Source organism: Argentina anserina, chromosome 5 (assembly GCF_933775445.1).
Source record: "Argentina anserina chromosome 5, drPotAnse1.1, whole genome shotgun sequence".
Taxonomy (NCBI): Eukaryota; Viridiplantae; Streptophyta; class Magnoliopsida; order Rosales; family Rosaceae; genus Argentina; species Argentina anserina.
The window spans coordinates 2435956-2701961 of NC_065876.1; the positions used below are offsets into that span (position 1 = coordinate 2435956).

Sequence of the window (266006 nt, forward strand, 5' to 3'; positions counted from 1 at the left end):
GGTTAAGTATGCATAAATACAACTTTGTTATCTTTGAATATGAGTTTATTGTGTATTTACCAACATACTATCGAACATATAAGAATCACACAAAACTCAGCAACATTCATCATACTCACACAGCTAGTTCGTCAGAAATGTAAAACAGTTGTGGGAATCATTTTCAAAAGGGAGTGATCGAGTGAAAATCTAAAAGAAAATTGAAAAAACTATGCTAGTTAAAGAAAGAAATTCATTAGGAAATTGAAGGGAGTAAAATTGCTAGGGAACGGTGCACGGATAAAAAAAAGGTCCCGTGTGACCCGGCAAATGAACGCAAATGACCCCTAAAGGACAGTCACGTCATATTTCTTCCCTTAACACCAACATCCTCCCTTCTCTCTCTCTCTCTCCACCATAAAAACTAGACCAGGGAGTAGTAATATTTAATTTAAAACCAGTTAATTGGGATCTGTGCTCTAATCATAAGCTGCAGGACATCTAATTCCAATTAATTAACTAAAATCCCTCTCTGGATCAGATGATTCAGATCAGCTCCCATAATTAACCTAGTCAACGTACTACTGTTCGGGAGTCAACAATTTTCTTACCCTCCCCCTGTCACGTGATTCTATGGATCTCTTTCACCGCGGGATGGTACCGCGAACTGTACCCAATGGTCTAAATATCGTTTTCGGCATCGTATCGGTCGAGAGGTAAAACGATATATCGGGGGATATATCGGTTTTATCGGGGATATATCGGTTTTAACGGATTTGCTTATTTTCAATAAAATTTATAAAATTATACTTCAATATGTACCAAATAAACTAAAAAAATGGTACTAAGTAAACTAAAGAAAATAAATACTTGATTTAATGACAATTAAAGTACACTAACGACATCTAATAATAAAAATAGGTATTTAAGAATGATTATTTAGACTTGAAATTCATCATATATATTTAAAATTTATATAAATTAAAAATATATATGAAAAAATAAAAAAAATATAAGTTTTTTTTAAAAGAGGAAATAAATATTAAAAATTAAACAAAAATTGAAAAAAATAATTAAAAAATCAAAGTTTGACCGATATTTGACCGTTGATCATTATTTTTGCGTTGACCGATAAATTTTGACTGATATGCTCTTATCGTATCGGATTCGAAATATCGCCGATATTTCGAACAGAGACTGTACCCATTCACCTATTTAACATTGCCTTTTTACTTTTCTACTCGTTTAATTTGGCTCAAACTGTAACAGCTAGAGACTGCTCTGGTCTGCTCTGGGTTTGCCCACAGTGCACGTGCATGGAGCATGTCAATACTAGAGTGTAGTCAGTTCACTTATAGGATTGCCGAGTTGGTCTAGAGAACGATGCCGAGCGTGTGTGGACGCCGCAGGGATTCTCCTAGTAATAAGAGATTCATGGTTTGAAACTTTGAAGCTCAGGTTTTAATCGAAAGAACATCACTAAAGAATGGGACATACTCTAATTACTCTTGACTCCGAAGTAATAACTTAGTCACCAACTTTTTTCACCAAAAATATTGATATAGTTCTTATAAATGAATTTTTTTTTCTTTGATAAAAAAGTTAGTGTTCACTGCTAAATATGTGATCGCACTCGCAATCCAAGCCGGTGTAGCTAATTTTACAGAAATTAAGTATTGTTGAACCTTAAGCGATGAGTTTTGACATCTCCTTTGATTGCAAGTACAAATTAGGTTTGTGCGTGATTGCTGGCTAGGGTTATTAAACTAAGTATTCTACGCTTGTCATGGATTATTGCTCGTCCATCCTAATTGTTTAGAGGCAGTCCTATGGGAGTTTGGGGTGTCTTTAATCTCCGACAATCATGGCAAGCACATTCACATCGGGATCCATAAACAAATACAATACAGCTTGGAGTGACAATGTACTACTTTGATCTATTTCTCTTTCTTATAAATTAACCCCATTGAATTGGCAGAACATGGCTTATCGCCTCTCAATTTCACAAGTCGTACTCGTACTAATATGTCTTATTCTACTTCCAAGTCTCTCACCCACTTTATATCTAAACATATGACGCCGATACTAATCCTTATTTTTAAGTATATTATGTGTTTCTTTTTCCAATGTATATTGAGCTTGCTAAAATTTAGATTACTAGTATTGTCATGTGACTCCCACCCAATTAAGAATATGCTTATTGGTTGTTAAAGCTAGTCACATGTAAGATACATAATTAAGAACACAATGAAATACGCCTGTTTTCTTAGAAGCTCACACCATGTCGTTATGCCCTAATTATTGTTAGGAGTATCTAATCCCGTTTATACGAAATAATCATGCATGGCCGGATCTCAACAAAAGGTTTATATGCTACGTTTATGAGATCATGTTATAACTAAACTTTCCACTCACTTGGTCCAAAAAATTATTAAAACCACAAGCTAATTCTACGTTTCTTTGGTAAAACAACAATGATATACTAACCGTTTCATAAAACACTTCACACTAATACAATAGTATGGTCGGATTAATCAAGTAAATGTTTAGGGGGGGAACTATATTTCAAAGGGTCCAAGAAAGAAGTTGCACACACGTGAACCCCCCTCTTATGACTAGAAGTAGGATTGGACAACAAACGAACCCCACATGCATTGCATCTCCTCCAAATTCCGTAGAGTCGTTAATGCGTCTAATATGCTGTCTTGTCTTTCACATATGTTATCTTTGTTTTCTTAATTATATATGTTTCATTACCATTTTTCTTTAAGAACCAAGTGGGAAAATTGACCGAAAGAACCATGTGGGAAAGTGAAAGTTCTGGCAGTGATTGATTAGCCAGTCAAACATTGACACGTAATAAACCAGAGGAGGCGCTTGAGGAGCTGGGCGCTTTCCAGCATAGTCCATTGTTCTTATTACAAGTCCGTGAAAAGTTATCGCAATATCGAATAGTGAATCATTGTGTCTATATATATATGGAACTTTGTATTTGACACCACAAATCTCGTTCTAACTCAAGGTTTTTAGCTTTCCATTCGATATCGTCTTCTAAATCTGGTACTAGAACTCAATGAACAAAAAACTTTTCTTGTGCCTGAAAGTTTTAAATTTCTAAATTCAGATAACTTTATTTGATGCCGGCAAAGTGGCTCTAATTGCCACACAAACATTCTTATTTCGTTCTACCTTCATACCCCACAAGGTTTAGAGAAAACAATGATCGTTGTATGGAGATTTTATGTATTTTGTATTCAAGCTTAAACCGAAGTTGTTCGAGTCGGATAAGATAAATATCTAGATTTATCCATAGTCAGAATCAACCCTTAATTTATTACTTCGGAAAGATAAGAGGACAGTGGGATGTAATCACCAATAGTCGATTAGTGTAGAGATCAACAAGAATAATTAGGGGTTAAGAATCATGGTTGGTAGTGGTTCAAGTCTCAACCAACCGCTCAAATAAGAAGATCTAATCGGTCGAAGATGTGACCTGAAAAAGTGATGTGCCGTCACTTTCATGCTCATCGTCACTCACCGGAAACACTGGGTCCAACCCTCCATGACTTCCTACCACACGTGCATTTTCAACCATCAAATCCCATCTATAGTTTTCCGATCATCGTCTTAATTCCACCCGACTCGGCCATATCAAAACCTATGATTTAGTTCCGACGCCGGCACCTTTCCCCACCGCCCTCGCTTTTCAGAAACTATCCGTTTAAACTATACACCGGTTATCTTCTGTTTGTATATACGCTTATTCGATATTTAGCACTTAATATATTCAATATATGTTAATCATCGGGCAATTTTGCTCTCAAATGAAGCGATAAAACATCAGTGTTAACTGTGTTAATGCTTTTTATATGTTCACCTAAGCGTAAGCAATGAACAAGAGGGGGCAACATAATTAATTAGTTAGGTTATCCAAAGAACCACTTCCTTCCATTGAACGTTCAAAACAATTAACAGTTTAATATCCAGCATATTTGAAAGGCGCCAAGTAGCTAGCTTGAAAGAATATGAATACCTTATGCCTTATGGTGACCACTTCTTTATTGCCCTACCTACAGGCTACATATAGTAAACAGCTTATACTAAAGTGTGAATGAAAATTAAATAACATACAATAAAGTGATCAAGATTCCAATACTTATGTATAATGAAAAATACCAGCGCACTCGGTTCATGCACCTTGTAACATCAGCATAATAAATTTTTTATAACAATAATTTTCATTTTCATGCAATTTACAAAACACTGGGGTCAAAGAAATAGTTCATCCATGCATTCTTCGATATGGATCTCACCAAAAACATACTTTAACCGTACATCACCCACCATAAACAATATATATATATATATATATATATATATTGTTATTACTTGAGTCATAATCTATTACTACTTGCAAGTCTAGATAATAAATCCCAAAATGCATATAATTTTGCATATGTTTATACCGAAACATAAAGAAAAAGTGCTTGAAGCCTTTTGTTAATATCAAATGTATGTGACAACATGAACATAAAACACTCACTGGAGACTGCCGAACTATGCAAGAATTGAACCATGCAAAATGTATATAGATATATTAAGTAGTCATTTATGAAATTTAAGGGGAGGTGTAATACAAAAATGATGGAACCTTGTTGTTTAGTAACACTGTAACAGGGTGTTTCGGCGTAACATGGACATTCCCTTCTTAAGGAATCCGTTTAGGGATTAGTTAACAAATCGTTTATGCGTGTCAGTATGATAGATTCAATTAATTATAAATTATAAGCTAATCTTAAGAGGGCACCCTAATTATTTTACCTCACACCATTCTCCAAGCGGATGCGTGTCGTTTTCACCGGGGAATCCGCAGCCCCATCACGTGATAGAAATGTCTGCCTACCACATCGTCAGCCTCCCAAATCACGTGGCCAACTCACCGTGCGATGTGGCGAGCCCCACACCGTCCCCACTATTTTACGCGATCCCGTTCTCCCCTCTCTCCTCTTTCCTCTCTGTCTTCTCCTTCATAAGTAATTCACAAAGTCCCTGGTTTTGGGATCGTCAAAATCGGGGTTGCCATCTCTGACGCCGTCATTGTGCTCCGTTAAATCAAGCACCTCGATAAATCGTTTTGAAATACACGACGGTGTCGTTTAGTCACAGAACCACAGGCAGTAGTAGGGTTGCGGGATTTGGTCACCTTCAAAAGTGGTTTTTGGTGAGTGGTGTCATTCTACTGTACTTAGGCTTTGAGAGCCATGTGATATTGCATACGTTTGTTTGTAAAATGACGTGACGGGTCCCTTCTCCTCCCCCACCGCGACGAGAATTACACACCACACGTGAGCACACAATCTCTCACGTGCGCCCCCATCGCCCCATCTCTGCCGTCTCGCGTGCGGTGGGTACCTTCCCCCGCATCACCATGGCATCACGCCGATGAGGTGGTGGATTGTCTAAAATGTCCCTCGGCGGGTATGTACAAGAAGAAAGGGAGCATGGGCGGGGCAATTGGGCATATATAGGGTCGTGTAGGGCGGGAGGACTGGGGAGTAGTGGTTCATGAGAGCACGTGGTGAGAGGTTGGTTTAGGCGGTGCTCGGGGGGTCTCTCTCTTTCTCGTGACGGGGTCACGTGGTAGTGGAGGTGGGACCCGGCGGCGAGAGATGGGGGGAGGTGGAAAAAAATATATAAATAAGTGACAAGGGAATGAGTGGGGGCATGTGCTAGCCTTTGCCAAGTGACCTGTTGTTTATGGGTCATTGAGATGGTGAAAGTGAGAGGTGGGGCTGGGGGGTGATGTGGCGCACTCACGTTCGTGGCGTGCGCTTTTGCCTGGTTCTCTTCTTATTGAGGGAGACGTGGCCGGGATGAGGTGGGACAATTGTCTATGTCAGACGTGGCAGTCCCAGATTGTATGTGAGTGGGCGAGTTCTACATATTCCCATTTGGTGATTAGATTAGCAGCTTATCAAGGGCCTTTTGCTGTCATTTGTTTCAATTTTGGGGCACTGTTTTAGCACTTTATTGTTAGGGGCATAGGACCACCACTTTCTCACTTCATGTCACACCACTCACACGTGCTTTAAAAAGAAGAAAAAAAAATGCTGCCTGAGGTGGTTTTTAGAGGCAACAATTTCAGAGCATGGAGGATGGATTAGAGCTCAAATGTTTTTACGAGGCATATATGGGTTGCACAAACAAATCTATTTGATCTGGGCTTGAGATTGCTAGATGTAGTAATCTGAAAATAGGTTTTGGGTAGTTACTAGTTAGTTTTTGGAGATAATTCTTTTCTCAAAGCCCATATCTTTTTGTACAAAAAGCTATTTTTTTCCTCAAAGTCCAAGATCTTTTCTAATTATTAGACAAAAGTAGTCGCTATCATGGTAGTTTTCTAAACCAGAAAGTTTTTAGTGCACAACCCAAATATATGATTAAAAATTGATGACTTTAAATATAAATACATTGTGGTCAAAACATACATATTACTAAGATTGCATCGTATAGTTCTCTACATACAAGTATTTATGTTTCTAAACATTAAACTAGCAATTACAAACATTATAGTTGCATCTAATATGTCATTAGATATAAATAGATAGCTTATCATGTCATAATACAACCTCATAGCTAACATAAAGACAAAATTCTACCAAATCATGCGCGATACTTGGGAAATTGGAAGAACGACTAAACCCTAATCAATTTTGTTGTTAGACTAAATTACGAGGTTTGTTTTGAGCGATTACAATTTACAAAGTACGAACCTAACAGCTAGTCCTCTGAGAGGAACATTTTTAACAATTGTCCCCACTAGATATTTTAATATTTTGATGAAGTTGGGCTCAGCCCAGGCCCAAGGAAGTTGAACGAAGTAGCTCGGCCAATACTGTAATTACATGCAGTCCTGTCTCCTGCTTCAAATGCTGATAATGACACTGTCCCCCACCGCGCCATTCTCCGTACCATTTCGCTGCATCCTCTAATTTCAACGATCCCGATCACGTCTTTGTTTCCATCAGACGGCCCTCCTTCGTCATCTTACGCAATTTGAAAAACGGAGCGCAGGAAAAGGGGTCTCGAATTTTGATCATTTTCAAAGGGCGGTCCAGCCCCCAGGTGCGTCTCGTAAATTCACAAATATAAAGGAAAGCACCGACTAACCATGGTTGGTTTCTACTAGTCGAGTCATCTACTTCTCTCTCTCAAGAGCTATGAAGCACGGACACGCGGCCAAGGGTCCGTATTGCGTGTCCGACACGGACACGGACACGGACACGCTCGGACACGCTTGGACACGCTCGGACACGCGAACTCAATTTGGACACGCGGACACGCACCAATTCATAATAAAATTGAAAGTGCTTATGGTGAGAATCGAACCTTGGTCATCCAAGGCACCCAACAACTCCTCAACCATTCCAACAGATTCAGTTTTTGTTATATTTATGCACACTTTAATATATATAAGGAGATAAACTCATGATAAAAATAAAAATGCTTGTGGTGGGATTCGAACCTTGGTCATCCAAATGATCCAACAAATCCTCAACCATTCCAACAGATTCAGTTTTTGTTATATTTATGCACACTTTAATATATATACACATCTAAATACTTTCAAATTTTTAAATTATTTTTTTAATAAATATATATATATTAAAATAATTTTAATTGACGTGTCCACCACGTGTCCGTGTCCAAAAAAAATTTTATATGCCGTGTCTACGTATCGAATCGTGTCCAATACGGACACTCGTGTCCGTGTCCGTGCTACATAGCTCAAGAGTAACACAAATTCCAGAAGAGAGAGAGAGAGAGAGAGAGAGAGAGAGAGAAGAAAGAAGAAGATTTTACGAGGTCCCGCCGGAAACCGGAAGAGCCTGATCGGCGGCTAGCCGCTGATTCTTCTCCGTCGACGCCTCCGAGCCTACTGTTTCCTCGATTACTCTACCGCTCGCGATGATCTTGGCCTCCAAGATTTGACGATCGGTAAGTTTTTGAATCTTGAAACCTTCACTTTACTGCTATACTGATAGAATTAGAGTTACACGTTTGCTTCTCTTCGATCCTTGAACGATTTCAGTTTTTGGATGTATCTGCGTTCGTCTTTTAGCATATAGACGAGTACTATATGAATAATCAATATGCCTATTTCTGTGTATTAATTTGATTTCAGAAATTTTTACTTGTTAATTATCAAGAACAACCTTACATTATTGATTCATTTGTCCTTTTTTTTTTGTGTGTGTGATTATTTCTGGTCTTTATCAATGGAACATATAGAGAATTGACATATAAGTTGAACCTAGCTCCGAGAAGTAGATATAATTCAAGCTTGTGCATAGGTGAAATACTGTGACTGTAAAACTAGTACTGTGATGTCATTTCAGAGAACGTAAAAAGCATGTGATTACAGTAATTCTGTGATTTTGTGGTTGTTGTCCAAGGAATCAGAAGTAGTTTTATCTTCTTTGTAATGACAAATCCTTGATATGCAGCATTTCCTGTTTCATCTTCTTTTCAGAAGTAGCTTATAGACTCGGTGACAGATTCACCCTATTCTTGGCAGGGTTTGATCTAGTGTCGTCAATCTGAAGGTTTTGTGATGTAGTGACGTGACTACTGCCTGTATTTACGTTAGGAATGGTTTGTGAGAAACTAGAGTAGTGTTGGCTTAGTTTATGGTTGATCGACTGGGCAGCCTTTTGTCTCTCTCATTCAATTGGTGCCTGCCGTTGGCACCTGCTGAGAGAGCGGAAGGAATTTCACGATTTTGTCACCCTGATTCCTTGATTGAAAGTAATAGCCTCATAACTTAGTCATGCCTACTAAGTTGGAGAGTCCTATTAAGACGCAGATGGCTGTGGGACTGGTTAGTGGTCTGCTCAATGGTGAGTCTTGTGAGAGAACAAGAACAATTCTTGCTCGGAGGAGGCGTGTATTTGTTCAGACTGAGACTGGATGCGTTTTGGGAATGGAGTTGGAAAGGGGTGACAATGCCAACACAGTTAGAAGGAGGTTACAGCTTGCCCTCAATGTCCCAACTGACCACAGCTCTCTGACATTTGGGGATCGAATATTAAATAATGATCTAAGTGCCATCCGCAGTCATTCCCCGCTACTACTGGCAAGGAATGTCATGCAAAGAAGCTGCTCAACTCCTTGTCTCTCACCTACGGGGAAAAATCTTCAACTGTGGGATGGGAGTGCTCCTATTGAGATTCTAGGGTGTTCGAAATACTCTGCTAGTATTGGGAAACTGATTAAGGACATAGTGATGGCTATTCAGAAGGGCATTGAGCCAATACCTGTTCATAGTGGGCTCGGTGGTGCTTACTATTTCAGGAACGTCAGGGGTGAGAGTCTTGCCATTGTGAAACCAACAGATGAGGAGCCTTATGCACCCAACAACCCTAAAGGCTTTGTAGGTGTATCTCTTGGGCAGCCAGGCCTGAAGCATTCAGTGAGAGTTGGGGAAACAGGGTTTCGAGAAGTTGCTGCCTACCTTCTAGATGCCAATCATTATGCTAACGTGCCTCCAACTGTTCTTGTTAAGGTCACAAATTCAATCTTTAATGTTAATTATGGTGTCAATGGTGACAAGATTCAGGAGAAGAAGAAGGTTAGCAAAATTGCGTCTCTGCAGCAGTTCGTCCCTCATGACTTTGATGCTGGTGACTATGGAACCTCAAGATTTCCTGTAGCTGGTGTTCACAGAATAGGCATTTTAGATATTAGGATCTATAACACTGACAGGCATGCTGGGAATATTCTGGTTAAAATGCCTGATGGGGAGTTTGGTCAGGTGGAGCTCATTCCCATTGATCATGGCCTTTGCTTGCCTGAGCACTTGGAAGATCCTTACTTCGAATGGATACATTGGCCTCAAGCCTCAATTCCTTTCTCAGAGGATGAGCTTGTGTATATAAAGAATCTTGATCCAATTAGTGACTCTGAGATGCTTAAGATAGAACTTCCCATGATTCGTGAGGCATGTCTTCGAGTTCTGGTCCTCTCCACAATATTCCTTCAGGAAGCAGCCGCCTATGGACTTTGCCTTGCTGAGATTGGTGAAATGATGAGCAGGGAGTTTGGAAGCAAAGAAGAGAAGCCAAGTGAACTTGAGGCTGCATGCCTTGAGACCAGGAGGATAATAGCAGATATGTACATGTCAAACTTTGTGGTTGAAGAAGACAACAATGACTCTCTGTCTGATAGAGAGTGTGATAAAGCCATGCTTGATCCTCTTCCTCAGATCCCGTGTTTACTCTTCAAGCAGTTTTCATATCCCTTTGGAACTGAAGGTACTAATGGTCACTACTTACTACCTAAGCTAGATGAGAGTATGGAAGACAACAATGCTGACTCTAATACAAGGGTAGTCACAGATGACAATATCATTACCCAGCCAAATAGTTATAAACCTGTTACCAAGTTGTTCATGTCTCTGAAGAGTTCAGATGTGGACGAGACAGGCCTGCTGCAGCGGATGGTTACCCCAACTGGAATTAGAAGCAAATGACCAGTCATCCACCTCAACAAGCTTTGTGAAACTTGCTGATATGCGTGAGGAAGAGTGGGTTCTGTTCCTTACAAAGTTTAGGGAAGTTCTTTACCCTGCCTTTAGAAAACGAAGGTCTACAACCATCAGGCAGAAAAGGAGGATTGGAACATCATGCTCATTCAGACTAAAGGTATGAGATACAGTCTAAGTTCTGCAGCATTGGACCTCATTGTCATGCCTTACAATATCATGCCGGGAATAAGCATTTTATGATGTTGAGCATTAATAGGTCAATCCTATAGCTGCCCTGTGTTTAGTTACCCTCTCATCTTCACCTTTTGATTTTCTCTAATTGTTTTAATATCGGCCAGACTCGTAGAAATTCAGAAAAGAAAGAAAACAGAAACATAGAAATATATGACCAGTTTCTAGTATCAATTGTTTATGGCTATTTCTTTGAATTGAATGCCAGTAGTGAAACCAGTCACACCATGCTGCCCATTCTTACCATGCAAACTTGGGAGGTTCATTAAACGGTGTTTAAGTACATACATATTTGCTAGATTTAACAGTACGGGATCTAGAGCCCTTTGAAAAAACATGTATTGATCGTACCGAATTACAACGGAGCTATACTTGGCATGTGAACAGTCCAATTTTGTGCATTTAGAACACTGAAGCTAAGCCCTGCATGTGATCTATGACCTGATCGCATGGGATCCCTGTAGTAAGTTTAAAAGCCTTCATCGCTTTGGTTGTAGCTCCATCGTGCGTAGCCAGATCTTGCCCAGCTTTGATGTGCCTTTTGACAAACAGATATAAATCAACCCAAAATACAAAGATTGCTTCATAAAAATGTGGTAGACTTTTGATTGTAAATTGTGCAGTCCAGTTCCAATTAGGCATGTGTACCGGCTTTCTTCTTCATCACCCAAAGATCATACTTACCTTCATCATAGGTTAAAAATGCAGCCGAATTCTCCCATGTAAAGAGCTGTTCGCCATAATAGACTTTGTAACGAGGCGGCATTGGCATGTACTGGACTGCCTCATCATGCAGATTGAACGAGAAAACACGCCGAACAGATTTAGTCCATGCCAAGCAATACAATACTCCATTCGAAGAAATCGACTCTTCTGGTCTAATCTGATAATTCCCTGATGGTATACAGTTTTTAACTTCTCTGAGTTCTCTCCATGAATTTTCACTTCGGGTGAAGACTTGGGTTTGGTATGTAAACTTGTCATCAGCATCACGATCAATCCTTACTACTTTGTACTCTGCAGCATTGTTCATGCCGTTGTAGTTTGTGCATCCGAAATCCAACAGTGGTGGATCGAAAGTCTCCTTCTGACCCTTATAAGACAAGGGTCGTGGAAGATACCTATGCTTTCTTGTTGCTGGGTTCCACATGACGATTATTTCCTTCAGAGTTCTAAGCGGATGAAGGCAGACTAGACCATTGATGGATACGTTCAGGCAGATCTAAGTGCAACAATTGTGTGTCTTCTTTACCAAGCAATGATATCCCATGGTGTTTAGGATATTTAGTAAATCTGCTTTTGGAATTGTGACCAAAGAGTACAGCGCTTGAAGGTATTTTTGATGAATTGCAATGAAGCGAGAGCTTTTTATGAGAGCAGACCACTTTTGCGACACACTCATAAACCGAACTAGAGACTTGGTAGGTAATTGTGATTACTAGGTCTTCATTGTAGGCCAAGGAAGAGGATGCGCTTACGACTCCTTTTGCATTCATTCCCTTTGAAACTAAAAGTGTATGGGAGTTATACAAATTATACAAGCACGTCCTTTATATATGATTCAATCCCTATTCCTACTAGCAGCACAAGTATAGCATTTCCTTATGTAATAAGTAAATCCCAATTCTGATGGAAATAAAATCATCAATTACTCAATAAGCTCCTTGGTCAATTCAGTAAAATTCCTGGCATGCAGTCATAAAGTTTTGGACCAAATCTTGATGGTTCCAATAAGGTTCTCAGTGCATGTTAAAGGAGTACTAATAATCGCGCATAAGTCAGCAAATTTCAAGCGATATTCAAAATAACAAATAACCATAAGAGCAATTCCACATTGGAGAATCAGTAGAAATCTTAGAAACTTAATTCTAAAGACTTTTTTTATAGAACCATTTTACTCCCGGGTAGTTCACCTTATACACCTTAATGTTAGTCCTTACATAACTATGTCAAGCTACAAGAGTACTTAATTGATGACTAATCCAAGAGTACTACAGTGTAGAATAGTCGGTTAAAGATGCCTGCTGAACCATCGTTGCTGGTTATACCCTTCACTTGTTCGGTTCTACATCTATCTTCATGTTTCAAGCCATGTCAAGGTTCTTACTATCAAAAAATTTCTGGGAAGTTCACCAGCAGCTGGTGCAAGATACGTAATTGTCTTCCTTTCGAGGTTGATATCTGTGACATAGACAAACCCAGCAACATTACTCGAGATAATTTCATCTGGCTCCTTGGCGCATGAGATAGCTAGAAGTCCTAGAACCATATGGAGCAAATCACCGTTGATATTTACCAGAACTACTCTTGTAGGGTTAGCAGCAGGCTCGACACCAATTGGCAAAGCTGAACGAGGGGCCTTCTGGCTCCCTTATTCTGTGACTCATGGATTTTTGACGGAAATTTACATTCCTGGATACAACTCCCCCTGATTTTTGAAGTTTAACAACTTCCACGTTGGGCTTGTTCTTTAGCAAATCTCTGAGCATGCTACAAAGCTTTTCCTGACCCAAAACCAAGACAACATTGGCATTGAACGTGTCGATTGCATGAAGAAGCGACTCACAGCCGGCACCTTCAATCCATCCCATAGTGTTGATTACCAGGCCAGAAGCTTGAGATTCAGCACTACCAGTAAATTGTCTCTCTACCATTTGCGAAAGCTTCTTCACGAGCACTCTGTACAAATCCTCATTGCTCATCGGAGCAGTGTGCCCGTGGAAATAAACGAGGGGCATATAAAGAGGAACCCCTTCACCGGATCAATAGGCATTTCAATCAGAGTAGCCGCAATGCATCCTGGAATTGCTATAGCTCCTTGTCCAATATCCAAGTCGACAAAAGTAGGGTTCCATCCTTGTTTAGCTGCCCAACTAAGCAGCATTTTCTACAATGTACTTTTACCAGAATCCGGAGGTCCCACAACGATCACCCTCGGTCCCGGAAATAGGTAACCAAATCCTATCTTATTCATGCTTCTGATTTCTGAATTTATGGTATGGTCTACAACTCTACATGGTGCTCCTAAGAAATAAACGAAGTAAACCTTGGCTACAAGTTCTGTTTGTGACTGGAACACCGTAGTCGGAAACCATCATGATTTTGCAGAATCGAATCAACAACATCTTTCACAAACCCATAAAAGCAATCTCGGCAGGCCTTACGCATCAGATTGGATTTATGTGGCAGCTGAAGCTGCTCGGAGTGGTGGCATACTAAGCTTGGGAAGGAGTGGACGGCAGACTTGTGATGATGTTCTAAACCACATGCAGCCAAGACGGTATGTGTGGCAGCCCTCGCAATCTGTTTGAATGCGTCAACGCCTAAGCGTTGGTCTTTGCTTAGAAGCTTCAAGTTCATCTTGACAAGAGACTGGATCTCACTTTTGGCTTCATCATCAACTTTTCTTGCTCTGCTTTCCGCAGAGACCTCTTCTAAGTTTCCAGGAGAAGATGTACTGAGCTCTGATTTGCCACAAAATGAATTTGAAGTTCCTTCCATAATTGAAGAAGCGGAACCGTTTTGCTCATTAACCATACTCAGTGCACCTTGATTTTTCCGTAATGAAGCAGGCTTATATATGTTCCTACGATGTGGAGGCATAAATAATCCTGGTGAAGAATTACTACATGAAATGCCTAGGATCGACTCTACTGCCTCCTGAGTTGTGACTGTAGATTGCCTTTCCTTACTTTTGTAGACCTTCTCCATTCCATGTCTTCCCTGATTCGAATCTCCACGTTGTTGGCTTTTCAATGTACTCAGACTTGAATTCACATCGCTTGCTTCTTCTGAAGCATATGCTTTCCAAGAAGAAAGCTTCAAGGCACTGCTGGTGTTTTCATGAACTTGTCGTTTCGACTTTGCCCTATCCATCATTTTCCATGCCTTGTCAATTGCACGCGAGCCACAACCAACTTGATTTTGCTGCTGCTGACAACCTGTGAAATATGAGTATTGTGGCTGACCTGATCTATCAGGATATGAATCTGCATTGGTTGGTTCCTTTGAAGAACTAGTTCTGCTTAAAGGAAGTTTTGAGAAATGCAACAACTGAGCCCCACTGCTATTCTTTTTATGTACACACTGTTTTGACTTTGCCTTTTCGAGCATTTTCCATGCCTTGTCAATATCATAGGGGTCACAAACACCTTGATTTTCCAGTTGCTGAAGACTTGGAGAAGATGAAGATTCTATTTGGCCTGATCTTTCATGAGACATCACACCATCACCTTGACTACTGCTGCACCCAGCTTTCGCTGATGAACTGGCAGGGAAGCTCAAGGCACCACTGCGGAAGCCACTCCAATTCTCACGAAGTGTGTGTATGCGAGTCTGCACATTTCGACACCTATCCAATGTTCTTGCCGCCGTTTCAGCTGATATGCCAACAACCCTTGGTGGGGCTTTTGCAGGCCTAGCAACTTCAGGGACAGCTGAAGTCTGATCTGGATTTGGACTAATTCTTCTAGGTCTTCCGACCGTTGAGCTATCCAAATCCCTCACAATATCGCGGGCCGACACAAAAGGCACAGGCACAGCTTCAGTTGGGATCACACCACATTCATCATCGGTACCATTGGCATTAGCAAGCTCAGGCCTAGAGACAATGCAGTCATTGCAAAACCAGTCACCTTCAGGCACAGTATAACCAAGCCCAACACAGTAAGTGTGCGCCGCTCCGTCGCATAGATCACATAGCAACATAAAATGATCATCTGCCATAGAACTACATACATTACACGCTACTTCTTCATAAGCATCAACATGCCCAGTTTTATCCCCCTGCAAATTAAAATTCAACACTCTAAGCCAACCAAATTAACATTAAAAAAAAAGTAAACATAACATAAAAAAAAAATCACAAATCCAATTTAGCAATTAAAAAACCCAAATCAGAAAACACAAATTTGATACTGATAAAAATTGATGTTGAATTACTGACCTGATCTCGAACCGGGACCTTAACGAGGCGCTCTCGGATAAAGACGCCGACTTTTGGCGGCCGACGGATGGAATCGAACCGACGGCGGCACATTGGGCACCGCGACTCGGTTTTGGCCCATTCTTTGATGCACAAGAAGCAGAAGTAGTGGTCGCAGCAATCGATTTTGCCTCGGGCGGCTTTGCCGTCGTCCAAGAAGCAAATAGCGCAGCGCTCGGGTAGTGAATCATCGGATTCCGGTGGGCTTTGGGGCTGATTTGGATCCGGTAGGGATTCAATTTGGGGATTTAGGGTTTTCAGGCGTTTGTTTGGGGAAGAGGACGAGTCGTCTGTTTCACGCGCCATCGGGAGCTCAGTCATTCTCTCAATCTGCGCCAAAATCCAAATTGAGTTAGAGATATATAAGCAATGGGCTGGGCCTAGAATTTAACGCCCAATGAATGGGCAGAATACATGTCGCAATTCCTAAGTCAAACGAGAGAACAGAAAACAAATTTGTCGACTACCTCTATTTGCTTATTTTGTGTCTATATTTTTAAATTCATTATATTTTTTTTAACTCATATTTAGATAATAATTGAAAATTAGACACATGTCATGAATTTAAAAATATATACAAATGAATTATAATCGGCAAATTTATTTCCGAATAAAACGAATAACCAAACCATGCACAAAAGGAATCCCAAACTCAAACTTACATTTCAATTATACTGAAGCATTACTTCGAACATCTAGCATACAATTCTATGCTGTTTATCCTCAAGTATGGTGAATCAAACGTATGTTCTAATTTGTAGAAAGAAAAAGGTTCCATGAAAACGAGTTTCTCCTAGTTGGTGCTATCTCTGAAGATTTTTCAATACGCTAGGCATACCTTCATCGAGCACGTTTCCACTCACCTCTTTATTTTTATTTTTAGAGAACAACCCACTCATCTTCGGAGGATCGATGCAATGATGAAAATGTCTTCAAATTTGAATACACTGTTGAGTAGAGCCGCCACAAATAAATGGCCGACCATACTCATAGTCGTCATAGATCATAGTCTTGCATTAGTACATCATGTAGAATTTTATTCTATTTTCTCACAATGGGAGATCGAGGAGATGATAAAAATGAAATTCCGATAGATTTCAACGGCGAATGATCGATCTGTCATCATCTACTACTATTGAATCAATAGATGATCGCAGAGGACTGATTAATCATTAAACTGGTAAATCTCACTATGACATTGTTCCTGATCAATATATGTTACATTCTAGAATAAAAATTTCCAGATATGTTGGAACTGTTGTGATCTATATACCAAATCCGATTCAGGATATATTCGACCCTTAAAACATATATAATTCATCAATATATTTCGTAATAATTGCCCGTTAATCCTTAGTTATGAACTTATGATCATTTGCAGATTCTTTAGCTAATACACCTATAACAGATTGGTCAAAAATTAATTTCCCAGAATTTTCCTTTCCTGTGGCAAGTCACTCGATAACACAAAATCTACATCAGATATTTATATTTCCTTGACCAAAATAGAGAGTGATCGACAACGACACCCACCGAACATATAGGCCGATTGCTACTCGTCCACCATTAACGTGTATACACAAAGGGGTAACAACGAGAAACCATTTCACCAAATTCCGAACCTCGATCTTCCCGACTTCCCCAGCCTCTCTCTCAAATCCATTACATTATTTCACCAACCAGAAAAAAAAAATACAGTAAATCCGATCGTCACCAATCATGGCCCTCACCGCCAAAATCCACGTCCTGATCTTCCCCTACCCAGCACAAGGGCACATGCTCCCTCTCCTCGACCTAACCCACCAGCTCGCCACCCGCGGCGTCTCCATCACCATCCTCGTCACCCCCAAAAACCTCCCCATCCTAGACCCCATTCTCTCCGAGCACCCCTCTATCAAAACCCTGGTTCTTCCTTTCCCTCCTCACCCCTCCATCCCTCCGGGCCTCGAGAACGTTAAAGACCTTCCCATCCAAGCCTTCGTCTCCATGATGTGCGCCTTGCGTGAACTCCACCGCCCCATCGTTGACTGGTTCGGGTCCCACCCCGATCCTCCCGCTGCAATCATCTCCGACATGTTCCTCGGCTGGACACATCACCTCGCTGTCGAACTCGGGATTAAGAGGTTCGAGTTCTCGCCGTCCGGGGCTTTAGCGCTCTCCGTTATATACGGGTTGTGGTGGAGCATGCCTAAAAAAGATGACCCTAGTGATGAGAGTCAGGTAGTCTCGTTCCCGGAGATTCCGAACTGTCCGAAGTACCCCTGGTGGCAGCTCTCCACCGTGTACAGGTCGTACGTGGCGGGAGACCCTGTTTCGGAATTTATTAAAGAAGGGTTTTGGGGGAATATGAAGAGCTGGGGACTGGTTATAAACTCGTTCTCCGAGTTGGAGCGAGTTTATATCGAGCATTTGAGGAAGGTCTTGGGACACGACGACAGGGTTTGGGCCGTCGGGCCGTTGCTCCCTCCGGACAATGATCACCCCTCTGGGCCCGTACAGAGGGGCGGCTCCAGTACGGTTTCGGTGGAGGAGATTAAGTCGTGGCTGGACGAGCGGGAGGATCAAACGGTTGTTTACGTTTGCTTTGGGAGTCAGGCGGTGTTGACGAATGATCAGGTGAGAGAGTTGGCGTTAGGGCTGGAGAAGAGTGGGGTCAGTTTCATCTTGTGTGTGAAGGAGCCCACCAAGGGAGGACACGTGTGCGCTGGCAGTTGCGCCACGCCGCGAGGGTTCGAAGATCGAGTGGCAGGAAGGGGGCTTGTGATCCGAGGGTGGGTCCCACAAGTGGCGATTTTGAGGCACCGGGCTGTCGGCGCGTTCTTGACACATTGCGGGTGGAACTCGGTGCTCGAAGGGGTTGTGGCGGGTGTGGCGTTGCTGTGTTGGCCGATGGGGGCCGACCAATTTAGCAACGCTACATTGTTGGTGGAACAATTGAAAGTAGGAATTAGGGTGTGTGAGGGTGGACAGACCGCACCCGATTCAAATGTGTTGTCACGAGCGGTGGCAGATTTGGTGAGTGAGCAGCATGCCGAGATCAGAAAACGGGTGAAGGCGCTGCGAGAAACGGCATTAGCCGCCGTGAAAGAAGGTGGAACTTCAGTAAAGGTACTGGACGAGTTGGTGGAACATTTAGCTACACTGTAACCATCTTAAAGTAATAATGTGCTATCCAAGCAAAATGGAATTTATTTTGAAGCAAAACTTCATTGTTATTTATGGAAGCAAAATGGAAATTGAAGGAAAACTTCATTCTCGTAACGGTATTATAGTTTTCGTTGATTTCCTTTTTTGTGATTATGCTCATCAATATTCGAAACTCGAAAGCACTCGACAAGGGACTGTACAACGTACGTACTACTGTTTCAGAGAATGTCATTCTAGCTACTTGTTCGTGAGAAAGAAAGGCAGTGAATGAATTAAGGGTCACAATCATTTTCACATCCAATGTGCATATTTTACATGCAAAATAAATCCTACCTTTAAAATCTTCACTCGCATATTCAGTACAGTGAAAATGAGAAACCTGTACCGTGTGTGTCTCTCATTAATTTGTACATGTAATTTGTGGGTCTAGCAAATAATAGAGGGAGAAGTACTCGTATATGAAGACCAACAAGAACTATATATATGTCCCTTAATTACGTACTGTAGATTGACTGATATGACTAAACACTCGGTTACCAACATTCGCACTAATTACTGTATGGATTAGTTTTGATTGATTAAAGTAGTACATAACCATCGAAGTTTTACAAAAATAATACAAAAAACTTAAAAGATATAAGATCAGTATATATATGAAATCGCTAACTACTCCGTACATACAACTAAGTATGATAGCGAGACCTACTTAAGTACGCACGTATGTCAAAATTCTTGATAATCATACGTAGCAAAACATTGAAGAACACGAGAGTCCAGTGTGAGACAAAAATTTCTGTAGTTTTCAACCAACTAGCTAATTGCTGCTTGCTGAGGACTACAGTGGCTAGCTGCTGACTGAGTTAATATTTAGTTATTCTTGGGCGGGTGAGGTCTTGGAACATGATAGTCGGCATTCAAAGGTATAAAATTACCGTCTATTTTCTCCTTCATACGACGATGAGTTTGAGGACGTCTTCTACGAGTGTTTCTTAATCTCTGTGTTTCTACATTGGTATCGATACTGTGTCTAACAGTAAGCGCAGAACCTGATGGAGTAGTAGTACTCGTGAATGATTGTCGTCCATTCAAGTATGCTACTTCTGGTTTTTCCATTCCCAAAAGCCTTTTAAACACCATCTTCCTCCCAAGTAATCTCCTGACTGAAACTAAATAAGTTTCCTGCAAATGAATCTATCACCATTAAATATCAACTCGTCGATGGATCGATTAGCTAATTAATAAGTATATATAGAAGTACTTGCAGATAGCTATCATATTTGAAATCAGCAACCTAGGAATGTTAATATAATCTACCTGTTGATTCAGATTCAGGGTGCCGACTCTCGGCACAGCTGCTAGTTTACTACTTCCATGACCGTCGGAAGCTAGTACTTCACTCGCATCTACAAATTAGAAGAAGTAATTTCAGATTGATATACAAATAACTAAGTACACCGGACAATGCATTAGTAGAAATTAGTATGTGCATTATGTGGATATAAACTCTTTGTGTGAAATATATAACACAACAATACAACGTACATGAAAGTACTAAAATCACACAGTAGTAATAAATCACTAACCACCACTACAACATGAAGTTACGCTACCAATAATTGGATCCGAGATTAACTGTCCACAAATACTTACAACAAACAATGACATGCAACTGATAATGCATGAATATGTATGTTGTTATGTAAAGTACCTTTACTGCTAGCTGAATGAGTTACACTCAGCAGGGGGAGCATCATTAGTACTAAGAAGGTGAGGATGATATTGAAGCTTGAGGACACCATCTTTGTGTTGATATATATATATATGCTCTTCCTATATATATGAGCTCAAGCTATATATACCTATAGCTAGCAAGTTTAGCTTGAAATAGGGTAGAGGAATCAATACGTAAGGACACCCTCCCCCTCTGTTTATATATTTATAGAGTCGATTGTCGATCCAAAAACCCAGGTCAAAGTTGCAGTTATCAACATCCCGTCCTTTTTATCCGTGTCTAGTTATAATACGTATGTTACGGCAGGCCAGTGTGATTACCTGGGGACAAGGGTCAAACACACAAACCCGAAACTCCAGCAAGTTCAAGAACCCAAGAACATTCAAATTGACGAGTTGAAAATGCGTGTTGTTAATCGTTGACTGGCCTCTCCGAATTTATAACAATTTGTCGAGCAAAAAGGGTTGTGTTCGCGTGGAATATGGAAGATATGCGCGGTGTTCAGCGCCTGTCGATCTGCCGCCATGCATGCAATCGCCAATGTCTACTTTTCTCTTGCATGGTTGCCGCATTTAGAAACCCTAGTTAATGTTTGATTCTGTCGTTCTGTTCTGAGTGAATATATAATAATAACTATGAAAAGATGAAGAAGCTTAGCTACAAGAAAAATTCCTGCTGCTACCACATACACACACACTGGCGGATCTTGGATCGCTAGATGGTTATTCAAGGGATACTTAAAGTTTTAAATGGAAGAAGAATAAAAAAATAGTGAGAATCTAATTTTTATTAATTATAACTAAAATAGGTACACCTAGTTAGTATAGAACGCAATGAGTCTAACTCCTCAAATGCATACAATATAAAATGTTAAATTAACAAAATTTAACTCTACAAATCGATAGTTTTTAAAAAACATGTGTATTTTCAGTTGATAGTTTAAATTTAACCAAATTAACTGAAATTTTGCTTATTCTTTGTTCATCCCCATAAACTCTTCTAGTTCCCCCCCCCCCATTAAAAGTCAATAGAAGTACATAACTCTAAAGGATTAAAATCCCCCAAAAAAGAAAGAAAGTAGCAAACAAAAATCAAGTATCAACTTAACCCAAACTCATAATCAGAAGAACCAAGACAATTAAGCGAAGTAAAACTAAATTCAAAACTCAATTCATCACCTCATTCTCCTGAGATTGCTGAATAAAAACAAATTCCCCAAATTCCTAATTCGATCTAGGGAGTAATGTGCTCATATTATCCTATATTTCTATGTATCATATCCTTGGATTACATGTTTAGTTCTCTAATTTATTTTTGATTTATGTTGTTTTAATGTATTTATATGTTTGTGTTAAGGAGAGAAGAAAATAAGCTAAAATGAGCTGACAAATATTAAATGACGATTATAAACTTCATCGTCAGAATATGCATATGCACAACATCAAACTTTGTCGATGTCTTGAGAGAGTTACAGGTCGAATCAGACCACAAGGCTTATATCATTGGAAATATGTATAAGTCTATTTTCTATAAGATTTTACGGATCTTTATTTCGATACTCTGAGAGTAAGTTATGATTGTTTGAGTGACGAGAGGTCAAAATTGAAATCTGTTCGGGTTCATTAGCATTCATGGATAGCTCAAGTTTCATGGTACAAGTTCATCCAATTTCAATACATCAAGATTAGTGATTTAGGTAAAGATGAAAAGTCTACATAGAATCTTACTTTTACATAAGATATTTCAAAGTTTTCCCTTTTCATATTAAAATAGGAGTTTGAAACCAAGTCTTACAAGAAACTGAATTCAAATATGACCAATAATCTTCCCTATATAAGGAAGCACAAATTTCATATAAAGAGAGGTCTCCGGAGCACAATGTAGATGTCAAAGGAGCAGCGATCTTCTATCCATCTTTACCATTTAATTTTTTTTTGTTATGTTTTTCTTAGTTATAGTTTGTGAAACCCTTTTTTTGTGGTAAGATGATGTCCTATCATGATTGTTTGTGTAGTTTGATGTTTTATTTATAGATTTATAATTTCTTTATGATTAATTCCTAGTTACTGTTTGAATTGATGCTTTATGTTTAAGTTCTCTGATTGATCATCTTAAAAATTTGCATATAGTAATTCGAAGATAAATTTGAAGTAGAGATGCAATATAATTTATGTAGCTTCTTGTGATTAATTGTGGTGAATTGCATTATTACTCGAGAAAGAATGATGATTTGTTTGATTTTCTTGTTTTTTAGAACGTAATATGTCTTGCATGTTAAATTTATACTTAAAAGGATAAACTGCATAACTAGGATATACAACATTTACCCGAAAGGAAGAGCATCATGCATTTAAGGAAAACGGTGGTCTAGAGCACCTGAGAATGAAATAGATACGGAAATTGTCATTTAGAGAGACAAATGAATTAATTAGTTGCATCGATACATAAATATGATTGTTAGGTGGTTGATTTTGATACCCTGGGTTCTATTTTGTCTCTTTCTTTCTTTAATTCTCATATAATTTGTTATTTGAAACCCAAAATATGTGTTTTTAGTTTAGATTAATGAAGTTAAATTTTAGACTGATTCTCTATCCCTAGTTGGAATGACCTCGTATTTGCTCAATATACCAACGACGATTCGTGCGCTTACGAGTTTTAATTAAAATTTCACAACATGGAGCTGGCCGAGACAGACGACGAAGGTGTTGCGGCAGAGCATGGAGTTTATTCCCAAGGCCCCAAGTGGAATCAATCAATCAATCTAATTTATGGATTTAGTTTAAGAATTAAGACTTTAATATTTAGAGTTGGGCAGTTGGGAAGATGAAGAGAGAGAATAGAAATTAGTTAGTTGTTATTATATGTTAAAAAAATTGGGTGTAGGTAAATGTATGAGATCCTTTAACTTTTAAAAAATATACACACACAAATAGTATTTTTTTTGTTTGATTGGTTAAACATCCCCTTGTTATATAAAGGATCCGCCAGTGCACACACAAGGTGCGAAGGTGGGTGTAAAATGAACAAGTAAAAGCGAGTGTAACGCTTTAACTAGATATTGAAAATCACATGCACCACACTCTTGCACAGTAGTCTTCAATATGGGGCTTGATGCAATGTTGATTATTAAGGGTTTGATTGTTAACTTTTATACAAGGCTGCATCAGCTGGCTCTCATATTCTACATTTGACCGAACTGCCTCGTGCGAGCTGCGAATTTTCATGTGTTTTCATTTGTAATTTTACCACTTGGGGTTTGTTTAACTAATTAATCAAGCTTCACAATGCTAGCCCTAATTATGCATAGCAAACTGCAACGGTATTGACCAAGAATCTGTAAACGGAATCTGCACAGTAATATTGGTTTAGGTACGTAGGGATTCTGAATGTTATGTGGATATGTAAACATTTCGATGGCAGATAGTTATTTTGACTCGGTTTGCGAGTATATATGGCGTTCAAACATAGGGATTCAAATAATACGAAGCTAATTTGCCTTTATATATGACATGCAACACTGTCACATGGAACCGATTAATTTTAAAATATGGACTATAATGTTTTGAAATTTCACGTGTGTACACCAATGATTTGACATGAGAACGTAGGCATATGACTTGAAAAATGAAGAAAAGAAAACGTAGGGGATAATAGTAAACTGAGAAAGAAAGTCACCTTACCGGTCTGATGCAACCTTTCACAACACTATTGAAAAATCACAACATCACACTCAAATGGTTATTACCGTTATTTTTTTGACTCAATTGACTCAAACAAGAAGCAAAAAAAAAAAAGTACTCGGGCCGTAGTTGTAGTTACAAAAGCCCAACAGAGCCCAAAAAAAAAGAAGCAATAGGGTTGTTGAAGAAAAAACCCGCGCCATCCACCCCATTTTCCCGCCAAAACTCACACTAATTAGCTCCTGAAAGCCAAAAATCGACTCACAAACCAAAACAAAACGCATCTTGAATCGCAGAAACCCCAAATTTCCGAGATCCCTATAAGCCCCAATCATGAAGGTCCGGCAAGTCAAGCTCCGCGAGATCCACAAATCTGCGAGCAGCGCCGGTAAGCCGTCGTTCTGCTCCGTCGTGTGGGACCAGCGAGGCTTCCACTCCGTGACGGCTTCCTCTTCCGACGCCTCAATCGCCGTCCACAACGCTCTTCTCTCCGCGTGTCCGCCGAAGCTCCTCCGCAACCACCGCGACGGCGTCACCGCCCTCGCTATGAGCCCCAACGCCACCTGCCTCGCCTCCGGCTCCGTCGACCACTCCGTCAAGCTCTACAAGTTTCCCAGTCAGTAATTTCAACTTTTTTCTTTCATTTCTGGCCGAATTTGAGAAATTGGGGCTCTTTTAGGGGTTAGGGTTTGTATTGTCAAATTAGATTTGGTAGATTTAATTCTGGAATTTCATGGGGTGACTTTAGTAATTGCAAGTATGAATCTTTGTAAAACAAAAATTAAGCTGATTGCTAACATTTCACTGTTAAAAATATCTCTATGTCATTCTTAGATATGAATGTTATAATGGCAATGGGATGAATTTACAAAGTTATAGAAAATGTGGGTTTATTTGTTTGGTTGAATGAGGTTTTTACTTGCTATTGCAATGTCTAATCAGCTATTGATGTCTTGGTTATGATTGTTTGAAGTTATGGTTGGATTGTTTTTTAATTGTTAGGTGGAGACTTTGAGACTAATATCACCAGATTCACACTGCCAATACGTGCTCTTGCGTTTAATAAGTCAGGGACACTCTTGGCGGCTGCTGGTGATGATGATGGCATTAAACTTATCAACACAGTAGATGGAACTATTGCGAAGGTTCTAAAAGCACACAAAGGGCCTGTAACCGGCTTAGGTTTTGATCCCCAAAGTGAATACATGGCATCCATTGATTCAACTGGGACTGTGATATACTGGGAGCTTCAATCTGGAAGCACATTGCACACCCTTAAAGCCGTAGCTCCCAACTCTGGTTTAGACCTTACTGTAATTAATGTACTGAGCTGGAGTCCTGATGGACGGCTGTTAGCTGTCCCAGGAGTGCGAAATGATGTTGTGTTCTATGATAAAGATACTGCTGAGAAGCTCTTTACGTTGAAAGGCGAACATACACAGCCAATTTGTGCCTTGGCTTGGTCACCTAACGGGAAATACTTGGCTACTTCTGGCTTGGATAAGCAGGTTCTCGTCTGGGATGTTGATCGGAAGCAGGATATTGGTAGGCAGAAGTTTGATGAGAGGATAACTTGCTTGGCGTGGAAGCCAATTGATAATGCCTTAGCTGTAATTGATTGTATGGGCAGGTATGGTGTGTGGGAAGCAGTGATTCCTTCATCAATGAAATCTCCAACTGAAGATGTCCCGAATCAATCTACTAATGGTCTTCTCTTGTTTGATAAAGACGAAGACGAAGATGAGGGTCAGGAGATTAGTGAATCTGGTAGTTTAAGTGATCTCGGTGAAGATACTTATGAGGAGTCTAAGCCACCTAGCAGGAAAAGACTAAGCAAGCAGTCCGACACTCTGAAAGAGTTAGATGAGGATGATGATGACTATAGTTTGTCACCTAAAGTCGAATCCCATAAAAAAGCACGTCGACATCACAGTGAAAACACTGATAATGGGAATGAGGGATCAAGAAGCAGACTGTCATGTGCTAGGCCAAAAATGCAGGGCGTATTTCAGCCAGGGGCTACTCCTGTGCAGGCTGGAAAAAGGCGCTTTTTGTGCTACAATATGCTTGGTGCTATAACTACGATTGAATACGATGGGTACTCCCATATTGAGGTAATCCATTCATTAAGTTTGCTTGTCTCTTTCCCCCTCTGCTCTCCCTCCGTTTCACCCTCCCAAAACAGCCACTTCCAGTGATAATTGGTTTTGTTAGCCAAGACTCCAGCATAAGAAGTGCCTGAGTGCCTTTATCTCATACTGATGTTTTATTATGTGGTTACAGATAGATTTTCATGATACAAGCCGAGGTCCACGCGTTCCATCAATGACCGACCATTTTGGTTTTACAATGGCTTCACTGAATGAGAATGGGAGTGTTTTTGCAAATCCCTCCAAGGGTGAAAAAAATATGAGCACTCTCATGTATCGCCCATTCAGTAGCTGGGCAAACAATAGTGAGGTTAGTTACAATCTTCTGGTAGTTCGATCATGCAGATGGAAAAATGACGAAAATTAGAGTTTTTGTGTATCCTGACCTTTGATATGTGATGTGAAATTAGTGGTCGATGAGATTGGAAGGGGAAGAAGTGAAGGTTGTGGCACTTGGTACAACTTGGGTGGCAGCAATTACTAGTCTTAACTTAATCCGCATCTTCACAATTGGTGGTCTGCAGGTTTGCCAACAAACTTATACTCATATTTCAATCCACAGTATTAAGCTGGGAAGAAATTATAAAGGATTATATGTATTTAGATTTTAACATATCTATTCTACTGAGTGCAATTCATTGCAGAGACATGTTCTATCCCTTGATGGACCTGTGGTAACTGCATCAGGCTTCAAGGATGAGCTTGCCATTGTCACTCATGCTTCAGACTCTCTCCCCTCAAATGAGCAGGTTTGATATTGAAGTCATACTACATTAGATTCTCTTGGATTGCTGACTCAGTTCCCCATTTATTAACAAGAACTGAAGTGAAATTGCAACATTATATGATCTTGAATATTGATGCCTGTTCCATAAGTAGAACTTATCAACTATCCTCTTGTAAAAGAGCTGTCAGCAGTTAGGATTCTGAAAAATACCTTTTTGATGATTTATGGTTGCTTCTTATTTTCTCGTTGTATTTTTGTTTGTGATATACGATTGCTATATTCTGAAACATGCAGGTGCTTGAATTTAGGGTTCTTAACATTCGTAATAGTAGCCAGCCTCTTAGAGGACGTCTGCCTCTGACTCCTGGTTCAAGTTTAACCTGGTTTGGCTTTAGTGAAGAAGGGAAATTAAGCTCCTATGACTCCGAGGTATTTTCTCTACTTCTAAGTTGTGCATGTGACATTTATCTGAAACTTGAATATTAATTTTTTTCCCTTTCGTTCATAGGGCGTGCTGAGAGTTTTTATAAGTGAATTTGGTGGCAGTTGGATCCCGCTCTTCAGGTTTATAATTTTTTCAGCTAAAGAACTTATATGGAATGATTTTTGTGTATGAAGATCTCCCAAGACAGTATTTTTATAATGGTACTTGATCTTACAATAAATATCTGATTACAGTGCAACTAAAGACAAGAAGTCGGATGAAAACTATTGGGCAGTCGGTTTAAATGCAAGACAACTGTTTTGTATAGTTTGCAAAAGCCCCGACTTATATCCACAGGTAGAAATTGCTCACCATGTTAAGCGTCCCAAAATTTGTACTTATGCTGTTAGCATATTATATCTTAACTCTTCTACGTTTTCAGGTGTTGCCCAAACCAGTGCTCACTCTACTAAATTTTTCAATTCCTCTCGCATCCTCTGATCTAGGAGCTGAAGCCCTTGAAAATGCGTTTATACTAAATGGCATGCATCTCGTACAGGTTTGTCCTTATCTCCCTCCAGACCTCTCGGGCTGGCATGTCTTTTTGTCAAACTCATTAGCCTGGTAATGCATATATAACCTACTGTATTTACTGTCAAAAATGAATGCATTTGTTTAAAATACAGATCCAAAAGCAAATAGAAGAAGTGGATGCTGCTGGTTTAGACACTAGTTCACTTGATGATGAAGCTTTCAAATTGGAAATAGCTCAAGATCAATGTATATTGAGGCTTATTGGATCCTGCTGCCATGGTGAGTATTTGCATGTTTTACAATTTAACCTCTTGCCGTAATCTCGATTCCAACAAAGTGGAAATAAAAGTTCTTGTTTTCCTAATGGTGGCTATTGTTTTTAGGAGATAAACTGGAGAGGGCTACTGAACTTGTGAAGCATTTATCCCTGGAAAAGTCGGTCAGGGGTGCAATAAAAATCGTTACTTCCCTGAAGCTACCTAATTTGGCCGAAAGGTTCAATAGCATATTGGAGGTACGCTTTCAATCCCCAACTACGAATTTACCTCAGATTTCCACGAGAGTTTGCCAAACTGGCAACTCTATGTTTAGTTGTTTACAATTTCGTTCTTCGGTTTCTTATGCTCTTGTACCTTTGAACAGGAAAGGTTGCTCAACGATAGTAAAGAAACATTACAAACTGTCCCCAACCCTAAGTACAACACATCATCATCTACCGAGAAAAGTAATTTATCAGGGAATGATATTCCATTACCAGCACCAAAATTGTCGGCTCCCTTGTTTATAAAGAAAGCCAAAACACAAGAAGCTATTGTTGGAACAGAGAAAACCCAAGAAAAGCAAACTGCCACAGTGGATGATCTTGATAAATCGACGACGACTGAGAGGGAAACTGCAGGTGCAGGGGTGAATAATGCAGCAGGTGACATGAGCAAGGTTGGGGATATGGCCAAGGCACAACAGTCACATCGCCCATCTAAGCCATTTCTAAAGCGAGCAAACAGTCAAGACATGGAGAAGAAGGATGAAGTAGATCAGGTGAAAGCTCACCGCCCGCCCAATCCCTTCTTCAAGAAATCAGTTAAGTGAGCAGATTTTGATCACAGGGCTCCACAGTTTAAGTAGGAGAGGGGATTAGCATTCAAGGTAACCCCTCCCAGACGAAAAATTGTATCAATTCTTTTCTTTATGAAAGTTACATGTATGCACAGGAAGGTGAGAATTGAACTGAGCATTGAAGCTGACGTTGTATTATTGTAATCGTGTAATCGTCAAGGTTGTTAATAAGATTGTGATACACGTTTTTTTTTTCTAAGCTTATTAAAAAGTAAATAATTAGTCACTGTTGTCAAGTTTAGGGTCTAAGCAAAAATTACTCACGAGATACATATGCAACTCAAAAGCCCTTCTAGAAAGAAAAAAAACGATTTCGCTTTTCGGACGTCTAATTTTGCTAGGAAGATAAATGCGAACATTGCTTGCATGAGGTCTAATTCAGCAAACTAAAACATCATATACACTAGTTCAATTCTAATCAGTTCAATAACATTAATCTCGACTATCACTCAGAAATATCGCCAAAAAACACTTTCATCATAACCATTAACCAATCCAATAAATTTTGTTGCAACAACGGTTTCTATATAATAGGGGGAGTTTCCGATGAGGACCTTTAAAATCGTGAGAAAATAAAATGTTACGAGCAAATTCTCCCGCCGGCTAATCGTCCGGCAAAAGTAGCGTCAAACATCGTCCCCCGGTTCCCGGAAACCCGATAAACGTGAAAAGGACCGCGCACTCAAATCCACCAACCAAACCCACACAAAGCCTCATCACCACACACTAAACCACAAGGACATTTCCGTCATTTTCCACCCCTCCCTTAAAATTGAATTTTCCTCCCTTCATTCACAAGTCTCTCTCTATTTCTCTCTGAAAATCCCAATTCCCAAAAAAGCTCGAAACTTATCAATGGCGGGGGTCACCTACCTTCAAATCCACGACCTTGAAGACAGCCCGTCTTTCGAAACCCTCCCCTTCTGGTCCAACAGCGACTTCGACCTCTACCTTTCCTCCGATCCCGATTTCCCGCCGCCCCACTTCGTCGCCGTCCACCAAGGCGAGCGCTTTGACCCCGCGGACGACGAAGACGACGACGCCATCTTCTCCCAGTGCCACCACGCCGAGCAGCACCTCGACGACGACGTCGTCTCCGAGCTCAACTCCATTTCCAACCGCACCGAGTTCTCCTCCGACCGCGAGAACCAGGTCAACTTCGTCATGGATCTGTTCCACCAGCGCGTCGAGCAGTCTCAAGTGACCCCCCGCTCCGTTTTTGTCTCCGGCGAGGGCTCCGATTTCGGGGTCGTGGAGGGGAATTGCGACATGGATGATGGGCTTGATCTTGATCTTGATCTTGATTTGAGCTTAGGGTTAGATTTTAGGAACTGTTTTGATGGGGATGGGGTTGTGTATCCTGATGAAGATGACTTCTTTGTGGGGAGGAGAAGGGTTTCGGAGTCGGAGTCCGGTGAGGCCACGTCATCTGTAGGGAGGGTGGAGGCGTTTGAGAATTGCGTGACGGTCGTTGGAATTGGATCAGAGAGTGATGAGGATGAGAACGGTGTGATTGGGCTTGATTTGCATTCGGAGGGCGAGTATGGTGTGGAGGAGGAGGAGGAGGATCATGTTGGTGGCGATTACGACGACGAAACTGGAGTTCCTCTGTGCTGGGATTCGCTGCGATTGGAGGAGAATAGGGAGAGTAATGAGGACTTTGAGTGGGAGGAAGTTGATGGTAGGGCGGATGAGGTTTTCGGAATGTTTGTTGATCCTGAAAATGAGGAGGAGGAGGAGGAGGAGGAGGAGCCGGCGCTTGCGATTTCGGCTGTTGCTCTTCCTGAGGAGGAATTGAGTGTGGAGAGGGTGGAAGGTTTGGGGAATGTGGAGTGGGAGGTTTTGTTGAACTCGAGCAATTGGGAGCCGAATGCAGAGCTGGATCATGATGCTGAGTCTTTCCCTGGTGATCATGATGACTACATTTACACTCCGGAGTATGATATGTTGTTTGGGCAGTTTTCCGAGAATGAGAGCGCGGTGATGGGCAGGCCTCCGGCTGCTAAGTCTGTTGTCGAGACTCTTCCCTCGGTGGTCATGAGTCAGGAGGATGTGGACAAGGGCAATGCGCTCTGTGCTGTTTGCAAGGATGATATTACTCTCGGGGAACCGGGAAAGAAGTTACCTTGTGCACATAGGTATCATGGTGACTGCATTGTGCCGTGGCTGCGCATTAGGAATACATGTCCTGTTTGTCGACATGAGCTGCCTACCGATGATGCTGCTTATGAGCGCAGGAGGAGCCAGAGGACTGCTAGTGGACTCAACTTTCCTCAGATATGATTTTGGAATCTTTCTTGAAGGATTAGGTTTTTGAAAATGTAGATACTGATGTGGTGAGGAGTGTACCTCTCTTCTCTTCGGGTTAAGAGAGGAAGAGTTTACCTTTCTTTGCGAGGATTATATGATTCGTATGCTTTGTTTGTTTTCATGGTAGCATAAGATTGTTCAATGACTGCAGATTTTTTTTCATGGTTATCATGTTAACTACTTTTGAAGTTTTGAACATCCCATGTAGACATTTGTTATGCTCGTTTTTGCTGGAAGATGATTCCGTATAATATTCAAGCATGTAATGTAATAATATTGGCCGGGTACTCAAATTGTTGTCTTTATTTTTTGTTTTTCTTTGAGAGTTGATTTTCTTTATATTAATGACAAGTAGCTTGTACTAGATGTTTATCACACAGAATATGCTGCTACCTGGAATCATAGGTTTGATCATGGTTTGTCAGAACCGGACAAGCATTTCCAAGCATATAAAACATATCGATTATAAAAATTTGGTACAGGTTGTATGCCATTAGAAATCAAAGTCCCAGTGAAACCTGGAATCTGAAATCGAATCATTTCCCTTTAGAAAGATGCGTCCCACATTTCCCTGAAGTTGAAAGTTGGGAGACGATGATGAACATCACTTGGTGCTAGCTGCTTAATGATGGTCTACTTAACAATTCTATTAATATGGGGCACATGATTTCTGCATAATATCTTCATATTTTTTTTGTTTGCTTGTAACCTATTAGTGACATCATGCAATCTTGTACAGTTGATCATTAGGACCTAGTTTTCTAATTTTATGAGTCTTTAAACTCTGAAGTACTAGACTAAAACCGATCAGACTTCTTGAACTAGAAATAAGCTTTTATAATCCATTAATCCCAAGTTCCCAACATTTATAGCAGTTCCTAATCATTCAAACTCGTTTTATATCTGACGCATATCATCAAATAGGCATGATTTTCATGTAACGACAGAACTCTTGGTATGATTGCATCCTTGTAGTCGCTAGAATCTCACTATAAGAATCACTTTGGTTCTGCGACTTCTGCCTCTGAACCCATTCTGAAACTTCTCTTTTTCTCGCTTTCCCTCGTAGCTAGTCACCTAAAAGTTGTTCATGGATCCAAATGAATCAAAGCCACACCAGTACCTAGCTAATCAAATAATCAAACTATTCCACCTCTACTCCTCCCCACAATTCCGTATACTACCCGCGTCTCATTTCAATGACTTATCACTGTACACCTACAATGCTAGCACTCGCACTGTCTTTGATGAATCTGCTGCAGCAGAGTAAAGCCTTAACCATGAGAGAAGGCTGAAGAAGCTGACTTCCAACAGGAATACGCACGAAGGTTGCGAATGCGTACGCATAAGCATATTCAAGAGCTCCGGCATGAAGTGGAGCAGCTCTACATTGCAATAACCAGCTATATGAGAAGCTTATCCAACTGTTAGAGGTTAACCAGCAGATTCTTCAGGAAACTGTTCAGCTAAAAGACAGTTTCTTCCGTTCAAGTCACCTTTGCAGATTTTTGATAAATGTAACCTGTTAAGTGTCTGACTGCGCTATATATATAGTCTAGTTAGGGTTTAAAAGGTTCTAATATCATTCTGCTAATTTCAACAGTTTGTATCAGCAACTTTTTTTTGGGGTCAAAATTAGCAACTTTCTATATTGCTTAATATAATGAAAATCATAGATATTCGTGGAATATTTATGCATATTAACAATAATACATATAAGAAATTTCTGAAAACTGGATTAGAGATAATTTTGGGTCCATGTCCTTCAGTGATTTGTTAGTATGCAAAGCATATTTGTCCATGTACAAAATCCTATTAATATAGATCCTCAGAAATATAAGAACACAATAATGCATGAAACAAACTTCTCTAATTTACCGGATGCTTCCCATTTGATAAGTTTGGCGAGGTCACAGCTGTAGTTGTAGAAGTTGAGAAGCTGCTGGTCTGGTCTTCAAAGCCCTGCACTGGGTCTGCATATGATCTGGTACAACGCCACCTGTACATGAACTAAAACCATTAGGTCCTACAAGAGCAAGAGTACTGAGAATTCCAGTTGAAAATTGCATGCTTTTAAAACTATACCTGCTTGACTTTATAACCTCATCCTGTATTGTCATATTTTCATCAAATATGTTGCCTGCAAGAACAAAGTAGATCAAATTTTCAAGAGTGATTTATATTCATTGTAAACTACATTTACTTATAACAAGCTTAGATCTATCACTATTGTTGCACACCTCCATAAAGAGTTTTCTTGGAGAAGTATTTTGCAGTCAACCAACGGGTGTAGTCAGCTTCATACTTCTTAAACTTCTTGATGTGGTCTGCGGTATGAAACTCACTAGCATAAAAATAGATCATATGATTATGGTCAATCTAGTTTAAAGAGTTATAATATTAAAAGATAGATTTCATTATAGAAAACACTAGTGCAGCAGAAAACCTTTCTGCTAATTTCACACAAAGAACACCTAATACAGAAAATGGCATCAAATGAACCACGGTAGTAACAGTGATACTCGCAAATCTAAGCCATGGGTGGTCTTTAAACAAGTAGTGCTCTGATGACAACCAACTGTGTAAAATTCTAATTATAGATTGATCGTAAATCCATATTTACTAGGTGGTAAGCTAAAGTTTCTGACCTCCAGATTGCAGCAAAACAAGAATAAATTTAACTGATAGTTCAAGCCTACTGACAAGTTCTGTCAGTCTGCATATCTATAAAATGGAGATCTTCTGAGGATTTGGGTAAGTGTAATGATGTAATTCATCAGAATAAACTCCTCAGTCAACTCAAGATGAGTATTCTGAGCACCTTATTTCAATCAAGTGGTTAATTATGCTAACTGAGACTTAAAACGCCAAGTGGCTACGCCTATTTAAGATGTAATTTGGGAAACTTCCCTGGTCTCTAGTCCAAACTAGAAAACTTTGTTCTGGCATAGAACAATACAGTGCCATTTCTGGCTGTGTACATGCATATACAACGGAGAGAAGAAGGCATAAAAGCCTAAATTAGTACAGGGCCTCAAAATTCAAATGCTGGAACTGGGAGCGATAACTTATGAAAAGCAGAAAAAGGCATTTGAAATACACTTTTCAAACAGATAATCCAATGGAGGGCAGAAGAGGAGAGATGACCAGAGTTTCGCAGCTAAATTTTGAAATGAAACAGCTTGCATCACCATGCTTAACCACTTCATAAAATAAAATAAAAAACCTATTCTCTGATGAATCTTCAAAATCATCATATCTTACTCAACATGGTGTATATGCTTTTTCTACAAAACTTAAATTGCTGTTCTAATACAATCCAACAATTTCATGTTTTTCAAATGATAGGCCAGTTTTCAAAGTACTATGCCAAAATGGGAAAGGGTACAAACTTTAATGGACCCAACTGCTTTGATCTTGTTCTTCCTCACTATTTCTACTTTTTTTTTTTCTATCTGAAACCCAAATTATACGCGCTTGACCAAAAATATAACAAACACATATACAAGCATATGTCCAACCGTTGATTTCTTCTCAAAGTTTTCATCTTGCTCACTATAGTTTCATCTAAAGAGAAATAAAACTACCTAAAAGAATCTCATAATTATCATCAACAATAACCAATGGTATTTTATTTGATCTCTCTGATTTCATCGACAGTGAGCTTCAACATGGAAGTGACGTGTCCACATATAATAGAAAGAAGAACTCACTCAAAAGACGCAGGCTTTTTCTCGTCGACATTGAGAACCCCATTGTTGATTACAGCCTCGACCTTTCACATATTAAGAAGATGAAATGAAAACGTAATCCATGAACAAATCATGACACAGATACCACCATATATATGTAAGTACAGTGAGAGAGGGAGAGAGAGAACCTGTGGGTGTGGATTTGTGAGAGTGAGAGAGGTGGGTTGGGTGGCGGAGTGGTCGGAGTTGGAAGCAGAGGATGGCGGAGACGACGGAGACGGCCGACTCGCCATTTGCAGAACCTGAGCTGCTAACAAAGACTACAGCTCTGAACACAAATGAAGAAGAAGAACAATCGAGGCTTTGGAGTATATAGACAACTAAAGTTAGCTGCTGTTCAATATATGCGACTACAAAGAAATTAGAATTTATTTATTTTTATTATTATTTCTTCTTATTTTGAAGAAGATTTTATTTACATCATATGTAAATTTATTTATTTGAAATCTACTTATTTTGATTGAATCGTTCAGCCAATTTGTAAACGGTCAAGATACTGGTGAGTCTCTACTGAAGTAATTTACCTCTTGTAGAATTTACATATGATGTACAGTAATGTGTTTTCTGACAAGAAATAATAATATATAATTATTTGTTGATTAAAAACGTAAATTGCCATAAAACTTAAAATAAAAAAGATTTAGGATGTGTCTCAAAATTGTTCTATTCTAGGTTTCTAGCGTTCTGTTAGTTGCTTCACTTGTTTGTTTCTTCAACTTTCTTGGCATGTTGCCTTTATTTTGAAGCATTAAAGATTACAGCTCAGACTGCTGCTTTGAAGAAAAATAGTTATTATCTAATCTGAACATCTTATGGGATAACATTTGTTTTGAAGAAGAATAGTTATTATCTAACCTGAACATCTCCTGGGATAGTCTCATGTTGTTTTGTATAGCGCCATATAGGGATGCTACAACAAGATGAAAATTTTCTACAACTTCACTACATAACTCCTCCCCTAAGTCCTTGTATATAAGAGCGTCCCTTATTCTCACATAAGGAAATATGTCTGGCATATAATAAGCACAATGAACTCTACCAAGACAGTTTTCACAAAATTGATTCAACTTCTCCAAAAGAATGATTTGGATGGTCCTGACCAAGAAACAGCAGCTGAACCAGCTCGGCAAGTTGAAGTGATGGAAATAGCCAGGCACCATAAGCTGGATTGGGCAAAAATAATTGTGGTATTTTGCTTTGCATCAGCTATTGAAATAGCCCTTGTATCTGCCCAACTTCAACACTCACAGCTCCCAGAAATCTTTTACTTTCTGGCACTTGCAATACTATTTTCATTTACTTCAATTTTCGTGAGCACATTTATTCCTTCGAACCGTCCAGATATAGCAATGATGATCCAACAAACAGGCGTCTTCTTTGGAGTGACTGCCTTCTTTATATCTATTTCGATCCCATTCCCTTGCTGGTTCAAATGGACTACATGCTTCATCTACTGTCCTGCCTTGTAGTTATATTCTGCAACTACTTGAACAACAGAGATGTTTAATACTGTGCAGTAACAAACATTTCTAAGTAGTATACCTCAAATTTCAAATCAGAAGTGAATAAGTTCTGGACTGTTTGTTATCAGTTATCACAAGCATGATGTACAATTATGTGTGAATATGTTATAATTAGAAGAGCTACAGAAATCATTTCTCTGGCTATGAAATGATTTAACAAATAAAAGAACACCATCGGATATCGCTAGTTCTTTACAGCTATATGCAACAATTAACAACGCATGGGATGAATTTACTTCCCATTTTCCCAACAGAAAACGGCCAAGTTGGATTTGATCCTTTTTTTTTTTGAAGGGGTTCAAGTTGAATTTTATATACCTGCTGCATTGTACTTTCCGTCCATGTTGTTTGTCCGGCCTGCTGCGTTGTAATTGTCTCCAAGCGAGCTTCAATTTCTATAATTTTGGTTAAAATAGGCACAATGAGCTCTGCAAGTCATTCCTTACATAAGTGATTCTACTACTCCATAAGATCAGGCACATTGATGGTCCTGATCAAGAAGCAATTGTTGAGGTAGCTAAGCACCAAAACTTGGATTCAGTAAAGATAACTGTGGTCTTTTGGCTCAGCATCAGCCATTGATATGGCTCTCCTATCCACCCAGCTGCACCATCCGCTCCCCATGATCTTTTACTTTCTCGCGTTTGCAATCTAATTTGCATTTACTTCTGTTTTTATGAGCACTTTTGTTCATTCCAGATGTCAAGAACTAGCTCAGGTGATCCAGCACTGTGGTGTCTTCTTTAAAGTGACTACTGTCTTCTTATCTGTTGCAGGTCTGTGGATTCTCCTCAGAAGCTCATGTCCTTTGTTAGAGTCCCTTTTATTGTTTACTATTTCTACTGATGTGGAATTTTCGACTTAATCTTGTCAGACAAAGACCAGTTTTCCTATGTGATCAGAAATAAGCAGTAACAAAAAGTTCTATTTCAAATCACAAGGACATGATTGATAGATATATTACAACTTACAAAGCTGTGGGCTGCAGCCTTCAGTTCTAGTGCTCTAGTACCTTTGATATGAGATGCCCTAACAACTTCTGAACTCCTCATTCGTTACCAATAATCTCCACACGAACAGAGGCCATCTTTGAAATGATGGAATCGCTTGTTGTCTCTCACAATTATCTCTGTTTCAACAGCTTTTGATATCAACTTAGCCGCATTGTGACAATCGACGCAGATGCGCAGATTCTTACAGACTCTCAGTGTAGCACCTTTATTCATCTTTAACAATCCAAATGAAATTGCAAGCTTTTCACTATGCCCCCTCAATATTTCAATCTTCTCCACATCATCCAGTTCATGAAGCACAGAATCTGTGTTAGGTGTATATCCAAGTTTACTTATTCTAGCCTCTAATCTTGACCACATCTTCCTAATCTCGCCTGACTCTGGCAGGGAATTGTCACCAGCAATAAAGCTGTACACTTGTCCTCCAAGTTCAATCCAACTGCCGCCAGCTTCTTTCTGAAGGCCAATCTCTTTCATCCTTTGCCGCACCCATCTCACATCATCCCAACTCCCTGATGCAGCATATAAGTTTGACAGTAGGACATAATTCTCTGCCTTTTCGGGCTCCAATGCCAGTAGCTTTTCAGCAGTTTTCTTCCCCATTTCCAAATCATTATATTTTCTACAGGAACTCAGCAATGAGCTCCAAATTCTAGTATCTGGGTTTTCAGGCATGTCATCTATGAGGTTTAAAGCTTCCTGCAAGTGACCAGCTCTACCCAGCATGTCAACCACACATGCATAATGCTCTAACCTTGGCTCTATACCATACAACCTTTGCATCTGTTTGAAATGATTTAGCCCCTCTTTAACCTGACCGCCATGGCTACATGCAGTCAGAATTCCAAGAAAAGTAAAGCCATCAGGTTTATGCCCCAAACTCACCATTTCTCCAAATAGCTCTAAGGCTTTGTTTCCTTGTCCGTGAATTCCATATCCTGCAATTATGACATTCCATGATGCAACATCTTTCTTGGTTAAACTGTCAAAAGCCTTATGAGATTGTTCTATGCAGCCACATTTTGCATACATATCTATGAGAGAACAACCAACAAACATGTCTTCTGTGAGGCATGCTTTCAGAGCAAAACAATGCAATTCTTTCCCTAGACGTAGGGCTGATAGTTGTGAACAAGCCCCCAGCACACTCATTGTGGCTATTTGACTAGGTAGGATTCTATTACACAGCATTTTTCGAAAGAGATCAAGGGATTCATCAGGAAGTCCCATCTGAGAGTAACCAGAGATCATTGCGTTCCACGCCACTGCATTTTGATGTTCCATCTTATCAAATAATGCTCTTGCAGTTGACAGTCTACCACATTGGATGTAGAAAGATAGTAATGATATACCAATAAATGAATCCAACTCTAACCCATTACGCAGTACAAACCCATGAATCTCTTTACCATATTGAAGATGTTTCAGGCGAGCACAAGCCAAAAGGAGGCTACCAATGCTAAAACTATCAGGATCCAAACCTGATTGTTTCATTTGAAGGTACAAATCCAAAGCCTTTTCTGGATCTCCATTCTGAGCATGGCCACCAATAACTGCATTCCAGGAGCTCACTGTCTTCGTCTCAATACCACAAAACACCTGCTCAGCAGAACTCAGTGAACCGCATTTCGCATAGGCTGCAACAAAAGCATTGGCCACCAGTTCATCATCTTGAAACCCATGTCTGAATGAGTAACCATGAAGCTCCTTCAACCTCAAAAGCTCCGACTCCTTCAAACAAGCCGGTAACACATTCAAGACGGTGATCTCATCCACCTTCTCCTCCACCTGCATTTTCCGCAAAAGATCAAAAACTCCACTAACATCCCCTTGTCTAGAATAACCACCTATAAAAGCATTCCAAGAAACCACATTCTTCCTCTCATTCCTCTCAAACAAAACCCGAGCTTCCTTCAAGCACCCACATTTCAAATACATATCCATCAACGCATTACTCAACATCATCTCCTTATCCAGCCCCAACTTCACCGCCAAACCATGAATCTCCATCCCCATTCTAACCTCCCCTCTCCCACCACAAACCGGCAATACAGTCACCACCGTCGCCTCATCCGGCACAAACCCTTCCTCACCCTCCATAAACCTCACCAACAACCCAAAACTCTCTTCACACATCCCATTCTCCGAAAACCCCCCAATCATCGAGTTCCAAGACACCAGATTCCTCTCAGGCATTTTATCAAACACCTTAACTGCATCCCCTACAATCCCTAATTTCGCATTGACAGAAATCAATGCATTCCCAATAAACACATCAGAAGCCAAACCCATCTTCACCACCATCCCATGAACCCCCTGCAGCAAACCCACGTCCGAAACTCCTCCACAGGCCTTGATCACACACGGCATCGTGAAATTATCAGGCCGAAACTCCGCGGCGGAGATCAATTTGATGAATGTGGCGATTGCTTCGGCGTAAAGCTCGTTTCTTGAGTAGCCACTGAGCAGAGCGTTCCACTGGAAGAGGTTGTTGGTGGGTAAGTTGTCGAAGACGAGGCGGGAGTCGGAGGGAGAGCTGCAGAGGGAGTACATGGTGATGATGCGGGTGTTGAGGACGGTGTCGTGTTTGAATTGGGTGGACTGGGAGACGAGGCGGTGGAGCTTGCGGCCGGTTTGGATGTCGTTGTGGCGGCCGCATGCCTGGAGGAGGGCGCCGATGGCGTCTTTGAGGTGTTGGGAGGTGGGGAAGGGGGTGGTTTGGAGGAGAGCGAGGGCGGCGGGGAGGTTGCCGGAGTTGCAGAGGCGGTTGAGGTCATGGAGTGGGGGGTTGGTTTTGGTGGGTTGTGTGGGAGAGAAAGAGAGGGAAGCTTTTGGAGTGAGAAGGGAGTGTTTCGGAAGAAGAGGATGACGATGACGATGATATGATGAGAATGGGAGTGGTGGTGGTGCCACTGAGACCATGGTTCGATAGTTTTGAGAAGGGGTGCTGCTAAACGTACCCATTAAATTTCGAAGTATACCCGGCATAAATTTTTGTAACCCTTCATTTCCTGTTTTACCCCTATTTTTATTATCCAAAAACTGTCAAACTCCTAAGTCCTACCTCATCTCCAATTCTCCCGTCTTCAACTCTGCATCGAACCTATGCTCTGATCATTATCAGTACGACGCCAAACTCTGTTTGACGTAATCCTCAGTTGGGGTTTTCTTTGCCTTCCAATTAAAAACACCCATATCCGGAATGGTTTCAAACAATTTATCGAATTCGATTACTTTGTTGAGAATTTTTGTGTTGATACATGATGAAATAACTGTGTCTATATATAAGCATTACAAAACCACAATTCAGATGCTAGTCTATCTCTTAACATGAAACATATTAAGACTAAGACACACATAATGGTATAATAGTAATTCTCCCTGAACACTCTCCCTTGTGTCGCATGCCTAGGTTGCATGACGCACAATGTTGTCTCGGTAAAAACCTTGTCAAGCAAAACAAAAATATCTTGGGTAAAACAAAAGCTTGATTGAAGGGAAAAATAGCACAACACACCAACTATTTAAAGATCTTCTTAACATGTGATGTAGACTCCCCCTAAAGTATACTAAACTCTAAAGTTCTGATAAACGCCGCATGTCAATGCTCTTCACATGTTTCACAAAAGTAGATTTAAGTAAAAATGTGAACAAATCCGAAACATTGGATTATGAATTCACTTGATTGATCTGAACATTCGAGAACTATTATTGAACATTGTAGAAGAACTTGGGCGAAATATACTTGGTGTTGTCTCCCTTGATGAAACCTAACTTTGTCTGCTCTATGCAAGCAACATTATCTTCATAAATGCACGTAGGTTAATCAGTTGTAGAGACTAATCCACAAGAATCACGAATATGACGAACGAGTGATCGTAACCAAGCACATTCTTTAACAGCTTCATGGAGAGCAATGATCTATGCGTGGTTCGAAGAAGTAGCAACAAGAGTTTGCTTCATGGATCTCCAAGATATTGTTGTATTCTCAATGGTAAACACATAACCGGTTTGAGAACGAGCCTTGTGAGGGTCAGAGAGGTACCATGCATCGACATAACCAACTAACAAGTTGTTTGGAGTCTTTGCATCGGGGGAAGGAGCTGCACATGACCGGTTGCTGCTCTTTGCACTGTGCACGGTCTCCATGGCGACCGGCGGCGTCGCTGCGGCGTACGACGACAAGGCCGGGGTCGACGACCGCGGTGGTGTGGGGAGATAACGTGGCAGTGTTCTCTCTGCAATAGGGGTAAAACAATCATATGTCAAGGGAATCTTTCAAATACCGAAACAAATACTTGATTCCATTCCAATGACGTAGCGTAGGCGCAGAGCTAAATCTAGCTAATAAGTTCACTATGAAATATATGTCTGGTATAGTGCATTGAGCAAGATACAATAGTACCCCAATTGCACTAAGGTATGGAACTTCAGGACCAATAACTTCTTCATCATCCTCTTTAGGACGGAATGGATCCTTCTTGATATCTAGACTTCGAACGACCATGGGAGTAGACAATGGACTGCATAGATTCATATTGAAACATCGAAGCATCTTCTGCGTGTAATTTGACTGGTGGACTAAGATACCGTCGACCCTATGCACAAACTCAAGGCCGAGACGTTTCGTCCTCCCTAGGTCCTTCATCTAAAATTCTGACTTTAAATAAGACACGGTCTCTTCAATCTCATCAAGAGTACCAATTATATTCATGTCATCAACGTAAACCGCAACGATGATGAATCCATAATTTGTCTTTCGTATGAACACGCATGGACATAGTTCATCATTCTTATATCCCCTTTTCACCAAGTATCGATGCAACCGATTATACCACATTCTTCCGGATTGCTATAACTAGTACAATGAACGACGTAATCTGACTACATGAGCACTCTGTGGTCTGGAGCCACTTGATGGATGTAAATGTAGTCCTTCAGGAGCTTTCATGTATATATCTGCATCAAGATCCCCATAGAGATAAGCTGTGACCATATCCATAAGCTGCATGTTTAGTCTTTCGGACACTACCAGACTAATGAGGTAGCGGAAAGTAATGATGTCTATAACAAGAGAATAAGTCTTTTCATAGTCAATGTCACGTCGTTGTGAGAATTCTTGCGCCGCGAGTCTTGATTTATAACACATGATCTCGTTCATCTCATTACGATCACGACAAAGACCCATTTATGTCCAACTGGTTTGACATCTCTTGGAGTCAATTCAACATTTCTGAAAACTTCTCTCTTCGCTAATGAGTCAAGTTATGCCTAGATAGCTTCCTTCCACTTCGGCCAATCTGCTATGTGTTCGCATTCAACTACAAATCGAGGTTCAACGTCGTCTTCAGATACGATCTCATGTGTGACGGAATAAGCGAAAACGTCATCAATGCATGTAGTGGCTCGGTTTCGGACCGATTGCTCACTTGTGTAGTTCACTGAGAACTCGATGTTCTCTGGCATCAAACAAGGTTCCATAGCGTCCCACGGTAACACTTGAGTTGATTCATGGACATAGCTGTAATCAGAGACAACTTCATACGATGGTGATTCATCGTTGATGACGCGTTGTGCCTTGGTCATTTGCTTATTTCTAGGATTTGAATCCTTAGAGTTTATTGGTCTCCCTTTTTTCCTTTGAGGAGCCGAGGCTGAAGTTGTTCCATGTAGGTCCATCTCGGCAACGCCATCCATAGGGACGCCAGCAACACCACAGCATACGGTGGTGCCACCGCCGGCATCTGTCCCACTGTCAGGGGCAATGCCAACGTTGCTAGGTCCAGGAGCTTATCTTCCACGGCCATATTTCAGGACATCCAACCGTGCTGGTACATTTACAGCGGGTATGTTTGATCTCGTCACTTTAACAATATCTACAAAGCCGTCGGACATCGAATCAGTGATTCTCTGAAGGTCGATAATGCATTGCACTTCTAACTCACTTTGAGCAGTGCAGGGATCATAATGAGACATAGTGGGGACACACCACGTCAATTCATGATGTTTATTTGGAATGATAACATTCACATCTCCTCCTAACGACGAGAAACATGTCTCATCAAAGTGACAATCTGCAAATCTTGCAGTAAAGAGATTTTAGGTGGTTGGTTATAAATAGTGGAAAATCGTTGGGGAATTATAGCCAACATAAATACCTAATCGTCTATGAGGACCCATCTTAGTATGCAGTGGAGGCGTAATAGGCACATAGACGGCATAACCAAAAATGCGTAAGTGTGAAATATTGGGTTCGTAACCAGTTACCATATGGTACGCACTAAACGCTTGGTTAACCGCGGGTCAAAAAACGAATAAGCGTCGCTGCATGCAACACTGCATATCCCCACACAGAGACCGGCAAGTTAGTACCCAGAACCTTGCCGGAGCAACAAGCTGAATACGCTTGATGGTAGCCTCTGCTAGCACGTTCTGTGAATGAACATGAGGAACGTGATGTTCAACTTCGGTCCCAATAGACATGCAATAATCATCAAAAGTTTTGGATGTGAATTCTCCAACATTATCCAAACGAGTGAATTTAATAGGATAGTCAGGGTGGTAAGCGCTAAGTTTGATGATCTCAACTAATAGCTTTGCAAAATGAGTAATGAACATCAGAAATTGCCATGGAGGCATTAGAAATCACGGGAGACATCACAATCTCCTATGAGGGAAGGGATGCCGCCATCGACGGCATGAATGCCGTGGAGTTACCGAGAGGGGCATGCTCGGCCACGCCGTGCAGTGCACGGGTAGGCACGGCCTCACCGTGTGGAACACGGGTGAGGTGATACTTCAATTGCTTCCGAGACTTGAAAAATGGATGACCATGTGAATTCTTAACAATTATAATCATCATATCACGTCTAGGGTGCCCTAAACGGGCAAGCCAAAGCATATCAGAGTCTGAATCACAAAAGTTGCGTTTAATTGCATATGATTCAAAGATTCGAATGGAAGTAAGATACAAACAATTCTAGAGACTTTTCATCTTCTCTAAGATGTGGCACTGGCCTGCTTTCTCAGAAGTAATACAAAGATATTCCTCTCCATTCTCAACATAAGTATCGAGGTGAAAACCATTGACACGTATATCCTTAAAACTTAGCGAGGTACGGGAAGACTTCGGCGCATAAAGAGCGTCAAAGACGTTGAGAGTCGTACCATTAGGCAACATAAAAGAAGTGGTGCCTCTTCCTTGAATGATGGTTTTGAGACAATCATTGTAGTAATCGAAGAAGTCGAAAATACTAGATCCGTGAACAACTGCATGTGTCTTAGGACAATGTGGGTGGTTCTGCAATCAGTTAGACATTCGATTTTGTCGCATGACATCTACAAAATGAAAAATTAAGAGACTCAGTGACACAAGGTCAATTCTATACAATACGCTGTAGGATATTGTAAGAAAAGGAATCAGAACAAAGTGCGATCCCATCGAATGTATCACATGGAAATAGTACTACATTCTTCAACTAAAGAATTGGAAAAACATGATATCAAAGTAGTGGAATACCAAACAGTAAACTAGGGTGGTAGAAATCATCCAAAATGGTGTAAAACACACACACAAAGAGTGTCGGTGAGTGCATATAACAGACTTGGAGAAAACCAGAAAATTAATCGGAAAACCATGTCAAAAGGACTCAAAACTGGGTGAAATTTGGACTGGGAAAACGTGGCAGCAAGAACCACTGAAAATATGCCAGAAAAATGACGAGAAACAACGAAAAATCATCGGCAAACTAGCTGGAAACCGGTAGCGCCAATCGCCGGAAAACAGGGTGGCGGCGGCTGGAGCTGGCCGGTAAGGAGGCCGGAACTGCAAGTCCGACAGGGGACGCCAGCAAGAACCGGATGGTGGCACCAGAAACGCCGGCAAGTGGCCGGAAGACGGCCAAAACGCCGGAAAACGTTTAGGAAATGGCGGAACAGTAACCGGGTACGTCCAAAGGCCAAACGATGTCAATTTTGACGTTCTGAGGTCCGTTTTTCAAATTTTAAGTTCCAAATTCACAATATAGTGCTATTGGGGTCGCATGTAACCCAAAAACGTCTAATTTAAAAACCACGTGAGTTGCACATGTTGATCATCATGCTAAGTGTAAGGTAAATAAAATTCTCAAAGAGATCGTCTTGTAAACAAGAAATTGACAAATTTTATTGAATGCCAATCTTTAATACATCACATATGAACTTCTAATTCCAAAATCAAAACACTATTACAAAGTCAATGAAAATAACAATGGCGGTTGATGTTTGTGCTACGTTCTTAATATGCTTTTACCTCCATTTGTACTTTGCTTAGCCCTTATTGTTGTAATATCGAGTGATTGAGTCACAATAGGAGTCTTGGACGGTATTAGATGTGTTTTTGTGCTTAAACGAGTTAAAAACGAAGAATTGGTCTAGAGTCCAGTTTGAGTAGGAATCCTAGTTGAATGAGGAGTCTTCACCTTTCTACGTTTTAGTCGCATTGGCGATATCTTGTGAGTCATGTTTGCATTAGGAATCCTTGTTAGACTAGGAAACGTACCATTTTGGAAAGTCCTACTTGAACTCAAACTCTTATTACGAAACTTTCCTAAATGAACTTCCTTGTTCTAGTAACTTACTTATTCTAGTAAGTTTCCTTTTTGCAAATTAGAAACTTTCCTAATCTAGTTGAGCTCATCTATTACATGTGTCTTTTTAAGAAAACTAATATCTAGATTAGGACATGAGTTTCGAAATAGATTATCTCTTCTTATTAATTTCGGTTTTTATTTTCAGATTTGAAGAGATAATTCAAGGAAGAAAAGAGGAGAAGCCGTGCATGATCTTTGATGAAATTAAGGAGTCTTGACATGCTATCCAATTCAGCTTGTGAAAGAAGTCTTGCCGTGCTATCCAAATCAGCCCATGAGAAGGAGAGTCCAGCCCATGTCGTGTAACCCTAGAAGAAATAGGAGATAAGAGCTTCTTCTACAAGGAAAGCAAGGGCAGCCATTCGATCCCATTAAAAAGAAGAAATCTCAGCCGTGCATACATGGATCAGCCCATCCTAAACCCTAGCAGCCTCCTCCCTTGGTTCTTCTATATATAGCTCGGCCTCCCTTCATAAAATGCATCTCCATTCTCTCACAAATCCAGCCGAATTGCTGCCCAAATACATCCAGAAAATTCAAGCCAAAAACCTTCATCCATCACTACAAAACCGTGCTCATCTTCCTCCTCTTCCAATTCGAATTCATCCTTGCTTCATCCTAGAAGGTTTCTAATGTGTGATTCATCCATGGCTTGTAATTTTTATTTATGTTTTCTGCCATTTTCGATTTTATTGTATGAATTCTTGGATGAACTTTTTGGTTTCATATATGAAGAATATGAATTCAGACTTCTTTGGTTTTATGTTTTGATTTTATGAACTCTTGAATATGTGTTTGGGCCATGTATAATAGCTATGGACAGTAGGATTTCGAAATTAATTTAGGTTTTATTTCAATTAATTCCTTGAATTTGTACATCTAAATCAATGCTTGAGGAAGACAAGGCCATGGTTCTCCTAAGGTTGCGATTTCATTCACCAAAGTATTCTTTGATTGAGTATGCGCTTCGTGTTTCAATTATTGATACTTGTTTAGGGTTGTGATAGTTCTAGGAATTTTCATGTTTAATCAAGATGAGTGATGTCATGCTTGCTTACATGTTTCCAATTCGACTTATTGTGCTTATGTGCTACTTTGTTGTTTAACTAGTACGCTTCGTTATGTTGAACTCTTTTAGCATATGTTTAGGATTGAACGCTTCGTTGATTCTAAATAAATAAGAAGTCTTAACGATTAGATGAACAGCTTTGGACTCTAATTAGAATTGGAATTGAAATGAACTTAGAAATAACCGAAATAATTCGCTGCCTATATATTGTTCTATACGTGTCATACATGTTTCTTGAGTAGAATTCGTGTTTTGGCTATGTGATGAGTGGTTGATCAATTGTATATAAGTAATTTAGGATTTATTTTAAGTTGTAGTTTTAGAATCCAAATCAAATCCCCCATTAACATGATAAGTTTTGAGGCCATTTTGATTCCCCAGACTGAACGATCCCTGCTTATTCTATACTAACGATGATGTTTTTCAGGGTATTTTATAGACGTTCTAACAAAACGCTCTATCAGCGGTCGGCCATAACAATACTTGAAATCATAACACTAGAAGAAACTAAACACGACTAATCAAAGTCGGGAGTATCCATGGTAGTGGCCGGAGGCTTAGACTTGGAAGCAAGGGGATCGAGCTTTATGGAGATGTGGTGAGTCTCGATCTCAGGGTCCTCATCCACATTATTCGATTCGGGTTGTAAAACTTCTTGTAGGCAGAGTATGCCTTGATCATCTCTTTGCTAGCGCGGCAATCGCGATTAAAGTACTTGAAGGAGCCACATTTGAAGCATGGAGACTTGCCATTACCGGAAGTGGAAGCATGAGGAGGAACACGGACTCCTTGAGGTTTAGGATGGGTACGACCTCCCCCAGAGGGTGAGGCGCTGCCACCATCTCGAGTCCAGATATTGGACTTAGGCCAAGAACGGCCTTGTTGCCTCCCACCACGAGAGTTGTTGTTTTGGTGCTGGTATATAGCGTTCCTTGATTGATTCTTTTTGTTAGGAGTTTTCCCATAGTTAGACTGTGGCGTAGAAATCTTTTTAGTTTCAACATGTCTATTGTTATTGTTGAGGAGGATCTCAAAATGCATATCATTCTTTACCAAGAGCGCCATTAAGTCGGCGAAAGACCAGATCTTCCCTTCCTCTACATGAGGGTGGTATGTATGAGATTGAACCTCGTAGTTTATTGGAAACATGTCCAATGTCTTATTGAGAAGATTTAGGTCGGTCTTGATGACACCAACGGTGCCAAGATAGGATTGCAGGCATACCATATCCTGATTGAAGTCATCCACTCTCTTATAGTCCAATAAACGGATGTTATCCCATCTAACGATCAATTCAAAGAGAACTTATCATGAACGTTGTTGTACCGCAAGCGTAGTTTGTCCCATAATTCTTTAGGATCTTTTACGTTCAACTATTGGCTCTTAAGAGTGACATGGATGTGACGTCTCATGAAGATGAGAGCTTGAGTCTTGGCCATAAGTGGGAAACTAGCAGGAGGGTCGGCAAACATGTCTTCGATCCTTCTGCTCTCGAAAGCGAGCTCCATGTCGGAAACCCAACGGTGGTATTCCTTGCCTTCTAGATCAAGAAGGCCAAATTCTGGTCGAGATGGCGATGAAATCTACAAAAACGAATACATAATCGATTAGATTCAAGTATATTAGGAATTAGAAGGGTGACGTATATGGTCAAAAGAAAAATATATGCAAACGACGATACTCACGATCGCACCTAAAACAGCGGTGCACTCAGGCGACCACACGAAAATCGATTAACTTCCCTTTCAAAACAATCATGACTTACCCTGGACCATCACACAAAAAATATCAACCAAGAGGGGAAACTCATCCCTCTTTAGTCTCATCGGCGTTATAAGAAAGGCCGGAATGAAGACAAAAAGTAGGCTAATAACGCCTGATATAATATATCTATACGTTTAAAAGCAGGAACATTAATGAAAAATTACCTTTGAAGGTGTGGAGAAGACGAGAGTAGCTTCTCTTGAGTGAAGACTTTGCTTGTTAAGTTCGCGTCACTTGCGTGAATATGCGAGGGGAGCAATCTTGAATGCTTTGATGGGGGGTCTTGCAGGGCAAAAAAATGATTTTGCGAGACGAATGTGGAGGAGATCCTACGGGGTTGTGGGGGCAGCATGGGTGCGAGGAGGGGCTGCAGGGGTCGGCAAGAGCTGTCGTCGACGGGAAGGTTGCCGGAGGCTGGAGACAAGGGCAACCAGCGGGAGAAAAAAAGTTTATAGGGCTCCAAAAGTTCAGGGTTTTAGGGCAAAGTGCGTGATAACGTGATATATGATGAAATACCTGTGTTTTTATTTAATGATATGAGAGCCTATATATAAGGATTACAAAACCACAATCTCGTAGAATTCAGAGTCTTAATCTATTACAGAGATGCTAGTATATCTTTAACATGAAACCTATTAAGACTAAAACACACACAAGAATATAATAGTAATTCTCCCGGAACATGTGTTTGGTTTTTGTATGTCTCCGGATGAAAGAATGTCATGTCAATATGAAAATACTACTCCATACATTTTTTAATATAAGTCGTTTTAGGTTTTGATTTTTAATTCAATATATAAGTCTTTTTAGTTTTTACTCCATAATATTTCCTAATTTATCTTTGAACCACAATAATAACATGGATAAAATAATTTTATTGTGGGAATTTGTATCAATTCTCATTAATTACTACTAATTATGTGCTCTATTATCAACAATTTGTCTTTCCAACTACTTATAATTAGTACTCATTTTTTTAAAGATATTTTACTACCACTGTCTTTTTTTTTAAATTAGTATTTGAGAGTATTCTACTCTTTGATTTGTCTTCTTATATAGACAAATGAAGTTATGTAATTTTAGTTTTGGCTCAATTTTCAAACTTGAAAGTTTTGATACATAAAAAATGTTGAGCTGAAATTTTTCTATTGGTAATTTTCATTAGATTTGAAGTAAGTTTTTGAATTTCAAGTTGGATTGCTGCAATAATTATAAAGAATGTGAAAGAGTTTGGTGAAGTAAATAGTAGTAATAAGGCATATGGAAAATAGAAAAGTGATGAGTAGTAATTAAGAGCAATAAAGTATTAAATAAGAGTTACATTCTCATTAAAATTGTTTGTTAATACGTGTGAAAATTCTTAAAATGATTTATATTAAAAATACGGAAGGAATATAAAAATTTAATTGATATTGACAGAAGGAATATTAAAATACTATGAAGCAAGAGAGTAGTAGCAAATACGGAAGGAGTATTAAATTTTAATTGATATTGACATAAGAAATATTAAAATACTATGAAGCAAGAGACAGTAGCAGCAGAGTGATTGAAGTTATTAAAGAAGGAATCCAGAAAAAGGATCCCGAGCTAGGTTGCATGGAATCGGGTGCGGGTACGTGGAAGCGAAGCGTTTGGAAAAGCGGAAGCGTTTTTTTTTTCAAAAATTAAGGAAGCGGTTGCGTTTTGGAAGCGTTGGAATATATATATATTATTATTTTTATATTTTATTTTTTTAATTATTTTATCTAGGATTAAAATAACTGTATAACTATTAATAACTTATTTTCTAAACCATGATTATCTTTGATTATAGCAATATTAAAGCTTCATTTCAAAATTCAAACAAAAAAATGTCCAGCATAATGTGAAAGTGTTGGGCACGTACAAGTTAAAGACACATTACTAGATGAAATTGATAAAAAAAAATTCGTCTTCTCTCTATCTCTCTCTTTCATCTGGATTTTTTTTCATATCTCTCTCCAACTCTCCGTCTTTTCTCTCATCTAGATTTTCTTGATATCTCTCCCGCTTCTTTCTGACACATATTAGATCGATTGATGTTATTCATCTTTAACCGCTTAAAAAAATTGAAGGAAAAGGAGAGACGACAAGAAGAGACTCAAGATATTAATTGATGAAATAGAGGTAGGGAAGGATGACGCTTCCAATTTAGAAGTCAACGCTTCCGCCGCGCTTCCAATTCGGAAGTCAACGTTTCCGCCGCGCTTCCAATTCGGAAGCCAACGCTTCTGCCGCGCTCCTAAACCCACATTTTCCGGAATCGCGCTTTCATCGCGCTTCCCCGCGCTTCCGAGCGCTTCCACTTCTAAAGTGAGAATCGGTCGTCCAACCAAGCTTCCGTGCTATGTAGATCCCGAGGCAATGGAAAAAGGGTACATTTCGTAATACTCTTTCAGAAGTTGCAGAAAAAGGGTACATTTAGTTATTAAAGAAGGAATCCAGAAAAAAGGGTACATTTAGTAATACATTTTGAGAAGTAAGGGTACATTTAGACAAATATCAGACAAATGTAAAGGGTATATTTAGTAATACTTTTTGAGAAGTAAGGGAATTTTTGAGAAGTAACTGGTGGGACCCACAAATATGAAAAAAGGAGACTTTTGCTGTTCAATGCAGAAAAAGGGTACATTTAGTTATTAAAGAAGGAATCCAGAAAAAAGAAAAAAGGGTACATTTAGTAAGACATTCGGGAACTTTTGCTTTTTTCATATAGGATTATAGGCCCGTAAAACACAGTTTTTCCAACACACCTCAAAGGCTCAAACCCTTTCGAAATTTCACCTCCCGTTCCCCTTATAAAAGCAATGTCAGCATTAGCTCGTTCCTTCATATTCACTTGCTCCTTCCCTTTCTATTTATTCCCTCCCCAGCCACGAAACAGCTAGGCAGCAAAATGATGTTCACTGCAGGTATCAGAAAAATTATTCAGAAAATTGGTATCATTACTCCCTCCGAGGATCCTGGTCTTGACACAGAAGCAGCGCCTGAGCAAGCACCACCACAGTACCGCAACCTTGATTGGGCGACCAAGATCATTTGTGACTTTGCCTCTGCAGCAGCAATTGGCATAGCTCTCGTTTCCGTGCAACTCGACTCTCAGCTCCCTGTGGTTTTCTACTTTCTTGAGCTTGCTATCTTGCTTTCCCTCACTTGTTTCTTTACCAGCAACGCAGTTCATACCAACTGTCCACTAGTTGCTCAGGTGCTCGAGCGACTCGGCATCTTTTTTGGAGTCACTGCATTCTTCATATGCATATCAGTATCGTTTCCAGCGGTGTGGTTCAAATGCATTACATTTTTCATCTACACCATCTCTTGGGTTGCGATCTTCTTTTGTAACTCATATGCTTAGAAGGAACATGACCAAGTGTGTATAATTATGGTTAATTAGTCGTTAATTTCGTTTTTTCCCCTAAATAAAGTTAGCATTAATGCTGTTTAGTAAGTTAGTATCATGTATCCTACAGTTGTCACCTGTCTGTGTTACAGTAGCTGTTTCTTGCTATAAACCGACAGACCATTTTTATTTTGATACAAATAGAAATTAATATTCATATATGGCTGTACAACAATTGAGAGGGGAATGAAAGCCCCTGTCCAATGGCCGAGTCCGGGACGGGCTCAATTCCCACATTATCAGGAGACACATTCTCTATCAGTTTAAGTGTTTAATTATCTGTATAGACTAAAGAAGAAAGAAACCCCATTACAGGGAACCAAGGTAATCCCTGATCAAATTGAAGATGGGGTTAGCATTTGAAGCTCCCTCTAGTCTCTGAAACATGATTCCGTCCATCCGAGCTTGAACTCCATCAGAAAATGTCAAGTTTTGCAGCAGAGTCCTCAGTGTCTGATCAACCCCAACCAGAGTACTCCCTACGCCACTTAAAAGTTCTGGCAGTGAAGGGGAGGGTCTTGCAAGCTCCACTAGTGTAACCTGGAATAAACCAATCAAACAACGTTTTACAGAAGATACTGATGAGCATATGTGAAAAACACATGAAGATCATGATACAAGAAATAATGTTACAACTTGGTGCTTTAGCTTATTATTATCTCTAGTAGACGCCTAGTCATTGAATTAAGATTTTGGTCACCAACCTCTGTGTCTTGTGGTATATTTGCTTTGAGCTTTGCTATTGCAACAGCCCGTGAAAGTCCACCAATAGCATCAACTAAACCCCTGGAAGCTGCATCTTTACCAGCCCAAACTCTCCCTTGTGCAACTTCTTCCATTTTATCTACCTGGCAACGAAATAAAAAAGGCACTTAAGTTCCAGGTAAACCAGAGTGAAAAACAAGAAACTAAAACTGAAATGAAAATTCAATCGGAAACATACAGTCATCGATCTGGAAGAAGCTGCCTTGTCCCGAAATTGCTTATACGAATTCCGTGCAGACTTGGCAAAGAGTTCAGCTTCCTCTGGTCTGAATAAAGAAGAGAAAAAAAATCAATAAATTAATAATTTGTCTCCTTCCAGATTATGAAAGAGTATGCGACGAGAAAGTGAACCTGAAGGGTCGTTGTTCAGCTGCAAGAACCTCTGCAAATTTTCCCCTTGAAATGATTTCTTTGTTGAAGCCAATCTTCTCATACAGTTTTCCCAGGTTAAACTTCCCTAAACACGGAAAACTATATGACTACTACCACTTATAAAATTTAAAGGTCACATCTGAATACTAATGGAAGGGAATGAAGGCTTTCAAGGGCAAACAGATAAAAAATCACGAGGATTACAAATAAGTGAAATAACTATTTAGCATTTAGGTACTATCCAAATAACTTCCTCTTCAGTATCCTACTCGAACTTCGTTTTTCCCCCAAGCCAATTTTATAAAATATTTTCATGTTACCTGTGACAACTCCAATAGAACCAGTTAGAGTTAGATTTTCTGCAACAATGGCATCTGCTGCCATTGCCATATAGTATCCTCCACTTGCTGCCACATCAGACATTGATGCAACGACTGGTTTTGATGCAGCCAAAAGTTTTATTTCCCTCCACATCCTGCAGATGATCAAATTATTTACACATCAAGGTAACAGGTCATGCAGACACAGTCAAATGGACAATTCTTATGACAAACAGTATTTGATAACATAATCAGAGAGTTATATAGTGTAGGATCACATGTGTTGTGCTAATATATACTAGCACTTACAAATCAGAAGCAAGGGCATCACCTCCAGGGCTGTCAATTCGGATAATAGCAGCCTTGTATCTTTTTGATTCTGGAGATGGACAGAAGAATATCATTAGACGAAAGCTTACTGGCACAGAACATGATGCAAAGTTGTTGATTTTAAACAAGAGATATTACATGATTCCTTGTGTAAGTGAAAAGAGGTACCAGATTAACCTATGAACATAAATTAGAAAGACCTACCTCTTATAGTACGGATCTTCTCAATAAACTGTTCTCCAACAATGGATGATCCAGGTAGACTGAAAGAACCTCGTACACGACTAATACTGCCTGAGGCTCTTATTATGGCTATTTTGTCTTTACCGCCTGATAATCCAAGAGTCCATTTCCGAACTTTAGAATATTTCCTGTTGCAATCAAGAAGAAGGAATTTTGGATATGTAATGAATGGTGTTATTTATCAAACAGACTACAATATTTCATTATTCTGGAAAAAACGACATTTGTCATATGCATCACCAAAAACCAGAAGTAACATACTGATGACTACCTGTAATCAACCATAGGAAGCTTTTTCTCTTTTTCTACTCCGAGTCTTTCCTTCAACATTGAAGTAACCTGAAAGGAATGCATATTACTTGATGCTTCCTGACTATTAAAGAAACAAGCTTTCAAGAACAACCAATCCCCAGATGATTTTTATATCAAAGTTAAACTGCTAAACAATCTTAACAGATCCAAAATTGAAAAATCCATAAGAACCGTAGCATTTTTTTTTTGCGTACCATAAAAAAATGTCAGACAGGTAATTACTCTGTCATTGAAGTACAACATACTCTGACAAACTTGAGGAGGATGGAGGGAAACTGTACTTTAGACACTCTCTCAACTCTCTGTAATTAATACTTTCTACAATATCTGGATATCAAACACATAAAGATAGCCTTCCAACTCCACTTCTCTAGAATGTTTGATCTACAGATTAGAGATCGATTCTTTCACAACATGCATTAAAACAACACCTTACCTCATCATCATACTGTATGTTTGTGATCCAGCCCTCTTCTTTCAACTTATCCACTTGATACACCCCTTCATTAATAAACTTCTCAATGTCTTCTCTCCCTTTTCCTGCAGAAAAATGTAGCAAGTCAAGAGGCTATCTAAAGATCACAACTTTAGCCAAATACCAAATCTCAAAAGCACCTCTTGTAGAAGAAATGATGTCCAGCCAGTTCCCATATATGTTATCGAGCAATGCTGTCAGCATCTCACAGTTTTCTTCAGACATTGACGTGCGTGCAAGCTGGTCACCAGCACTTTTGTATTTTCCAATCCTCTCCACTTGCGGCTCAACTCCAATTTTCTCCAGAACACCTGAAATACAGAATTTCACGCAAACGCCTCTCAGTAAATTATAACAGCCATAAGTATCCCAAAAAGAAGAAGAACTGTAACATACATATTTCGAAGTCAATACATAAAGGGTGAGAAGAATACCAGAGAAACTGACCTTTTACGAATGAGGCCTGAACACTGAGACCAAACAAAGAAAAATAAGCACTGGGAGGGGCATAAATCTCTTGACAAGCAGACGCAAGGTAATATTCTTTTTCGCTACAAGCAGGTGCATATGCCACTACAAACTTACCTGTAAACAATCCACATAAGCTCAAGTGCACATTGAAATATAGAGCACATAATTTGCAATTCAAAAACAAATTACTCAGTACCTGATTTCCGGAAGTCCAAAATATGCCTCCGAATTTCTTCGACTTTACCCCAACCACAGTTCAAGCTCTCAATTTGGAGATACACACCAGCAATTCTCGGATCATGCGCAGCTTTCACAAAGTTCTCACAGATTTGAGGCAGTGATAATCCACTAGAGAATCGACTCTTTAACTGATCAGTTATCTGAAAACTCCAAAAAACACCACAGCTATTTCAAATTCAATACCAAACAATGCAGAAATGTACATATACAAAATGAAAAATCAGAATCAGAAACGAAACCTGGCCGCGCAATTTCATGGTCAAGACGCTTCCTTTCTTGACCCGCTCCCATGGATAAGCGAAGAGCATCCGGAGCTTGACGACGAAGCTCTTCCAGGCGCCGGCCTCCTGAAACTGAAACTCGCCGCTCGGATAGTCCTTGTCCGTCGAAATAGCTTTGGCATTCTCGGCCTCTATTGTAGCCTCGGGAGCTGAAACGGCGCCGTTTTCGTTTGATTCATCCGGCTTTGTGGCGGAGGAGGACGACGAGTCGTCGAAGGCGCGGAGGGAGAGGCGGCGGCGGAGGGAGAGAGGAGGAGGAGAGTGAGAGAAGAGATGGGGGCTGCGAGAGTGTAGAGGCTTGGAGAGAGAAGCTCCGACGACGGCGGTGAAGACTCGGGTGTGGATTGGGGTGAGCGCGTGGAAGAGAATCAGCTTCGACATTTTCTCAGATTCTCAGTTCACCGAGAAAATGGAAGTCAAGAATTTGCAGAGCGAAAGATTAATGAAGCAGATGGACAGGGTTTACTTTTATCCACGTCACCGTTTTAGACGCGTCCACGTGTCATATCCTCGCGCGCTTCTTTTACGAAATTGGAAATTTCATTAATTTATAGTATTTTCCGGATTTCGAGGATATTATTGGTCAACCGGCTATAAAATCACAGCCCGTAACTCGGTAAATTTATAGAGTGAACTCATTCATCTGAGTTTTTATTATGATTTACAGGAATAGAGATAAAGGAAGAAAGAAAGAAATGGGAGCTCTCTCAATTCTCTAAAAATGAATATCGTCCATCCGGGCTTGAACTCGGCCAGAAGATCTCAGGTCTTGCATTACTGTGTTCATCGTGTTATGGACTCCAAACAGAGCACTCTGTATGGCACCAAAACGTTCTACCAGTGATTTAAGTAATGGTGGTTTGATCTCCACAAGTGTAACCTGGAATAATTCCAATCCAAGGAAATCAACACATGAAATTATGAACTTGTGAAACTTATTATGCTTGGTATATGCCTAGGCCTAGCCAGTGACACTAAAACAAACCTCTGTGTCTTATGGTATATTTGCTTTGAGCTTGGCTATTGCAACAGCCCGAGAAAGTCCACCAATAGCAGCAACTAAACCCCTAGAAGCTGCATCTTTTTACCAGTCCAAACTCTTCCTTGTGCAACTTCCTCCATTTTCATCAACCTGGACACGTACATATATAGTTGCAGAATGGCAAAGAACGTGACTAAAACCCGATTGACGCTATATCAAATATCAATCGACTAACATACTGTCATTGATCTGGACGAAGCTGCCTTGTGCCGAAATCGCTTATGCACATCCTGTACAATCTTAGTAAAGAGTTCATCTTCATGTGGCCTGGGTTAGGGGGAAGAAGAAGAGATTGATAATTTTGGATATTCCCAGGAATAGTATGAACTAGAAGAGAAAACAAACACGGGTATCAATTGCAGGCAGAATAAGCATGCAGTGTACCTGAAGGGCCTATGTGAAGCTCTTAAAATCTCTGCGAATTTTCCCCTTGATATGATTTCCTTGTTAAGACCAATTTTCTCATACAGTTTTCACAGGTTATGCTTCGCTACAAACAGAAAATTATATGACAAGTTGATCATTACATTTTACTGAATAGAATGGTCTAATCTGAATACCAACGAAGCTAATGATCAGAAGACTTCCAATGTATTACAAATTAACTACAAAGATCAGACGAGTATTAAAAATAGTACATTTAAAGGTTTTAATGTAATGTGCCTTTACCCAGGTGGATATAGAATCATAGATCACTCTGATATCCCCCTTCTTTTTTTCTAATTCTTTTATCAGGTTTTAACTCAAATACTTCAACGAATTTCGTGAGTCGAACTCACAAGTCACAACAATCCGCTAACTCTATGGAACTAGATCAAATGGTAATGAGCCTAATATCCCTATTTTAATACACCTTACTCCTACAGTCCTACCAAGTACATTATTACACTATACATATGAATTCAAATTCACCTGCAACAACTCCAATGGAATCTGTTAAGGTTAGATTTTCTGCAACAATGGCATGTGCTGCCATTGCCATATAATATCCTCCGCTGCTGCCACATCAGACATCGATGCAATGACTGGTTTAAGTGCAGCCAAAAGTTTGATTTCCATCAATATTCTACAAGCCATTCATGTCGTTAACAGATCAGGGTAATCAGTTAAATGGATGCATACATAGAGAAAGCAATACAATATTTTCTTACGTGCAACAATGTTTGACATCGAGTAAGGCGCTACGTATCCTAATATTTCTCATATATGGATTATTTTTACCACTCTGAGGACTCATTCTATCACTTTCCGTTATACTCCTTTAGCTTCAGTTCATCTTTAGAGTTTTCCAGTACCAGTTTCTCTGTGTAAGCAGCTTTCTTTGCATTACCAAGTTCTTCTTTCTCCTTAAGAGCAAGCAAAACAAACAATCCCATTATTACAACACCAAGATGAACAACTGCACTCCTCAGCTTCTCAAACCACAACTTCAAAATATGAACATGTAGATAATCCCTTGTTATCCTTCCGACAACATCACTATCATGGCCAGTCACCTTGAGTTGAGCACAAATAGCATGCAAAACAACTTCCATCATAGCACTGGCATCATCTCTCTTTTCCTTCACTTGTATGAAATCAGAACTTTCTCTGGCAACCTCTGTACCTTGAATACCCGAAGCAATACCAATGTTGACTTGTCAGTGCCCCATCATCAGAGAGAACGTACTTTGTAGGACAAAGAGTATTGCCATCGATATAACTGAAGAGATCTTGTCCCTCTTAACAGAGTCTGAAATCGGTATCTCCAAGGAATGAAATTATTATCATCCAATCTGCTCGTCATCATACTGAGCAACATATAAATTTGATATGAAGTTTGACTAGTCGCCATATATGTCTTTCCAAAAATATGCAACCAACAAAGCATGTCCAATATTCTAACGCCAAAAAGATCCACTGGAACTCCAAGTTCACTAATCACCAACCAACTTTTAGATTAATCTAAGAAACCATTCAACTATTGCAAAATGACATGGCACTGAATTTGTCACTTGTACATCAACGTTTCAAATGAAACTTCCAAATGCAGAATCACCTCTTGAACACCAAAACTAATAAGAACCAATACTTCACTCCACAACCAATGCAAATGAGTTTTCTCTGCAGTTAGGTTAGGGTTCCAGCTACAAAAGAAGCTTCGATGATGAAGAAAGCAATAGTGGAAGCATACAAACACTTAATCGAGTACATAAATGCCTCAGAATCAAGAGAACCATGATAACACGGCTGCCATGATCTCTGCAACTAAACAAGCTTGGAGAAGAAGACAATTCTAGACAGAATTGTGAAGAAAATAGATGTAGTTTTATTTGAGTTGATGAGTGTTAAAACCAAATATTACAGCATAAACCCTTATTTATACAGAGTAACAAAGGTCACTGGAATAAACTCGTATCATTTTTCAATATGTACTTGGCCAAGAAACGTTGTGTGAATATGAATGTGCGGAGGGGTTCCAATGTAAATTGAAGAGCCCCTGTCGTTGAGTTTCCTAACGAGCTTATACCCACACGCAGAATCACATGTATATTATTGCAAAAGAAGCAGAATGAAAAGCCAAAGTCCAATAGCTGATTGAATGTAGCAAGCAGTACAAGCTACACCCACAAAATAAAATTGGAAAGCTGAATTAATTATTCGGCAGGAAGAAACTAGCTAGCAGACTAAAACAACAACAGCAGCAGCAGCAGCAGCGAGGGTTCATACTTCTAGCTAGGTTGGCATTGCGAGGCGGCACAAGGGACAGTTGTGATGGGTGTGCAGCCAGAGCACAATACAATCAGCATGAAAATAGTGGGAGCAGGGCAACCTAGTAACAAGAGCCGCCGGCTGATCATACTCCTCCAAACAGATTGCACATGTTTCGTCTCCCACGACTTGAAGCATCAATCTTTCCAAGTCTTCAATTGAATCACTGGTAGCAGGAACAAAATTGATACTAGAGGGAGGGGGAGAGGGAGGAGGTGCCTCCCAAGTACGCACAGTGATCTCCCAAATCTGCCAATAAATCGGCAGATCGGGATTGACAGCCTTGTCAATAACCCGGAACAATCTCCGCATTGCCTTGCGGTGTACTTTTTCCGGGATGTCAATCCATTTCTCTCCCTCGGCAATAAGGTATGCGAAAAACCTTTTACATTTTAAGCGGTAGGGGGATCCCTTCTCCTTGATAGCTTCCAATTTAAAGAAAATCCTATTAAATTTATATCCCTGGATTGAATCCCGTCGAGATGGGCCGTCAGGGCCACGGCGATCGTAGCTTGCACTTTGATATCCCATTTTGACTACCATACGATCAGGCCTTTTATCCACTCCAAATGCTGGTACGCTTTCTTGCTCTACGTGCACATCTGTAAATCTGTGGATATGAATGGGTACTGTCTCCATGAACGAACGACCGATCGAGTTCCAGATCTGGAGCTTTTTCCCCTTCTTCTTCTTTGACAGGACAAGAACAAAACAAGCGGGCGGAACACCCACTGGTTTTATATATGCATACGGAACCATAAAAGGCAAACAATTGTTTTGGAAGTAGGAAGCAATATCCTAATACAACACGGATTTAGTTAATGGAAAGGAAACGGAAATTTTCATTTCAGGAAAGACCAAATCTTTCATGGAAAGCAATGTCCTACTAATGACAAAAGGGAAAATTTTAGAAACATGTTAATGGTGAAATTATTCTAGGCTACGCCACCCAGCTCCGTTTTGACTCACTCACTCACAGCTATGGTGGCTGCCGCCGATCTTTCCAGTTAGGGTTTTTCTACGTTCTCTCTTCTCTCACAGAACCATAGCCTCTCTCTCCGTCGCTGCCTCCAATTTCACCACCTCCTTCATCGGCAAGAAACTGTGAGCCTCTCTCTCTCTCTCTCTCTCTCTCTGTGATTCAGTAAATTGATATCCATTCTGTATGTTTGTTCTTGTAGTAATTTTCGTGAAATTTCGAAGCTGCAAAACTTTAGCTCCTTCCGGCCAATCCCTAGATGTGCAGCTACATCATATGGAGGTACTCTTTTAATTTTGCATTGCTTTGATTATATAATTAGGTGTGTTGAGTAATCAACAACGGGTTGAGTTTTATTCTCCAAATGAATATTAGTTCGTTAGGTATTCAGAGAGTGAAGAATTGTGAGGGTAATTGGAGGCCTCAGTTTGTATTGATAATATCTGAACCAACTTCAAATTGAGGGTAATTTAGGGTAATTTGATATATGTTCAAACTTCAAATTCTGACCTTGGAGGTCTCATGAGTCATGACCTTATTTCTCGCTGCTTATTTTTTTTAGTGGTTGAGTATACGTTTTGATATTTTTATAGAATTGGATAGGTGGTTTCGGTAATTTATATGTCGAGCTTTCAAGCCCCTTGTGAGGAGTGTTGATGCCGTGATATGGTTTTGGTGGTTACTGGCTGTTGTTCATTCCCTGTGCATATTATGTAGGTAATACTCCAAAGTTCCCTCGGGTCAGTGTTTGGGATCCCTATAAGCGTCTTTGGTGTTACTCAAGATGCTTCTGAGGAGGAGATTTGGGGATCGCGCAACTTTCTATTGCAACAGTATGCTGGACATGAGAGAAGTGAAGAGTCGATTGAAGCTGCCTTTGAGAAAATATTGATGACAAGCTTTCAGCAGAGGAAGAAAACTATAATTAACTTCTAGAGCAGGTTAAAGAAGAAAGTAGAAGAGTCTCCTCCTTGGGTTAAGAATTTGCTCAAATTCGATACAAAAATGAGAATTACAATTAATGTGATGGATCGAAATTGATTTAAAAAAAACGTGGCCGTGAAATTTCATAGTCAAGACGCTTCCCTCCTCGACTCGCGGCCTTGCAAAGAGCATTCGGAGATTGGCGTCGAGGCTCTTCCGGTGTTCCTTAAACTGAAACTCGCCGCTCGGATACTCCTCCTTGTCATTCGACGTCTTAGCTGTGACAATATCCTCAGTGTTGATTTTAGCCTCATCAGGCGCCGAAGCGTTGCGGTTTTCATTTGACTCCTCTGGTTTGGTCGAGAGGTGGCACAGGGAGTTGAAGATAGGACGGCGGTACAGGGAATGGAGGAGAGGAGAGTGAAGCATTAACGACGGTGGTGAAGACTCGGCTGTGCGAAGCGTAGAGAGGAATCAGCTTCAACATTTTCACAGTCCGCTTAAGGGTTCAGGGTTTAAGAAACGAAACTTCAAGTTTTTTTTTTGGTCGGCTGAAGTGGTATATATACAGAATACATGAGTGGAGAACAAGCAAGAAGCTCATTTCGTCTCATATACAAAAATACATGAGACGAAATGGATCCAACTCTGCACCAAACATGCTCATTTTCCAATTTGGGCACAATTTTAAATAGGAGAAAAAAAATGAGCGTTACGTTAACATGTGGTATGTAGATATCCTAATAAAATTTATTAGAAAATCTCGGTTGGAGGACAACAAGTAGAATTATAGAAGACTAGAAGGTGATCGACATGCAGAGAAATGGTGAAGCCCTGAAGTGATCAAGAGCACAGTGGGTGCAACTTTGCAAGTGTAAGCTTAAGTGTGTTTGGGAACAAGTCATCTTACACCTGAATGATTATACGTGGCACTTGACCAAACTGAAGAAACTGAACTGTCACTCTTGGTTGTCTCACTTTCATTAGTGGACTTGGTCAGTTCCTGGGCCTTGTGAGAAATAGGTTTTGGAACTCTTGATGCATATGAAATGAGGCCCAAGCTTTGAAGAGGAACATTTTTTTATTAAACTGGAAGAAATTGTCTTCTTTCTGTATGCACTTGCATGAAGAAAACATTGTATCTACTACTACTGCATGGACTCTCTCTTTTCTGCAGATAGGTCTGTAAGTTCCCAAGAAATTACTGATTACTAAATGGATGAACTTCTATGATCTACCGAATGATCGATATTCATCACTGATGTCCTCTTATTTGTTTTGGGTAGCATTTTCTGAATGATGCTCGATCAATCGTTCATCCGATCCAGAGAATCAATTTACTAGTCTAAACTGTAAAGGGAGAAACATACTTGGCTTTTCTATTGTAGGAAGCATAAACATACCATATTCTATTTTTCGGTCAAATAAGATTGTGCTATAATAAGTGAATAACTTGTAGTAGATTGTGTGGATGGCCTGGACATTATTAAATACAAACCTGGGATATTTTTCACAAACCCACCACTGTGTCTTTATGTTAGATATCATCAATTTCAAACACTGGTTCATTTTTAAGGTGCTATTTGCTACACAGACAAAACAGTGTTATCCTTATCGAAACAAAACAGTGTTATTTGACCATACATATTATGCAGCAGCAGAAGCACTACTCATTTTTATTAGTGACAAACATTTAGCACAACCAGAAGCATATACTATTAAGCATTATATTTTAGCTAATGGACAATCTTTTCAAGAAATATATTTATATATATTGTTCTCACAACAAGGACCTTGACAACTAAACCATACCAGTCAAAATAAACTGTACTCCAAAGCATTAAGTGATCATGTCTGTGCCCACCTTGCCACAAACGAAAATAACTATGAACCGGATAGATGAAGAACTTGGAGAATATTTAATTAGTTGCCTAATTTTTCCAAACCGTATCTCCATAGTTTCTGAAGTGCTAGTACTGGAGTGATCTAGCTACTTGGCTTTTGAGTTTATGATCTTCGCCTTCTTCTCGGCTGCTTTACTGTATTCCCGACTCATCCTTGCAGCTCCTGATGTACTTTTTTTCTTGGTCTTGGCCTTCTCTTCTTGCTTGCCAACATAAACTGACCTGGACCTCTGATGGGTACTTGGACCAGAAGAAGCATCAGAAACCATGGAATCATCACTGTCATCCTTGTGATCATATCCATGTTTTCTTCCATCCTGGTAATCATCATCACTGTGATCTTGATGATGTTGGTGATGATCGTTTTCGCCATCTAAGCGAGAGCCAAGGTACATTGTCCACCCTGACTCACTGCTTTGGCATTCTTCCTCTGCATGATGGCTTTCATAGCTTTTGGAAGGGTCCATAACTATAACCAAATACAAGAACAAACATCAGAAAGTAGCAGCAGATATCTAACATAATCAAAGATGTAGTAATAGTTACTAAACCACAGAAAAAAAAAACACTAACAAAAAAAAAATACCTATCTCAATTCTGAAAGCTACACAAACAAAGCTTAACCCAGAGTCTCTTAAATAGTTTGTAATTAGCTACAAGCTAGAATACATGTATATATAAAATATTTTCTCACTCATCACACCACTGACCAGTGACCACATGTACAGTTGTACACTGCCTGCAAATCTAAATACCAATCAATTCTCTGACTTAATTTACTGGGATGAAGAAGACAGGTAGAAGAAGATGTCAATGAAAGTGAAATTTATACATGTTGTTGCAGATTATTGCAGAGAGAAGGAGATATTGAAGGAAGGCATATATATCAAACAGTTAAGAGCCGCTTGCTTTCTTAAATTTGAAAGGACATGAGGTGGTTCAGGTCATCAGTCATTGGGTCTCATAGGAGAAGAAGATAGATACACATCTTTATTAACTTCTCTTCTGCATATCTCATTATAACAGAGAGAGAGAGAGAGAGAGAGAGAGAGAGAGAGAGAGAGAGAGAGAGAGAGAGAGAGCCTCAACTACATGAACATAATAGGTGACTAGGCTATGATTATCTCAGCTAGGTAGGTAGGTAGAGACTAGAGAGTAAGCAGATCAAGTATATATGCTATATTATACCTATCATATATATAGGATATTATTACTAACACACCATTTTTTACTATTAAGTATTAACACACCCAATTTAAAACACGAAACTTTTGAAAAGGTGTGTAGATAGAGATTATAGGTGTGTTAATAACAATTCCCTATATATATATATTTCTTCAAATTGATACAATAGGACCTTTTTCTCTTCTACCTCAGTTAGCTTCCATCACACCCTTAAATACTTATCTGTTTTTCATTTAAAGATGAACAGGCTTTTTACCTGTGAAGCAATGAAGCACCCACACCCCAACTGGACTACTTGAGTTTAGCTAGGGTTTAGAGAGATTAAGCTAGTTCTATCTCTATATAAGAAGAATTGAATGTGAGGAACTCATCAAATCAAATGTCTCTATCTCCACCAATTAGATGATGCATGTGTGTCTCCTGACTCTCCTCAAAGCAAGATGATGTCTTTTCTGTTATTGGGGGAAAGACAACAAGAACAAAACAACTCGATCAATTATTTTCTTCACCTTCATTGCTTATATGCAATCCAGCTTGCTAATTCCTCATATAATATATAGAACTTCTTGCTAATTGCGTGATATATGCATGTGAATGTTGTCGTAAATATTGAATTTTGTATCAGCAGGATCAGAAAAGCGAGGTTAAAGTATTCAGAGAAAGAAAAAAAGACCAGGGTTAAATCTTTAGGCAACATGCCTTATTTATTGTCCCTGCATGATGAATCCTACTTGCAGATTTGGATATACGGGTGAGTTTACTTCTCTAGGCAACTGTAATAAGTTCTGAAAGGACATGTTTTCACCTTCACTACTTCTGCTGATGCATGCCTGGATGCAACTATATATGCATTTATGTTCCCAGACATATCCTCTATGATCAGTATTCCAATGCACATATGAGGGCATGAGCTGGCTGCTGGTCTCATTATGAACTCGCAAATCCTTCCCAGTGTTCTGGTAAGCCGAGGTATAAATGCCCTTCCTTAATATCAAGTGTTCAAAAGATGAAGATAAGAAGATCATGAATATGTGTCGTTATCGTTAAGCGAAAGTTCTACATGCTCCGGAGCATTTTACACAGCTTTGGAATGGAAAAAAATGGAAGAGTCATTAACATGGGGCCTTGATTGAATGGTGAGGGCGAGAACACAACGAAGATCAGAGTTCGAACACAGGTGGTTTGGGGCACACATTGCTCCCCGTAATACCTTTTGAACACTAACTTTGGTTGTTTCCCACCATCATTTTTCTATTCTCTATTGTATATTAGTAGAATTAGGAGACAAGATTAAGGTGGAGGACCCTCTATTATTCTCGTTGCTTGTCCTTCTGAGGTGATCACATCCTGATTTGCTTTCCTCTTGTTTTGCCTTCCCACGTGAGACGTAAATTGAAGAAGACAATTCAATATTGTCAAAGCTGGAGGTTGGAGCCTTGGAGGAGATAGGGCTAGATAGCATATCAAATTTACTATTCTCTTTAATTTGATTATATACCTTTTTGTATATATACTGTAGTTCATAATGACATTAAGATTTGTGTTTGCAATTCACGTGGACACGATCCGGGGATTGAGGTTGGTCGATGTATTGATTATTCTCAGAAGTCCTATATATATATAATGCAATTCAGTCAATTACTATTTCCGAATAGTTATGCTGATGGCAATTCAGAAAATTAAACTTTTATATCCAAAACACTTGTAATAGTTCAGTTTCTCACCCGACGTTATAAAACACAACACCATTTATCAGCATGTGATTTTCATGTCTATCCACAATGAGGCTCAAAAATGATCAATCTGTTTCACTAAATCGAATTTAGTTGGTAGCATATTGTACTATTAGTATATGTCTTTTGATTGCAGCATGCAAACAACAGATCGCCATGGGAGAAAGTTACAATCTGAATTGGGTCTACATGACTACAGCAATTTGATGTAAACCCTAACGAATGCAAAACATGCCAGCTATTCAGCTATAGCTAAGAGCATACCAGCTGTGACTCCAACAAAATGTTCATATTGTTTATTTTTATTTTTTATGTATAGTACGTGTACAGTGTCTGCGTGATACTACTCCTGCCCTGGGTTTTATTTAAACAAGAACCATCCAACTGCAATCATAAGTTCGTGACATATGTAGCTGATTGCGTTATCCAGATGGTCAGTAGGTACGTAAGTGAGTATTTGTACATGCGTGATACGTACCAAGCAAGAATATGTGGTTTGGTTTCAAATTCATGCAAGTGATCGATGTACGTATTTGATCATTGTTGCAGAATCGTCTTGCTCGATATTGTGTTGACATGGTATGGCAATATATATCATCTGGAATTCAAAGTGTGACACACTGACACGGTGAATCGTTAAGCCATATATATGTATGTTTAGCTCACCATTACTAGCTAGCTCGTAGATCATTATCCTTACCTTATCACATCAGACCTTGCCATCTTCTATGGATTATCGTCCCCAAAATCCATTAGTAAATGCATTTGCACATGCATACACTACTAGCAAAAAGAGTCCTGACACTGATTTTAATCAGTGAGAATTAAAGGTATTTCACACGGATATCAGTGTCGGAAAGCTATTAGATACGGTGCGCATACGGAATGTCTATCGGTGTACTTTGGAGGGGGGGCTAATAGCTATTAGGCACGGATTTTAAAGTCTGTGTGAGTTGTTGACGTGGACCCTATGAATATCCACGACCATACTCAATTTGTCCAACATGTTTTCAGTGTCAATAAATTTATTTATTCACACTGATATCTGTGTCATACTACAATACACACTGATATCAGTGTGATGTCATGAGGCTTATATCCACACTATTTTGTGTGAGTAGTTATAATACATTTAAAAAAAAATTATAACGATCTTTTACGACACGCTTTACACGCCATATACGATCTTTTACGACATACTTACCATTTTATAACGCACTATGCACGCCGTAAATGTCCTTCTAATTTAAAAAAAATCTAAATAATACCAATTAAATAGCCTGAAAACATAATAAAGGAATCTTTATTGAAAGTTAATATTCAACTCCAAAGTAATAATGATCTCAAATGTAAGAATTCTATAAACAAAAAATGGTCCTAATCGATCTACAGAGAACTACATTTGAAGTAATGAACCTAAAATATAAGCAATGACCAAAATATTATGGCTTCCTGATTTAATTCCAAAGCTGAATTGGAATCCTCTGCCTTCTGGAATACCCAGGTAGTGTGACAAGAAAGCTTTAAACCTTGATAAATGTTGTATAGGCTACAACATCAGGTTGGATGCCAGCTACACACATATTTTTCAAGAATCTGCACTGAAATAAATTGTTATGAGTGTGAAACTATGAAACCTTATATTCCCTTAAGAAGACATCAAATGAGAATGAGAAAAAAAACATTGAGCAAAAAAAAAAAAAAAAATTCCTTAACCATTACTGTGCTACCTGCAAGGCACCCTGAACAGTCCTCTTATTCAACTCCAGGATTCAACGAGCTATAAATAATCTTTGTTTCTGAGGCTTGGAAGTTTGGTTTAGCAGTTGCATCAGCAAGGTTCTCTATCAAATGTTGGAAACCCTGCGTTAGCAAGAAACAATTCAGTGAAGGTAAAATTGGCAAAACGTAAGCTATCAGAATCACTTTCAAGATCAGAGCTCCCAATGAAAATAGATATAGCAAAACAAATATAAGCAAATTTTTTACGTTGATACCAAACCACTCACTAATGCAAACACCTTGTGTACATTCTAATGCAACATGGTATGAATTCAAGAACATATGGACATGGACCAAACCATAACTTAATATGAATGATTCCTTACACAGAAAGGTTTTTGGAAAAGAAAAAGAACCACTACTTGACAAAGTACAGACAGAAGAGCTGTCACCAATGTCAACAAGTCAAGCAATGTATGTGCATAGATATGAATACCTGCGGTAACAATTTAAGATAAACTACAGGTTCACATCAAATCGAACTTACAAAGGAGTCAACGTATCCCCCAGGATTATTAGCAGCCACCCTCTCGATACTAGTGCTATCCAAGCTGAAAGCAAATGGTGACCAACCTTAAAAACAACAAAGATTGGAACAAATTAGGATAGCACATGAATCAGTTAAACATACATGGCAGAAACAAACCACACCTCATTCTCCACTATTAATGAAAGTTCACTGGACGACTTCATTTCATCAGCAGCAGCAGACAAATGCACCCAAGGAAAACACTAAAAAAGAAAGTCAAAATAATTTGTCAAAAAACTTTCACACAATCGATTCATACGAATCAAAAATCAACGTATCAGTGGGAGAGCAACTCATTACCTTATCCAACTCATTCAACAGCTTAAAACTTGCCATAGTCAGCTCCAGAGATTTCCCAATCCTCAAGATAGCAAATATCGACTCAAACCATTTACTGTACCAACAATTCAACACCAAACACAAAACCATCAGAGTCATCCTTCTCGGCCGGAGCCTACAAATATAGGGATGAATTGTGTACATGATGAGAATGAACTGTGTACAAATTTAAATCCAATCAGGAAGAGAATGAACTGTGTACATGATTGGTCAACTGTGTAGAGAATGAACTGGAAGCTAACACCTCCTAATAGCTTATACTCAATCAACAAATCCATCAAAAACAGAACAACAAATGAACAGTCCTCTTATTCAACTCCAGGATTCAACAAGCTATAAATAATCGAGCAATTTCTAAACTAATAAGGTCTTCAACTCTGAAACAGCAAATTACCTCCTATTTCGCAGCGGCATCGAAATCCGAGACGTCGACGGCGAGGTGCTGAGGGAGAACGATGGTGAAGAATTTGGAGAGTGCGGCGGAAATCGAGCACTGTTCGATCTAGAGCGAGAGCTGGAGGAGGGGATCGAAGCATACGGCGGCTCGGAGGACACCAAAGGTAGAGAGGTTGGAGTGAGGGAGGTTGGGGAAGTGGAGGAGGGTTAGGGTTTCTAGAGTTTGTATTGGAATGGGAGTGAAGTAGTCGAGGTTGAGGTAGCCGAGAGAGAGGGAGAGAGAGATTTCAGTGAGGCGGAGGTTATGGGGGAGGATGAGATTTCGTTGGATAAATGGGATTGGTGTGACACTCATTTTTTTTTATTTTTATCACAACACACACTGATTTTTGTATGTATTTTTATCACAACACACTGATTTATATTTTTATTACACACTGATTTTTGTGTGTATTTTTATTACACACTGATTTTTGTGTATATTCTTATAACACATTGATTTTTGTGTGTATTCTTATCACAACACACACTGATTTTTGTGTGTATTTTTATCACACACTGATTTTTGTGTGTATTCTTATCACACACTGATTTTTGTGTGTATTGTTAGTCTAGATATTATGCGTGGGCTATGTATACTCATTGCATACGGTTAGTTGTGTGAGTTGGTATCTCACACAGATTTATGATAATCAGTGTGAGTAAAATCAGTGTGAGAGTTCTTTTTGCTAGTAGTGATATTCTCGCTGGTTTCTCCCACCATCTCTTAACGTGTTAAGATTCAAGTAAATTACCTCTAACCTCTGAGAGTGGTAAACTATAGCAGGTGCCTTCAAAACAACGAGTGATGCACTGTAGTTCAGAGATGCACACTGGCTCACCACTATTGGACCCAAAGGAGCCCAAAACCGCGCACACGAAACTAAGCTCTTTAGAAAACCGTCAAAAGTCTTTTCCATCACAAACACATTTCGGCCTTTCCGGAAGTCAAACACAAACAAAAGCCTCTTACTTTTTCGCCGTCTTCCCAGACACAAACTCTGCTGATCGTCCTCGCTTCTCCTCCAACTTCCGGGTTCGGTTCTTTCATCCAGATGGATTCGGGTCTCACTGATTGGTTCAAGTACTTGGAGGAGGAGTCGTACCCAGTTGCCAGAGACTTCTTGGTTCTTCCTTTGTTTGTTCTCCTCTTCCCTTCTCTTAGGCTCTTCCTTGACGCTTTCGTCTTCGAGGTACCTCCTACTCTTTCAGCTCTTGCTCTGTTGGGTTTCTGGTTATCATTGGATTCATTTTAGCATTGAACGAGCTCTTGTTTTGACTATAATTATACATGTGGTCAAACCCGTATTGGATCGCATTACATGAACACCTTATGTATGGAGTTCATAAAGTTTCAAGCTTTATGTTTGATTCGGTGTGGTGTTGGCTGTTTTTGGTAGAAAGTGGTTAGATCAGAATTGGGTTTAATATGAAATCTGTGGAAAACTCTGTGTTGCTAAGAACTAGGTTTACTGTTAACTCTGTCTTAGCTTGGTGAGTAAATTTTCTTATTCGTTCATGAAAGAATACACGCTTTCTGATTGACTATGACCCTAAATGCACATCAAAGAAGAACTTCAAAATGTTATAATTTGCATTCTGAGTCTGTGTGAGCAGTAGTTAGTCTTGATAGCTAATTACTTCCAAATGACAACTAACTTAGGGATGAATTTTTTGCACCACATTCAAATGTGTTCATGTGAATGTTTAAATTATGAATCAGATGTCAAAGTAAGTACTTCTTCTAGTGAGTAAAGCGGCGAACTTGGTTATCATATTTACAAAGCTCTTCATATGTTCTGTTCACCCTTCTATTATGTGACACCCGCAGAAATAGGAAGGAGGTGGTTTTAATAAATTTCAGTGGATTCTGGGTTTTGCAGAGATTAGCAAGATGGCTAATTATTGGAAAGGAACAGAAGAAAGTTGAGACACATGAAGAGCGGAAAAAAGTTAATAAATTTAAAGAGTCAGCTTGGAAATGCGTTTACTTTTTTTCTGCAGAGGCTTTGGCCCTTTCCGTAACATACAATGAGCCTTGGTTCTCAAGTACAAAACACTTTTGGGTAGGGCCTGGCGATCAGGTCTGGCCTGAGCAAAAGACTAAGTTCGTCCCTTTACTCAGTAGAAGAGCTATTTACTTTGATATCTGATTCATAATTTTTTTTTGGTACAGATTCTTAATTTATTCATTCGAAAACAATTGCGTTTTGTATATCATATGGCCACACATAATTTGACATTTATTTCTTGATTCTCAGATTAAAATTGAAGGCACTCTACATGTATTCAGCTGGATTTTACTTGTACTCCAGCTTTGCTTTGGTGTTCTGGGAAACAAGGCGTTCTGACTTTTGGGCATCAATGGGTCATCATATAGCAACAACAATATTGATTGTGTTTTCTTATGTAGCAAGGCAAGTGTCTAAGGTTTTCTGCTTTTCTCCTGGTGTTCAGACTGCTCTAGGAAGTATAGTATGAAGTTCTCACTTTCTTTCATGGTGCATATCATAATTCTCAAACAAAGGTTTCTACAATCTTGTGTTAAAGTACTATGAAACCCTTTTTACTCATCTTTTCATTTCTGTTTCATCCCTGCAGGTTTTCCCGAGTTGGTTCAATCATTTTAGCCCTCCATGAAGGATGTGATGTGTTTTTGGAGATTGCGAAAATGTCAAAATATTGTGGCTTAGAACTTATTGCCAGTGTTTCTTTTGTTATGTTTGCTCTTTCTTGGACAATTCTACGTCTTATCTACTTTCCCTTCTGGATAATTTGGAGTACTTGGTGAGTTTAATTTCTGCAGATCCTTTGTCTTTATTTTACTTTTTGAAATTTTCTCAGAGAATGTAAACGATATAGTAGATGGATACCTCTTCAAACAAATTCGTAATCAACCCTGAATATGCACGTCCAAAACTTCAAGAACGAACTTACAAACATTAGCATCTGAATTAATAACAGATTCCTCTTTATTGTCCTTATTTTCTGGTATATGATTAACTTAGCCCATCTCTTATCTTATGCCTTTTCCTTTCAAGCTCTACTTTTTTTAACTTATTAACATATACTACAATAAGATTTATTTTTTCCTTTTGGCAGCTATGAATCTCTTTTGAACTTGGACAAGGAAAAGCACATGGTGGAAGGATCCATGTACTATTACTTGTTTAATACGCTTCTAATTTGCTTGCTCATTCTTCATATATATTGGTGGAAGTTGATGGTTTGGATGCTCGTAAAGCAAATTCGCTCATGGGGGAAACTTGATGATGACGTTCGATCTGGTAACTAAATTTCTGTTGTTTTTCTTTTTATATTTTATATGTTAAAGTATCAGTACAAAAATGTATACAGATCCTCACTTGTATATATGAAGAGAAAGTTAAAACATGAATCTTTCCTTCTTACATGGTATTTTCTGTGGACTGTAGATTCTGAGGGTGAAGACGATGAACATGATGATTGACAATATGAAGATACATATAACTGAGGCACCTTTGTATCTCAAGGTTATACTGAAACAGTAACACCACGCTTTCTAGCCTTTTGACTGATTTTTATATAGTGTTTAATTCCTTTCTTCATGCAGATTGAATATTTATATAGGCAAGTGAATCTGTATATCCAGATTTCATACATGCAGGTAAGATTTGTTCAAAGACTTGTCCTGATAAAATGCCAGTGAATTTTTTGAAATTGGATTGTATTACTAATAACCATGAGACAGTTGCTTGAACAGGTAGGATGACGCTGAGAAACTAGATTCATTATTCATGGTCCAAGCCTTGGGAAGCATAATAAACGACCACCACAGATTTCTTTCTCCCTATGGCAAAATTATTGATTAAAGACCATTACTGTTGGTTGAGGTGTCACTGAGCCTGTACTGCTTTGTCATTTTTGGAAGTGTAAAATTACGGTATATAAGTTCATACTATTTGAGAAAGTTGAATCAATTGTTTCATTATATAGTCACTGATTAAATGAACATACACAGTAGACGGCTTTGACCTGATTAATATCTCAATCAGTCGCTCATTTCTTGCCTCCTTCAGCTTCAGCCTTCAGGCAACACTTTCTTTCAGTCATATATTGTACTGCTATAACGTTTAGTTCAAGAAAAACTCGAGGGCATTAAAACAATCAGTTGCATTAAGTGGATCTGAAGCCGGGTGTGGTGGTCCTGGTCACTTTACCACGGTGGCGAAGTTAAGGATTCTGTTAAGCACACCTGCTGCTGGGTTAGTAGGGCTCACCTTCCAGAGTAAGGGAGTTTCAGCGAATCACACCGAGTTGTAGACTACTATTGGTTTGTGTCCTCTTGAACAACTCTGGTCTTTTTTGTTCTCTTCACAAACGTCGCAGAGTTATGCTTAGATGGATTTTAGGCCAAAAGGAAAGAAATAAAACCAACTCAGGTGTTTTTCTTCTGAACTAAAAGATGTACGCAACACAATGAACTAGCTCGTTTATGGAAGGAAGGAAATGATAACTTTACAAACTCTTGGAGTGAAAGACATGATTTCGTATCATGATTATTGTATTTTGACTATTAATAGAATCCAAGACAAAGGAAACTAGGAGTTCTGTATATTACAAATACAAAATCAAATTGTCGAGACACAAGAACGCATTAACAATAAACCAAATGCACATACTGTCAAACCTAACCCAAATAGTACCTGTGAATGATGGAGGAGCTGCTATAAATTCAATTGCCCTATTGAGTCTGAAGTACAAAAGAAGGCTGCATGATAACTGACTTTAAAGAGCTTTGCTGAATTGTGCAAAGTCAGCACATGCAAAGAAAGTTCGTTTCATTCTATTTAATCTCATTGAGAGAACTTTGAAATCAACTTGTCCACATGTATTATGATATCATCAATTCGCGGACGGACTGCAGCTTGTGGCTGAAGCATCCATGTAATAAACTGGTGAAGAGCATCTGGATACGGAGGCTTAGGTCCAGCCGGCCACTTGATCTGCACATTGACTATTGCCAATTGTAGGCTTCCTCCAGATTCACCAAGTGCATATTCGAAAGGAGATACTCCATACCTATATGTCAAGCATTAGGTGGGTAAAATAGTTAGATTGATGATGATGAATTAAGGATAATGATGCTCATAACAATGCAAATTAAGTATATCTGGCAGCAAAACATTAAGATATGAGGCAACACAGATTTTTTTACATTGTCTTCATCATGTGTAGTGTCAGGTTATGCAAACATAGACCTTTGGTGTCACTTCCGAAGTTCCAAGGACACAACAAAGAACCCACATGCATGCCAGATGCAGACATGCATACATGTGTAAAACACAGTTTCTTAAACAAAGCAACAAACACATTCACTAACGAAACAGAAAACAGATCCCATAACGCTCAAATGTACGTAGTCAGGATTAGTACTCACAGTATGGCATATAAAGTGCATCCCAACGACCATATATCTGTTCTCTCATCAATATCTGCCTGGCTTGGGCAGTCCCACAACTCTGGAGCTCGAAATGGTGCAGAACAATGCTCAGATGCCCATTCCTGCATAACAATCAAGAAAAGCAACACTTAGCTGAATGATAGAAGGATTGGATTAATTTCAGTTTATTCCTGAAATTGCAGTTAGCAATTTGCAGTTATTGCAAAGGAACAAAAAATACACACACACATGTACTCATGTAGATAACAGAGTTGATAGAAAAGATATACCTGCAACTGAAGTGCCTCTGAACGAGTGCGAATTTGTTTCCTTGCAGGTCGAGCGCTGCCAAAATCCATCAATATGGCTAGAGGTGGTTGCCCTTTCCGATGAGTAATCAGGACGTTACCAGGTTTGATATCATTATGTGCATATGGTGGTTCAAAATTGTGCATGTGCTTGAGTCCTGCACAAAGCTGTGGAATTGATTTTTCTAAGTTAAAAAGTGTTTGATGCTTCTAACCCTGTTGTAATTACAAAGTAATTCTTGCATGACATAGAAGAACAGCTGGGGCATAAAACATCAAGTCCGAGAAGGGGAAGAACTCAAAGCTACCCTTGTTTTAGACATGCATGTTGTGCATTCCAATTTATTTGCCTTGAGCAGATAACAGCAAAGTGTATAACCCTTCCTTAAAAAGAGATATTGCATCAAACTAAAAGGGGGATAAATAAGATGAAATATTCATTCACCTGCCGGAATATTTGAAGAACATCTGAGGTTGAAAAGAACTCCTTCTTAGTTTTCATAACCTTTGCATTATCCAGTAAAGTTCCATCCAGATGAACAGGAAATAACAAATATGCTTCATGGTTCCAAGATTGGTCTTGTGTAGGCTGACAAAGTAAAATGAATTAATGGGATCCAGGATAAAGCAAAAACGTAGAATATACGCAAAAGAAAAAGAATTCTGACCTACAGAAACCACCCTATTACATAAGTTGATGGGCAAAACATGCTATGTAAGCAAAAGAAATGGTTGGCACTACTTGTATAATGGAAGCTAGATACTGATGTTTTTTTTTTAATTCAAAAAGCTATTTGACATAATAATGAATTCAAAAACCAAGTTAAGGATATAACTTAAAACTAATCCCACTGAATATTTTCAAATTCTATGGCGAGGACATATATGGAGCTGAGTACTAATAATAATAAGAAGCATCTCAACTCAAAGCAGAAAAACACTGTGTTCCAAGCAAGTATAGAATTTCAGGAAGTCACACCTTAACGGAAATAATGGCATGATCAAGAAGTGGAAGAAGATTAGGATGAGTGAAAAGCGATGAAACTCGGATCTCCTCCTTGACCAGCGCCAACTGTTCGCTATTCTGAATAAGAACTTTCTTCATGGCATAAGTTCCATCATCTGCAACAGAATAGTAAAAAAAAAAAAACAAGCTGAAAAACTCACACCCATAAACTTAACTGCAACCACGTCATGAACCAACAATCACTACAAATTTCAAAAATGCAACACCATATCCCAATCGAACAATCCAATACCACACAAGAAACAACACAGTCAAGCTCGACAAATCACACAGCCCAACCATAAATCTATATACAAAAACCATAAATCAACATAAACATGGGTCCCTGTAGCCACATTTTAAGCTAAGTCAAGCAATTTCGATGAAAAATTCGAGTAATACATGACCTAATTCTCCGACAGTACCTCAGATCACAAAACCATTCGGCACTATAACACCAACACTCCAACAAATTCTAATAAATTCAGATTAGTACCAATAACAAATGATTAAATCGTGTCAAATTCACATGTAATTGAAACCAGATCAGAGAAATAGAAATCAGACCAGAAAGGTGGGAGGAGTCCTTGATTTTTTTGGCGAGGGAGGTGGAGGAGGAGGAGGAGGAGTCGGAGACGACCTCCTTGACCAGAAAGACAAAGGCGAAGCCACCTTCGCCGAGCTGCCTGACGATCTTGAAGCGGTTCTCGTTGATCCAGACGTCGCCTCCGCCGTTAACGGCGTCGTAAAGAGCGTTCAGACCAGAGAATGAACACCCCATCGTCGGTCGGTCTTCTCTTTTATCTCAATTACAAATAAAGATTGATAACGAAGAATCAGAGGTTCGGAGCTGAGCTCATGTCAATGGATCGGCGAATTGAATCGGAAACCGAGAGAGAGAGAGAGAGAGATTGAGTGTGACTAGAGTTTATATTAACAATATAAACAGAAAGGCGAGTCACACTCACTTCTTTTCCCCTCCAAATTTTCAGTAACGCTTCAAGTTCTTGCCTTTTATTATCACATTCAATTGATATCATTTTTTATTATTATTATTAATTTTAAGAAATTTAGTTTTCTATAAAAGGACATTGTATCATTTTGTACATGGTATGATGCAGATAACGATTTTAGAAATGAGATTATTTGATTATATAACATCACACCAAGCTGATTATAGAAATAAGATTATCTGATTACAAAACATATGCTTAGAATTAACATGTGATTGACTCCACACTCTAGTTTTTAGTGTAATACACAGTATGAAGATCAGAAGTAAATTTGTCGACCACTATTCTTGTGCCCACCCTTTTAAACTTATGGCATGTGTCTTTTCCCAACTCATATTTAGATAATAATTAAACAATTAGACACATGTCATGAATTTAAAAGGGTGGACACAACAACGATTGTCGGCAAATTTGTTCCATAAAGATCTCTCTTAATGGACCATTCATTTTCATTGGTCAAACCATGTCTAGGGTAGGTATCAAAGCAATTAATTCTGTTTTGGGGATCTGGGTTCTCCTTTGGGTTATGGTCTCCCTTAAACTTTAGAGACGGGTGAGCTGTCCCTATGATCAGTCAACTCCAACATTTCAGGTAAACTCTGCAAGCCAAATAGTATTTCTACCAGTGGTAAATCCAGTAAGCAAAGACTGAAGTTTGCTTAGATTGACTCGCCGGTAACTAAACCAGTCCGGTATGTGAAGAAGATGCATACTGCTAACTATGCCTGATATGATGAATTAGCTCTGCAGGTATCAATGAAGAAAAAGAGAAGGAATATGACTTGCAGTTACAGGATAACGTGCTCATGTCAACCTAAAATGCAAGTGTATCAAAGGAAAGATATTAAGATACAATCAGCTGTTTTTGCATAAAACTATGCAACTGATAACCCAAGATGAATCTTCGTTTAACAATCAACAAACTGAAACTCAGTCAACTAACTCTACGGCGGTGTCTCTGGTTGCAACAATGCCTGCATAGATTGGAGACTTTCCACCTCTGCTTCAGAGTTCAGAGTGCCCTTGGATACGAAACAATTGGAACTGATGAACTGAGCAATGTAATTATGTCCTTGCTATGCTGCCTGCACCACTGTCATCATGGTTGGACATGACCTTGGGGAATATGCGGCTGTTGCTGAGTGATGCAATGTATGTTTCCACCCGCTAGAACAATCTCCCTAGCACCTTCAATTTTCACCACCTGAGCCAACAATACATCAACGTGGGGATTGTTCATGAATAGAGAAGAAACGCTATAATTGAACAATCAACGAGATAGAACATGTATTAATCGTTTTTATGCCAATCCCCTCGTTTGTTGACAATAGCATTGAAAAGATCAAGACCATTTTGTTTCCTATTCTGTATTGAGCCTCGCACGGAACATACTAGTAATAGTTTGTAGTTTGTACAGCAAAAGTAGCTCATAAGAATCACCCATATCGCCAAGTTCAAACTTGAAAACCGTAGAACCTGATATCAATTACAAAGATAAAACTCACCTTACTTCATAGTTTGGAAAGGCTTTAGATAGGACATGAACAGCCTCATCGTCCCATTTCTGGTCCCCAAATTGTGGTGCAATGATTGCTCCATTGGCAATGTAAAAATTCACGTAAGAAGCTGCAAGTCTTGTGCCTGCAAGTCTCGGTTTAGCATCATCCGGTAAAAACAACAAACACCAGACGCATTCTGAAACTTAATATTTCTCCAATCTAACAATGACATGGTAACTAGTTCATGTACAGAAGAGTTAGCTTGAGTAGTCGTGAAAGTTGAATCCAGGTCTTCAATGATTACCTGGGTAATTCCAGCAGCCTCTTCCTCTGTCATGTATAGTGGACCTGGTACATGAAGCTTAATCACTTCCAACTTCCTACCCTTGGCATCAGTAGTATTGCAGAGGACGGTAAGGGCTTCTACAGCTCGTTCATACTGAGGATCCGTTTCATCATCAGTCCAGGACAACAAAACCACACCAGGCTTCACAAAACAGCACATATTGTCGATGTGACCATTGGTATCATCATCCCCTGCCAGCATTTTGATAGACAGTTCAGGTTCAAGTAAGATGACTAACCTGATTCCCTAAATGAAAGACAGTACCAATCATTAGAAAGTAACCACATAGAGTTCTTACCATATAATCCACGAGGCAACCAAATAATCTTTGTCACTCCAAGATATGCCTTCAGCTGATCTTCTATTTCCTCCTTCGTCATATTAGGGTTCCGGTTTTTATTTAGGAGGCACTCTGCTGTAGTGAGGCAAGTCCCTGAAGGAAGAAAGAAGGTTAAGATATCACAGAGGACAACTATACTTGCAGACAGAATGAGCTTTCATATTGTCCTGACTGTTACCTTCTCCATCTACATGGATGCTTCCACCTTCAAGAATCATGGAATGTGGAAACCTTGGAACCTTCTCAGTTGCCAGGATCTGCAGATTATAAGTGTTAGGAAAACATTAGTGTCTCAGAAACACAAATAAAGCAAATATCCTATAAATCAAAATAAGATCTGTTTAGCTCTTCTTACCTTCTGTGCCACAAGGAGGTCAAGACTCCAGTCAGGATAACAACCATCATCAATTCCTACAAATACCATGAAATAAGAAAAAACATTTTATGGAATTATGCAATCCTTGAAGCACCCAAAGTTCTAACACTATGATGCACTAACCACGGAAATACTTTACTATTCTCTTGATTAGAAGATTGAGCATAAAATGGGATTAATGATCAGACAAAGGCTTAGCAACCTACCTCCCCAACTGTTAAATTTCCAATCAATCCCAGCAACCTTTGGCTCTGGGCTATTTCCAATGACAAACTGAAAAAAGAGAATAATAATCAAAAAGAGGTTTCAAAGATCAACACTAGAATCATAGTATCCTGCTATTGAATCAGAATTTCCAGAAATGACTCCAAGAGGAAGCTCACCGTTGGGCCTGTGTTGCGGAACCAAGAATCATTCAAACTCATCTCAATAACCCTGACATGGTCTGGTAGCTGACTTCGTGCGTTTTCCCACTGAGTATTTATGAATTCAAAATTATATCCCTTCCAACACTGATAAAGACCAGTAGATACTAAAGACTCCTAGAGCCTCAACTCTTACATTTACAACTAACCTGAGCAGCACTGGCACACACAGTGACAGGTTCGAACTTTGAGATTGCAGATGCCACCCTAGTGAACGCAGACTGACCAGGCACTGCATTGTTTCTCCAGTTATCTGGACGCTCCTATAACCCATAATGAAGATAAGATTGTAATCAGAGACTGAAGTAAGTATATCAAACTTCTAGTTCTAGATAACAAAACGTTGCTCATTAATTAAGAACTCACTGATCTGATTATCACACACAAAGTACATATACATATCTCACTATTCTCTAACAGCTCAAATTATTCAGATAAAAGCTAATCAGTTTGCACTTTGCAGTGTTAGTATTACTTGGCAATAGCAGAAAGCACAGATTCAAGAGACCCATCAACCTAAAGATGCAAATTTGATATTAATGAATGAGAGAAAGCGACTTACAGGCCATCCAATCCAGCACTGTGAATGGGGTTCCCACTCTGCAGGCATGTAGTATCCATGGAGACTAGGGGTGCCTCCCATATCCATAGCTCTCTTTCTCATTCAATTCAGCCTCAGACCCTCTGAACTGAGAAAGAAGAGGAGAGATGCTCAATGTCTCGAATCCCGCTGAACTGGGTCACTTTTATTTTGGCTCACACTGCTGACTGGATCCAAATTGGGTTACAGACTACTACAACAGAGTTTCATCCAAAACTCAATCTTTCATAAAATAGACCCCACCAGGATTTAGGTTACCAACACTTGAAAGATCGTATCTTTCATCAAGTTCTGTACTTTTTACAATGACTGCGTAGTAAAATTTGGTTGCCGCTGATCTTTTCTCGCCCGTACGTCTCGAACTTGACCAACCAGGCCCCACCATGCGACATGTGTCAATCGGCTAAATCAGTTGTTCGTCCAGAAAATACATAAGGTTAAAATTGTCTTTTTCTAATGTATCTTATTTTCTCCGGCTCATATCCGGGAACTTTCGGATCTTTCCGACGATTATTCCAGTGAGTGATATGTCTAGATCTAACGAAACACTCGGAAACGCGCCGTAAATAGCTGAATACGGACTGAAAACGAAGGAAATCGTTCAAAAGCGTAATAGAAAAAGACAGTTATACCCCCAAGTAAATCTCCAAACCAAAAACCATTCACAACATGACAAGATGCAAGAATCATAGCAGGAACCCTATTAAAAGTCTCCCAGAGTCTACTATCAAAGTAGCAAATACGTCTTCCAGAAATTCAGAGATAAAATTGCGACTGTGACTCAGTTTCTGTATTGGGAAAGGTTCGTTCTTTGTGCCTCAATCACTATTTCTTTGTATTAGATCACCTTTTTCCAGGTGTTTTGATCACCAAGCAAGGACTTCCTTATATCTCTTGGTCATGTAAACAATCTCAAAGCTTAAAGTTCCGAGATTTCATTGAAGTTTGATCCTTCTCTGCATTCAGTTTGTTGCTTTTGCTGATTGTCTTTATAAAATCCGCAAGTAAATAGGCTCTTGTTAGCTAAGTTATAGACTGGCGTTTCTTGATGACTTGTTGTTCTGCGTAACTCTGTTCCACTTATTATACTGTGAATGGAAAATAGTTGCCAATGAAAGTTTCATTCTTTGTTCGTTTGATTACTTTAACAAGGTGAATAGAAGTTTATGAATGCTAGTTAGTTGATATATTGATCTTAGTTCTGACTTTTGAGTATGTCATGTACTCATGTGTCAATTGAGAAGATAAGTTCACTGTCTAAAACTTTAAAGTTCTACAAATTCTGTTGCTTTTTTATTCTTCTCTATGTAATGTTGCCTTTACTGTGTTTGTATAGTGTACCGAGAATGATATAGATTCTTAGCTCTAAATGGGTCAAGATACAAATGCTGGTGCTGAGTCGCCTAGGCCACGTTTTGGTCTGTTGCGAGATCAGGTCCAACTTGTTAAGAGGAAGGACTGTGACCGATATGAAATTGCCCCCATTCCGGATATACTTTCGCTTGAGAAAGGTTTCTTTATAGTAATCCGGGCATGCCAGTTGTTGGCTCAAAAGAATAATGGGTTAGTGCTTGTTGGAGTAGCAGGCCCCTCCGGAGCAGGGAAGACTGTTTTCACGGAAAAGGTGCTGAACTTTATGCCCAGCATTGCTGTCATTACAATGGATAACTATAATGATGCTAGTCGTATCATTGATGGCAACTTCGATGGTAAACACTCTTGCTTGGATCAAGTATTAATTTCTTCAGTTTTCAGTTACTTACTTTTCCTTTAATTGAAGTTTTCTCCCTATGTTCTGCATCAATTTTCAATACCATTGACTGTTTATATTTCTTGAATCTGGAAGTGTAATTGCATTGTTTTCCTCCATCATATGTTTTCCTTTTATCTCGTGCATTGAACATGTGTAGCCTAGAGCACTCACTGCAATGTTTGTAATGCTTTGAAACAGATCCACGCCTGACAGATTATGACACATTGCTTGATAACATACATGGCTTAAAAGCAGGGAAGGCTGTTCAGGTTCCAATATATGATTTCAAGTCTAGCTCTCGCATAGGCTACAGGTAGTGCATTTGCATGATTTAAAGAATCCTTTGTCATGTTAACTTCCGGGCCTCCTTATGTTCCATCAATATGATTGAAAGCCTGAACTTCTGCTGCTGAGTTGTTGATGTTAGATACAAATTTAACTGAATCCTAGATGAGGCTTATCATCTTTAGCCTTCTTCTTTTGTGATTTGCGCCTATTAATAGCTTGTGTGTCATCTAATGTCGCTGTATATTCTTGATCATTCAAATGCTTCTAACAGGGAAGTGGAGGTCCCCAGCTCTCGTATTGTAATAATTGAGGGCATATATGCCTTAAGTGAGAAGCTTCGGCCTTTGCTAGATCTTCGAGTATCTATAACTGGTGGAGTGCACTTTGATCTTGTCAAACGGGTTTTACGAGACATCCAACGTGCCGGCCAAGAGCCTGAAGAAATCATTCATCAGATCTCTGAAACGGTTAACCCTCTATCCTGTGTTAGAATTCTATTTGTTCCTCTTCTGTAACATGCAATGATCCTCATGCAAAGGATTTCTGATGCTTCATATCTATAATTTTGATACAGGTGTACCCTATGTACAAAGCATTTATTGAGCCAGATCTCCAGACAGCACATATTAAAATCACCAATAAATTTAATCCCTTCACTGGTTTTCAGAATCCGACTTATATTTTAAAGGTTGGACATAAATATTTTTGATGTTCAGGTCTTCCTTTTGTATGTGTCAGGTTACACATTTTTATTGCAGCTATTTCACTGGTCAATTTTTCTTATTGCAGTCAAATAGGACAGTGACAGTGGATCAAATTAAAGCTGTTGTTTCTGAAGAGCACAAAGAAACCACAGAAGAAACTTATGACATATATCTTTTACCACCAGGTGAAGATCCTGAAGCATGTCAATCGTATCTAAGGATGAGGAACAGGGATGGCAAATACAATCTCATGTTTGAGGTTAGACATGTTTTAAACTAAATTTCCGTAAGTGAATGTGTGTGTGATTTAATTCTACCAGTGTCAGTGCGTATTTTTAATAATTGATTAATGCCAAAAAAATCAGCTAAAGATTTGTTCCATATTTGATAGGAGAGACTTCTCACACCTCATATGAATGTGCTCCTTTTCTCCTGACATAGTAGTAATTATCATCATTATCTTACTTGCTGCCCTTAGTGTTTGACTCTTCTTCTTTGTCAGCCACCACCACCACTATGCATTACTTCTGTAAATCCAAAAGAGAGCTGCAGCTCATGAGTGTCTTTTTCTTGAGCATAGCCTTTGAAGCATCTGATATTCCTAAAGTGTAACTGGTTTAGTTCTACTCAATAGAAGTTTTGTATACTCATGGAATTGAAAATTTGTGGTAGTGAGGCTTAACCTTGATGCCCTGATGTTTTGTCAGTCCGTAGTCAATTGAAGTAACAATTTGAATATGCCTTTTCATTTCACGTGGAACCTTGGTATTTTATTGAATGAAAGGAATCCAAAGTTCATGTGGAACTATGCTTTGCTCTGCCATTGGATAATCAACCTTTCTTTAAGGCAAAGATTTGAAGATTGCTTCTTGTTGATGGAGGCATGTACTTGCATCCAGTTGCATGTCTGGAAAGTCATTAACTGCTTACATGGTTTTTTTTTATACATGTTTCTGGTGAATATTTCCATAATCCAGTGTTTAAGATTCTGCTGATATGTGCTTGTTCCAGACTTCGAGATTAGACTATCCTTGACAGCACCCGGTAAAACATTTCTGACTAGTTATACCTCTCTTTTCAGGAGTGGGTTTCAGATAGTCCATTCATAATATCACCAAGAATAACTTTTGAAGTTAGTGTGCGCCTTCTTGGAGGTCTCATGGCTCTGGGATATACAATTGCAGCCATCCTGAAAAGAAGTAGTCATGTTTTTTGTGATGATAGGGTCTGCGTGAAAACAGATTGGCTGGAGCAGCTTAATCGGCAATATGTTCAGGTATTGTGACTTTGTGCATTCAGTTATTGAGATTGTTTGGAATTAGTTGGATCTTTATGTATTTTATAATATGTCGTTTTGAAGTAGTCTGACATAATTAGATGGACTGGTTTTTGGGTTTTTGGTATGCAAGCATATGTAATTGCTTATTCAAGTTGGAAACACCAGTTCTGAGATTGACTGATTTCTATTATTCCATCATCTCCTGAACTTTTATGCTCAAAATACGTATATTGCGATCTACTAAAATTATGTACATGTCAGACAACAGAAAATTGTAAACATTTGAGTTTAGTGTAGTTATTACATTTGAGTTTTACCCTAGTTTATGGTCGGCTGTAATTTACATCATCAAGAAAAAGAAAACGAAAGACTACATATGTTGATTTTCTGGGAGAATTTTGCAATGCTTAGCACTAATTCATTGATCTGTGTATGAAGGTGCAAGGAAAGGATCGTCTATATGTTAAAAGTATCGCAGAGCAGCTGGGCCTGGAAGGTTCATTTGTTCCCCGGACTTACATTGAACAAATTCAGCTGGAGAAACTTGTAAATGATGTTATGGTATGACTCTTTCAACTGATCATGCATTCTCCTACTGGTTGATGGTCCTAATGTTATCATTATCATTATTCAGGCCTTGCCAGACGATCTGAAGACAAAACTAAGCATAGATGATGATTTTGTTTCAAGCCCTAAGGAAGCCCTTTCCCGAGCATCTGCAGATAGGAGAAGCAAGCATCTCAGCCGGTACTTTTCATTATCAGTTGTTTGTTCAGAATAGAATGAAAATTTAAAGGAAGGGAAATGGGGTAAAAAGAATAGCCAAACGTATATAGTGAAAATGAAGGCCACACTGAACTAAATGGGGATTCTTAGGTTGTCCTAAGCATTAAACTGATGATGGTTTTTTTATTGTACCGATTAGTTCATGTAACTTACCATTCTCTGCGTGTGGCAGGAGTGTATCACACTCTTACTCAAATCACAGAGACAAGTTAACAAGGCTTGCTGTTAACAATAGAACGTTTGATGGGAGATCCCTGGAATCACCTGCCACACTTTCAAACCAGGTGTGAATGGCTGTATAGTGTTCTTAGTGTGTAGAAATTCTATAATAATATGGATTGTTTGTCACCATAAACTCCTGTCCTGCATCATTTCAGGGAGTTATCACTCAACTTTCAGAACAGATATCTACGCTGAATGAGAGGATGGATGAGTTTACTTCTCGTGTTGAAGAGCTAAACTCCAAGGTCTCGATCAGAAAAACTTCAGCTAGCCAGCAAAATCTGGCTTTGCAGGCTGAAGCATGTAATGGAACCATACCTACGTCTCTTTTTGTTACTGGATTAAGTAATGGTGCGTTGACAGGATCCTTACTGCCAAGTTCTGCGTCTTCTTCACAATTGGCCAAGGAGTCCCCACTGATAGAAGAGGTATTTTCCAATTGTTGGTACTTATAAAGGTGGAGTAACTTTCACAAACCACCTTTGAATTTGATATGTTCTTCTCCAAAATTCTGACAGATACAAGCAATCACACGAAGCCAACGCCAGATCATGCACCAAATAGATAACTTAAGCAACCTTCTTCGAGAGTACACAGCCGAGAGACTTCGCCTAGGAAGAGCAGATAGTACTGCCAGAGTGAATGATATCGACTCCATTGGCATTCCAGTTATACTTGCTTTGGCAATCGGTGGTTTAGGTGTCTTGTTCTTCAAGAGTTTAACTTCCCAAAAGTAATGTATTGCTACGCAGCTAACTTGCAACATACAATCTGACATCATAAAGTACATATAAAACTCACCTTAGAGTTCTGCGTTTCAAATAAGGTTGCAGCCTGCTCATATGACAAAAGGAGGCAGATATAGATTTATCTTTCTGTTTGGCCATTTTGTAAAATGTAAATAGTGTAACTTGAATAGCAGGTTCAGTTATTACTTGAGTACTCAAACTGTTGAATGCAAGTAAGATACGAGTCCAATAGTTGGTTTAGCCGGTCGATCAAATCCATCTGCTCATTCTGCTGTCATTTGAAAGATTCTTACACAGCAATTCTTGGTTTCAATTGGCAATCAAGAGGACACATTATGCTCAAAACCATGTCACTGATGAAGCATTACCAACAGAAAAAGGCTTTCACAAAGAACATCTAGTAAAACAAAGATTTCCCTCAAGAAAATCAAATCTGCTGATGTTCTGCTGCTCAATAGGTACACAAACAAATGCATCACTAAAAAAGGAACAACCTCATACAAGATAGACAGTAGGACACGGGCAAGTAAATCTTTCCAGCCTTCAGAAAAGTGTGGAGGAATAAAGTTCAGAAACTTCTCCCGCAACCTGATCATAGTCCGCCTTTAGCTTCTCTTGTTCTTCTTGTGCCAACTCACCCTTGGTCGGCTTGGTTATCACCAGAACACAGCATGTCGGCCTCTTTGTCGCCCCCGCATTTGCAAGATCCTGAATTATACATTTAGCCTTTATAAGATACTGCTTCTCTAATACCGACTGACAAAAACTACAAAAATTTTGATGAATAAAACACAGCATTATGTCTTGTTATGTTGATTTCTGTTTATAACATGAAAAGATATCCATACAAATATATGTCATCAAACTTCTTGGTTAAACCGAAAACTCACTTCTTTAGAGGACACATAAACATATGGAATCTCAGCTTCTTCACATAAGACTGGAACATGAGTGATCACATCTATAGGAGAAATGTTCCCAGCTATAACACATATTCTGCACACACCATAAAAGGAACGCACGATCATTAAAAGTTTACCAACAAGCCACAAGAGTACCTCAAACAGAACAATCACTAGATTGGTGCCCTTGAAAATTCAGATTAAAAGTAAATAGTTGTATATATGAATAAAATAAGAGAGTACCAATTTCACAATAAAATCTGAGCTCTTTCATTTCTATTCAATCTTTCTAAACTTTGAAAACAAACACAGCAAGAAAACTGACCCCTTTTGACCACGCCTTATGCTTTTAACCACCTCCTTCACTCCTCTCTTCAAGCATTTGTGCTCAGCAGCTACAACACCCAGCAAAAACAAACTCAAATTTATTCACAAAACCAATCACAGAGTAATCTATACGTATCTATACGGCGTACATACCTTTCCGGACAAGCTTGAGAGTCCGCTTCCCGAGCTTCTTCCCGGCGAGCGGCTTCGCTATCGGAGCCAGAGCCTGCGTCTTCTTCTTCTCCTTCGCTTCAGTATCGCTGCCCATCTCTGTAGCTCTCTCTTCTTTTCCTCTCTCTGGAGACTAGGGTTTTTCTGGCACTACAATCTTACGGTGATTTAGGTCATTTATTGTGAGGGGTTTAAGACCTTTGGGCCTGCAACGGGCTCATAAAATGGGCCACTTTCTAAACATCGGCCCATTTTAAAAACCCAAATAAGAGCACTATAAAAAATGAAAACCCTACTTTCTTATAATTCTTCTATTTTAACCTCTCTGCGTCACCGGAGAAGAACGAAGCAGAGTCCACCATGCCGATGGTGAGCGTAGGACGGGATCGTCTATTCGCCGCCTTAGGCAAACCTTACAGTGAGTTTTCGATTCTCTTGCTCTCTGATTTTGACTATTGACGGTGAAAAAAGTTTTACTGATGCTTAATTTTTTTTTCTACTGAATCTGGCAGCTAAAGAAGAGCTAAAGGATGAGGAAGTGAGCGAGAGAGCTAAGAGAGAGTTCGATGATGACTGCTTCCGCTTCGGAATTGAGCTCGACGACGTCGTAAGCGCTTTGATTTTGATTGTCGTCTAGTTTTTGCTGTAATTTTGGTTCTGGATTTTGAATGTGTGTGATTTAGACGACTGAGAAAGCGATTGTGAGGAAAGAGAAGCATCTGGATGAAGCAGAAGCCGACGAAGATGAGGAAGTTATTTACAAAATCGACATTCCTGCTAATAGGTACGGAGAATCTTGTGTTCTTCGTGTAATGTATCGATTAGGTGTTGCTTTTGATGTGTTCAGTTTGGATTTTGATATGAATGTGAGCTGTGGAGCACTTGTGGTTTGATGTATCGGTTGAGAGTTACTTTGGATGAGTTGAATTGTTGATTTTGATATCAATCTGAGCTGAAAATACAGAGTAGGAATGAAAGCATTGTTTATTTACGTGGTGCAGATATGATTTGCTTTGCCTCGAAGGGCTGTCACAGGCTCTCCGTATCTTCGAGAAGAAACAGGAGGTTCCTCAGTACAAGTTGGCGAATATTAGCAAGGAGTCGATGATGAAAATGCATGTCACACCAGAGGTAGCTATATTTGAGAACTCTCTGAGGGGCTTTTTATGTTTAGTACTGTAGTTTATTTCACAAATAAATGTGTTCCCACTTGCAGACATCTTTGATTCGACCTCATGTTGTTTGCGCTGTTTTGAGAGGAGTGACTTTCACTGAAGCAAGCTATAACAGCTTTATTGACCTCCAAGATAAGCTGCATCAGAATATCTGCAGGTATTGTTTTCCGACAAAAAAATTCTTGTTTATGCACATGTTGCAACTGTTTAATCCTTCCATCCTGATCTTCTGACCCTGTTTTTCTTTCCTGTGTCTTACGTATAAAAATACTTAAATATTGTTTTATCTTGCAGGCGGCGAACCCTTGTTGCCATTGGGACTCATGACTTGGACACAGTACAAACTCCTTTCTCATATGAGGTGTACTTTTGTAATATTTGTTCCTGTATTTTTTTTATAGTATCTTGGATCATGTGGTATATTTATTTGAGTTGATGAGACCCTCTGCTAAATTATACATTTATTCAGGTCTCACATTGAAACTCTCATATAATTATAATTTTCTCCTTAGTATTTGCTTCTTAAGAATTCTAAACACATTTTATTGTGCAGAAATAGCTCTTGTGTGCTTAGTTCCAAAGAAGTATTAATACTACTGTTACTTATTCATCTATTGATTTGCAGGCTTTGCCACCTTCAAGCATAAGTTTTGTGCCACTGAAGCAGGTAATCCAAATTTGACTCTGGTTATATGGTGTTTGATTGTACGGTTTCACTTGGATGAGTTCTTTAACAAGGACTCTGAGGTGTATTGGAATTTATTTCTACGTTTGGTTGCTTTCACAATATGGTTCATACTGTAATTGATTGAAGCACTGGTGAAGCATCTGCTATTTTACAAGAGCATCTTGCCTTATAGTGAAATTACTAGTTTATGTGCAATACATTTTTGCAATATCTTTCAATTTATAGATGTCATTGGTTTTGATGTTATGTTCTTATCTTTATTAGGTGAAGAAATTTAGAGCTGATGAGCTCATGGAATTTTACAAGGTGAGTTCATTATAGATTTTCTTTTTTCCTTTTCCCATTCTGAGGAAGGAAATTTTAATCCCTTTTCCTCTTTTGCATCTTGTAGTCAGATTTAAAGCTGAAGAAGTTCCTCCACATAATAGAGAACTCCAAGGTTTATCCTGTTATATATGATAAAAACAGGTACGATAGTTTTCCTGAAGATTGATCATGTTACTACTGATGTATTTTATCTTTTAGAAAGAGGAGTGCATGTATAATTGTCTGTCTGTGTACAATGTACAGCACTAAAAATGTTGATATGTATTTTTTTTCATCTTGGTAGAACTGTTTTGTCGTTACCTCCAATTATAAATGGTGCTCATTCAGCAATCACTTTAAAGACGAAGAATGTTTTTATAGAATGTACAGCTACTGATTTGACAAAGGCCAAGATTGTTCTGAACACAATAGTAAGAAACTGAAACAAAATTCCAGGGTGCATTATTTGCTAGTTATAATTTTTTACTTATTGATCATGACATAATCTTCAACTGCTCTTAGGTGACAGCATTTTCATCATATTGTGAAAGAAAGTTTGAGATTGAACCTGTTGAAGTGATATATCCTGATGGAAAATCATACGTGTATCCTGATTTATCAGTCTACACCATGGATGTTTCTCTGTCATACATTAATAGCCGCATTGGACCATCTTTGGGGGCTGATGAGGTATGCCGGTGTACAAGTTGGTCTAAACTGCTCTTAAATATGTAGCAAATTTAGTATAAAATGTTATGTATAGGTATATTAGTTATATTCTCTTTTGTTCATTGTCAATTCTTACTTTGTAGGTCATTGATCTGTTGAAGAAAATGCAATTGGGGGCTCAGCAGTCTGTATCAGGGAATAAGTCGGACACTATCACAGTACTTGTACCACCAACAAGAAGTGACATCCTTCACCCTTGTGATGTCATGGAGGTAGAACTTGTTTGATGTTTTTGGCATATTACACCAGATCCTTGTGTTTCGTTGACATGGCATGTTCTTTCTGTTTAGGATGTTGCAATTGCATATGGTTATAACAATATACCACCGACAATGCCTGCTTCTTCATCTGGATCTTTGAAACCACTTGTCTTGAATGAGTTTAGTGATATGCTCAGATCCGAGGTACGGAACACAAAATTGTCATTTAGTATGTACTATCATGTCCTTCCCATTTTGGGTGATAAGATGCATGGTTATAGATTTCTTCTTCTTTTTTTAAATTTTGCCGCCTCAAACTTGTAGATTGCAATGAATGGGTATACAGAGGTTTTGAATTTCACACTGTGCTCTTGGAAAGAGAACTTTGACCTGTTGCGTCGTAAAGATGACAAATCAAAGGCTGTTGTTGTTGGAAATCCTCGCTCTTCTGATTTTGAGCTTGTACGGACCACTTTGATGCCTGGCATATTGAAATCCGTGGGTCACAACAAAGATCACCCAAAGCCCATAAAGGTATATACAGATTGTCATTTTGGTTTGAGCTGCCTTTCCTCATTTTTTTTCTTGTTAAATCAGTTCAGAATTAATACCTTTTTTCACTTTACTGTATAGGTTTTTGAAGTGGGTGATGTTGCTATATTGGATGAGACAAAAGATGTTGGTGCAACAAACCGGCGCCAGTTAGCAGCGTTGTACTGTGGTGCTAGCTCTGGATTTGAGGTACAAGTACAAAAATGTTGTATATGAAAAGTTTCTGCTCAAGTAGTAATTTGTATTTTATTTGCCGATCTACTGTTACATATGGAGGCCTCTTACTGAAATAGTCGGCTCAATATTTTCACTATCTAAGCTCTTGAATGCTGAATTTGGCAAGATCTATGTGATGTATCAATGTATCATAAATATCATTGTCCACTTAGCAAAATATTTGTTGAGGTGGGTGTTGATGAGATTGTCGGTTATATGTTGGTTTCTGATTGCAGTTAATTCATGGGTTAGTAGATAGAATCATGGAAGTACTTGGGGCTGTCTTTGTTCCTAAGGGAGACGCTGTTAGTGGCGACACTGCAAGCTATTACTTACAGCGTGCAGAGGTGAGTACATTGTCTTTGTAACTGTTCCATGCTTTTTCATTAGCTTTTGTGGTTAGTATGAATGATTCACTCGCCCTTTTGTTATCCTACTGAAGGAGCCTGAGTTTCTGCCCGGTGTACAAGCAAGCATCTATTACAAAGGGAAGCAAATTGGAACTTTTGGTGTTGTGCACCCTGAGGTATATATCATAACGATTATCGTGTGCTAAGATTATGGATAGGGTCGTATAGTTGCATCTGTAGCTTTTCTTCATGCTACTCTCATAGTCTCATCTACACATTTAGTTTATCTAATTGTAATTTCATGTCTTTACCAGGTCTTAAGGAACTTTGATATTCCTGATCCATGCTCATATGTGGAAATGAACATGGAGAGTTTCTTGTAGTTATAATGTAAGATTCTTTTCTACTCGTGTTGCTACCCTTTGTGTTGAGGCCTTTTCGGACTTGGCTGTAAAACTTTTCACATGTGAGAAGAATATAATGTGCGTTGCTGATGCTTCTTTGTTGATGATCTTAAATACTAGGTACGCTTCTGAAGGCTGATTTTGGCTTACAGGCACCAAAAGGAAATTATGGAGACAACATGCATAGCATTTCTCTGGAGTGTTGTCAATTATTGTTCAATTGATGGGATTGGAATTGCCTTTTCCAACGGTAAAAACTCAATAGTTTCTCGCCAATCTTCTTGTCAGTTACACGAGTTTTTCTTTGTCTTAACCTCTTCTTGAAGGGATTTCGCATGGTTTGACATCTAGTTAGAGGTGCCATGTCTAGACTAACCGTATGGCATTTGATTACAACGACAGTGGTATTTATAAGCGATCAATTATACATGTTTTTAAATAACAAGCTCAAATACAATTGTATGTTGCGAGTCGAACTTACAAGTTACAACTACAATTACATGTCTACTACAGTATTGAATAACTTCGTATATTTCACCATAGAAGCAGACTTTGGTTGGAGTACTCGCGTCCACGTTGTATGCACCATGGTGTACATGAACAAGTCCACAGAAAAGCATCACAGAAGCATAAGATTTAATTGATCATAACTCAGCAGATCAACCTAAAATCCATGTTCGTGCTATACACACTACATAAGAACATTGCGAATTTGCCAAACTGGATTGACACGCTTACAACTACTGGAATGGTGCGAATTGAGTGTTGGAAATGTTAATAAATGATACAGAACTACGCATAGTTCTCACTTTGTATTCATGTTGTCTAAAAATTCTTGTAGGTCTTCCAGCTTTGTACCAGAGAAGCCTGCAAAAAGAGAGTACATTAACACAAACATGGAGATGCATTGTAATAGAATTTCGCTGTTTCCCACTAATAGATTCCACTTGCAAGAGCAAGGACTCTCATGAACATTTTATAGCTGTTACCATTGCTAACATGCATCCGAGATGGATCTTTGTATTGATTGTAGACTCTGTCTGTCTTATTCTGTTTTGATTTTTCCGCCTTTCTGGTCATCAGTTTTGCTGTTTTCATCTGAAGTTCTGATGATGTTTTAACCATCTCTGCACAACACAATATTTTATGATGAGTTCTGAAGGAATACTGCCACCCAAGTGACCAACAACAAAAAATGGATAAAACAGGATTCAGAGTCACAATCTATAAACTAGTCGGTTAAAGATGTAAAATCATAGAAGCGCAAAAACCCAAAAGAAAGGAGAAGTACCACTTCTGGCAATTTCGGGACTAGCAGCAAGAAAATTCTCCAAGTTAGTTCAATACATAGTATTTCAGACAATCTATAATAGAGGATAAGAAGTCCCCAACCAAGCCTAAGAACACTCAACAAGAACAAGATTTGGATGACAACACTAGTCAGATCACAGCAGTTTTCCAACCTGATGATATGGCTGATATACAGTAAGGTCTAAACTCTAGACAGACTGATCACAAACCATACCAGTCAACGATTTAACCCAATACATAGCTTAGAAAAGGAATACTAATAAGAACTGATATAAAGTAAGTTCCAAAATGCAAATTGTTTCTGGCTCACTAGTATATATCACACACCAAAAAAAAAAACCTTCAAACATCCAAACTCGAATTGAAGCAGAGATACCAATTGAAGCTATAGCACTCTAAAATTGAACATAAATCGAAAAGTGTGTTCTAGTTAATTACCCTGGAACAACTCATGAAAAGAGTTCTGGTCATATAACTGCAATGTCTCATTAACAAGCGAAGATAAACGGTCACTAGAAGCAGACTGTTGTTCCAATAATTGGAGCTCTCTGTTCAGTGCAGCAGACTCCTCGCCAACCTGTGACCATACATCATTGAGAAGAAAAAAACTGCAAATTCACAAACAAGAGACCCTTGCATCTTATAAAATTGTAATTACCTTGGCCAATTTGTTCCTCAACGAATCCAACTGAACATCCACTTCTGGATCACAGATAACATTTTGATGTACTGTACCATCCACAGGTGCTTCATCCTATAAAACCAGTTGCTTTGATTATGTCCCAAAATAAGTTCCTTCATACTTTACTACTTGTAATCTGCACTACCCTGTAGACATCGGTTAACTAAAGAGAACGTACAGTTTTGGGCAGCACAAAACCCTCAGGAACTTCAAAGCAGTGGTCAAGACAGTACTGCTCCCACATAAGCAGCCGCTTATCGACATTTGATTGAACCCTTTTGCGAATCAGATCAACACCCTTGAAAATAAGTGGACATAAACACTAAATAAGCAAACATTGCATCTTCTTAGTTTTTGAAGCCAATCATCCACAAGAATCAAAACCTAAGAAAGCTACCTCTTCATTCACTGAAACAAAGAAAATTGGGGGAAAAAGAACAAGAAAATTAAGTAAAGATTGTACCTTGGATAGATCTTGAGCTCTCTCGGTGCCCTGGACTTTCAAAACCGTCGATGCTTCCCTGAAAATAAGATCGTCGCAGAAATTAAACAATTTTGTGGTTTTGAAAATTACAAAATCCCAAATCTCACCCATGGAAAAATCAAGTCTTTCATACAAATACAGATTCGGGAGAGAGAGAGAGAGAGAGAGAGAGAAACACTCACTCATGGAAGTAATTGAAGGCGTCGTCGACCAAATCGTCGACGGTGTTGATGACCTCGTTGATGAACAGCTGCGGATTCAGGTTCACCGAATCAAACACCGCCTCGCTTTCACTCCCTTCCATTCGGACCCTCTCGAATTTCAGATTTAGGGTTTAGGGGTTTTCCCGCCCAAAAACGGAGACTGGGAAAGTGGAGGTCTTTGAATTTTGAGTCTGCAAAAATGACAACTTAAAGTCGAAAGAAAATATACATCCCAACTGGGGCACGTGGGATTACTCCTGCATGCCACGTGTGAATGGATCAGACGGCAACCAGGTTTGTGAATAGTGAGAGAGAAAACAGTGGGTGTGTTTTTTTTGAGCGGCCAAGGATGTTAGAAAAGGGTTGAGATAAGTTTCGGAGATTTATAGAGAAGAGAGTGAGGTTTGGTTCAGTTCGGAGCCACACAAGCATGTCGAGGCAGAGCTCCAAAGTGGAAGCTATCTATGAACTGTGTAAAAAGACGTTCAGGCCCTCGGGGATTCCTCCCCCTTCAGCTGAAGCTGTCAGCAAGCTCTCTGCTCTTTTGGGTATTTCTCTGTTTGTGTAAGTTGGTTTTGTGATGGAGTGTTGTTTGTTTAAGTATGTGAAACTTGAGATGGGTTTTGGTTGTTTGGTGGTGTGTTATTGAAGAATTGGAGGCTGTAGTTTTTTGTAGCTAGTAGCAATGTGGTTTTGGGTTCAGGAATGTGAGTTCTTAAGTCTTAATGGGATATCCTACACTGACACTTGAGTTTTAATAGTGTAGTGGTATAGTCTAAAGTATGTGCTAAGTGTAAAATGATGCTATTGATTTTGTGTGATTGTATTTGTTTTCACTTAACTTATAGAAGTTCAACATATTTTCAAAAAAAAAAAAAATCATTTCTTAATGATATTTTCTGTTTCTAGCTCACTGAATCTAAAAGTTACGATCTTAAAGTCAGAACGCTATTTGTTTCTACTCTTATGATGACAATAGTATGCCTCTCTGAGCTTGGTTGGAATTTACAGACACAGTTGTTCCTGCCGATGTTGGACTTCAAGAGGAAAATCCAGATGATGATCGAGGGCTCGGTTCTTTCAGACTTGACAACCTAAATAGAGTTACTCGATGGACTCAACCAATAACATACTTGAATGTGTATGAAGGTGATACTTTTACGGTAAGTATATAACATAGAAGACATATTCTTGCTTCACAACGATTACTTCTGCTCCCAAATAGATATGCAAAGTTTTCTTTTTCTTCTTCCAACCTGTTATGGATTTTTTGTTGTGAAACTTTCAAAGCGTTGTTGTAACAGTGTTCTTTGCGTTCACCACTCATAGTCTCATACATTCACATGTATAATATGTTTTGAGGTTCTTTTAATGAAGTTATAATATCTTGTAGATTATATTGTGTGTAACTGTGTCTCCTTCATGATATCATTGTCAAAATCACCCTCCATTTGAGTAGCCACTTCAAAATTGGTTAAGATTCTTGCTTTGGTTTAAGCTCTGTTATTAATACTGAATGATTAGCTAAATGGTTTTATGCAGATGTGTATATTTTGTTTCCCGACGTCCTCGGTCATTCCACTTCACGATCACCCGGGCATGACTGTTTTTAGCAAAGTTCTTTATGGCTCTTTGCATGTGAGAGCTTACGATTGGGTGGAGCCTTCCCAGGAAAGCAGGGGATCAAATTATTTTCCAGGTCTGCTTTGTCAGTAAATTTCAGCTTTGCATGGTTTCTGCTTCTTAACAAAAATTTATATTGATCCTTGTGTAGTTCCTAGACACGATGTTCTCTAAAGATTTTCCTTTGTAATATGTACTTTAAGATCTGAGGTCAATGTGCTAATTGAGTTTGTGCTCTCCAATGCAGTAAGATTGGTAAAGCTGGCAGTTGACAAAGTTGTAACGGCACCATGTGGAACATCAGTTTTGTACCCAAAGAGTGGGGGGAATCTGCATTCTTTCACTGCAGTCACACCGTGTGCCGTTCTTGACATCCTTGCTCCTCCTTATGATGAAAATTTGGGCAGAAAATGCACCTACTACCGTGACTACCCATATACTGCCTTCTGTAAGGAACTTTCATTTCTTGTTGTCGTTTCCATTTGCTTCATGAATTATTTGGATGAAAATAAAATGAAATAATAATAGGAGTATTTTTACATAACCCGTAAACTGCAGCTACAGAGGTTAAGGTAGATGAGGAAAAAGAAGAGGACTATGCATGGCTTGCTGAGACAGAACCTACTATCTATATGCGAGGGGGAAACTACACTGGACCAACTATTCAGGTTTAATCTTCATCAATAACCAGTGATGATCATTCAGTGAGCCCATTCTTGTTATGGTATGTGGTTAAGCTTTGGAAACCCCACGAAGCATATTGTTTTGGTCGACTGCACAAGCCTAGACAGAGGTAACTGAGGTGATTCAGGTCATTCCGCTCTGCATAAAAAGCTCTTTGATGAAGGATTTTGTGAATTGTGATAAACTTTTGCATAGCCGGATAGATAGTTCAGTAGTAGCTACAACTTATTTGAATAGTACCCTGCTATTTTGCTTTGCCATTTTTTGCCATCTTATTTTGCTTTTCTAGAATTGCTTATGTACATTGTACAGTAATTGCAAGCAGTCGCAATTGTATATCATTTTGATCTTCTATATAGCTAGCAAGATGAAAATTACCAGAGAAACGCAGACTAATTGATGAACATTTGATTATGTGTTGTTCCATGATATCCGGCAGAGCAGAATGATACATTATGAAAAGTAGCGTAGGTGTGAAATATATGGTACATGATACACATTCCAGTACAGCATAACAACAAAGTTGGAACCGATGAGAAGGTCAGCAGGTACCATACACCAGAACATGCATGATAGAAAGCACAACTTCCTTATTGACCTACAAATATTTCCAACGAAGTTGAATACTTGTGGTGTCTTATTCCGGGTATTTCGGCAAATGGAACGTTCCAAAAACATCTCACCTCATTAAGCTCTATCAAAAATTTCTGTAAATGTTCCCAGAATCCCAAGTTTGACTTGAAACTCAGAAAACGTGAATCCCTGAAACATGTATAAGTTCTCCCCTTAAGGAGCTCTGAAAGCTTCACCAGCATAACGGACATTACCAAGTTCCTCCTCAATGCGCAGAAGCTGGAATCAAATGGGAACAGGAGGGTATTAATTGCCGGCCAAATATACTATTTCAGCCTCTTTACATTTATAATTACAAGTTTTAATTCGTTATCAGCAATTTGGAAAAGCAAAGTCATAAGTGCACAGTAAGGAACAACGTTTCGGTGCTTTTACTTACCTGATTATACTTGGCCAAACGTTCGCTTCGGCAGGGAGCTCCTGTCTTAATCTACACAAACAAAATGCTAGGATAAACTTCATGGTTCCAAAACAATTAAAAGATAGAAAACAGATATGTCGAAATCAGCTTATAAACCTGTCCACTAGCCAAGCCTACAGAAAGATCAGCAATGAAGTTATCCTCAGTTTCCCCACTCCGGTGACTAACCATGACACCCCAGCCTGCAGCTTTTGAGTCAAGTGCTGCCTGAATAGATTCAGTGATGGTCCCAATCTGGTTAACCTGCATTTCAAAGAAAATGAGCTCAATCAATACTCATAATTGTATCTTCACTATTTTTTCCCACCACATGTCACTTTTAGCTATAAGCCCATAATATGCATAATACAAGCATGCATAATCTTAAGGCTACAGAAATTTTAGATATACCCGAGTGTAAGAAAGGATAAGTTTAGCAATTTAGCATCTAAGTATCAATCATGCTAGTCAAATCAAGATTGTAGGAAATGAAATGTAAATTTCAATTCCTTTATACAAGATAAAATGAATTAAAAGAAAATTGCGAGAAAAAAGAAGAAGAAGAGATGCATGCAATGAAGAATGCTTACCTTTAAAAGTAAGGCATTGCATGCTTTCTTCCCAATGGCTTCAGAAATTTTCTTTGGATTTGTGACCAATAAGTCATCCCCCACAATTTGGATGTCAACTGAAGATTGAAGTGAAGACCACGAGCTCCAATCATCTTGGTCAAATGGATCTTCAATTGACACAATAGGGAAATCTCTGATAAACTCCTTGTACAGATCACCAAGGCTCTGAGGTGAGCGCACATGTGCCCCGTCATTTGGTTGTTTCTTAAAGTTAAGATCATAGTTCCCTTCCTTAGTGAGAAACTCCGAAGCAGCAACATCCATTCCAATTTTAATCTGCATCATTGTTTTAATTCAACATCACACATTAGACCACATGAATTTGCAAGAGAACAGTAATGCCAGGGGCTCCTGTGGTCCTACCTTGCCTGTGTAACCAGCCTTTTCAATAGCATCAATGAGCAAAACCAAGCCTTCCCTGTTGTCCTGTACATTGGGAGCAAATCCCCCTTCATCCCCAACATTGCAAGCATCTTGTCCATACTTTTTCTTGATAATTCCCTTTAGTATGTGATAAACTGTTTCAAGCAATGCAGAATAGTTATGGACTATGAACGATCCAACACTTGGGAAAATATACTGAATTATGACTATTGTTGTATCAAATTCAAGTCTTTTCTGAACTATGTGATCCTAGATGCTCAGGTATACATATTGGAAAATAAAAAATATCAAATTCAACCAAATGCAGTGTTTTCTGAAAATGATTAGCAATCTCAACCATTTTTGGACCAAAAATAAAAGACCCTCACTTTTCAGTAAAAGTAACGAATTCAAGATAAATGTACCGCATGAAATTTACTTTACATCACTAACCTTCACTACCCATACGAAGTGCCTCAGCAAATGAGGAGGCACCTACAGGCAATATCATAAATTCTTGCATGGCGAGATTATTTCCAGCATGGCTTCCTCCATTTATGACATTAAAAGCGGGAACGGGCATAACAAGCTCTTTTGTTCCAGACACTTCCTGGATGTGCTTGTATAGGGGAATTCCCTTTGCACCTGCACCTGCTCTGCACACACTAAGAGACACTCCCAATATGGCATTGGCCCCCAACTTCGATTTGTTTGGTGTCCCATCAATTTCCAACATAACTGCATCTACATCATTTTGATTTCTACAAAATAACAACAGCTCAATGTCAGAACTTACTTCATAATCAGCATACAAACAATTTACAATTCAGATAAGAGAAAACTGCAATTGAAGTTTAAAAAAAGAAGCAAAAAAAAAACGTGCCATGAGGTAAACAGTATAAGTAGCCAAAGTGTTAAGTAACCACTAAAATCAGTTAAATTCTTACAAGAATATCACTCAATGCTATCGGATCGTAGAAATCACACCTAGAATCTTATACTAATTATCAACTAGTAAACAATTATGATACACATTTCGTCGACTTCTGCTATAACAATCACAATTCCTTGTTTCAATTACAATACACACATTTTGTGGACTTGATACTGATCAAGGCAAGAGCAATTACCAAGGTTACAGTAGTAACAGTAAAACAGTAGAAAAAAATTAACCTGACATCGATGCCAATAAGCTTAGGACCCAAAATGTCATTGATATTCTTCACAGCTTTAAGCACACCTTTGCCTCCATAAACAGCCTCATCACCGTCCCTAAGCTCCAACGCCTCGTAGATTCCGGTAGAAGCTCCACTGGGAACCGCCGATCGGTAGAGATCATCAGTCACCAGATCAACCTCGACCGTCGGATTCCCTCTGCTGTCAATGATCTGCCGCGCCTTGACCGACTTGACCTTGTACTCCTTGGCCGCCTTAGCAGCGGCGGAGGGGGCGACGGCGACGGCGACGGAGCATCGAGCGGAGAGGGAGCGGCGGCGTGGAGGGAGCGGGATCGAGGCGGCGGAGAGGTTGGTGTGGGGTTCGGGGGAGGAAATGAAGGGATTCTGGAGGAGGGTGATGGAGGACTGTGTGGCCAGAGCCATTGTTTTTTTTTTTTTTTTTTGAGGTTTGAAAAGGGTAGAGGAGTGTTTGGAGGGAGAGGGAAGTTAGGTGGGGGATATAGAAAGGAGGGGAGGCGTGGAGAAGTCCGCCGAGGAGCGATGAAAATAAAGAGGGGGACTCTTCAGAGAGTCGATAGGCAGTTGAGCTGAGCCAAACCGATGTAGCTGGGGGTTGCTGCTTATTGTGTGTGCTCTTCTTTTGTGGGGTCCTTTTTAACTGCTGCTCCTTCAGACATGGACTCCCTTTGTAGTGAGATTTAGATGGGTCTACTGGGCTGCCTTTTGGATTGGACTGGGACGGCCCTGGTTTGGAAATACCCTGTGAATGGTTCGAGTCAATCTAACACCGCCTTGTCACTTCTAATCTGTAATCACTTCTTCAATGACAACCCCCAATACATTCTCACACCATTCGGTTCCCTCTACACATGTTAGATGCCTAGCTCGCTCTCTACTTCCAAATGCCCAACTCATAGTCATATAGTTAGTATAGACTGAAGATCGAACACCCTCCAACTTATTGTAACACTTCCGATCCCGGCCAGCTAAAGCCAAACAGGAGACACGAATGAAAATCCACAAACAAGTAAACAAATATATTCAAAAGAAAAAAATTCATCATGACAAGAACAATGTGGTATCCAGACTTATAAAACTACCATTGTGGTACCCGAACTCATTATTTGCTATCAACGAGGAGCCGTAGGTCATTTCCGGCACGAAGCCGATAGTTTGCTCACATGTGCATTTAAAAACAGACAAAAACGAATTTTCTCTCCTTCTTTCTTCTTCTTCGCAATACTCATGGCTGAGGCTACAACAAAAAGTAACTACACAACACAAATCACGAAAAGCAAAAACCAACAAGACAATCGCACTTTGAAAATTGATACTCTAATTCAAAACTTCTTATACCACCAGACTCCAAACTCCCATATATAACCACGCCATTAATCTCAAAACATTGAGAAATACAATCCACTCTGCACTTTATATGCCAAGCACACAAAACCAACGCCCAATTTCTTTCCGCTCAAATCTTCAAACCAAGTTAACCAAAAACAAAAACTAAACCCCAATTACCATTAACCCAATTCAATACCAATCAAAAACAACAAACTTGATCATTTTGAAAACACCATCAAAACACTGATTCCACCACACCCACATGATCGAGGCCGAATCAAGATTTCAAATTCAACCAAAAAGATTGAAACTATGATCCCACAATATTCAAACAAAAACAAGAAAAAAAGACAAGACAAAAGAGAAACAACATCGTACGACTGAACCACCTCTTTGTTCTTTCGCAATTCCCGAGAGCACATGACCGGAGCAGTAACCTCGACAACATCGTTGGTATCCATGTCGGAATGAGCTCGCTTGTTACTGTTTCGAAAGTGAGAGAGAGAGAAAAGAAAAAAGAAAAGTTAGGCAAAACAACACGAAGAGGAAAATAGAGTCTTACTAGCTTTCGAAACCACTATTTAAATAGCCCAAAAATCAGAGAGATAGAGAGAGAAAGAGAGGCATAGAGACTTATTGGATTTCTCGGGTTCGTTTAGCCGCAGCTCCATTACTGAACCGGCTCCGACCGCTTCTTCTCCTTCTGTAGTTTCACACACACACACACACACACACACACATATATATATATATATATAGAGAGAGAGAGATGAGATAACCGGGTTTGTTTTGTTTTTGGGTTGGTGGGGGAATTGGAAATGTGGTGGATTTTCGACAAAGATTTGGGATGAGGATCTGGGATCTAAATTGAAGGTGGATCTCTTCTTGGGTGTTTGGAGATCACCTTTTGCTGCAGCCTCCATCATGAGTATTGCGAAGAAGAAAGAAGAAAGAAGGAGAAGAAGAGAAAAGTCGTTTGTGTCATTTTTTAAATTGGCACGTGCGTGAGCAAACTGACGGGTTTTTACTGGAAAATACCATCCGGCCCCTCATTGATAGGAAATAATGAGTTTGAGTACCACAATGATGATTTTATAAGTCTAAGTACCTCGTTAACCTTGTTACCAAAATTAATTACCGATCGTGAATTTTTTTATATTCAAAATGAGGATGGGTTCCCGACTTCCCGTCAACCAAATCCAACGGTCGTCTCTAAACAAAAGGCGTCCGTCCACTACGTGCATGAGCGACTCGATCAGTTTATCCCACGTCCCCATTTCAAATCACCACTGAAGGCCATTTCAGTGAATTTACCCCTCTCACACAACGGGCAATGATGACATGTCAACTCTCTGCCCGCCACGTATTGTCCAAATCCCAATCTCCGTAAATAAATCGCAAGTCAGGTCCCGTGTTGTAAAAATTTCAGAAACCCAATGCAACCGTTTTACGTAGGTGTTCAACTCCTTCTATATAACAGTTTCTCAGTCCAGGAATCCAGATAAGAGAACACAACTGTCTCCTCTTTCTCTTCACCCTTTCATCTCGTCACTGACAAGATTACAACCTTAGGGTTTTAATTCCCAAATCCTTTATACCAGGGGATACAAACAGTGAAACAGAGACGTACAACGTTCATCATAGTAGTACGTACGTGGTGGATTTTTACAATGTTACGCATTAGCAACACCGTGATCGGGATCCTCAACGCGATGTTCCTCCTCCTGGGACTCGCCTCCATCGGAGCATCGATCTACTTCCACCTCCACGGCGGCACCATGTGCCAGAAGGTCCTCCAGAACCCTCTCCTCTTCGCCGGACTCTTCTTCGTCGTCGTGTCCCTCCTCGGCCTCGCTGGCTCGTGCTGCCGAATCAACTCTCTCCTCTACACCTACCTAGTCTTGATATTTCTCCTCATCATCGGACTCATCGGGTTCACCGTGTTCGCGCTATTCGTGACGAACAAGGGGATCGGACAGGTCGTGTCGGGACGAGTGTACAAGGAGTACAACTGTACAAGGTCGGAGACTTCTCGCATTGGCTCCAGCACTACGTTGTCAAGAGTAAGAACTGGGAGCCCATCAAGAGTTGTCTCATTGATGCTCAGGTTTGTAAGAGTCTCGGCGGCGATGTTCATCAGTCCCAGTTCGATTTCTACAAAAAGAACTTGTCTCCGATCCAGGTATTTAGATCATTTCACTTTTCTCTTTATTTAGTTCTTGGCTGGTATTCTTATTAGTTGGTATCTAAGTTGTGTGTGTAAATGTAATTAATGGTAGTATGACATATCTGTGTGTCTGATCTTAGTTACAGTAGTTTATTTCATATAAAAAAAATTGGATCGTTCAGTATTCTATATTGTTATGTTACCTTGAAGAATCAATTACTGATCATTCAGTTTCTGGGTTTCTACTTGTTTTAGTACGTGCTACTGTATCTTTTATGTGCAACGTTCATACGCACTAAACTAAATGTTCGATGCGAACACCCTCTTCATTTACAGAAATCAGAATGTTTTGGACCATTCAGTCAAGTGTTTTAATCATAGTAGTAATTCATTCGACATTGTGTTCAGCAATCTACGCTGTTGGATATTGATTGCATTTCATATGTAGTTAAAAACCAATATTTGTTGCATCACTTGCATGAGAAAGTTCATCATGAACATCTTTCAGTATTGCCTTCTATATCCTTAATATGTACCATGCCTATTGGACTGTGTACTAGTATTAATCTGTTATCTGTGTGCGCATGTTTGATTTTTATAGTCTGGTTGCTGCAAGCCTCCATCTTACTGCGGATATCAATTCGAGAATGCAACATATTGGGTGATTCCAAAGTCTGGACCTAAACAGCCGGACACTGATTGCCTAACTTGGAGTAACAAACAGAGCAGGTTGTGCTATGACTGTAAATCATGCAAAGGAGGAATTCTGGCCAACATTCGCAAAGAGTGGAGGTCTCTGGCCATTCTCAACTGCTGCGTTCTTGTTCTCCTTACCCTTGTCTACTGCGTTGGCTGCTGTGCTACCAAGAACAATCGCTTCAGTACTTACAACTACAAGTAATACATGGCGGCTCTTGAATATTGCTAGCTAGTGTTGATCTTAGCTATAGTTTTTTTTTTTCAATTAATTGTTTTAAGTTAGTTATTAAGCCAATGTAATTGAGATTTGCTCTTCATAGCCAGACCTTGTTAGTAACCTTGTTGTTTTTAGTATTGAAATACTTGGAAAGTTTTATCGTTTCAGTATATTGTTTAGTAGTCTGAAAATTGTGGGATGCAAACAGAAGTTCGATCTGGATGAAGCTAAAAGGGCCCAATTGTGAGCGTATAGTCACAAATTTTTTCCGCCAATATGATTGAACCAGTCCAAAATATCGTACACCCATATTCTGTATGTATAACCATTTAAAACAACCAACCAAAAATAATGACTCTAACGTGAACCGTTTAATGAGGATAATTTTTGCAGAGATACACAATGGAATGTCTAATTCTAACTCCCAACTTTTTCAGGACCCGAAATATAAATCTCAATGTAAATGGGCATTGGGCAATAAGGGAGCTTAGCTCAGTGCAACCTTCCGAATGAAAATTCTAACAATTGTCCTGACGAATGAGTTCTACTTGAGAAAAGTGCAAGCAAGGAAGAGGAACACATAAACTACTAGTGATGTTAGAAGTTCAAGAGTCCAACTCGGGTTTAATAGCACTGACGGAATAATTGGGACCAAAATGGAACCGCACACCCATCCTGTTACAAGTGCTCCAAGTCTGCAATTGAACCAATGTGTAAATAAGAGAAGATAGGGGGAAAAGCATGGAACTATAGCCACGGTTACTATTCACAGATGTCTTACCCATAGATGGAAGCTCTAGCCAAGCTCTTCGTCTTCTCATTAAGGAAATATATGCAAGCTGCCAAGGACACTGCTACCTGTGGCAACAGAATTGTCATTTAGTACACCAGAACTAAGTAACTGATTGGAGAACTTTGAAGCTGTATGTATCAGGACTATCAGCAATGAGGGAAGTACAAGTATCTAGTATGGCGGAGAGCACTTGAAGTATGAAACTGATCTAGAATTCATTATCATTCCAATTAAGCTAAGTGCATATCTAGAGGTAATTTCGAGGGGATTCAATCTGTCGCTATAGGATTTCAATTCAAAATCACTGCAGTTTCCTTTTCAAGGTCTAGGTCTATCTCAAATTCCCAATCTTACCTATCTCACAAAAAAATTATCCTACATTACATTAGTATGACTGATGACTCACATTGATAACAGAACTGACAAGATACATGATGGTAAAACAAAAAAAGCATTAATTATATTTATCTGTGTAAAAACTGGAACAAACCTGAAAAGCCGGTCCACCTTCACCTGAGTTCATAATACTCCAGCCAGACATGAATGCAAAGAGGGACAATCGTCTGAATATAACTTCAGTCGCCGGAAGTTCCACAAAGTTGAGCAAATTCTTAACCCAAGGAGGAGACTCTTCTACTTTCTTCTTTAACCTGCTCTTCAAGTTAATTTTAGTTTTCTTCCTCTGCTGGAAGCTTGTCATCAATATTTTCTCAAAAGCAGCTTCAATCGACTCTTCACTTCTCTCATGTCCAGCATACTGTTGCAATAGAAAGTTGCGCGATCCCCAAATCTCCTCCTCAGAAGCATCTTGAGTCACACCAAGACGCTTATAGGGATCCCAAACACTGACCCGAGGGAACTTTGGAGTATTACCTACATAATATGCACAAGAAATGAACAACAGCCAATAACCACCAAAACCATATCACGGCATCAACACTCCTCACAAGGGGCTTGAAAGCTCGACATATAAATTACCAAAACCACCTATCCAATTCTATCAAAATATCAAAATTTATACTCAACCACTAAAAAAAATCACAACAATCATAAGGAACCAAGGTTCTAAAAAACGCTAGGCGCTAGTCAGGCGGATTGCCGGGGACTAGCGCCTAGGGGACTAGTCGGGGGCCTAGGCGGGGATTAGGCGGTTTGTATTTTTTAATTATTTTTAATTTTTATATAGCACAAAAAAATTAAAATAACATTATAAAAAGTATTTCAATGGTTCTAAATAAGAAAAATACTCAAAATTTATATGAAATCAAATGTTTAACACTTCAACAACAATGAGTTTTTTTTTAGAAAATATAAAAAGCAAAGGCAATTAAGCAAATAAAATTCTTCTAAAGTCTATAGCTTGCACTCTTCTTCTCCAACTCCCTCCATCACTCCCTCCATATCGGATTCAAACTCAAAATTCAAATCATCTTCCTCCTCTTCATTCTTCATCATGTGTGTTCTTTTGTTTCTTCTTCTCTTTGGCATCATCAATAGCTTTCTTGCATTTGGCTTTGTCCTCATTCGAAGACTTCTTACAAGCGGCCACATTCCCCCTAATGCCGGCAATATGTCGCTTGATTCGATATATTCCACCACTCACTACTTTTCAACACAACTTGCACTTAATTCGATCCAAGTTTGTAGCTTCCACCAACTCTCCATAATCCCACCCAACATCTCTCGAACCACGTTTCAATGCTTTCTCAATCGCCGACATAGTGGTAGATGCCGACGAAGAATTAGTGTCGGTTGCCATTACCTTGCCAATTCTATGGAAGTCCCGAACTTCAAATACAATTCAACCAAAACTCTATCATCTACACTAACAGAGTAATAGTCTAATACACAGAGTCACGGACAACACCACGTCACCAACACAGTCACTAACACAAGAAAAAGGCCACAGGAAGATGATGATACTAAACCAAAACTCTATCATCTACACTTAAACAACAAAACCAAATGAAATATACACAAACACAATACACTAACAGAGTAATAGTCTAATACACACAGTCACAGACAACACCAACAGTCACTAACATAAGAAAAATGCCACGGGAAGATGATGATACAAAGTCAATAACACAATAAGTCATGCATCTCAGTCAATCACATTCACATATACCCAATAATGCCAATATCACTCATTATTTGAACATGAACAGAGGCAGAGACTCAGAGAGTCAAAAATTAAAGTCCAAAATTGGCAACAAACGGGCTAAAGGAGAAGAGTGTGCGACCTGAAATTGAAAGCTAACGCTTTAAGAGAGTCTCAGAGAGAGAGAGAGAGAGAGAGAGAGAGAGCGACGCCGGACGGCCGAAGTGAGAGGGCGCGACTGAGGGAGGCAGAGGACTGAGGTGCGACTGCGACTGCACGACTGGGACCACTGGGTGCTAGCCGCAATTGGGTTTCTGTCTTTATGGGTTGTGCTAGGCGCGACTGGCTTTTCCGATCAGATTAAGGGAGGATGAGGCTTTTAGCGACTGAGGCAGTGAGGGTCTAAGGGCTGTGAGGCTTAGAGAGTTTTAGGTTTAATTGAGTTTGAGAGATGAATCAGAGAACAAAAGCCAAGAACGCAAGGGCAAAAATTAATTTTCCGCCTAGGCGCCATTCCGCCCAGAACCCGCCTAGGCGGCCTTTTTTTACCAAACGCCCAGATAAGCCGACTTTGGGAAAATCGGAACGGAAGGCTGGCGCCCAGCGCCTAGGTGGCCGCCCAGCGCGTTTTTTAGAAGCTTGTAAGGAACAGACTCGGCAGATTAACATTACTACAGCACAACTTCATTGTCAGTGCACAGCGAGAAATTTTGATCAATGAATTAAAAATTAGTAGCGAAAAACAAGGTCATGAGACCTCCAAGGTCAGAATTAGCAGTGAACATATATCAATACAAACTGAGGCCTCCAATTTCCCTCACAATTCTTCACTCTCTGAACCTAACGAACTAATATTCATTTGGAGAATAAAACTCAATCCATTGTTGATTACTCAACATACCTAATTATATAATCAAAGCAATGAAAAATTAAAAGAGTACCTCCATATGATGTAGCTGCACATCTAGGGATTGGCCGGAAGGAGCTAAAGTTTTGCAGCTTCGAATTTCCACGAAAATTACTACAAGAACAAACATAGATAATCGATATCAATTTACTGAATCAGAGAGAGAGAGAGAGAGAGAGAGAGAGAGAGAGGCTCACAGTTTTTTGCCGATGAAGGAGGTGGTGAAATTGGAGGCAGCGACGGAGAGAGAGGCCATGGTTCAGTGAGAGAAGAGAGAACGCAGCAAAACCCTAACTGGAAAGACCGGCGGCAGCCACCATAGCTGTGAGTCAAAAGGGAGCCAACAATATCCGATGCCTTGTGTTTATTCAACAACGAACCGACCTATGCTATCTTATGCTAGGAACGCGTGCATTGTATCACTGCTTTTTTAATGGGCTTGTTATGTTGGGTGTTATTGGCCTAAAGGCCCATCACCTTGTATTCCTAACTAAGCTGCACGGAATTAGGTACGTGAAAGCGAAACGTTTTGAAATACGAAAGCGTTTTTTAAAATTTTTTAGGAAGCGGATACGTTTTGAAAACGTCGAAATAAAAATTATATATATATAAATTATAAAAAACATAATAACAAATTTAATTAAATTCCATGATCTTTTTTTGTAGAATTTTCACTTTTCTAGGAATTTCATCCCAAAAAGAATACTTTGAGATAAGGAATATTAGATTACTGGAATTTAATTAAATTCCACATTCTTTTCCTCTATCCAAACGTAGCATAAGATTACATCCACCCGTCCCATTTGTCATACCAAGGAAAGCTGTACAAGACACCAAATTCATGGGGTACTTCTTACCCAAAGATACACAGGTATTTGTTAATGCGTAATTGCGTATGCAATTGGAAGAGACCCATATGTTTGGATGATGAGCCTAATTCCTTTAAGCCTGAGAGATTCATGGGCTCAAAAGTGGACTATAAGGAACATCATTATGAGTTGATTCCATTTGGAGCTGGGAGAAGAATATGTACGGGTGTGCCTTTGGGTCGTAGGATGCTGCACCTTACTTTGGGGTCATTGCTTCACCAATTTGTTTGGGACTTTGGGTACTTGATGGAAATGTTACCAAAGAAACTATGGATTGGAATGACAAGTTAGGCATAACAATGAAAAAGTATTAGCCATTACTAGCCCGTATCAAAACTATGGAATCCCTTATTTTTTGGGACATTTTAGGGTTTACAAAATTCCATACACTCGAACTCATTTCATCAAAAATCATCGCCTCCATTCACTTCATGTCTTCAGCTTTCACTCTCAATTACTGATTTCGCTCTTCACTCTCAATCGCAACCTCTCAGAATCTTAATGGGAAACTGAAAATAAGCCTTAACTCAATCTCAAATTCTCAATTGAAATTATGAAAGTATGAATTATATATGCAGCTCGGGTTTTGGGTTTTACTTTATTTGGGTTATGGTTTGACTTCGTGTTCGTTTCAAATCGAAAGATCTTGAGTTTTGTGTTTACTTTCTTTGTACATAAGTATGAATTTGTGTAGTGTAAAGTTCTCAATTTGTGCAAAAGAAACTAATCTTAGTTTGTATCTTTCGGTTTTGTGAAAATATGAAGTATGTCAATTGTATTTTTATGTGAATTTTGTTCATGATTGATCATAATTAGTATAATAAATGATGCATATGTATATCTTGTGAAAATTTGCCAATTTAGTACTGAAAAAATACAGAATGATACTGAAACCGAACAATATCGGTTTAATTTCGGTATTGAAATCGAAAATAACAGTATTGAAATATAAAATCAGTGTAGTATCAATATGAATATAATCTCCGACCGTCTCGCCCTAACTAAATCCGTGTTGTATCAGGATATTGCTTCCTACTTCCAAAACAATTGTTTGCCTTTTATGGTTCCGTATGCATATATAAAACCAGTGGGTGTTCCGCCCGCTTGTTTTGTTCTTGTCCTGTCAAAGAAGAAGAAGAAGGGGAAAAAGCTCCAGATCTGGAAGCTCGATCGGTCGTTCGTTCATGGAGACAGTACCAATTCATATCCACAGATTTACAGATGTGCACGTAGAGCAAGACAGCGTACCAGCATTTGGAGTGGATAAAAGGCCTGATCGTATGGTAGTCAAAATGGGATATCAAAGTGCAAGCTACGGCCGCCGTGGCCCTGACGGCCCATCTCGACGGGATTCAATCCAGGGACATAAAATGGATAGGTTTTTCTTTAAATTGGAAGATATCAAGGAGAAGGGATCCCCCTACCGCTTAAAATGTAAAAGGTTTTTGGCAGACCTTATTGCCGAGGGAGAGAAATGGATTGACATCCCGGAAAAAGTACACCGCAAGGCAATGCGGAGGTTGTTCCGGGTTATTGACAAGGCTGTCAATCCCGATCTGCCGATTTATTGGCAGATTTGGGAGATCACTGTGCGTACTTGGGAGGCACCTCCTCCCTCTAGTATCAATTTTGTTCCTGCTACCAGTGATTCAATTGAAGACTTGGAAAGATTGATGCTTCAAGTCGTGGGAGACGAAACATGTGCAATCTGTTTGGAGCAGTATGATCAGCCGGCGGCTCTTGTTACTAAGTTGCCCTGCTCCCACTATTTTCATGCTGATTGTATTGTCCTCTGGCTGCACACCCATCACAACTGTCCCTTGTGCCGCCTCGCGATGCCAACCTAGCTAGTAGTATGAACCCTCGCTGCTGCTGCTGTTGTTGTTTTAGTCTGCTAGCTAGTTTCTTCCTGCCGAATAATTAATTCAGCTTTCCAATTTTATTTTGTGGCTGTAGCTTGTACTGCTTGCTACATTCAATCAGCTATTGGACTTTGGCTGAATTATGATACTTCAGCCATATTTTGTGAGTCCAATTTTATTTTATTTCGTACAGTATCCGATTTTCAATTTTCCTGAATTATGATACTTCACCCATATTTTCTCAGACCTATTCTGTAAGTGTAGGTGAAAACACCAGTTTCATTAAGCAAATAGTGTATCCAAGTTGAAACATATAACTACTAGAGATTTCCAACCACAGTCTCAATAGTAAAATATATTTTGGTATAGTGAAAGGAAGAATAGATGGAAAAATTGTTCAATAGTAAGATATAAGAGCAATAATTCAAGATCAAAGCAAACCTGCAGCACCAGAGAAGAAAGCTTCCTGATAAACCGTTCAATTTGCACAGGTATCATTCCAGTCTTTTCTGTTGCATCATTGATAAGTGTCTCATTCACACCGATACCCTCATGGCGTGCCCTCCATCGTGAAAGGCCTCTAAGTTCTCCCATCCTGAATGCAATAATTTCTGCAGCAGGCTGGAAAGAGTGGGTAACTAGCTTTAGTTTCAACTCAAGCCCTCTAATATGGTAGAGTATTGAGTAGTAAGATCACTTATATGTAACACTAAACACAGTTCAAGGTATATGACTTTAAGGACTCATTAAGTTTACGGTGAGTATATGAAAAACTTCAATCGGTAATCTATGTTTCATCTGCCAATTCCACATCAAAATATGAGATCATTTTGCTTAGATATAGATCGTGAAGATGGCACTATTTTATCCTCTAGTAAATTATAGCAAAGCTCTGCACATACTTTTATAATAAAATATGCATCTACAGCAAGAACTAATAATAAAGCACCTGGAGATGATTAAGGATTATGAGTTGCAGTTCTTTCCTAGCACCACAAACAGCCTTTGACACGTTTCACACCCTAAAAAGAAATACACAATTGAAATCAATTGTATGCTCCCATACACATTCTTAAGAGGAAAGCATAATTAAAATCTTAAAAAGAGGGTGTTACATGGGACTAAGCATACCACTTCACAGAGAGAGTTAACAAGAAACTGATGAAGTGGTGGACTAGTCCTTGCACTGTCTAACTGACTCAAAAACTCATCTTCAGGAGAAGATACAAGTCCTATAAAGAAATGGTAGGGACTATGAAATGTACAAACCAAATCACCAAGAACCATGTCAAGTGGGGAGTAGGTGACAAGTAGAAGTTACCATGGTCTACGATTAGACAGAGAATCAAAATTGTCATGAAAAGTACGCATAGCATCAGACCACTCCTTGTGCATAACTGAAATTGATTGTCGAATAACCTCTGTCAATTCCTCAATGTTAGAAGTTTGTTGCGCCACTTGATGAAGCTCACTTTTTCTACAACGATAAATTAAATGGTAAGCCAGACATTGATCCAAATCAATAGGTAATTGCAGGACAACTTCATACAGTCTCTACAATAAGGGTCAGCATTATGAGTTGATTCCATTTGTAGCTGGGAGAAGAATATGTGTTGGTGTGCCTTTGGGTCGTATGATGCTGCACCTTACTTTGGGGTCATTGCTTCACCAATTTGATTGGGTACTTGATGGAAATGTTACTAAAGAAACTATGGATTGGAGGTTAGGCATAACAATGAGAAAGTATCCCCATTACTAGCTGTGCCGATACCGAATATACCAGCCCGTACTAAAATTATAAAACTCTTATTTTTGGGGCGTTTTTGGGTTTACAAAATCTCATACACCCGAACTCAATCCATCAAAAACTCATCATCTCCATTCACTTCGCGACTTCATTCTTTCACTTCGCGTTTTCGTCTTTCACTCTCAATCACTGACTTCGCCCTTCACTCTCAATCTCAAGTCTCAATCGCAGTCTCTCGAAATCTTAATGGGAAAACTGAAAATAAGCCTTAACTCCATCTCAAATTCTCAATTGAAACTCTGAAATTATAAATTATATATGCAGCTCAGGTTTTGGGTTTTACTTTCTTTGGGCTATGGTTTGACTTCATGTTCGTTTCAAATCGAAGGAGCTTGAGTTTTGTGTTTACTTTATTTGTGTAGAAGTATAAATTTATATAGCGTAAAGCTCTCAATTTGTGTAGAAGGAACTGCTCTCAGTTTGTATTTTTCAGCTTTGTGAAAATGTGAAGTGTGTCAATTGTATATTTTATGTGAATTTTATTCACGATTGATTATAAATTAGTATATTAAATGATGCATATGTAGGTATTGTGAAATTTGCTAGTTTCGTACTGAAAAAATACATAATGGTACTGAAACCAAACAATATCGGTTTAATTTCGGTATTGAAATTAAAAATAACAGTAACGAATCCAATATTGAAATATAAAATCAGTGTAGTATCAATATGAATATAATCTCCGACCGTCTCGCCCTAACTAAATCCGTGTTGTATTAGGATATTGCTTCCTACTTCCAAAACAATTGTTTGCCTTTTATGGTTCCGTATGCATATATAAAACCAGTGGGTGTTCCGCCCGCTTGTTTTGTTCTTGTCCTGTCAAAGAAGAAGAAGAAGGGGAAAAAGCTCCAGAACTGGAAGCTCGATCGGTCGTTCGTTCATGGAGACAGTACCCATTCATATCCACAGATTTACAGATGTGCACGTAGAGCAAGAAAGCGTACCAGCATTTGGAGTGGATAAAAGGCCTGATCGTATGGTAGTCAAAATGGGATATCAAAGTGCAAGCTACGACCGCCGTGGCCCTGACGGCCCATCTCGACGGGATTCAATCCAGGGACATAAATTTGTTAGGTTTTTCTTTAAATTGGAAGCTATCAAGGAGAAGGGATCCCCCTACCGCTTAAAATGTAAAAGGTTTTTCGCATACCTTATTGCCGAGGGAGAGAAATGTATTGACATCCCGGAAAAAGTACACCGCAAGGCAATGCGGAGGTTGTTCCGGGTTATTGACAAGGCTGTCAATCCCGATCTGCCGATTTATTGGCAGATTTGGGAGATCACTGTGCGTACTTGGGAGGCACCTCCTCCCTCTAGTATCAATTTTGTTCCTGCTACCAGTGATTCAATTGAAGACTTGGAAAGATTGATGCTTCAAGTCGTGGGAGACGAAACATGTGCAATCTGTTTGGAGCAGTATGATCAGCCGGCGGCTCTTGTTACTAGGTTGCCCTGCTCCCACTATTTTCATGCTGATTGTATTGTGCTCTGGCTGCACACCCATCACAACTGTCCCTTGTGCCGCCTCGCAATGCCAACCTAGCTAGTAGTATGAACCCTCGCTGCTGCTGCTGTTGTTGTTTTAGTCTGCTAGCTAGTTTCTTCCTGCCGAATAATTAATTCAGCTTTCCAATTTTATTTTGTGGCTGTAGCTTGTACTGCTTGCTACATTCAATCAGCTATTGGACTTTGGCTGAATTATGATACTTCAGCCATATTTTGTGAGTCCAATTTTATTTTATTTCGTACAGTATCCGATTTTTAATTTTCCTGAATTATGATACTTCACCCATATTTTCTCAGACCTATTCTGTAAGTGTAGGTGAGAACACCAGTTTCATTAAGCAAATAGTGTATCCAAGTTGAAACATATAACTACTAGAGATTTCCAACCACAGTCTCAATAGTAAAATATAGTTTGGTGAAGTGAAAGGAAGAATAGATGGGAAAATTGTTCAATAGTAAGATATAAGAGCAATAATTCAAGATCAAAGCAAACCTGCAGCACCAGAGAAGAAAGCTTCCTGATAAACCGTTCAATTTGCACAAGTATCATTCCAGCCTTTTCTGTTGCATGATTGATAAGTGTCTCATTCACACCGATACCCTCATAGCGTGCCCTCCATCGTGAAAGGCCTCCAAGTTCTCCCATCCTGAATGCAATAATTTCTGCAGCAGGCGGGAAAGGGTGGGTGAATAGCTTTAGTTTCAACTCAAACCCTCTAATATGGTAGAGTATTGAGTAGTAAGATCACTTATATGTAACACTAAACACAGTTCAAGGTATATGACTTTAAGGACTCATTAAATTTACGGTGAGTATATGAAAACTTCAATCGGTAATCTATGTTTCATCTGCCAATTCCACATCGATATATGAGATCATTTTGCTTAGATATAGATCGTGAAGATGACACTATTTTATCCTCTAGTAAATTATATTGGCTGGCCCCAACAGAGAGTATAGCAAAGATCAAATACGTTTATAATACAATATGCATCATTTAAGCCCTTATGGTAAACATTGGGTATATATATGTTAGGGCGAAGTTATAATTCATGCAAGTAGGAGATTCTGAAATAGCAGATAGGAAAATTGCTTGAACATAATTATATACAATCATGCACAGAAGGACATGTACTTCAGTAGGATCACCTGAACAAACTTGGGAAAGCCAGGTCCAAGTGGAGATCCGTTGTACAGGGCAATGGAAGCACCATTTAACAAAGAAGCATATACCAACCAAGGGCCCATCATCCACCCAAGATTTGTGGGCCAAGCAATAACATCACCTTTACGAATGTCCATATGACACCAGGCATCTGCAGCAGCTTTGAAAGGAGTTGCGTTGGTCCATGGAATTGCCTTTGGGTCTCCTACAGCAAAGATCACGGCCAGAGTTGGTCAAGCTTCATTGTATAATTTACCAGTAGTTCCAGATGAGAAGAGGATATTTGTAATTGCTTCTATAGGTTGTTCCACAGCAGTGAATTCAGCTCTGCGGGATCACGAGAAATCAAAACAGATGCTACATCAAAACTAGAGCCTCACTGAGTAATAGATTCTTTCAATATAAGATCAACGAAATCTACATACAGGCTTAGCATCTAAAAAGTTTAAGAGGATCTGATCTGATATGACGAAGTCAAAGAAGAAACTAGTCCAAACTCCTTGAAAGAAAGGGGGACACATTTCAGCTTGTAAGCCAAGAACTTCCAAATGATTCTAAATATAGCTCCATCTATATGAATGATCAATCATATCTCACTGTAAAGTTACACGAGTTTATCCTAAAGGAACATAAAATGTGTTTAATAACCTTATTAATTTACATTGTGATACAAAGTAAACTTGAAAAGTACACTATAAGAAACAAGAAGAGTACATACTTGAGATCTTTTACTATTTCTAGAAAATCATGCCAAGAAAGGTCACCATTACGCAGTTTCATGCTGGAATTGGAGCCCTTTGTAAGGAGAACAATTGCCATAGGAGATTGAGCATCTATGATTTTACTGCAGAATAACACTGAAATGAGACTTACAAGAGAACAAAAGCAGAAATAGGCCAAGTCACATCATGGCTAGAGTACTTCACCTATAAAAGGGTAGACTTTTCTCACCACGAACTATTGCATCCTACCATCATAAACCAAAAGAAAAGGAAACTGAGATAACACAGTAGAATATATAAAGCCACAATATACTTATTAAGAAGAGAAAATTTCAGCTTTTTCAACAAAAAGGTAAAAACCTGAGTAAATATGGCTTTTGCCTCCGAAATTTTCAGTCTGGTTGCTATTTCAGGAGGAGCAAAACTATCAGCAATTGATACAACTATGTAACCCGCCAGAACAATGGCCAGGTAGATAACTATGGAAATGACATTCATTGGCATATCAATTGCGATTGCAGATCCTTTCTCCAGACCTAGTGCCTGTAGAGAATGTGCAACTAACCTACAGATTATATCATCAAAAGAATCTCTAATTAGAACCACATAAAGTCACTTAAGTCTATCATAAATGTTCGAAATGACCTCAATAGGATAAAGCTTAGAGGACCATGAAAGCGTACCAAACCTCTGCACGCAGTTCTTCAAGTGTCATCTTATTCAAAGCAAGATCACCCTTCCCTTCATCACGCCATGTTATCATTGTATCATCCAAGCTCCTCTTGCAATTTATACTCAAGCAATTCTTTGAATTCTGTGAAGTGTGAACTCGAGGATTCTTCTTAAGCAAGGAATTTTCCAAATCACAAACAGCAAAAAAAAATAAAAAACTAACTTTAATCTGAAAGTAAACAGATTGACAAAAACTTAAGCTAATTATTAACATTAAGCTATCAGTTTCATTTCGCGGTCTAATTATATATTTCAAAAGAGCGAGAGAGCTTACGGGTCGGGCAGCCAGGCGGGCGGGTCGGGTCCGAAGTCCTTATAGCAACCGTAGTACATCATCTGGTGGAAGGAGAACGGAAGCTCCGGGCTGAGCACTTTCCCAGTGATGTTGCGCCACGTGTCCGGAGAGGCAGCGCCGTGATCGGCGATGATCTTAGCGAGACTTCCATGGAGTCTGTTGGCGAGCTCCGGCTCAATCCCGAGAGCTTCGATGTCGGCGACCGTAACGGTGCCGAGGCTCTTGAACGACATCGCCGTCCGTTCAACGCCGGCGAGAGAGAGAGTGACCGTGTTGGATTAGGAAGACTATTGTGAGTTGGAAGATAACGGCTTTAAATTAGGTGAACCGCCATTTCTCGTGCGTCGTTTTGTGTATGAAATTTCTGCGTTTTATGAATTGTGATCATCATTAGAAGTTAGGCTGTGACACGTGTTATGCTCCGGTGCTACCAGTCGTACTATGAAGTGGATAGCTCACTATATGAAAGCTTTTTTTTTTTCTTTTCCACTTTACATTGTAAATAAGTTATATGATATTTTAGATGAAAATTAATAGATTCATAGTTTTAAGTAACTTACAACTAGTGAATTCATGTGTTGATCCATGCAATGGTCTGTTTATAGACAATGGTACAAGAAATGAATTACAGAATATACAAACAGATAGACCAAGAACAATACCAAACCACTAGATACAAGTTTGAAAGAAAGGTTGAAAAAAAAAAATAGAGACAAGCTTGTGAATTAAGTTAATCTGATAGCAGCTTTCGACCCGACTGAAGTGTAGTACCAAAACTTCTGGTGGCTGCTGGGATGATTCTTGATGGTGAAATCACCTCAGCAAAGGAGAAATTGTATGAATCTGTCCCTAAACGACTTTGTAGCCACCCCTTGCCTCCGGAGAACCCATCTGCCACGATCCAGGTGTTCTTAAAGCCTAGATTGGTAAGTGTTCTTGCAACTATTTTACCTGAATCAGAGTACCTATACATGTACACCAGAAAAAAACAAGGGCATAGTAAGAAAGAGGGTAATGATCCAAAGTCATTATGAAGAATGATGAATGAGATTAAACAAAGAACTCACGAGTCCAAGATGACGATGTTGGTGCCTTTGTTGATTCTCTTGAGGTAAGCTATCTTTAGAGCTGTTATCTCAGCCTCGACTTTCTTCACATTTCTGACTAGACCTTTCAGTTTGCTTGGTAGTTCTTCCAAGCTGAAAAAAAAAATAGGGGAGGCAACATAATTCACTGTGATCATGCAGACAAAGCCATAAGAGGTATAAAAGGGGTTGAGGCAAATGCAACTCACGGAATACCAATCAATCTGCTTTTGGAACTGGATGGAAGGCGAGGAATGCCGGCCTTGTCCTTCTCCTTCTCTGATCGAATATCTATCAGAAGATAATTCTTTGTAGAAATGAGATCAAGCGTTTGAGCAGGAGTGAGGGCACCTGATTAGTACAAGCATAGCACATTAGCTATTAGTACCTGTTCACAGACAGCTTCAGAACAAATATGTAGCCTCATTTGATGATAGCATTATAAATCCCATGTCAAAAACAAATACTTGTAATCCTTATACTGATTTTTAACCAAGTAAATGAATGATAGAACTGCAATACAAGCAGAAAAAAAAAATTCATTGTTTATTTATAAATACCGTGAAGCAACATTGTATTACAATGAAGTTGTACTTACCTTTGTATCCTCTGAGGTTAAAAGAGATAGCAGACCAAATTGGAGGAAGAAGGAAGTATGTGAGGACTACTACCCCAGCAGTTCCAGCAATCACAACCGGATCTGCTGACGAAATGGTCTCGACAGTTGATGAAGCAATGGGCTTGGCATCTTGAATTACTTTGCTGGTCTGTCCTGCTGCATCACCTATCGTCTGGGACCAAAATATATCCTTTAATAAACATACTGAAAATTTGAAGAAAAGGGTGAATAGTAAACAAAATCCCCCTTATTGTTGTCATTTTGTCATTCTATTTACAATCTCAAATTCCATACTTGTAGAAAAATGAGTGAATGGGTCCATACTATAAACAAGTCCATTGCATAGTGAACACAAACTGCTATATTTAGTTATTTACAAACTGTTATACAATTTAAGATTTCTAGATTGCAACCCTATGTCAGGCAAATGTACACTGAACCCCGATTTAAAGTTTCAAGTTTCAACCACTCTAGTCACTTACCAAGTTCCACTAAATGAATTATGCAACTGAAATCAACAACTAGACTAAAGCTTTGTTTCACTTTGAAACAGCACAGGTTAATGCAGCCATGGATGGAGCAAAGTACAAACCTTTGCAGCACTGTAAACAGGCGCAGTGTCAATCCCGGAACTTTGAATTGCTTCTTGAGCTTTCTTTGAAACCTCAGAAATTGCAGGAGAAGCTATCTTCAAGGCTTCTTCTCCAGCCTGCTTAGCAATCGGCATTGCTACATCGACTCCAGGCTTCACTGCATTTATGAAAGCTTCAAGAAAACGCGCTGTGTTATCGAGAACACTAGAACCCACTTGCTGAACTTGATCAATTGTCTGCTCCACCTATCAATCCAAGAAATGAAGAAAGAAATATCAACCAAAGGATTCCAAACACCTCTAAATAACAATCTTTTCCTGCATTGAAAAAGAAATGCGCTTACTTCATTGAGGGAGGAGACTATTTGATCCTTGGAGAGGCTAAAGGCCCTGGCTTCAGAGGGAGAGGTGAAGAGGGCCAACAGAGATAGGGTAGTTGATGTTGGGAGTGACAGAGAGATGGGTCTGAATTGGGGTTTGAAACATAATTTAGGTGTGGATGATGCAGGTGATGATGATGAAGAAGATGATGATGAAGATGGTAGAGGAGAAGAATGAGAGGGAGAAAGCTGAGGTCTTGGGGTGACTGAAGCTCTGATGGCCATCTCCACTGCCATCTTTGCCACCTGAGCCTCTCAACAAGTGGAACACACAAAGTGAAGACTTGGAAAGTTCAGTGTGTTTCACTGTTTCTTTGGTTGATGTATTTTGTGATGAGAATTTAAGTGGCCAAGATAAGGCACTTTTGTCCAATGATAAAAGGGGATTTCTATCCTAGCCTCTAAAGCATCATATGTCATGTGGCATTTTCATTAATATTTATTACAACTCATACATCAAGCAATCTAGGTGGGCTTTCCTGCTTGTGGTAGTAGAAGTTTTGTGACTTCTCCTCAACTTTCATCTAACCAGAGCTGTCATATTTCACTAATCACATTTTTATGTTAGAACCAAAAGGATCCATTAGGCTTTAACCTTGAAACCTATGTATTTATATATATATATATATATATATATTTATAAAAAAAAAAGAAATAGAAAAGGAATCAAACTAGCCCTTCAAATGACTAGGGAGGCATATCATTTGGGCTTAATGACAATTTTGATGAGTGTATTCATACCGGTTTGCTGCTGCATCAGCATCCAGAAATAATACAAAACATAAGACTGCTCCAGAAATTGCTCTAGACCAAAATAATACTACAATCTGTCACATAGATAATTAATCGATCTATGCTACGATGGTAATACTAAGTCTGTCTGCAGTCTGCATATATAAGTTTGAGGATTGGAATTGCATATGAACTAACTCCAGTTTTGATTGGAAACTCTAACTTCTTCCTCTTGCATACTTGTTTGCCGTATCAGTGTATCAGACATTGTAACAGTATTGGAATGGAATCAACATCACATCTGGGACTAAAGTACAAATATTGTTTGTAAAATGATGTGACAAATGAATGTTTGTAATGTTCCTATATATAATTTGGTGCAGAACAGATTCACAGAAGAAGACTGCCTTGCTATATGAGAAGTGGTAAAGATGAATTGTAATTATAAATGACTACAAATTAGATAGATATACAGGTAAAGAATCAGAGAGACACAGAGGGTTTATCTGATATGTAAATGAAATATGAGAACTGGAACAGTCTGATTTATCTGTATCACATGAAGACTCAACCTTCAATTTTTTACTCTTGTGTAAAGTATCATTTTGTAAAATCTGATGTTGCAAGTCTCATCACAACCATAAAGCAAGAAAACATATCTATTTAGCCTTAGCTATAACTCCTATAAGTGAAGCACCAGGAAAATCAAATAAGCTAGTTAATAGTTATTATGGACTCAGATAGTAGATTATGATGATTAACCATCTCCAGAAAGCAAGAATCTGAAGCCAAAACTATGAGAGTCAAAGGCTCAAAGCAAGGATATAGTAAAAGGGCCTATCGATCAGAAAGTACATAAGGAATCCAACAAAAAAGGCTAAAAATTTCTGAATAATTTTCAAGGACAAGAATTCCGTAGGTACACTTGTTCAAATTTGAACAGCAAGTAAACCAAAGAAATCAGAACATGCATGCTCTGAATGAAGGGACTTAAAAAATATAAACCAGTACGTGTCAAGTGCCAAACTTCTAGTGTTTTATAATTTGAAGCAAGTGAGGATGAATGAAAGTTGGAATGAAACACTGTAGCTTATGTTTGGTTTTAGGCTTTTGAGGTGTGAGTTTTGTTTCCAAGCAATTGGAGTTATATAAGTAGGAGAATTACTTGGGGTGAACAGTGAGTTTAATACTTATATTATTCACAATAATCCTCGCTTCTGTCGACACCTCCCAGTTTGATTTGTACACTTCTGCAACTATACTTCTGCTAATATTCCATCACAGATCATCAACCTGGCAGACTCTTACTGTGAAAGTACTAAACCAACCCTAATTTGCAGGGTGTAATTTGGAGCCACATCAATTATTGAGGGGATCTAGCGCCATTCATGAGGGTGAATTCCAAGCAAACGATCTCTCTCAACCTTTTCTGCTGTGCCAAAACCCTTGGAACTATACAGTAAACATCCTAATACAACTATGCATCCTGCACTTTAATTTGGCCCTATATAAACTGACAACCCAACTTTAGTACTAATTAATAATATTGTTCTCTTTTCTACCCCCCAACTTCTCCATAATGGAAAATATATGTAATCAGGGTAATAGTTCGATTATTGTAAGACTTCGAGTTTATTAACTTGGGATGATCAAGATGAGAAGTGAAAGCAGATATAAACTTACATTTATATGACTCAGAACTACATATCTCATAACAAATTGAACAGATTCTAAAGAGTAGTACAGGATTATAGAGCAAACTTGAACTGAAGTAGAATTAGGAGGATCCTTATATCAGGTACACATTAGGATGCTTTGATTTCCAAACTTAGCTGTAGCACATGTATGTAGCGCTCAGCCAGTCGATGGATCTCTTTCTAATAAGTAATTAAATTGTTAACAAAACATTAATGCTTATCATCACCTCTATTGACGTTATGTACACCAACTCGAGATTAGTTTAATAAATCTAATTACAATAATGTTATTACTTGGGATACAAACAAATCCCTAGTGAGACAACCAACATGCCATTATCCCTGTCATCATTCTTATAGTACTCACTAAAATCTATAATAATGGTGCAGATGCCTTCCGTTCCCTTTCATCTATAGCAAGGCTAAACGAAACCCTTCTCTCCTACTCTCATGGACTGCCTAGAGAGCTCAATACCAAACCAAAAAGAAACTTTCCATGAAAACAAAGAGAGTGTTTGTCTTAGTACTAGCGCAATCAAGGTTCCGAAAAAGGCAAAGATCAAGGGAAGGAGATTCCTAGGCGTGAGACAACGACCATCAGGAAGATGGGTGGCTGAGATCAAGGACTCATCACAGAATCTGAGACTATGGCTAGGAACTTTTGATAGAGCAGAAGAAGCTGCATTGGCATATGATAAGGCTGCAAGGGTTTTAAGAGGAAGGAATGCAAAGACCAACTTCCCATCATCTCATCAGCAGCATGGAACGAACTTCATGAATGTACATGAAGAAAGTGATAACATATTGAAGAAGAATCCACGGCTTTATCAGCTGCTTCAGCACGCGATCATGAAGAACCATGCATCAATTTCAACTTCATCAGCCTCCATGATCAGAGGATCAAAAGGGGGTCAATCGGATTCAAACAATAACTTTGATACGCTTGTTGAAGAAACTATTGTGTGCTCTTCATCAACTAGTGCTGCTTCTTATATAAGAGATAAAGATTACCATTGCACCCTTTCATTTGGGACTACTTCTAAGGTTTATTCTTCTGTTATTGTTGCTCCTTCTTTTAGTGCTACTTCATAGTGATCAATGTGAAGGGTTATCAAGAGGCTCCCGTAGTCACTTCATTAAGTTGCTTTCTGGTGGATCCTAGCATGTCTTGAGATAAATATGATTATCAAAGAAGAGAATAATAGTTTGTGTAAATCTTGTGATTAATTGTGTTTCTTATTCTGCTTTTGAATATAATTACCAAATTATTATGTATTCAAATTTTGCTGCCACTAATTAATTATTATGAAATTTGATGATGATGGTGGCTGAAACTAATATGGCTCCAATATCAGTGAGATATATTAGCAAAAATTCCATGAGAATATTGATATAGTTCTTTTCAAATTACCATACGCAGAAAATTCTCCCTATTAGTGTGTGAAATCTAAGGAAATAAAACCAATCATATATGGATTCATTACCAATTAGCAGAAAAGAAGAAAATGGTTTAGCTCCGAGTTAGATCGATAAGGATAACTGGATAAGTAATATCATAGAAATGATAAAATAGCTGCTGGTGTAAGAATTGAATTGGATATATTTTCAAATAAAGTATATTCGGTATATAATGTAATCTGGGTTGTATCATATACAGTGCCGTCTCATTACTATATGCGAGAAAGAATCATGCACCTTTTTATGCAGATTTGCAGAGTGAGGGATGATGCAATCTTAATCCTGTACTTGCATGTTTGTCTTCTTAAATCTCACTCAGCAGACATGAGTCGAATCATTAAAGAGAAAGAAAGGGCAACAATATATAGCCTATATTGCTGATATCAGCCTCGATCAAAATGAATAAGTCTTGTAGGCATATGCAGTTCATAACCTGATTCAAATAGGGCTAGGGCATGCAATCCACTTCGCGCGCACTTGAATAAAGTATAAGATAGAATTTAAGAGAGACAAAGTAGAATGGTACACTAACAATAACACCAAAATAAATAAACGTGAAGTTAAAAACAAGTACACAAATCTGAAAACAACTTGAAACATTTTCCTTGTTAAAGAGGGCAAATGAGCCCCGATATCATACTTGAAGCACATAGATTACAGTCATTATTACACTAGTACTAAACTACTAATATTCTGTTTCTGGGATAATATGGCCAAAGATAAGATTAAAACTAGTTACTTGAGATACAATTGACAAACAATACCAAATACCAATTTTAGTACCACTTAATACATGACAAACTGGCCTTCAAAATAATAAGAATCATCATGTAATGCCATGGTGGTCATTTTCGGTGGTACACAATAACTTGATTGTCAACTTTCCCACCATGACTTACCATGCATCGTCAATTCGTCATATAGCTAGTTTAAAGACTAATAGCCATCGTGAATGTTGTTTACATTATCAGCGGATTCAGCGCCAAACAAAGTACTTGTCAAAAAGAAAATGTTTTAGCGCCATAATATAACGTCGCAATCTCACGTGGTATATCACATCACTATGTCATTTTTGAATGAAAATACAATCTTATAATTGTTAATCCAACGGCTCTAGATTATTATAAAAAAATTATAGTTCTTTTTTTATATCATTTATTTCTTCAAATATATATATATATATATATATGTGTGTGTGTGTGTGTGTGTGTGTGTGGAGTGACTATATGGTAATTGTATTAATTCATTATAGTCATTAATTAATCGTAAATGTAAATTAATTAAATAAAAAAGTCATGATCTTGACATATTTGTCACTAGAAATATTACCATGGACATAATTGTATTAAATATGGTATTAATTAAGATATGTATACTCTAGGAAAATTAACATTTGTTACCTTACATATCTTCTTAAATCGATTATACCCTAACAAAAGAATATTTCCTTTCAGAAAAAAAAACCTAAAGAATCTTACCAAAAGTTTTATCTAAATATAAATGTTGTGAATACCTTACATCGTCTGAAATTTAAAAATAAATATATTTTATCTATATATATATATATATATTTCGCGCGTGTACATACATATTTCAAACATATTTTTGTAAATTTCTATTTTTTAAATTGTATTTTAGAAATATTATTGTGATGAAAAAGAAGAAATGATAAAAAGAAAAAAATTATAATAATTTAGAATCGTTGGATTAATAAGGATATGATTGTCTTTTTATTTAAAATGATAGTTTTATATAATTTTAATTGTTGATGTGGCATACCACGTAGGATTGCGGCGCCGAATTTGGCGTCATATTATGGCGCCCTAGCACTCTTCTTGTCAAAATTAGGGAGCATCCTTCTAGGTAAGGGTTATCATTTGGCCCGTGGGTAGCCCGGCCCGGTCAAAACCCAGTCTTATGGGTATAATGCCGGGTAGAGGCCGAAGGTTCAAAGCCTCGGCCCGGCCCTAGGCCCAGTCCGGCCCTAAAATGTCCGATCAAAAGTCCATTTATTTTTAAAATTAATAAAATTTTATATGTATTTATTTGTTGTATATGTTAATTAGTTAAATTATTTTGTTATATTTCTTATCTTTTGTACTATATTTAGTTAAATAATTATCATATCCTATTTTTTTTCTTGAATTTTTAATAAAAAATATACATTACACATAAAAAAAATGAGTTCGGACCCTTGAGTAGCCCGTGAGTCTCGATTTTATTAATAAGTCCGACCCGACCCGAAAAATTGAAAATAAAAATAGTTAAAATCCGATCGGGTCTGAGCCAGTTGGTAGTGGGCCCGATCCGGCCCATTGCCGACCCTTACTTCTAGGGGGGACATGTATATAAGATTGATCAAACAATAGATCCTGTACTGGATAATATTTCAGTAAAAAATCACTGAAGTGGCCAAGTGGGTTAGCAATTATTGGGTGATTTAGAAGTTAGAACTATGATGCATGACTATTATACACACACAAAAAAAAGTATATATTGATATTACCTTCAACCTGGAAAATCTGAGAGATGTACTGATTCAATTCCCCCCGTCTTGGGGCAAATAATTTTCAAGACTTTAACTCCCTCCTCATTCGGGTGTAATTTTCTTTAAAAGGAAGTGCATTTTTCATGAGTTTGCAATTATTGAATATGGAAAGGGAAGCAGTAAAAGAAGAACGCAGTCTGTTTGTTTCAAAAACCAAACACAGAAATGTTCTCAAGGAACAGGGTGTTTCTTGCATCGAATCAAGTCGTACTCCTCAGTTGGAGAACTACATATCCCAGTACAAACATAAAGGTACATTTCACTCACAGATGACCAAAATCAGCACAATTTTTCCCGCGAATCACAAGCTAGTACAGTCTGTAAGATTACACCAATTGGACCAGAATATGCATAGCATACTAACAGTCATGCTTTACTTTCCACTATATGATTGAATCTCATGATAGGCTACAATCCTCTTTCTGCTTTAATGGACTAACTATATAATTTGGTTGTAAGGATATTGATGCCAGATTCTGCAAATATAGAAGATTCTCAGGCAACTTGGCTTACTCCATAAGACCATAACTCTAAACTTCCTTCCTCTCTTCATGCAATAATGACACTGTCACCCAAGGTCCCAATTGAAGCCTTCTTTTGAAAGACACCTTTTTCTTATAAGAAAGAAACAAGTTGAAACTTTTAGACCAACAGCTCAAGAAAATAACAAATTATTGGCAGCCAAATTACCAAGACTCCCGAGTCCAATTTCCAAAATCATACAACACCTTTTCCTCATAAGAAAGAAACAAATTGAAACTTTTAGACCAACAGCTCAAGAAAATAACAAATTATTGGCAGCCAAATTACCAAGACTCCCGAGTCCAATTTCCAAAATCATACGAGAGAAAAATGGAGTATAAGAAGAAGAAGAACAATGAGCCTAGGCAACTAAGACATACCTCATAAATTCATCCCAGGACTACTAAAGTGAACTGTAGCAACCATTACAGCCTCACAGTTTTTTTTGTTTTTTATATCAGTTTATGCATAAACATTTAGTAGAAAAAGAATTGAACTTGGAGATAAGAAAATTGATCAAAGAACGTTATACTAATGATCAGGTCTTTTGCAGGGATATACAGCTTGAGCGAAAGGGAGAGAACAAGACCTAGCTCTAGTTTTCCAACACATAGACCACAACTACATATCATATGAACATAAAATTCTACAGCATTTAAAGCAATCGAAGGATACCAAAGCTTGTATTTGGTTATCTGGATCAATAGATACAGAAATTGAAATCCCAGAATTCTACTGTCAACTACAAGATCATCATCATGAACACAATGAACGAAATGAATATGATACATTGATTATATTCCCAAAATACTCCCACCCCAAATGGCAAATACAGCCTCCAAATTAGTACAGACTCAATCTCTGACTGCACCACAAAACTAGTAATCAACAAAGAGACAATATACAACTATCTACTACCATTCTTTAATTGCTTGTAATGGGTAACATGTCAAAGATACAACCTTTACGGTCAGAGGCTGCGTAAACACACAGAAACAAAAGCTACATTAAGATATATTTCAGCTTATTTACCTGGTAGAATTAAAGATAGAGACTTTTTGGCTTCTGGGTCCCGATCAGAACCCCAAACAAACACGGACAGGGGAGAAGTTTAGATAGCAATAAATAACAAATTTAGAAACATAGAAAATACGAGAGTGAGTGAGCACTGGATGCAGAGGTTTATCGACCTATTCATGTTTCTGTGTTTTTCCAAAGACAAAATCTCAGGAAGAGATCGATGAACCGCTGCCTCCAGTGACTCCATCCCCACAACCAAAAGATTCAAAATAAAAATAAAAAACAAACAAAGAGGATATCAAGAACAAAAATTCCGAAGTGGCAAGTAGCATAGATCTAAAGAGCAATAATATATGACTGCAACTATGTTATGAGATTCTTAGATCCGGGTTGTTGAACATAAGTGAGTTATTGATGCATGCATTGGTAGAGTGAGTGAGAGAAGAGAGAGATCTTAAAACCAGGAATCTGAAGAATCAACGATGTTTTGCTCCACTCATCACTCTCTGACTTGCTGCTTTCTTCGTTTGCTCACAAATTGAAACGACAATTAATCGTAGTCACTCTCCCTTGAAGGGGTGCTTTGGGATTTTCCTACTGCGGGTTCTATGTGTAGTTTACCTTCTTAACCCTGTTTGGAGTTACGGGATACAAACACGACGTGTCATTTCAAGACTAGCTCAGTAACGCGTAGCGCTCTGTGAAATTGTAATTTTTATTTTAGCCACAAGCGTTTAACGCGTAACTTCTAGCCAAATTGAATATTTCATTTTGTACACGTACTAATGCGTAACTTTATGGTCAAATTGAACATTTCATTTTGGATATAAGTATTGCGTAACTTTTCTGGCCAAATTGAGCTTTTTCATTTTAGACATATACTAACGTGTAACTTTTTAGCCAAATTGAGTTTTTCATTTTAGACATATATTAACACGTAACTTTTTTACTGTAACGGCCCCAAAATTTCGAGCCTAAAAACTCAAAATTATAAAGTCGTTAAACACAAAATAATCTCAAATAAATTGAAATCATTAAAGTGTAACAGCGGATCAATTCTGAGTTCTCAATACAACTCAGACAACCAATTATTACAACCCAAATTTATAATCCATACATAAAATGGAAATGTAATAATCCTCACAAATAAATTCACTCAAATTCTCACACAAATCCACGCCATAAATCTCACCACAACAGGGTACGAACGACTTCGAATCTCCGGAGTCGTCACTCAATCTCCGCTAATCAGTACCTGCGGAATTATCCCCTACACCATTGAATTGGTGCACCGGGATTGTAAACAAAAACCCAGTAAGCTTATAGCTCGTATGAGTAAAATCACAATACAGTTCGCATATCAATATATACGAAAGATCACAAAACAACAAATATAAATGCCCTCATGAGTCAATAGTCAGCCCATCTGGTTGACCCAAAGAAATATGAAATAAAACGCTCATGAGGAAATTAAGTAACCCTTCTGGTTACCCAATGCATTTATAATACGGGTACCAAGAACGCTGGTACACATCTGTTACCCCTCTCGTAATACACCGTTGATATTGGATAGCCACCCGCTACCCAACATCCAAAATAAACTGAGTACCCATGAGCAGATAACCACCTGTTACCTCACATGCAGTACTAAGGCAGACAGACTAGAGCTCTAACTGTATCGTAACTTTCGCCCGGCCAAAGGCTAGGTTCCGACTTGCCAAACACGTACAATAATCTCACATCATATTGTACCAAAATCAGGTCCGAAGACAATTCACATTTTAACAATCTCAATGTTAAAAATCACGTACAATAATCTCACATCATATTGTACAATTCAAATCACATGCTCAATATAATCACAATAAAATCATAACAGTATATTATATAGCAAACTATATATATTCGTACTTATTTACCATTTATATAATATATATATAGTCCACTATATTTTATACATGTCATATTTCACCACACATGCTCAATTCACAAATTTCCGTCATCGAAATGACTATTTTTAATGAATTAATAACAGTACGTAATTTAATGAACTATATATATATATGTACTTATTACCATTATACTGTATATATGTAGTCCACTAACTTATATACATGTTGTAATTCATTTGATAAACACACTTGCAAAAATGTTGAATCACCACGAGGGTAGATTCGTAATTCAGCGAGATTTTACTCACCTTATCGACTCGAGCGTAATTCCACAATTTCCGAAGATAATTCTTTTCCTTGATTTATCGATCACCTTGAACAGATAAGAAAAGAATTTAGAATCGTTTCGTAAACCTTTAAATGCCGAAACAGTAATAATCGGTTACTGTTCAGCAATTTTCGGTTTTACGAAATTACTGTTCGGTGTTACTGTTCACTATTACTATTCACGGTCACTGTACAAATATACGATTAATACGTATTTCTGTACGTATAAATATTAATACGTATTTCTGTACGTATAATTATTAATACGTATTTATGTACGTATAAATGTTAATACGTATTTCTGTACGTATAAATGTTAATACGTATTTCTGTACGTATAATTATTAATACGTATTTCTGTACGTATAAATATTAATACGTATTTCTGTAAGTATACGTACGATTTAAATGTAAATACAATCTCAGTAAATAAAATTTACTAAATTACCCTTTTTACAAATTACTTTTTACATTTACTGAAAGTAATTTATAGTTACATTTACCGAAGGTAAAAATTAATTACATTTACTGTAGTAAATAAAATTTACATTTACATTTACCGTTACACAGTAAATTACCAGAATACCCTTTCAGTCAAAACTAATTACACCGCCTCACACGGCGACGCGTGTGGCACACGCGCCACCTCCGGCCGGGCGCGCGTGGGGCCCACGCGCCTACTCCGACGCCGGCGCGTATCACGCCACCTCCGGCCCAAAAACCATCCTCTCCTCCTTCTCCACCCTCCTACGATCTCCGACCACCCATAGGCCGCTCCATGCTCCCACACGCGCCGCCTTAAGGCGGCGGTGTTCATCAATCTCCCCTCCTCTCCGATCTCCTCCACAAATCATCCACAACATCCACAATACACATAACAACATTACAACATCCATATTCAATCAATCCATACCTTGTTTGAACCGTGGGGAGCATCGGGGAGGATAGGCGGCGGCGGGGAAAAATTGCAGAATCTTGACGACGTCCGAGCGGCTTGGCGACGGCGGGGCACGGGCTGGCGAGCTGGAGGGTGGCTGAGGGAGTCCTTGCGGCGACGCTGGGCTGGGCGGTGTACGTCACGGTGGCTCGGAAGGAGGCAGATCAGTGAGAGGGTTTTCGGAGAGAGGGAGGGCTCGGGAAGAGAGAGAGAGAGAGAGAGAGAGAGAGAGGAGGCGGCCGAATGAGGGGTTTCCAATTATGGAAACCCTAATCTCATAAATGTTCTATTTATACTAGTTTCCAAATCGGAAACTATCTTCCGACGTTAATAACTTTTACGTACGATGTCCGTTTCGAACGCGTCACGTATCCACGAACTCGTATCGACGAGCTCTACAACTTTCGTGAAGGAAGTTTTTGAAACCGAGCGACGGAATAAAAGTCGATAAATTCGTTCGGAAACGTAACGTTTTCTTATTAAACGTTCTCGGAACGCTTCTGTTTCCGTTTCGTAACGTTTGCAAACAAATCAAATTCAATTTAAATGAATTTCAAAACTTATAGAATTTACTTCAAATCAAATATCGTTTTGAAAAATTGAGGTTATTACATTGACTAAATTGAATTTTTATTTTGGACATATACTAACGCGTAACTTTTTGACTAAATTGAATGTGTTAGAATTAGGGGTGGGCATAAAAAACGGAAATCTCGATCCCGTCCCGAAATTCATAGGGACGGGATAGGACGGGACGGAGGTCTAAAAACGTTCGTCCCGTCCCGATCCCGTCCCGCTTCATAATAGTGGGATGGGACGTGAGACGAATAATTTATATCCCGCTTCGTCCCGTCCCGTCCCACCTTTAATGAAAACTTAAAAATTCTTATATATTTGTATCAAAATAAACTAATTTATGTTCTTAATAATTCTAAAATTATATTAACTCAAATAATAATGGTAAATTATAATATTTTGAACATAATATGCATTTTTTTTGTTAAAATTTCATTATTAAATATTACTTTGTTATGAAAAAAAATAAAAATATAGGTTTTTATTTAACTTCATAAGAATGTGAGATTTGCCCCGTCCCGTCCCGATCCCGATCCCGTCCCGTCCCAACCGGGATTAATCTCGAGTGGGATGCATTCTTAAAAACCCTCGTCCCGTCCCGATCCCGTACCGATTCAAAAGAGTGGGACGAAACGTGGGATGACCCCCGTCCCGTCACATCCCGTCCTGTGCCCACCCCTAGTTAGCATTATGTTCAATGTGTTACCATTTTGTAATATGATGATGAGCTCGAGCCCAAAATCACTCCATGTTTGGTGAGAAGGATCAGGCCTAGAACATTGAGGCCCAATCAACTTTTTCGATGGACGAATTGGAGCGACAATGGTAGAATCTCAATAGTGATAATAAGATCACTATGCGTTTATACTTTATAATATCTCATCGCTTATTTATGTCATCTACAAAGGATTTCACCATTGGATCAGTAAAAAATGTAATTCAAGGCAACCCTCACAAAAGTCTATGTAGTTGTCTAATTGTCATTGAAGGTACTCTTTTTTTTTTATGATAAACAAGTTTAGAGAATGGATTTCGATTGGATTAGTATTCTGGTTAAGTCCACTTTGGTGGTCAGGAGTTGAAGGTTTGTGAAGAATGAAGAGTAAGAACATATGCAAGAGGAGTAAGGAAAGTCTGCTTTCTTGATGAGGAGGGTATGTATTAAGCAAACTAGACATATCATACCTCGAAGCATAATAGAGTAAAAAGAAGAGAGAAAAGAGAAGGAAAAAAGTCACCACTTTGGCTCCTTTCCTTGTTGTCTTCCACTCATTCCTGCACTTGAGGCTAGAAAACGCAGTGGATCAACACTTTTATCACCACTACAAAATGCTTATTTGTACCTTTTGATGCTTCTCTCCTTTTATATAGCTCCATAATTCAATCTATATGGACTTGTTCTTACTTCTAACACATAGAACATATATAGCTAGAAATGACAACAACATCTCAAACACTGCCTAATTATCAGCCAGCAGGAGAGAGCTTGAGTACTAATCCGATTCCTGAAGCAGTTCCGATCAATTCTTCTGGATCAATAGGCCCTTTCTTCGCAGTGATCTCCGTCCTAACGGTCCTTGCATTTCTTTCATGCGTGTTGGGTAGAATCTTGACCCGTAATAAGGTGGTGCTGACACCATTGGAGGGCATTAGAGATCAAAGAAGCTGTTTCGCATGGCTGAAGCGCAACTGCAGGTTTCAGTGTCTGTCTGGTGATCATTGTCATCATCCTGATGTGGAAGTTGGATCAGCAAAGGTCAAGAGTTTTGGCCAACGAGGAAATGATATTGCCAAGGTTAAAGAAGGTGATAAGCCTTCTTCGGAAGACGGCTAAGTTACATTTTCAAAGCTGTAATGGTGACATAGTTTGAGTTTTTCTGAATGCATGGTACCATTGCCTTGGAGCAGATATGTACTTGAAACTTCAAATACGCAAGGCAAATTTTCGGTGAGGGAATCATCAAACACTAGAACAGATAGTTATGCAGTTATGCTACATGGATTGTTCATTTTCTTAGACTACTTCATATGCGTAGAAATATTTATCCAGTATAGATGATGGAATGTTGACCTCAAATGAGCTGTAGACAGAGCAAGTATGCTTTAGTCACAAGAAGAAATTAAACTATTCAACGGTGATTGATAATCTCATGAAAACTCGGAATATCCAATATCCAAAAACTTGAAGCATCTCATTTTTCGGAATATGAGGAACATTTTTTTTTAGAATAGCTCTTGTAGTACGAAATTATCTATTATCAATCATAAGCTATGCAAGTCAAATTGACTAAATTTATCACCAAAAGATATGCCAATATTCTTCCTTCCTTTCTAGAAAGTAGAAAGCACACATGAAAGAGAACCTTCCAAGTGTGTAACAAAATAAGAGAAAGAAAACCACCGACTTGCTTTCCTGTTCTTAGCCTCTTAGTTGTCTCCACAAGGCGCAAACCAAATATAGCCTTCAGATCTTGCAATCATTCACCACCAAAACACCAACCATCATTTCTCCATAGCAAATTAACCAAACCACAACAACCCTTCTCCTTCTCCTCCTCGCTCCTCCGCTACCACCTCCGCAATCAGCATAGTCATTGTGATAATCACAATCTGCATTTCTCATATTGTGCACTTTCATTGTTTGTGTGATTGTTGTTCATAGTTCTAGTACTAATGCCTGCATTACAAGTTGAGCAACTCAACCAGCTAAGGGCCATCTTTGCGAGATTCGACATGGACTCAGATGGCAGCCTCACCATTCTAGAGCTCGGCGCTCTCCTCCGGTCCCTAGGACTCAGGCCCTCAGGTGACCAAATGCATGTTCTGCTATCCAACATTGACGCTAACGGCAATGGCTCTGTTGAATTTGATGAGTTGGTCAAGGCCATTTTGCCTGACATGAATGAGGAAATCTTTATAAACCAACAGCAACTCATGGAGGTTTTTCAGTCCTTTGATCGCGACGGCAACGGGTACATTACTGCAGCAGAGCTGGCAAAATCCATGGCCAAAATGGGCCAGCCCTTGACATATAAGGAACTCACAGAGATGATGAAAGAGGCCGATTCAGATGGAGATGGTGTGATCAGCTTTAATGAATTTGCTACCATAATGGCAAAGTCTGCCTCGGGTTATCTAGGTCTTGGTCTCTCATGACCAAAACGTTATGATGATTAAGCTAACATGTTTATACCTTCATCCATGCATCACCTGGACAAATTCTTATCTGCTTCCACTCATTTTTAGGTCATAGACAAAGTTTACCTTTGTTTTTTTTGTTCTTTCTTTCATTTGGTGGTTCTGTAGATTGTAATATGTTTTTTTTTTATTCTGACCAGCAAATGAAATATGTCAACTACTTTTTACTTCAAGAATTATGTTAGTTTTGTATATGCCAATTATTGAAGAAGAATCTCTTCTCATGCTACATAATTAATCTACACAAGTAACCCCAATTGCAGACAGCTTTTTGTAGCTGTTCTAAGTTTCTGATAATTCATTTTCAGACATCTTCGTAATAGCCCATGTTGGCATATTGTTTTTCAGTAGCAAAGAAAGGAAAACCAACAACAATAATCGTTATGTTTTCATAAAAAACAAAGAATCTTTACTGAATCACTGAATAGAATAATAATGTTGATATTGTACATCTGATGCATCATTATCATACATGATACAATTGCTTGACCATATAACTATATTTCCTAAGCAAAATGTTGGAAGGACATGAGCTTATCAGTTATACTTCAGCTAGCCTTTCTCTAATAATGGAGAACTAATTACATATAATACAGGGAAAGATACTTCTCTTACATTCAAATAATGTACACTAAGGCTATGACAAGAATGTGGAAAACTGGAAATTAACTGGTGCATTCATCAATGTTGGAAGGACGTGAGCTTATCAGTTATACTTCAGCTAGCCTTTCTCTAATAATGGAGAACTAATTACATATAATACAGGGAAAGATACTTCTCTTACATTCAAATAATGTACACTAAGGCTATGACAAGAATGTGGAAAACTGGAAATTAACTGGTGCATTCATCAATGACCCTGGGGCTTCTCTTCAAAGCGTCTAGATGTTGCAATGCGAGCTGTATATCCTACTGTTGTGGGTCGTATCGATCTCTGCCTCACCATTTGACAGAACTCAGGGTCATCTGATTGCCCGTCTGTTCTCATCCACTGTATCATTTGATGATACATGGGAAAGAATCGCATTTGGAAGGCGGCGTATGTGAAATAAGGTAGGAGAGAAGTGACTACTACCAAGAGTGTAAGAAGCCAATAAAATGGAGCTGGTGCACAGGCTTCAATGAAAACTTTATATGCAGTGGTTGATATTGAAGGGTCCAACGCTCCATATGCGAGCTGGAATATGTACCAAAACACTATGCCACCCCAGATGAAGAGATGTTGTATGTAAGTGAAGTAATTGATGGATAGTGCCATCTGACAGTTGACAACCCATACCACAATTGAGTACATGGTGGCACCAAAGATTTCGAAGCCAACAACTTCCCCTCCTTTGCGAAAGGCTTGACTACCTATTGCCAGGATGCAGGCGAAGAAGATTATCATAGCAGAGACTATGCCATTCAGTGACCATCCAAGTATCCGTACCCAGCTGAATAAGACATTTTGTGCACCTTCTTGGTACAGGAGAGGGAACTGTTACATCGAAACAAAATGGTAATTGGATCATATGCTGTGAAGTTTTGATTATCTAAGAAACCAATATTACTATGTAGAAGTATGTACTAAAAGACGTACCTTGAGGCAGAATCTGGCCGAGACATCTTGGTCAAATACTCCCAATGCAATTACAGGAAGTGATGTGAAGAAGACATTATAGAGTGATAGATACCAATCATTATATGCAGATTGACCCGAGAATGAAGCATACATCTCATAGAAAAAGATGGTGAATCCAAAAGTAATGTTCTTGTAGAAGAAATAGCATATCTGTCAAACAAGAAAGGATTGTGTCAAATCTTTGTGGTGCATTGGGCCTACAGTTAATTAGTAGTCCAAGGTATGGTCATCACACAGCTATATATAAGTTGAACTCTCTTAAGAACAGATCTTACCATTGACGAGATTCTTCTGTAACACCAATGTCCATGTACGAGTAGCAGGCGCTCCAAAAACCGGAACTGTGCAATTGCAATGTCACTTGACATGACTGCCTGAAATTTGGATAGGCAGAAAGGATATGTGAGAATTCACTTGGCAAAACATTTTTCCCAATCGAGTAACTCATGATGCATTTGGAATTTGTGAAGTCTTTACCTGCATTCCTTCAACACCGCTGATACCAATACCAATATCTGCTTCTTGAAGCATTCCTACATCATTTGCCCCATCACCAATTGCCAGAGTTGTTTTACCAGTTTTAACTTTTACCAGTCTTGTAACCTGCATTTATTGTAAATAAGAACTCCTTGTATTTATTGGAAAGAAGATTATAAATAAATAATAAAAAATGAAAATGAAAATTAAAAAAATTAAAAAAAACAAGATTGGTGGAATACTTACAAGTGCTTTCTGTTTGGGAGAAGAACGACAGCATATAACTGATGCACAGCCAATGGCAAGCTCTAGAAAGAGGTCCTGGACATCTGCCTCTAAGGCATAAGTGAGTGAATTCCCATCAATGATCAACGCCAATGCTTCGGAATTCTCTTCTGGTGAAGCAAGCAATGCCTTCGCCTCACTTATTTGATGGATAACACTTTCCTTCAATGCCTAAATAATAATCAAAGAACCATTATAAGCACTAGATCATGATATACGTACTCTTTAAATTAACCACTGAAAAATTAATCTTGCATTGGAAATTTAGTATACCCTGGCAACTTTGGACTTGTCCTCCACCTTCTCTAATGCTTTAGCCTCCGGAGTTTCTGAGCTGATTATTATTTGCTTCATTCCTTGTCGAAGCAAACTGCAGGCATATCTGGAACCAAAAATATATTAGGACTTAACAATCTTTATACGGTAAAATACGTATGCTGATACAGAGTCCAAATAGCAATCATACCCAATATTAATTGCTGTCTCCATTTTATCTCCAGTCAAAACCCATAGTTTAATTCCAGCCTGAGCAAGCTTGTCAATGCAGTCAGGAACCTATTCCGCACAAAGAAAATGATGTTTAGTCTTAATACAAATACCATACCAAATTTCTTTCACTAGGCAACAAATGCACATTAGAATATAACATGTACAGTAACACATGCAATTGTAATGATTAGTAATAGATTTGCCGGTTGTCTGAAAATATACCCCATTTTGAAGTTTGTCTTCAACTGCAGTAGCACCAAGAAGAATCAAGTTCCTCTCAATCTTCTCTGCCACTCCCTCCACAGTTTCCTCTCGATCTGCACTAACTAAGTTCTTGGCCTCCGTATACTCTTTGTTAAATTCAGAATACTCTCCTTCATCAACTTCCCGATATGCAAGTAGTAAAGTCCTCAAACCAGCATCAGCATACTCGTTAATGTGTTCTCGGGTTTTCTCTTCAAACTCCCTTCCATCCTTTGCAAGTCTTTGGAACATAACACTGCTTGTTGAATAAAAAAAGTATTTAATATGATTTCTCATCTGTTAGAATGAGGAGCATAGTGCTAAATTATTTTTGTATCACAGAGAAAAGGGAAGGAGTTTACAAACCTGTCAGCACCTTTACTGAGTAATATTATCTTTCCCTCCTCATCTCTTACAATTACAGACATTCTCTTCCTTGAGCTACTAAACTCCAACACATTCAAAATTTTATAAGATCTGTAGACAAAAAACAAACACAGCTCCAGATCAGCATGAACCAAGAATTTAACATGTCATATATAGTTAATTAAGTGAATGTGTTAAACAAGAAGTGTACCTTTCAACTCTCCTTCCAGACATAGGATCAAATTCGTGCAGGGAGATGGTTGTTTGAGCCCTATCATAAAATTCAAACCCCAGCTCTCTTGCTGCAATCACAAAAGCTGCCTCATCAGGTGATTCAGCCTCATATGAAACCCTTCCAGATTCTTCATCAACTTCAGGTATTGCAGTATGACAAACAGCGAGTAACTGTAGAAACTTCTGGATAACATCTGCACGAGGCTCCCTAACCCAATTGCCATCCATTATCCTTTCATCCATAAAGTTAAAGCCTTTTATTGATGTTTTGGCTTCGGTAGATTCTTCAACTTGGCCTTCTTCTTCAGTCACCCCTTCAAACAAAGACGAGCCTTTACCACTGGACAAAGCTCTCTCAACTTCTGTAACTCCGCGCCCAAAAGCAGTCCCGGCAATAGAACACTTAATAAACTCCATGGAGTTGCAGGTTAAGGTTCCTGTTTTGTCTGATAGAATAGTATCAACTTGGCCAAGTTCTTCATTCAAGTTTGAGGTACGTGCTCGAGCTGGCTTGTCAGTTTCCTCATAGTACATTTGCAGATCCTGGTTGATGAAAATGCTCTGGAGCACTTTGACGATCTCAATTGAAACATACAAGGAAATGGGAATGAGATAACTGTACAACATAACGGCAGTCAAGAACTGCAGAATGGCTGCAAGTGCTGCTCTTGTTGGATCATAGTATACTGTAGTATCATCTGGTCTAAGGTACCATCTTATCAATGCTTCATCTTCTATGTCTTCACTAGTTGTAACCCCAAAGACAATAGCACCAACAATAGACATCACAACCAAGAGGAAAAACAAGAAGTAGACTATCTTATCCATCCTTCTCTCAATTTTGCTTCTCTTCGAAGGTGGTTCAGTTGAGTTCTGCATAACTTTTGTATCATGACCTGTGAAGATAACAACCCCATATATAAAATCAGTGTTTCTCAGCTTAGAGTCCCTAAGAAGAAGCTGCTGAGGTGTAAGAGGGTACGATTCCCCTTCAAACTCCAGACTCCCTACGAATGAGTACAGACTTGCATTCGGGTCTTCACACCTGATCAAAGCCTTGAAATTCTTGAAAGTCGAGTCGTCGTGAAGATTAGAGGTTACTTCCAGAGATTGTTTCAGTTTCAAATTAGTTTCCCCATCAAGGTTGGTGGTCTCTACATAGCAAAGTGCTTCATCATAGCTTGATGAAAGTAAGATCAGATCAGCAGGAAAAAATTGGTCCTTTTCCACTTTCACTATATCCCCAACTTTCAAATCCCTCCACTTAGTAGCATCAAATTCACCTTCCGATTGATGGACCAGAATTTTTCTGTTGTTCACTTCTATGTCCTGATCACATTTTTTACAAACCCACATTACACACCTCGATTACAAAAATCACTAACTACAGCCATTGACAGAAACTTAAATCAGCAAAGTGCATCAAAAATGTTCTGGAAATTCATAAAAATTACCTGCTTTTTGCGCCTCCAATCTTCAAGGGCCTCTTTTCCCATTGTTACTCCAACCACAACCACAAGAGGCACAACATTACTGACAGCTGAGTAAGGCGAAAGTGGTGTGAATGAAAGTATTGCACAAATGAGGAAATACAGATTAGCAACCCTTCTGAACTGCTCAAACACTGCCTTAGGTAAGAATGTAGCAAGTGTATACTTGGTGGTTCTAACATAATTGCTTTCATAGTTCTTAGCAGTGGCCTCAGGGCATTCAGGGTCATTGCAATGGACTACTCTAGAGAATCCAGGGCCTCCGATCTGCGAATGCTCGCCATCGAAGGATGCTTTTCCTCGGTGAAAGGCATGGATTCTGCCAAAATGCTGCTTCTTTCTTCTACCACCACCACCCCCCATATATTACACAAATTTTTTCCACTCAAAGACTGTGAGTTTCAGTTCCTGCAATCTAGGAATCTTAAGAGCTCAATCACTCCAGTCCCCAACGTAACTGTTTACAAAACTGAACAGAAACTCAACAATCCCAGAAAAAAGAAAACAAAGATGAAGCTAAAAAGAATGAAAAGAAAGACTCTTGAGCCTAAATATGTATGAGCTAGAACAAAAGTGGAGATCTTTGGAACTGAAGCTTGTGTACAAAAGCCACAGATAAGGCAATGAAAGTATCTCCTGTACTATTTCTATTGCCTTGCTTCCCTAGTTCTGTGAAACACAAGGCTAACAAGAGATGCGTATACCTTCCCAGCTTTGACTTGTAGCTGGAGGGTCTAGAAGCACCAAACTTTGAACAAGGAAAAATGGTTTAAGGACTTGAGGCTCCCCAATCTAAACGGGAGAGATAAAAAGAACCAACTCAACTCAACTAGTTCCTGAGGCGCAGGGTATCAAACTATCAGAATAAAATATCTGACACAACTTGAGTATTAACCTTTATAGAAACTGGCAGATACGATATATACCAAATGATCTGGATAGTGATTTGAGTTTATTTTGAGAACGGACAAAGCCTTCTAGAAGGTCAAGAAATACTAGCACAATGAACATTTAGATAAAAAATAATAATAATACACCATTTATTAGTTATTATCATTCTGGTTCGTAGAGGAAAATCATGAAATAAACTAAATTATTCCTGGCCATGCTTGAAAGGGAAATAACCATGTAGGAAATTAAGAGTGTTAAAAAAGTGATTGATTGCTGTGAAATGAAGCAGTCAGCAAGATGAGCAAAAATATGAAATAGCCGTCATAGCTGACGCACGCAGAGTCCAACGGGAACGAGAGAAATTATTAGTAGTAATTTGGGTTGCTGGCATTGTTAAAAAAAAAAACGTGATCAGAGGTAACGGAGAGGCCGCTGGCTAAGGTGGGTGAGAACGTCAAACATGACCATCCACAAGCACTAATTGCTGTGATTGCAAGGTTTTGACCAACAAGTAACACTGTCCCTTCTTGACCAAAAGAAAATATCAAAACAAAAAAAACAAGCCAAACGTCCAAACCACTCTGGAAAGGAATAATTGAATATTGTGTATCGTCAAAGAGAGAATGAATAGTGTGCACAGGAGTTATTTAACCAATAAAAATGAATGGTGATTGAAAGAAAAAAAAAACTAAAACTGTACATGTATTACGTGACAAAATTACATTCAAGCACTTCAATTGTCTAAGATTCCACTTCTTAAACTATAGATCACGCATATGCATTCAGCCTCGAGATTAAGTACAATCTAATTTCAATTTGAATTTTCTTTAAAATGAGCAAGAAAGCGAAGCTTCCTCGATTCAGAACAGGATGCTACCAAAATGATGTTTCTACTGGAATCTTTTCTAATAGCTATAGTTTCAAGGGCGAGAAGCGAACCCATGTTCAATCCCTCCTTCTGTGCACGTCTCTCTTGGTTTCTGAGTGTTCCTTCCCAGGGGAATAATCATATCTACTAGGGGAGTCTGCTTCTACGCTTGTGATGTTTTGAGTGACTTCTGCTACTACTGCTCTTTTCTCGTGAGGATCCTTTCTTTTTTCCTTTCTTTTTCCCTTTAGACTTAGAATGGTATCGATCTCGATGATCACTGGAGGAAACACTATCTGAATCACTGTGTCTATGTCGACGCCTGGAGCGTTTTCTACTCCTCTCCTCTTCTGATGATGAGCTGCTGCTCAAACTTCTGTGCCGCCTTGAGGGTGTTCTCAATTTCCTATCCTGTAGAGGTCCTTTCTCCAAGGTATTCTCGGAGTATTTGCTATTACTCCTTGCTGAGTTACCCATGAAGTTACCATTCACAGGTTCCTTGTTTGCAGATGTATGATCTTGAATGATCTCCCGGCTGTGAGGGACATTAAGAGTGGAAGAAGGTATGTCTTCAACCGGATAAGTATTGTAAATTCTTGAATTGGCACTGGCATTTTCTTTGGGAGGAGCAGAACTCATGGCTTTGTTTGTTGAGGAAGGCAACTCCTGTGGAACCTCTAAGCCAAGTTCTTTACCCAAAGATTCCAAAAAGTCACCTGCAATTAAACGGTTTAATGTTGTATTAGCTGCATCAACCTTCTTCTCCGGATTACCAACTTCATTAGGAATGGAGATATCCTCTTCATCATCTGAATCATCAGAAAAGATAGCCTGCGCAGGAGTGAAGGCAGCTATGAGGCCCCATAAACAGCATTTGCAGTAAAACAATAACATTGGGTTTTTCAGTTATTAGGTGAGTGGATACATATCTGTAATTTCATTGATGTTCCTAGGCACTGCATTTTTCTTTTTACTATTGTAACTATGTACATGGGAACTGCCAAGTTTAAGTCTCAGTCACGGATACATCATGATGCGCATTAATGCTAGTAACTTGAGCAGATACTGTCTCAGATTTAAACTAACTATCTCATGTATGTAAGTTAAAGATGTTCAGGTATTCTAGGGGCATAGATGACAAGTGATCGCCAACTCATAACAGTGAAATAAATTAAGGTTGGTGAACTTTTCTAATTACCACACTGCAAGTGTTATATCATAAGTTATATAGGGCCTTCCTTTGGTAAAAATTACACATCCAGCTCAGCACTATGCAATAATAAAGGTGTATAACCAATTTTAAGGAACTTAAAAAAATTAATTAAGTGGAAGTCTGGATCAAAGTACCTTGTAAAGGTCGACAGGTCTTTCAACAGTTTCAACTTCCACCTCACCACCACTTTCATCGTCAGCTACATCCTTACTTGTTCCTTGGGCCTCAGGTTGAGAAATTTGGTACGAGTCTCTCTTTACAATTATAGTTTTTTCTTCTTTAGTCTCTTTACCCGAATTGGATGTGAAAATGAGGGTGTCAATTTTACTCCTTGATCGTGGAGCAGGTGGTGGCTGCAAGTGGCAATAATATATAATCAAGCCCTGATGTTTAGCTAAAGTACGTTTAATAGAGCATGGCTTTTCCAATGAATTAAGTAAATGGTGTACCTCCTGCTCTAGTTTAGTTGCCAAGCAACGCAGACAAACAGAACAAAATTACAGAGAAAGTATTTGACTGTACCTTTCCCATATAAGGATCAGTCAGATCAAAGCGCTTGCATAGAATAGGTGAAGGATGCCACTGATATTCTGTTCGTTTGACATGGACTTCCTTCGGGATTACATCTTCAGCTTGAGTATCTTTAGCTTGCTGTTTTTAATTAAGAAACAAATCGGATTCAACATATACACACTCAAAATGTGAAAATATTATGAACAAAGCCATACCACAAATCCCCCAGAAGTAAATTCCATCCCTCCAGTAAGTGATGTAGAAATTTCTTTGCTCCATTTCCCTTTTTTTATTGCCTCGGCTGCAACTTCAAAGTCTAATCTCTCAAGAGCTCGAGCTGCTTCTGACATATGACTAGCTCTACCGGACTCAGTAGATCGAAGCCCTCCTTGGTATTTGTCCTTGAGAAACTGCTCAAATCTTTCTTGCTTTGCTGGATCATTCATGAAGGGTTTCGCGACCACTGGCATCTCACTCTATAATCAATACAGAAAAAATAATCCATCATGTCAATAGTCCAGAGAAAGCTACTAAAATTAAGGGTTTGGTATTGAAAAGTTTACAGTGATAAAGCCAGTGATTACAATTTGGATTCCATATAACCATTAAAGGTTACCGATGGAAAGAAAAAAAAAGACAAGTAAAGAGCTATGGTACTCACATATGATGAGGGATCAGTAAATGTATCTGAAAGATTGTACTGTAGATGAATGGCATCTTTAGAAGGAATTGATGTACTCAGGTCTTTGGAGCTTCGCTCCAAAGGCTTTTCCCCTAAAATTTTTCCACGGCCCTCTGCTGTCATTTTCTGTGTTCTTGGAGACAATTTACCATCTAATTGCAGCTTGGCTTGATCTCCTCTCTTCTGTAGCTCTTCCCACAGCTTCCTTCCATAATACTCATGACCATGCCCTCCAACAAGGAAACTAAACATTGGATTTGATTGATTCTTTTCTCTTGAGAGATCCTCAAATAATTTGCCACATCGAGCTACTAAAGTTGCAACCCCATCAATTAAAAGTTTCAGATTATTATCCTGAGGAGGCGGGATTTCTGGGGGACCAGGATCTCCAAGCTTGTAGCTAGTCTCCGGAGGAGAAGAAAATTTATGATGGGGTACAAAATCCTTTGGAACTACAGGAGGATCAAATCTATATAAGACACCCAGAAGAATAATGATCAGTTATCAAATCTATAAGAATAAAAAAGTGAGAACATTTTTTTCATTTGAGTAAGTACACGTAACTTCAACATGGACTCATCATTAAACCTTTTGAAGGATCAAATTTTGGTATATGCACATGCATAAAAACAGTCAAAATAGGTCGCAACTTGTACTTGTAAATATATATATATATAGGGAACTTTTCAGGTGCGGACATCCGCACCTGAAACGGATTGTGTATGTATATATATATATAGCGTGAGAGGGTTCTTTAGGCTAAATTTCCCACACTAAATAAAATATCCTCTGTTAACTAAAATGCTCAAGACCAGCGAGTTACAAGATTTACTTGGGTGAATATATTAAAAGAAATCAGTTAAAATCAAAACATAAAAACAACTACGGCCCACTTCATTGGGTTTCCCCTACTTGAAACTAGAAGAATTTTTCGTATTTAAAATGAAAATTTGTGTATCAGAAAACTAAAACCTCTAATTGCTTCAAATACCTTTCAAGCTGGTAATCAGTATTTGATGCGATTTTAAATCCAGAGAGAGCACCTGGTTCCTTTTGGACAGATTTTTGCTTACTATCCATGATCAATTTCATTGGCTCATCAACATCATCAACATAAGTCTCCTCGAAGTCATAGCCTGAACAGAGGAGGAGAAAGAACTTAAAAGTTAGAACATATGAGGGGTGAACTGAGAGGTGTCAGCTTGACTATATGGTTAATTTTTCTTGCATCAAAGAAGCCTCAGAATAAACTATACTGCCATACTGTATCTCAAAAGCATGAATTTTAATTTCAAAACAAACAAACAAACAAAAACAAAAAATATAATAAAACGTAGAGGTTTAAGGCCTCTTATGGACCTATACTACAGAGCAGAAACTGGGAGGACAGAAATAAGTGGAAGAATATCATGTACAAGATGATCAATACAACTATAAAAAAAATCCAAATTGTTGGGGGACACAGATCAACAGTGTTAGCAGTCGATGACAGCAATTTTTCAACAATGCATATAGCACACAACAGCATAAAAATAGAGCGGTTTTATGCAAAGAATTTAAATACCTCTTAAGCACCTATAAATTCCTGCCTTGGATAGATAATTACCAACTCTTGATCAAAAAAAATTGTACTAACCAGAGCCGTACACATCCTCATCTTCAGCATCGAAATCTTCAAGTGCTCCGATTCCAAAACCAGGAGCAGATTTTCCTGCTGAGAAATAACAAGCGAGATCAACCACAAGTTGAGACCAAAAAAAAATCCATGAAATCAACTAAAACAATAAAAGGATGGTGACCTCAATGATAAAACAAAAAAGGGATGCTACTACACAAATCTTAATTCTTACACTTCAAGCCAAAAAGATTATTGTTCAATAAGAGAGCACTTTTGTTTCCTGGGCCCCTATTCTCAGATATCCGTGACCTTTTCTTTTCTGAAAATAAACAATTAAGAAAAAAAACAGCAGTCAGAATACATCCATACTAGTAACCAATCTTAAAATTTGCTTACCCCTAAACTCAGCAGCATTCTTAAAAGGATCAAAGCCTAATCCATGAAGATCCTGCTTTGGGTTGAGTACATAAACCTGAAAGAGAAGATGTGAGGCACAATTCCAGCAGTATCATGTGTATAATTTTCAAGATCCATCTGGAAACGACTAGACATGCAGTTATGATAACTAGTAAGAAAATGCTATTAAAAAGCAGAAAAAAATTCTTACAGGTGTACTTTGTGAAGATTGAACATCATCACTTGCAGGCTGCTCTGTATAATATTCAGATTTATCAAGGCTTGGCTCCAAGTCAGCCTGCTGTGTTTTTGCATCATTAGTAGAAAATGCTAAGAAAGCTTTTCTAGCCTCCCTTCTAGCATCTGTTGGAAAAGATGGGAAGTTAAACCTCCAATGATTTTACATCCAACCTATGTTGCACGGACACGGACACGGACACTGCGACACCGACACGGCGCGACACCGCGATACGGCAAATCTAAAAAACATAGATCCCGACACGGCGTCGACACGGCAATTTATATAAAATTTAATATATTTATTAATGCATAAAAGAAATATATAACACATGAAATAATGTCAAATTAAAGTTTCAAGTTCATTTCATTGCATAACAATTCAAAACAAATAAATATAAGGAAAGAAGAAAGGGAAAACAATGAGACTGAAATAAAATTTGGGTTTTTTTGTCTGTTTGGTTTTCATTTTCTGTTTTTATAATCTAAAATAATGACGTGACATATCGGAATTATGATGTAGCGTGTCGGTCAAAGTGTCGGGGAAGTGTCAAAAAAGTCAATATTGATGACACGCCACGTGGAGTGTCGGACACGGTGTCGGAAAGTGTCGGGCCGTGTCGGAGTGTCGGAAAGTGTCGGACACTTCGACACTCCAACCTTAGAAGTGTCGGTGCTACATAGCATCCAACTTTATTTCACACGTACATATTCCATCTAATATCGTACTCTTCCCCATAACTGGGTACGGGAGTAGGGAAGGAGGGACAGTTACATATGTGGTGCTAAGCATGGATTCAACATAGTATTGTGGTACGAGCTTGCATATAAGACCACTGTATCCTAAGACATGTATGCAGGTATGTCTACACTCTGCTTAAATTGAAAAAGTTAAGGTGTGGCATTTCATATGACCTTTTGAAGTTCCAGCCTCAGAGAGAGACGCCCCTTACAATGTATTAAATGGAAAAGAAGCGACAGCAGAATTAATATGATAACTATCTTGTATTTGCATTTTCAAAACAGACCATATGCTACATCAGCATGTGAATCCTTAATTGATCGACCACGCCGCCATCCCATTTTTAGCAGCAACTTTACACCTAATCCACAAGGGGAAGTTGAGATTAAATGATGTATAACTGCAAACTATTTCAATAATTGATAATCCAAAATATATGACACATACCTATAGAATCTGTGGCTGGAAGTACCAATTCATCAGGAACAGGTCCAGGAATAGCTGATGGCCTTTAATACATGGACAACCAATTTAGTCATCAAGTTGACTGACGTGAATATTTTGCCACCAATCACACAATTTCAGCACTAACCTTTTCTGCTGTTCCTTTTCGGCATGTTTTCGAGCATGATCTGCGGCTGTAAATCCAAATGTATCAAACTGCGAAGATGTCTTCAAAGATTGGCCTTCCAATTCCTACATGATTGTAAGAGAATTGCAAATCTGTAAAATCTTCAAGAAACTCATTTGACTCAGAAAGAGAGATTTTTGCTAAATATGTGTTACATTATGTTCTTTTTTCTTTTTCTTTTTGAAAGGACATTATGTTCCTTCAACATGTTCATGGCCTCCTAAAAGAATATATTTTAGAAAGATGACACTTTGGCCGACTTCTAGACGGCACTATACTTCTTCACAAATTCAAATCAGCATTTTATAGCAAGTGAAGTTTCATCTTCGGGTCCTTTTGGAGTTAGAATTTCAAACAATTTACAAAGAAAAGAAAATAATTTGTTTACCTACTTCATAAATCCTAAGCCACAATTATGTTCGACCTCATAGGCAATAATCATATTCTTGTTGAGCAGGACAACTGTAATGAACACCAGATAACCCTCTAGCCTACTTCAACTTAACCCTTATGCTACATACTGCAAACTGACTAAGAATTCTGTATGACTGAACCTAAACGGTGAGTGTAATTGAACTTAGAATGAGATTGAACATTTCCTAAATGTCCTAGTTCCAATATTGACAATTGACACACTTCACAAAGCTGAAAGATAAAAAACTGAGAGCAGTTTGAGATAAAACTTAGGTCGAGGTAAGATCAGAGTAAAAACATACAGCTCTCTCATCGTCATCCAGAAAATTCAAAATGTCCTGCTGTTTGACTTCAGCTCTGTTCTTACGGGACGACACAAAGGTCTGCGGTGTCCAACCTACACATTTGTTCAACATAACACCAACCATTAGCTACTTTTGAGCTCAAAAAAGTAATAAAAACACTCCAGATTCATAGGAATGTGAAACAATACCCTCTTTCGAGCCAACAGTGTTGTAGTAGCCAGCAGAAAACCCTCCACTAAAGGCTCCATGAAATCTTCTTCTCCCTTCTTCATCTCTAACCTGTAGAGATACAACAATCAAGAGAATGTTCATCCAGATTTGCTCATCCCTAACTTCACTCCTATTAATCTTAATTTCCAGATTAACAGAAACAGATTATCAATCACAATGTCAAACTCTTCCTAATCTAATATAAACCATAGAAGCTCAAGTAGTCGAAATTAGTGATACTACGAAAGAATTAGCAGTGGAAGAAGAAGAAGAAGAAAGAACTACCTCTTGCTTCCAGGGAGCGAGAGTGCGAAGCTGACCGGAGGCCTCGGCGATGGACTTCTTCTTCCGGCTGGTGGTGACGTCATCCTCGCGAGCTATCGGCGTTCCGTAGAAGACGAAGTCATCTTCGTCCGAATCCATCTTGTTTTTTTTTAAGTCACGAGTTTGAGAAGAACGATATTCTAATCGGAGCGAGGAATCTAATGTGTGATCAAAGATGGAAATATGTATGTAAAATATAATGTATTGGGAGGTTAGAATTTGCACTGAGTTTGGAGTTGCAGAGCGAGCAAAACAGAAGGCCTCCTCCGAGGAAGAGAGAGCAAAGGAAGAAGAAAGCGAAAGAACCTTGGTTTCAATCGGACTCGGAGGCCCAAGATTGTTACACTTACCCGGCTCATCAGATCAATGGTGCTACAAGCCCACTGACTACTCGGCCCAGTATCCAACAAAATAAAATAGACAAAATCAAACCGTACCATTTGGTCTAGTGTTATTAAGTGAGAAGTGGTGAGTTCGACTTACAACACACACTCGTAACAGTTCAGTTGCTTATCTGGTAGAAAAAATACTCAAATTTCAATGGACAAACAAAAGTACAAAACAACACCACGAAACATCAAACTACAGTGGTTTTTCAGCGACGTACTCACTTCCTCCGAATAAAAGTCTGAAATCACAACACTTTGGTAACATTGTCCTGGCGGTACGATCATCACCAGAATAGATTGCTAAATAGAAGTGATGATAGAGTAAGCATTGCTTCCGAATGAAGTCTTTGCTGTGGATGATAGCCTTACATACCTTTGAAACAAAAGAAAATCGACTTACATATACACCATTATTTCAGAGCTTCTGGCAAACTTTCAAGAGTGATAGCGGGTGACCTTTTATAGAGCATTAACCGTAGTCTTTGCTCCTACTAGAGGGATTCCGAATTCAAGTTTTTAAGAATTTTAATCAGCGTCTTAAATAGGAGACGAGTAAGGGGGGTGAGGAAAGTTCTTCCGAACCAAACCTATTCCTATTGCATTATCACATACATAACAATGACACTGCTACTTTTAGATAGCCTGAATACTCAGATCAGTAAATACTGTTCAAGCTCATGAAACAGAGAAAAGCTAAACCTTTCTGTTTACACTAACTCCAAAAGAGATGCACGATGGATAGTAAAACTGATTATTCACCACAGAAAGACTAGGAAATTCAGAGTATTTCCCTTTTCGTGAGAACAAACATGATAAGGAATGTGTCATAAGCCTTTCGCTGATCCCTCTTTGTACTACAGCGAGTGACACATCACTAATATCTTCCCTGCAAAAAAAAAGGCATGAGCTACATATGTCACTGCAAATTTCCTTGTTCTTTATCAATTGGTAATGATACTCTGGTAGTAAATCGTTCATTTAGTTACTAAATAGAGGAGATTTTACCTGGCCCGTCCCTGTCCGTCCAATGTGTGCATAGTTTGTTTGTTCTCCTTCTCCTTCCAGGCTCCTTTGCCCCCCTTGGGTGAAACTCTGATTTCCATGAGCAGGGTATCCAGAAGTAGGTCCTTGGATGGGAGCAGCAGCTCTTGGTCCTTGCCCATAACCCCTGGCCATGTCTCCTTGGCCATAACCCCCAGCACTAGCCCCATGTCCATAACTTCCGGCACTGGGTCCTTGCCCATAACTTCCGGCAATGGGTCCTTGCCCATAAGACCCAGCATCCGGTCCTTGCCCATAAGACCCAGCATCCGGTCCTGGCCCATATGACCCAGCACCCGGCCCCGGCACATACGATCCAGCATTAGGCCCTTGCCCATACGATCCAGCATTAGGCCCCTGGCCATACGATCCAGCACTCGGCCCTGGCCCATAAGATCCACCTGCTCCTGGGCCTCGAAGCCCACCCAAACCACGTCCAGGAGTTCCAGCACTCGGCCCTTGCCCGTATGATCCAGCACTCGGCCCTTGCCCGTATGATCCAGCACTCGGCCCTTGCCCATATGATCCAGCAGTCGGTACTTGCCCTGGGCCTTGAAGCCCACCCAAACCATGTACAGGAGTTCCAGAGCTTGGTCCTTGCCCATAACCATATGTCCTATCATTACCCCCATATCCACCTTGACTAGGAGGTGCATATGTACTCTGATTTCCTTGTGGTCCGTTCCTTTGCACACTTTGGTTGTAAGTACCCTGATATGGAGGTATCGGATCTCTACCAGGCACATATGTGTCCCTTCCTCCAGAAGAACTAACTGGTGTCTGACCTCTAATTTCCCCTTGTCCTGGTGCGCCATAAGTCTGCAGTGGAGGATTTTGTGAAGGCGCCATTTGGTTTTGATTACCCTGATATGAAGGTCTTGGATCTCTACCGGGCACAAATGTGTCCCTTCCTCCAGCAGGATTAACTGGTGTCTGTTGTGGAGGATTTTGTGAAGTCCTATAGTTTCCTCCACCTTGTGGAGACCCCTGTTGGCCATAAGAGGAATTTCCTTGCTGATTTGATCCTTGTTGCTCATATCTGTTACGATCACGGAATCTTGAGCCCTGTCTTTCATACTGAAATGGGGGCGGTCTGGGTGTAATTACCCCATTTTCATATTTGTCCCCTGAATTTTACGACAAAAAAATAGCTGAATCAAATAACTTCAAATGGAAGCTGAGCTGCTTGAGATAGATGTTCGATCCCCTTATTTTATAAAATCTAAATGAAAATCAAACAATGGTTGAATCAGCTGATAAATTACAACTCAGCATCCTCCAAGAAAATAAACACACCTCCATACTGCTTGTTTTGTGGATCAATGTAAGAATCTGGTAACACAAAAATAACTCCAGGAACACCTGTTCAAGGAAAATTTAGTTTCAGGCTATTTTGACTATTTAAAAATAGTGTAAGGATGATTCAAGGTGACAAAAAGTGCTATAAAACTACCATTAAACTTTTCTGACTCTTCCTCGGTCATCAACACCTGAAAGCCTGTATACGTTGTTGTGCTACAAGCATAAATTTTCTTTTTTGCCTCGTCCACACTGAATCACAGAGAATATGACATATTAATGTTCCATAACCAAACACTGGTCCTTTCAAAAAAAAACACTGGTTCAATATATTAAAGCAGAAGATGAAGCATCGAGGCATAATTCGGCAATACAAAATGCATTGTATGGTTACATGCATAAATGCATAATGCATAATGCATTGAACAAACAGTGTCTCACACAATCAAGCATTAAATTACGTCCAAAACTAAACAAGAAATAAACAATCTATCAGGCAGTTGACGTCAATCAACTTACTACGACTAATAAAGCACTCGACAATAAATCATAATTTCATGACAGCATGTCAAGGATGAAGGCAGCCCCAACTAAAAAAACAGAGACAGTGCAATATAAGTAGTTACAGTACCGCATGACGCAGTTCACTATTAATCAAAATAGATCATATAGCAACAGCTGCTTAACTCACCCTAGTTCTCTCCAAACAAGTCCAGTCTGCATTGTATAACACTAGCATTGAATTTGTATCTCTCGTTCCCACTCCACACCTATATATTCGATTTTTTACTCCACCTTTAACTATGTGGACAATTACCGACTTTTTTATTGGTAAGAATCTCTTGTATAACAACCAAACCAGCTGCAAGCAGGCTAGTTTCTGCTCATAACGGTTTGATCACACTCATTGCTTCCTCAAACATATTTTTGACACCATGATAGATATGAACTTCATTTCGGCAAATTCCAAGCATATTGTAACCTAATACATGTGAAACTCATTCCATCGAATCGAAAGCAGTAACACTACGAATGATCCCAATTTATTTTGCAGTAATTTCTAAAAACATGTTCACACTAAATGATTAAACCATGAAATAGAGAGATGTAGAAAGAGATAGAGGTGACCTCATATTCAAGCCTTTAGCGCAGGTCTCCTCATAAGTCCTGATCATGTCCTCAGGAGGAGGCTTGTTATCTTTGGGGAAATCCATGACGATGAGCCAGTGGTTGTAATCGCACCCTTCGAAAAGTATCGTGTCGGGGCCGATCTCCTCATTTTGGTTGCCGCCACCGTAGCTGGGATTGGTCCGTGCAGAGTAGAACGACGACGACCTGAACGATCGAGATTGGAATTGGAACTGGACAGTCGGCGATGGCTGAACAACGGCGACGGGGGAAGAGGACGAGCGCGGGACGGAAGAGAGTGCGGAGGTGGCTGACAGAGCACGGTGGAGAGTCGCGACGCCGCTGCTGCTTAGGCTTCGGCGGAGGCGGAGAAGGTTACGGGCCATGGCGGAGTTCTGTTGCAGAGAGAGTGAGTGATCAGAGGCTTTTCTAGGGTTTTAGAGTGTCTGGGGGATTATCAACAACAGCCAACACTTTCCTATAAAAAAATATATCTTTATTTCTTTAACTTCGTTTTTTATTTATTTTATCAGATGCGTCTTCTGTTTCAAACCTGGGCCAAATCTGTCTCTACTCTCTAGCTAGATATGAACCCAACTATTAACCAAAAAAAAAAAGATATGAACCCAACTGCAAGCCCAGGCTACTCATAGAGCACATAGGACAATCATCAAAGGCCCTTGGAACAAAATCAACAAATTATTTGAATCTTTGAATCGAAGGGTCAACCCTTTGCGAGCTAGTACCGGAAAATGCTTTCTGAAAAAGGAACTAAATATATAGCTATTAGGTATAATAGTGCATAAGCCAAATAAATGAAAAAAGTTGCAAGTTACTCCCATGTAAAAGAGCACATAAGCATGTAATTACTAATTACGTGCTAGATAAGATCATAGTGAACACTGCCTTCAAAATAACTCATCGTATAAAGTTGGTTCACAAATGCTTAATGCATATTACATCACTACAACAAAGTTCTCCTCTGAGACTAATTCCTATTGTGGATAATCAGTCTAAAGGTCGGCATTGAGCACCTACCTCTATGTCCACCTCAAACGTCTCTCTCTCATATTAATGCATACGCTGCTCTTGAAGTTGGCAATTTTTAGAGATCGATAAGGGTGACTATGATTGGTGTTACATGTGGATTGAAAGGAGGCGAACATAGCTCCAGGGTGCAACTTGGGAAGCTCCCAATCTTTTGCAAGGTTAGTCTCCAAGGCGAAGGGGGTTGCTCAAGTTGCTAGGAGCAGCGACAATAGTCAAGGCAATAAAACAATAATCCCAATTTTGCAGTAATTTCTAAAAGCATGTTCACTTTAAATGATAAAATATTAAATAAAGAGATGTATAGAGAGAGGCGACCTGATATTCAAGCCTTCAGCGCAAGTCTCCTCATAAGTCCTGACCATGACCTCAGGAGGAGGCTTGTTATCTTTGCGGAAATCCATGAGGATGAACCAGTGGTTGTAATCGCAGTCTTAATGGAGGAGAAAATAATTCAGTGATGTATAACTCGTTTTTCATGAAAGGATAATGGGTGATATAACTCTTTTTTCATGAAATGATTGATAACGGACCTTGATACATTTTATTAGAGGTGTCAACTGTGTCATCACTCTCGTCGTCTCGGGTTTAACTTGGTAGTCCGTAAAAATAAAGATTCTGTTTTACCATCTATATAGAGGAGAAAAGAATTTAGTGATGTATTTTTTTCATGAAAGTATAATGGGGTCTTAATATAAACATTTGTCACATTATATAGCTAGAGAGATTCACGAGAAATCTAGTAACCTTACTTGCAATTGTTACATTTGTTCTAACTGAAGTGACAACAAGAGTTATTTCACTTGTAAGAGCATCCGCACCGGCGAGCAAATATGCTGGCGTGCTCGAGCAGGAGGAGGGACCAGCCGGAGGAGCTCGAGCAGGAGAAGGGGAGGCTCGCACCGGCGAGCAGGAGGAAGCGAGCTGCTCGCCCAGTCAACCCAGCCGTGGTGCTCGTCCGATCGCTCGAGCAAATTTTGCTCCAGCGTTTGCTCGATCGCCTGGCAGAGCCCACCGCCCGTGGGTGACGTCAGGCAAGGGCCAATTTTTTTAATGTTAGGCGCGTGCGTGCACGCGCCAAAAAAAAATAGCGAGCCAATGAATGGCTGCCACGTGTCAAGCTGATTGGCCAACGGTCCAATTGATCTGGGTCTTCCATTTTGAATCAGAAATTACGATCCAACGGCCAGAATTAATTGGCAACGGCTACTATTTGATCATAACGGAAATAAACCCAAAAAATTGTAAAAAAATCCCCAAAATTTCAAAATTCTCCCAAAAAATTGCCTATAAATACTACTTCAATTTGTTATGAACTCACACCAATTTGTGCACAACAAATTTCACATCTTCCTCCATCTCCTCTCTCTTTTCGTTTAGCATTTTTTTCCAAAACAATGGGCACCCATTGGCTTCCTTTCGAAGATTTACAAATGTGCATTTCTTTTGTCCGTCATAGCATTGATGAATATGACGGTCACAAACAAAAGAGGGACAAATTGTGGGAGACAATTCATGGCGATTATATGCAAAATTGGGTGCTAGCACCGGGTGAGAAACCTCCGAATGAGCCAAGGACCGAATCGCGCTCGCTTCTCACTACAACAAGTTCAAGCTACTCTTGCAAAAATGGGGCGAATGTTTGGCGGCATCACGACAACGTATAGCTAGCGGCACTTCGCTAATGGACGAAGCAATGTGTTATCATATATTATAATTTTTATTTGATTATATGAATTAAATTATGTAATTTATATCTAATTTGTTTAAATATGTAGCATTGTTTACATATTTAATTATTTTAATATATCTAATTTTGTTTACATTATTTGTTTTATTTAATTTGTTTAAATATGTAGCATTGATTACATTATTTGTTTTAATATATCTAATTTGTTACATTATTTGTTTTATCTAATTTATTTAAATTATGTAATTAAATAAATACCTAATATAAGTTTTTTACATCAGGAACGACAAGCTCAATAATGTTACTATAATGCCAAGAAGAAAAAGTTTACACACTTTGAATGTTGGGAAGTGGTTAAAGATCATCCATCTTTCGTTGCGGTGCTACCTACTACTCTATCTCCATATGCAAGTAGTTACCACGGTACTCATTCCGCAACTGAATCATCTCCAACCATCAATTTGGATGACGACCAATTGAATGAGACACCTCAAAGCAACACGGCAGCTCCATCGAGTCCACCTAGACCAATGGGAACCAAGGCGGCAAAGGAAGCTAGGTGCCAAAAGAAACAGAGTAATACTCCTATTGAGTAACGGGTGGAGGTTTTGCATACCATTGCAAGTGACCAAACATCATGGCATACCAAGAGGCTAGCCCATAATGAAAGTGAGCTTAATTATTATGCGGAGTACATAGACATTCAAAAGCGAAAAGAAACAAGGGCGGAAGAAGAGTTACGATTGAAGAAACAAGAGAATGACACAAGGATCATGACAATGGATTTGGAGGCTATGACCCCAATCTCGAAAAGGTATTTTACCAAGAGGAAACTAGCAATCCTTAATGAAGGAGAAGCTAGTCAAGATCAACCTACCGATGAAACATATTCGGATTGTTATCACCCAAATCGCGTGCTTTTTCCATAGTAGTTATAGTATTGTACTAAGAATAAATATGGGCTTGCCTCGTCATTTTATGTAATTTAAATTTTTCGAGAAATAAAATGCAATTTATTTATTAAGTTGAAATTGAAATACACATTAAATTAAAACACATACTGAAATTAAACACAAGCTTAATAATTAAACACAAACATCATGAAAACACACAATAAAACATATTTAAAGTATTTCACCGGTTTCCACTCTCCAAATGTGTTTCACCAAGTCTTTATGGAGCTCTCGATGGATGTAAGCGGATTCGAGATCGGCAACACGATCGTGAAACCGTTGTATATTAGCTCCATCTCTACTTATTGGCTCAAAAAGAACTCGATTCCCTTGTGCATTCACCAGCCCATCATAAACCCGGAAAGCCCTCGATGGGTTTTGCAAGTCTTCTTCTTCTTCCTCATCATCATCCTCATCATCCACATACTCTTCCTCAACAATCATGTTATGCAATATAATGCAAGCTAACATGATGGTAGTCATTACCGATTTGTGGTGCAATGTCAACTATGACGTATAATTGCCCATCAAGATTGCAAGATGCCAAATGCCCTCTCCACATCTTTCCGGTATGCCTCTTGTTTCTTTGCGAAGTGCTTATCTTGCGGCGTCTGGGGATTGGAAATTGTTTTGACAAATGTAGAGTACCTTGGATATATTCCGTCAGCCAGATAATAAGCTGTGGTGTACCTCTGCCCGTGGACTTCGTAGACGACACTTGGGCCTATTCCGGCAAGGATCTCTGAGAACACATTCGATAGGTGGAGCACATTAATGTCATTTTTAGCTCCAGGACAGCCAAAAAAACTGTGCCATATCCACGTATCATACGAGGCCACTGCCTCTAGGATAACCGTTGGGCGACCCTTTCGGCCCGAGTATGCCTCTTGATAGGCGGTTGGGCAGTTCTTCCACTCCCAATGCATGCAGTCGATGCTTCCAATCATACATAGAAAACCTCGGCGTTCTGCTTTAGCTAGTAGTCGCGTGAGGTCTACCGGTGTTGGACTGCGGAGGTATCTTGGACCATAGAGATGAACAACTTGGCTGCAAAACTCCTTCATACATTTCAGGGTAGTCGATTCCCCCATCCTTGTAATTTCAGTACACTGATCTGCGGCTGACCCGTACGCTAGCATTCGTAGAGCCCCGGTCATCTTTTGTTGGGGAACTTGCCCTAGCAAACCAGTGGCGTCTTCTCTTTGATGCCAAGACATGTCGTGGTTGCAGAGGTCCGTCATGATAATGTTGAATCGGTCTCTGCTCATCCTGTACCTCCGACGAATGTCTTGAGCGTCGAAAATTGGACGTTCGATGAAGTAATCTTCCATGAGATTGTGTCCCCTAAATAGCCTTTGACGTGGCTTATTCGGTTTTTTACCGCGACGTGAACCGCTTGGTCGTGTTGATTCATCATCGTGTTGTGCTTCCGCCATGACCACCTGATTCACGAATGATTGCTCCATATCGTCATCCTCTTCTTGTTAACGTTGTCTCCGCCTGAAAAAATTATGGAAGCTGAAAGGATTCATCAGAGTGATGAACAAGGAAATGTTGCTAAGTGTTTAGATTGAAGGATGAGTTATAATGAGTGATATTAGACGTTTTTATAGCAAATTGATCGAAAATCTTATCAGAAATTTGGTCCAATTATTTTGCTGACAGTGACACGTGTCAATTCTCTACTAGTCGAAAATCTTATCGGAAATCTGCTCCAATTATTTTAGCGACAATGACACGTGGCAGTGACACCTGTCAATTATCTATTAGTCGAAAATCTTATCGGAAATTTTGAATAATATCGAGTCGATAATGACACGTGGCACATTATTATTGGTTGTAAATATATCTGGTAAAAAAAATTAATTATTTCACAACAAGACAAAATTGAATTGCTCAAGCAAATTGTAAATGAGTGTGTGAAAAAATCGATTTGCTTGAGCAAAATATGAAATCGATTTGCTTGAAGCAAAATTTGCTTCTTGCCCTACCATTTGCTTAAGCAAATACAATTTATGGGTGCGGATGCTCTAAAATGCATCTTATCAGACATGAAATTCGTCATATGCAAAAACATCACCCTTACCCGTAATTTTATTTATAAAAAAATATTACATAAGGAAATGGCGTTGACTAGGCCAAACAAGACAATAAACAAGGCATACCCACAACTTGGTGAAAACTAAACAAAAGCATCAAAGCAAATGAATTATAACTGACCATCTATTATCAAAAAAGAAAACAAACAAGAATTTCATAAGATGGAGCAATTCAAAAGCTAAGAAAATCTATAATATATCACTTAATTAGCAAAAATCATGAATATATTAAAACCTGTGAGGAAGCTTGAAAGCTTTAGTCACCAAATAGCACCATCATTTGAAGCACCATAATTTTCCGAGTTGTCCGTTAAAGAATGAACTTGTCTATATATATACGTGAGAGATTTGAAATTAATAGAATGATCACGACTGTTGTTCCTTTTTAGTCGCCACATCATCAAACATGGTGAGAAGAAATCACGAATTACCAAGGTCAAATCTATCTAGAGCCTCACTTAGTGCTAACTAAGACTTCAGCTTCAATGGCAATAGTGACCTCAAGTATATTAGCAAATGCCTCTTTGAACAAACCATTTGAATCTTTGATTCCCTCAACCTTTTGCAAGCTAGTCCTCGTAAATGCAATCTAAAAACACAACTCATGTCTTGTGTAATATGACAAGTCAAACTCACGAAATCTTACTTATAAGGGTTTAGAGTGCGTTATATATATATTAATGGTAGTCTATTTCTTTTTATACTCGAATTAAAAATTTAATATGATGACTCTCCTCCGAACTTAACGCCCGAGGACGCGCGCCGATGCCACGTGGCCCCAAACCACCGACAGGCGCGAAATCACCAAAAAGCGCGTGGCAGAATCGTAAATCGACGCGCTTTAGGAGGGCGGGGGCTTTGTTTCCGTGCCCTAATCGCCTGCGAGCGAGATCTGCCCCTCTTATCCTGAACGACCAATGAACAACGCCCTCGTCCGATAAATCCATATATCAACCATGTCCCTCCTGCTGGTTCTCCTGCACCTCCGATCGTCAATCGGTTCAGATACGTCGTGTTACGCCGTCTGACTCGTTCCTCCGGTAACCCGATTCAACTCAGTACAACCCGGTGAGTCCGATCTCCTCCAGATCTGTTAGTTTTCGCTCGATTTTGTTGGCATCTGTATTGATTTCCGGCTTGTTGCGGCTTACGCAGGTCAGGTATGGAACCGATGGATATCGTCGGTAAGTCAAAAGAAGACGCTTCGCTTCCGAAAGGTATAGATTTGACTTTGTGGTAAATTTTCAATGTTAGGTTAATCGATTTTGTGGCTTCTGGATTGGATGTGGTCCGTGAGAAGATGAATCGGTTTTCAGTTATTTCATGGTTTTTCGCTGATTTGATATGACGGAACGATTCACTGTATAGGTCATCCTACAGATTTATTTATTTATTTTCTTGAATAATTAATGCGTGAGTTGGTGTTTTTGTTGAAATTAAGAGTGGATTAGCTTGTAAATAGAATGAACAGATTGAACAGAAGCCTAGCATTTTGCTCATAGAGATGTTTAAGTAGATCTACATGGTTTGGAGTAATTTTTTTACTGTATGTATTTTATATTTACTGTATTGTGGATTGAAACAAGTGCTTAATCAATTATTTCTGAGGTTTCAAACACAATCTGTAGCATGCTTGGAACTTTTACTGGTTTTGTATATGTGCTGCAACTTCGTAGTTCTTATATTGAAGTTGATTACTGAGTGATGTATTGTTTCTTCTCAGCAACCATGACCAAGATCATTAAGGAGATGTTGCCTCCAGATGTACGCGTCGCAAGAGACGCTCAAGATCTTCTCATCGAGTGTTGTGTAGGTGGGGATAAATGGATGAGTGGTTTGGTTAACGTTTTCTTTTGACATAGCATTCTTGAACACTTTGCTCTTTGTTTTTGTACTGTATTGATGAAATATGTGATGATGTTTGGTGTGTTTAAATTTTAAACTGATTTAGTACTTCTTTTGTGCCCTTGCAGAGTTTATAAATCTCATCTCATCAGAGTCTAATGAAGTTTGTAGCAGAGAGGAGAAAAGAACAATAGCTCCTGAGCATGTGCTCAAGGCTTTGCAGGTTCTTGACCAACTCTGGCCATATGTTTCAATGTCTTGATAGTTGATACTAGTTTTTGTTCTTTGTGTTGTCCTGTGTGTTTCGCTAATCGGTCTAGTCCATAAAGAACCTGGGTTCAGTTTAATGATAATTGATGTTCCTGTAATCTATGCGTCTGCATCTTTTACTTGCATCATTTTTGTGAGATATAGTTCATTCTTTTGTAATTCTGAAACTGGGTGGTTAGTAAGTTCCGTCATATATCCTTGAAAAGTTTAAAGGTAGCTTAAAGTGATCCTTAGTTAATATTTGGTAAAAGATGGTTAATCATTTCATTGGGATATGAATCAACAACATATATAGATCTTTTGGGACATCACTGACATGGCATATAGATGAAATGTGTAGAGACTACTGCCGCAGTATTGGTAATGTGATTCAGATAGACATCTTGCAATCAGTTGGCAACAGTTTCCTTGTACTGACTACATAATTAATCTGGTTGCACTTTGACACTTATTTTCTTCCTCAGGTTCTTGGGTTCAGTGAGTACATTGAAGAAGTTTATGCAGCATATGAACAACACAAGATTGAGACTGTGGTAAGTTTCCGTTATGTTATGCTTTATGTAGTTTGTACTAGTATTACAAGGTTGTGATTGCTGTGAAGTTGCAGCATAGACAGTGTACTGATGAGAATTGAATCGTGTCCAGCATGATGTAGCCAAGAGTGTCAAATGGGGCAATGGAGCAGAGATGACTGAGGAACAAGCCTTGGCCGAGCAGCAGAGGATGTTTGCTGAGGCACGTGCCAGAATGAATGGAGGTGCAACTGCGCCCAAGCAACCAGACCCAGACCAAACTTTAGAGAGCTAACTCGTTAGGATATCCTTCATTTTCCTTCAACCGTAGGCAGGCTCATCGATTGAGCTTCTCTCTAAAAGTTATGTACAAATTCATTTGACTAGCCAGCAGGCCCATCTCAATATGCACTCCTATGTTGTATTCTCGTTATGGATCCATGTCTATTAGTGAATGTAATTAGTGCGAGTTTATCCGAATCCTGGCATCAAAACCTCATGTAATTATCTGGTCTCGTTATTTTAGTTATTGCAGGCTAGCATTTAGCAGTGTCACTGGCAATGATGCAATCCTTACGAAAGAAAGCCCTCTTCTATCTTCTTTCTAACCTTTGATTCCTTCTGGGTTTGCATCCATATCCAGATAAGGTAACCTTGGTGGAACTAATCTAATCGTGTTGATTACGATGCTTCAATAGCACAGTGACAGTGGTAGGGGTCCCCCCACAAACATTGAGGTGCCAGACTGCCAGTTTCGCAGGTAGGTGAAGATCGAAAATGTAAACTCTGCGCCCAACATAAGCCATGCCCATGAGAGCTCAGGGTCCTGAAATTGGAACAGGGTCGACCTTGTTTGAGAGTCCCAGTAAACACCACCACCATACCTGTGCAGTGGAAGAAGATGAAGACACGGGTAATGGTAATGAGATGCTGACATCAGCATGTCTGGTTTTGGGTTTGGTTTGGTGCAATTCCTTTGCTGTTTTTGTGATTGAAGTCAAAAAGGGGCAGTCAAGCAAGCCAAAAATGAAAAATGGAAAAATGGAAAAAATGAAGAAATCCTCTATGCCACTTTGCTTTAGCTTGGGTTGCCCCCACTAGAAAGTGAAATCACAACCCCATTGTCTCCTCAGATTCCCCTTTCTTTTATGTTTTGAAAACCAATAAAAAATCTAGACACCCCTATTGTTACAGTTTTGGGTGGGTCATAGAACTCTATGTTTCATTTGTCAGGATTCTCTTTGGGTCTCCCTCTCCTGCTACTAGAAACAAAGAGAATTAATGCAAAACACACACCTCCCCCTCCCCCTCCTTGCTCAATAAAAGAGAAGACACCAGAAACTAGAACTAGAACTACCCTCCCACTCTCTTCTTCTTTACTCACCAACCAACCAACCCACCCACCCTCCTCTTCCATTCATTGCCTTTCCTTTTTCTTATGCTACAACAACACTAATGGCAAAGAGCCTGCAGGACTCCTCCTCCAAAAGACACTTCCACTGGACCAACAAAGTTGGCAGTGAAGATGATCAAGCGCATGCTGACCTCAATGAAGATGGAGTTTCAGTTGCTGTTCCAACTTTGAAGTCCTCACTGTGCAAAGCAGTGTCTGATGAGGAAGAGAAGAGAAAGGAGGGTCCTCCTCCTCACAAGGTGGTGCAGCTGCAGAGGAGGAAGCTTCAGGCAGCAGCAATATCGAGGCTCCGGTCGGTGCTCACCGCCTTTGGGAAGAACCGGTCAGGCCTTCCACTGGGTCTGGGGACTAGAGTTATAGGGACCCTTTTTGGTTCTAAGAAAGGGCATGTGCATTTTTCTCTGCAGAGAGACCCAAACTCACACCCGGCTTTCCTGATTGAGCTTGCTACTCCGATTAGTGGGCTGGTGAAGGAAATGGCTTCCGGGCTTGTGAGGATTGCTTTGGAGTGTGACAAGGAGAAGGAAGAGAAGAAAACAGAGGAGTCGAAATCAATGAAATCGAAGAGTGGTACTTCAGCTGCTGTGAGGTTGCTGGAGGAGCCTGTGTGGAGGACTTACTGCAATGGGAAGAAGTCTGGGTTTGCTAGCAGGAGGGAATGTGGGCCCAAGGAGTGGAAGGTATTGAAGGCTGTTGAGCCAATTTCAATGGGTGCTGGGGTTCTGCCTACTGGGGATGAAGGTGAAGCTGATGAGCTTATGTATATGAGGGCTAAGTTTGAGAGGGTTGTTGGGTCCAGAGACTCTGAGGCTTTCTATATGATGAACCCAGATAGCAATGGAGCTCCTGAACTCAGTATCTACTTGCTTCGAGTCTAGCTGAGGTTGGATTAGCTGCTATGTGGTTCCAAGTTCTTGAAGAGTAAGCTCTTGTTTAGCTGAAGCTTAGTTCTGTCCTAGTATATTTGCTATTTCTTTTTATCTTGCTGGAATATTTGGGGTGAAATGGTTACTGGGATTATGTCTATCTTTCATATGATGATAGTTTAGGTGGGGGGCAATACATTAGAACATGATGTAGGTGGTGGGGGGCATGAAGGTGTACATGTATAGCTTTTTCCAGTCCTTAATTAAGTGATGATGAGACCTGATGTTAATGCAATGCCGATTGCCATCTTTACTAATTATGCTGCTTAATCTGTCAAGCTTATAATGGAGTTGTTTGTTATACATAGTTATGAGTTGAGGTTTAATTTTGTTGGAGAAATTATATATGGTTAGCAGGTAAGCTGAGGAACTTATGATTCAGTTTGTAGATCCATTTTTGATATAATGCTGTTAGAATATCCAGTCATCCATCATGCTGTTATTCAATTAGTTATGTTATTCTGTTCTTGACTTGCCATATCGAGAAAGAAAATGATTTATTCTTTAATATCAGTGATATATGCAATTATGTATTTATTTCTCTCATAAGATTCTAATAAACGGCAGATTCTCTGTTCTTTCATTGTATGACCTTACATAAGTGATGTAACGAGATCGATGAACACAAGATCGCAAAACAATTAGTGGTAGTGAGGAAAGGTCTTTAAATAGTTCAATTTCATACCATCATATCAGTAGCAAATGTCTCCTTTGCTATTTGTAAGGGTCCTCCCACTACATAATGTTTTCTGGTAACTATGACTCATGGGACATCAATATGTGAAAATAGATAAACTGGTTATCTTCTCTGTACCTGAAGGATCTTGCTTAAATCATAAGATTGATTCAGAGGCATAGCCAAAAAGAAAAAACTTAGTGGCACAAAGATGCATTTTTCTTTTTCCTTTTGTCTGTGTGGGTCTCTCTCTTCTATATGGGATGGCTTCAATGATAGGTTTGATGTCTCTTTTTTGCTTTACTATTCATTTCCTTTCCTGTTTAACATGTTTCCTTTTCTGCAGTAATGGTGATTCACACACGTTCATCCCATAAAACCCAGCATTTCGTCCAAAAGTTATGCTATTCCAGTACCCAATCATTTCTTTTGATATATAATTTTGTGTTAAGAGTAATCCCAAGATAAGTTTACTAAAGTAATCATAGAAGTCATCAAAAGCATATATAAAATGAAAACCCAAATCCAATTCCAGACAACAGAATTTTGGCTTTTGCTTATAATTGACTGCTTTTATTTCCCATCTGTTCTTCTTTATTTTTTAGTTTCTTCTCCTAAATGTAAATCATGTTGACTGCTTTTCCAATTTCCACCATGGCACTTGATTCCCTTCAGAGTTTAAGTGCACGTTTGATATAGGATTATTCTGAGTCATTCTAATATTAATACTTGGGCTACTCACATTTGAGTAGGCTTACCTAGTACTAGGTTGAACCATGTTTGGTGAGCAGTACAAGCTAATGTAGGATTGATACTAGTTCATGAGATCTGATACAATGCCAGAATAATGCCAAGAACAGCTAGGAGATACACACATAAGAATTAAGAGTCAGAATGAATCTCTAGTTAATAGGTTGTTCTGAGTAAAGAGTCGACGAAACCAAAGATCAATTCAATTGTACCATGCAAGCAAAAGAAGAGGCAAGATCTGACCTTAATCAAACACAGGTCTCCCTTAAAGTAAGAAATTAAACCCTTATGATTCTCCTATGGCTGAAAATCAAGCACGGGTCTCTTTGATCAAATTCTCCCATCTGTTCTAATGTGTAATGCATATTAGAATCAAAGTTAGGATTCCGGTTTTGGTGTGGTTATTGGAAGGAGGAAATGATTGGGTTTGATTGAATCTTGTTTAGTCTGGAGTTGAGACAAACAAAGAGAAAGGATGAGAGAGATGGTGTTAGCCACCTGCCCATCCAGGATTGAAACGTCACCCGGGCTAATTTTCAGGGATGGATCTAGGATTTTATGAGGTAGATTACAATTTTGGCCGAAGGTCAAAAAAAAATTCAGGTTTACAACATAGAGTGTATGAAATTCATATAATTAAAGGTCAATTAAACCTAAATATTCCTACCATCCATTTAAGTTCTTAACTAACAAACAAACCCAAATAGGCAAATACTCAATTTCTCATTCGGTCATTCTCTAACATATTACCAAATTTATAATCATTCTAAATCGATAGTTTAACTAACAAACTCATATACTAACACTAATTCCCTATAATCTTAACAAACTCAAATAGGCATATAAAATACTTAATTTATGATCATAATCTCATTCAACCATTCAGTAAGACAGTAACAAGACTAACACATTAACACCCAATTTCATATAATTATATTCCAAATTTCCAATAAGATCTGTTTAACCAACAAAGTGAACAAACGCATATACCCACCAAATTTCAGTATCCAATCATCCATAATCAATATCTAATGATTATAATCAATATCTGATTCAATTTTAAAAGAATTTAGAGGGACTGGAGAAGGGCTAAACTTTTACAGTAGAACAATAAAAGTGTAGATGAGAGCAAAGAGAGCTTCGGGCGGTCGGGCCTTCGGCGGTGTGGCGGTAGGGATTGGCGACGACAGACTTAAACGATTTAGAAGAAGAGTAGTCGAGTAGAGGGAAAGTTGAAGAACAAAAGAGAGACAGCCGAGAAAGACCCCGTGAAATTAAATTAGTTTAATTCCTTTTTTTTTAATAGAGAGTTGAGTTTTTTTTTTCTTGGCTGAAATCTCACATGGATTCTAGCACAATCAAGCCTATGTTGAATCTGCCCAGGCGTTAGCATGTGGTCTCAAAGAGGAGTACTCAGAATAACACCACATAAGGAGGTTGAGAAGAGGCCCTAGTGCCATTAACTTTTGCCCCTCTTCACAACAAACACGAGACAAACTTCTTAATACCTCTTATCTAAGGTTGTACCACTTAACACGGTTCACCAAACGTGCACTGAATGACTACTGCTTACATTCTATTTCACTGTGAATCTGCATCAGCAATCTGAAATGACATCCTTAAACCCAGAAATTAAATGCAGATAACATCCTTACAAGGGTAGTTTGGTCATGTTCTGTAGCTTGTGTTACAGTGCTGGTGTGCCAGTGTGTTGTCTACCCCTTTTATCCTAGTTGCAAGGCTTTCATGTATGAAGTGCATGCCTTTTCTTTCTTCTCTCCCTGCAACTACAATGAGATAGAATAATGGAAATGGCCCAGAGGACAATTTGAAAGGGTGGTAATAGATGTGTCACAGCTAGGATTATGTTATCGCAGAAATCGAGGTTCATGTTGATGATCATCCACCCATCATTCATTCTTCAAAGGGTTCAAAAGCTGGTGGTGGCTCTACCTAAAGTTAGGCCACTGCTTTGTTCAATCATTATTTCAATTAGTTCAATCATATGTCTCGTTTGATTTCCAGATTGGCTAGATAGTTCATGTCTTATGTTCCATTTCTATTGAGCTCTTTGGGGTCTGCTTAGTATACAACCCAGAAAAGGCAACACATATATGAAAGGAGTGAACATGAAATCCTAGACTGCCCGGAAGTTGTAGTGCATTGGCCCAAGGTAGATAGGTTGTAATAAATCAGGACTATAATGACTACTGCCATCTCATTTCCATAGTTGAGTCACTTGTGGTGCCATATTATTGTAGGGCAGGTGTACCTTCACTGCTGGGTACGTTGAGAAAAATTCAATGATTGAATGAGAGATGTGAAATATCAAATATGTAGGGTTTGTTATATGGAACATTAAATTTCTAACCAATTTTCTGCACCATGAGGTACCATATCTAAGAGAACTGCTATGGTAGTTGATGAGCGGATTTAGGCAGGGGGTCTCTAAGGTAGATATGTAACAGCCCCCACTCAAAATACGTAAACTACATGTCTGGTTTTTGGTATATGTCATGCCTAGTCGAAGTCTCGAATGCAAAGTGTTCGATAAATTGTCTCAATGAGTTTACGGCAATAGCAACTTAGCAAGATAGCGTGCAAACTTCTTCATGGCGCTCCATGAAGAAAAGTTGGTCGTTCTTTGACAAGTGATTGCTACAGCAGATAACATATTTAAGCTATTGAAATAGGGGGACCAGACTAAAGACTAGTTATGAGCCCCGTGCGCGGTAGAACTGATGATGTGCTTAGACTTTAAACTCAGCTGGGGAGGCCCTGAAATGCAGAAAAAGCCTTTAGCTTTTTTTTCATCACTCAAGTGTCTTAATCTGTAACCGGCCATTAATCTATTCCTTAATTGGACAGGAGGACCGAGGACGCAATAGCTGATATCTACAAGTGGCAGTTATACAAGCTTAAAATTCTTAACTATATAATCAAGCAGAAGCAGGGTCGGATTAGCTAGAAGTGGATTGGCTTTTTGATCAAGTGTTGCTGTAGTGGTGAGCTTATTTGGTATTTCATGCACACAATGGGGTTGGATCATCATCACCATCATGGTTCCAGTGTTTTGATAATCTTCAGACTTCCAGAAGGAAAAAGGAAACTGATATAATAAACCAAAAGAGAAACAACTAAGCACCCACAGACAATTTTCTTTTTCTTTTTTTAGTAAGGTTGTTGTCACTGGAGCTCAGTATGCAGCTTATAGTTTAAAAGAGAGTAATGTTGCAGGGGTGTATTGTATATGAAATTAGTGTGAGTTTTAAAGAAATCTATGAAATTTAAAAGTCTAGGTGTATTCAATATAAACTTTTAATTATCAATACAAGTCTAGGTTTATTCAATTAGGATTTTTAAAAGTCATTATGAAATCCATGAAAGTCTTGGGATATTCAATCCGGACTTTTAAAAATGAATAGAATTCTGTAGGTATTCAAAATATCATTCATACTTATAGAATTATAAACTCATAGAATCTCATGAAATTTGTAGTGTTAATTATAAACACCACAATCCAAAAATTGTCTAGCCTTTAGACCAAAGATTTTCATAGACTTTCTCATGGACTTTATCAATATTGTATTTAAAGACGTTCATTCTCCACCATTTTTCTTTATTTTCTTTTTGTCTTATCTTTACTGATTCTTTTTCCTACAACCTAACATGTGTATGCCCATGTTTATTCTTATGATCCCATTATTTTTTTTTACTCTTCTTTATGTTATGTTATTGTCTTGTATCTTTACACTTATTAAAACTTAATTCTCATATGTGAACATATGTTCAATGCTAACAATAAAAACAATAATGATAAAAGAAGTTCATAAGAAGAAAATAGAATACTAATCATATCAATGTGTCATGAACACCGACTTCTTTAGCTTGAAACTTTCTAAACAATTTATTTACTTCCATTTCGTTAGTACATATTTGTCGATAGATTAATTTTGAAGGGTTTCTTTTAAATTTTCTTAAATAATTGAGATTTTCTAATTACTTTGTATTTTTGTAATAGACACACCTAATAAATTTGCTTAGAAAAAAATTATTCCGTATAAAATTTTATATGATGCATTAATCTCTGTTCAATAGCACCCACGAAGCGTCAGATAACACGTAGGGTCAATCTAGATACTTTGGACGCACCTGGCCACCCGGGAATGAAGCAAATTATCACGGAACCGTGGACTTGTAGTTTAAAGACATGATATGCATATTATTCAATTATCTAGATTTCACGAATCAATAAAAGTCTGTAGATTTTAGCCTAAAATTTGTGGTTGAAATCAGTGATTTTGATAATTGTATGAAAGTTTGTAAAGAGTCCGTGCAGTTTCTAAAAAGTATGTTAATTAAAATAAGTCTACACAAATCTAATACAATACACCCCTGCATTGAGCCCCCTGTTGGGGATTTTTACTGTACATTTATCCACAAGTATATCATTGCTGGTGTTTTTGTTTTCTTTCTTTCGCTGCACGCATCGCAAATTCACGACTGATGTTCTTGCTTTAGTTTGGAAGAAAAGATGACGAGCCCCTAAACGAGAAGTACTTGAGTTTCAGCAATATAAACAGCTTTAAGCATCTTGGGTGTTAATTTGGAAGTAGGGAAAACTGAAAGGGAAAAACCAGCAAAGAAAGTACTTGAGCTACTTTTACGTTTAGGAGGGTGTATTGTATTTGAACTCCACTTGAAAAAAGAGACCAGAGTCAGCTCGTTATATTAACTTACGGGAGAAAAAAAAAGATCTTGATCTTACACACATTGAAAGATCTTGATCTTACACATTGAATGCTGCATCGTAAAAGATGTGCTCACTTCTTTTTTTCTAAAACAATAAGAACAAGCAGTTATGCATTCATTTTCTGTGTACTGATGATCTCTAAATGAGCTAGGAATAAGCAACACACTACTCTGAAAAAAATATCAGAAACTAGAGCTAATGAACTGTGTTTGCAGACTCTACAGAAGAAACATTTATGAAGAAAGAATAAAGTAATGAGCAGCAACTCAGACGCTGCTTGATCACAGCAGCACATGACATAAAATACGACAGCAGCCCCGCTCCTACCCGGTAATATTATTTCCACCAGGTAAGAGCCCGGTCACTATAGCCAGAAATCCAGAATGCCATAATCCAGAATGCCCGGTCACCTTTTCTTTTCCGTCATCTTCATCCTTCTTGTGTTACTTCAATGTTTGGGCTTTTGCCGTGAAAAACCTGGCTGGTATAATTGATGATGTGCGGTCCAAAAAATATCACAAAGCAGAAACATGGATAGGCAAGCTGCATCAGTTCCAGAACAAAGAAACAGAGCATACATAAAAGATTAAAGAAAGCATGTTTTCATGGGAGGATATTTTAGTGATGGTTCCTGTAAATTACTTCTTAGAAGTTTGATATTAGGGCGTTTTTGAAACCAAACACATTTTTCAGAAAGTAGCTACAAAAAGACAATGAGAAAAATTAATCTACCTGAAGAAGCATAGAGGGAGCAGTAGGCGGTTCACGAACAACATGACTTCTAGTTTTCCTTCCATTTTGTGTAGTAACTGATGGGCTATTTGCGGTTGTGATATCCCAAAAGCTTCGTTTTTTCGCTGTTGGGATTGGTGACCGGAAACGATGACTTGGACTCTTCAACTCACCAGTGCTTGGCTCCTTTGGTCTCAAACTAGCTCTTGTGACTATTGTCTTTGTCCCCTCCCTCCCAGCTGCTGGTGCCGGTGTTTGATCACTTTTACGTGAAAAAAGATCACGGATAAGATCATCCTTCTGCTTTAGCTGCGAAGTATGATCCTTCTTCATCCTTTCAATTTCTGCTTCTAAAGCTTTTACTGTCTTTTGAAGCTCTCTAACTACTTCTGCATCCGCACTTCTTTTGGATTCCGGTGTGAAACAATTCCTAGCCAAGAAAGATGGTCTGTGTTTTCTCTTCTCATTTGATTGGGCAGACGTTGGAGGAGTCAAGAGCGAGGTAGCTGAAGAAGGGGGTGTTGGAGATGCATTTGCAGCCAAGGATTGTGCTTGGACAACTAATAGCTTCTGTTGATGACGTGCCAGTTGTACTCGAAGTTCACGGTTCTCTTTCTGTAGTTCAAGTAATAGTTTAGCCTGATCAGTTTCAGATTCAGGAACTTCCACTGTTTCCTCATGGACATCGCATGCCTACGATTGTGCAAGTTGTTAAATATTCTTTCTATCATTAAGAATTGCCATCAAAATTTCAGCACAACTTCTGGAACTGATATGTAGTGAAAACAAAAATCAAGCTAGAATTATGACAACTAATGGCTGTTGCTTATGATAATTCAATGTAACTGTCAGAGGGGCAGAATAATACACAATGTAAAAGCGGAAAATTGGAGCATTATGCTTCTTCAATAGTTGAATATAATGTGCATTTGAAACCATCAATGAAAAAATGGTAAATTGAAAAATGATATGCAAGGAAGCTGACCTTGGTCCTAATTTCCTTTGCTCGATCAGCCCAGTGAAGAGTGTTTTGGGTTTCACCAAATGAGAGGTTACACGGGCTGATATTGGCAATCATCACAGTGTTACAAGCTCCTCCTAGAGAATCCTTGAGAAGTTGGGTCAACTTTGAATTTCGATAAGGTATGTGCTTCTTTCCCTCCACGAGAGCATTGATGCAACTACTCAGTGCTAGGAGTGACCGATTTATATTGGCACCCTCAATAGATCTTACAGTTCTCTGATCTGTGGCAAGGGCTCTCTCCGATCCGGCAAGATCAATGAGTGAAAGCTTGCCTATGCGGTTGACCACATTCATAAAAGCATCTTTTACCTGGTATTCAACCACAACCTGGACATAGAAGAGAGGCATAAGAAAGAAATAAATAAAAAGAATCATAAACTTGAAATTTTTAACTTGAGGGCTCAATCGTTACCTGTAAAATAGCATGGGAGCGAGAAGAAGTTTCATTACAGCGGGTCGGTTCAGTAGTTCGGTTTTGGTTTCCCCGCTGAAGCAATTGCATAACCTGACAAGCCAAGGAAAGGACCAAATAATATATTACCTTCAGGGAACCTATATCCAACAGACCAATAAAATAAAATAAAGGGAAGCAAGAAACGTACTTCATCGGTGGAATAAGCTCTGTACTGTGTAAGACCGGCTGCTACAATTCCCTGTAATATGAATTTCAGAAAAAATATCTTTAACACAGAAAATAGAGATTTATATACATTTCAGTTACACCCTTCCTGGTTAGTTAAATCATCTTGGTATTTAAGGAAATTTTGTCCCTCTATACATGACAAAATCATAAATTCGCATCTTAGCCTACTCAGTAGTGCTAGGAAATTAATGTCAGATACAAGATAGAGACGCATACCTGTTTATCTTCTCTAAGAACCAGAGGACGTCCGGGAGAGAGCAAATCCCTGACAGTTTCGTTATAGACTTCAAGATACGACAGATGAACAACATGATTTCCATCACAGCTCCTCTGCCTTAACTTTGTAAAAACGTCCTTGATCGCCAAAACCATCACTCCCGGATTCTCAAGAGTACCAAGCATTGTATACGTCTTCCCAGCTCCCGTGGCACCATAACAAAAAATTGATCCATTCTTCCCTTGCAGAACTGCTTCCACAAGCTCAGCTGTGCTGAAAAAACCAAACAGGACAGCCTCTTTGTCAAGCCTCCTCATTTATTAAGGAACATGTTCATCAAAGTGTTTCCAAATCACACAATAACTTCTTTCAAACATGGAAATTTCAGCTCTTCTAAGTTCTAACACACAGCAGTAGTAACAATTCCAAATGGGGTTTACCCTTTATGTTAAACATTCCTCATAACAAACCCAACAAAACACTAACTCAATCTGCATTAAGCTAAAACTGAAGCTAAACAAGCACATTCATGACAGTAATGAAGAATTACAATACCCAAAACACACCTGGTGGAATAAACTTCCTGCTGAGAACTTGAATCTGTAAACGAAGCATCAAACGTGAAATGACGACCTCTCAGCCTCTTGAGCCTCAAATAGTCATTCTCACTCGCAAACTCCGTCAAGTACACGTCACGCCGGTTCACGATTCTCACACAACACCTCGAACCGGCCTCCCTCTCCTTCTTGCTCATCGGCCTCAGCCTCACATACACCATTATCCGGCTCCCCACATTTCCCGCCTTTTTCATCTCCAAAGCGCCATACTTCGTCTCCGATTCCATCACCTCCTCCATTTCCGCCGCCTGACCTCCTCCACAGCCGAGCGAGAGCCGCCGCGCCACCGCCGTCGCCGGGGGTTTGGCCTTTCTTGGGATCGAAGCAAAGCTGAGAATCCGGTCGGTGGTGGTTGCTCCGGAGACCGGCGCATTCTCCTTGGCGTCGTGGTGAGCCGGAGGCGGAGGCAGAGGGAGGACGTAGGTTCTTGTGACGGTGGAGTTGTGCCTCGCATTGCTGTTGTTGTTGTTGTTCTCTCTCATGACGACCCGGCTGCCGGGTCGGAGCTCCGACTCGTTCTCTTGCTTCCTACACTGCTGGGCCGCGAGTCGGAGCTCCGACGGGTTCGGGTTCGGGTTTCGGAGAGCTGCGGAGGCTTGCTTCTGCTGCTCGTAGAGCAAGGTTAAAGCTTTCATCTTTTCCTTCAATCCATGGTGTGGGTTTCGCAGCGGGAGAAGATCCGAGTGGGTCTGGGTCTGTTGTTCTTGATCGGACCTGGGTTTCTGGTCACTCTGCGACCTAGTTGATACTGGCATTTTTAGGGTTTTGGAGCTTTAAGGTTTTTCTCACATGCCCAGATGAACTTGAAGGCGGCCCAGTTGGTTGAAGTGATCGAATTGCAGAAAGATTGAAGCTTTTTGCTGAATTGCTGAGCAGAAATAGAAGCTTTGGGGAAGATCAAGATTGGGGGATTGGGGGGTGTTAAGTTTGGAGGGGATTTTGAGCCGTTGGATTACGGGAAATGAGTGATGTAGTGTTTTGAAAGTTGATACTGACACTCCGGATTCTGCTACTTGGTTACCAGGTCTCTGTGGTAATTTGGTGTGAAATTTTGGGTTGACTGGAGTGGATGAAGCAATTGAGGGAGGGGTGGAAGGGATATAGGCTTTTTGAAAACTTTGAATTATATATTAGTAACGGTCAAAAATGTTGTCAGAGTGCGTTAGCCGGTAGGGAGAGAGCTGTATAAACCAACGTGGAAGCTTCTCCTTTTTTGTAAGGTGAAATGATTAAAGATGTATTCTTTTGAATTTTTCCAAGTTAAAGTAGCAAAATATAAAGCAAAAGGATTGTATTTTTGTGTATTGATTTCAGTATCAAACAATTACCACAGGAATCAAGTGGTTTAGATCCACCTTTTTATGGTGTTTATGGATAATTTATTAATTTATAGTGTGAGAGTGAAATTTAATGGCTATAATGATAATATAAATTTCGTAGTCTTTTAAATTTTTAAGACTAAGATATAAACTACATACGTGAAATCGCAAGAAGTGCATTATTACTACACTTAAAAAATGATCATGAATCATGCATGTTTTTGTTTATCTAATATGGTCATCAAATGATGTTGTGATGGCACTAATGTATTAGACTATGATATGCATGTTTTTGCAGCTATGAATTTTTTTGTTTGGGGACCTATTATTTACATAAAACTGTCTTGCAAGTGTGGCAATTAGACAACCTAATGATGAAAATTCATGAATGTGTGGTATAGTTGACAAGCCATGATCGTGCTGTCACGTTTTTTGGTATGCAAGTTTAGCGCAATTGATCCCCCATCCCATAATGAAACTTGATCATAAAAGGGATGCGTGGCTTCGATATATAAATACCAGAGGTTGGTGGGTTTGGTGCCACAAATGATATCATAGATTTCATCATTTCACACTAAGGGGCTAGTTTGATATTGATGTAACTTAAAAAAAAATGCGTTATTGTTATGTTTTGAATTGAATCAACTGTAAAATAAAACAGTTTTATATATTCATGTTTGGTAAACATTTATTTTTAAAAACTGTTATCATGCCATAAAATATTATTTTCTTAGTGTTTTTATGATAGACGCTTCTAAAAACAATCATGATGCTACTTCTAAAAGCTGATTCTAGTGACATGTAATTTTAGAAAATAAAAACTATTTTTATTTGATTTACCAAATACAATAAAATTTAAAAGCTGACATATAAACTGATTATTTTAAAAATAAAACTATACCAAACTAAGTCTTGCTTAGTAATAGCATGATACTTCTTAACAAAAACAAAAACAAACAAAAACATAATAGCGGAAGGCAATTATGGCTATGAATCCTGCACTGATCTAAAAAATATAAAAGGCATAATGTTGGTGTTGTTGCATCTTTCAACCAATAGATTACATATCAAATTGGCTTAGACTGGTTATCTATATGATTAGATAATTTGGTGAACTTTTGAAGTTGAAAACATAATTTATGCCTACTAATTTTAGACTTCATGGCATCATTGCTACTCAACAATTCTTCAAAGACACGCCACCACATTTTTCCATTTCTCTGTTGAACAATTCATTTAGAGTACTTGTGGTACACCAAAACAATAATTATGCAAATAATAGAGACACAAGTCATATAACTGCTAAATAAAACTTATATTCGAGACTTCGTGTTTCACATTTTGCTTGACTAAAAACTTGGTAAAAAATAGTTTTCATTTATCACACTGGAAAAGAAAGTGGATCCAAATCACAATCTTTATAGAAATATATCATTTAAATCATTGTCAATCAATTTTGCCTACATTGTTACACTATGACTGGGCATAAGACGGGATGAGATGAGATTGTGTCAATAATGTGGCCCGTTCCACTGTTTAAAATTAGGATGAGATCGAGATGAGATTTGTGTTTTTTTTAAATTTCATCCCACCGGAAAATAATCTTGGTCAAAATCAGAACGAGATGAGCCAAATCCCATCATCTCAGGATTTTGAATAAAGCCTATATTTTTTATTTTTCATTAACAAATTATGAATTTCACACTGAAAATTCAACAAAAGAAACACATATAATATTCTAAAGTATTATCAATTACCATTATTATATAAATAGTCTAAATATAAAGTTATTAAGAATATGAACAAGTTTCATTTTGACATAAATATATAATAGTTTTTAAGCTTTCATTAAAAGTATGATGAGACGTGATTAAACAGGACTTGAACTATTCGTCCCACGTCTCATTTCACCATAATCAAATGGAACAAGATTAACATTTCTAAATTTCAATCCCGTCACATCCCGGTAAATTTCATGATGGGTTCAGAATTATGGGAATTTATTCCCAACCCATATATTCAGTAATTCAGATTGAAAATAGGTCTCTTTGGTTAGTTTAAAACCATCATAACAACTGAGCCCATTTACACTCTGGATTGAACACTTAGCCCATCTGGAATATTATTGCTTGCTCTAGATTTTTTTTTCCCGACCATTCGTGTAAGTAATGGGACAATTAGAAATGTCTCTAGTAATTCTATTATCAAGTTTGAATATGGAGTAACCAAAAAACTTGTTCCGTGCCTCTGTGCGTGTTAGCTGCAACCACATTGGGGTTGGGGGGGGGGGGGGGGGAATTTTCTGGTGTGATTTTGAATTGACCTAAGTAAGAAACGTTACCTATATTACTGGTCCTAAGCTATTATGCCATAATTTCAATTTATTATTTAGAAAATAGAAAAAAAGAGTAAACCCGAGGGCAAGATTATTTTGTGAGAAAGTTCATAAATGAGTTTAAGTTGTTATGATGAGTTTTTTTATGAGAAAGTTCATAAGGTTTATCTGCATAAATGAGTTTTCTTTAAGATGGTTCGCAGCGAAATTTCCGTAGAAATAAGGAAAGTACGCAGCAAACTTTCTGTAGAAAATAATTTATGAAGGCGAACTTGCTTATAAATAAATTTTCTGAAGGTTGTAGTAAATAATTTAAGAAGAAAGTTCGCAGCGAACTTCTTTAGAAATATATTTTCTGAAGTTTCTTCATAAAATGGGTTTAGTTTATCGGGTTAAAGCCCAAACCCGAGGTCATAACTGCTAGGGTTTAAGTTTAACGACCACACCCTGCCAAAAATCACCGTCCATATTTCTGAGAGAGCTCGTCTTCCTAAAACCCTAACCAGTCGCCATGGCCGACCCAACCCACGCATCTCCCATGGACGATTCGAAGAAGAGGAAGCGCAAGAGAAACAGAGCGAAGAAGCCGTCGGAATCCGAACTTGCAGAGCAACCGGAGCCCCAAATTGATGAAGCGGGAAACGGCGACGGCGAGGAGCTACCTAAGGATAAGAAGTCGGAGAAGAAGAGTAAGAAGATGACAAAAGTAAAGGCCGAGGCTGAAAACCCTAGCGAGACCAAAGAGGATGAAGAAGAAGCTGAGGAGGTGGAGGAGAAGAAAGAGAAGAAGGTGAGGAGTGGTGGAGGGACTGGGATTATGAGCACTGTGACATTTGCTTCATTAAATTTATCGGAGAAAACATTTTCGGCGATTCAAGAATTGGGCTTTCAGCACATGACTCAGGTTTGTAGTGATTCTTGTGTTTGTTTAGCTTCTTCTAGATTGTTTTAATGTGAGATTGATGAAGTTTTTTCAATTTGCGAGTGCAGATTCAATCCAGAGCAATACCACCTCTGTTGATCGGAAAAGATGTGCTTGGAGCTGCAAGGACAGGTTCTGGAAAGACTCTTGCGTTCCTAGTGCCGGCTATTGAGTTGTTATATCACGCAGGGTTTGCGCCTCGCAATGGAACTGGTGTTGTTGTCATTTGCCCAACTAGGGAGCTCGCGATACAGGTGAAGACCCTTGCTTATTGTATACATAGATTTGGTGCAGTCAAGCTTTGCTTCTTAAAAGAGTTGTCTTTTAGTTAATTTAACATATAGTACTAGATACATGATGGTGATATTTGTTAAAATGTGTAGTTGTGAGAATATAATTAAAGTTAGAAAGAAAAAACCTGTTGATACAAATTGGAGGTTTACGTTCGAAGTCCGTGACTCTTTCCTAACAAATTTGCTGTTGGAATGATCAGTCCCATGCTGTGGCCAAGGACCTTCTCAAGAATCACTCGCAGACTCTTGGCTTGGTTATTGGTGGTTCGGCTAGGAGAGGAGAAGCAGAGCGTCTTGCAAAAGGAGTAAACCTATTGGTTGCAACCCCAGGTCGTCTTCTTGACCATCTGCAGAACACAAAGGGATTTGTATATAAGAACTTGAAGGTATTTGTTTCATCATGTCGCAGCAGTTGTTTCAATTTTCTTTTTGAGGCTACGTGGTGACATGGAAATTATTATTTACTGAATTATGGTTTGAGTCGTTGAGATGTTTTGTAGTCTTAGTTAATCAGGTCAGATTGGTTATGCATGTTTGATTGAGATGTAGCCCTTATAATATCCTCACAGTTTTTGACAATTTTTTTTATCTCTTATTCTCTTATATTTGCAGTGCCTTGTCATTGACGAGGCTGACAGGATACTGGAAGCAAACTTTGAAGAAGAAATGAAGCAAATTATTAACATTCTACCCAAGGTAAATACGATGATTGGTTCAAATCTTGATGATGCATATCATGTATGATTATTTTATTACTTTATAGTTTATCTTGTCTGTTTGCTTTAGCTGTTGTCTTGTGGTTTTGGCTGCACTTGCAACTATTTTTACCTTATTATATGCTTTTAGTTGATTGATTTTTTATTCAATGTGCAGAATAGGCAAACAGCTTTATTTTCTGCAACCCAGACTAAGAAGGTTTGAGCATTATATCTATATCTAGTAGCAGTTATTCAGTCAATCTCTTGCTTTCTACATTAGTTTCCATTGTTTTAGCATAACTTAACTTGACATACTGCCCTAGTCCAGTATTTTCTAAAATGCTTGTCTGTCTCTTCCGTATTTGTAACTGCATTACCCATATGTTACATGAGTTACTTCTTCTAATAAGACTTTCCAATCAATCTTGTAGGTTGAAGATCTTGCTCGCTTGTCCTTCCAGACAACACCTATGTATATAGACGTCGATGATGGAAGAACTAGGGTAGGAATCCAATTGGTCCTTCAGGATCCGCATTAAGATTCATATATCAGATTAAGTCCACTTCATACTCATAGATTTACCATTTCTTGGCTTTTAGCCGTAGTCTTTAGAACCTGACAAGATTATGTGTGCTACAGGTTACGAATGAAGGGCTGCAACAAGGCTATTGTATTGTGCCAAGTGCCAAGAGATTTATTCTCCTATATTCTTTCCTGACGAAGAATCTATCAAAGAAAGTGATGGTCTTCTTCTCTTCTTGTAACTCGGTGAAATTCCATGCCGACCTTCTTAGATACGTGAATGTGGAATGCTTTGATATACATGGAAAGCAAAAGCAGCAAAAGAGGACAACTACTTTTTTTGACTACTGCAAAGCAGAGAAAGGAATCTTACTTTGTACTGATGTTGCTGCTCGTGGCTTGGATATCCCTGCTGTGGTATGTTCTTTTATATCTATACACAATAGGAACAATACAATTGACCAGTATGCTATGTCAGACTGTCTACACTCTACACTATTTTATTAGAAGTGTTTGTGTTAACTGTTGAGCTGGCATATTAATTATGAGTTTTTTCTGTTTCCTTTCTGTGCTTGTAGGACTGGATTGTGCAGTTTGATCCTCCAGATGAACCCAAGGTGTGATATTTTTTCTTATTTCGTTGGATCTTGGTTTCTTGTTACTCGTTAGTCCATATGCTGAGTACTGCATGATTTGTTTGCAGGAATATATCCACAGGGTTGGTCGAACAGCTCGTGGGGAGGGTGGAAAAGGAAATGCACTACTTTTCCTTATTCCTGAAGAGTTGCAATTTCTTCGCTATCTGAAGGTATGATTCGTACCGAAGAATCATAGATAAAGATATAACTGAAGCAGAATTTTAATTAAGCTACTATTTTTGTCTGCCTTTTATTTTAAAACAATGATATTGATGGTTTTGGACTTTTCTTCATTTAATTTTTTGTATTCATTCTGTTTTCAGGAGGCAAAAGTCCCTGTTAAAGAGTATGAATTTAATGAGAAGAAGTTAAAAAATGTGCAATCTCAGCTGGTACGTTTCTGTTTCTTATCGTTAATTATCAGAGAATAATTGATGTCAGCAAAATTTAAGATGAATTGCTTCAACTGATGCAGGAGAAATTGGTAGGCAACAACTACCATCTGAACCGTGCAGCAAAAGATGCATATAGATCTTATCTATTAGCATATAATTCACACTCTATGAAGGACATCTTTAATGTTCACCGACTTGATCTCCAGGTACTTGTTGTTTTCATGTACAATGATAATGCAAAAGATGCTCTGCTAAAATCTAAACTTATCTCTAGTACTTGGGTGTTTCAGACAGTAATAACTTTGTGGAATTCTGATTCAATTGCTATGTTGTTCGTACAGGCGGTTGCTTCTTCATTTTGCTTTTCTAATCCACCCAAGGTAAATTTGAACTTAGACAGCAGCGCGTCAAAGTTCAGGAAGGGCATGCGTAAAGTGGATGGAAAGCGACATGGAATCAATCCTGGCAATCCTTACGGAAGGCAAAAGGGCGGAGATGATACAAGGCAATTTGTGAGACATTAGGAGAGCCTCGCCCTGAAGCTCTGCAGTAATTTTGCACGAGTTTTGTATTTTATTTTTTGGCTGGTGGAAGTGGCTTTTCTCTTGTAACAATCATCATGAGTTTGGAGACGGACCTTAAAAATCTTTTGATTAATTTATTAAATACAATGAGTCATGTCTTCTTTCACTACGTTGGGTTACACAAAGAACTTAAATTATGTCCTTCGACTCCTTCCTGCATGACTGAATCTGCTGACTACATGTTCATCAAGACTTCTAATCATCACTGATTATGTACTATACCTATCAAAACAAGAAGAATCGGAACTTTGTACGTGTTTGTTGTTAAGTTTAATTACCTTGGGAATGAGAAGTTCCTCAGCCAAGCTTTTCAAATAGTAAGCTGGCAGAAGGTACCTATTTCCTGCAACAATGGCCGCACATTGTCTCGCTAGGTTGGTAGTTCGAAGTGATCGAATCAAGTTTAAGAATGGAAGAACATGAGGATGTAATATCAAAGTACAATGGAAGTTGATTTCTGTTTTCTGATCAAAATCAAGAATGTTTGTTGCCAACGAAACGTTAATAATGGATTATGTTAATCAAAACGACAACCGCATTAACTTCCAAAAACTCATATCTCAAATGAATTCAACTTCATATTGTCAAATAAAACAATAATTAAGCTCAAGTCTGCATCTTTGTCCCTTAAAGGAAATACACCCACTGAGTTTCTACATCCTAGACCAATTATTTAGAACATGGAAACCGCAATGAATGACATAAAACAGAGCACAGCAGTTACAGAAGACACAGCAACAGCCATTCCAGCAGCACCATTCTTCTTCTGCAACTCTGCTGGAGGCTGAGGAGGGCTCGCCGGCTCCAACACCTTGATGATCATCTTCTGGCCTCTCTGACAGTGCCCGCTCACCCCACTCATGAAGTAGAACAATCCTGGTCGGTCCAGCTTGTACTCGGTGGACTCTTTGGAGAAGAAGATGGGACGTGTCGAACTGCACTTGTCATACTCCTCCTCCGTCACCACCATCACCGAGTCTTTAGTGAAGTTGAAATCTGAGTAGCATAGATCGCACAGAGTAAATATATAGCAATGTGAAGCGAGAAAGAGTTTAAGCCCTTGTTAGGGTTTACTATGAAGTATATATTAACCCTAGTACTTACGAACAGTGTCGCCCACTTTGAACCGGTTCTTCGACGCCCATCGGTTGTAGTCGTCCTTTGATTTGGGTACCTCCCATCCATTGTTGCCTCCAACTTCAAACTGGATGCAAGTCACAACAAGGAAATGGAAGGTGGAAAGAAGAACAAGCAAGACAAACACTTTTGAGGTTTCCATGGAGTGAAGAAAATTGGATTTTGAAGGGAGCTCTCTCTTTTTAGGGTTTTTAGATCTCTAGCTAGCTCTGAACGAATGATTTGAAGTTCATAAGGGTTTGTGGGGGGTTTTATATAGGAGGGTCGGGTTGAAGTTAGTTGTTAGTGCTGAGAGAAATGTGTGAGGATTCATGGGAGTGAAAAGTGGAGGTAGTGGGGTTTGTGGAGTAAAAACCTACCTCTTTGACTTGGTACACCTGTTTTTCAAATTCCAGGCTGCGGTAAATAGAGGGCAACGTTATCTGGTAAATTCTTGTAACGAACGTATACTAACTGTGTTTACTGAAATGAATGGTTGAAAAAAAATATATGATTTGCTCTGAAGGACTGGTGAACCAGCTAGAATCGGTACACTGGTCTGTACTGGTTTTGATCACATGAGTACTGAACAAGTTCTTTGACCAAGTAACACTATCTTTTACAGTTACGTAGATTGTACAACAAGAAAATACGAAGTAGGGTCAAAATCTTGATTCTGATTCCTTTATACACACAGGTGACAAGTATATGATAGGAACTGCTCAGATTGTTGAAAGTACATGCATATATGTTAATAGAATAAATTCACTAATATCATTCTGATGATCTCTAAGGTTACATTTCAAAGAAAAAGAAGAACAAATAACGAGACTATAATTTGGAATCTGGAAAATTTTCATAGGAAATAGTTGTTTCTTACTGGCATGGTTTAACCCCGTGGGGAACATAATGTGGTGAACTTGATTCAGCTCGGTAACAAAGATTCGGGTTGTTCCAGGCTCCAAATCCCCCCCCCCCCCAATTTACGATAGAATCCTTCCGAGAATTCAACTTCTGCTGTGAAATTGTTTCCATAAAGATGAAGAGCACCAATGCAAGGCAGTGATTCCAGCGTTGGAGATATTGTTCCTGACAGGTTGTTATTGTTCAGCCCCAAAAACCTTAGCCTTTTCATTTCTGCCATAGAATTGGGAATGTGTCCTGTCAAAGATGTGCTTGACAGGTCCAAAATTTGCAGCCTGTATAGATTTTGCCACTGAATTCTGATGAGATCACCGCCAATTGGATTGTTGGATATCACCATTTCTTGAACTCTTGAAGTGACTGGACCAACCCACCTGAAATAATGTTACTTCCAAGATCTAGTAGTGTGAGATTTTTTAGCCTTCCAACCTCTACAGGCAACTTTCCCTCTACCGTATTGTTGCTCAAATCATGCTTTAGAGTTTAGAAGTGACACAAAATTAAAGATCCAAATGTCGAAGGCAATGAGCCAGATAGCTGGTTTCTGCTTGCATCAAGTATTAAAAGCTTGGTCAATCTTCCAAGACTTGCTGGAATGCTACCGAAAATTAAGATTGTTACCGGCTAGGATAAGCCGCCTCAAGTGGACTAAATTGCCTATTTGTTTAGGCAACTTTCCTTGCAACCCATTCCCATTTTCCAGCAGCACTAGAGATTGCAGCTTTGTAAGGTAACCAAAAGTGTTTGGAATTCATGGCAGAAGTTTCAGCAATGGATTTTGCAGCAATACTGCTGAAAGTTTCTATAATTAGATGAGGCAGGCAGGTAAACATAGCTATAGCTACTGATCTACTTAGAACTGTAAAAGTGGGAGCTTATGGCATGCCCTTATTCCACGGCAAAGTGCAGGCCTACTACTTCTCATGTCATTTTCTACTATGGCAAGTTCCCAAGTATATAGTTTTGGTTCAAATTATACTGACGTCATAATTTTCTGGAGAAATATGAAAATTTTCTCAAATTCATATTTGTACCAAAAACTGTAGATTATAGCACACGATTTTTTTTTTCAATTCATTGACAAAAAAAAAATTGTATTGTCAGTTTATCAAAAACCATGTTTAGAAATGATTTCCGAATGTTTTGAGAATCGACGAAACTTAAAAGTTACCGTGATAAATATTTATAAAAGTGGGTAGGCCCTCAGAAACCAGGTCCAGGTCCAATATCTTCTACATTAGCAGGGTCCTGATATTCGGCCCAAGCTCTTTACAGCCCATTACTCCTCAAAACGGTGGAGCCGAGACGAAATCGGATCCTCGGCTTCAGCTATCTTGAGCTGCTGAGTTTCTCTCAACTCTAGGGCCAACCAAAAATGGCCAAAGATTCCGAGAAGAGGTTCAACTCCGTCATGGACAAGCTCTTCTACGCTCCCAAACCTCCGCCGGCCTCCACCTCCAGGTTCCTACACTCTCTCTTTCCTCCGTCCACACTCCTCTTTAGGTTTCCGAGGCTCACACAATCGCCGCCTCAGATTTTTCTTTTTTTGATTAAAAATTCTGTATGAAATTTTTGATATACTTAGCTAGGTTTTAAATCATACTATTGTTTTGCATATGAGGAAATTTTGGCTTGAAATTATTAGCTGAGTGATATGAGCTTTGTTGTTGTTGTTGAACAGTTCAACAAGTCTAGAAGCATCGAGAGGGAAGAAGAGAGCGCATCCGTCGTCTGCATTGGCGGACCTGAAATCGAGAGGTGTTAGGGAGCCGGGGTTTCGGCATTGGTCAGCTCCGGCTTCACCGTCTCAGCCTCCGGTGTGTAGGCCGTGGGACCGGGGTGATCTGATGAGGAGAGTAGCTACATTTAAGTCCATGACTTGGTTTGCGAAGCCGAAGGTTAGGTTTCTATTATGCAGTGATTTTGTAGCTATCAGAATATCTCTGAATGTGGTACATCCTTAGGTTGATGAGTCGATTGCGGTAGAGTGAGTATATGTAGTTTGTTTTGATAATGCTGCACCTAGCTGTCAAGTTAGTGTCGTAATTTGGTTCTTTAGTTTGCTTTGACTGTATGTCGAACTGAGCTTCACATAGTAGCCTGATGAACTACTTCCTTGAACAAGTTCTATGTTTACTTTTGATGAAGTGATGTTCGATACCTTCTTGGATTTTTCATTGTTTCTGGCTAGAGAATGATATCTCCAATTTTTAACAGGTGGTAAGTGCTCTAAATTGTGCCAGGAGAGGTTGGGTCAACATAGATGTGGATATTATAGCCTGTGAATCATGTGGGGCACGCCTCCTGTTTTCTACCCCGTCATCTTGGAATCAGCAGCAAGGCATGTTATGTTACTCTTTATGTCCGGTGCTGTATGTTATGCAGCAAATATTTGGTTACATACGTACTAAACTAAATGAGGGCTATTTCTTGTCTTCTTTTTTTTTTTTTCAGTTGAGAAGGCAGCTTTGGTATTTAGTTTAAAGCTGGACAACGGACATAAAATGCTTTGTCCATGGATTGACAATGCCTGTGATGAAATGCTGGCGGAGTTCCCACCTACACTACCTCCAGTTTTAGTGGATAAATTTAGAGAGCGATGCTCTGTGATTTTGCAACTTCCAATTCTTCCGGTGATTTCTTCTTCAGCCATTGAGTACATGAAAAGCCCTCAGCTTGATCAGTTTCTTGAACAGTCCTCAATATTTTTTGGCAACGGGTCTGCTGAGATTTCTAGAATAGAACAGTCTGATGATGAAGGGAGTGCAGAGTCGGCTAAGTTGTACTATCAGGTATTGTGCTTATTCTATTGCAGATCTATCAGTCCTACTTGTCCTGTGTGTTGTGTTGGAAGTTTTCTTATAGCAGCTTGCCTTTTGTCATTGCTAATTATTGAGAGATGTGAGTACTTTTGTCACTGTTAATTCTGTTCTTCTTACGCCACTTAAACTACTGTTCCTTCTTCCTACTGATTTTATTGCATTTTTGCTTCTTTAAGCAAATAATTGATCTTGAAGTATTTATGCAGGCACAGAAGATTATAAGCTTATGCGGTTGGGAACCTCGCTCACTACCTTATACTGTTGATTATGGGAAAAGGTTGAATCAGTCTACAGCAAAGGCAAATGGTTTGAGTTCATCTCATTTAGCTGCTAACAGCCATTATCCTATCATCAATGTTCAATCTGGTAGTAATTATAACCTAATTGAGGCAAATGAAAATTTCAGCAGTTCTAGTGCTCTACAGTCTGAGTCCAATTCTGTGGTTTTAGATTGCAAGCTTTGTGGAGCTAGTGTAGGCTTATGGGCTTTCACTACTGTTCCACGGCCTGTTGAGTTGTTCCATTTAGTTGGATATGCAGAAGCGAATTCTGAAACTCATCCTGGAACCCATGATTCAACCATTCAAAGTTGTCTTGGCAAAATGAGAGATGTAACATCTTCAAAGGATAAATTTTCAAATTTAAATATGACAATTGCTGGGGGTCCTACACCAACAAAACAGAACTTCAAAGCAAAGATTTCCTTACCTGTTATTGGCCAGAATTTAAGAGCTCAGTTTTCATATAATTCTGAATTCAGAGAATGTTTACTTGTTAACCAAGAGGACATGCAATCTGGATCCCAAGAAGAGAACTTGCTTCAGGGAGGAGAATGCTCCCATGAAAATGCAGCAAATGGTGGATTGGAGAATTCAGAAGTCAGGGAGCCTGGTCCCCCTACAGGCCCAGATGCCAGTAACACGTATAAAGGTGGTGAAGACAACAATAATTCACCGGTGATGGCTTCTATTAGCGGAAATTTGTTAGACTCTGGAACAGATGAGGAGCACAGGCAGATTCAAGAGTCTCCATGTGCTCCATCTAGCTTGGAAGCCAGTGCAGTTGCCCATGGCACCTCGAACCATGAAGGTAGTGGAGAGAAACTGCAGACTCCTGTAAACAAGGAACTTGTGGCCTGCATTAGTGGTAAGCATTTTTTTATCTGCATGGGAACATGTATGATTATTTGACCAGTAGATTGCATGCGTATGTTATTCTTCTTGTTTAGAATTAATAATTTAACTTGTATTAGACCTTACCCAACTGTTGTAGTATTCGTACTTGTACATCAACTGTTCCCATAAGGTTTTAACAATCAGGTTAACATATTTTCAAAACATATTCACTAAGCCATCAGTGAACATCAGCCAATAGTTGATGTTAGAAAATATATTAGAAAATATGTTAACCTGTTTGTTAAAACATTATAGATTCTTTTTAAGTTGCATTTAGTAGCATGACCTGATAGTAAGACACGTTGATAAGATCTCTATCTATCTGGGAAGTGAAAACCATTTAGATGAACTTAAGTCAATCATCTTTAGGCACGTTGATAAGTTATTTATTTATCTGGGAAGTAAAAACCATTTAGACGAACTAAGTCAATCATCTTTGGACAAAGCCTTCTACTGTCCAAGTTTTTGTTGTCTGAATATTCCTCATGACATTTAGAAGCATTGCCTATCTATATGACTCGTTTAATTGGCTGACATAGACCCGAACTCTCTTTACTTCCTTATTGACTGTTTGTATTTTATCAGAAATGGGTCTAACTGATTAGCTTTGTTTATTTGTCTAGGGAAAGACTTAGCATGCATTACTCTATTGACCGGTTGTACTTCATCAGAACTGGGTCTAAATGATTTGCTTTGTTTATTTGTCTAGGGAAAGATCTTAAGCATGCATCACCAGGTGGCATGATAGAGTTTGATTCTATTAAGCAGCACAGACATTTCTGCCCCTGGATTGCATCAGCAGGTAATGGAGCACCTGGATGGAAACAAACGCTGTCAGCTTTACAACGTCAAGAAGTGTGTTCTCCTTTACCTGCATCCATAATCAAGGTATTTCTCAAGCCTGCTTATACTGTACTGTTGAAGCCTTTGTACTTTTGTATCACTTGCATGCATGTTTGCTTATTTTGTATGTTTGAATGCAAGTTTTCTCTGTTTTGCATGTATAGTTTGATTTTTTGGTATAACTTCTTCTGAAGAGAATAATCATTTAGCCTATTATCATTTGTACAGGTCGATGACCCCATTACTTCGATAAGAAATCTTTTCATGTCTCCATCTCCAAAAAGAATGAAGCCCACAATTTTAACAACCCGGAGTCCTCAACAATAGCTGATTGATTATTTTGCTGCTGGGAAAAGGGTCCCAAAGCAGGTCCTGAAGTGTTGTGATTACGGTGTTGAAGTGGATTGTAGACACTCCATTTGAAAGCTTTAAAGTTGTACGAGGTTAGAACTTTGACTTTGAAGACATCAACTGTAGCACTCACCTGGTTGCTTTAGCAACTTACGACTTGAAAAAACATGGTATTTATGTTTTTGAGAGATACAGGGTTATATCATCTGAAAGCGTCTTCTAACAAAAAATGTGGAACAAGAGAAAGGCTGGGAAGAGTTCTTTTACTGCATCAGGCCACAGTTTGTGACAAGTACCTTGGCGTAAGGGCGGTTAAATCCTCTTTCTGCCACAACAGCTCTCTTATCTCCAATCAACTTGGCCACCCTGCCAACAAAACAGCAACCTTGTTAGTGTACATTTCCACAATTCTAGGAGGATTATATGAAGCTGCAGATGATTTTGTTCTATGTGATTGTACTGTGCTTCGTTAATTCCTCTACTTGTATTTAAAGGTCGTAATACACTTGATTTTGATCACTCGTCACGAGTGTGTTATGTGTACGCGGAGAACGGAATTGACATTTTTTCACAGGAGTTCCCGTATTAAGGAGTATTGTTATTAAGTATAACATATGTTTGCATAGATTGAGATATGGAGTAGAAGCAAGAGCTCTCACCTAAAGTAAGGTGAACTGGTGTTCTCTTGAACTGTCTTAACCTGGCCAAGTCTCTCCACAACGTCCATACCTTCCAAAACTTTTCCAACCACCAAAGTCGAAGCATCGAGCTCCGGTGAATCCTTGGTAGAAATGACGAACTCTGTTCCGTTTGGGGCTGTACCAACCTCCTCCTGATCAATCTCCAGCTTCCCTTTCCGTGCAACGAGCTTGATTTTCGGCGGTGGTTTTGAAGGGTCTCTCACTATAATGCCGACAGTGCCAGCTTTGTTCTTGATGCCCGGACACTTTTCATACAAACTCTCCCACTCTTCAGTGAGCTTATCAACTGCCAAACTGCTTCCTGTGCTCCTTGCGAGCTCAGCATCTACACCATAAGATCTCACACCACCATGTTGCACGTAGCTCGGCGTAATTTTTATAAATTCTTTCCTTCTGTAGCTCACTCCAGCAGCTCCACTGACAAGATTCCGAAATCGAGCAGCGCCAAACGGAGCATCCTGTTCTTGAAGCCCGATGACAATGCGGCCAATAGGCTCTCCATCGATTGATACATCAAGAAATGCGCGCGTTGTTGGGGTCTTATCACCACAAGTAGGAGTAGCGTTTGAACTTTGTTCTGGTGCATTGCTACTGGCATCGACCGCGTCTGAACTTTGTTCTTGTGCGTTGCTGCTGCCATCAACCACGTTTGAACTATCTTCTTGAGCGGTGCTACTGCCATCAACCACGTTTGAACTCTGTTCTTGAGCGTTGATACTGCTATCAACCACGTTCAAACTTTGTTCTTCTGCATTGCTACTGGCATCAACCACATCATCCTCGGCTTCTGCTTTAGAAGGTAGAAAAGCCTCAATGCTCTGCGACCCCAGGAAGAGAAGCAACAGAGAATTGCTCCGGATTGCAAGTTCTCTACGTGATAGCTTACAGCAGTGTTTGATGGAGGGAAGAGATGAAGATGTAGGTACCCCTGGGGTTTGTGTAATGGGTAGTGGCGGTTGCTGCGATGGAGGATGAAGGCATTGAGTTGGGGACTGCAAGAATTTTGGGATTTGTAACATGGCGGAGAAGCCTGCTTTCCTCTGGGTTTAGTCGTTGATATGAAACTTTGGCCACAAATAATTACTATGAGCTCTGGAACCTCCGCTTTTTGGGTGTGGAGATTTCGTGGATAAGAAAGATACAAGCCTATCCAAAATGTGAATTGGAATGCCTCATTTTTGTGGCACTTAAAAACCAGGACAACCTTATGGGGACCCCATCATATGATTTGAGAAAATGAGAACCCATAGTAGTAGGAAAACCATTACTACATGAGGATAAATTAACTGGTCTTTCACTTAAAAAGAACAAAATACCAATTAATTACAAAAGTTCATATATCAATCTCAAACCTTTGACAAAACTATCAGTAGTAGCCGACACCTCTCATCCCTGTTACAGTTAGCTGAGCATCATTTCCTTTACCCAAAAATACAAGGCGACCTGACAAATTACAGAAAAGAGTTATTAATAACAACAAACAGGGAAAATGTAAATGCAAAATAGGAAGAACTAATGCAGGTGAGCAAGTAGACTGTAAATGCAAAGTTGTAATACCATTTTTCCGAATAGCAACCACTCTAACTCGTCGGACAAGCCCACTTGTTGGTTCAGTGTAGATTTTGGTCTCTAGATTTCCTTCCAAGTATATAAGCGACCTGCAAGATCGGAAAATGTTGACAAGTGCCAGGGAAAGAGTTTGTTTGAAATCCCCAACGAAAAACAAAGAAATTAAGATTTTACAATCAACAAAAGCAGCAAAACATGATCAAAATGAAGACAAAGCAGCAGAAAGATATTAAAGTTTTCTTGACATTAACGACCAATTACACTCAGAATGTAAGGATTTGCCTATGATGTCATAAAAACCAGGCGTCATCTATAAACCAATGCAACCTTAAACCACAAGACAATGAGTCATTGAGGCAATATACCAATTCAACACATAGATTTCAATGACAGGAACTCATCATATCCTTCATGGCTACATCCTACTACTGAAATACTCTGATCACATCTCCACTCAATTTTTTTTTCATGTCCCATTCCACTGAGTTCAATTCTAATACCAAACTACGACTAATAGTTGAATTTTTTAGGCTGATGCAAAAGCTATCGTAATGAAAACTTGCTACTCTCACATCTAGAATACTTGCTCCTTCATCACACATAATGTACTTTTGCTCCTTCATCACACATCGAAAAACAAATGTGAAGCATGAACTCACCCAGGTCGAGCATTCTGCACAGCAATGGTGCCGAGCCTCTCGGGATAAACACACACCCTGTGCCACTGAACCATACAGCGGTTGGCATACTCCGACGGGTTCTCGGTCTCAAACGGCCTCCGGTTGTTTCGAATCCCTCCGGTCCCAACTGAGAAAATGGTCACCACCGCCCCACTCCGCAGTGTCTTCTGCAACGGACTCTGCCCCACCTGGCCCACCAGTATCGCCTAATAAACCCAACACCACAATCAAAACCCTAAACCCCGTATTCGAACTGACCAAATTGCGCAATCAAAACCCTAACCCCCAAAAATAGAATTCAAAGAAATGCCACCTTGTAGATGCCGACGTCGACGCCATTCTCGAGCGGCTGATCGTGGATAGAGCCCCGGTAGGGGGCCGAAGGCTGTGGTGGGGTCGGGTCGGACTCTAGGTCGGAAGCGATGGGCTCGTCTGAGTCGGAGATATCTGAGGAGCTGTTGGAGGAGGTGTCGTGGGTGGTGGTGGTGCAGAAGCGCGTGGAGAGAACGGTGGTGGGGTTAGAGTGGCAGAGAGAGCGAGAGAGGAGTAGTCTCATAGAGAGAGAAGCCATGTAGGAAGAAGCAGACATATTTTCAGAGTGAGAAAATGAAGCTCGAGCTGGTGGAGGTTTTAGGGAGCTTAAACCCTTCGTGATGATCAGAAATGGGGTTTGGGCTTGGGATTGAGCCTGTTTTCTGGATTTTGATTTTCAAGTGGGCCATTCTCATTTATAAGGCCTAGTTTGGTATAGTTTTGTTTTAAAAACAGCTTTTAAATTCTATTGTATTTGGTAATCAAATAAAAACAATTTTTTAAAAAAAAAATCATAGATCACTAGAAGTAGTTTTGTTTTAGAAGCTGCTGTCATAAAAAAATAATATTTTATGGCATGACGACAGTTTTTTAAAATAAATATTTACCAAAACTCGAAAATACAAAATTATTTTTATCTTACAATTAATTCAAGTCACAGGAGCATTAGATTTTGTTTAAAGTCGCAGTAATACCAAACTAGCCCTAAGAGGGTCTCTCTGAGTCTGTTATTTTGATTCTTGAGTAGCCTTTCTAAGTTGATTTCAATAGCTCGAGATTGTAATCTTGCATATTCAAAACACTTGTATTGTTATATCCTGTATTGTTGTTGCGTTAATAACATAACCTATATCACACATTCATACATTGTTATTTGCTGCCTCTAAAATGAATGATTAATTATCTTTTATAAATAAAAATTCGCATCAACCACAAACTCCCATTGAAGGAGACATTCCAAATTTCAAACCCACAAATTTAATGTTTTGATCACATTCACTAGACATAAAACTTGCGAGGATGTGAGAATATGTGTTGTAGGAATACAAAATTTATCACGAGAGAAGTGTTTTACGATGGAATAATTAATAAGATCGATGCTTCAAACATTTCTATCCCGAACTGAAATCAATATTTTTCACTCAAATTTATGGCTGAACTATTAGAAGACATGAGGGTATGAAAAGCATGCATATGTATGCATGGTGGGTTTCTTTTCTTTCTAAAAGATCTAATGGTACGTTAGGGTCCTGCAATGCATCTCAGCACATGAAACATGTCAGATGAAGCCAAGCAAGACCTGCAAAACCTGAAGTCATTGGCAGCTGCTGTTATGGATTCTATATCTTTCTTTCTTTGCTCTCATAGTTTATATATACTGGCGTCTGCTGAGGCTCAGTAGTGGTTTGTGATGAATCTGATGCAAATAATACTAGGAAATAGCAAAGGCAGGAAGTGTCACTATAAATTAGCGCACTTGGAACCCACAACAATGAGGACAAACAAGAATAGGAAGCAAAGAGACAATGACTGAAGTCCAGAATCTGCTTATGACAAGAGCGCTTTTCTCTCGTCATTTCCGGACTTGAAAACTCAAACCTAGCACCACTCGTTCATTCATGATCACATTCTATCCTTTCCTCTTTGATCTCAACATTTAATCGTTAACCTTGAAGTAGTCACTAGATTAACGGATTGTATAGCTATGGTTTACAGAATTTAAGGGAATTGAAGAAAGCTCACTTAATTTGATGATTTTGATCAAGTGAAGAAGTAAGGGTGTTGTTTCTTTTTGAAAGATAATAGATTCCATATTTGTAGCTGTAAAGATCCTATAGAATCACTAAGAGGCACGACGCAATTTGAAATTCCAAAACAGCTTCTATATTTCAAGTGTCAACTTTTCAAGTATCATGCACAAGAAATCTCATCAAATCATAACAAAATCCGCTGCCCAAGTCAAATGCTATTAGGCCAATTATGTATTGTAACTTAAAAACAAAAAAATATTCAAGGGTTCATCGGCAACTCGGATAGTTATGTTAATCTTCTAGCTTATATAACTATCTGATTGAAAATATAGAGAGAAATTCGAAAACCCAAAAAAAAAAAAAGAGAGTAGAAAATTGGATGTGCTTCACTAGAACTTAGAACATCATCCGACATCTCATTTATAGGACCAGATTTTGTTAGCAAAAACATTTTGGATAATTTTGTTTTTTCGTTTGTTATTACTGAATTGTTGTTTTCATTTTGGTAATTATTGGATTTCATTTGGTAATGTCCTCTAATATATATATGGTACTCTTTTGGCCACATTAATGACCTCATACCTAATATAGTAATATATGCTTTGATCACTCTAATTATTTAGCATCATCTATGGGGTGAACAATGTGATTGATTGTATCAATTTAAAAGGTACCAAAGACAGACAAGTTCTACAAACACTCGCACATAATCTGTGTATGCAAAGAGGGGGAGAGAAGCAAGAGGTGTGGTTAACTGGTTATGGATGCGAGGAGAATAATAGTGGTAGTTGAAGATGTTGAAGCAGCAAGAACAGCCCTGAAATGGGCTCTCCAGAACCTCATTCGATTTGGGGACTTCATTACTCTTCTCCATGTTTTCCCAAGTTCAAGATCCAAGAACAAGAATAAAACCAGGCACCAGCGCTTGAAAGGGTTCAGATTAGCCCTCTCTTTCAAAGACATATGCGAGTCCTTCCCCAATGTAAGCAAAGTTGGGATTCAAAGTCTCAACTTTACGTGTTTATTTAGGCACCCAGTTCGGATACATAGTTGCCCATTTGATTAATTTTTATGATGAAACCCAGTGTATGTGATGATTGATGCCAATACAGACGAAGGTGGAAATGGTTGTGACAGAAGGAGATGAAGAAGGGAAGAAGATTGCAGCAATGGTGAGGGAGATTGGAGCTTCTGAGCTTGTTCTCGGTCTCCATGATCACAGCTTCCTCTACAAGTAAGTTTTTAATGAAGATTAGTTTGCATATTAATTTCAATAGAATCATTGACTAGGTGACTGATCTCACAAGTTTATGAGACTGCTTTTGATTATTCTTGTTGAGATGGATGCTGGAGTTGTTGATAGAGGGATAAGAATTCAATGCATAATGGGAAAGGGTCAGAGATAAGGTGTTCCTAGGAAGGTCCAGTTCTACAAGAAAGAACTAGTCAAAATGACAGTTTGGTTTAGGTGAATGAATTCATAATATTTACTTAACCCATCGTCTAATTACTTCTTCTTCTTCTTTTTTCTTTTGTATATTAAATATATTCATGTAGTTATTTTTGAATAAATACATATACATCTGCTTAAGTATTACATGTATGTGATTAAGCCAACACTAATTACTAATTTACTAGTTAGATGTACCCTTAATAAGCAATTAAGCACTGAAGAAAGTTTCTAGCAAATAGCAATAGCATGGTCTGGGTGGCATATGGGGACCCTGTGTGGTTTATTTGAGTCACTATGCATGTGACATGTTGGTGATATAGGAAAGCTACTCGCAAGTTTTTAGGCTCCACTTTATAAATAGTTTGTGACAGATATGCTCTTATGCGTTAGTATTTGGGTTTTCTGTAAAGGGCAGCATCTTCTTCAGTGAATCAAAATACCTCTTTTGGCTATTGACAATGAATCAAAGGCAAAATTGATTCCAGAAATGTGAGCCTTGTTAGGCAGATCCTATATATCATATGTAGTGCTATTCTTAATTCTGTGTATATTCATCTGATATTTAATTTTGACTGATGGTCCCCTTTTATTTTTTCTATCAAACTATACAGTGTCTCAATGTTTGCACACATGCATGTACAGATTATAAGTTCAGTGATTTAGGTAGATCTGTCCTCTGTTTTGGAAATAACATAGCTTTGGAATATTTCCTTGATTTGCTTGAAATATATGTAATCCTCAATATACTATTTATTCTACTAAAATGCAAAGCATCAAAGTTACAAGTTAAAATAGGCTAATTTATAAATAACACCTGCTAGATTTGACTTTTTCAGTTCAGAAAATGGCTTCGTACTGATATAAAAAAAAACATTTTCATGGAAGTTGAGAGTTGAGACATTGTTTAAGGCCATGTAGTTATAAAAATAAAAGGATGCTACCGGCTTCTAGCTTATGCATTAAAATAAACATGCAGAACACAGATCTTTCTTAATAATTTCCGAAATATAGGTTCCTTGTCATTTACTAGATCAAATAATTAACAAAGATTGCGAATCCAATCAGCTCTACTAAGGAAGCTGTGTGTTCATTATTGCAGATATCGATTAAGATAACTCAAGGCAGTGTTTTTATTCATCTTGGTTTGTATAGGTTGGCAATGGCCCAAAGCAACAACATTGCAAACATCTTCATGAATTGTAGAGTCCTAGCCATCAAGCAACCACCTTCGTCACCATTGAAGATCAACAAGACCAGTGCTCCTACTACTGCAGCATCACCAGTCTTGGACAGTTCAACCAACTTAGACTTTTCGCAGATTGATGTTGCCGGTTTACAGTAAGACTTCAGTTTCAACTACATTTTGACCGGTCACTTACCTTGTTCATATAATGCTTCCTAGTTATCGGATTTCTTTCGTAACAAGTAATACTACTCCATCGCGAGTACATGCATGCTTGTTCCTCTCATCACTCAGACTTAGATTATAGTTAACAGTCTTAGACATCTCATTTGATTCGTACATGAATCTATGGAATTGCAGGATTCCTGATATGCCTCCACCAAAAATTCCATACAAAATCTGCCCAGACCCTTATGCCATCATCTGGAAATCAAGGAGGACAAGAAGGAAGTAGTGAAGTGGTTGAAAGGCATTAGCCTTAGTAACTGTTCCATTTTCCTATCTCAAGGCTAGGCGGGGAGCAGGTTCAGCTGAATGAGCCACATTTTGGGCACAAAAATTCATTGATTTGAGGCACGGCATGGCATGGGTTCTACAGCCTCAATTATTAGATCTTTTTTTCTTCTTCTTGATCTCACATAACACAAACACCCCACACACACAAATCACAAACAAATAGTAGTGGAATTATTGACATCATGTACATTTAGAGTTCTATAACATCTGGTTATGTCATGCTTTTTTGTCTATAAGTTGGAGAGGAATCTGAATGACCACATTTGTGCTTATGTGAAACTAATCGCGTGAACAACCTACACGGTTGGCTCATCATCCTTGTAAAATGGCAAACTACAACATTCGGTAAAATATATCTTCAATCATGGTGTGACATAAGAGTTATACCTAATCTTGTTAGATGTAATATGTTAGATAATTAGGTGACATAACCCGTCAATTATTTGAAAATCGTCTGTTCTTCAATCTCCATAGTTGAATATGGTCTGGCTAGCCTTGGCTACTGAAGAATTTTGTTGCCAAAACAATTTACCTCGATTAATGCTTGAACATTTGTGATTATAGATCCAGCTGATCAAGTGTCCCCCAGCACATTTTTTGAGTTGGGTTTGAATAGTTCACTATAGATCGGCTGCTTCAGATTTCACAATTCACAATGTGAAATCTAGAGACTGGTAAAACACCCTATCTTATGTACCTCCTTTGGCGGGAAATGAGAGCTTGGTTCTCAACTGTTGAAAAGAGGGCCCAAATAGAAGTTGGGCCTGGGTCTCATAAACAAGAGACCAACTCCAAGTTGCCTGAGCCGGCCAAGCCTAAAACCAAGCCCAGCAGGTAAAGCCGATCAATCAGTCTCGCTTGGCTGCTTGCTAGTTGCTACCCCCCTCTCTCTCTTTCTGTCCGAATCTGAGCGTTTACTTTTGTGAAGCTTCTCCCCTTTCTCTCTTGGTTTCTAGATCTAAATCCTCATAGTGAGCGAGCGACTGAGTCTGTAGCTCAGAGGCGTCGCTCGCGGCTCTGCTCCAAAAAAAAAAAATTCCCAGACTCGCTTAGCAGCTGAGCTAGCTCATCCCCAACCACAGCTCACCTCCTCTTTCTTCGTTCGGCTCCGATCCGGCTCACTATTCGCGCCGATCTGATTCCCGCTCTCTTTTCTCCCTCCATTTCTTTTCTCTCCTCAACCAAACCACCTCCCACCTTCTTCTTCTTCTTCTTCTTCGATTCTCATTCATTTCTGAGAATGGACTGGGCTTTAAGTAACGCTTTCAAAAATTTCAAAGGTGAAAACCTACATACTTTCTACTACTGCTATTAAATTTCAAATAATTTACAACTCACAATGCTTGGATAGTTATATTGGGTATGCAGTAATCAAGTGTGTTGTGATTTTTATGGAGCAGATGGGGAACCCAAGTCCTTGATGGAAATGGGAGGCCTTCCCATCATTGTTGCAGGTGATATTGCTTACAAGGGAAATGCTGCTACCACTCCCTCATCGAAACCCAGGAAGAAGACCATGACCTCTGTTTACCTCAAGTTTTTCGAGACAGCTCAGGACGGGAAGAGCCGCCGCTGCAAGTTCTGTGGACAAAGCTACTCCATTGCTACTGCGACCGGTAATTTCTTAGGCCCCTACTCTAGTTGTTGTTGGTATGACATTGCGTCTGCCTGATATGGTCTACTACTTATGTTGGCTCAAGGCAATTTGGGGAGGCACCTAGCTAATCGGCATCCAGGGTACGATAAGTCGCCAGGAGATGTTGCTGTCGCCAGTCCTTCACCACACACCTTCACTGTGATCAGGAAAACTCAATCCCAAGCAAAAGCATCTCAAGTGGATCATGACCACTTGAATTGGTTGCTTGTTAAATGGCTTGCCTTGGCTTCGTTCCCTCCTTCAGTCTTGGAAGAGAAGTGGCTGGCAAACTCTTTTAAGTTCTTGAATCCGTCGATACAGCTCTGGCCGAGTGAGGATTACAAGAACATGTTTCGCGAAGTTTTTAGGAGTATGCAGGAAGTAGTGAGAGCGTCTGTGGAAAATGTTTCTTCAAAGGTCTCAATCACACTTGACTTTTGGAATTCTTATGAAAGGATTTTTTATATGAGTGTCACCTGTCACTGGATTGATGAGAATTGGTCTTACCAGAAGGCCATGCTTGATGTTTGTCACATTCCTTTCCCTGGTGGGGTTGTCGAGATTTACAACTCTCTAGTGAAGGTTCTTAGGTTATACAACATTGAGGGTAGGGTACTCTCCTGCACCCATGATGATAGTCAAAGTGCCTTACAGGACTTGGGAGGTCAGAGTGTAGGGAACTTCTGTTATATCCCCTGCTCTGCTCACACTTTGAGCTTGATCATAGATGACGGATTGAGAACCATAGAACGAATACTCGCTAAGGTCAGAGAGTTTGTAATAGCTGTAAATGCATCATCAGAGATCACTGAGGAGTTTACTCAATTGACTGGAGCTTATCACGAAGGCACTTGGAAATTTCCACTTGATACCTCAACACGGTGGAGTGGCAACTACCAGATGCTAGATATCGTATGCAAGGTACCTGCCTTCTTTGTATACAAATGTACAAAGATATTATTTGATGTTGGGTAGCACATTCTAAGTGAAGCATTGTCTTTGTGTCCAATGTGATAACTGATCGATAAGTGACAAAGATGACTTTTTTTTTTCTTTTTCTTGCAGGCTTATAAGTCCATGGATGCTGTTATCAGGAAGTTTGAGACACTAGGCAATAGGATGCTGCTGACCATTGTGGAGAAGAATGCAGTCATTAATGTGCATCGATATTTAGAACCCTTCTACAAAACCACACACAACATGTGCACAAACAAGGTGCCGACAGTTGGAATGGTTCTCTTCTTCATGGATCACATTTCTGAGACGATTGCTACGTGCAGAGATTCACACCTTTATCCAGAGTTAAAGAATGCTGCGGAAGACATGGCTAAAAAGGTTAGAGACTACAATAGCCAGGTTTGCAACATATTTACCTATATGACAGCAATTATTGATCCTCGAATTAAAGGAGAGCTAATTCCTGAGAGCCTTAATTCAGACAATTTTCTCGAGGAAGCTAGAACCCATTTTATCAGAAACTATTCTATCAATCATTTCCCATCCATGACTGGTGGTTACAATACTCAAGAAATAGAGGAGGGAGGTAATGTCTCTTTTGCAGAGGAAATTGCTAGAAAGAAAAGAAGGGCGAACACAAACAGTTCCACTGATGAGCTCACTCAATATCTATCAGAGCCTCCAGCTCCCCTAGCAACAGATGTTCTCGAGTGGTGGAAGGTCAATAGTATGCGCTACCCGCGACTGTCCATAATGGCTCGGGACTTCTTGGCTGTGCAGGCAAATTCAGTGGCACCTGAACAACTGTTCTGTGGCAAAGGTACTGAAATCGATAAGCAGCGATATTGCATGCCGCATGATAGCACACAAGCTCTCCTTTGTATCAGGTCATGGTTACAGAGCGGGATGAAGTTAAAGTATAAGACTACCGAAATAGATTTTGAGCGTCTGATGGAATTAGCATCAAGTGCTGATAATCAGAGTAGTAATGCTGGCTCAGAGAAGAAACAAAGACAATGACAGAAATAGTGTCGACAGGGTAGAATGGTATTGTAACTGTTTTAAGTACTTTGTTGTAACTGTATATGGATGTACAGTTCAAAATTGTGATGTTGGAATAGTGCAGGCATAAATGGAAAGGTTGGTGTTTGTCACTTGAAGGTGATATTTGACGATGAAAGTAGGAACAAGAATTTGAAAATGAGAATGCTCAATTCGTTCCTATGATTATGATTAATCTATTAAAATCAAACAGCTATGATGTTCAATTATCAATTCCAACCAGTATCAAAAAAGAGCTTCTTAAGAATTCAGGTAAAGGTTGACAAAATTCAATTACACAATACATGAAGCACCTCCAAAATTGTCAGGAGAGGCTACATAATGCACTCTTCACTGAGCCTATATACCCAAAAAAATTGCAAACCCAACTACCTTGAGTTGTTAATATCGATCAAAAATAAGGCTTACGAATCCCCAATCCTATGTGTAAAAATATTAGAACTTTTATTCTCTGGTAAAACAACCACCAGTCTGTAAGATGCATCCTGTCCATTTAAATGAAATTCATCCGGTGATGTCAGTACAAGTGTTCTCTACCATATTCGCGTACAATGACAGGCACACTCGTGGGTGGAATCTACAGTAATGAAAAACACAACATCAAAGCTAGGAATTACTCCAAAACAGTAGCGCAACTTTTTCACCACTAAGCACATGAAGAATTGAGAATATTTAACTTATAAAAGAGATAATTGCCTATAGTATGTCAAAACCGTAGATGATGCTAACTAGGAAAGTTCTTGAAATCTTCTGAAGGCAGAAATGACTTACCATGCCATAATCAGTGACAATCATGGAGACATAATCAGCTGGAGTAGCATCATACCTATTGCAGGGCAGAATGGTATTCAAAATCTTGTAGACAAGTAATCAAAAGTTCCATAGTTCTATTGTTAATCAAACAAAAACTTACATCAGATTCAGAAGTTGCAAATTTTCCTTATTCGCCCAATTTTCCAGATAGTTTACTTCAGTTCTTCCAGAAACTTTTGCAATAGCATCTGGATCACCTGCAAGAAATATGATGTTGTCAAGTCTATCAGGTTATGTAAATAAAAGAGCAAAGCAAAAACACAATCTCAGTCTCATGCAACAATAAACATACCTAGTTCATTAGAGCAAATAGAATCAAGCTGTACTCTTTCATGAAACTTGTAAGCTTCACAGCAGACTATGACTGGAACGCAAAATGCATGAGCAACCATTGCAACACATGCAGTTCCAACTCTTGAATATACGGTTCCATTAGCTAACACTGAGGCAGCTCCCAAAAATACCCGTGTTACTTCATGCATGATATATGACACTGCATTTATATGTGTATACGTGCAAGTCAGACCCCTTGCTACCAGTCTATGCAGTAATGCTTGGCCTTCAAGCTTTGGACGCGAGTCTACAATCACAACACGAAACTGTTTCCCGAGTTCATGGGCATGTAGAAAAATCATCTCAACAACACATGACGATCCATATGTGAGTAGAACATCACCATCTCTAATCTTTGTAGCAGCATGATTAACTATCACTTTATCAGCAACAATTATCTTATCATTTAAAAATCGGTCAATTTCTGAACAAAGTGTGGATTTAGCTTCAGACTCAGAAAGGCTTAATGGCAATTTCGCAACACGACTCTTTATAAACCTAACTGCATTTCCCATGCTAATAGAAAGTGGCCTGCATTCTATGAAAAATGAGACATAACTACTGATTTTCGCTGTTAAATCTCGAACAAGAGTTTTCTTTGGTGGCGTAGAGTAGTCACTAATGGCTTCCTGAAACGCTTTAAGCATTGCGATGCAACGAGCATTACCCCCAGATATATCCCCAGCCAAATACTTCAGTCCAACCTGTAAATATGGACCATATAAAAAGGTTTAACAATATCTAGATAACTGCAAACACTAAAGAAATATGAAAATCACCAACACTAGTCCGTCAAAATCTGCCTAAATCATTTTCTATCCTCGCACTTTAAAATTGCTTTTAACAGCATCTACTCAGGACTAGTGGAAGCTATGATAACTTTTCATTTTGTAATTAACTTGATGCTAAACTTATTCATGCCATTACACCACTATTTATAATAGACACAACAATCGGTATTAAATTGTGTTGCTACGCATGTGCCAGCAACGTATCGCACAGTGACAGGGATTTCAGTCATACATGCATCCAACACTACAACAAAATACATGCATGCTTTCAGTGTCATGTCCTATATCTGATCATTCAAGTTTTTAAATACTTATGGTAGTAAATGAAATTGAAAGCTGGATAAATAAGCAATAATGATGTAGCTACGAGAATAAGTATCCCAACAGGGGTTTACCTTATAAATGGCAGGATGCACAGAATCAAGTTGAAAAATTTTTGACTCAAGATCTGGAAGCTGAGTTCCCCATTCATATTGAGGCAAATGCCGGAACAATTCAACTCTGTTTTTAGTTTCAGTTTGATTGACCACAGCACGCCTTTTTGCCTTCTCCACTCGACTCTTATCATCAAACTGCATACGTGGAGGAGGAACATCTTTCCTCCTATCTGTTGCTCGATCTCCACCCTTCTTGTCAGAAGCAACCACTGAAGATGCAATGCCAGGAGTATCTTTCTTTTGCATCTCTTTCTTCTGGGAAGACTGCTTCACAGGTTTAGATCCTCCTCCAGATACAGGGGTCAGTTTTCTTCCATCAGCTATAAAAGCAAATGTGAAGAGGCTCAATAAAACACATGCTTCAAACTCGTTTTGCATTCAGCTTCCAGATATTGCTTTCAAGGAGATGTTTACACACACTACTTCAACTAATTCAATAGTAACGTTCCGAACTCTCGCATTTGAACTTGTATAATCAGTTAATCACCAACGCACAAAACCGAGCTAAAGAAACAAAACACCTAGCTCCACATAGCAGCTGTTACACAGACAAATCTAATCACAATAGATAACCACAAAGCACAGAGATCATGTCCAAACCTTTAGCAGCACGCTGAGCTTCCTGCAAGGCACGCCTTTCGGCTTTAGTCGGCTTAGCTTTCGCAGGCGGTTCTGAACTAATAGGAACTTCATTCTGCACTTTCGAAACCACCTCTGCTCTTTTCTCTGCAGCACAATAACTAACTCAGCTGATTTCTACACACTTCTACATAGTTCAATTTGTATCGAATTCTCAATTGATCAAACTGATACAACATAACTATGAATTCAATCAAGCACCAATAATACCTGGAACTTGAAGAGGCGTTCTTAACGCCGCAGCGGCGGCGGAGTCAAATCCTCCGCCGGGAAGACTCGTGGCCATCTTGCCGGAGCCGCTCCGCCGGTACCACTGCACCGAGTTCTCCTCTGAAAACTCCAGAGTTCCATCCCCGGTCCTGCTCGACGGCGACGGGGCCACCGGAGAGGACCCTAACAGCGACTCGGACGGGTTGTAGCTCCCAACCGGCACTTGCTCGCCGGAATCAACCCGCCGCAGGGCCGATTCCGGGACCGGGACGGCGGCGGTGCGGATGGCGACGGTGTCGGAGAGGTGGCGGGAAGGGGGGATCATGACGGGAGAAAGGGAGTTTCTGGCCGGAGAATCGGAGTGGGGAGGAGAGGAGGTCGGGATTGTGGGTCCCGATTGAGTTCGAACAGGTAAGGGCTCGGCGGTGGGAGCGAAGAAGCCGACGTGGCGGACCTTAGGGTCGATCACGGTCCGAGAAGCGCGACGCGCGTCCATGGAGAGTGTGAGTCTCAGTCGCGCTAGGGCAGAGGAGGAGGAGCTTAGGGAAGAGCAAGAGGGATTTGATTGGGTGAGGAAGGGTTTTTGTTTTCTGAGAACCTAAAATTTCATCGTTTTCCTCAAGTTTAAAGCTTCCTCTGGGTTTTGGACTTTGGTCTGTTCAGTTACAGACCATAAAAATATGTATACGAAATAAAATAAAATTTGTGTAGCTCTTTTTTTTTTCTTACAAAAATGGAAAAGGTTCGACTATAGTATTTAAGTTCTTTGTTTGATAAAAAAAAAAAGAGAAATCAAGTTTGTAAACCTCTTCGAGAGTGAAGCAAATAAGTTTCTATTCATACTTTCAAAAACAGTATTTAAACGTTATTATTCAATAGATTTCTATTTTGTTTTTATAGATACATAAAATACTATTTAGACCTCAAAAGTTTTTATAAAATGGCCATTAACTAATTTAATATATCAAATCATACTACTATCTATTAATTTCTTTCGTACTCTATTTCAAATTCATTTATTATATACAACTCAAAAAATACATAATAATCACACAAACTATTTTCTCGAATTAATTCGATCACTCTTCCACTCGTTTTCTAAATTCATAATAAATTGGTAAATTATATTTTTCATTCATTGATAGTAACATCAACGTATATGAAATATTTTAACTTCTAATTAACGAGTTTTGTTTATCAACGTATATAAAATATTCTAACCTTTAATGAATGAGTTTTGTTTTTTTGGCTTAAATCGAAGTTAATGAGAAATTCTAGATAGTTATATAGTTTATACATTAAATCGTCCACATTAAATTTTAACTAATGATATTTATAAAAAAAGAAGATAATCAATTAAATCATTTAATGTAATTTAATATTTCATTTTGAATTTTTCTAGCAATAAATATAAATAATAATTATCTATATTTGTATTTTATAATAGATAAGTAAATAATTATTTGTTTTCTTATATTTTTATTGTTATATGTTTTTTGATACTTCATATGCATTGATTAAGTCAAAATTATGTAGGAAAAACATAAACGTCCAAGTATCATTTTAGGAGATATGAATAAAAGGTCGTATCTAAATTTTGCGCTATGATTTATGAACTGTTGTTAGCGCATGTTGTTAGGTTGTGTTAGATTATGCACGTGCTTAACTACTAAAGATTTTTTTTTTTTATGTTTCAGGTCGGTAACAAAGTATTGAACTTCCAGACTTCCGGTAATGGAGCTTCAGTTGAGCAGCAGAAAGGTACCTATTTCCGGGCGGCGGCTTAGATTTCATTTCCTCCACCTCCAGTATCCAGATTATTAGAATTGGAGATGATAGAGATTAAGGTATGCTTATAGATACTGGCAAACTCAAAAGCATTGACACACCTGCAAAGACAGGGAATTCAAAACTGTACATCTTCTAAGCAAGTTTTTTGCCACGAGATGAACATCATCAAAAGTTCAAAACATACAAAACCCTTAAATTGTTCATTGTCTAAGGTAGACAAAACTTGTGTGATAAATGGAAGGCTTCTTCTTACTATTCATCCTTCCTCATTAACCTCTTCAAATAAATTACATTAACTCTTCTGTTAGCACGGACCTTGAAATGTTTGCCATTGTAGATCGTCTCAATGAACTGTTAGATACTTTCTCTTGTGGTCTTCGTTGGAATTCAACTTCTCCTTGTTTAGTAGCACGTTGAGGAGACCGACTTTGAGGGAATAGTGAAACTACAAAACTTGAATGGACTATGCTATAGTGCTTGGGTTATCACTTATCAGGGATCCAAGTAAGATTCCCAACCATCTTTCTGTAGCTTCTCATCTTTTGCCAAGACTTCGCTTTCCATGTCTTTAAGATACTGGAGCATTCTGCAGTTAAATTTAATTCCATATTGGCAAACGCAGGCAAATGATCATTGAAAATTTGAATTCATGTCACTAAAAACTTTGCATCATGGATGATAAAGCCCAGTGACCCAACCTTGCTTGTAGATCAGGACCACCTAAATGCCTTACTGCTAGCAGACCAGCATTGGTCGCGTTGTTTATAGCAACTGTAGCAACCGGAACCCCTCTTGGCATCTGCATGGTTAAAAATCACCAAACATACAAAAACAAGTCAGAAGTTACATGGAAAACGCTCACAGTTCCTAACTGGTATATTGTTTCCTATATAAAGAGGACTTGTATCTGACAATGCAAAAATGATCACCAAACGGCCAAACCTGTCTACATCCAGTTGACCTAAATTCATCTATCATATGACAAGCCCCAGCACTAGGCATTCCATTATCCTAAGTCTATTAAGAATGCCTCAGAAGTCATATTTCTAGGACCAGAAAGTGGTAGAATATTACATTCCATCCATCATTTCAAAAAAATATAAAATAAAATAAAATAAAATTCAATCCATAAAAATATGACATAGAGAAGTTTTGAATACATACCTGCAATATAGATAGAACCGAATCAACTCCACCCAATGAAGAGGCACGCACAGGGACACCAATAACAAGCAATGGACTGGATGCAGCTACCATTCCTGAAAAGCCAAACAAATGATAAAATCCACTCAAAATATATGCAAAGGTTGTAACATTATTACAGCACTCTGTTTGGAACAAAGATTAAATACCTGGCAAGTGAGCTGCACCACCAGCACCGGCAATGATGACCTCAATTCCTCTTTCGTGGGCGGACTTTGCATAAGAATGCATTAAATCAGGAGTTCGATGGGCAGAAACTATCCTAACCTGAAAATCAAAGTCCGTTAACACCATAAATAACATTTTAGAGGTAACTCATATACAGAAAAACCATAACAGATGAGAAGTAAACCTCATGAGGCACTTCAAACATATCCAAAACTTTTGCGGCATCCTTCATAACAGGAAGATCTGAATCAGAACCCATTATGATTCCAACACGTGGAATAGCTGCATTAAGAAAAATACTAGGAACATGAGTTCAATGTGAAAATAACAAAGTTTTCTATATAATTACAGCTAGTTAAGAATCTATTATGAACTGAAGATGGAATCTTCATTGTAAGTTTCACTTTAAAAAGGGTGCAGCCATACAGAGTGAAAATCATCTCGAACCAATTTTGGACTGAATAGTCCTGACTCCTGACACAAGAAAGAAGTTTCATAGGCAAAACATTATAATACAAAACAACTTTAATACCGCTACCTGCAGACTGACTATCAGACATTTCATCATTTAGCATTGAATCCAGAGATTTTTCCACATTGCCCATGGAAGGTCCAACAATAGTAATATGACCCATTTTCCGCTGTTTCCGCATATCTGCCACACACAAAGACTGCAGCAGTTAAAAAACACAATTAATTATTTTGTAACGAAAGGATTTACGACAGTAACAATAATTAAAAAACGGTAAGAGCAAGTCAAATATGAACAACAAAAACAATCTAACCTGGCTTATCATACCAATGAACAGTAGCCCCTGGTATACTCAAGGCTTTTCCAATCACTTGATGAGCTAGGCGGAAACCAGCTTCCCCCTATAAGCATATGTCATGAGACAGTTAAGGATGTGATAAGATGTGTTATTCCACAAGCAGTGATAACTGTAATAATATTACGCTTAATAAAACAATACAAATCAAAGAGCACAGAGATGGAAAATTTCACGTTGAACAGAACATCACCTCATCTTCACCAAGTAAATTGTACATAATTGCAGCAGGAGTTTTCATTGATGTTACACCAAGTGGAAGACCAACAACAGCCCGCAAATGCTGTTCGTACTGTGAGGTGTAGCAGGACTCTATTGTGTGATGACCGCTATTGTGAGGTCTAGGAGCTACTTCATTTAACAAAATCTGAAAAGAAGCAACTAAATGCATAACTTGGCTGAATGCTGTGGATATTATAAGCTTGAAAAAAAACCAATACACAATATACTGTAGAGGAATGGTACCTGATCATCCCCTGTCAAGAATAACTCAACTGCAAACACACCCGCTCCTCCTAATGAACTAACAGCTCTAGATGCAATATCAGTGGCCAACTTTTGTATCTTCCAAGGCACGTTAGCAGGTGCTTTGACGATTTGACAAATGTTTTCTCTGCAAAGACAAGACCCTCAAACATTCATGAAATATTATTATGTGCCAAGTACTGATTGTATGAATTTTTATACTGTTACAGAATTACAAGGTTAGCATGAAGAGTGATAAGTTAATGACAACAACTAAAACAAAGCATTCAGCTTACTTGTGTATAGTTTCAACAACAGGATAGCATACAATAGAATCGTCTCTTCCTCTAGCAACAATGACAGCCAGCTCCTGCAATTAGATTGCCAAACATGTATAAATATTTACCGGTGATGCAAAATAGACAGGAAGATGAATGATGTCACATGATTCATTAGTTCTATATCGAAAATTTAGTTATAAATAATTAAAAATGTGTGCCATTAAAATGGTTGACATGAAAGTGTGGATAGTAGTTTCAGAATGTAAAGCATTGCCATATGCCAATGATGAACACTAGCCTGTAGACACTAACCTTTACAAAAGGAGCCCATTTTTCAATGTACAAACTGCGATCAAACCCTCCAAGAGCTGCAACAAACTTAAAGAGTAAAAGGAGGGCATAGGTTCTACTTCTTGAATTCAACAGCAGTCAACAAAACAGATTAAATCATTACGATGGAAAACAAGGAAGAGATCATCAAAATGACTAATACCTGCTACAGCAGAAGTTAGATCCTCCTCACTCTTAGCAACAGCATTTCCACGCCCATCATAAGCTAATCTTCTACTCTTTATCATTAGAGGATAGCCAAAGAAATCACCAGCCCTCTTGGCACCTTCCAGATCATCTATCTGCCCTTGCCATATATTACAAAAGCATCATGAGTGGTTATGGACAGAGAAATTCGGAAATCACATATGCTAATCCTTGAATCAAATACATAAAACGTAACAAACCTGCATGAACTCAGGAAGTGGTATATCATGCCGCGAAAAGTGAACCTTCTGAAGATATTTATCCTGTTACACAGCCCCAACGCTCTCCATGATTCGAACACAACACAATGCAGTGAAAAGTGTACAACAATCAACAGCCTCTAATCCGAAAATTCATCGGGGCAGAATGAAGAAACTAACCTGAATGATTCTAACAGTAGAGGCTTTGGGCTGGCAGTCCACTCCTTGCTGCTCAAGCTTCTCCAATGTCTCAACATCCACATGTTCGATTTCAAATGTCAACACTCCACACCTACAACCACCAAAAACACAACATCATGCTCACTTTCAAACACAAAACCAAAGTCCCAAACATTCTGTAACCAACCCAAACACAATGCAGAGGAAGTCCATAAAAATCGAACCTTTTGGCGAATTCTTGAACAGTGGCACTATCATCAAAGCCGCCAATCATATGTTGATAGGCGAGTTGACTAGCTGGGCAGTTCTCCTGTGGGTCCAACACCACGACCTTAATGCCCATCTGTGAAGCCGCTTGGCACAGCATTCGACCCAGCTGGCCTCCTCCGAGAACACCCACAACGGTCTCCGACAATCCATGAACAACTACTTCTCCATCATTACTTGACACGTGAAGGTCACGTGAGGCCCGGCAAGCCAAGGACAAGGCCGGAGTGCGGCGAGAAGAAGAAGAAGAAGAAGAGGAGGAGATAAGGTTTGGTTTGAGGTCCATGCAGGAGGAAGAGAATGGGTTCTTGTTGGTTTTGGGGAGAAGAAAACAGGGCTTGAACCCGGAATCGGCGGCGAAGAAGAGGGAGCTCTGCTTCAGCTGAAGCATGACTTTGAGTGTTCAGAAACACAGCCGTCTCTGCCTTTTCTTCTTCTTTCTCTTTTCGAAAACTAATACAACCATTTTTTACTGGAGAAGCTGGGCTTTAGTGGGCTAGGCGGATTCTAGGTGACATGGACCTTAGCGGGCTGGGCTGTCCACCTTTATAAATTTATGAAAATGAAATAGGATGCGAGTTTACAACTAGATATACGAACCGATATGCTGTTTCAAAGAGGCATACGATCAAGCACAGTACTATTTGGTATAGCGATATTGGTCTCTTTTCTCTACGTGAGAGATCGTGAGTTCGAATCACAACACTTGTTGTATTGTTTATTTGTTGATCAAAAACAAAAAGAGGCATACGATCAAAAGTAGTTTGTCTAACACAAGACTAAGGTGGTCGATTGCACTTGCACTTTTCTCCATTTGAGTTAGGAATAAGGCGAACATTAAGCTACAATGCCCCTTCTTCTCAATTGCCATGAAGTTCTACTTATTGTCCGAATCAAAAAAAAATTGGATACTTGCTCCACTGCTTAATTAGTCACTTTTAATTGATACTTTTCGAACTTGAGGTAAAACCCTTACCCAATTACCCAGAGAGTTCTTCATGTATTTGGTTTTATTCACGATGTGCATCCTTTGAAGATTGAACTGCATATGATTAGGACCCCTCTAATTATATTTTGGACCACCACTTCTAATCCATGGGACTATCAAAGTAGCAAAATATCCTGTTTGTCTTCTTCAACAGAATGGGACCAAACATCAATTTGTGTTAATTGAGAGAAGAAGTAAAAAACAAAGAAAACAAGAAAAAGTCACATAGTAAAGGATGACATGTTCTTCCAAGATTATTAAATCCATTGTGTGGGATAAGATTCATACAAAATTAACCATTCCATGCTGAAATGGAGCCTCATCTTCACCTTTGTGGCGGAGAAAATCTGATAGGTGAAGTAATACGTTTTACACCAGAGCTTCTGATACCTGCAATCTCAACCAAATTTGGCTTTGAGCTTATTTAACATCTTAAGGCCTAGATGATCATCAGAGTAAGCTTTCTGGCTGCAGCTTCAATTGCAGCATATGCAGTTTCACATAAAAACAGGTGCAATTCCACCAAGAACCAAATCAGCAGTGTCAATTTTCCAGGTATTTCATAAGTAATTTGTCATTTTTACTGAGAAATAAAGCAAGTTTTTAATTTCATATGTTAATTTGATGACTTTTTTTTCTTTTGCACTCAAGAGAATGATGACTCAAACTTCTATCAACAACAAATTCAAGAAGGGATGGAAGATGAGAAGAAGGCTGAGATTGTTAGAAGTAGAGAACTGAAAAGGGTCAATGAAATAGAAGTGTTACATAATCTAGCGAGGGAGGTACAGCAGAGGAAGTTGAGGCTTGAGAGGAAATTGCTAGAGCTATGTGAGCTAAGAGAAGAGAAATCTTTTATGTTTCACTTGCAGAGGCGTCTAGACGAAAAGTTGTTGGAGATTGAAATGCTCAATGCCACCATTGCTTCAATGCAGACTGAGAGGAAGGAACTTAATGAAGATGTCAAGGAATGTGTCTTGTCAAGGAAGCAACTGGAGACGACTAGGAAACTGATAACTGAAATGCAAAAGAAGATGGAATATTGTAAAAAGAGCAACATGGAGGTGAAAGGAAGGCTCTTGATTGTGGAGGAAAAAGTTTCCAACTTGCCTAGAGATGAAGATGAAGGAAAATCAGTTAGAGATGCCATAGTTGAACAGAAGCTCAACGGTGTTAGAGATGCCGAGTTACAAGTTTTGAAGATGAAGAGGAGAAACAAAGAGCTTGAGCTTGGAAAAAGAGAATTGACAGTAAAATTGGTTTCTGCTCAAGATACAATTACTGCCCTTTCCAACATAACCGAGGTACATAGAAAATTCATTTTTCCCTACTCCATCATGAATAAATCTGAAAATTTTTGGGTTCCGATTTTAATTGAAGCGACGCGATATTTTCTAGTAGTAATTTAATTTTTGAAAATAATGGGCTTAGTTTCACCATTTGGTACTAAAATGTTGTTCCTACTAGTGTTTGTAAATTGTCAGTCTCAATAGCTATATTGCTAAATCAGTTTCAGTATGAATAATTTACAGAGTTGTCCTGTTCCCATTGCAGAGTGGAAGCATTGTGAAAATTCGAGACGAGATAAGCAAGTTAAGGCACACTAATGAAGACTTGTCGAGACAAGTTGAGAGGTTACAGAACAACAGATTTGATATGGTCCAACAACTTGTGTACCAGCGCTGGCTCAACACTTGCTTGAGACTTGAAATTCAATCCCATAATAGCAGAAAGATTTCAGATCGCAGCTATGAAAGCGTGTCGCCTCAGACATCTACGACTAGTCTGAGTGATGATGTGTTTGATACAACCACCGTGGAGTTGGATAGCTCATGTTCAAGTAGCCAAAGAAGTAGCACTACTGATAAGAAGTCTGGATTCATGCATAGTATTAAAAGGTGGGGTACTAGAAGAAGCAAGGATGCATGGTCCTCTGGTGGCAATTCCTTCAGCAAGAAAGGCCTAGTACGCAGGTTTTCGACATCAATGGTTCCAGAAAAAGCTTCAATACTGAAAAACAAAGGGGAGAATGCAGTCAAATCAAGAGGAAGGAGAGTCTCGTTTAGTGATTCAGTTGGATCAACAGTTCAATCCGAATGTGTATTAGACAATTCTGTTGGATCAACAGTTCAATCCAAATGTGTATTAGATAACATCAAGAGGTCTTGCTGCAACTCAACAGCTAATTCAGCACAAAATGGTGACATTGAAGGAGAGACACGCTATGAGCCTGCATCATCACCAGAAGTGACTATTTCTTGTACAACTTCCAGCACCACGAAAGAAGATAGCAGCATTACTCAAGTAAGCAGGACTGAAATGAAGGTTTCCTTTAGTAATCAGGAAAACAAAGTTGACACCAATGTTGTGGGACTAGTTGCTGCTTCATTTTTCCTTCTCTTCATCTTAGTTGCCTGTTTCACATTTTATTCAGCTAGATCCATGTGAGGAACTAGCTAGAACAAAGCTGGCCAGGTAAACACCAAAATTACCGTGTCTATGTTTATCATGTATTCATGTATGTACGTATTGTGCAGTGCATCAGTTAACTACATACGACTTGATCTGTGAATCAAGGCACCACTCACCAGCTCACCAAGAACAAATGAGGGAAGCTTAATAAATTTTCATCAACCATTCACCCAACCATTGCAAAATGATAAATTTGCATTCAAGTAGACGAGTATCATGATCATGATGTGACATGTGAAGACTAGCTAGGCCACCAAAAAAATATCTACATGGTGATATACATCAAATAAGAGCAACCTCACAACAAATCAAAAGAGTGTAATATCAAATCTTCTATAATTAGATATAACTACCACAATAATTTAACATCATGTAAAGAGATGACAAAGGAAATGAGTGAACTTCTGAAATCTAATCTAAAGATCATTTTTATCTCTTGTATTCCAAAGTCGTGCTTAAGCTTCAACAAAGTTTCAAATGTCTAAACCAACATTTGCCACATGAAACTACCCTGAAAGAGGTGAAGAGGCTGGAAATTAGAAATTAACATCAGCAACGATTTCACCTTAAGTAAACCCCCAAGTAAACTGTAAACCCAAGTTCATGAGATCACAGCTCCTATAGTGCAGCTGCGCCACAGAGAATCCGATACCAAATAAGAGCTTAGAGATAGAACAGGTCAGTCTCTGATCCGACTCCCATATAGGAGTTCCAAACTCCTCTTCCCTCCACGTGTCCCTCTGCATGTCATCTTCCCCACACCTGTTTTCTCCTTCCCCGTTTTATGTCCTCACCTTCTCTATGTCACTTTCTCTCCAACTCACATCTCCTCCATGGCGGACCGTCACCAGCAACCCCAGCCGGCCCAGCAGAACCACCAGCACCGATCCCAAACTACCCGATCCTCCCACGGCTCCTTCCTAAGTAAACTCCAAGCCCACGTCCCCAACTCCACCCAGCTCATCGGACTACTCACCCTCCTCGTCTCCGGCGGCATTCTCCTACTCCTCACAGGAATCACCATCACCGCTACAGTTTTAGGGCTCATCTTTTTCACGCCAATTCTCATCGTTTCAAGCCCCGTATGGGTCCCACTCGTCACGGTCCTGTTCCTCACCGCAGCCGGGTTCGTGTCCATGTGCGGCTTCGGCGCCGCCGTCGTGGGCGGGTTGTCGTGGATGTACAGGTACTTCAAGGGGATGCACCCGCCCGGTTCGGACCGGGTTGACTACGCTCGGAGTAGGATTTACGACACGGCTAGCCACGTCAAGGACTATGCCAAAGATTACGGTGGGTATTTGCATAGTAAGGTCAAGGATGCAGCTCCGGGAGCTTAGCCGGAGTGGTGATCGGGGTTTTCTTTTGAAACCGGAAGAAATGTTGGACCGGGTTTTTTTCATTTATTTATTTACATTTTCCTGTTTGGTGTGTCTCTTTTGTTACTTTTGACTATATATGAGGTTCTACGTTTTTGTTTTAGGGTGCTTGTGCGGCTAGAGGGTAGCCTGAATAGATGTTACTGTTGAATACAAGGGACATAAAGCAGCCCTGAATTTATAATTATAAAAATATGAAATAATATTAGAATTTTCTACAAATAAATTTTAAACGAAGAATGTTTTAATAATTACTCTATTTGTTTTAAAGTAGTGGTGTCCGATTACTGCAAAATATAATTATCACTTGTATAGTTTTCTACTATGTTACTACTAAAAAATAATGACCATTTGACGAAATAAAAAACTAAGTAGACATATCACTTAGAGTGCACGCGCAAGGATTTAGAGTACGCATAGGGACCTAGCCTGACTCACTCTACTCGCTAGAGGTGGCAAATGGGCCGAAAAATCCGAGTCTAATGGGCTGAAAAGTCTGAGCCTGGCACGGTCTGAGCCCGTTATTTTAATGGGTTGGGCTGGGTCTAGATAATTTAGTTCATGGGCCCGTCAAGGTCCGGTCACGATAAATTTGGGCCGGTCTGTTAAACACATGATTTTATATTATTTATATAAATATTTAAATAATCATAATAATGAGAATTGAATATTAGACCTTTTAAATATAAACTTCTTGATTATTTCATTATTTTAATTATATTATTTCACAAATATCATCAAAATAGTGATAAAAAGTCATAGTTTTAACCCATGTAACATTTTAGAAATAAGATTATCAAATATGTTATAGTATTTTGTTTATTTTCCTATTCTAAATAGTTATATAAAATAAATAATTTAATTACACAAATTTTTATATTAATTGTGTCTTATAATGTTAATGAGACGGGCCGGCCCGTTTTTGCCCTGGCTCGACATGGGCTCGGACCGGAATACCGAAACATAAGTCCCTGTTTTTTTTGGTCCTGTGATGGAATCTGCCTCGCTTTGTCCATCAATGGAGTAGTGAGTAGTTCGATTTGTTGTCTCATTATCTTAGCCCTTTGCTACCAAATTGAAGTTTAATTTAAGCTCAATTTTAAGATGTTGATGAATTTAACGAAAACAAGAAAGAAACGAAATCTACTTTTAGTGTTTGGCAGTGAAATATTTGCTCTAACAGAAGGCATTGTGTTATTGTCTTTGAAATATACAATTCTTCAATGATGGGATGCGGAGGGCGAGGAAGCACTATGTGCTCCTTCTCGGTTTGATGTTGGACTGTTGTTGGTTATAGGAAAATTCATTCAAATAAGCTGCTATTACATCGGAATCACAATACTCAAACGGGGCCTTAGGGTTCTAGTAATCTGGCACAAGTGTCACTTATGTCTTATGGAATCCCTTGAGCCTTTGCATTGGGCCATCCTGACATTGGAGTATCGATCGCAACCCGTAGTTTGATTAGGTTTTGTATCTATCGTGTTCCCTAATCTCAGTTTGATTACCTTTCCCATATGTACGAGGAATAATTTAGTTTTTCACACCAATATAAATTCAAATCCCTGACGTGGAATGCACGTATTGTTTATAGTACTTCGTTTGCTCTCAAACATAAAGCTCCGACCAGTAGCTAAATCAATCCTCCGGATCTAATGAAGAGAAAGCTGTGTCCGACTTTTGAGATTGACGGCCATAACAAATCGTTAAAATTATAGTCCGTGGATCGAATTAGTGAGTTGTCAGATGATCTCATATCGAGAGTATTAACCCTCTTGGCGCTAAAGGAAGCCCCAGATACAAGTATTCTCTCTAGTCGATGGCGGTATATGTGGGCATCTTCGCCTAGGAAAATTCTCAACTTTAACGCTGATGAATGTCTACGTCAATTTCCAGTTCTTAGTCGAGAACTGAGAGACCAGAAAACTCGCAGATATGTTGATTGGGTCGATCATTCGGTGGAACAACATAGGAGATCGATCAGGCATCAAATAATTTAGGGTTTGCTTTCATGTGAATGGAATTGTTTTACAAATTCAATTGATAAATGGATTCAGTTTGCCTTAGTGTCGTTGCATGGTTTGCTGCTCAACGAGATTCTTTTAATTTTCTATCAACCCCAGGGTGTCTTTCTTTATAAGGTTTTGTCGAGGGCATGAGGGCTGGATCTGGGATGAGATTTGACAAGGGTGGCATGCTTGGTGGTCGGAAAATCGGCTCTCCTTAGATTCCTCCTTGTGCGACGGCATCATTGATTGCAATCGTTGGTGTTGTTGCCAAGGCCACTTCTTTGGGTTTTTTTTTTTTGCTGTAGGGGACTGGCTTGCGGCGGCATGGCTTGGTGCGGGGGGTGCAACTGTTGGCGGTCGTGCTTACTTGTTGGTTGACGGTGGCATGTATTAGACGGAGGTATGTCGATCGGGAACACGATGGAGGAGGGTAGAACTGGGTTGACGTAGCTTTTGGGCCCAAGATGACTCTTTTGAGTTGTGCATCCTTGGTTTACTATCGTGGGCTGTGTTGTTAGGCCTATTATCTTTAGTCTATTTTATACCTTTGTCTATTTTATATTATTAGGTTTAGTTTATTCTCTATTGTTATGTATTTGTCATAGCATAGACTTGCTTAGTATGAGATGTGTTTATTACCAAAGTATAGTTTTATGCCGCATACTAGTTTTGAGTTTAGGCTCATAACTTCTTATTTGATGTTGTTATCAACAGATTGATATGTAATAAATATCTAGGCCACAAATATATATATATATATATATATAACGCAATGATTTCTCATATATAACAAAAGGTGGTGCAGATCATAGGGTATCGCCCGAGAAAAATAATTGTCCCGTATGTCAACTAGTTAGAGAAATACGTTGTCTTTGTACACATATAAAAGCCTTCAGGCCGCCGGCGTCGCCAATACATAGTTGAACTATGGAACCTTTTTTTTTTCTATTGAAAAGAGAGGTATGTCCGAATTCTGATAATCGGTGAAATTAGAGTCAGTAACACTTTTTCAAAATAAAAAAGAGGGTCAGTAACACTCTAATTGTTTGTTAACAATATGTTGATACCAACAAAAGAATATTGCAAGATCGAAATGCTACCATATCATATATCAACACCGGAACCCGGAACAACGATCACTCTAATTGCTCATGCCAAAATACAATAAGATGCAATAAAACCAAGAAAATACAAAAGATCGAAGAGAAGGAAATCACATCTTAACATATCCCCTAACCTCCAACGAAACATTGAAAATTGACTGTGACCTAAGAAAAAACAAAACCAATAGCACCCGCGGGTGATGGAATCGTGGAGACCTCCGGTCAGATTTTCTGAGCCCTCTCCAGGTACCCAGGCAACGGACTCGCACGTGGCGATCTGAGAGGAACTCCGCTAAGCTGCTGCCCGTTGCTATCGTAATATATTGCGCCGGAGAAATCCAACGGCTCGCACTTGTCCCCCATCAGAATCGACCGCTGCCACACCCCGCCGTCTCCCCACTTTTCTTCCTCATGGCCCCCACGGCCCTTGGGTCTCTCTCCCCCGCTGCCGCCGCCGCAGACGACCTTCCTGGGGTGAAAGAGAGTGATGGCCTTGTTGCTTATGTTCGTCATCAGCTTCTTGGGCTTATTCAACGACGACGTTTTCATAGGCTTACTGGCCTTGAGCTTATGGGTTAGGCGGCTGGCTATGTCCATGAGGGCTGAGACAGTGGCGAGCATCCTCTCCTTCGAGCTCAGCCGTATCGGATAGCTGTCCGAGCCCGCTTCGGAGTCTGTTTGGAGCCGACGGACCATGTCTTCTTGTGGAAGAAGATGGAAAAAACTCGTGGTGTATTGTGTTCTTGTAATGGAAATGAAATGCGAGTCTTCTTCAGTTGGCAGAGAAGACTTGGTGGGTATGGTGAGAATATATAGGAGAAGAAATGGGGTGCATGCAGGTGACCGGGTAGCCGGTGGCTAGCTTAATTTGCTGCTTTGGTTGGAGAATTTATGGGCTTATTGAGGTTGGACTGGTGTCTAGCTAGCTTCTAGGGTTGACTGGCAACCGTTTTGGTCATTTATGATATTATAGAATTAGTAGAGACAAATAGAGATGGTTTGGATTAAATTTTTAGAAAATTACTTAATAATACCAGAGTAACCTGATCATATTTGAATTAATTAAAACTCATTTTTTATATTTCTTATATAAATTAAGACATAAGCCCAAATTTAAAAAATAAATTGAATAAAACTGATTAATTAATTAATACAAAAATATATAAAATATCCTTATTTTCGTGAAAATTACCAAATATTATTCCCATATCTAACAAGTTTCTCTCTCCTTATTTTTTAGTTTTTTTTTCCGGAAAGTTTAAGTTTTCCGGCCAAACCATCGACAATTTGGAGGTGAGGCAATATATGAAATTGTTTCTTATGTCATGGGCTTTCATTTAAGTACTATATTACATATGTTTTGAGAAATTTTGAATTTTTGAATTTTGCTTACAAAAAAACCATAATAGCAGTTAATTTCTCAGTCGACAGTAACAGCTAGATTCATAGTCAACAGTAGCATGTATCTTTCAAGTCGACAATAACAGTTGGTTTTTAACTCGACAATAACAGTTAATTTTTATAATTGACAGTAATAGATAACATTTCTATTGTGGTAGCATGCACTATGGGTCAAAAAGAGGTAAAAAAGTAAAATATTTTTAAATAGAATCCTAATTCTTCCCACCTCACTACGTTTGGCGCCTCACATTTTCCAACTCTTCCGGTGGAGCAACGCTAGATCCGGACCACCTCCTTCCTTCATAGAGAGTTCAGTATGACATGTGGCAACTTGCCATTATTTGTAAATTTTGTTCCTTATTTACTTTATCAAATTAAGTAGTGAGTTATTTGTAAATTAAATTGTTATCTGATACTTTTGAGTAGTTTATTATTAAATTTTAAAAGCTTGTATATATATATGGTAATCCCAGAGGAAGAAGGGAAGCTCGGAAGGCGTTATATAATAGAGGGTTTGTATGGAAAATGTTGGTAATCCTAATCACAGCTCGCTCACCACCTTGTCCTACACTTTCTTGATAAGCACAAATCACTAATTTGGTTGCTAATAATCCTATCCCCAAATGCTTTCTTTAGGTCCCTAAATTCATACTTGCAATTAATTGTCATTATTCTTATTCCATCGATTTGGCGGGATTTTTTTTCCCTTAATCTTTATACCAATGAATGAAAAAAAAAAAAACTAATTTGTGGAACTTGGAATTATTTTCCTTAATGGTTGAATTTGAATGTACAATCATTCTTAATCTGATAAACATGATTAATGTAGTTTTGGGTACCTGATAACCTGAAAGCGCTATATCTTAGCCGAATAAAAATGAGATCGATCATCAAAGCGTGCTTATTGCCCTATGTGTTATGTATGTAAATTGCGCGCATGGTGGACTGAGGAGGAGCTATGGATTAAACAAATCATTATCAAAATTTCAGAATACAATGAACTAACTAGTACTCTAGTAGAGATCGAAGACTTGCTTGCTCAATTATTTAGTTCTGTGTGCTTAGAATGCAGCTATATAAACTAGTAGTGGTTGAGTCAACCCGCAACTTGTTTCGCCGACGTCTGCAAATCAGAAATATCGATGATAGAGAATGGCCAAGTCTTCGCTTTTCGATCGGATTTTAGCTAACTGGAGGCGGACTGGTGCTGAGGTCTTATGTTGGACTCGGCTCCTTTCGTACTTCAACTTGAAATCTTGTGTATATCATTCATCAAGGACCCCACATATATCAAATATTGAACCAGTCTTCCTCTGCCCCTTCCTATACTCTACACAGACTTTTGATAACTTGGGGCCGGGGACAACTATATCTTTCGTCTCTTTAATGTTTCATTGGACCATCGTATATAGACATACATACGTATACGATGAATATACTCATCATATACACGAATATGGTAAAAGCATTGTTCAAACAACCCCTGCTATGTAACTACGTATATATCTACATAGCAGAGATTGTTGGAATAATACTTTTACTTTATTTGAATGATGTAATAATTTCCGGGTTTATAAAATTTACAAACTTTGTTGCATAACCATGTATGTCATGCTATATTTCATGTCGTATTAAGTTGATCCAAGAATGTTCGGTTGATGCAAATATTGTAACAAGTTTGAGAATATGAAATCAGCTCGAAAATCACTCTATAATACGTATTAGTTAATAGTTAACTAATTTCAGCTATGGCGTCCGAACTCCGAACGTGTTTTCATTCCCATCTGCTAGCTTATGAAAATATAGGTCACCATGCATTAATCATTGCTCTGGTTTGGCCACCTGCACAACACATTTGAAGTTTGATCTAAATTTCGAACGACTTGTTGAGCTCTAATTGGGACGAAATCCACTATCACTAAATCAACAAGTCTCAAATACCGGTTTACTCGATCGTAATTGTGCATAAAACTTCCCACCTAACAAACACTTAAAGTTTTTATCATCATCGAAAAAATAGATAATTCTTATCGCTTATGGACACCACCCTAATTTAGGTTGACCTAATCTAGTCATCACACATCATCTTCCAAAGGGCCTAAATGCAGCCACTAAATCTTGTGCCTTGTTTAGTTTATGAAATCAACATCGTTCTGCCACTAACATTGGAGTTCTGATGATAATGGCCGGTGAGAGGATTATTAGGGCAGATCCATTTGGTTGGTTCGAATTGGTATCTCACTTTCCAATAATTGGTATATTTGACCAGGTAAAAGTGCTAGCTCTATCTTTTCTTTTACCATTTTTTCGTTTTGACAAGCTTATAGCATATAAATGTGTAGATATATCAATGTCGTCATAATAGTTTTATATGCAAGTATCTGATCACAGAATTATAATATTATTTCGTTGCAAAGCTGACGGTAAAGGAAGAGTGCATGGTTGGAAGACTTTTTTTATTTTATTTTTATCAAAGAACCTTCATTAACAAACGAAGAATACAAATGATTTCGGAACCAAAGTAATCCGAAGAAGGATCACACAGTTCACAGGCTTTCGACAAGAAAACCATACATTCGAGGAGAGGGAAAAGGAGAAACACAAACACACACACACTAACAACAAGACTAAGCACAACAACTATGCAGTATTAATTCGAGCAAGGCATTTTCCTGTAACAACCTGAACTTTTGGCACATGAACCTCAACCCACCACAATTGCAGAAGCAAACTCAGCCAGACGCAGAGACCCAAAGCAACAAAACAAACAACGACTTCCAGCAAAGATGAAAGCGTACGTAGAATACGGAGACGAACTCCGAGAGAGGATACTGCGCAAGACAGATCCAAACTTATTCAAACCGAAGAACGATGCCAAAGCCTCAAGAAACCCAATAGGTTTCCAGATCTGGCCGGGAGGGGAGCGTTTGCACTCTCTGTTTGGGTTTTCTTTATGGTTGGAAGACTTGGAATTATAATTAAGAAATAGAATTTCATGAATTTTTAGTGATCGACATTTTGATTAATATACAATTTGATGTTACAGAAGTTGGGATTGCCGGGTGAGCTATATATCCCCTTAAGGTGCCTTGAACAATTTGATACTCATATAATTATAGATTTGCATGAGACTTTTCAAAAATAGAAAAAGAAGATATGCGTGAGAAGTGGCTCTTTATATTTTATGGCCAGGTTGATTTCAAACTTAAATATCGGTTATAAAAGGTGCCTCAAATAATCTGATATATGTCGTGTGTCTGTGTGTTTGTGTGTGTGCTTTAGGCAGTTTCAAATTACAAACTTGCATGGTTCATTCTCTATCCTAATTATCTAACGTAGCAGCTTAATGTTGAGATGGATGGAGTTTATTAATCAACTATAACCCCAAGAGAACTAGATTCCGCAAAAAAAAAAACATCGAGGAAGCATGAAAGGAATACCTTGTCGAGATGTTCGTGTAATCGTGTTTGCTTAGGTACATGCTTTTCTAGCACTTGATTCAAAAGAAATGGGAGTACCTTAAGACTGTCTGGGCTAGCTCTCTTTAAAGCCCAGTGGAGCAACTTAGGCCAAATGTTTACTATCGTTAAATCTCACTCAGGTGTCTACAATCGTTAGATCTCAATCTCATACCCCAGTGGACTGTTGGGTCTGAACAATTGTTGAAATTGTTGCCAAAACGGAGTTGCTTCAAAATTTCCATTTTATTATCTAAAATTGATGCAAGTTAAACAAATTGTTTATTTTTCTTGTTATTTGATATGTTAATGAACCTAGTAGTATATGAACATTATTTGCTGCGGTTGCAATCACATTATTTTCTGAGGTTGAACCTCATATGGTGGTGGCTATCGTACCACACCACTTGACGTTGTTCGTCCAGTAAAATTGAGAATATTATTTCTTATATATTAATGAGCTCAATTTTTTTATTTATAATTTGTACCTTTTTTTCGTCTAGTGTCGTGAATTATACTTACAACTTTAATCTTAAGGTGTTATATCTAATACATTTCGTCTAATAGAAATTCAACCATTCATGAAGAATTCTATATCCAAAACTTTTCCAATTTTTCGATTTGGAGATTGAATTTTACAGATCATGTTATCAGAGGATTTTCAATGGAGATCCAACTTATCCCAGGTGATTTTAATTATTCACATATATAGCCAGGGGTTACGGTGTTATTAGCTTCAGTAGCAGCAAATAAGGCAATTCAAAGTCTAACATGGAGGTTTATTATATGCTCTGACCCATTTTTTCCTCTGAAATACCAACTCCCATTGTGGAAAGGCAGCAAAGCTATTAAGCTTCAAAAGGATCCCACAAGTCCATGAGAAAATAATCCATTACTATTCAGCGTGCATGTGTTTGTGATAAACTTTTGCCTTTTAAAATCTAATTTTGTGTCTCAAGTCAACCCTTTCTAGAAATGACTTGCATCGTGTTAAGTTGTTAACAGAAAACTAAAAACCTAATACATGAATTTTCAAAGCCTCTTAATCCTAATCCTCTTATCATATGCTGGCCGGAGATTTCAGTATGCTCTTTGCCTCTTTCAGTATCCAGGTTCTAGCTTTGTGTCTATTTGAACGAAAATTAGGCAAAACAAAATAACATATTGATTTTAGGTGTACATTGCAATATTCGATCTTGGATCTTAATAGATACAAATGAAATATTTCTCTATATGTGAATATGAAGTACTAATATAGCATATATTATTATTCTCTAGTGTTGCTCACATTCCGGTTCCCATGACATAACGTGCCGTCACAAGCACTCTAGTTGCTTTCCTAGCTAGCAATATTAGTTAACTATACGATATGCCAACGACAAGTATATAATTCAGTGATATTTCCTTTGTTTTCTGGTCAAGATTTTCAATGATAGATCCATCAACATGTTGCACGCATAGTGAAATGGCCGTACTTTGATGGGAGTTTTCAAACATTGAGAAATTGAAGTACCACAGATAAGGTAAAGGTTGGCTCAGAAAATAGTTAAAAAACCATATTCATGCACTCATTCACATAACATTAGACATATATTCACATTGAATCCAAATGAGGAGTATGTAATAAATCTGGATTGATTTCATGAACATTTCACTAGACATATAGTATGTAATTTCTTTCTCCCTTTGTGGTGAAGAAGAAGAAATAAAGAAGTTGAATATTACAATAGCATGAATACACAAAAAGCTTATGAAAGCCAAAAATTAATGAAAGAACCTCATCATCAATGGTGCAATGGGTTTGGACCAGTGGGAACAAGGCGCTGTTCGACGCCATAACGAGGATCGAGCTCGCTTTTGCCCGGCTTTGGCACCGGCAGGTGGTGTCTGTGATGGTGATGCTGACGTTGTTGACGCCGGCGGACAAATGGAGCAAAGTCGAATTTGGTACTACTTAATAATTTCCTGCTGCTCGTGTTGATGGTTATAGTGCTGTGCTTGGGATAAGAGAAGTGGAACCAGCCATGAAGGAATAAGAAGAGCAGAGAGAAGTAGAGAATGAGTTTAAAAGGGTGAGAAAGTTTGGGAGGCATGGTGGGGAAGAAAGTGGTAGTGCATGGAGCTAGAACAGAAAGAAAGATTTTGATTGATGAAAATGTGGGTGGAAAAGAAGTGGGGTTTTTGTTTGTGTATGTTATATAGACTTTTGATGATGATCAATACAATCGGGGGTGGAGGGTTTTTGAAGTTTGACAGCTTAAAATGGGATGGAGGACAAGAAATGTTAATGGGGGAGAAGAGAAGAGGTTGACATGGGCTGGCGATAATGGCTTGTGCTTGCTTCAAGTATGAGAGAGATTTTCAGAGATGAAGTTGATGATGGTTTTTATTTTATGGTGAGAACTGTGAAGGCAAAGGCCAGTTGATGCGGAGAGGGGGGGGGGGGGGCAGCATTGTCGTGCATTCTTCTTCCCATGAAAGCTCCCTTTGCGTTCAAGCAACCTATTATATTAATTAGGGCAAGTATTCAATTTATGGGGAATTTTGGATGGTCAAACCTTTGAGCAATTGTATATTGTGAGTTTATTTATATTAGGAGCAGTGATTGTGTGACATTACTATTACTAGTTTAGCTAATTCTGGGTTGATGAAAGAGAATCGGAGCTTGACATGATGATGAGGTAATATATATGTAAGAGAACGGATTTCTCTTTTAGTGACAGAAATCTCCATTTCAACTATTTGCACGTAAGGTGGACAGTTAGAGACTAGGTGGGTTACTGAAAGGTGGTTTACCTAGTATTAACATTCGTGAAATATGTAAGATTTGATTTAGAGTTGGTATATAATTACATACATGAAGGTTGACGTATCTACAAGACTACAACCATATATCAAGTTACCTTAGCATTTGCTGCTACTATCCGAAAGCTAATTCTTTTACTACATAAGTGCACTCTTCCACTCCGACAACTAATATATATCTGCTTAATCTGATAGAATTAATTACTTTCATCAACCTCAAACTTCTGCTGAGGTCGACCTAGCTGTTCCCATAGCATATGTAAAAAAAATATAGTTATAATTTAAAGAGAATATTGGCAGGAGCTCCATGAAAACATTGAGATCTTTGCTTGCAAATTGATATGAACTATGAAGCAAGACGAACCTAACTAGCCAGACAATATAATGTGAGAGGTCCCTGGTTTCTGGACTTTTCATCAGCCAGTCTGGTTTAGCTTTGAGCACACCCAAACAATAGCTATGGACAATTCATGCACACTTCTCTCTAGTCTCTACTTCTTTAATACCAGCTATGATCTTAATTCAATTTCCTATTACATCTAAAACTCTTAATTGACTCACCCCTTGATTTATTCTTTGATTCATATATGTAGTTGTGGTGATAGCTAGCTTGTTTGACATTATATGAGAGCTTGATGTTCATGCATGGAAAGTTGGAAACAGAGGCCGGAAGCTGTCTTCCAGCTCCCACGTACACATTCAATCTAAGACTGGACTAATTTGAGTCAATGATGAAAACAAGTGTTTATTCACACGCTTTGCATATAGCACTGCCTAAAAATATATAGTCACTACACGTTAAGTTACATGGGAGAAAACAATCCTTTTCTTTTACTCTTCCTTTTTTTTCTTTTTATTGGTTTCCTAAGTTTGAATCCCAACCTAAATCAGCTAAGGGAAATTTTAAGAGAGGGAAGTCTTATTTTACTCTTTAAATTTAGATTTGGATTGAAAAGTGAAGCACTTTACAAACTTCCTTTACCCATATTAGGTGAAAATGATGAACACCAATACCAATTACCAAACACAAAGATCCATTATGGTTGTGTGTGCAAGTTAAACACCATGCTAGCTCCAAAGGCATATCTTCCGGGAGTGGGCATGGACTTTGAATCGTCGTCTGCACAATGAGAGGCTCTCTTGTCGGGTAGACCATTTCATACATGGACATAGGGCAAAGAGGAATTACACTCTCGTACTCATCTCATCACGTGGAACAGTGATCTGGATCCTTCTTTTTCGGTTTTTCCTTCTCGTCTGGTTTGACTTCGATGATATTGACCTTCCATTTCAGGAAACCCCTCAACCTTTGAAGCACATAATTCAAACCAGCTCTCAAAGATTGGAAGATGAGGATGGTTACCAAGCGTAAAATGATTCAAAGGTGAACCACCACCGGTACAGTATTCCCTTTCAACCACAGAAACACCCACCAAAACACAATAATCACTGAAAACGTAACAAAAAAAAAATTCATTTGTAACAATCTAGTACTTTCGAGAGTATATAACAAAACACGCTGTGCAAACGAAAAAAGAGGCACATAATTGTATGTCTTTATTGTACTGCGATGACATTATCTATAATTTACAGTCATCCCTAACAAAACCAACAATAAAGCTACTTAGTGGCAGTGTTTCATATTGCTGCAATTCTCTTACTAAAACATCTGTAAACATGATGACCACAAGGAGTTGCAGTTGGAGCCAAGACTACGTGTACATCAGCAGTCCTCGATAGATCAATTGGAACTAATATCTAAGAAGTTGCGAGATACTCAGCAAGTTCGACAATAGGAGGGACCTAGATCGTAGTCAGCTGTAAAGGGTATGCATGAAAAAACCTTAGGCTATTCAACTTTCCTCCCATTCTATGTCATCTTCATCTTCTGCAGTTGCATCGGCCTCGACATTCAAGTCATTGACCTTATAATTTCCATTGGCGTCACCTACAGTGGTGTCCAGAGAAGACAAAGTTAATGAACACACTTCGAAAAACAGTGACAATAACTAAAACAAGTCAACATATAATATAAATCCCTTCAGTTCAACTCATTGAATGGCCAGAAAAGTTTTTATGATTTTGGAGTGTATAAGAGAAGAGACCTTTGCAAATGAGGTCTTTTTTTTTTCTTTTTTGGGGAGAGAGAGAGAGAGAGAGGGGGGGTGTTTATCCTGAAATTCAAATTAAACATCAAGTGGAATTGAACAAAGATTGTCAAATAATGGCATGTACCTGCAACTGGAGCCTCTTCCCACTCAACATTTTCTTCTGCTTCATCTTCTTCATTCGGATCACGTTTTGACTTCATGCCAACTTGACGTGCTGCTTCTTCTTCTTGTTGTCTTTTTATTAAAGCAGCGTAATAAGCTTTGAAATACTCATCCTACAGAACAATGAAGAAACAAATGAGTGATGTTTGATACCTTATCAATTTATCAAAGCAGAATATGAGTGACATTCATTCCCCCCGCCGCGGTGTATGGAAGGGTGAGGGAGTTGTAACATCAAGGTACAAATGAAACTTGCACAAACCTGGAAAGCCTTTTCATCATCTTCAGCATTTGCCTTTTTGTCATCTGAATACTCTGGAGCTCCAACAGTGCCATCCATCTTTGCCTCTCCACGCTGTTCCTTTGTAAGGTTCATCCCTTGCTTTATCATCCAAGGTGGCAAAACTTTCTGGCCTGTAGTATCAGCTTCTGATTTGACATCATTACCCTTGCCATCATTTACAAAATCAACTTCAACCTGGCATAATCCAGTTCATTCATAAGGAACTACATAAGCAACCAGTCATTTGATACTAACTTCACACATGTTAAAGATCAGAGCTGCAATATAACTGATAAAGAAAAAGAATATAGCTCACTTTACAAGTAATGGTGCAACTTCATTCACTAGCCTCTATCTAAGAAGTCTTACCAAGTTACCATGAACGTAACACACTATAAACCTGAGGTGCTGATCATGTAAACCAAATTACTTGCATTTGATTTAATCACCATACAATAAATAATGCATAAAATTACGGTCATAAAAGTAAATAACAACTGGAAGCTTGAACAGAGGGAGATAAGGATTACTTTTGTATCTCCAAGAAAAGGCATGGGTGTTCCACCATAGGGCCCATGTGAAGATTTGGAAGGATCCATGCTACTTGATTCACCATTCTCGGCACGTCTTTGAGCATGTGCTCGCACTTCCCAAGACTGGAGAGTTCCAAATTCAGGAGGAGGTAAGTCTTTCACCCTATTAATCTGCTCCATTAAAGGCTTCAGCTGTACCTGCATCCCGATTATCTATCATATCAGAGAGAGTGGCAGCAGTATAATACACTAGACAGAACAATGACAAGCAACAATTTGGTGACAAATCAAGTTGAATGAGAACAATAGCGACAACAAACACAAAATAATGCAAAATTGGTAATATCATCATAGACAAGCACAAGTCGAGTACTGATTGTAATATACAACACCCTAGACAAGTGATATGATGACTTACAGATTGATTCTATGATGGATCATAAGAGACCCATACTGATATTATTGGAATTTCCATGATTTCTATCAAACTTAAATAAAAACATGACCCCTGCAGATCCCACTCCAAGTGTAAGGATTACATCCTATGTAAGTAATATTGTCCTAAGAAGGGCCATCGTACCAGATATATTTAGGGGGCCAAGTTGGAAAATGCATGATCCCATAAGAAATGTTCAAGTTATGGCCCTTTCAGGAAACATTGCACAACGATCAGTAATCATATAGATGTTTGTACCCCATGTGATGGGGCTTTGCTCAATGTTCACGTTGCAATATTGGTCCTACTCCAGTTATTAGGATCACATGGATCTTGGGGTGTTGCTCAATGTTCATAGCCACTTACTTCTTCACTTGATGTTCAAGTCCTACGTGATACGCTTCCAACTTGTATCCTCTCATTATACATTTTCAAAATGTCTCCATCATCCAAAATGGATGTAATATTATTGTAATTCTCGTGGTCAGTTCAATCCATAGAAATTGAATAAAATGAAGTGATTTTTGACACAGAACATTCAGATTGTTAAACCCATTCAAATGTTCTCTTGCATATTTATACCCATTGACGTATGCTACAGCAAACTAAGAAAACAACGTGAACAGAAACTTTATTAAATAATAAATAAATAAATAAAACAAAACTCAAACAAACCTCCATATTCTGAAGCATGTCTCTTAATTTTTCACGCCTTTGCCTCCTGGCATTGCTGTCTCCATCTCCTACATCTTGAGAAGCTAGCTTGTCACTCTCAGCCACAAGCTCTCCATTGCAACTCTCGCAGTGGAAATATTCATCCTCCAATGAAAGGAGTTGCAGTGCGTCCAAAGCATTGTATCTATAGATATGAGCTTGCATTTATTTCCAGTATCAAAACGAGAAACATACTAAAAGAATGAATAAATTGAAAACACAGTAGTAACCTTTTCCCACAGTTAGGGCAAACATATTCCTGAACTGTGTTCTTGTCCTCCAATTCATCTTTCAGTTTTTTCCTCATGCGGTGCAGTCTGTACCTTACTACATCATATATCTGAAAAAAAAATCTTGTGTGAGGACATTTCCAAAATATAGAAGCCACAACTTTATCATGATCTGATATAATAAATAATTAAGTTAACTTGCATTCCTGGTAAAGAAGTAAAAAAAGAAAAAAAAATCTTGCACTAACTAATTCACGTATGTCCAGTTATCAGGGAAATGCTCTATTTGTTCGCAGCTGTTTTACTAAACTACAACATAAATATAAACATGCAAACGGGAGCTGGGAAGTTAACCTGAGCATAGTCCAGACAACAGTAAGAGTGAGTGTGCAACTTAATTTTCTCTTCTCCTTCTTTTGTATGTTGTTGTCCATCAACAGTGGCGGCAACTGCAGCACTGAATATCTTCGCACCCTTAGCCGTCTGCAATAATCAATAATAAACAATTAGCCGTGTTATTTATACTTAATAACCTGCCAAGTTTTCAACACTTGAAGCATTCAATCGCATGCTGACAACTAATAACAACAAATTTGATAGAATTATATAAACAGCAAACTCAGATGTATAATTTGATTAATCAGAAACCGAACAGACCAAATAAAACAATGACATTCAACAAATCACCTCCTTCCTGTGGTCTCGGGTGACCAGTTTCTCCTCCTCGAAATATCGCAGAGCACGACGAAGTTGCTTTGAGTGGAGTTTCAAGTCCTTTGCCAAATCCTCTTCTCTCACCCATTCTCGCCTAACATCAAAACATCAAGGCATTACTTACAATTGCAAACCACACAACCGATGGAACAATGAGCTCGAAACTTCATCCTCGATTCTCAAAGCGCACAGTCATCTTCCTCAAAACACACACGAAAACAACTAATTCGCAATTGCATATACCTATGTGGATAGTAAAACATCCTTCTCTCAGCTCATTGGCTCAAACCTAATTCAAATCCTTCTCTCTAGACTAAACGATTCAAATTAAATGAGTCTAATCAACTTCAAACTCGAATCAATTTCGGAAACTCCAATCAAAATGAAGTTAGAACGGACCTTGAGAGCGCGTCGAGCACAACCACAGCGATTCCGCGGTTGTCGCTCCGGCCAGTCTTGGGCTGATTCTCCCCGCGAAAGTTGACGTCATCGTAGAACGCTCTCGCCGCGAGCTTCACCAACCTGAACCAAATTGAACACACAAACAACTATCAGATTCATCAATTGTAATCTTCAGCATTGAGTTTGGAGGGAAAATTGATCAGAGAAAGTTACGAAAACCCTAGGAATTGAAGAATGAGGAGTTACCTTTTGAAAGGCTCGCTGCTCATGCTTTAGGGATTTCAATTACGAAAGTTTTTTTTTGGGGGGACTGTGTTCTTCAGAGTCGGGGTTTTCTGAGGCGGAGAGAGATCGGAGCCTCTCTCGGTTAGGTTTAAGGCCTACGGCATTTGGCAGGAGAAGCTTTCGACTATTATTTGCAGCTCGAAGTCGAGGTCGTTAAGAATTCTCTAGTAATTTTCGGCTTCTGATTTCCGTTTCTGATTTTTTGGGGCCTGTGCTGATTTTGATTTGGGCCGGCCCATCATTTTTATTTTAAATTACAAATCTTCACAAAAAAAATAAACCAAAAAAATGCGTGATTAAATTGTGTTCCAGTTACCAAGTGAAGTGGTGATCAAATTATTAGAGGTAAACAAATTTTTAACACATAGTTAGTGTGTTGGAGTTTAAACAATGAAATGTAGTGAAATGATCCAAAAAAATATAAGAAAACCTTTGAGCATATTTCATTAAATGATAAAAGCATATGCAAATCATTCACACAGCCTTTATAGCCTCAAATTATGACAATACTAGATATTTGTAGTTTGTACATATGATGACACTGATCAACCTTTGCTGAGAAGCATTGGAGGGCAGTAAAGCTTAGTGCTTAGCTCTTCAACCTTCATCTCACAGTCTATATTAGCCTTATCCTGTGCTGTAGCACCTCTTCGAGTATTTTACCTTGTATTCTGCAGTTGCATTACAGGTGCGAAGAATGTCAAGTTATGAATGAAACATTGTATCAAGATCTCACCGAAAGCTAGGTCTAAATCAAGACAAATCAAATATTAATTGGAATAGAACAGAGACTTTTCACAAACGATATTTACCAGAGGCCTATTCCCATTCAATATAATCATCTCCTTCATCCTCGTCCCGTTCCGACTTCATGCCAACCTGACGGACCTGATGACCAGCCAGAGACGTGCATTTGTGAGACCTCTCCACGCTGTTCCATTGTAAGATTCATCTCTTGCTTGATCATCCAAGGTGGTACAACTTTCCGGACTGTATTATCACCTTCAGAGTTAATATCCTCACCCTCGTCCTCAACCTTTGAGAATATAACTTCCACCTGACAAGTTCCAGTACAGTTATGACAATAGTCGAAGTTTATTTATATTTATGTTTATATATAATCCTAAGGCGCTGAATAGTTAACACTGGATTATAATACACTCCAGACACAACAAGTCAAATGGATAGAAAAGCTAAAAATGTATCAAGTACTATAAGTACAAACAAATGCTTAGTACGAAACAAAGTCGTTAGGCCCCAATTAAGGTTCCTACCAGGCTACCAGTGATACCTGAATACTTTCATTTACTATCACCATAAAAATTGTAAATAGAATCCAAATCTCACCTTAAGGGTAATACATAAATTAAACTGGTTGTCTGGAGGGAGGAGGAAAAGTATTACCTCTGTATCTCCAACGAAGGGCGTCCCACCATGCCCCAGCCCAGGTGAAGATATGGAGGGATCAATAGCACTAGAATCACCATTCTCCGCAAGTTGCGAAGCACTTGCTCTGGCCTCCCAAGCTTGGAGACTTCCAAATTCAGGAAAAGGTAAATCCTTAATTCTATCAATTTGTTCCATTAAAGGCTTCAGTTGTACCTGCATCCAATTCATTTCATTAACTTTGATGTAATGATAGCCGTTGAATATATATGTTCAACATCAGGTTACATGACAATAGCAGCAGAAACAAACAAATCTCCATATTTTGAAGCATTCCTTTGCTGTCTCTGCCAGCTGTCTTTTGAGAATCTAGCTTGTCATTCGCAGCAACAAGTATCCCGTTGCAAAAATCACAGTGGAAGTACTCGTCCTCCATAGAAACCAGTTGCAGTGCATCCAAAGCATCGTATCTAAAGATTAATTTGTTCTTGTATTCATGATTCCAGGATCAAAACATGGAACACACAGATAAACACACAGAAACTATAAGAACCTTTTCCTGCAGTTATGGCATATATATTCCTCCACTGCATGCTTGCCCTCCAGTTCATCTTTCAGTTCTTTCTTCAAAAGATGCAGTCTGTACCTTACAACATCATATATCTGAGAATAGAATAATTGTGTCAAACAAGTGAACAATGATTTGTTTTGCCTTTCCCCGTTATGAAGAAATCAAAGCAACTAAACCACATCATGTAGTATCATGCTGCATAAACTATTTCTTTGCTCGCAAATAATAAGCAAATTCAAACCCAAATTATATATATGAAAGTATCAACCTGAGCATAATCCAAACAGCAGTAAGAGTGTGTCTGCAGCTTAACTTTCTCTTCGCCTTCTTTTCTATGTTGTTGCCCAGTGGCTGTGGCAGCAACTGCAGCACCAAAAATCTTCACACCCTTAGCTGTCTGCAAAAAAAAAAAAAAAAAAGATCAAATCGTAAGGGATAGAGATGCATGATCGATTAAGATTATCCAATCACGTGGCTTATTAATGCCTATCTAAAATCAGCAGAGAATACTCTGAGCACATTAGGATTCATCATTTACATTATCAAATTATTAGGTGGCCGTGGTAACAAGGGGTAACCTTAGATCTTACACTTCACAACAGGTGGTACCAATTTATTTAACTGGAACTTATACCCTATCAACCAATAGTGCAGTGAGAGCTGAGCGGTATTGAACCTCCAGCAACACTTTAGCCAAACATGGTTTATTCCATTCTTAGGGATATTGAGCACTACAATCAGTACATATACTTGTAAGATTAATCAAAACTGATTTTAACACTCTTCAGGCATAATGCTTCTTGGAAAGGAAGGAATACCTAAGTGTATATTAGTAACAACAAATGAATCCCCGCATAGGGATATAAAGAAGAACCAGAAAACAACTAAACAAAGGTCAACAAAATAAACCTCCTTCCTATGTTCTCTGATCACCGGTCTTTCCTCCATCAGAAACTGCAGAACACGACGAAGTTGCTTGGGGTGCAGTTTCAAGTCCTTGGCCAAATCCTCTTCTCTCACCCACTGTCGCCTGGCATCAAAGTAATCTAAATATCATGCACTTGGAAACTATGCATTTTGTTGAGTCTATGACATGCTAATAATTATACTAGGTTATAGTGAAGTTTTTGGCCAAAGTATTAGCTCATAATCTCATCGTAGAACGCTCTGGCCGCAAGCCTCACAAACCTAAAGAAATCGATATATTGAGAACGCGAAATGTAGTGGAGAGACCCTTGGAATTGAAGGAGGCTAGAGGTACCTGTTGAAAACGTCGATGCTCATGGTCTTGGAGCCAATGCTCACTTTCGTTTTGATTTTGCTCTTCAATGGTTTCAGGAAGTCGGTCACTTTCTCTCCGGCGTGTACAGATTGGTGGCGATTCTGTAATGTTCATGAAATTGCCGGCCATTTTATACGCTTCGATTTTGCGGACTACTTGATTAATTACCACATTTTCATTTTAAATATCTTATTTTCTAAACACTCGGTAAACACAAAAAATGTGTAAAGCTACGGAATTGTGCCCAACATGGTTTGATGACTTTGATCTAACAAGATGACTCTCGCATTTTAATAGATCGTAAACAATTTCATTAGTGTTTATTAGGTCTGAGACTTTATACCCAATAACTGTTTAGAACGGTTAGAACCGCATTGAAATGATTAATTCAATTCGATTTCAAAAATAAATAAATTACTAACTCTAGAGAAACCACACTGAAACAACCGATTCGATTCGATTTCGGATCCTATTTTTTAAAATAATTTTAGAACCGTTATAACCGAGTATTTACAACTATATAAAAAAAAACATCTAAAAGAAACATATTTCGTCGCCACTTCCCTCATCACTTTCTTTTGTTTATTTCTTATACCCCTACTAATCACTATATATAACTAAAAAAAACATATTTTCTATGCTTATGTCCTCACTTTCTCTATTATTTTGTTACTCCCTAAAATCCAAATTATCCTAGGTTTGCAGTCTCTCTCAATTCTTTTTGAAATAATTGAGTATGTTAACTGTTGATCATTGGATAATTATATTAGAGAGGTTGTTGACGTTTTGTATTAGCATTTTTTTAAGTTGGTATTTTATATGTTTATTGTTTTAATTTAGGCTTTGAGATAAATATATATTATAGTGAACTTTTGGAACCGTAAAAACCCAAAAACCGATCCAATATTTGTGGCTTCGGTTCCTTGTGGTTCTGAAAGAAAATGGTGCTAAATCCGGACAGTTTTTTATTTCCGATTCCGGTTTTGAGAAAAAGTATGTATTATGAAACCGATCACGTGCCTAGTGTTTATAGAACGAAGATTTGCTTCTTAGTTACAAGTTAGAATGTCTTCGTCCATTTACAAGCATATTCATCAACATGTTAGAGAACGATAGCATATATCTCGTTGAAAACCACAATCGTCATAACACTGTGAAGTGTGGAATGTTGGAAAAATGGTTTATAAACCATTTAAAACCAAATTTTAATTGATTAATTAAATTAAGTTAAACTTATAATTAATCAAAGATGAACATAGATTTGAGTTCTCCATAATGAGGGCTACAAGATCATATGTTTGTTTGTGTAATTTGGTTTGTAGGTGAATACGAAATTGTCACTCAAATATTGCTACTTAGAATGAGGGAAAGGTATTTGTCCCACATTGAAAAAGAGAAATGTTGAAAATACTTTATAGAGAATCCATTATGTATGGATTATAAAGTATGTAAGCCTCATTATACCCTATCGCGCACGCGCATGGGGGGTGCAAATTCTAGGTCACAAGGGAAACCCGTGCGACCTGCGGACACGAATGCAACCCCGAATTGAGGGTCGGAACGCATATTCTTTTTGCATTTCCGAAAATTCGGTTTTGACATTTCAAATTCTCTTGATTGTTTCTTCTTTTGTAACAACTGTGTTATTGTGTGTGTTATGGAGAATTATAACATAATTGAGATCAGTGCTTGTAACATATGTAACTCATATATGTTATGATCTTTTGATTTCTATAACAACCATCTTATTCATTGCTGATTGCAAATCCTCACTATATAAATAGCCACCATCCTTTCATTGTAAATCATCCATTCGAAACACAATTCTCTCCAACTCTCAAAGTTCTTAGCTATTCTCTGGTGATAGAAATAGATACATTTCGAGTTCGTTGAAGGTTATAGTTAGTAGTGTAACTTCCTAGAATTGTTTAGTCGTTATATCCTGGGAGACAAGCGCTAAGCATCCTTGCACCGGTAGAGGAGGCGTAAACGTCTTAAGGACAGTGTGGTATCACACACGTTTCGACTAGTTTTTCCATCACCAATAGTTCGGTATTTTGGTTGAATTTTTTGTTCGTGTTCTTCGTTTTAGAGTTACATGTTTAACTTCTGCTTTATAATTATTTATAATTCAGGTTATTAAATTATATACGCAATATATCACTAGTTTTGTAACATGGAATTCAAAAGTCCTTAAGGCAGTTGGACTAATAGTGTTGAGCAAGGTTTTGAAAATGAACTTTTAACACTGTTAAAAGGTCAAGGTTGAACTTGCTCTACATGTAAGTCATTTGGAAATCAAAGTTAACCTTGTGCCAAAAGATTGAGCTAGACCTTGCTCGACATACAAGTTATTTAGAATTTAGAAAATTACTTAGTGATATTGACTACATATGAATTAACTAAAAACTCACTTTTCATATTTCGTATACAAATTATGACATAAGTCAAAGCCTAAAAAATAAGTAATACAAAACTGATTAATTAATTAATATAAAAATATATAAAATACTCTTATGTTCGTGAAAATTATCATATGTCACTCATAGATTTAAGTCATTTAACAAATTTCTCTCCCCTCATTTTTTAGTTTTTTTTTCGGTAAATTTAAGTTGGATGGCCAAACCACCGATATTTTGGAGGTGAGCCAATATATAAAGTTGTTCCTTATGTCATGAGCTTTCATTTAAGTACCATATTGCATATGTTTTGAGAAATTTTGAATTTTACTCACAAAAAAACCACAGTAGCAGTTAGTTTATTAGTCGTCAGTAACAACTAGATTTATAGTCGACAATAGCAAGTACATTCGAAGTCAACAGTAGCAGGTACATTCCAAGTCGACAGTAGTAGTTAGATTCATAGTTGACAATAGCAGTTAGATTCATAGTCGACAATAACATATACATTCCAAGTCGACAATAGCAGATGTCTTTCAAGTTGACAGTAGCAGTTAGTTTTTATAGTCGACAGTAACAAATAACCTCTCCATTGATGGTAGCAAACACTGTAGGTAAAAGAAGATTAAAAAAGTAAATTATTTTATGACATGTGTCAACTTGCCATTATTTGGTCTTTATTTGTAAATTTTGGTCTTTATTTATTTTATCAAATTAAGTAAGGAATTATTTGTAAACTAAATTATTATTTGGTTCTTTTGAATAATTTGTTATTTAGAATTTGATATTTTTAACACGCGGAAGAGCCAAAACTACCTATATTAACCTTCATTTCTCATGAGAAGTGCTCTACATCTAACCGGTTAACTTCATTATCTAATCATCATTTACAAAAAAAATCCAGCCATCTAGCTATCAAGTATCAACACCTTCTCCTTTCAAAATATGGGAAGATTTGACTGGAATTCATCATCCAAATTGATTATTTAATCATTTGAGTATTCACAAGAAAAACAAAAGTTGTATCGAACAAAATACCTAAACCCATCGAAAAACGTCACTGTTGTAGAGGCAGAGGGAGAGGGAGCCCATGGTGCGCGTCTATAAATACAACCCTGATTTCATATTTCTCCAAATCTCTATTTCCTCCCATTTCATCTTCCCCTCTAAGCCAAAAATAGACGCACACCCACACTGAAGCTCGCTCGCCCCACCCAACCATGGCGAAGCCTCGCAAGCCCAAGAACGAGGACGCCAAGCCCGACAATTCTGGCCCCCTCGTCCGCCACCAGAAGCTCTGCCTCTCCATCGACCTCGCTCACCGTCGCATTTACGGGTCTGCCCTCACCTCCTTCTCACTACTGATTTCCGATTTTAGGTTTTCGAAATTCTCATAGTTTTCAATTGAGCTTAGTTTATGTATTCGGTTTACGATTTTAGGTACACTGAGCTGAAGGTCACGGTCCCGGAGATAGGGATTGTAGGGCTACACGCCGAGAATTTGGGGATTGAGGGTGTTTCTGTCGACGGAGAGCCGGCGGATTATGAGTACTACCCTCACAGTAATCACAGGGATTCGGAGAGTGAGAGGAACTGGAGCTCCGTGACGTCGCCGAGCTCTGCTGCTGATGCGGCTGGTTCGTGTTACATTTCGGCTCTGGAGAGGGAATTGGTGCCGAATTTACTGATTAATTGCTGCAAGGCGTTCAAGGGTCGAAGTGAAGTGCAGGAGCAGGTGGTGGCGGCGGAGAACGAGGCGCTTCAGTCGTCTGAAGAAGCCAAGCAGGTTTATGGTTTGTTTATGTAGTTGCGATTTCGTGAGATGGAAGGGAGTAATTCGACTAGTTTTGGCTTGGATGGTTGTGAATTATATCGATGCTTGCATGGCTTCTGGTTCAGGCCTTCAGGGTTTGCTGCTATAGTCATTTTTTAGAGTTTTCGAAATGAGAGTTTAGGGTTTAGGGGAAAGGATGCTTTAAATATAGCTTAGTTCGATGAGTGACATGTATAAGAAATGAGACATCTTCCTGAGGGTTGGCTTCAGTTAGTTCAGCGTGTTGAGATTGGTTTTATCGTTGTATGTGGTTCTTATATAAGCTGATGTTTGTGCAGAATTTGAGATTGATTCGTATTGATTATTGGGTAGAGAAAGCCGAGACCGGGATTTACTTCCGTGATAATGTACTACACACTGATAACCAAATGCGCCGTGCAAGGTGTTGGTTCCCTTGTATAGATGACTGTTCACAGAGATGCTGGTAATAATTGTGTGATACATTCTTATTCCAGTAATTTGGTATAATTAACAATCATTTGTATATTAATGGTGGCTATAATGTTACATGTTCAGCTATGATCTGGAGTTTACTGTGGCACAGAATCTTGTGGCTGTTAGCACTGGAACCCTACTCTACCAGGTGAATTGAACATAAAGCACCTGACTTTTCCAAGTTTACTGCCAGCGTATTATGTATTTTCCTTCTGTGAAATGCACATGATTTCTAATGAATTCAATAACATGTAAGATGTAACTAAAAAATAGAGGGAGAAATAAGAGATTAGATTTAAAACTAGGATTAGGTTTTGTGGTCTGTTGGTTGAGTAATTAGTATTTTGTTGGAGTACACGTGTGTATTCTAATTCTTTTGCTGTTTGACAAATGACAATTCCTTCAAAGAATATTAGGACAAAATAGAATAAGGTAGTTAGGTACTTAATACTTTTCCTACAATATGGAACCTATACAAGGAAAATTGAAAGGATGGTATCAAAACTAGTGCGTACCACTTTGCAGACCAATGCCTTGCCGCAATATAACTGGGACTCAATTCCTTGTTGGTGCATTATATGCGGGGATAGCTCAGTTGGGAGAGCATCAGACTGAATCTGAGGTCGCGTGTTGGATCCACGCTCACTGCAGGCATCTACCGGATTGACCCTCTGTTGACTGGAAGTTTCAATTGGGTGGTTAAAAAAACAATATTCTTAAGAATAATTTACTATCAGGTTGGTTTTGAGTGAAACCACAATAGTCACCATCATCTGGCATACTATTCAACCATCCTTGTACATTTTAAGTTAAATGCAACCATGGAACCGGTCCATGTTTATAGGTTGATAAGCCTGACCTAGTAGCTTGTTGCCAAAAAAAAAAAAGAATAAATAAACGGGTAGGTTACAACCTTGTTCCTGAATACCAGGAAATGTTCCCATAAGAAAAATGCAGCAGAGGCAATTGGAATTGCTGCCTTCCTAGATACCTTGCATAAATTTGAAGAGAGACATCAAGTCAAATCTTCTGTTCTTTCACTTAAATCCACAATTCTATTCCCTCAGTAATTACTTGAGTAATTGTATTGCTAGATATCACTCTTGAAAATCTGCCCATACGCCAGTATAGTTGTAAGTCATTATGGTCTCTGTTAAGTTCCCATGGACATGTATAATACCATGACAGGCAGTTAAAGGAAGTTTCATCGTGATCCTTAATATCCAATGAATTGGCTAAATTGTATCGCGTTTTTGTTTGACTTGTTAATGTTACAAATTTTTTATGGCAACTGTTATTTGTTTTGCAGGTCTTGAGCAAGGATGACCCCCCTCGCAAAACATATGTCTATAATTTAGATGTTCCAGTTAGTGCTTGGTGGATATCTTTGGTGGTTGCACCGTTTGAAATCCTTCCGGACCACCAATCTGGTCTAATATCTCACATGTGCTTGCCAGCAAATTTGCCAAAGCTTCGCAACACTGTTGAATTTTTTCATGGGGCATTTAGGTTTGTCTCTTAAGTCTGTGACTCCATCTGTTTGAATTCAATTTTTTTTCTTCATTTATGTCATCCCATTAATATTTTATTCTTATACTCACAGCTGTTATAAGGATTATCTGGCGGTAAACTTTCCATTTGGGTCATACAAACAAGTTTTTATAGAGCCTGAGATGGCGGTATCCTCCTTGAGTTCAGGGGCGTCCATGAGCATATTTAGTTCTCAAGTTTTATTTGATGAGAAGATTATTGATCAGGTATGTTACTCATAGAGGGGATAAGATTATTTTTTCTAAGAAGTTTTCAAATAACAGCATTATTAGCACAATAGTATATGTCTTGTTTTTGGCACATATTCACAAAGTACCTACTGTATGTCTGTATTCACTTTCTTCCGGTCACCATGTGGAAACAATGTCCCTCGTAACATGCTTACTGTTGAGCTGATGGGTATGTTTCACGCAGACTATTGACACAAGGGTTAAGCTTGCATTTGCACTTGCAAGACAATGGTTTGGTGTTTATATCACTCCTGAGGCACCGAATGATGGTAAGCTGGTAGTATCTGGGTGTCTGTAATGCTTAGTTGGTACTTTAAGTAATTAGTAATCAATTGGCACTAACGTCATTCTTAACTCGTGTTTTCAGAGTGGCTGCTGGATGGTCTAGCTGGGTTTCTGACAGATTTGTATATCAAAAAGTATTTAGGGAATAACGAAGCCCGCTATCGGAGATTCAAGGTTTGGCTCATCTCAGAAACTTGCATTTACCACAATTACATTAGCTTATGCTTTGTAAATTAGTCATGTTTCTTCTTTCCTAAATAGCATTTCTTGATTCTTGAACACCGACTTCTGCACTTCTGCACTTCCTATATCCCTCTAGTTTGTTGTGTCCTTTTTTCACTTGAAAGCATGAAAGAACAAGCTATAGCATGCCGTATTTTAATGTCCTCATGCTATATAAATAAGTTACATTTCTTCTCTTCTAGACGGCCCATTTCTTTGACACCGACTTTGCCCTTTCCTTACTTCAGTTTGTTGTGTCTTTGTCCGCTTGGAATAAAGGAAAAGAAAGCTATGGCATGTTTGTTGTTTTCTGTTTTCTTTTTTTCTTTTTTTCTTCTTTATTGAATTACCTTTCATGCCGCTAATGTTTTACTTCTGTATCTGCAGGCAAATTGTGCCGTTTGTAGAGCGGATGATAGTGGTGCTACTGCTCTAAGCTCGACTGCGTCTTGTAAGGATTTGTTTGGCACTCAGTGCATTGGAATATACAGCAAAATTAGATCATGGAAATCTGTGAGTTCATGTGGATTGTGTCTTTGTTACTTCATCACCTCAGTATGGTCTGACTTTTCTTCACCTTTACAACTAATTAATTGAACCTCTTTAAAAAAGGTGGCTATACTTCAAATGTTGGAAAAGCAGATGGGGCCCGAGTCTTTCCGTAAAGTAATCCTTCAAACTTGTTGCTCTTTTATGAATTGCTCTGATGACTAGATGAGGCTCATCTGAATTTGTTTCTTATAGTTGGTTCATCACGTTATCTTTTTTTTATTAATATTATTTTAGTCCATCCTTACTCTCCACTATGTGGCATTCTTTCATGTACAGATTTTGCAAACAATAGTTTCGAGGGCTCAAGACAAGACCCGTCCTGTGAGATCTCTCAGTACAAAGGAGGTAACATAAACATCACTTTTGTGAAATATCGATGGATGTGAATCATGTGATGTTTCTTTTTTTAAAGGAGCATTAGCAGTTACAGTTTTAGTTTTGTCTTCAATTTTTTTAATGCCATAAATTGTGTTTTGCAGTTTAGGCATTTTGCTAATAAAGTTGGTAATCTTGAGCGCCCTTTTCTCAAAGAATTCTTCCCTCGCTGGGTAGAATTGTGTGGTTGTCCAGTTCTGAGGTATCATGCGTGTGCTACATATAATCTTTTCTTTCATGCCTGGATCTCTTTTCCAGATTTATTTACTTATATGCATTTGTTCACTTGTACTCAAATATGAAGGATGGGCTTCTCCTACAACAAACGAAAGAATATGGTTGAAGTTGCAGTTTTACGTGGGTGTACAGAGATATCGGATTCAAGTGATTCAACTGTTAATGCTAATTCAGAATCTGAAAAGCGTGACAATGATACTGGATGGCCTGGAATGATGAGCATCAGAGTTCATGAACTTGATGGAACATTTGATCATCCTATGCTGCCAATGGCTGGAGAAACAGTCCAGCTGCTGGAAATACAATGTCATTCAAGGCTTGTGGCTAAACGCTTACAGAAGCCTAAAAAGGGCTCAAAGCCTGATGGAGCAGATGATAATGGAGATGCAACTCCTGCCCTAGATATACGCTCCAGGTATAATATAAACCTAATCTTTTAGCAGCTCTTATTGAATAATTATCCAGCATGTTGAAATTTATTTTTGACAGTATGGAATCTCCGTTGCTGTGGATGAGGGCAGACCCAGAAATGGAATACCTTGCTGAAATTCATTTTAATCAACCTGTACAGATGTGGGTACGTATGAGATTGCGGTGATTCTACATGCATGTATGGAGTTATAAACATGTGGGTTAATCACTGTGGTACTTATGCTTGATAAATTATTTATCTTCCATTTTGAACAAGCCTGTTGGTGGTTAACTATTTTTTTGGTGGTTCTGATATCAGATTAATCAGTTGGAGAAGGACAAAGATGTTGTTGCTCAGGCACAAGCAATTGCAATGCTTGAATCCTTGCCACAGCTTCCATTCTCTGTTGTTAATGCTCTGAATAACTTCCTCGTTGACTCCAAGGTATTATCAAATTGATAGTTACATTAGCTGTAGAATCATGTATTACCGGGAGAGTAACTTTATGAAATTTTATTCTTGATCCCAAGGCGTTCTGGAGAGTTCGAATTGAGGCAGCCTTTGCATTAGCTAATACAGCATCTGAGGTACTACTATCATTAAATGCATAGGACATTGAATACTTCAATCCTTGATTCACTTGAGTTCTTAAATTATTATTTTTAATTACTGTATCCGACACAAATCAACTTTTATATGACTTGTTCATCACTATTTTCTTCAGGATACGGATTGGGCTGGCCTACTCCATTTGGTGGCATTCTATAAAAGTCGAAGGTTTGATGCAAATATTGGACTTCCCAAGTATGTCTTTTATTTATGTATAGCTTGAAATGCAAATTGTGGTGATCTTTTTCTAGATAAAATAAATTAATAACTTTGTTTCTTTTTATTGTTGCCAGACCAAATGACTTTCATGATATTCCCGAATACTTAGTTCTTGAGGTAATGCAATGAGGTAGGATATGTAATTAGTTGTTCATCATGTGCCATGGTTAGGTGGTTCGTCTGACTTGCACATGTGCACGAAATATTGGAATTTCTCATGCTATACAACTTGTTTTCATCATATAGTATGATACAATAAAGCGACTAGAACAATCAAAGAAACACTCTCGATGCTGTCTTCATCTAAACATTCATAAAGCTCCCATTGTATTATACTATATGAGAGATACACCATTTGTATTTGTATATCACCTATTTTCATAAAATACTTGAACAGTCTTCTGTTATTAGAAATGCCATAACATTTCATTACCCATGCTCAGTTCTTGACTGATATGGACCCAACAGAAGTTCAGAACCCTAAAACTATGGATTAAGAGTGCTCAAAAATCATTTCAAAAAAGTCTCTTACTTGTCTCCTCTGATATTATACATCAGATATCAATCTAATAATGTTAAACTATATGTGTGAACTTGTCAAGGACCCTCTAGATATAATAGTTGTTTCTTTTACTGGCAGGCAATTCCACATGCTGTAGCTATGGTTAGAGCCGCTGACAAGAAAAGCCCAAGAGAGGCTGTTGAGTTTGTCCTACAATTGCTGAAGGTAGTTACGTTTTGGCTAGTTATCATGCCAAAGAAATAGTTACCAAAAATAGAATTTTCAGCTGGCCTATATCGTCATACAAAGCTATAATTGGTCTCATAAAATGATAAAATTGTTTTTTTTTTCAAACATAATAACCATGGAAAATTCTGTCAACTTATTCCTTGTCTTGCTTCTGTACTATGCATGACCTTTCTCGGACAATAATACACTCACTTTTCTGAATTATATTTCATTCACCGCCAACAGTTTATGGATGTATAATCTGTGTCTAACTGTGTCTTTGTTTTGTATGACAGTACAATGACAACAGTGGCAACTCATATTCTGATGTCTTCTGGCTTTCTTCATTAATTCAGTCTGTCGGAGAACTTGAATTTGGGCAACAGGTTTGTTTTATAAAATAAGTCATCGACTCTGTTGTGGCTGCCATGCTTTGTCTGGCACAAACACACGTGATAGTGTGTCTGTAGTTTAAAATCAATTTTTATATGTTTCACCATCTAGCGGTTGATATCACATTCAATTTAATGTTTACTTTGTCAACAAGAGAATAACAAACCCTATTTCTTGCAGAGTATTGTCCTTTTATCATCTCTTTTGAAGCGTATTGATCGGCTTTTGCAATTTGACAGGTGTGTTTACTTATTTTATACTTCATACAATGGTTTGTGTCAAGTAATTCCTTTTAATTGATTTGATTTTGGGAAATGGATGACCCAGGTTGATGCCTAGCTATAATGGTATCTTGTCAGTCAGCTGTATCAGGTCCCTGACACATATTGCTTTGAAACTTTCCGGATTTGTCCTTCTTGTGAGTAAAATTTTCACCCAGTAAGAAATTTATTTCGAAGTTCTTGTACTTCAATCTAGTGTTCTTATGATTGTGACATGTGGCAGGATCGTGTATTTGAACTTGTAAAACCTTTTCGCGATATCAAGGCCATATGGCAAGTTAGGGTTGAAGCAAGCAGAGCACTCCTTGATCTTGAATTCCACTGCAAAGGCATTAATGCAGCTTTGGCGCTGTTTATGAGATATTTAGATGAAGAGCCATCATTCAGAGGTGCTTGTCACTATCCTCAGTGGGAAATTTTCCGGACTTTTAGCCTACCATGTCAGAATCACTTTGCATAATTTTCTGTGTATATTCATTATCATATATACTCCTCAATTGCAGGGCAGGTGAAGTTGGCTGCGCATGCTATGAGGTTATGCAAGATAAGAGGTGGATCCGATTGTGAGGATGAAGTTCAAAGCCAGACTCTTGTTGCTTTACTTCGCCTGCTTGAAGGCCAGATGGCATTTAATAATATCTTTCTTCGTCACCATGTATTCTGCATCCTACAAATCCTTGCAGGAAGGTGGAACACCCTTTCTATCTGTATATTTTTACATTATTAAGAAGTAACATTACACGGATGACACTGAAAGTTTTCGTTTGTCCTTGCTAGCAGTAGTACATTTTGTTCTTAACATAAACATTTGTCACCACTTATTTTCCAATTAATCAAAATTGAGTTCCATTTTCAGGCCCGCAACCTTGTATGGAGTGCCAAGAGATCATAGACCTTTGCTTCTCGGTGATGCAGAAGGCTCACACGTGCAGAAGAACATTTTTGCTGCTTTCATTCCACAAAGTAAATCTCAGGAACTACCTTCTGACCAACCACATGTTGGTGTGTCTGTTCCCGAAACTTCCGGAGATGCTTTGCGTGCTACACAGTCTACCATGGATGGGTTGTCCGCCCCAGCCCCAGGAGCTTTGAGAGATGAATTGTCCATTGCAACTCCGGAAGCGTCCATGGGTGGGCTATCAGTTCTGGCTCCCGAAGCTTCCAAGGGAGATTATGGTGCTTCAGAACCTCCCAATGATGCTTTCAATAGTTTGGGTCCTCTAGAACCTTTCAGTGATCATATGGTTAGTGCGGTAGATCCTTCCGCTGGTGGTTTGAGTGCTGTGGAAACTTTCAAGGATGTCATGGTAGCAGTTCCTGAACGTTCCAAGGACATCTTGATAGTTCCTGAACGTTCCAAGGATATCATGGTAGTTCCTGAACATTCCATGGATAGCTTGGCAGTTCGTGAACCTTCCAAGGAAGCAGATACCATTACCAACAGCCACAGACGGAAGTTTCCCGTTGTTAAGATCAGGGTCAAAAGATCTACTACTACTACTAGCAGAGCAGAAGAAGGTGATATTCAAACTGTTGAGAGATCTCAAGGTGGGCATGCCAGCAGTTCTGTGTCTGTGGATGCACCTCAACGAAATTTCCGTGATGTTGTTAGCCTTAGCAACTTTGAGGAAGTCAACTCTTGTCATGATCGTGGATCCCGGATGACTGTCAGCATTGGTAGTGCCAAATTCGCAAGTGATGCTGATGATAATGTAGGAAAGGAATTGCAGTGCACTGCTGATTCAAGCAAAGTTTCTGTACAGCCTCGAACAGATAAATCACCACCTAGTTTCATGCATGAGAACCAAGATGCAGAGGTGCAGAAGTATGCAAGCCTTCAAGCCCTTTCAGTTCCAAGAAATGATCAGAATGGTGGTTCGTTTGGCACGGTCGATGTACAGCCTCACGGTAAGGAAAAGGAGAAAAAGAAAGACAAGGACAAGAAAAGGAAGCGGGATAAAGGGAATCGAGAAGATCCCCAGTATTTAGAGCGAAAACGTTTAAAGAAGGAGAAAAGGCAGAAAGAGAAGGAGATGTCAAAATTGTTGAGTGAGAGTGCCAAAGTACCCTCCCCGGACATACCAAATAAGGAGGTTCTTGGAATCAAATCTGCAACACTGCAACCAGGTGAGCCCAGTAGATCAAACAACAAATTAGTCCTCAGAACTGTTGAAGCGACCAGGCCCGAGGCATCTGGAGCATCAGGAACTAAAACCATCACCCCCAAGATACGTATTAAAACCAAATTTCGAACTCTGGACAAATCATAGGCTCATGGAAGCAAGTATGCCTGTTCGTCTATGATGCATTTAACTGGGGAGGGTGTAGAGATTTGTGGTTATGTGATTCATGATTGACAATTGCTACAACCCAATGTATTGTCGCTAGAGCTCCGGCCTATGGTTTCTGAGATATTGTAATTGCCGTTGGCAACCATACCGGTTACATTTGTAACCCTTGATTAATTTTCCGGTCATGGAGAAATTTTCCAGATCCTCTGAAAATGGCTCGTTAGGCGTTCAGAATCGCAATAGGTCACGGCTGAAAGATTATATTCAGTCCAGTATCTCAGACATTGGAAGAACGGGAAATCACTAAGGATCTTATAATGAGGATTTGTTAAGGATTTTTAAATAAACGGTTGGATGACATGTATATTAAAAAACTTGAGAATACCAATTGAACTCTAAATCATTCATTCAACTGTCCATTTGAACGTATTATTCACGAAGTTCTCATTATAAGGTTCTCAATAGAAGCTCTCATTAAAGAACCAAGCAAATGAAATGAAACTAGTCAAACGGCCGAGCGACTGCCAATCCTAAACTCTTTTTTTTGCCAAAAGATGGACTGCAATTTGCTAACTCTTGTTGACAAAAAAAAAACTGATTCCATATCATTGTATGAAATTTTCTAAAGAAAAGCAGTATTTGAAAAAAAAAAATAGAACAGAGGGAGATGGAAAATGATTGGACATACAGACCATGACTCAGAGCAGCTGAAACAAGGACACATGCCATTGCCAGGAACTATTTCTTCACTGTGCTCTCACTATCTGAGCAGAATAATTATCTGAATTCCAATGAAACTACCAGACATAAGGACTCAAAATCTCAGTTAAAAAAAAAGGATCAAAATCTATCCGATTTTCCCATATCAGGCCCAGGAAGATCTTCTTTGCAACTTCAACTAGATTCTGCACAATATTTTTGTATTGGATTTGACTAGTTATAGACGCACTACTCAATTACGGCTTCTACTGTTTGTTCACGATGCTAGTATGTGGGTGCTAGCTAGCTAGAGTGTCTTAATTCTCAGCTGCTGCTTTTATACTGTAATTTAGGATATGGTTTGCAAAGAGCTTAGCAGGGTCACCAGGGTTCGTTGATGCAATAACCGAGGCTCAAATATAGAGACTTATATATAGTCTGGAAAGTAATTGAAGAATTTAATTTCACTTCTAGTTACGTACTAGACCTGCTACCATATTCATTGCATGCATGCAGCTGTGTCTGTCTTCTCTATATATGTAGAGTCTTCAACAAGATTCTGCACAAGATTTTGAATTCGATCAGCAGGGACGTCTGTACAATGACACGTTGATTCAATAACTAAGGACTGCATGTCTCAAACATAGACTTACAGTTACTACTCACTAGACCTGCTACCATTTACGAATGCATCATTGCATGCAGCAATGGTCTATGTATAGTTTAGGTTAGTTGTCGATCAATCAACTAAAGTTTGAAGTTCATGTAGTGGTAGATCTAGCTAGCTACTGTTGTTATCTTTATTGTATGACTACTGTATGATTGATGGAGTTGTTGACGTACTTGGACTTCGTTTTTAAGGATAGGGTAGTAAACCTTCTTGATTCATTATAAGTATATTAATACATTAAACTGGATTACTTGAATGGTTTACTTTGTCAATCACTACAGATTTGATCGTGTTTGGACTTTGGAGCACTAGCGATAATCTTGAGGTCTGCAATACCTATTATTCGGTTCATGCTGACCTTTCAGCTTGAGAGTTAACAGATGAACGACCTCATATAATTGAACTTACAGTGTGAGAAAAATGAGACTGCTGAGATACTCAGACAGCTCGATCTGTTTAGACTGGCCTTCATATAAAACCTAGCTATAGTTTCTATACTGACGTATGCCTAACCTAGCCCTGCAGGCTCTGGAGTATAATTATATAACTAGCAGTAGTACTACCACTACTACTAGACACTTAGACAGCACTACACAGAGTAACGAGCACCCACCGTCTTCGGCAAACATAAGTGTTGTCATGACAGGATTGAAAGGTCAGGCAAGGTCAGGAAGATTTTAGATCAGGAGAGGATCCTCTTCCTTGAAGGATCCTTGAATTGAAGGTTTAAATTCGAAGCTGAAGCAAGTCATGTAGCTCTGTCAGTGATACTATTCCACTCACTACCTTTAGTCCTTTACGTGCCCATGCCAGCTACACATTATATAAATATACGCCCTTCTATTCTTTACATATGCACCAGTTCAGAATTGCAGATATATACAAATTTACATACGCATGCTTGTGGTTATGTTTGATAATCCAAAGAGAGTTAGCTACAACATTTATTGCTGCATCTCCCTTTTCCAGATATGTAGCTTTCGGTTTCCCCTTCGATATTGTCGTTTCTGTTTTCGAACAGTAGCTCTACGCCTCTACCTGCTACAAATTAATGATTTATGCACTGTTCTTACATCAAAGATACATAAAAATAATAAAGAAAATCGAGAATCAATTGTAATATGATGATAATTCAGTAACTTTCAATACAAATCTTACTTTTTCTATTTGTTTTATGCAGAAAATACACTTTTATTTGACCAAGGAAAAATCAAGAAAACACTGACATGATAATTCAGTAACTTTCAATACAAATCATACTTTCAAAAGATGAAATTTGCATATTTCAAGAGCTAGTAATTTGCATATATAAGGGTCTCTCCCCCGCTCTTTATCTATCTCTTCAGTTAGGCGGCAGCACAAACCATTACTTGCAAGTTCCATTGGGTGAGTTTCTGCCAACTAATAAGAAAGATTTCATAATCTGTGCGTGTTTGTGTGTGTTACGTATTAATTTGCTTCATTGCCAGACATGTGTCTTGTTCATCCTCTTCTCCATGAGTTCACGATCAAGTTATTGCTGAGCTCGAGAAGGTTACCGTCTGAACTCCGAAGAACTTTTCCTGTGAGGTAGAGCTAAAAGAACCTTTCTATGCATATTTTTGGATTTAACACCATACTTGTTGAAGTAGAGTGCTTACCATATATCATACCCTCGAGCATTTTTACAGTTCCTCACGCCTTTCACTGTAAAGAAAATCACCATACAACATATTATTAACTTCGTACGTACTTAAGCATATTAAGATGAATTTCGTAGCTGTTTCACCAATTTTCACTTTTTTTATTTGCTAGAAGTTCTTATATCTATGGTTTTGCATAAGTGAGTGTACACATGCCGGAATGAGTTTTTGTTTATCCTCTTTGTTGGAGTTTATCAGACATAAGAATATTCACCTCGAGTTCGCTCCCAGAAATATAGCTGAGTGATGAGAGTTACTTCGGAAACAAAAAAAGTCGAGGATTGGCTTATTAACCCACCAAAGATGTCAAATTATTTTGTCTCCCTTTGTTAAAAAAAAATTGGAATAAAGAAAAAGATAACCCAAGTCCAAGTTGATAGTCCGCCAAGTCAATGGGCTTGGGTCTATATAACAAAAAGTACAAACCAGGCCCCAAAAGCTGTTGACAATGCAGAAACCTAGAAGAAGTTCGATTACGAAACCTTAGAAATATTAATATGGAGATTGGAGGACACGGAGCGAAGGGCGCAGGCTTGTTTGTAATTCTACAGTTCAGGGAAGCAGAGGAATTGAACCAAACGGGGATGAGGCGTGACAGTATTGTGCATCATGCATCTCACTTCCATCGGAAAAAAAAAATCAAAGATTTCAGACCACGTCGACGTTTACTGATGGAAGAGGCCAGGGAGGTACGTGGGCACGTAGCTACTTAGGTAGTACATATATTATTGCTCTGATGATAATGCACAAATCCTACTTAAACAGGCATTACTCCCCTGTATCAGATCCAGAGCTGCGTCTTATCTAAATGGATACGCTAGAACCAAAGCTTCATAAGCTTTAATATTTCAAGTACCAAATCGAGTCTGTAAGTTATTCTGCGTAATTGATACGGCTTCACATGCATGTTTTACCTTCAATTTGTAGTTCGCAGTCTCATTCTTTACTCGTCATGTTGAATATATATACTATCTGATTTCATGGTTTAATTAAGTTTTGAAGTTCAAGTAATTAGCAGCCGGAGACTCATTAACATATTAGGTACTGAAATTAATGCATTTCTCTTTAGTTATTTTTATGAACAGTTCTGAGGCCTAGGTACATGCATTCTAATTTTTCAATCAAAACCATGAAATAAAATGTTCACTTCTGAAGGTATAAAAAATTCTGCATATGAGCAGAAAATGGCATCTCAATTAGAATGATCATCCTCATGCTTTGTACTGGAAGTTGAACAGAGTGTCCTACAATTGTATGAAAACATGAATGAAATAAAAAGTATATACCTAAGACAGATCAATGTTATGTTTTTTTTTGCATGAATTTTATGAAATGCTATTAATGTTTACTGATTAAATCATGATTTTGTCAGTTGATGTCCAGAATTGGTACGGTTAATGTTGTTCTCCTGGAAGTTACTGTAGCTACTTTCAGCCTTTAAGGTACTCACCTTTCTTTCAATTTTGTTTCATTCACTTCTCGCTATAGGTTCAGTGATTTGAGTAATTGCAAGTATTTGACACCTAACTTTTAGAAATTTCATCTCTTAATAGTAATTAAGGAGGTGATTGATCATCTCCAGTTGTGTGGTATTTTAGCATATTCTTATTGCTAATGCAAACAGATACTCTTTAGTTATGATGCTGTAGAAACACTACCTTCATGTGTTCTTTTAGTTATGAGTTTATGACCATCCGGCTTCAGAGCCAGTACTGGTGTAGCTAAGTATTTAAGTGATGGTTATTGCTGGATAAAACCTAATTTCAGGTAATATATAGTTAAAATAGTATTAGACTTGACAATTTAACTTAATTAGGACCCGCTAATTTAGGTGTACGTATCTACTCATTTCACCGAAGCATAAACGGTCAATGCTTACATTGGCATTAGCCGAGTTTTTTATAGACTTCTACAGGCATATTACATGTAACCTTCTTGTTTTAGTTTTTACTAATTGATTAGGCCCTTTAATTAGTTATCATTCGGCACATTCTTGTTGAGATCGATGGCAGATGATAGTTTTCCAGTAGAAAAATAAATATATACTATATATTGAAAGCTTGACACAGGAGAGACAATATATAACTTCTTTACAAGTATATACATCTGGCCTTCAGCACAATCTTGTTAATATGAGCTAACTATAGAACTACCACGACCCTCGATACTATTAATAGTTATTTCACATTCAGATCAAGCCAACAAAAGGAACATTGCTGCACTACTTTAGTAGTTCTGAAAACTTTATGACGAGCTTTTATATTACAAACACATTTGACATAGTATTGTTACTAGGAGAAAGTTAGTTTCAACTAATACCAAGGTAAAGATTTCAATTTTACGCTCAGTTCATCCATAATCACAATATGAGATTTTATTCTCTCAACATCATCTATGTTGCGGTTACAGTCAAGACTCAAGAAGTAATCATGTAATTAAGTGATGCAGAGAACTTGAATAGTTGCAAGCAGTTTTAATTTAGTCGGCATAGAAGGATTCAACGTGTAATCTAATTATTTCTTTTCATCATTCTCAATCTCATTCCTCACTGTATGTAGGTAAACAAGGTAATGACAAACTAGGTGATGAATGTGGCTAAATTGGGTAATCACATTAAGTTACTTGCATAATTATCCCTGTCAATTACTCAATTATTATGTCGAGCACACACCAGAGTATTAAATGACTACGGCAATGTGAGATACTTAATTATATCTATACAATTGATCGAACTGATCCAGTGTATTCTATAATGATTAGTTAGAGTATACTTTCCCTTTCAGTGTTTGATGTAAACTTTGCTTGTTTTTAATGTGTTTTTAGAGGAGTTTAATTTCGATTTTACATATGCCAGGATATAAGTTTGGAAAGAAGTATGAAACTTATACTTGGTACATATTTGAATCAAGGATCAGGACATCAGGTAGTTTTATTTATTACATAAAGCTGGTTGTATTTCTCGCTCTCCGTCCTTCTGAAGGTTCCTCCCTCTTTTCCTGATATTCCGTAGCTGTTTGGCACGCCTGTACTTCTTGCCAGCTTATCTTAAGCACAATAATAGATTGGTCACGTTCTCTAAAACTTCTCTCCCTATATGCTCCAGCTATTCTAGATATTCTAGTTCTCCAGTCAATCTTGCTAGTATCATCCCAAGTGATCGAACATGTTCATAACTGAAATTAATGCTCGCTCAGTCGTTTCGACATTATACTGTACAAGACCCCAATGTGGAAAAAGCTTATCCATTTCCACATATGTACTTCCTCAGCCCTAGCTGTTCTAGTTACATATCCAATCAAATTCTAGCTTCCTTTCTCCTAAGTGATCGAACTTGTTCATAACTGAAATAATGTTTGCCGAGTCATTTCGACATTATAATGTACAAGACCCCAATATGGAAAAAGCTTATACAATTTTCAATTTGTACTTCTCAGGCTTTATCCTATATAGTCAACATTTATGGTACTTGTGCACTGGGTAGCTACTTTCTTAATGAAGAGTCGGAAATAAGTAGTATGAGTATATTTATGTGCCTTTAAAACTAGTTTCATGATTTTTCATCATCCTCATACAAAATATTTGGGTGAATAAAATTAGGTTTTTGTTGACAAAATCTAGTGTAAGTTCTGGCTCTTGCGGTTCCAGATAAAGACAGAGAAGAAAAGGGGAAGAGCAGTAGCAATTATTTGTTGCACTAAATTATTAATGGGTTAGAAGAGACTCGACCGCCCCAAAAGTAGTGGTCATTTCTCATTTCACTACTAGTGAGTAGTGATGGCCTCTCCAGAAAACCCTATTGGCTGGGCGCTTCCCACTTCTACGATTTGTCCAACCACTCAAAACAAAGCTGTGATCCATCAATTCCCCATCAACGCCACCTGGAAAATCAGGTCCTTAACTCTTAGGGTTTGTCAGCTTATTAATTACTAGGGTTCCTCACTAACTGGGTGAATGAACTTTTTCTTCCCCGGCCTTTGGATCTCTCATTAGAGTTAAGGTATTAATGAGAATTATCATGTTGTACTTCTTTAAAGGTTTTAGATCTTAGATTTTCTTTCATTTTCAAAGATTTTGTTCTCTTCGATCTTGCTCTGCATCAACATCTTCAGAAAGCCCAGAATTAGTTAACAGTTGGGGCTAACAAGTCGAGAAATAGTTGATGACGTACTGTGTTTCTCTGCTTTCCAGTTTTCTTGTATAATTAATTTTATTTTTCTTGCATTCAGTATAGATTTTGCAAAGATGATGAAACTTTGGGTCCGATTTTTTTCTGCTTTTTTATTTCCCATCAATTTAGAAAAGAAACGGAAAGGAGATGATGATTATAGAGCTCTTGAAGCAGAGGAATGGTAACTGCAATCAACAGAATTAATTTACCATGGTTTTTTTTTCTCCATTCATCTATCTCTGGATGCAAGGTTCTAGATCTGTGAGTTTGATCTATCCTTGTCATGTTTTGTTTTGGTGAATAGTTCGATTTGAATGAAGAGCTGGTAGTCACTGAGATATGCTCTCAAGGTTTCCGGCCAGGTTGGGCTACTTTTTCTCAGAAAGCTAACAAGGACATCCTAGAGATTTGAAAAGAACACGAAAAAACCAGTAAACTCGATGAATAGCTAGGTTTTTTTTGTTTTTGTTCTGAAGTACTGATGTGTTCTTTGGGTCCACCGAAAGATAAAAGACATTTCATTTGAGCCAAATGAACGCTTGGAATGTTGGGTTGTAATAATCTTAGTTCTGAAAGTAGTTTCTGGGTAAGGTATATATTTGAGAGTTTTACTCTCAAACCCTGGCTATAATTGGCCATAACTTTACATACGAAGACTAATTATGAAGAGGTTTACGGGATACATGACTGTAATTTTTGTGAATTTTGGGCAGAAAAATTTGTGCAATCTCATAATCTAATCTGAAGATGTAATGGAAGTGTATATAGCAGACAAAGTGACTTGAATTAGGCAAGATAAACTGCAGTTCTAGTCTGGGGAAACGAAATAGTTTTTACATCTGACCAGAAACAAGCTAGAGAACAATAGGGTTGAGTGTCCAAATATACACATATCTCGATGCGTTTGAATTAGAAAACATGCCATCTTAGGTCAAAGATGGGTCTACCATCACCATCCCCATCCTCAACTTTTGAATTAGAAACCCAGGCCTTCTTAGGACTTGATACCTTTCTCATTTTTGTTTTCTTTGTGAAATAGCAGACATCATCGTAAATGAAGATATAATACTATTTTTATATATTTATAAAGGTGTAGTTTTATACATTATTGGTTCATCACTTATTAAATAGGAGTGGACTCAATAATTATTACAAAACGATAATAAAGTCATTTTTGTTATAGACCAGCTTAAGTTTAAAGTGAAAAACTCGAAAATGAAAAAATAAATAAATACAATTCTAAATATGGTAAATTCCTTTTATTATATCTGATTGTAACGACCACAAAATTTCGAGCTTAAAAACTCAAAATTTTAAAGTCGTTAAACACAAAACAATTTCAATGAAATCGAAATTATTTAAAATGCACAGCGGATCATTACTGAGTTCTCAATACAACTTAGAAAACCAATTATTACAACCCAAATTTATAATTCAACATTACATAAAATGGAAATGTAATAATTCTCACGACTCTCACAAAACTCACAAATCAAACCACACCAATTTTCCCACAAAATTCCACGCAAGAAACCTCACCACAAGCTGGATACGAACAACTACGAGTCTCCGGAGTCGTCTCTCAAACTCCACTAATCAACACCTGCGGAATTATCCCCTACACCATTGGATTGGTGCACCGGGATTGTAAACACAAACCCGGTAAGCTTATAGCTCGTATGAGTAAAATCAAAATATAATTCGCATATCAATATATACGAAAAATCACAAATCAACAAATATAAATGTCCATATGAGTCAATGGACAACCCATCTGGTTGTCCCAAAGGAATATGAAATGAAACGCTCATGAGAAAATTAAGTAACCCTTCTGGTTACCCAATGCATTTATAATACGGGTACCAAGAACGCTGGTACACATCTGTTACCCCTCTCGTAATACACCGCTGATATTGGATAGCCACCCGCTATCCAACATCCAAAACAATCTGAGTACCCATAAGCAGATAACCACCCGTTACCTCACATGCAGTACTAAGGCAGACAGACTAGAGCTCTAACTGTATCGTAACTTTCGCCCGGCCAAAGGCTAGGTTTCGACTTACCAAACACGTACAATAATCTCACATCATATTATACCAAACATCAGGTCCGAAGACAATCACATTTTAACAATCTCAATGTTAAAAATCACGTACAATAATCTCACATCATATTGTACAAATCAAGATCACAATAAATCATAACAGTATATTATATAGCAAACTATATATATATACGTATTTATTTATCATTTGTATGATATATATAATTCATTATATCTTATACATGTCATAATTTATAATCACGTCCGAAGACAAAACGTTTAACAATCTCAATATCTTATATTGTTTACGTATTTCTGTACGTATAATGTTTATGTATTTTCTGTACGTATACATACGGTTTCTGTACGTATACATACGGTTTCTGTACGTATACACAATGTTTTACGTATTTATGTACGTATACATACGGTTTCTGTAAGTATACATAATGTTTACGTATTTCTGTACGTATACATACAGTTTAAATGTAAATACAATCTCAGTAAATAAAATTTACTAATTACCTTTTTACAATTACTGAAAAGTAATTTATATTTACATTTACCGTACGCAAAAAAAATTTACATTTACATTTACCGTACGTAAGTAAATTACCAAAATACCCTTCTTGGAATCACTATTCACGCCCCGCACGTGGCGGCGCGTGGGCCCCACGCGCCGACACTAACCAAGGCGCGTGTGACGCCACCGCCGCCCCGAAACAATCCACCTTTCTCCCCTCTTCCTTCCCACGGCATCCCACCATGCCTAGCCATCTCCACGCGGCCACACGCGCCGCCTAAGGCGGCGGTAACCTCTCCTTCCACCTCTCTCTCCGATCTCCACCAACAACCTCCCAAATCACCCAAAAACATCATACAATCATCACAACCATGAATCAAATGCATCCTTACCTAGATCGAAGTCCAAATTGAGTCTGAAACAATCAAATCGTCAAGAAGCTTCGCGCATGAACTTCCCTCGTCGATGCGGCTCTTTGGCGGCGAGACGAGGCACGGCGTGCTAGGGAGGGGCGGTGGAGGGTCTCGTGACACCCTAGGGAACGGCGGTGAGGGACACAGCAGCTTGGAGGCAGAGGGAGGCTCGGGGGACGAGCGATGCTCTCGGCGGCGAGGCAGAGCGCCGCAAGCTCGGGGTTGCTTGCAAGGGAGCTTGCGAGGCCGTAGGGTGCGGCGGTGCTAGCCACGAAGGGCTGGAGGGTGGCAGATCGAAGAGAAAATTTTTTTGAAGGGAGGGAGAGAAGGAGAATCGGGGAGAGAGAGTGAGGGAGGCGGAGAGAATAGAGGGAGTGAGGGGTTTCCACTTTTGGAAACCCTAGCTGATAAACATCCTTTAAATACTAGTTTTCAAAATCGGAAACGACTTCTATCATTAATAACTTTTACATACATCGTCCGATTAGAACGCGTCACATATCTACGAACTCGTATCGACAAGCCCTACAACTTTCATGAAGAAAGTTTTCGCAACCGAGGGACGGAATAAAAGTCGATATAATCGTTCGGAAACGTAACGTTTTTCGAATTTAAACGTTCCGATAACGTATCCGTTACTCGTTTCATAACGTCGTATCAAATCACATCCATTCTAATTAAATTTCACAATTTTATAGAATTCAAATCAAACTCAAATATTGTTTGAAATTTAGGGTTATTACACTGATGTTTAGTTATTTGAAAATTTGTTACTTGATATATAAAAACGAACAATTTTATAACTTAAGTTCTCTTTTGTAAGACATTTTGGTACCTCCATCAATTTTGATTATATTTTCAGGGTCATTTTCTTCATTTTAGCCCTAAACTCTTTAATCCACACTTGACATCAATTTTTTTCTATTATCTCCAAACTACTTATTAATTATCTCTAAAAATTGATATATCTCTTCCACTTAGCATCTGTTTTGCATATACTAAAATAAATATGAAATTTTAAAATATTTTTTTAATAAAAAATGAGATTGCATAAATACAATTTATTTTCCTTGCATAAAATAATTAGGAAGTAATAAATATATCCTGAATTTTTTTATTTTCAATCTATACATAATAGATGCTAAGTGAATAACTTCTAAAAATAAAAAAAATTGATATTACATAAAGGCAATTTATTTCATTTGCAAAAAATAATTAGGATGTAACAAATATATTTTGAAAATTTTATTTTCAATATATACGTAATAGACACTAAGTGGGGGAGATCTATCAATTATATGAGTACTGATAAGCCGATAACCCATCTATTACCTCTCATGTAGTATCCCGGCAGACAGACTAAAACTCTAATTGTATCGTAATTTTCGTCCGGCCATAGGCTAGGTTCCGACATGCCAACACGTCTAAAAACAAAAAAAATGTTTTAAAAAACTCCATGTTAAAACCACATTCCATAAACATCACATCATATTGTACAATTTGAATCAACATTCTCAATATGTAAATCTCAACACCAAAATGAACATATTCACAACGGAAATCACGATAGTATATAATATAGCAAATCATATATATGTACCTATTTACCATTTATACACATATACAATCCATTATATCAAATACATATCATAGTTCATTCTTTAAACTATAGCATAATCTTGAATCACCGCAAGGGTAGATTTGTAAATGTGAGATTTTACTCACCTTATAATCTCAAACGTAATTCCACGATTCCGAAAGTAAGTCTTTTACTTGAATTATCGATCACCTTGAAAAGATAAGAAGTGAGTTTAGAATCGTTACGTAAAACCTTAAATGCCGAAACAGTAAAAATGTTTTACTGTTCAACAATTTTTTGATTTTACAAATTACGGTTCACATATTACTGTACAAATACATATTAAATACGTACTTATGTACAAGTACATATTTTTTACGTATTTATATACGTATGTATACTATTCAAATGTAAATATTGTCTCATAAAATAATAATTACTGATTTATCATTCTGAAATTACTTGTACATTTACATTTACATTTACCGTTCATAAAATAAATTTACATTTACTCTACGTAAATAATTGTTTGCATCCATCGTACGTAAAAATAATTTTTTTACAAAATTACTGCTTCGAAAACACTATTCACGCGCTGCCGCAAGTGGCGGCGCATGGGATACACGCGCAACCTCCGGCGACCGCGCGTCACTCACTGTGGCAACATCTCTGACCAAATCCAACCGAAACATAAAGCAACCAACATGCAAAATGAAGAGTGGAATGAGGCGATCGTAACCTTACCTTCAGCTTGCCCAGAACCGGCCAGAAACCGCCGTAATCGCCGCCGCAATGTCTCGGGTTCGAGTGTAGGAGGTCAACGTCGTCGCTGCTCGATTCGAGTCTCATCGTGGGTCGAATTGTGTCGAGGAGGAGGGGAGAGCTCGTCGTGGTGCCAGCGACGTCGGAATCGACGAACCCAAGGTCGAGCTTCGTCGGCGCTTCTCGATCTCTGCTTGGGGTGCATCGCCGTCACCACCGGTCGATGCGTCGTGGCCGTGCGGTCTCAATGACACCGGCGGTGTCGGTCACGGAGGCCGGTGGAGGGAGATCGCCGGCGAGGGGAAAGAGAGAGAAAGGGGAGAGAAAGGAGGGAGGCAGAGTGAGAGGAGAGAGAGGGGTTTCTAAAAATGGAAACCCTAATTTGAAAAACTTCATTTTTATACTCGTTTCCAAAATCGGAAACTAACTTCTGGCGTTAATAACTTTTACGTCAAATGTCCGATTCGAATGCGTGACGCGTCCACTAACTCGTATCGACGAGCTCTACAATTTTTGTGAAGGAAGCTTTCACAAACAAGCAACAGAATAAAAGTCGATTCTCACGTCACGGAAACCTAACGTTTTTCTAAATCGAAGTTCCGATAACGTTTCCGTTTTCGATTTCCGACGTCACAAAGCAACACAAACACATTTAATGATTTTCATAAACCTTATAAATTTAAAAACAATCCAATAATTGTTGGTGGAACAACTCTTGACCATCTTCACCTTGGTTAGAAAACCCATTGGAAAAGGACATTTGAGACCACTTTTCCATAACGCATTTATTCCTTATATCGCCGTCACCATGACGTCGTATGTCTGAAGAAGTGTCACCCATTGCACTCAAGTCATCTTTATACACCAAGCTATGTGTCTTGTACAAATATCGACAAAACTCTCCACTAGCAACTTCCAAATATCGATTCGTAAGTTTCCACTTCCCATCACCAATAAACTGGTGGAAACCTTGCTTGTCAAGAGTACTTGCAGACAGTATATTGACACGTAGATTCGGAACGTGCCTCACATCCTTCAATGTCATATGGTAACCCCAATTAGTCTCGATGCAAATATCTCATATTCCTGAAATCTTATAGTATATGTATTACCCATCTTCAACATCTCAAAGCCACATGCCTTGTGTGTAGAAAAGAGCTCCAAGTTGGAACTAACATGACAACTTGCACCCATATCCACGAACTAATCATGACCCTTGTCATCCACATATAGACATTCTTGTAAAGTAAGAAACTCACCCGAAACTTCTGAAATACAAGCAGTATAGTCATTATCTTCACCATCTTGGTACTTGCCTTTCTTCTTGTTTTGTTTCCACTTTCGACACATCCGCTTCATGTGGCCTGAATTCTTGCATTTATCCTTCACATAAAGGGCTTTTGCGTGCTCATTGTCTGTGCCAACATTTTTCCTTCTTTATTCTTTGTGAAGCATGTTATCCTTAACGGTATCCATAGACAATACTCCATTAGACGCAGAATTACTCAAGGTCACCACGAAAGTTTCCCAACTATCCGGCAAAGTTCCTAGCAGCAGCAATGCAAGTAGCTCATCATTAACCTTCATCCCCATTGTCGGCAACTGGTTAGTCACATTCTGGAAATTATTCAAGTGCACAACCACACTAGTATCGTCATCAAACTTCATGTTAACCATCTCTTTGATAAGGAATGTTTTCTTCGCAGCGGCCTTCTTCTCAAAGAGGGACTCCAATATCTTCCAGAGTTCTTCCACATCAGTTTGTTTCGACACATGATGAAAGACGCTATCATCATCTCATTGCCTTATCGTACCAACTGCTTTCCGGTGCAACTTTCATCACTTCTCATCAGGCATATTGGTTGGCATTGCAGCCACACTCTCTATGGCCTCATGCATATTTCTACAATACATGATATCCTCCATTCTTGACTTTCACATCACCCAATTCTTGTGGGTGAGTTTGATCATTGTGCATTTCACATTATCATCCATTCTGACAACACTGATTTAAGCTGAACCCAACCTTTAACCAGACTTTGGTACCACTTGTAGTAAAACGGTCAACAAGTTAGTCAGAGAAACAGAACAAGCACAGCAAACCAAGAGAAATAACCACAAAGAAAATAACAAAAGAACATAGATTTAAGGTGGTTCAGCAGATAGCTTTGCCTACATCTACCGGATAGAAACACACACTTCCACTATATTAATAATGGGTACATAAGAAATACTAAGAAAACAAAGACTCTTCTTTTCCTATCTTTCTCCTCTTTGTCCTCTCTCACCCTTTAACCGAGAATGGAACACATTTTGCTCTTTGTCTCTGCGATGCCTAAACTTAGAGCATAACTCCTATTTATATAGTTATAAGGACAAACATGTTTCCTCATCAATAAAGATTCTTTATACTTACCTGAACATCATACTTTAAGAAACCATTTTAGGAAAAACACATGGTTTGGAAACCCAACAATATGTGATAGTATAATGCTTGCATTTGTCAAACGAAATTTCTATAAGTACTTGGAACCAATTTAGTGGGCCAGTGGCTACTGGCTAGGTTTCGCCTACTCTCTTAGTCCCAAAAAACCAATATTCTTGACGGGAAGTTGGACATTTTAAGATCCTGTAATGTTCCAATTTTTTTCCACTATCATACTAACTTTTACATGTTTTATTTGGGCGTTATCCTTTCTCGGAGTAGTAAACAAAAACACGCAGCATAGCTGGACGAATCCATTGCCTGCCTCGCAACGCGGCAGAAACGTGAACAGACACAAGAACTCACCCCCGGCTAGATACCACGGCCTCGGCCATTATGCTCATCTTATTAATCTAACAATTAGAAAACAACAGATGCTCTAAAATACATGGAATTCTAAAACGTACGGCCATAAGTTATTAACTAGTTTTCTAATTGTTACTGCTCTGTACTCATTCATTCATATGATTTCATGAAATCAAAGATGCATATGACGTGTGTTACGATCCAAATTGGTCTGCTGTTCTTTCCAATACATCCAAATTAATCAATCACACCTGTCTGTGCAGTGTATGTGTATCCATTCTTTCAGCAGACTGCTGATAATTCCTTAGTTTCTTTAATTTTCTTGTTTGTTAATTCTCTTCTACGTTTGTTGCTGAGTTCGACATCGGATCTGTCTTTTGCTCTTAACGCTATTTTCAGCTGTCCTAACTCTTGAGCTCATCTCAGTAACTCAGTATCTCACTTATAATTTTCTTGGTTTAGCTTTTCCCTTAATTTTACCATCAATAATTTCCTTTAGACTACTACAAGCATATATATATAACAATCTGAAATGAACCACATGATATACTAGTATTGTTTTTGTTTTTGTTTTTTGTCCTCTAGCCTTGGGGTACTTTGTATAGTATCGTTGAGTATTAGCTTGACAGATATATTATCTATCTAGCCTTCATTAATGGATGATAATGACCAATTGACACAGATGCAGCAAATGAAAGCTTAAAAGAGTAATTAATTAAAGGACAGAGCCTTCACAACTATACATACATACATAGCGCACACAGACGCATATTAACCAAGCTTTATGAAAAGTCTAGCTGCATGTACGGTCGTCGCCTTTGTTCGTATCAAACAGTTTTTTTTTTTTTTGCATCATCATCTCCATAAATTTGTCCATTATTTGATCCATATCTCCACCCTCTACTGTTCGCACCACATGCGCCTCGATGATCAAACTAGCAAAAACTTTAGAAGTTGATATAACATATATGGCTTACGGCAGCTCACCACAGCTGGCCAAAAGTTTCAAATGTTGCCATCATATATATCCATCATTGTGTATAGTTCAAGCCGCAACTTCTCTACTGTCTTATATTTGAAAGCTGAGTTTCATATATCCTTTAACTTACAATTATATGTACGGTTCATACATTTGCTATTTCGATTGACCAATTCTTCGTAACACATGAAACTATTATAGCCGAAGCTATGATCTGGGGTATATGTTTATCCTACACTCGTTTATGTGCGCTGAAACAAAAGCTACAATTATAAGGATCAAATTACAACATAATTTAGTTCATTTACATTGGTGTGTGTGTGTGTATTTAACTAAGATAAATTTATAACAATGACAGCATTTTATTCACAACTTATAATTGTGTATAACCTATAACAGAACTACAATTACACTAAATGAAAAATTAACATTAGTACTTGTCACATTTTGTAAATATGTGTATGACATACGGGTACGTATTTAAAATAATTTTCCACCAGGAAAGTTGTTTACGATATTTAGTATTCACCAAGGCCAATAACTAACCATATCATTGTACTACGTAGTAATCAAGTACCTACAAATATTCGGTATTTGTATAAGTTATTGTTTCTTCATATTCTAGGATTGCTTTATTACATTTAAAAGATACGTGCGTCTGATCTGATATAATTCTAATTTTTTCTGCAAGTTATATGAAAGACGTATATATTATATACATCATTGAAACGATGTTAATTAGTTTTATAACAACATACATGCCTTTTTTTTAAGGATATGCTTATTCATATTAGCTCCGTGCGGACGCATGCATTTAGGTTCTCTATCCCTATTGGTCCTTCATGATGACATTAAGTTTTTTTCCTTACTAAATTAAACCTCTCTTGAAACAATATATATAGATAAAAAAACTTACAAATAGTGCCTCCTCTATCTGTTATGTAGCTATCATCTGCTTTAAAATTTGAGTTCATTTTACATGCAGTCTCCCCAAATATCTTATTTGCTTATTATCGATCATGAGATACACACACATGTATAGATACGTACCTTAGTTAGTTAGTAGCTGGTAGGCATGATACTTTTTTACTTCTCAATTTAATTTAAATGCATAATATTAAATTCAGAAATTTATATATATCAGCAAATGAATACTACAACCTTCTCGAAAGTAATAACCTAAAAGGAAAGTAGATCTTCATTATTAGGTGAAATTCAAAGCAATCAATGAAGTTTATACATGTAACTAAGAAACTCAGTTTATAGATCGAACTCCCATTAATTTGAACCAAACTTGTTCCTGATTTTCCTATGATATAGGAAAAATATGTCCTATTTATAAATAAGATTCTAGAGTACTGTACGTTCTGTAAGAGTCCAAAGATAATTTGATGCTTTCAATCCTATTTCCATCATCTTATAAATAAAAGTACCTATATATTTTTTAATTATTGATGGGAATATAATTATGGTAGGGATTAAACATTCGA

General features: G+C 38.7%; 46 protein-coding genes and 6 pseudogenes across 56 annotated transcripts; 22 read left to right on the forward strand and 30 right to left on the reverse strand.

The window, feature by feature from the left end:
• The first annotated feature begins 7837 nt into the window (after nucleotides 1-7837).
• On the forward strand, nucleotides 7838-10969 carry LOC126793393 (phosphatidylinositol 4-kinase gamma 5-like; annotated as a pseudogene).
• Nucleotides 10970-11158: 189 nt separating this feature from the next.
• LOC126794014 (uncharacterized) lies at nucleotides 11159-12252 on the reverse strand (annotated as a pseudogene).
• Nucleotides 12253-12833: 581 nt separating this feature from the next.
• Nucleotides 12834-13730, reverse strand: LOC126794015 (protein CLP1 homolog; annotated as a pseudogene).
• On the reverse strand, nucleotides 13497-16046 carry LOC126794200 (uncharacterized). The gene is made up of 2 exons (XM_050520858.1): nucleotides 15702-16046; nucleotides 13497-15541 (listed from the first exon to the last, which is right to left on the reverse strand). The coding sequence occupies exons 1-2, from the start codon at nucleotides 16044-16046 to the stop codon at nucleotides 13808-13810; spliced, it is 2079 nt and encodes a 692-aa protein (XP_050376815.1). The 3' UTR covers nucleotides 13497-13807.
• A 1342-nt stretch (nucleotides 16047-17388) lies between these two features.
• On the forward strand, nucleotides 17389-18887 carry LOC126794977 (UDP-glycosyltransferase 89B2). Its single transcript, XM_050521781.1, has one exon. It carries the CDS (start codon nucleotides 17460-17462, stop codon nucleotides 18885-18887), a length of 1428 nt encoding a protein of 475 aa, XP_050377738.1. The 5' UTR covers nucleotides 17389-17459.
• Nucleotides 18888-24582: 5695 nt separating this feature from the next.
• LOC126794149 (protein ENHANCER OF LHP1 1) lies at nucleotides 24583-29439 on the forward strand. Its single transcript, XM_050520811.1, has 12 exons — nucleotides 24583-24918; nucleotides 25305-26416; nucleotides 26586-26762; nucleotides 26863-26976; nucleotides 27097-27201; nucleotides 27474-27608; nucleotides 27688-27743; nucleotides 27858-27960; nucleotides 28046-28162; nucleotides 28290-28416; nucleotides 28521-28651; nucleotides 28780-29439. Exons 1-12 carry the CDS (start codon nucleotides 24636-24638, stop codon nucleotides 29224-29226), a joined length of 2907 nt encoding a protein of 968 aa, XP_050376768.1. The 5' UTR covers nucleotides 24583-24635; the 3' UTR covers nucleotides 29227-29439.
• Nucleotides 29440-30082: 643 nt separating this feature from the next.
• On the forward strand, nucleotides 30083-31868 carry LOC126794269 (uncharacterized). The gene has a single exon (XM_050520933.1). The coding sequence runs from the start codon at nucleotides 30109-30111 to the stop codon at nucleotides 31534-31536; it is 1428 nt and encodes a 475-aa protein (XP_050376890.1). The 5' UTR covers nucleotides 30083-30108; the 3' UTR covers nucleotides 31537-31868.
• Nucleotides 31869-33301: 1433 nt separating this feature from the next.
• Nucleotides 33302-35609, reverse strand: LOC126795182 (uncharacterized). Its single transcript, XM_050522022.1, has 5 exons — nucleotides 35444-35609; nucleotides 35277-35338; nucleotides 33804-33907; nucleotides 33649-33703; nucleotides 33302-33562 (listed from the first exon to the last, which is right to left on the reverse strand). The coding sequence occupies exons 1-5, from the start codon at nucleotides 35546-35548 to the stop codon at nucleotides 33433-33435; spliced, it is 456 nt and encodes a 151-aa protein (XP_050377979.1). The 5' UTR covers nucleotides 35549-35609; the 3' UTR covers nucleotides 33302-33432.
• Nucleotides 35610-36317: 708 nt separating this feature from the next.
• On the reverse strand, nucleotides 36318-40773 carry LOC126793725 (pentatricopeptide repeat-containing protein At1g18485). The gene is made up of 2 exons (XM_050520332.1): nucleotides 37157-40773; nucleotides 36318-36797 (listed from the first exon to the last, which is right to left on the reverse strand). The coding sequence occupies exon 1, from the start codon at nucleotides 40771-40773 to the stop codon at nucleotides 37894-37896; it is 2880 nt and encodes a 959-aa protein (XP_050376289.1). The 3' UTR covers nucleotides 36318-36797; nucleotides 37157-37893.
• Nucleotides 40774-52855: 12082 nt separating this feature from the next.
• LOC126793860 (serine protease SPPA, chloroplastic) lies at nucleotides 52856-56962 on the reverse strand. Its single transcript, XM_050520489.1, has 13 exons — nucleotides 56500-56962; nucleotides 56217-56400; nucleotides 55997-56134; nucleotides 55690-55860; nucleotides 55511-55614; nucleotides 55034-55101; nucleotides 54724-54890; nucleotides 54499-54568; nucleotides 54190-54344; nucleotides 53849-53954; nucleotides 53676-53763; nucleotides 53437-53580; nucleotides 52856-53272 (listed from the first exon to the last, which is right to left on the reverse strand). The coding sequence occupies exons 1-13, from the start codon at nucleotides 56920-56922 to the stop codon at nucleotides 53042-53044; spliced, it is 2049 nt and encodes a 682-aa protein (XP_050376446.1). The 5' UTR covers nucleotides 56923-56962; the 3' UTR covers nucleotides 52856-53041.
• A 3173-nt stretch (nucleotides 56963-60135) lies between these two features.
• LOC126795238 (E3 ubiquitin-protein ligase AIRP1-like) lies at nucleotides 60136-61007 on the reverse strand. The gene has a single exon (XM_050522082.1). The coding sequence runs from the start codon at nucleotides 60971-60973 to the stop codon at nucleotides 60299-60301; it is 675 nt and encodes a 224-aa protein (XP_050378039.1). The 5' UTR covers nucleotides 60974-61007; the 3' UTR covers nucleotides 60136-60298.
• Nucleotides 61008-61298: 291 nt separating this feature from the next.
• Nucleotides 61299-62354, forward strand: LOC126794018 (protein CHAPERONE-LIKE PROTEIN OF POR1, chloroplastic-like; annotated as a pseudogene).
• A 1873-nt stretch (nucleotides 62355-64227) lies between these two features.
• Nucleotides 64228-64608, reverse strand: LOC126794022 (protein SOB FIVE-LIKE 3). The gene has a single exon (XM_050520665.1). It carries the CDS (start codon nucleotides 64606-64608, stop codon nucleotides 64228-64230), a length of 381 nt encoding a protein of 126 aa, XP_050376622.1.
• A 3733-nt stretch (nucleotides 64609-68341) lies between these two features.
• On the reverse strand, nucleotides 68342-70260 carry LOC126794996 (negative regulator of systemic acquired resistance SNI1-like). 3 transcript variants are annotated; one of them, XR_007672210.1, is made up of 5 exons: nucleotides 70104-70260; nucleotides 69671-69764; nucleotides 69473-69573; nucleotides 68790-68922; nucleotides 68342-68655 (listed from the first exon to the last, which is right to left on the reverse strand). XR_007672210.1 is itself a non-coding variant. In XM_050521803.1 (5 exons), the coding sequence occupies exons 1-4, from the start codon at nucleotides 70121-70123 to the stop codon at nucleotides 68815-68817; spliced, it is 303 nt and encodes a 100-aa protein (XP_050377760.1). In that variant the 5' UTR covers nucleotides 70124-70260; the 3' UTR covers nucleotides 68342-68660; nucleotides 68790-68814. The 3 variants fall into 3 exon arrangements, 1 of the variants encoding a protein (XP_050377760.1); XR_007672209.1 differs by having other exon boundaries at nucleotides 68342-68660; XM_050521803.1 differs by having other exon boundaries at nucleotides 68342-68660; nucleotides 69493-69573.
• Nucleotides 70261-71063: 803 nt separating this feature from the next.
• On the forward strand, nucleotides 71064-74116 carry LOC126794160 (ceramide synthase 1 LOH3-like). 2 transcript variants are annotated; one of them, XM_050520820.1, is made up of 8 exons: nucleotides 71064-71337; nucleotides 72028-72251; nucleotides 72406-72561; nucleotides 72746-72931; nucleotides 73247-73431; nucleotides 73579-73656; nucleotides 73737-73790; nucleotides 73875-74116. In XM_050520820.1, the coding sequence occupies exons 1-6, from the start codon at nucleotides 71200-71202 to the stop codon at nucleotides 73611-73613; spliced, it is 924 nt and encodes a 307-aa protein (XP_050376777.1). In that variant the 5' UTR covers nucleotides 71064-71199; the 3' UTR covers nucleotides 73614-73656; nucleotides 73737-73790; nucleotides 73875-74116. The 2 variants fall into 2 exon arrangements, with proteins under 2 accessions (XP_050376777.1, XP_050376778.1); XM_050520821.1 differs by having other exon boundaries at nucleotides 73887-74116.
• Nucleotides 74117-74624: 508 nt separating this feature from the next.
• Nucleotides 74625-77822, reverse strand: LOC126794157 (uncharacterized). Its single transcript, XM_050520817.1, has 6 exons — nucleotides 77448-77822; nucleotides 76854-76996; nucleotides 76320-76463; nucleotides 75857-76042; nucleotides 75564-75688; nucleotides 74625-75205 (listed from the first exon to the last, which is right to left on the reverse strand). The coding sequence occupies exons 1-6, from the start codon at nucleotides 77659-77661 to the stop codon at nucleotides 74980-74982; spliced, it is 1038 nt and encodes a 345-aa protein (XP_050376774.1). The 5' UTR covers nucleotides 77662-77822; the 3' UTR covers nucleotides 74625-74979.
• A 925-nt stretch (nucleotides 77823-78747) lies between these two features.
• Nucleotides 78748-81678, reverse strand: LOC126794366 (agmatine deiminase). Its single transcript, XM_050521065.1, has 10 exons — nucleotides 81442-81678; nucleotides 81029-81142; nucleotides 80838-80927; nucleotides 80661-80727; nucleotides 80434-80489; nucleotides 80257-80335; nucleotides 80037-80171; nucleotides 79698-79929; nucleotides 79404-79560; nucleotides 78748-79097 (listed from the first exon to the last, which is right to left on the reverse strand). Exons 1-10 carry the CDS (start codon nucleotides 81541-81543, stop codon nucleotides 78993-78995), a joined length of 1137 nt encoding a protein of 378 aa, XP_050377022.1. The 5' UTR covers nucleotides 81544-81678; the 3' UTR covers nucleotides 78748-78992.
• A 505-nt stretch (nucleotides 81679-82183) lies between these two features.
• On the forward strand, nucleotides 82184-87513 carry LOC126796439 (inorganic pyrophosphatase TTM1). 2 transcript variants are annotated; one of them, XM_050523265.1, is made up of 12 exons: nucleotides 82184-82282; nucleotides 82817-83189; nucleotides 83432-83546; nucleotides 83793-83988; nucleotides 84096-84209; nucleotides 84311-84484; nucleotides 85307-85501; nucleotides 85943-86065; nucleotides 86139-86251; nucleotides 86463-86574; nucleotides 86668-86940; nucleotides 87031-87513. In XM_050523265.1, the coding sequence occupies exons 2-12, from the start codon at nucleotides 82850-82852 to the stop codon at nucleotides 87247-87249; spliced, it is 1974 nt and encodes a 657-aa protein (XP_050379222.1). In that variant the 5' UTR covers nucleotides 82184-82282; nucleotides 82817-82849; the 3' UTR covers nucleotides 87250-87513. The 2 variants fall into 2 exon arrangements, with proteins under 2 accessions (XP_050379222.1, XP_050379221.1); XM_050523264.1 differs by having other exon boundaries at nucleotides 82242-82445.
• An 81-nt stretch (nucleotides 87514-87594) lies between these two features.
• LOC126796442 (H/ACA ribonucleoprotein complex subunit 2-like protein) lies at nucleotides 87595-88810 on the reverse strand. The gene is made up of 4 exons (XM_050523269.1): nucleotides 88644-88810; nucleotides 88489-88558; nucleotides 88152-88257; nucleotides 87595-87969 (listed from the first exon to the last, which is right to left on the reverse strand). The coding sequence occupies exons 1-4, from the start codon at nucleotides 88756-88758 to the stop codon at nucleotides 87805-87807; spliced, it is 456 nt and encodes a 151-aa protein (XP_050379226.1). The 5' UTR covers nucleotides 88759-88810; the 3' UTR covers nucleotides 87595-87804.
• A 148-nt stretch (nucleotides 88811-88958) lies between these two features.
• On the forward strand, nucleotides 88959-94226 carry LOC126796440 (phenylalanine--tRNA ligase beta subunit, cytoplasmic). Of its 2 annotated transcripts, XR_007672354.1 has the most exons (20): nucleotides 88959-89079; nucleotides 89174-89268; nucleotides 89345-89445; nucleotides 89663-89792; nucleotides 89878-89993; nucleotides 90131-90197; nucleotides 90462-90503; nucleotides 90789-90830; nucleotides 90916-90992; nucleotides 91135-91261; nucleotides 91353-91520; nucleotides 91643-91771; nucleotides 91850-91963; nucleotides 92084-92293; nucleotides 92393-92500; nucleotides 92764-92874; nucleotides 92970-93053; nucleotides 93192-93267; nucleotides 93402-93531; nucleotides 94123-94226. XR_007672354.1 is itself a non-coding variant. In XM_050523266.1 (19 exons), the coding sequence occupies exons 1-18, from the start codon at nucleotides 89022-89024 to the stop codon at nucleotides 93258-93260; spliced, it is 1848 nt and encodes a 615-aa protein (XP_050379223.1). In that variant the 5' UTR covers nucleotides 88959-89021; the 3' UTR covers nucleotides 93261-93267; nucleotides 93402-93610. The 2 variants fall into 2 exon arrangements, 1 of the variants encoding a protein (XP_050379223.1); XM_050523266.1 differs by lacking the exon at nucleotides 94123-94226 and having other exon boundaries at nucleotides 93402-93610.
• LOC126796441 (protein MIS12 homolog) lies at nucleotides 93844-96167 on the reverse strand. Its single transcript, XM_050523268.1, has 7 exons — nucleotides 95941-96167; nucleotides 95738-95795; nucleotides 95453-95572; nucleotides 95251-95346; nucleotides 95031-95169; nucleotides 94271-94408; nucleotides 93844-94148 (listed from the first exon to the last, which is right to left on the reverse strand). The coding sequence occupies exons 1-7, from the start codon at nucleotides 96060-96062 to the stop codon at nucleotides 94087-94089; spliced, it is 735 nt and encodes a 244-aa protein (XP_050379225.1). The 5' UTR covers nucleotides 96063-96167; the 3' UTR covers nucleotides 93844-94086.
• Nucleotides 96168-96323: 156 nt separating this feature from the next.
• LOC126794973 (plant cysteine oxidase 3) lies at nucleotides 96324-98476 on the forward strand. Its single transcript, XM_050521779.1, has 5 exons — nucleotides 96324-96509; nucleotides 96973-97124; nucleotides 97504-97660; nucleotides 97832-98032; nucleotides 98143-98476. The coding sequence occupies exons 1-5, from the start codon at nucleotides 96392-96394 to the stop codon at nucleotides 98256-98258; spliced, it is 744 nt and encodes a 247-aa protein (XP_050377736.1). The 5' UTR covers nucleotides 96324-96391; the 3' UTR covers nucleotides 98259-98476.
• Nucleotides 98477-98669: 193 nt separating this feature from the next.
• Nucleotides 98670-102046, reverse strand: LOC126794371 (enolase 1, chloroplastic). Of its 2 annotated transcripts, XR_007672140.1 has the most exons (8): nucleotides 101470-102046; nucleotides 100750-101057; nucleotides 100297-100451; nucleotides 99892-100209; nucleotides 99419-99565; nucleotides 99281-99331; nucleotides 98952-99120; nucleotides 98670-98866 (listed from the first exon to the last, which is right to left on the reverse strand). XR_007672140.1 is itself a non-coding variant. In XM_050521071.1 (7 exons), exons 1-7 carry the CDS (start codon nucleotides 101895-101897, stop codon nucleotides 99055-99057), a joined length of 1473 nt encoding a protein of 490 aa, XP_050377028.1. In that variant the 5' UTR covers nucleotides 101898-102046; the 3' UTR covers nucleotides 98670-99054. The 2 variants fall into 2 exon arrangements, 1 of the variants encoding a protein (XP_050377028.1); XM_050521071.1 differs by having other exon boundaries at nucleotides 98670-99120.
• A 2445-nt stretch (nucleotides 102047-104491) lies between these two features.
• Nucleotides 104492-105889, forward strand: LOC126794024 (tetraspanin-11). The gene is given in 3 exon segments (XM_050520667.1): nucleotides 104492-104827; nucleotides 104830-105003; nucleotides 105590-105889. Coding segments are annotated over 3 exon segments (810 nt in total).
• Nucleotides 105890-106248: 359 nt separating this feature from the next.
• On the reverse strand, nucleotides 106249-110057 carry LOC126794184 (protein CHAPERONE-LIKE PROTEIN OF POR1, chloroplastic). Its single transcript, XM_050520842.1, has 5 exons — nucleotides 109906-110057; nucleotides 109743-109822; nucleotides 107188-107570; nucleotides 106686-106762; nucleotides 106249-106599 (listed from the first exon to the last, which is right to left on the reverse strand). Exons 1-5 carry the CDS (start codon nucleotides 109962-109964, stop codon nucleotides 106449-106451), a joined length of 750 nt encoding a protein of 249 aa, XP_050376799.1. The 5' UTR covers nucleotides 109965-110057; the 3' UTR covers nucleotides 106249-106448.
• A 6251-nt stretch (nucleotides 110058-116308) lies between these two features.
• LOC126794760 (probable acyl-activating enzyme 17, peroxisomal) lies at nucleotides 116309-118916 on the reverse strand. The gene is given in 8 exon segments (XM_050521537.1): nucleotides 116309-116418; nucleotides 116906-117126; nucleotides 117178-117248; nucleotides 117640-117765; nucleotides 117848-117888; nucleotides 118004-118208; nucleotides 118327-118600; nucleotides 118603-118916. Coding segments are annotated over 8 exon segments (1314 nt in total). The 5' UTR covers nucleotides 118904-118916; the 3' UTR covers nucleotides 116309-116343.
• Nucleotides 118917-119236: 320 nt separating this feature from the next.
• Nucleotides 119237-121694, reverse strand: LOC126794762 (calcium sensing receptor, chloroplastic). Its single transcript, XM_050521538.1, has 6 exons — nucleotides 121311-121694; nucleotides 120967-121212; nucleotides 120354-120546; nucleotides 119965-120106; nucleotides 119738-119869; nucleotides 119237-119635 (listed from the first exon to the last, which is right to left on the reverse strand). Exons 1-6 carry the CDS (start codon nucleotides 121581-121583, stop codon nucleotides 119401-119403), a joined length of 1221 nt encoding a protein of 406 aa, XP_050377495.1. The 5' UTR covers nucleotides 121584-121694; the 3' UTR covers nucleotides 119237-119400.
• Nucleotides 121695-124138: 2444 nt separating this feature from the next.
• LOC126794765 (ethylene-responsive transcription factor ERN2-like) lies at nucleotides 124139-124996 on the forward strand. The gene has a single exon (XM_050521542.1). The coding sequence runs from the start codon at nucleotides 124226-124228 to the stop codon at nucleotides 124865-124867; it is 642 nt and encodes a 213-aa protein (XP_050377499.1). The 5' UTR covers nucleotides 124139-124225; the 3' UTR covers nucleotides 124868-124996.
• A 9494-nt stretch (nucleotides 124997-134490) lies between these two features.
• Nucleotides 134491-134928, forward strand: LOC126794770 (uncharacterized). Its single transcript, XM_050521547.1, has one exon. It carries the CDS (start codon nucleotides 134491-134493, stop codon nucleotides 134887-134889), a length of 399 nt encoding a protein of 132 aa, XP_050377504.1. The 3' UTR covers nucleotides 134890-134928.
• A 703-nt stretch (nucleotides 134929-135631) lies between these two features.
• LOC126794768 (probable calcium-binding protein CML15) lies at nucleotides 135632-136211 on the forward strand. Its single transcript, XM_050521545.1, has one exon. It carries the CDS (start codon nucleotides 135729-135731, stop codon nucleotides 136209-136211), a length of 483 nt encoding a protein of 160 aa, XP_050377502.1. The 5' UTR covers nucleotides 135632-135728.
• A 695-nt stretch (nucleotides 136212-136906) lies between these two features.
• LOC126794754 (putative phospholipid-transporting ATPase 9) lies at nucleotides 136907-142306 on the reverse strand. Its single transcript, XM_050521528.1, has 11 exons — nucleotides 141423-142306; nucleotides 139946-141297; nucleotides 139735-139845; nucleotides 139348-139624; nucleotides 139103-139191; nucleotides 138910-139018; nucleotides 138598-138807; nucleotides 138352-138477; nucleotides 138150-138248; nucleotides 137833-138024; nucleotides 136907-137730 (listed from the first exon to the last, which is right to left on the reverse strand). Exons 1-11 carry the CDS (start codon nucleotides 141819-141821, stop codon nucleotides 137104-137106), a joined length of 3591 nt encoding a protein of 1196 aa, XP_050377485.1. The 5' UTR covers nucleotides 141822-142306; the 3' UTR covers nucleotides 136907-137103.
• Nucleotides 142307-143005: 699 nt separating this feature from the next.
• LOC126794755 (G patch domain-containing protein TGH) lies at nucleotides 143006-150754 on the reverse strand. Its single transcript, XM_050521530.1, has 16 exons — nucleotides 150464-150754; nucleotides 150157-150247; nucleotides 149966-150060; nucleotides 149211-149314; nucleotides 149066-149127; nucleotides 148905-148979; nucleotides 147851-148002; nucleotides 147640-147715; nucleotides 147476-147562; nucleotides 147262-147339; nucleotides 146617-146761; nucleotides 145605-146094; nucleotides 145159-145419; nucleotides 144953-145081; nucleotides 144565-144783; nucleotides 143006-144048 (listed from the first exon to the last, which is right to left on the reverse strand). Exons 1-16 carry the CDS (start codon nucleotides 150599-150601, stop codon nucleotides 143365-143367), a joined length of 2886 nt encoding a protein of 961 aa, XP_050377487.1. The 5' UTR covers nucleotides 150602-150754; the 3' UTR covers nucleotides 143006-143364.
• Nucleotides 150755-151510: 756 nt separating this feature from the next.
• On the reverse strand, nucleotides 151511-154806 carry LOC126794759 (multiple organellar RNA editing factor 1, mitochondrial-like). Of its 2 annotated transcripts, XM_050521536.1 has the most exons (6): nucleotides 154360-154806; nucleotides 153386-153483; nucleotides 153229-153294; nucleotides 152505-153059; nucleotides 151897-152366; nucleotides 151511-151777 (listed from the first exon to the last, which is right to left on the reverse strand). In XM_050521536.1, exons 1-6 carry the CDS (start codon nucleotides 154743-154745, stop codon nucleotides 151766-151768), a joined length of 1587 nt encoding a protein of 528 aa, XP_050377493.1. In that variant the 5' UTR covers nucleotides 154746-154806; the 3' UTR covers nucleotides 151511-151765. The 2 variants fall into 2 exon arrangements, with proteins under 2 accessions (XP_050377493.1, XP_050377492.1); XM_050521535.1 differs by having other exon boundaries at nucleotides 151897-153059.
• A 6241-nt stretch (nucleotides 154807-161047) lies between these two features.
• On the forward strand, nucleotides 161048-163255 carry LOC126794769 (protein Dr1 homolog). The gene is made up of 6 exons (XM_050521546.1): nucleotides 161048-161216; nucleotides 161304-161365; nucleotides 161872-161961; nucleotides 162122-162216; nucleotides 162728-162796; nucleotides 162909-163255. Exons 2-6 carry the CDS (start codon nucleotides 161311-161313, stop codon nucleotides 163068-163070), a joined length of 471 nt encoding a protein of 156 aa, XP_050377503.1. The 5' UTR covers nucleotides 161048-161216; nucleotides 161304-161310; the 3' UTR covers nucleotides 163071-163255.
• Nucleotides 163256-163373: 118 nt separating this feature from the next.
• Nucleotides 163374-165271, forward strand: LOC126794763 (protein MIZU-KUSSEI 1). The gene has a single exon (XM_050521539.1). The coding sequence runs from the start codon at nucleotides 164231-164233 to the stop codon at nucleotides 165065-165067; it is 837 nt and encodes a 278-aa protein (XP_050377496.1). The 5' UTR covers nucleotides 163374-164230; the 3' UTR covers nucleotides 165068-165271.
• A 6067-nt stretch (nucleotides 165272-171338) lies between these two features.
• On the reverse strand, nucleotides 171339-175448 carry LOC126794756 (kinesin-like protein KIN-8A). Of its 2 annotated transcripts, none has more exons than XM_050521532.1 (7): nucleotides 174477-175448; nucleotides 173910-174183; nucleotides 173653-173703; nucleotides 173463-173555; nucleotides 173012-173377; nucleotides 172027-172719; nucleotides 171339-171775 (listed from the first exon to the last, which is right to left on the reverse strand). In XM_050521532.1, exons 1-7 carry the CDS (start codon nucleotides 175280-175282, stop codon nucleotides 171743-171745), a joined length of 2316 nt encoding a protein of 771 aa, XP_050377489.1. In that variant the 5' UTR covers nucleotides 175283-175448; the 3' UTR covers nucleotides 171339-171742. The 2 variants fall into 2 exon arrangements, with proteins under 2 accessions (XP_050377489.1, XP_050377488.1); XM_050521531.1 differs by having other exon boundaries at nucleotides 171339-171837.
• A 3207-nt stretch (nucleotides 175449-178655) lies between these two features.
• Nucleotides 178656-182340, forward strand: LOC126794758 (DEAD-box ATP-dependent RNA helicase 51). The gene is made up of 12 exons (XM_050521534.1): nucleotides 178656-179085; nucleotides 179172-179357; nucleotides 179597-179782; nucleotides 180009-180092; nucleotides 180270-180311; nucleotides 180526-180597; nucleotides 180735-181034; nucleotides 181196-181234; nucleotides 181321-181425; nucleotides 181579-181647; nucleotides 181731-181856; nucleotides 181992-182340. Exons 1-12 carry the CDS (start codon nucleotides 178693-178695, stop codon nucleotides 182172-182174), a joined length of 1785 nt encoding a protein of 594 aa, XP_050377491.1. The 5' UTR covers nucleotides 178656-178692; the 3' UTR covers nucleotides 182175-182340.
• Nucleotides 182341-182783: 443 nt separating this feature from the next.
• On the reverse strand, nucleotides 182784-183565 carry LOC126794767 (mavicyanin-like). Its single transcript, XM_050521544.1, has 2 exons — nucleotides 183339-183565; nucleotides 182784-183230 (listed from the first exon to the last, which is right to left on the reverse strand). The coding sequence occupies exons 1-2, from the start codon at nucleotides 183511-183513 to the stop codon at nucleotides 182908-182910; spliced, it is 498 nt and encodes a 165-aa protein (XP_050377501.1). The 5' UTR covers nucleotides 183514-183565; the 3' UTR covers nucleotides 182784-182907.
• Nucleotides 183566-184226: 661 nt separating this feature from the next.
• Nucleotides 184227-185025, reverse strand: LOC126794043 (piriformospora indica-insensitive protein 2-like; annotated as a pseudogene).
• Nucleotides 185026-185603: 578 nt separating this feature from the next.
• LOC126794757 (uncharacterized) lies at nucleotides 185604-190069 on the forward strand. The gene is made up of 7 exons (XM_050521533.1): nucleotides 185604-185735; nucleotides 185956-186172; nucleotides 186492-186615; nucleotides 186729-187066; nucleotides 187303-188242; nucleotides 188981-189159; nucleotides 189343-190069. Exons 1-7 carry the CDS (start codon nucleotides 185650-185652, stop codon nucleotides 189439-189441), a joined length of 1983 nt encoding a protein of 660 aa, XP_050377490.1. The 5' UTR covers nucleotides 185604-185649; the 3' UTR covers nucleotides 189442-190069.
• Nucleotides 189729-191290, reverse strand: LOC126794771 (peptidyl-prolyl cis-trans isomerase CYP26-2, chloroplastic). The gene is made up of 2 exons (XM_050521548.1): nucleotides 190125-191290; nucleotides 189729-189831 (listed from the first exon to the last, which is right to left on the reverse strand). The coding sequence occupies exons 1-2, from the start codon at nucleotides 191183-191185 to the stop codon at nucleotides 189729-189731; spliced, it is 1164 nt and encodes a 387-aa protein (XP_050377505.1). The 5' UTR covers nucleotides 191186-191290.
• A 233-nt stretch (nucleotides 191291-191523) lies between these two features.
• On the reverse strand, nucleotides 191524-193032 carry LOC126794764 (single-stranded DNA-binding protein, mitochondrial). Its single transcript, XM_050521540.1, has 4 exons — nucleotides 192729-193032; nucleotides 192395-192621; nucleotides 191724-191824; nucleotides 191524-191609 (listed from the first exon to the last, which is right to left on the reverse strand). Exons 1-4 carry the CDS (start codon nucleotides 193002-193004, stop codon nucleotides 191533-191535), a joined length of 681 nt encoding a protein of 226 aa, XP_050377497.1. The 5' UTR covers nucleotides 193005-193032; the 3' UTR covers nucleotides 191524-191532.
• Nucleotides 193033-195178: 2146 nt separating this feature from the next.
• LOC126794766 (uncharacterized) lies at nucleotides 195179-197626 on the forward strand. The gene is made up of 4 exons (XM_050521543.1): nucleotides 195179-195460; nucleotides 195591-195712; nucleotides 197084-197269; nucleotides 197475-197626. The coding sequence occupies exons 1-4, from the start codon at nucleotides 195239-195241 to the stop codon at nucleotides 197566-197568; spliced, it is 624 nt and encodes a 207-aa protein (XP_050377500.1). The 5' UTR covers nucleotides 195179-195238; the 3' UTR covers nucleotides 197569-197626.
• A 1034-nt stretch (nucleotides 197627-198660) lies between these two features.
• On the forward strand, nucleotides 198661-201334 carry LOC126794627 (zinc finger BED domain-containing protein DAYSLEEPER). Its single transcript, XM_050521388.1, has 4 exons — nucleotides 198661-198910; nucleotides 199031-199246; nucleotides 199331-200187; nucleotides 200332-201334. The coding sequence occupies exons 1-4, from the start codon at nucleotides 198871-198873 to the stop codon at nucleotides 201241-201243; spliced, it is 2025 nt and encodes a 674-aa protein (XP_050377345.1). The 5' UTR covers nucleotides 198661-198870; the 3' UTR covers nucleotides 201244-201334.
• A 145-nt stretch (nucleotides 201335-201479) lies between these two features.
• On the reverse strand, nucleotides 201480-205151 carry LOC126793486 (probable translation initiation factor eIF-2B subunit delta). Its single transcript, XM_050520024.1, has 7 exons — nucleotides 204509-205151; nucleotides 204260-204385; nucleotides 203618-203979; nucleotides 202391-203135; nucleotides 202199-202295; nucleotides 202057-202111; nucleotides 201480-201862 (listed from the first exon to the last, which is right to left on the reverse strand). Exons 1-7 carry the CDS (start codon nucleotides 205002-205004, stop codon nucleotides 201803-201805), a joined length of 1941 nt encoding a protein of 646 aa, XP_050375981.1. The 5' UTR covers nucleotides 205005-205151; the 3' UTR covers nucleotides 201480-201802.
• A 1276-nt stretch (nucleotides 205152-206427) lies between these two features.
• On the reverse strand, nucleotides 206428-210838 carry LOC126793871 (phosphoribosylaminoimidazole carboxylase, chloroplastic). Its single transcript, XM_050520499.1, has 15 exons — nucleotides 210385-210838; nucleotides 210161-210272; nucleotides 209981-210043; nucleotides 209737-209875; nucleotides 209556-209611; nucleotides 209259-209332; nucleotides 208963-209110; nucleotides 208691-208864; nucleotides 208456-208543; nucleotides 208209-208325; nucleotides 207855-207952; nucleotides 207652-207769; nucleotides 207464-207558; nucleotides 206998-207098; nucleotides 206428-206885 (listed from the first exon to the last, which is right to left on the reverse strand). Exons 1-15 carry the CDS (start codon nucleotides 210816-210818, stop codon nucleotides 206792-206794), a joined length of 1911 nt encoding a protein of 636 aa, XP_050376456.1. The 5' UTR covers nucleotides 210819-210838; the 3' UTR covers nucleotides 206428-206791.
• An 862-nt stretch (nucleotides 210839-211700) lies between these two features.
• LOC126795142 (protein CHUP1, chloroplastic-like) lies at nucleotides 211701-214025 on the forward strand. Its single transcript, XM_050521967.1, has 3 exons — nucleotides 211701-211970; nucleotides 212067-212719; nucleotides 212970-214025. Exons 1-3 carry the CDS (start codon nucleotides 211859-211861, stop codon nucleotides 213861-213863), a joined length of 1659 nt encoding a protein of 552 aa, XP_050377924.1. The 5' UTR covers nucleotides 211701-211858; the 3' UTR covers nucleotides 213864-214025.
• Nucleotides 214026-214639: 614 nt separating this feature from the next.
• LOC126795178 (oleosin G-like) lies at nucleotides 214640-215366 on the forward strand. The gene has a single exon (XM_050522017.1). The coding sequence runs from the start codon at nucleotides 214721-214723 to the stop codon at nucleotides 215222-215224; it is 504 nt and encodes a 167-aa protein (XP_050377974.1). The 5' UTR covers nucleotides 214640-214720; the 3' UTR covers nucleotides 215225-215366.
• A 2986-nt stretch (nucleotides 215367-218352) lies between these two features.
• Nucleotides 218353-219240, reverse strand: LOC126794841 (uncharacterized). Its single transcript, XM_050521626.1, has one exon. The coding sequence runs from the start codon at nucleotides 219069-219071 to the stop codon at nucleotides 218598-218600; it is 474 nt and encodes a 157-aa protein (XP_050377583.1). The 5' UTR covers nucleotides 219072-219240; the 3' UTR covers nucleotides 218353-218597.
• An 8338-nt stretch (nucleotides 219241-227578) lies between these two features.
• On the reverse strand, nucleotides 227579-232039 carry LOC126793700 (uncharacterized). Of its 2 annotated transcripts, none has more exons than XM_050520297.1 (10): nucleotides 231871-232039; nucleotides 231622-231744; nucleotides 231196-231316; nucleotides 230863-230991; nucleotides 230509-230618; nucleotides 230240-230423; nucleotides 229126-229341; nucleotides 228575-228790; nucleotides 228275-228425; nucleotides 227579-227987 (listed from the first exon to the last, which is right to left on the reverse strand). In XM_050520297.1, the coding sequence occupies exons 1-10, from the start codon at nucleotides 231891-231893 to the stop codon at nucleotides 227893-227895; spliced, it is 1368 nt and encodes a 455-aa protein (XP_050376254.1). In that variant the 5' UTR covers nucleotides 231894-232039; the 3' UTR covers nucleotides 227579-227892. The 2 variants fall into 2 exon arrangements, with proteins under 2 accessions (XP_050376254.1, XP_050376255.1); XM_050520298.1 differs by having other exon boundaries at nucleotides 227583-227987; nucleotides 229126-229326; nucleotides 231871-232033.
• A 689-nt stretch (nucleotides 232040-232728) lies between these two features.
• On the reverse strand, nucleotides 232729-235150 carry LOC126795208 (uncharacterized; annotated as a pseudogene).
• A 3516-nt stretch (nucleotides 235151-238666) lies between these two features.
• LOC126793580 (transcription initiation factor TFIID subunit 2) lies at nucleotides 238667-248416 on the forward strand. 2 transcript variants are annotated; one of them, XM_050520142.1, is made up of 25 exons: nucleotides 238667-238883; nucleotides 238988-239333; nucleotides 239660-239805; nucleotides 239898-239964; nucleotides 241126-241325; nucleotides 241420-241573; nucleotides 241782-241866; nucleotides 241965-242056; nucleotides 242492-242617; nucleotides 242717-242770; nucleotides 242933-243001; nucleotides 243136-243233; nucleotides 243336-243683; nucleotides 243758-243845; nucleotides 243999-244124; nucleotides 244211-244267; nucleotides 244405-244484; nucleotides 244583-244625; nucleotides 245149-245235; nucleotides 245535-245624; nucleotides 245812-245870; nucleotides 245959-246046; nucleotides 246136-246301; nucleotides 246416-246599; nucleotides 246769-248416. In XM_050520142.1, the coding sequence occupies exons 1-25, from the start codon at nucleotides 238768-238770 to the stop codon at nucleotides 248180-248182; spliced, it is 4383 nt and encodes a 1460-aa protein (XP_050376099.1). In that variant the 5' UTR covers nucleotides 238667-238767; the 3' UTR covers nucleotides 248183-248416. The 2 variants fall into 2 exon arrangements, with proteins under 2 accessions (XP_050376099.1, XP_050376097.1); XM_050520140.1 differs by having other exon boundaries at nucleotides 238668-238883; nucleotides 245959-246049; nucleotides 246769-248415.
• Nucleotides 248417-266006: the final 17590 nt, after the last annotated feature.

Excerpts from the sequence above, each read along its gene's own strand:
- LOC126794200 (XM_050520858.1), bottom strand. The coding sequence starts at position 16,046 with ATGGCGCGTGAAACAGACGACTCGTCCTCTTCCCCAAACAAACGCCTG. Across the intron at positions 15,542-15,701 it reads AGGTCCCGGTTCGAGATCAG|GGGGATAAAACTGGGCATGT; the intron begins GTCAGTAATTCA and ends TTTAATTTGCAG.
- LOC126794977 (XM_050521781.1), top strand. The coding sequence starts at position 17,460 with ATGGCCCTCACCGCCAAAATCCACGTCCTGATCTTCCCCTACCCAGCA.
- LOC126794149 (XM_050520811.1), top strand. The coding sequence starts at position 24,636 with ATGAAGGTCCGGCAAGTCAAGCTCCGCGAGATCCACAAATCTGCGAGC. Across the intron at positions 26,763-26,862 it reads GCTGGGCAAACAATAGTGAG|TGGTCGATGAGATTGGAAGG; the intron begins GTTAGTTACAAT and ends ATGTGAAATTAG. Across the intron at positions 27,961-28,045 it reads GCCCCGACTTATATCCACAG|GTGTTGCCCAAACCAGTGCT; the intron begins GTAGAAATTGCT and ends CTACGTTTTCAG.
- LOC126794269 (XM_050520933.1), top strand. The coding sequence starts at position 30,109 with ATGGCGGGGGTCACCTACCTTCAAATCCACGACCTTGAAGACAGCCCG.
- LOC126795182 (XM_050522022.1), bottom strand. The coding sequence starts at position 35,548 with ATGGCGAGTCGGCCGTCTCCGTCGTCTCCGCCATCCTCTGCTTCCAAC. Across the intron at positions 35,339-35,443 it reads TCACAAATCCACACCCACAG|GTCGAGGCTGTAATCAACAA; the intron begins GTTCTCTCTCTC and ends AATATGTGAAAG. Across the intron at positions 33,704-33,803 it reads CAAGAAAACTCTTTATGGAG|GCAACATATTTGATGAAAAT; the intron begins GTGTGCAACAAT and ends TTGTTCTTGCAG.
- LOC126793725 (XM_050520332.1), bottom strand. The coding sequence starts at position 40,773 with ATGGTCTCAGTGGCACCACCACCACTCCCATTCTCATCATATCATCGT.
- LOC126793860 (XM_050520489.1), bottom strand. The coding sequence starts at position 56,922 with ATGTCGAAGCTGATTCTCTTCCACGCGCTCACCCCAATCCACACCCGA. Across the intron at positions 54,891-55,033 it reads CTTCCTATGGTTGATTACAG|GAAATATTCTAAAGTTCGGA; the intron begins GTAGTCATCAGT and ends TGATTGCAACAG. Across the intron at positions 53,273-53,436 it reads ATATACCACAAGACACAGAG|GTTACACTAGTGGAGCTTGC; the intron begins GTTGGTGACCAA and ends GGTTTATTCCAG.
- LOC126795238 (XM_050522082.1), bottom strand. The coding sequence starts at position 60,973 with ATGGAGACAGTACCCATTCATATCCACAGATTTACAGATGTGCACGTA.
- LOC126794022 (XM_050520665.1), bottom strand. The coding sequence starts at position 64,608 with ATGGACCCTTCCAAAAGCTATGAAAGCCATCATGCAGAGGAAGAATGC.
- LOC126794996 (XM_050521803.1), bottom strand. The coding sequence starts at position 70,123 with ATGCCGCTGCGAAATAGGAG. Across the intron at positions 69,765-70,103 it reads ATGCCGCTGCGAAATAGGAG|TAAATGGTTTGAGTCGATAT; the intron begins GTAATTTGCTGT and ends TTGTTGGTACAG. Across the intron at positions 69,574-69,670 it reads TGTTGAATGAGTTGGATAAG|TGTTTTCCTTGGGTGCATTT; the intron begins GTAATGAGTTGC and ends TTTCTTTTTTAG.
- LOC126794160 (XM_050520820.1), top strand. The coding sequence starts at position 71,200 with ATGGATTCGGGTCTCACTGATTGGTTCAAGTACTTGGAGGAGGAGTCG. Across the intron at positions 71,338-72,027 it reads TTGACGCTTTCGTCTTCGAG|AGATTAGCAAGATGGCTAAT; the intron begins GTACCTCCTACT and ends TGGGTTTTGCAG. Across the intron at positions 72,932-73,246 it reads TGGATAATTTGGAGTACTTG|CTATGAATCTCTTTTGAACT; the intron begins GTGAGTTTAATT and ends TCCTTTTGGCAG.
- LOC126794157 (XM_050520817.1), bottom strand. The coding sequence starts at position 77,661 with ATGGGGTGTTCATTCTCTGGTCTGAACGCTCTTTACGACGCCGTTAAC. Across the intron at positions 76,043-76,319 it reads TTCTTCAAATATTCCGGCAG|CTTTGTGCAGGACTCAAGCA; the intron begins GTGAATGAATAT and ends TCAATTCCACAG. Across the intron at positions 75,689-75,856 it reads CAGAGGCACTTCAGTTGCAG|GAATGGGCATCTGAGCATTG; the intron begins GTATATCTTTTC and ends ATTGTTATGCAG.
- LOC126794366 (XM_050521065.1), bottom strand. The coding sequence starts at position 81,543 with ATGAGAAAGAGAGCTATGGATATGGGAGGCACCCCTAGTCTCCATGGA. Across the intron at positions 80,928-81,028 it reads TGTGTGCCAGTGCTGCTCAG|TGGGAAAACGCACGAAGTCA; the intron begins GTTAGTTGTAAA and ends ATAAATACTCAG. Across the intron at positions 80,336-80,433 it reads ACCTCCTTGTGGCACAGAAG|ATCCTGGCAACTGAGAAGGT; the intron begins GTAAGAAGAGCT and ends TATAATCTGCAG.
- LOC126796439 (XM_050523265.1), top strand. The coding sequence starts at position 82,850 with ATGGGTCAAGATACAAATGCTGGTGCTGAGTCGCCTAGGCCACGTTTT. Across the intron at positions 83,547-83,792 it reads AGCTCTCGCATAGGCTACAG|GGAAGTGGAGGTCCCCAGCT; the intron begins GTAGTGCATTTG and ends TGCTTCTAACAG. Across the intron at positions 86,575-86,667 it reads CTGCCACACTTTCAAACCAG|GGAGTTATCACTCAACTTTC; the intron begins GTGTGAATGGCT and ends GCATCATTTCAG.
- LOC126796442 (XM_050523269.1), bottom strand. The coding sequence starts at position 88,758 with ATGGGCAGCGATACTGAAGCGAAGGAGAAGAAGAAGACGCAGGCTCTG. Across the intron at positions 88,559-88,643 it reads TCTCAAGCTTGTCCGGAAAG|CTGCTGAGCACAAATGCTTG; the intron begins GTATGTACGCCG and ends TGGGTGTTGTAG. Across the intron at positions 88,258-88,488 it reads ATAAGGCGTGGTCAAAAGGG|AATATGTGTTATAGCTGGGA; the intron begins GTCAGTTTTCTT and ends TGGTGTGTGCAG.
- LOC126796440 (XM_050523266.1), top strand. The coding sequence starts at position 89,022 with ATGCCGATGGTGAGCGTAGGACGGGATCGTCTATTCGCCGCCTTAGGC. Across the intron at positions 90,993-91,134 it reads GTTATATATGATAAAAACAG|AACTGTTTTGTCGTTACCTC; the intron begins GTACGATAGTTT and ends TCATCTTGGTAG. Across the intron at positions 91,521-91,642 it reads CATCTTTGGGGGCTGATGAG|GTCATTGATCTGTTGAAGAA; the intron begins GTATGCCGGTGT and ends CTTACTTTGTAG.
- LOC126796441 (XM_050523268.1), bottom strand. The coding sequence starts at position 96,062 with ATGGAAGGGAGTGAAAGCGAGGCGGTGTTTGATTCGGTGAACCTGAAT. Across the intron at positions 95,796-95,940 it reads GCCTTCAATTACTTCCATGA|GGAAGCATCGACGGTTTTGA; the intron begins GTGAGTGTTTCT and ends TCTTATTTTCAG. Across the intron at positions 95,573-95,737 it reads GAGCTCAAGATCTATCCAAG|GGTGTTGATCTGATTCGCAA; the intron begins GTACAATCTTTA and ends CTTATTTTCAAG.
- LOC126794973 (XM_050521779.1), top strand. The coding sequence starts at position 96,392 with ATGTCGAGGCAGAGCTCCAAAGTGGAAGCTATCTATGAACTGTGTAAA. Across the intron at positions 96,510-96,972 it reads CAAGCTCTCTGCTCTTTTGG|ACACAGTTGTTCCTGCCGAT; the intron begins GTATTTCTCTGT and ends TGGAATTTACAG. Across the intron at positions 97,125-97,503 it reads ATGAAGGTGATACTTTTACG|ATGTGTATATTTTGTTTCCC; the intron begins GTAAGTATATAA and ends GGTTTTATGCAG.
- LOC126794371 (XM_050521071.1), bottom strand. The coding sequence starts at position 101,897 with ATGGCTCTGGCCACACAGTCCTCCATCACCCTCCTCCAGAATCCCTTC. Across the intron at positions 101,058-101,469 it reads CTTATTGGCATCGATGTCAG|AAATCAAAATGATGTAGATG; the intron begins GTTAATTTTTTT and ends GTTATTTTGTAG. Across the intron at positions 99,332-99,418 it reads TAGGCTTGGCTAGTGGACAG|ATTAAGACAGGAGCTCCCTG; the intron begins GTTTATAAGCTG and ends TTGTTTGTGTAG.
- LOC126794184 (XM_050520842.1), bottom strand. The coding sequence starts at position 109,964 with ATGGCCTCTCTCTCCGTCGCTGCCTCCAATTTCACCACCTCCTTCATC. Across the intron at positions 106,763-107,187 it reads AAGGTGGACCGGCTTTTCAG|GTAGCAGTGTCCTTGGCAGC; the intron begins GTTTGTTCCAGT and ends CTGTTGCCACAG. Across the intron at positions 106,600-106,685 it reads GCTAGAGCTTCCATCTATGG|ACTTGGAGCACTTGTAACAG; the intron begins GTAAGACATCTG and ends GTTCAATTGCAG.
- LOC126794762 (XM_050521538.1), bottom strand. The coding sequence starts at position 121,583 with ATGGCAGTGGAGATGGCCATCAGAGCTTCAGTCACCCCAAGACCTCAG. Across the intron at positions 120,547-120,966 it reads CTGTTTACAGTGCTGCAAAG|ACGATAGGTGATGCAGCAGG; the intron begins GTTTGTACTTTG and ends TTTTGGTCCCAG. Across the intron at positions 120,107-120,353 it reads TAACCTCAGAGGATACAAAG|GTGCCCTCACTCCTGCTCAA; the intron begins GTAAGTACAACT and ends TGTACTAATCAG.
- LOC126794765 (XM_050521542.1), top strand. The coding sequence starts at position 124,226 with ATGGACTGCCTAGAGAGCTCAATACCAAACCAAAAAGAAACTTTCCAT.
- LOC126794770 (XM_050521547.1), top strand. The coding sequence starts at position 134,491 with ATGACAACAACATCTCAAACACTGCCTAATTATCAGCCAGCAGGAGAG.
- LOC126794768 (XM_050521545.1), top strand. The coding sequence starts at position 135,729 with ATGCCTGCATTACAAGTTGAGCAACTCAACCAGCTAAGGGCCATCTTT.
- LOC126794754 (XM_050521528.1), bottom strand. The coding sequence starts at position 141,821 with ATGGGGGGTGGTGGTGGTAGAAGAAAGAAGCAGCATTTTGGCAGAATC. Across the intron at positions 139,846-139,945 it reads TCTGGAAGGAGAGTTGAAAG|ATCTTATAAAATTTTGAATG; the intron begins GTACACTTCTTG and ends TTTTGTCTACAG. Across the intron at positions 138,025-138,149 it reads ACAGAAGAATCTCGTCAATG|ATATGCTATTTCTTCTACAA; the intron begins GTAAGATCTGTT and ends CTTGTTTGACAG.
- LOC126794755 (XM_050521530.1), bottom strand. The coding sequence starts at position 150,601 with ATGGATTCGGACGAAGATGACTTCGTCTTCTACGGAACGCCGATAGCT. Across the intron at positions 149,128-149,210 it reads GAAAAGGAACAGCAGAAAAG|GCCATCAGCTATTCCTGGAC; the intron begins GTTAGTGCTGAA and ends CATGTATTAAAG. Across the intron at positions 147,716-147,850 it reads AATCTTCACAAAGTACACCT|GTTTATGTACTCAACCCAAA; the intron begins GTAAGAATTTTT and ends CTTCTCTTTCAG.
- LOC126794759 (XM_050521535.1), bottom strand. The coding sequence starts at position 154,745 with ATGGCCCGTAACCTTCTCCGCCTCCGCCGAAGCCTAAGCAGCAGCGGC. Across the intron at positions 153,295-153,385 it reads AGAGTCAGAAAAGTTTAATG|GTGTTCCTGGAGTTATTTTT; the intron begins GTAGTTTTATAG and ends TTCCTTGAACAG. Across the intron at positions 153,060-153,228 it reads ACAAAACAAGCAGTATGGAG|GGGACAAATATGAAAATGGG; the intron begins GTGTGTTTATTT and ends CGTAAAATTCAG.
- LOC126794769 (XM_050521546.1), top strand. The coding sequence starts at position 161,311 with ATGGAACCGATGGATATCGTCGGTAAGTCAAAAGAAGACGCTTCGCTT. Across the intron at positions 161,366-161,871 it reads AGACGCTTCGCTTCCGAAAG|CAACCATGACCAAGATCATT; the intron begins GTATAGATTTGA and ends GTTTCTTCTCAG. Across the intron at positions 162,217-162,727 it reads ATGTGCTCAAGGCTTTGCAG|GTTCTTGGGTTCAGTGAGTA; the intron begins GTTCTTGACCAA and ends TTTCTTCCTCAG.
- LOC126794763 (XM_050521539.1), top strand. The coding sequence starts at position 164,231 with ATGGCAAAGAGCCTGCAGGACTCCTCCTCCAAAAGACACTTCCACTGG.
- LOC126794756 (XM_050521531.1), bottom strand. The coding sequence starts at position 175,282 with ATGCCAGTATCAACTAGGTCGCAGAGTGACCAGAAACCCAGGTCCGAT. Across the intron at positions 173,378-173,462 it reads GCTCCCATGCTATTTTACAG|GTTGTGGTTGAATACCAGGT; the intron begins GTAACGATTGAG and ends TTCTATGTCCAG. Across the intron at positions 172,720-173,011 it reads CAAAGGAAATTAGGACCAAG|GCATGCGATGTCCATGAGGA; the intron begins GTCAGCTTCCTT and ends GCACAATCGTAG.
- LOC126794758 (XM_050521534.1), top strand. The coding sequence starts at position 178,693 with ATGGCCGACCCAACCCACGCATCTCCCATGGACGATTCGAAGAAGAGG. Across the intron at positions 181,235-181,320 it reads ATCCTCCAGATGAACCCAAG|GAATATATCCACAGGGTTGG; the intron begins GTGTGATATTTT and ends ATTTGTTTGCAG. Across the intron at positions 181,426-181,578 it reads AATTTCTTCGCTATCTGAAG|GAGGCAAAAGTCCCTGTTAA; the intron begins GTATGATTCGTA and ends TTCTGTTTTCAG.
- LOC126794767 (XM_050521544.1), bottom strand. The coding sequence starts at position 183,513 with ATGGAAACCTCAAAAGTGTTTGTCTTGCTTGTTCTTCTTTCCACCTTC. Across the intron at positions 183,231-183,338 it reads CAAAGTGGGCGACACTGTTC|ATTTCAACTTCACTAAAGAC; the intron begins GTAAGTACTAGG and ends TATGCTACTCAG.
- LOC126794757 (XM_050521533.1), top strand. The coding sequence starts at position 185,650 with ATGGCCAAAGATTCCGAGAAGAGGTTCAACTCCGTCATGGACAAGCTC. Across the intron at positions 186,173-186,491 it reads CTTGGTTTGCGAAGCCGAAG|GTGGTAAGTGCTCTAAATTG; the intron begins GTTAGGTTTCTA and ends AATTTTTAACAG. Across the intron at positions 187,067-187,302 it reads CGGCTAAGTTGTACTATCAG|GCACAGAAGATTATAAGCTT; the intron begins GTATTGTGCTTA and ends GTATTTATGCAG.
- LOC126794771 (XM_050521548.1), bottom strand. The coding sequence starts at position 191,185 with ATGTTACAAATCCCAAAATTCTTGCAGTCCCCAACTCAATGCCTTCAT. Across the intron at positions 189,832-190,124 it reads ACCAGTTCACCTTACTTTAG|GGTGGCCAAGTTGATTGGAG; the intron begins GTGAGAGCTCTT and ends TTTTGTTGGCAG.
- LOC126794764 (XM_050521540.1), bottom strand. The coding sequence starts at position 193,004 with ATGTCTGCTTCTTCCTACATGGCTTCTCTCTCTATGAGACTACTCCTC. Across the intron at positions 192,622-192,728 it reads TCGACGTCGGCATCTACAAG|GCGATACTGGTGGGCCAGGT; the intron begins GTGGCATTTCTT and ends TGGGTTTATTAG. Across the intron at positions 191,825-192,394 it reads GTGCAGAATGCTCGACCTGG|GTCGCTTATATACTTGGAAG; the intron begins GTGAGTTCATGC and ends CCGATCTTGCAG.
- LOC126794766 (XM_050521543.1), top strand. The coding sequence starts at position 195,239 with ATGGATGCGAGGAGAATAATAGTGGTAGTTGAAGATGTTGAAGCAGCA. Across the intron at positions 195,713-197,083 it reads GATCACAGCTTCCTCTACAA|GTTGGCAATGGCCCAAAGCA; the intron begins GTAAGTTTTTAA and ends TGGTTTGTATAG. Across the intron at positions 197,270-197,474 it reads ATTGATGTTGCCGGTTTACA|GATTCCTGATATGCCTCCAC; the intron begins GTAAGACTTCAG and ends ATGGAATTGCAG.
- LOC126794627 (XM_050521388.1), top strand. The coding sequence starts at position 198,871 with ATGGACTGGGCTTTAAGTAACGCTTTCAAAAATTTCAAAG. Across the intron at positions 199,247-199,330 it reads CTCCATTGCTACTGCGACCG|GCAATTTGGGGAGGCACCTA; the intron begins GTAATTTCTTAG and ends TGTTGGCTCAAG. Across the intron at positions 200,188-200,331 it reads TGCTAGATATCGTATGCAAG|GCTTATAAGTCCATGGATGC; the intron begins GTACCTGCCTTC and ends TTTTTCTTGCAG.
- LOC126793486 (XM_050520024.1), bottom strand. The coding sequence starts at position 205,004 with ATGGACGCGCGTCGCGCTTCTCGGACCGTGATCGACCCTAAGGTCCGC. Across the intron at positions 203,136-203,617 it reads TGCATCCTGCCATTTATAAG|GTTGGACTGAAGTATTTGGC; the intron begins GTAAACCCCTGT and ends CCATATTTACAG. Across the intron at positions 202,296-202,390 it reads TATTTGCTCTAATGAACTAG|GTGATCCAGATGCTATTGCA; the intron begins GTATGTTTATTG and ends TATTTCTTGCAG.
- LOC126793871 (XM_050520499.1), bottom strand. The coding sequence starts at position 210,818 with ATGCTTCAGCTGAAGCAGAGCTCCCTCTTCTTCGCCGCCGATTCCGGG. Across the intron at positions 209,612-209,736 it reads TCTAACTTCTGCTGTAGCAG|CTCTTGGAGGGTTTGATCGC; the intron begins GTATTAGTCATT and ends AGTTTGTTGCAG. Across the intron at positions 208,544-208,690 it reads ATTTACTTGGTGAAGATGAG|GGGGAAGCTGGTTTCCGCCT; the intron begins GTGATGTTCTGT and ends ATATGCTTATAG.
- LOC126795142 (XM_050521967.1), top strand. The coding sequence starts at position 211,859 with ATGATCATCAGAGTAAGCTTTCTGGCTGCAGCTTCAATTGCAGCATAT. Across the intron at positions 211,971-212,066 it reads CAGCAGTGTCAATTTTCCAG|AGAATGATGACTCAAACTTC; the intron begins GTATTTCATAAG and ends TTTGCACTCAAG. Across the intron at positions 212,720-212,969 it reads CCCTTTCCAACATAACCGAG|AGTGGAAGCATTGTGAAAAT; the intron begins GTACATAGAAAA and ends TTCCCATTGCAG.
- LOC126795178 (XM_050522017.1), top strand. The coding sequence starts at position 214,721 with ATGGCGGACCGTCACCAGCAACCCCAGCCGGCCCAGCAGAACCACCAG.
- LOC126794841 (XM_050521626.1), bottom strand. The coding sequence starts at position 219,071 with ATGGTCCGTCGGCTCCAAACAGACTCCGAAGCGGGCTCGGACAGCTAT.
- LOC126793700 (XM_050520297.1), bottom strand. The coding sequence starts at position 231,893 with ATGAGCAGCGAGCCTTTCAAAAG. Across the intron at positions 230,992-231,195 it reads CCCGAGACCACAGGAAGGAG|ACGGCTAAGGGTGCGAAGAT; the intron begins GTGATTTGTTGA and ends TGATTATTGCAG. Across the intron at positions 227,988-228,274 it reads GGAAGAGGCTCCAGTTGCAG|GTGACGCCAATGGAAATTAT; the intron begins GTACATGCCATT and ends ACACCACTGTAG.
- LOC126793580 (XM_050520140.1), top strand. The coding sequence starts at position 238,768 with ATGGCGAAGCCTCGCAAGCCCAAGAACGAGGACGCCAAGCCCGACAAT. Across the intron at positions 244,626-245,148 it reads CCGAATACTTAGTTCTTGAG|GCAATTCCACATGCTGTAGC; the intron begins GTAATGCAATGA and ends TTTTACTGGCAG. Across the intron at positions 245,871-245,958 it reads CGGCTTTTGCAATTTGACAG|GTTGATGCCTAGCTATAATG; the intron begins GTGTGTTTACTT and ends TGGATGACCCAG.